General features: G+C 48.9%; 2 protein-coding genes across 5 annotated transcripts; one reads left to right on the forward strand and one right to left on the reverse strand.

Annotated features, from left to right (window-relative positions):
- The first annotated feature begins 44,973 nt into the window (after positions 1 to 44,973).
- Positions 44,974 to 58,183, forward strand: Golga7b (golgin A7 family member B). The gene is made up of 5 exons (XM_021640443.2): positions 44,974 to 45,285; positions 52,026 to 52,151; positions 54,850 to 55,002; positions 55,075 to 55,176; positions 56,231 to 58,183. The coding sequence occupies exons 1-5, from the start codon at positions 45,274 to 45,276 to the stop codon at positions 56,339 to 56,341; spliced, it is 504 nt and encodes a 167-aa protein (XP_021496118.1). The 5' UTR covers positions 44,974 to 45,273; the 3' UTR covers positions 56,342 to 58,183.
- An 11,686-nt stretch (positions 58,184 to 69,869) lies between these two features.
- Positions 69,870 to 208,231, reverse strand: Crtac1 (cartilage acidic protein 1). Of its 4 annotated transcripts, XM_060389728.1 has the most exons (16): positions 207,100 to 207,289; positions 189,533 to 189,732; positions 117,201 to 117,397; positions 108,366 to 108,502; positions 103,260 to 103,416; positions 93,908 to 94,042; positions 88,979 to 89,124; positions 86,408 to 86,544; positions 83,423 to 83,505; positions 82,738 to 82,838; positions 82,183 to 82,351; positions 73,574 to 73,719; positions 72,843 to 72,885; positions 71,198 to 71,259; positions 70,446 to 70,589; positions 69,870 to 70,021 (listed from the first exon to the last, which is right to left on the reverse strand). In XM_060389728.1, the coding sequence occupies exons 2-16, from the start codon at positions 189,730 to 189,732 to the stop codon at positions 70,004 to 70,006; spliced, it is 1,875 nt and encodes a 624-aa protein (XP_060245711.1). In that variant the 5' UTR covers positions 207,100 to 207,289; the 3' UTR covers positions 69,870 to 70,003. The 4 variants fall into 4 exon arrangements, with proteins under 4 accessions (XP_060245711.1, XP_060245703.1, XP_021496117.2 ...); XM_060389720.1 differs by lacking the exons at positions 71,198 to 71,259; positions 207,100 to 207,289 and adding an exon at positions 208,122 to 208,231; XM_021640442.2 differs by lacking the exon at positions 71,198 to 71,259 and having other exon boundaries at positions 207,100 to 207,287.
- Between the last annotated feature and the right edge of the window lie 62,344 nt (positions 208,232 to 270,575).

A 270,575-nucleotide genomic window follows, 5' to 3' on the forward strand; every position in this document is an offset into this window, starting at 1 on the left:
AGGTAAGTAACATTCTCACAGTCACACAGCTGAGAAGGGCACCAGGACTCAAACCCAGGACTTCTTTCATGGCGTGTGAATTCTTGGCTGCATGTGAGAAGTTGTAGGGTGATGTGTTGTCTTTATGAACTTCGAGTCAAACTGCCTTTCAGAAGGGGCCTGAGGGAACTCCTTCACTCTATCTGAGGTAGGTGGCATCTCTGATCTCGGCAGTACACAGTCTAGGGCAGGAGGCCACTGATGAACGAATCCATGTACTTGTGATTGCTATTTAGGAGGACTGCCTGGTTGGGAGGGGGAGAGGTTCTTGAAGCCACCTCTGTGGGAAGGGGAGAAAGTATGGGCAGAGTCAGAAACCCCTCTCCTCCTAGGCTTTGTTTCTATTTCTTTCAGGCTGTGGGAATTTGGACAAGACCCAATTCCTTGTGCTTTGGTTTCCCTCTCAGCAAAGTAGATGGGGAGAGTTCCTCTGTACATTTCTAGAAGACTGTTGTGGTTTTAGGTTCTGTAGTCACTTACATACAGTGAAGGATCCCCTTTTCTAGCCCCAGATATGGTGATGTGGGTTGCTGGTCCCCCCCCCCAACATTTGTAAACTCTTGCAGCAGCTGGGAGTAATCCTTGGTTCTGCCCTGACCACCATCGGCTATGGAGGCAGCACAGAAAGCTATCAACCATTCTCCATGACTCCCCAAATCAACACAGACACAGAATGGCTCATTTGCCTGTAAATAAAACAGCGATTTCTGTGATTGGAGCTAAATGACATACTCTCAGGGCCACAGCTCTTCCCAGGCTCACAGAAATCAGCTGGCAGCCCTTGAGGCACAGAGGGGGAAGTGACTGGCTTTTCAGGGGACAGCAGGTCAGAGGCCCTGAGGCTCTCTGTGCTCTGGGTGCAGGAGAGGAAGTCAGCACCCCTGGGAGAGACCTAGGGGCAGACAGTGGAGGGCAAACCCAGGGCGTCAGTGTTTCGGGTTGGGACCAGCTGTTGGGGGAACCCTGGGCAGACAATGGCCTCATTAAGGAGAGGGTGCAGGCAGGCAGGAGCTGGGCATGTCCACAGAGAGGGGGAGCATGTGGGGAACTGAGCCTTCTCTTGCTGGCCTAGCCAATGGAGCAATTGTCCTCTGGTGGGAGGGAACAGGGGTCTGAGCCTGAGAATGACTGGACAGTTGCCCTTGGGCAGCTGAAGTGGCCTTGGCCCCTTTGCCTGGCCTAGAATGACTTCTCCATTGGTTGCTCAGAGTTCAGATCCCAGAGTGGGTTGTTGAGCCTGGCAGTTCAGGGTGTGGATCCCCACACAAGGCTCTCTGAGAAGGGATTCCCAGCTCATAATTGCCCCCTTCTGGGGAACTGGGTTCCCTTTAGGGTTGTGTCTGGCCTGGCTGGCTTCTCCATGTAGCTTTCCTGGGCAGCTCTACCCTGCTGCTCTGTGCTGGTGGATTTGCTTGGTGAGTTTCAAGAGTTCCACTTGCAAAGCGATGGTTGAGCTGGCAGTGCTTCTCAGCTTGGTGGGCACTTACTCTACCTAGCTGAAATGAAGGGGGTGTGGTCATCAGGATGGCTGGGCTACCACTTGAGCTTAGTGGGGCAACGTCCTGCACATCCTGTGTGACCAGAGGTTTCCTGTCTCAAATGCTGACAGAGCTCCTGCTGAGACACACCCGGAGTCCAGGGCTTCTCACCAAGCAATGGCGGTAACATGGCCGAGTTCAATGGGGAAGAGGGGCAAGAGAGTTAGGGCCAACCCTAAGCCCCAATGTCCCACCCAGCTGTGGACCCTGCCCCAGGAGAAACACTGGTCTTCGAGGTGGTTATGTTTGTGTGTGGGTGTCTGTGGTGCTGGAGTCAAGCACAGTGCCGGTATAGGCAAATGCTCCACTACTAAGCAATCTACCCCACGACTACCCTACAAAGGCTGTGACTGGTCCTCTACCATCCCATCTGCTGGCCAGAGCCGCTCTCCCATCTCCTGCTTATGGGCCTCCTTTGGGATAAAATGAGAACTGTCCCTTCTGGAAGTTCCACACAGCCCGGACCTCTCTCCTCTGCTCCGGTCTCCCGTCTGTCTCTTGTCTTTGGTGGTTAGTTGGTTTCACAACCCTCTTATTCGCCCAGCCCCCAGCTCAGTGCTCTGATGGATGATGGTGTCAGGGGACAGTGTGTGTCCCCCATTAAGTGTTCTATCATCTAAGTGACTAGGCACACAGTGGGGAGGTGTTATCAGCTTCCTCCTGTGCGTAAGACAGGAAGCCAGAGGTGAAACGGTCGCACAGTGGGGAGGTTCCAGATGGATGTCTCTCTACCACAGTCTCTTTAGCCTTCCTGGCTCCTCAAACTCACCCTCCATTGAGCCTGGCCAGCTCTATGTAAATAGTATCATTAACGAGGACATCATGGGGGGTCCTGCTTCGGGAGAGGGTTCCATGAGACAGCTATTGGGGTCCTGGTAACGATGACTCACCCTAATGAAGGGCTTGGGAGTTAGAGATGTCTTAGTTCATACTTATGGCTCCAGGAAGGCTTATGTGAACTCCCTATTTGGAGGTTAGGGCACTGAGGCTGGAGGTTGGCTTCCTCCAGCTCACCCAGGCGGTACATGATGGAGAGGCCCAGAACAAAGCTCCGATTCTTTTCGCTCTGACTTTCTGTCCTTTTCCCAGTGCCCCATGTATCCAGTGGGCCAAAGCCAGAAAAGCTAAAAGGGATGGACAGGTCCCTCTGCATCCCACCACAGAGGGTTATGAAGTCAGATCAGGGACTGCTGGAGACAAAGAGGTCGGTGGCCTGTTGACCTGGCCCAGTGACGAGGCATCTGGGGTCAGGAATAGGTGCATTCTTTCCCTTTAACTCATCTCCCAGCCTCTGGCTTCCTGGAATTTTTGTTCAGATTCCAAATTACTTGGCCATGAGCCCCTCCCCTTGCCCCCCAGCCCCTGCATACAGGAACTGAACACCCGTCCCCTTCCAGGCCACATACTTTCACACCCTTTCCTGAGGATCTAGTCATTAGCAGACTAGAAGGCCAGCTGGCCAGGAAAGCCAGCGGTCACCAGGAGTTTGGTAGCAATTTTTTTGAGGAAGTCAGAAAGAATATGCCCAAGACCCAGGGTAAGCTCAGCCACTTCCTGTGCACTCTTGTAGTTCTGTATCTCCTCTTCTGGCCTCAGTTTCCCAGACTGTAAAGACCAATATAAAACCATCCCGGTGAGAGGCTTGGGTGAGATCATATCAGAGGAGATGGTTGATCACTATAATTGATTAGCTGGAGGTCAAGGTTGGCAGATTCTAACTGGGATCTCTGCAGCGGTGAAACTGTGCCTCTAGCCACTCCACGTCAGTGTCTGGGGCTAACTGGGGAGCTGAGTTTCAGTGTATTCATGTTTAGGGAGGAGAGAAACAAATCACACAAAAATAACCATCTTTTAAAAATGTTACTTAACTTTCATTTTTATTTCATGTGAACATAAATACTTCCTACCTACGTGTGCATCTCTACTCCATGTGTGTGTTGGATCCCCTGGGACTAGAGTTACAGACAGTTGTGAGCCACCGTGTGGGTCCTGGGGATTGGATCCCGGTCCTCTGGAAGAGCAACCAGTGCTTTTAACCCCCAAGCCAGCTCTCCAGTGTCATTTAGTGCACTCATGTCTGTCTAGCTGCAAAGCAGCTGTCATCTTCAAAAGAAACCCTGCTCACCAACGCAGGAGCTTCCCGTCCCTTCCCTGCCCAGATCCGGCCGCCAATACAGCACGCTGTGTATTTGGCTTTGCCTGTTTAAAATGTCTCATACAAATGTCCGTCTTCACACACAGACTGTGACTTGCATGGCTGGTTTCTTTCTCTTAACATGATGGTATGAAGTTTATCCACGTCATAGCACGTGGATAATCCTCTGTTGTTTTTTAATGATAGATGATGACCATTGTACTGCGCAACAGAAACGCTGATATGCTTTGAGATGATGGAGGGAGCAGGGCCTCCCAGTGTTGGCTGTGGGGCAGAAGAAGGACTTGGAGAATAAGAAGACTAAAAATGGTGCCTGGGGTCTCTCCAAGGAAATTCACAGCTTTGCTTGATGACAGGCAGGTCTATCATGTTTAGGAGTCTTATTGAGGCCCAGCACTGGGCTGTGTATGACATAACTATTTAATACTAGCAGAGCCATTTAAAATATATTTAACTATGCATACTTATGTATACTTTACTATAAAAAGATCTATCTACTTATATCTTTTTGTTTTGTTTTGTTTTGTTTTGTTTTTGAGACAGGGTTTCTCTGTGTAGCCCTGGCTGTCCTGGATTCACTGTGTAGATCACGCTGGCCTTGAACTCACAGACATCCTCCTGCCTCTGACTTCCCAGGGGCTGGGATTACAGGCTGTGCCATCACACCTGGCTCCACCTATATCTTTTTAAGACAAGGTTTTTCTATATAGCCCAGGCTGGACTCAAACTCATAGTCCTCCTACTTTTCAGGAGCTAGGACTTTGGTGTGTAACAGCATATTCAGCATCGCAGAGAAGATTTGCAAGCAGAACTCTCTGGTCTTCATCCCTGAGTGTCAGGGCGCTGAAGTAACTCATTAGCTCACTTAGCTCGTACATGGCAGGTCTATGAACCTGAGTCTGTGTCTTGCTGAGGTCAGTGATCTTCACCAGAGCTGCCCCCAACTCCCAAGAGAAGCCAATTAGGGACTCAGTCCCCTTCCTCCCAGCTTGTGGCAAGACTTCCCAGCTCCACCTCCTGTAAGCCTTTCTGTACTGCGACCAGACCTGGGCTTCTTGGAGAGACAGGAGGCGTGGCTCACAGACAGGGAGTTGACTCTATCTCTTTCCCATTGTTTATCAGCGAGTAACCTGCCTGTGCCCTCGGAGGTCCCCACTATTAATTGATCTGGGAAGGGGGCTCTGTTAATTGCTGACCCAGAATAAACAGGACCAGGAGAAATGTGGCTGATAGCAGAGTGAGTTCTTCAGCAGTGCTGCCCTTTGCCCTCCAGGAAAGGATGGTGGGAACTGGTGATAGACAGCAAATGGGAGGTGTGCCCCTGGGAATGGCTTTGGAGTGGGGGATGGGAACTGGCTTCCTGGGGCCCCAAAGAGTCACTCTGTATATACTTCTGGGAATAAAGTCTGGCTGGGCTCCCCGTGTGCCATGCCCTGACAAAGGGGTTGGAATGGCACCCAGCAAGACTCTGATGTTCATCTCTTTTAACATTCCCTTTGTCCATCCATTCTTCCTTTCCCTTTTAACATCTTTCCATTGTTCCTTTTACCTCTTCTCCCCTTTGAGCCATCCATTCATTTTTCTTTCTTCTCCCTCTCATTAAGACAATTTATTCTTTTTGTATTCAATCCATTCATCTGAAAGCCCATGTTTTCCTTGTAACCCTTCTCGGTCTTAATTAGTCATCATTATCTCCATTCATCTTCATCTTTCCTTCCCCTGCAGAGTGACCACATGTTTCTAGGGAAGAGAACGATGGGGGTTCTCTGACCAACACCTCCATGGGATTCTGAGCCTGGGTCCTACACAGTCCTGACTGAGTTAGCAGTGTGCAGTTCACTTGCTCAAGGTTAGGCAGGCTCACTGTCCCCGGGTGTAGGATAAAACCTTCTTCCTTCAGAGTAGACACCTTACTGCCCAAACAGGACACTTTACTCCTAGTGACTGGGCCATGAGTGACCTCAGAATGTCCTGGGTAAAGAATGTTGAGCCATCTTTCCTTGGCCCCAGCCTTGGTGACTCAGTGACTCACAGGCCCTTTTGTCTCCAAAGGCAAGACTGGATTTTGGGATGGTCCCTGTGTGTAGAGCACACTTTAAGCCCTTGGTCAGAGTTGGGGGTTTGGTCACCCCAGAGCCTACACTCCCACATGACAAGAGTACTTGTGTGTGTGAATGGATTTGCTACAGCCTCAGCTAGACAGACCCCTCAAGTCTAACCCTCTGGTTATTGGGTAAAGTAACATAGAGAGCAAGTCAGTCCTACAAGCCCACTGATGGGTTCCAAACTCTGTCTGCAGGTGAGGCAGGAGGCTGCAGGGAACAGGCAGGCTCCTGGTCACTCTTCTGGCCAGCCGTATGTGGTTTCTATAGGAAGGACCACCAGCAGCAAGAATGATAGGTAACAGTACTGGTTGCCCAGGTAGTAGGGGTGGGAGTGTAAGCTGTGGGACAGAGCCTTTTGGGACCCTAACCTCCTGCTTCTGCCCAACATCCACCCCCATCCCACCCCTGTGGAGCTCTCAGGTGGACCTAGTTGATTGCGTTCACCTGCCTGCCCCCCTCCCCACTCCTTAGCTGCTCTGCTGGGAGATAAGATAATCACAGCCCATTAATCAAGGTGGCCTGGCATGTTACAGGTGCAGATAAGTCCCTCCCGGACTGGGGGCCAGTGGAGGTTGCTGGGGAGTTTGGCTTCAAGTTCCATTATCAAGTGTGTGGAGATGGAGGTGGAGTCCTCTATCATGAGCATTGGGATGGCGGTGCTGGGAAAGGCAGGCTAATTGAGAGTCCAGGGATTTGTCTGTTCCCACTCTGAGTCTTTAGATAAACCACAGCGCTTCGCTGGGCCTCTGCTTACACCTGTGAAAAGAATGGAGGAGGGGCAGGGAGAGCAGGAAAGGTCCTTACAGTTTGAAGATGCTCTGTGGCCAGCACAGGGTGGTGAGGAGTTTGCTGCGGGGACAGGGGCAGAGGGTGTGGGGGGTGGAGGGCGTGCCTTGGCTAAAAGACAATGAGATGGATTGGATTTCTCTTACTCTCATGGGGGGGGGGGGGAGAGTTGTGGCCATACAGGCTATGTGAGAGTGTGACAGGATAGAGAATGAACAGTGGGTCACTGTGCCCTTCGGCGTCTTGTAGCACCATAGATAGGTTCTGGGATAACGGGGATTGATTAAGGCCCCAGCTCTGTTACTCTTCCTATTCAGAACGTTGAGTAGATCACTTAGCCTTTGCCCCTTTGGTTTCCCCTTCTGGATCATGAGGATGGTGACAAGTTTTCTGTGGTCTGGGAGGTTCTAGGAAGAGGACCAGTGCAGGATGCTCAGCTCCATGCCTGACAGGCAGCGATGCTCAGTAAACATTAGTTTAAAGAAAATTATTATTATTATTCCTTCTTGGCAAGGTCCAAAGGGCAGGGGCAACTTCTGGTGTGAAATCTGTGCGCCAGGACTGTGGAAGTGGAGCAGCTATCCCCTGAACAGCTGCTGACCTGAGGATGCTGAGTCTAAAGTGTATTAGCCGCTTTAAAAAAATCTTATTTCAATGACCTCATTGATTGTGACAGTCAGGAGTTCAGAAGCAGCGCAATGGGGCAGTTCTGACTCAAGATCTCTCATGAGGTCAAGATCAACTATGCACCAGGGCTGTGGTCATCCCAAGGCTTGTTTGGGGCTGGAGGCTTTGGTTCCAAGCTCAGTTATGTGGCCATTGATCAGAGGACATGGAAACAGTCCATATCCGCCAGAAACTTGGAAGGAAGACAGTGTGGACGGAATGCGGTCCTTTTCTTTGCTTGCTCTGGGGTTGTCAAGCAGCACTAGAGACAGATCACTAAGCCCAACTCAGCTCCAGGGCAGGGCATCTTTCTGTGTCCAGATGCCTAGTGCTGGAAACTGCTGTACATTGTCTCTGATCCTCAAGCCAGGAGCTCCTTTTCTTTTGCCAGTGAGACGACAGTGATTTAGAGAGGCAGAGGGTTCTGCCCAAGGCCACCCAGCATGGATATCTGAGGTAGTGTCTGGTCCTGGGGGCTTGCCTTTCTTGCCCTGGGCCATTCCCCACTCCATCTGAGCCACATCTAAGGTGTCTTGGCTCTGAAAGATGCAGGGCCAGCTGGGGAAGCACAGGGCTTCCTCGGTTGTGGAATTAGAAATAATATATGAAGCACAGGGAACAGGGCAAACGGCCTGAGGGAGCTGTGCTTGCTCAGATGCCTTCTTTTCCTTTCTGCCTCTTTTTCTGCGTCTACCTGTAGGATGTCTGCAGGGTTAGGTGAGGACAGCATGGGGTGGGTAGGTACACTATTTGTGATTATTGGGACGGGACCAGTTAGTGCCGGGTTGGGTTTGGGTTAGTAGCGGGCTGCCAATCCATGGGAGGATTGTGTATTTTCTAAAAGCAATGTCCGCTTCTCCGTCTGGGGCCCCTGATCCAGGCCTTGCTCAGCCATGACTCCTTGGCCAGCCTGTGGATAGAAGCCAGGACAGAAGGCCTCAGGACAGGAGGCCCCTGACTGGGGCAGGGATCAGGCTAGACTACCGTTTCCCTCCCCTGCAGCACCCCACCCCCTCCTAGGTGCTGCCGGGAGCTGCCATAGCCTTTTGTTTACCTTCCCCCAGGATGGTACAAAGATGTCCAAGCACTTCCCCACTTTTGCCAGCAGAGGGAGCAGGTGCTGTGTCTGGGAACTGGGAGGTTCCAGGAAAGGCCTTCCAGCTGGGGTGCTCCTGTCCTGGAAGCCCTTCAGGCCAGATACTGGCTGAGGTGTGGAGTTTTGTTTTGTTTTTACAGTCCATCCATCCATCCATCCATCCATCCATCCATCCATCCATCCATCCATCCATCCATCCATGTGTACAGTCAGAGATGAGCCAGTTCTCTCTTCCTACTGTGTAGGTTCCAGAGACTGAACTCACCAGCAAGCTTAGAGGCAAGTGCACTTACCCACTGAATCATCTTCCTGGCCTGATTTTTATTCAGGCTGGGTCTCATGTATCCTAGGCTGGTCCTTTCGGGGATATGGGGAACATAGCTGGCCAGGGTGGAAATAGAGTCCCCCAAAAGACCAATTTCTGCTCTCTGGAGATAAGACCACAGAAAAGAAGGAAATGATGGAGTTTCCAGGTCTGGTGACCTCAGATCTCTGCCCATGTCTTCTGTGGGATCCAGAGGAGTGACTGAAGCCAGCATATCATTTCTTGATCCCTTCAGCAAACATCTGTGAGAGTCTACTGTCTGCCAGGAAGTACACAGCAGGCATGGTCTCTCACAGGGCTATCGTTCTAGTGGGAGCTGTGCAGAAGTGGTGTGTGAAATGAGGTTTTATTGCAAGTGGAATGTAAACAAGGGAAGGAATGAGAGAGTCAGAGACAGGACATCTCTGTCTCCATTTGCTCCCCTCGATGGTCAGAGGAGACTGAGGTAGAGCAAGACAGTGAGTTCATGAATGGGAACTGCCTAACCCACAATGTCCTGCTCAGCAGCAGCCTCCTGTCATCATAGGGAGTGACAGCAACAGAGAAGACTTTGGACCCATTGCATACCTGAAGTCAGCCGCAGGCAAACCCACTGGGGGTCCTGGAGGAGCAGACCAACTGTGTCACCTAACAGGACAGAACCAAAGCGACTCAGCCCTACTATCTACTCATCAGTTGTTTTTTTGTTCGTTCGTTTGTTTGTTTAAGACAAGGTCTCATGTAGCCCAGGCAGGCCTCAAACTCATTATGTAGCAGAAGATGACCTTGGGTTTCTGATCCTTCTGTCTCTATCTTTCCAGTGTTAGAATTGCAGGAGCCTACTGCGCATCTGACTTACCCATTGCTGGGGATTGAACCAAGGGCTTCATGCATGCTCAGCAAACTGACCAACTGTGCTACACCCTCAGTCCTTTCTGAATTTATTCTTTAAACCCAGCAGTGTGTTGTACTATGGCTTATGGACATAAACTGCACCTGAAGTCTGTTGAGTGGTTCTAAGCACACCTAGATCAGTGGTTCCCCACCTGCACACCATGACCCCTTTCATAGCTGACCTCTTCACAGGGGTTGCCTAAGTAGCAATGAAACAATTTTATGGTTGGGGGTCACCACACAGGAGGAACTGTCTTAAAGGGCTGCGGAAGGCTGAGAACCACCAGCCTGTGTTCACTCATGGGAAGCCAGCAGGATGCCTTTAAATAAGCGAATGGATAAACTATGGTATGTTTATGCAGAGGAATATTATTCAGCAAGAAAAAAGAAAATGACTTATTAACCCATAAGGGGCCATGGAAGAAACCTCAATGAAACAAGCAGAAACTGAAAGTCTACATGCTGGAAAAAGGCAAAACCATGGAGATAGAAAGCAGGTTGCCGGTGTTGGTGGGGGTGTGGAGAATGAAAAGGTGAGGCCTGATTATTTCAGGGAGGTGAAACCATTCTGTATGACACTGTTAAGGTGGACACATGTCGCCATGTATTTGTCAAAACTCAGAGAGTGGAACATCACAAGGCACAGTTCTGATGTGAACCTCAACCGGGGCAAGATGTTAGTGTAAGGACAACCAGGAGCACTCAAGGTTCCGGTAAACGTAGATTCCAACAGTCATCTATTTGTTTTAAAATGCCACGTGTAGCTATATGGCAGAGGCTGTCCCAGAAATGCCAGCAGCCTTTGAGTGGACTATCCTAAAGCCCAAGGTGCTCGTTGAAGACTGAGCAGTGGGAAGGAAGGTGTGAACTGAAGGTGTGAAAACCTACCTGACAATGCCCCACTCTGAGTAGACCCATAAAGGGCTTTTCAGGCAAGAGGTAGTTCAACAGTGATAAGAAAATCTAAGCTTGGTTTCTAGGCTGTTTCCTGATATTTAAAAATTCACTGCCTTGCATGGGGGATGTTGCTCAGTTGGTAGACAGCTTGTGTAGCATGGGCCTGCTCCCCAGAGCTAGCCATCTGAGTGCTTGCCTGTAATTTCAACAACCAGGAAGCAGAGCTTGGAGGGCCTGAAGTTCAAGGTCATAGGGTGAGTCTGAAGCTAACTGAGATGCAGGATACCTCATCTTAAAAACAAAAAGAAACAAAAAAAAACAACTGGTGCTGGAGAGATGGCCCAGCAGTTAAGAGCAGGCTGTTCTTCCAGAGGGCCTGAGTCAGGCTTCTAGCATCCACATGGGGGCTCACAACTGCCTGTAACCTTGGTTCCAGGGGACCTGATGCCATCGTCTAACTTTCATGGACACTAGGTGCACACGTGGTACAGAAATATATGAAACATCCATATGCATAAAATTAAATTAAAAAATATCCCCTGCTAGGATTTTCCCATTGGTTTCTACTATGACGGTCCCCTTTACTGCCCTGAGGCCACTCCAGCCAATACCTTCCCTCCGTGTGACAAGGAACACTGTAGCCCTCTTCCCAAGACTTGTCAGTAACTCAGGGAGAAGAGTTATAATATTTCCCACATCTTTTTAATTGACTTCCTTGAAGTATTTTTGGGCTGGGGAGATGGCTCAGTGGTTAAGAGTGTATACAGTTCTTGCAGAGGACCTGAGTTTAGTTCTCAGCACCCACATCTATGGCTTACAACCATTTATAACACCAATTCCAGGGGATCTGATGCCCCCTTCTGGCCTCTGTGGGTACCTACTGTCATAGACACACACAGACACACACACACACACACACACACACACACACACACGGCAGAGAGAGAGAGAGAGAGAGAGAGAGAGAGAGAGAAAGAGAGAGATTTAAACCTTTTAAAACTAAATCATTTAAAAAGAGTGGTTTTTTGTTGTTGTTGTTGTTGTTGATACCAAAATTGAACAGGAGGTACAGAGCCATCTATGTTCCCCACATGCTATTCTGTGTCCCATGCCAGAATGGTACAGCTGTTACAATTGAGGAACCTGAGTTGGTGTATCATTAGCATCCAAGGGTCACTTAGTGTTGTACATCCTATGGGTTTGGACGAACGTATGAGGCTGTGTCCCCACACTATGACACCATGTAGAAGGCTCACTGTCCTCCAGGTCCCTTTTTCAGTCATTTACCCTATCTGCCCCTAGCCCTGGCAACACTGGTCTTCTCTATGAATTTGCCTTTTTCAGAAGTTGATTTTTCTGGAACCATGTAGTTAGTAGTCTTTTGAAAGGCCATTTATGGGCTGGGCAGAGTGGTGCATGCCTTTAATTGTAGAACTCGGGAGGCAGATGCAGGCTGATCTCTGTGAGTTCTTGGCAAACCTAGACTATATAGCAGGTTCCCAGTGATCCAGGGCTTACGTATCAAGAGTCTGATTTAAACCATTTATTATGATTGCATGTGTGTGTTTGTGTGTGAGTACCACAGTGCTTGTGCGGAAGTCAAAGGTAATTTCCAGGCGCTGGTTTTTAACTTGCACTCTGGGATCCAGGGATGGAACCAGCGGCATGCGTTATAGCTTTCAGTTCTGTTAATTTCCTCAAGCGTGGAGACTTACAGTTATTTGAATGCAGCAATCGTAGTTGTTTTTACAATTTATACCTGATAACACCAGTGTTTTGTGTACCTCTGGGTGTGCTTTTGTTGTCTGTTGTATTTTATTATTTTATAGACAGGGCCCAGGCTGGCCTCAGTTTGTTATGCATGTAGTTGAGGGTATCCTTGCTTGTCAGACCTCCGCCTTTACCTCTGGAGTACTGGGATTTACAGATATGCAGCACCGTAGGTGATATTGGGGATCAAACCCAGGGCTTAGACCAATATTGTGATAACCTAGGGTTCAAAACCCAGAGAATATTTTCATTTTCTTCGGCTTGTGATTCAGGTTCAGGGTTGGTGTGGCACTCTCCCTGCCTACCCTGACCCCTGATTCACGCAGGCAGGGGCTGGGTTTGCAGCATCCTTCCTTCACAAAGCCTGGGGCTTCACTTCTTTCCTTTTAGCCCTGAAAGACCCAAAGCGCAGCCTGTTCTGATACGTTTTCAAGGTCAGCAAATGACCTTGAGATGGCGGAAAACAGCCCTACAGCTCAGTGCCCTTTGCACAGGTCTCACCCCAGGAACATCTCGGTAGCTTGTGGTTTTCGGCACTTTGAAGATGATGTTTGCTTAATATTGAGCTTCCCCTCCTTTCATTGTCCTCAAATTAACTTGTCTGACTCAGTTTATGGGCAGAAGAAGCAACTGTGGCCACATCCTCCTAAAATACCCATCCTAGCCTCACTGGCTACAGGAGGCTCGCTGTTATCAGATGGGTCCAAGATGGCTAAGGCCAAGGCTGCCCCGGACTTTGCCAGCAACCGCACAGTCATTCTGTTGGGACTAGCTGTTCTCAGTGACAGCCCGGGAGTGGGAGGTTTGGTCTCAAAGCATCCCTCGCCCTGGGTGAGGAGGTTTTTTTTCCCACACCCCTGCTGAGCCTTCAGCCTTTGTGTCTTTAAATAGTTCTACAAGAAGTGTGGGATGAAGAATGCACTCTCCTACAACCATCTCCCAAAATGATGCCTGTGACGATCCCCATCACGCGGCCTGACAGATTTAGATACTCACACATGTTTGATGAATATTAATTCAGAGCAGTTACATGGCTCTACCACTTTAGTTGTAAATATTAGAAGGGTCCCCAAGTGACGGAAGTGGCAGGAGACTCCCTCCCTCCCTCACCCCCTTCTGAAGCAGGAGTCCAGGGCTCAGACGTGACTGCACACCATCAGGGTCTCCTGTCACCTCGCTTCCCCCACCCCCCCCGTCCTTGGTGCACTGCCCCCCCACCCGAGATGCTGCCCTTGAAGCACCTGTGTTCCAGACAGCAGCAGGAGGAAGGAAGAGAAAGCTTACTCTCCTCCCATGCAAGGAGACATTTTGGCAGTTCCGCACAACACACCTGATTAATCTCTTGAGCCAGACCTTACCCATAGCTCACATGGGAATGCCAGCGAAGTAGAGAATGGCACCTCTAAACTGAGCAGCAGTGGGCAGTTTGTGGGATTCTTTTTCTTAGGAAAAGGGGCATTGGCCGTGAGTCAATTGAAATCCCTCTCATTGGACTTCAGTTCCTCACCTATAGATATTGGGGGAGGGGTGCTTTTAGCATTTTGGGTGGCACATTCTTTACTGTGCAGCACTGTTCTATGCCATACAGGATGCCCATCATCTCTGGCCCTGCCTATTAAATAACAGTCACATCTCTAGGCATGGTGATCATCCCTGGGGACACAGCATCACTCTTGTCTAGCTGCCCCTAGGTGACAATACTTCTCCCTGCCGAGAAGCTGAATGGCAAGATGACTCCTAGCACTAGTGGCATTCTGTGCTACTCTGGATCCTGCCGTGCCTGGGTCTCAGTGTTTTTATCTGTCACATGGGGGAGGGGAGGGGTGAGGGTTGGAATGCAGATGCCTGCATGAGTCCTATCTGGAACCAGAGGGCGAAGACATCCTTGTGTAGGTAAAGAACAGGACATTAATGGATCTCCTAGTGGGGAAAGAGAGAGGATGGAAGGAAGGAAGAGGCCAAGACAGTTTTCCAAGTGGTGAGGGGAGGCATGAACCCAGAACACTTGATGTTCACATATTCCGCCCACCCCTCCGCCCTGGCTTCTTCCCAAGGTCCTTCACTGTGTCCTGCTATGAGGGGTGAAGGGGGAAGCTGGCAATGCTGGCCTTCATCTGTCATGATGCCCTCATTAGTGGCTCCCATGTCCATTGGCAGGACCTCATCAGCGGGGCCTTCTGACCTTTGGGGTGGCAGATACGCTCCCTGGCAGGCCTGATCAAAGAGCTGCGGCAAGGAAGCCCCAGGACCTGGGCCAGTGCCCATGGGCTCTGCCGCCTCAGCTCCTACCAGGGTGGGGAGTGGTGAGACAGATCATGCTGTGCATATTCAGTGGGCACTGATGGAGCCGGGGGAAGGATGTGTGAGTCATGAGACCCACACTGCCTAGCCCCAAGCTGGTTCTTGCACTTCTTAATGGTGTGAACAGTGGACACATTGTTGGACACATTGTTTCCTGTCTTGTTTGTTGGCTCTTCTGCCAAATGATGATAATAATAGATGATTTTCTCGGGGTCACCATGAGCTGTAAATGGGACACCACTGGCAGGCTATGAAGAACAGTGCCTGATGCGCAATTCTGGTGTTTGCTGGCTTTCAGGAAATGCCGGTCACCGATGATATGAAGTAAGGCCTCTCTTCTCTGTTCTTGTATCTGTAGATTCTCTGGGGTTTACCGGGGTTTTGGGAGGACTTGCCTGAGGTTCCAAAGCTAGCCAGTATGGGCAAGCAAAGTTCGAGCCCTCCACCACCCCAGGATGAAGAGCAGGGCACCCAAAGAGGAAGAAAACAGCCTAGGATGATTGCTCTGCCAGAGAAGGTGGGATCTTTGGGCCATGAGAGTGATGGAGGCGGTGGAGGGGAAGTAGCTTCCCATGCTGAAAGCTTCGGAAAGCTTACTAAGGCTGGTGAGCCAGTAGGATGAGGACTGTGAGGAAGACAGAGTGGGATGGATTGGAAGATGCTCCAGCTGAAGCCACATAGCAGAGTCAAGAGGCATTCTACTCGGAGAGGGTACCTGGGCCTCAACCTGCCTCAGCTGTGCCCATCACAGGTTGGGAACTCAGAGCCACCTTCCTGCCACCTGCTACATGGACGCTGACATGGACACAAGGTTGCTCTGTTAGGTTCTAGCTTTCTACTATACATGTGAATGCACGCTGGGAGCTGGAGGGATGAGGTGGCTTGGCCTCAAATGAAATGTTCCGAGTGCTACTCAGAGCATGGGGGGGGGTCTGGGTGGAGATGGGGTTTAGAAGACCAACCCCAAGCTCCTTAGGGTCAGCCAACAGCTCACTGTCTAGTCATGCTTGTGGCAGGGGAAATCATACACAGTATGAATGAAGTGGGGCTTCCAAGCACACAGTGAGGCCCGCAGAGGACCTGATGAACTCCACTCATCTCCACCGTGGTATCTCTTCTTGTCTGCCCCCATTCAGTGAGAATGGGCATGGGGAGGGAGGGGAAGGACCGTGGCCAGGGACAGTGGGGAATTTGGGTTGACATATTGGATCTGCGGTTAGGAGACCCAGTGTTGGTTCTAGAATGCATTATGGCTGAGTACATTTGAGGAACATGATAGTGGCTGTGCTCATTAGATGTCAATGAATAATGAGTATGAATTAGCAATGATAATAACCTCTTACAGTGCTCCTAAGGGCCAGACAATCAAGTGCCATCTACAAGTTCTCCTTCATGCTTCCTAGTACTGTGAGGAAGGTACTATGAATCTCATTTTGAAAAGGAACTCCGCACCAAAAAAAAAAAAAAAAAAAAAAAAAAAAAAGGCTGTGACTTGTTCTGTTTTGCAGCACACCCACAGAGGAGCTGGGAATGGATTCTGCCCTGTGGCTCTCTACCTCTTCTCTGCTCCTTGGTGTTATGATGGTTTTAAATACTCTCATTTGGGTTATGTCAGAATAACAGAATCACCTGGCTGAAGGACTTGACAAGTATTTCCAGCTCGCTCACATTTAATCCATGAGGGAGTCTGTATTCTGCACTGGCTCCTCTTCCACGGACCGGAGATAGAGCAGGGAGTGGCACAGCTCCTGCCCAGGGACCTAGACCACAACACGGGTTCCTGGAGATAGGCAGTCACCAGATCCTAGAATAAACAAGTCTAGGGTTTCTGGGAGTGTGCAATGCTCACAGGGAAACGAGGGGGGCGTGATGGGCCATAGTTGGCGTCACATGGATTGGAAGAGAAGATCCATCGTGACTGGAGTTGAAGCCTGTTGACATCAAGGAGCAGGCTGTGTAAAAATCCTTACAGGTGAGGGCTGGAGAGGTGTAACAGAGGACATACAGTGGAAGGGAGGGCTGTTATAAGAGAGCCAGGCAGAGCCCAGGCTAGAGTCTTGTGGCCCCTGGCAGGAAGCCTAGATTCTATTCTCAGGGCAGCGGGAGCCGGTGGCTTTAGTTGTGTTGGTGGATACGAGAGTAGCAGTGGCTGAGACAAACAGAAGCTTGTTTTTCTCACCTGAGAAGAAGGCCAGAGCTGAGCGGCTCCTGAGTCTGGTTCAGTGGCCTGTGGGATTGTCCTCTGGGCTTTCTGCTTGTGTCATATGTAGCTGTAGAAGTTCTATCTAAGGCAACTCCTGCTTGCCTCTTCTCAGCCGGAGTAGCTGGCCACTCTGCAAGTGTGCCTGGCAAAGGAGATGGGTGGAAATGGGGGGATCTTGCTGAGGTGGAAGGAGGGCAGGCTAGGAGGGAAGGGAGGACACTGCAGTAAGCCACCCAGCCGCAGCTAGGCACTCTGGTTTTTATGTCCCTTCTGTACCTGTCTGATTGAATTGGCATTTGGCGAACTGGCCCATGGACAAAAATCCAGCTGCCACCTAGTTTTGTGTGGTTTGAGAGCTAAGAATAGTTTATACATTTTAAATGCAGAATGCAAAATGAGACTGCTCAGGCCTCATCTAGGACATTTGCTCCGTTTTGCTTTGGGCCTGCAAAACCTAAACTATTTGCTCTCTGGCCCTTTGTAGGAAAAGCTGGCTGGCTCCTGGCCTGCATTAATTGGTTTGGCTCAGACTGAGGAAGATGGTGTGTTGGAGTGTGAAACCCTCCTTGTCGCCACTGACCTCCTCTAGTGTTTTAAGTGTTTGACAGTTGTCCGACACAGGCACACACCACGCGCTGTAAGCCCACCCTCCTCAGGACACTGCAGGACAGTGTTCAGCCTGGTCAGAAGAGCTGGGAAACTGATTAATGCTATCAGGGCACTGTTTACCGGAACCCGTGATTTATTTAGCATCTAAATTTTAAATGGTGTCTGTGCTTCCCAGGTAGCTGTCTGGCTTAGAAAATTACCTATAATAAATGCATGTAATAAATCCATTCTTTTGAACCTAAAGGAAGGTACCCAAGTTTTCTATGGAAAAAAAAAATTAGTTCCTCCTCATCCTGCTAAAAACATGTTATGTAAATAATTAAAAACAATGGTTTGAATGGATGTTAAATTATCAGCTTGCCAAAATGCAATCAGGGCTCTTATTTTTGCAATTAGTCATGTGAAAAAAATTCTCCTTGCTGTCTTCTCCCTAGAGAGCCCCCTTCTCTGGTCCTAAATGATCCTGGATCCGCAGTCCTGGCTCAGTTTAGTGTGCTCCAGCTGTGGGTAGAAGAGGTTTGGAGACCTGATCCTGGCCCTCGGGGCTTTCAACTGTTAGAACCGCTTTGGAGATGTCTCTTTCTTCCTCACTTACTACTTGGGTGCTCTGCAGTGGTTTTCACACTGTCCCCAGGGCCACCCTACTCTCAGACTCTCCAGGTTCTAACTCAGTTTGTGTTCACTTAGGGACCAGGAGCTATATATCCTAAGAAGTAGTCAGTTTTGGTACCGTTGTCAAAAGCCGGATGTCTAAAAACACCCCAGAGGCTTTTTTGGGGTGCAGGACTTGCTCAGGGAAAAGGTACCCAGGAGGGCAGGCTGGGGCTTCATTCTAAGGGGCTTTGGATGCTCCCTCTAGAGGGAGCCTCATTCTCAGTGAGGCTCTCTAGGGAGTGCCATTCGCAAATTCTTCAAGTCTTAGTGGTATCCCCTATAGCTGGGTTCTGTATCTGGGTTTCTGGCACCCTGTGACCCACTCTGAGGCTGTCTCTGTGCTAGAGAGGAACACCCTGTCATCATGCCATGGAACCCCTACCTGTCTAAGATCACATTGAATAACTTCCCTCCTTCTTTTCTCCGGCAACACACCTCCTAACTTAAGAGCGGAATTCATTAGCACTTGTTCCACACTCTCTGGGCACGTCAAGCGTGAGGACAAGTCCTTGGAGCCATCTCTGCATCACTGTGCAGAGATGTTTGCACTCAGTCTGGGCATGCAATAGATGTGCATAGGCCTATCAGCCAAGGACTGGCATGAATTGAGATTCTCTCACCTCTGCTTTAAGTCTGCGACCCAGTGAGCTTGGAGACTGAAGCTTCATGTCTGATCTTTAATTCATGTGGATTTCACACATGCTGGCTTGAACGGGTGATTGTGCTATATGGTGTTTAAATTAGCTTGCTGTCAGGAAAGCACGCCCAGACCGGCCGTGGCTACCCAGTAACCAGTGCAGAAACCATAGCTGCAAATGGCAATAAGGTCTCCATAGGGTGTTGGTATTTAGACTGCATCTTCCTCCTCCCTGTCTTTCTTCTGCTCATCTCCTTCTTCCTGAGTGTGTGTGCACGTGGAGGCCAGAAGTCCATGTTCAGTGTCTTCCTCTGCCTCTTTCCTTTCTGTTCAAGATTAATCACCTAATGTTGTGTGTATGTGCCCCGTGGTTTGCTCCTGGAGGTCAGAGGGCAGCTTGTTGGAGTCAGTTCCTACCTTCTGCCATTTAGGTTCCAGGCCACCCTTGGCCAGTGTCTTCACCCACTGGGCTAGCTCACTGGCCTGCTACCTTTTGAGACAGGTTATCTCACCGACTCTTGAGCTTATCAAGTTAGCTAAGCTGGCCAGCCCAGGGATCCGCCTGTTTCTTAGTTTGGGATTATAGCCGTGTACTGCTCTGCCTGGCTTTTTTTACATGGGCGCTGCAGCTCCAAACTCTGGTCTCAGGCTAGAGTGGCAAGTGCTTTACTGACTGAGCCATCTCCCAAGTCCCAGCTTCATGACCTTCTTAACTTGTGGACCTGCAGAAGGCTCTCTCCTCCCCCCTTCAATTTGCTGCCCATGAATCTTTAAATGTAGCCTGTAATTTAGGGCTTTTTCTATACATAGACATCCATTTGAATGCCACCAGAATTAGGATGTGGAGCTTTTTCATTGCTCTGGAAGCTCCATCATACCTTCCTAGTAGCACCCGCTCCCTGCCTCCCATCAGCCTCGCTTGCCCCAGGAAATCTTTATGTGGAATGATGTTGCTCAGCACAGCCTTCACTTCTTTCCTGACCTGTTTCAGACATGCTTGCATCATCACATGCTGGACCATTTTGATGCACCAGACTCCTCTTTGCTGCACATCACTAGAGACAGTCTGTGCTTGCTCTCCAAGATGGGCAGGACCCTGAGATATGGCCTCCTCTGGCAGAAGTATAGCCAGGGGAGCCAGATGAGCCTTTCCTCCAGGTGTGTAGCTGCGTGGCTCTAACTTTTGCTGTTGTAATTCTTGAGGATTGGAATAAGTTGAAGCCAGGACAAAGGCTGAGGAATGCCTGACAGAGAACAAATGGAGGAGGGAGCATAGGAACAAAGTAGGCCAAACCAGAGGCTCAAGAGCAACTGCAGTCTATGTGGTGCTCACAGACAGTCCAGGGATTCTAAAAGTGTCTGAGACCAGGAGATGGTGAGTTAGGCATTAGCCTTGACCTCCGCTGAGAGTGTGGGTAGTAAGGCAGGACCTTACTGATTGACCAGACTGGCCTCAGGCACAGTCATCATTCCTCACAAAGTGTCTCTCTCACCTGCTTGCTGGCAGCATGTTTTCATCTTCTGGGAAGGTCCCCTGGCCTAAGGATGGCACAGCATCTGCTGTTCCAAGAGGCTTACTACCCAGACTACACTGCAGCAGAATCTGGAGGAAAGTCCCCTAGGTGATGCCCCAATCCTGCAAGTACACGAATTAAAAAGAGGAGGCTGGGGATAGAGGTTAGGGTCAGAGGCAAACCGTGTTTTCAGGGAACAACCGAGGACCTGATTCTCTATCTGCTTTCCTGATGGAGCCTGTTCTGAGTGCCTCCCCTTGGCACACCCCCATCAGGCAAAGGGCGTGAGAAGCACCTTCTCCAGGCTTCCTGCCCCTGCACCTGGAGGAAAGGTCACAATCGCCTTTGCCAAGTCTCATCATCTCCTGGAGTCTTTGAACTGCTACCCAGGCAGGGGGCCAACTCCTGGGTGGGACGGTGGCAGCTGGCAGGTAATAGCCGTCTTGCCTCCTTCTCGGCCAGGTGGCTTAACAGTTGCTGGGCTCTGGCCAGGAGGCTGGAATCATGGCCCTATGCTCGGAGAGAGGAGGGCTTGGAGACTTGTGTGAAGGGCGAGAGCTTTCCTGAGTTGGAGGGGCCAAGACAGGGTGGGGATCTTGAGCTATTGCCGTGGGAACTTCAGCTAGGATAGTGGGGGTGATGAGGCACATCGGAGGGGGGTATCAGGAAAGGGTGGGTCTACAGAGTAGAAAGTATATAGGAAGCTCCTCACTCCTCTCTCTCTCTGCAGTGCTGGGGATCAAGGCCTACTACATACTCAAAAAGCATCCAACCAATGAGCTACACATCCAGCCCCAGGAGGCACGAATTCCTAGGGTGACAGAGTGAACTCAGGCCATAAGGAGACCCTGAAAGTGAATGGCTCCTTGAGAGGCAGTCACCTGACCTTAACTTGTAAACCCTAGCCTCCTCTTTGTAATTCTTGTTCTTGCAGGATTTTGACATCTCCTGGGGAACTTTCCTCCAGGTAGGATGCTCCAGAAGCCTCCGAGCCCCTGGGTGCTGGCTGCTGTCTGCCCCACACAGATAAGTGTTGGGACTTCTGGGAGAGGAGGAGAGGCTGAAGCATAGAGGGTATCTGAGGACACTCAGAGAAGACTCTGGGTTCTCAACTTGACCACACATGCAAGTCCCTAGTCTGCTTTAGGGTTTTATCGTGTTCTAAACATTGAGATTCCAATTAAGTATTCTGGGGTACAGCCTGGTTGCTGCAGTTATTTTTTTGTTGTTGTTGGTTTTTTGAAGCTGAGTGGGGATTTGAATGCACAGTGGCATTTGTAAACTTGCAGTGTTTTTTTAAAAGACTTATTTATTTTAATGTGTGTGAATATTTGCCTGCATGTGTGTCTGTGCATCACATGCCTGCCTGATGCTCATGGAGGGCAGAAGGGGACCTTGAATTCCCTAGCACTACAGTTACAGGCAGCTGTGAGCCACAGTGTGGGTGCTAGGAGCTGAACCTGGGTCCTCTGCAAGAGCAGCAAAGGCTCTTAGCCATAGAGCCATCTCTCCAGCATCAATCAGACATCAGTCTTGAAGGAGGAGGGTGGGGGTGTGCTTCCCTGGTATTCCCTTCTTGGCTTTAACTGAGGACTCACAAGCTTAACAGAGATGTCTGTGGCAGAGCCACAAAGCAGACCACATGGAGGAGGATATTCATGGCAGGTCCACAGGAAGACCCCATGGAGGAGGATATCCATGGCAGAGCCACAGGACAGACCACATGGAGGAGGAGGTCCATGGCAGAGCCACAGGACAGAGGAGGTAACTGAAGAACGGAAGGAGCTGACATTCAAGTTCTCTGTCGGTGCTTGTTGCACTTGTCTGTTACTTAAGGGTTGACTCCGAGGGGCGCACAGCCTCTGGCCCAGTTGGCAGACAGGTGCCTGCGTCTGCTAGACGGAGGACATTGCAGGTGTCCTGCAGCTGAGAAACAGTGGAGCCCTGCATGACGTGCACTTGTGACAAGTTGATAAGAAATGCAAGTCAGGACTGCTGCCTGCAGGCTTGCCTTGTGGACCTTTTTTTCTATTTTTAATTCTTCATTAGTATATATTAGCTATAAAAATGGATTTTGATTATACCCATCCTATTTCCCTTTCTTGTCCCCATTTCCTTTCCTTACTTTCCCCATTGTAGTGTCATGGAGGTTTTTGTTTTAATGATCTAGTGAGTTTCATGAGGATTACCTACAGAGGCACGGTTGAGGTTAATTAGGGTGTGGTGTAGCCAGTGGCCACACCACTGAAGAGATGTCTCTCACTTTCCGGCAACCACTGGCTTTGCACAATCTTCAGGGAGAGCCAGGGACTCATGCACCCTGACTACGCAATTACAGGGCGTTGGGTTTGGTGGGGTCAGTTTTTGCAGGTAATCATGGTTGCTATAGCTTGAAGCATGCTGCAGTCTTGTCATGCCCGGAAGTCAGCATTCCTACCATGCCCCTGTTTTTTCTGCCTGTTCTGACATTATTTTGGATCCGTTGTTTCATGATGATTCTGATCTGTGAAGGGGGCGTTATAAATTGTCCCTTTATGGTGACAACAACAGAGGACATTTCTAAGGACAGCTCTTTAGTGTGAGGAGGGACCCATCCTTGCAAATAAATCAGCATGCGCTCCCAAGGGTGTGTGTCTGCACACGCACAAGTGCATACGTGCCACAATTCTATTAACGAGCTTATTACATCTAATGAAAGATCAACATGAAGGGACAGACATGGAAGACTGTTCAGTCATTACGCTAGAGTGTGACTGACAGGGAGACTTGGCAGGGAGCCAACTCTAGCATCCTTGACAGATCCCAGCATCCTGGCAGATATCAGATTACACAAGAACAGACCATGGAGGCTTTCAAAGATGGAGAGAGACAGACAGAGAGAGAGAGAGAGGAGAGAGAAGAGAGAAAGAGGAAAGAGAGAGAGGAGAGAGAGAATGAGAGGCGAGAGGACAGAGAGAGCAAGAGAGGAGAGAGAGAGAGGAGAGAGAGGATAAAGTGAGAGGAGATAGGAGAGAGAGAGAGAGGAAAGAGTGAGAGAGGGAGAGCATTTAAGGTAAGTCTAGGAGGATGCTGAAAGTTCTACATACAGTTATGTGAAATAATTGTCATCCTGGCTTCCAAAGCAGGTGACACTGCTGAGTGGCTTTGCTGAGGCAGTGAAAAAGTCTGTTTTATTTTTGCTGATGTCGGTTTTTGCTCTCACAGGGAGGTTCTTGCAGAAGCACTGGGGCAGGAGGAGAGTGCTGGGTTTGGCTGGGACATCTGATCCAGTTCCTTCTGACTATTTCCAAGATGCCTTGGATAAGGGGCTTTGCTCCTGAGTTCTGATGTCCTCATGTATACGTTGGGGGGCTGCCTCTAGCCATGAATGAGAGAAGGGCTGGATTCATCCTCCATCTAGCAACATTTAAAAAACAAGCAGACAGCATTCTTGGAGTAATGGATTTCAAGATACAGGAGGATCCAAGTGTCAGGGATTCAAGATTCTGGACCTCAGAGTGTTATTATCGTCCCTGCTTCCTGCTTGTCACAGAGAAGGAAACAGGCCAGGAGGGTAGTGGGAGGGTACCACTGTGATGTCCTTATACAGTGTGACGTGTGCGACATTGCTTGAGGGCTGGCAATGAAAGGAAGGGGTGCAGACCACAAAGCCATGAGTAAAACAGCAGATGTCTAACTGACCAGCTGATGAAGGCCACTGAAAACAGCCTCAAAAGAGGCAGAAAGGGGCACCAGAAACAAGAAACAATCAGTAAAACGACAGATAACTTCAAGCCTAGCCATAGCAATGATCACAGCAGATGGAAGGCGTCTGAATACCAGTTGTATATGATCATCCTGGAGTCAAGGATACACCACCTTGCAGAAACATTTATAGAGACATAAATATGCCCAAGGTGGGGGCTGGAGAGGTGGCTCAGAGGTTAAGAGCACTGGCTGCTCTTCCAGAGGTCCTGAGTTCAATTCCTAGCAACCACATGGTGGCTCACAACCATCTATAATAAGATCTGGTGCCTTCTTCTGGCGTGCAGGCATACATACAGGCAGAATAGTGTATAAATAATAAATACATCTTTAAAAAATGCTCAAGGTAAAACGGCAAAGAAAGATACTGTCACCAGCACTAGTCAGGAGGATCCTGGAGAAGCTGAACGCATATCACGTCTATTTTAGAACAAAGGGGTTTAGCTGCTGGTTCTAGATCTCTAACCTTTCATCCATGTGTTGTAGGAAACATCAGTCCATGCCTTGTGGGATCTGGGAGAGTCCCAAGTGTGGTAATACCTAGGAAACGGCCCCTAGGTAAGCCAAGAGCTGTAATGGGATCCTAATAATTAGAAGTGGAATCACTGAACCCTTATGAAGAAGCAGATTGTTAGGCCTGAACTGTTTTGCTATCAAGAAAAAATAATAATAATAATAACGTTGTTGTGGGTGGTTGTCACGGTGGCATCCAAGATGTCAACCAAGGATTTCTTAGTCATTGGCAGAGACTGGATTTGCCTAGACAAACAAATGCAGGAAGGTAAAATTTGGCAGAACCAGACATAGCTTGTGAGATGGTTCTGTGGGTAAAGAGCTTGCTGTGTGATCAGGAAGACCTGAGTTCAGATTCCCCAGAGCCATATAATCATGGCACAATGGCAAACATCAGTAACCTTACAGCTGGCGGGGGACGGGGTGAGACCGGGGGCTCTCTGGCCAGCCAGCCTTGCTGAAACAGTGAGAGACCCTGTCTCCAAAAATAAGGTGGAGAGCAGTAATGGAAATGACTAGAAGTCAACCTCTATCCTCCATACAAATGAGCTTGGATGAACATATCTGCACATACATGTGCATAACACACACACACACACACACACACACACACACACACATTTAAAAACTCGCACATCACCCAGGAGAACACTTTATACCCTTCCGATGGTTACCGTGTTTCTCCTTTTAGCCCCTGGCGGCCTCGTCTGCTTTCCCTTTTAATGAACTTACCTGTTACAATCATTTCACATAAAGTTAATCATTCTTTATGCAACATTTTGTGTTTTTAGCATAATGTGTTCAAGGCTCATCCAAGTTTTAGCATGTGCTAGTATTTCATTCCTTCCTATGGCCAAATAAGAATCACTTTCTGCGGATACACCACCATTTCCTGAGCGGTTGATGGATACTTGTTTTTTCCTCTCTCTCGGTGGTCGCTGATGTTGCTGTATACGTGTGAACAGCCGCCCATTTGAGCACTTGGTTTGTAATTTTTTTGAGCACAAAGCAAGCACTGCAATTGCTGGGTCATACACTAACTCCATCAGCAGTTTTGCACGATCTCTCTCTATTTAATGTTAATTTCTTAGTGGTATGGCTGTGTGTGCTCCTCAAGTGTGTGTAAGCTCAGGCCTATGTGTGCCGTGGCACAGGTAGGGAGGTCCGAGGACAGCTTTTGAGAGTCGTTTCTCTTTTCCCTTCATGGATTCCAGAGGGGAACCCAGGTCATTAGGCTTGTGCAACAAGTACTTTTTCTCCGCTGGGCCCCCTCTTTCGTGGGCCCCCTCTATTTTTAAGAATATATTATTCCGAGTGAAAAGATGATCTCTATTTTATAGAAGAATTGAAAATTTAAAAAAAAAAATCTGTTTTAAAAGTAGTTTAGCCAGATGTGGCAGTTCAGGCCTGCAGCCCCAGCACTCGGGAGGCAGAAGCAGAAGAACTGCAGTTTTGAGGCCAGCCTGCCTGATCTAGCCAAACCGTGTTTCATAAAACCCGAGCCACTGTAGCAGGGCTAGAGGTCTTGCCTGGCACCACAGGCCCTAGAGCAGGCTCCCCGCACTGTGAAAGGGGAGAGGTTTTAATTTCAAAGATATGAAACTACATACACATATATGCACTTGATTATTGTAACAATTCAAATAAAGAAACTTCCAGGGAAAACGTTTTCTAAAAAAAATTTTCTCCCTCTTCCCTCCCTGAGGCTGACTCGTGTTCATCCTTTAGTGAACACATTTAAACATTTTGCACTATAGTTGGGTGGTGTGGGGGTGCACACCTTTAATCCCAGCACTTGGGAGGCCGAGGCAGGTGGATCTCTGTGAGTTCCAGGACAGCGAGGACTAGGTAGATAGACCCTCCCTGTCTCAAGAAACAAAACAAGAGATAGTTTAATAATAATAGTAATTATTATTTTGCAGTACAAGGAATTCAATGCAGTGCCCTTGGTGCCAGGCAGGTGCTCTACCACTAAGCTACATGCCTGCCCTGCTGTGTGCCTTTCCATATATTTTTTTGGGGGGGGGAGGGCATCGATATCATTTTGAATATTTTCATATAAATAAGTCACACTATCTATAGTGCCTTGCTTTGAAACCCTTCTATTCATTTCTTATGAATGTCTGTTTTTCCAGAGACCGTCTTACAGCCAGGCTGAGGTCTCCAGCCTCAGATCTGAGACCTGTCTGTATTCTGCTTAATAAAGTGTGACAGTCCGGTCCTCTGGCTGGATATAGCTGCCTTTGGGTAAGGGATGATGGATATAGTATGTGAATATATTATCATTTTTCTTTTGTCTACATATACAGATTCTTTGTAAAATGAGCATGAATTACTTTTATAATAAGAATTAAAAAAAAAAAAAAGCAGTCTAGAATTGAGGGCCTTCAGGCTCCGTGCCCAGCTTGTCCCTTAATTTAGCACTCGCTTCAGCCTTCCTCATTGCATAATGAGTTGTTTATGTGTTTGCCTCCCTCGGGGGCGTTTGGGCAAGCTTATTCATCTCCCTGCCCTCTTCCCACAGAGCTGAGCCCAGGGCTAGGCACACAGCAAGTTAGCTCAAGGCCAAGCTGCCCCTTCTGGTTGCATGGAGGTTACAGAGGAGCCGGTGGGTGCAAAAGATCCTCATCCCAGTCTCACAAGAGGGTGTTCTGGGTGTGGAGTCCTGACTCCAGAGGCAGGCGTAAGGTGGTCACCCTCTCTGCCTGGACATGGGGTTCAGCCTCTTTGGGATGCTTGGTGTGAACACAGATGCATTTGTTCCCAGTGGCTTCAGCCAGGGGTGGCAGGCAGCACCCAGCTGAGGAAGTAATTAGCACTGCCAGGAGCGGGAAGGAAGCGGCGAGGCTGGGGGCCCTGGCTCCCTTTCTAGAGAGATATAAATAGCTGGTCTCTGGGCGGAGGTGGAGAGCTGTACACTCGGGAATTGAGGTGTGAACTACCAGTGTGGGGAACTGGGGTGCAGGCTGCCTTCTTGGCCATGTCTGTAAATCTGGGTGGGAAGACCACCAGGGGAATGGTTCCGAGGGAACGGGCTGAGGTCTGTGTCTAGCAGATGCCTGGCTAAGGCTCTTCCTCGCCAGCCTGGGGCTTCCCAGCTGTCCCCACAGACTGGCCTGCCAGGGCTCACGCTTCTGCTGACCTCACATCGCTATTGGGGGCATGAGGATGGCTGACCAATGCAGGTCCCAACCTCCTTCCTGCCTTTCCACAAAGAGCAGGCTGCTGTGTGTGTGCGTGTGGGGTGTCGGTGGGAGCCCAGAAATCCATGCTATTTATAGCATTTATTCTGGACCATTCCCTAAGGTGCTGGACAGCATGTGCCTGACTCATCTGAAAACACTTTATAAATAACGTGGCAGGGTGGGGTGGCATGGGCTGTCCTCCCAGAGCCCGACTGTAAGCACCCAGACTTGCTAGCTGTCCTCTGCAGAGTACCTCTTTTCTGCTGGGGCTTGGCATGCTGGCAGGGGCCTCAGCCCGGGAAGGGGTGCCATCACAGGTCGGACCTCTCAGCCATGGTACCGACACCACAGCTTTCTGTTGGGGGCCCCGGGGCTTCCTAACCAGGCAAAGCAGGCTAGTATGGACTAAGATCTCTGGGTGACCTAGAACGACCCTTTCCTGAAGTCTCAGAATCTCACTGGTAAGAGGAAAGGACAGAGCGTGGCGAGCAGCGAGGCCCTGTCTGGTTGGTCCAGTTTTGAGTCTCCTCCGCAGGTACAGGTTGGCATTCCTAAATTAGACCCAGGGGTGTCTGCTGAGCGCCCGCATGCCTGAGCTGTTCTGGAAGCATATTTTAATAAGGCTTGGCTGCTTAGCTGGCTGATTGTTTGGGGCCTTTGCAGATCAGTTAGTACCCAAGGGAGGTGCGTGAGGCCTCTCAGGAGCACAGCGGCCAGGGGTTGCCCTTCAGGACACCCCTGAAGATGCACCTGGCTTGGGATGGGTGGTGGGGAGGCACTAATGCCATCTCCAGGCAGAGTGCCCCGCTGACGCCGTGCCCGCACTGCCTCCGGCACTTTCAGAACTCACAGGGGAAGATAAGGTCTGGGCCAGTGTACCTGTGAGGAGAGCAAGGTATGGGCTCAGTCACTTGCCCGTGCCACCCAGGGAGAGGAGCAGCAGGCCTTGGACTTGGGTCTGGTAACTAACCACGTGGGGATCCCTCACTGCCACGATCTCCCCTTACAGACATCAGCCTCCAAATTTTTACTTAGTTCTTTCTCAAGGCAGGGTCTCCGTAGCTCAGGATGGTCTAGAACTCACGGTGTAACCAAGGCTGGCCTCCAGCTCGATGCTCCAGCTCCTCCTGCCTTGGTCTCCTGAGTGCCAGGATTATGGGCACATATCGCCACATCTGTCATGAGAGTCATTCTCCTAAAGTGTATGGTATATATGTGCCCAAGGCCCCAAATGTTTCTGTCCAAGCTCGGGATATATACCCAAATGAACATGAAGGAAGTGTGAATTGGGATGAAACTACATTGGAGAATTAAAACAAAACAAAAACACCTTGAAAAATCCAACAATGTCAGCAGGACCTGAACCTGAGACTGACCTGAGTGTGGAATCAATTGCTGGGGAAACTGAGGCCCATAAGCTCTGGCCCCGGTCCTGAACTCCTATTGTGTGGGAGGCTGGCAGTGGGATGGCTGCAATGCTCCCTGTTTCTGGGGTGGATTGTTGTGTGGGGAGCAATGGAAAAGGAGCCCCCAAGAAACAGAGCTCCGGCGGTCTCTCAGAGGATGTGTTGAGACAGATACAGGAGGTGTGTGTGTCGGGGGAGGGGGGATGCTCCACGGTCTGGGGCAGCACACATGGAAAGCTCCCGCCATTGGAAAGATGAGCTGGGGAAACGGTACAGTTCTCTGAGAGGACGGGGGAGGAGGGTAGATGGAAGCTATCTGGCTGGCCGTGTGAGCAGGGTTTGACTGGGGAGGGTGTAGGTGTTTCTTTCTGATCTTCTCTGAGCCTCAGTTTCCTTAGTGGAAAAATGGGAAGGATGAGGCCACCCCTCTGCAGGGCTGCAGGACTTACGCTGGGTAACAACAGTGAACAGGTGCCTTGAGTGAGGTACCATCAGACCCACAGGCTGCTGTTGAATAAAGGGCCTCAGTTCCTTTCAGGCTGTCCCCAACACTGTAGCAAGAGTGTCAAGACGTATGGGGTGTCTTGTCCTTCCTCTGTTCCCAAGTCTCCAGGGCATTCTTCAACAGTCCCTGTGTGTCTGCTCCTGTTCCTCTGTGCTCCATTCCAGCCACACTGGCCTCTTTGCTGTGCCTTGAACTCACGCCTGCCTCGGGGCCTTTCACTTGCTGTTTCCTTTGCCTCTGGCCATGCTTTCTAAAATCATAAATGAACCTCTGCTCCCGACACGGCTCCTGACACGCCTCATCTCCTTTCCTGCCTTCTCTCTCTTTTCTGCTTTCTCACCTTTTTAATGCATTATGTATTTTATTTATTTTAATCGCTTGTCTCACCCACTAGAATAAAAGGCCCACGAGGGGCAGGACTTTTTGTCTATTTTGTGTCTCACTGCATCCCTCTTGTCTTCCTCAAAGTTGCTGTTCGGGAATGTGTGCTGTTGTTTTTGAATTATTTCTGGGATCCCGGGGGGGGGGGGGGTAGCTCGAACCAGCCTGCTCCTGCTGCATGGGGCTGGCCCAGCCTCTAGGGTCTTAAAGCCTCTCAGTTGCTTCAGGAGGGCATTTCCTCCGGCCTGTGCCACCACAGGAGCTGCAGGCAGCAAGCTGACAGCCTCCTCCCCTGCAGATATTCTTGATTATTTCAAAACACAGCCCCTTCACTCCCTTCCAGGCTCACTGAGTCCTGGGGGCGGTGCCTGGCAGCCTGTGCACCAGCTCATTCCTGAGGAATTCCCTCAGATCCCAGAGCATATCTGAGGGCCCGGAGCCTCCCGCCTGGGTGGCCTGACTGGGAGCCGCAGCTGAGGCTGCTCTTGCAGCCAGATCTCTGGGGGAGCACTCTGCCTGAGCCTCCCGCTGTGTGCACCCGTTTTTCTGGAGCTGTGTTTTTCCAGACCTCTAGGCTGTGTCCAACCTGAAGCACAGTACTGTGACTGCTGGCCTGAAGAGCACCACCCTGGTGTCCCTGAGCTCCAGCTCCTCCCAAGAGCTCCACTCCCATCAAGTCCCCAAAGCCACATTCCACAGGCTTGTCTGACCTGTTGGAGCTTCCTGACACATTCCCCAAGTCCTGTGTGTCCCCCCCCCAAGCTTTAAGGGACTCAACTGCTTCATTTTAAGGTGTGGCCAGTTGAACTGCAGGCCTGTGGGGCAGGATTTAGAGAGGGGGAGGGGGCGGGGGGGGGAGACTTGCCAGCAAGAGAATGAGACAGATTCATGAACCAGGCCTGGGATCCTGACTTCACTGCTTAGCTGAATCACTTGTAACTTACTTGCTCACCTGTGAAATGGGTATAGCAGAGGTGCCATTACATAGATAGAGGCTGTAGGATTAAAATGAAATATTGTGTCTGAGGCTCTTAGCTGGGCCTGGCACAGAAGAAGGACTCAGCAAAAGCAAGCAGCAGTGGGATGGGACCCTTGGCTTTTTCTGAGGAGAACTGAGCCATCATCTAGAGGCCCAGGCCTGTCTAAAGCCTCACAGACACAGCTGCTTTCTTAGAACCTGCCAGAGGCACAAGGCAAGAGCCCTTCTCCCTAGGCCTGACTTCTCGATGGCTGTGGTTCTTTGTAAAGAGCCTTGCCTTTTGGTCTGTTTCTTCCTCCTGACCAGCCAGGGCTCTAATGAAGCAGATCACCCTGGGCGGGGATCCCTGCCCATTATATTGGGTAAAAATCCTTCTGGTACTCAGCCATTCCAGTTTTCCAGAGACCTCTTGAGAATCCTGAGTTACTGCTGTCCTGGGTATAAACTACTCTAGAAAGGGAGACTTCAGATGTGTATGAGCAGCTGTGAGGAGAGTTTGGAGACGGAGAGTCGGGCCTGGGAGAGCCTTTAGGGTCACGAGTCTTATGCTCTATTAGTACGAGACTACCGGAGACCCAGACAGAGAGGCCTTGTGAGAGCCAGATCTTGACCCTGTGTCTCTACCACTCACCTGGGGCTCTCTCCATGGTTCTTTACTCACTGGTGTGCCGGTGATGTCAGGGCAAGCCTGATTTTCACTTCCTGTCCCTGGCTTTTGACCTGCACCCCGATTCTAGTTACACAAGTCACAGGATCCAGTGATGCTGTGGGGTGGAGAGGGTAAGGGTTGTCTCTGATTCCAGACAAGCCCGTGGCAGGAATACCTCATGGCCACTCCATCCTTGCTGTCCCTGGCAGTCACACTCTTGGAAGCTCTGCTCCCCAACCACCATTCTCACCCTTGAGAGTGCTCGCTCAGCCCTACCACAGAAGCAGGCCTTTCTTCTGCACCCTGGTTAGTATTTTGATTACAGTGCTTTGGGGATCTTGGCTGCTTATGTTTTTAGATGCTGGCAGAAGGCCATGGCCTCCCTGATGTGTAGCTGGAGAAGTTCAGAAGTGAGGCCAGTTTCAGAGGCCACAGGGAGGGACCTTGGAGTCACCTGTGTTCCCAGCTGAGCTTACAGAGCAGGCCTGTCTGCTGCTGAGGCTTTGCTAGCCATGGCGTCCTCCTCTCAGGCAGGCCTGGCTTCTCCTGTTCAGCACCTCCACAGTCACACTCTTCTCTACCCTGAAACCTGCCAGAGAGGGGCTTATCTCTGAAATCTCAGTAGATGCTTTTCTCTTTTTGGTACTAGAGATGGAACCCAGATCTTCCCACATGCTGTGAAAATGCTCTGGGCTTGAGCTACATCTCCAGCCCAATAGATACTTTTAAACTAGGGGTGGCTCTTTCAGAAAGCATTTTACACAGAGCCTGTCTCTACAGAAGATGAGACATTGGGCCTGCAGCCAAGCGGCCTGCTGGCCACTGGATCAGTGGAAGGAAACAATTTGGTTGGTTTCTGCTGCCTTGAAAATCAAGGAGAGGAAGATGTGGACCTGCCTGGCCAGGCTTTCCTGCTGAGCCTTCTATCTCCCAGAATGCCCACGGGCTGTGCTATCTGCACTGGACTGCTACCAACTCCATGCTTGGTTCCCACACAGTTGTGGTAGGAAATGGTGCCTCAGAGCCCTAGGATTCTATGGCTCCAATTCTATCCCCATCCTAGTACAGACAGGATCCCAACAAACAAAAAGTGCCTCCATTCAGGGCTTAGAACTGAGACCTAATGGTTTTCCATTTACCCAGCAGTCTAACAAGGGCCGACACACATTGTTGCATTTACTCTCCTCATTTACTTCATAGCATTAGTATTGTCAGCATTTCCCAGATGCAGAAATCAAAGTCCCGGGCTCGTGAACCCCATGCCAGCAAGCTGCCAGCTGGGCTAGACTCAGCTCTCTGACTGAAAGTCTGGTTGAATGACCACCATAGTACCCCACCACTCGGTCACCTCTGGCCAACACTTGACCCTGCCTTCTAGAATGAGGTAGCTGTATTTACAGTCAAGATCTGGCTCACGCTGAGCTTAAATGTCACCAGGGCCGTACCTAGTCCTTCCGTTAGAATTGCGGCCAACCTCACAGCTTTCCTGGGAGGAAATGGTTCTGACCACTAAGCCTAAAATTCCCAGAGATTCATTTTGTTCCATTTCACATAATTCTACCCTCCACGTCATCCTCAATGCACGTTCTTCCTCGGGAGGCTTCACACCCTTGAAGGCCTTGAATGCAATTATCTGATCCCATTTAACTTGGCAGAGGCGAGTGTGGCTCTTTTCATCTGCGGTAATTATTCCATCCCCCTGTCCGCACATTGTTTCAGATATTTCGTCTCTGAACGTCCTCCAATTTTGGGTATCTTTCTGGAACAGTGGCTGCCAAGAAACTAAGGGAAAGATCTCATTAGGAGGTGAGTGGTGGGGGTGGTGGGGAGGACCATGTGCCCACTGAGGAGAGCCATGATCTGTCAGCAACAGGGCCTTCTGGAAGGTCTTACTTCCTCTCTTCATGGATGTCTGAATATGTCTGAAGTTAGAGAGAACTAAGTGCCCAGTTGGGCATAGAGGGGTAGTTAGCAGCTGTGAGACAGAGCATGGGTGGAATCTGTTCACCTGTCTTCATACTGGCTGCCTTTAACCAGCCAAGTTCGGCTTTTTCCTGTTTCCGTAAGGTCCGTCAGCACTTGCTGTGTGCCTGACTAGAGCTACGAGATGCTCTAGTTTGAGATGGCCTACTACATGATGCTCTGACGAGCAGCGAAGAGCTTACTGGGAAGACTTCAACAAAACAACTCAGTAATGTGGGCAGCCAAAGCTGTGGCAGGGCAAGGGACAGAGTTCAAGGAAGGGGAGCAACAAAAGGCCATGGGGGAAGAACAGTGGCCAAGAAAGGCCTACTGGAAAGTGGCATTAGAGCTGAGAGTTGAAAGTAGGCAAGACACTACTTGGAAGAGATCTGGGGTTTCTGGGATAGAGGAAGGATGTCCTTGGCAGGAGGATCCATTGGACGGGATGGGTGGAAGGTCGCTGCCCTTGAGTTGAGGTTGGAGACTCACTGCCTGAGACATGAGTGAACCATTTGGATCAGCTCTAGCCTTCTCTTTATTGGAATGGAGGTGTCAGCACCCTTCAGAAGGAAGCAGGGAGCTTCAGTGAGGGCTACCAAAATGGCGGAGCCTGGCTCAGGGCAAGGCCTCTAGGTAGGGAGCTGGAGGTTTTCTCCTCATTCTCACTTCTGACTCCCCAAGGAGAGTCAGAATATCCCCAAGGAGAGTCTAGATATCCCGGCTGTGTCTCCATCCTCCATTTCTCTTTCCTGCAAATGTGGAGCTCACAAAGTCTACCAGATTGGTAGACAGAGCTGGTCAGACTTTCAGCAGCCTGGTCCTGTGGCTTCTGGGCTCTGCAGTGGAGCAGTGGAAAGAATTTGTACCCTCAAAGTAGGCTGTACCCAGCCTCATCGCAGCTTGATGTTCTATAGTCTTTCTTTTAATTATTGTAATTAAAATTTCCATGAGTACAAAGGATATGTCTGGGCCATGTAACCCATAAGCAATGAGGAGGCAACAAAGCCTGTGCGTCTATGCTCAGTTTAAAGGGGAAAAGGGTCCCTTATTATCTAGAATGCCCAGTTTGCTTGTCTGCAAACTTGCCCATAGCTAATCATTTTCTTGTATTTGGTGTGTGTGTGTGTGTGTGTGTGTTGCTTTCTGATAGCTTTCCACTCATGTTAATGCATATCTAAGTAGCATATGTTTTAGTTTTTGTGTGTTGTGGAACTTTGTTTAAATAACCACACTGGATAGGCTCTGCTACTGTTGGCCTTTTCGAACAAGGTCTTCTGAGATTAATGCAATGCATGATGTAGTAATCATTCCACAGGGACTTCACTATTCACGGCCGGACCTTAGAATAGTTTGGTTGTTTCCAGCTTTATTATTCTTTTACAAGGTGTTGCTGTGAACATTCCCATTTATAACTGGGCACACACATGCAAGGCTGGGAATCTGGAAGGGGAATTTGAGCTATGGCTTGTTTTCCAAAATGACTGAGGCAGCAGGTGTTCCCACCAGGGAAACAAAAATGTCCCCTTTGCTTCCCAGTGTCTGCCTTGTATGTCCTTTGAATTGTTGGTTCTGAAGGCATGGCTCAGTGTGCTTCCTGAAACAGCCACCTTTTGGGTTTTATTTTGCTTTTATTGTTTTGTTGAGACAAGGTCTCTCTCCCTGCGTACCCTGACTTGGCTTGGAACTCAGCATCCTCCGTCTCTTTTCTGAGTTGAGGGATTACAGGTGTGAGCCACCACGCCTAGCCTCATTTTTGGCTTTGTTGAGGTGAAAAGACAGAGTCTTCTCTTCAGAATCCATTCCCTTAAGTTGGAGAGAGAGCTCGGCTGTTAAAGGCACTTACTGGTCTTCTAGGGGACACAAGCTTGGTTTCCAGAATCTGTTTCTGGACTCATGTTCTTGCTTCTGCCAGGGGAGGACATACCCTGCTCCTCCCCTAGCACTGGCCCTTTCCATCCCGTTTAGGATCCCACTCCTTCCTCTCTTCCCTGCTATCTTCAGTGTGATGATTCCCACATTTCATATCCAAATAGCAAGGCAGATGGCGTTGGTTGCATACCCAGTCTGGCTGTTTGCAACCCTCTTTTCCTTGTCTCCCTCCCCTTCTGGAGTCTGACGAGCCCTGGCTTCCATTGGTACTAGACACAGGCAATGAAACAAGCAATGTGTGATAGGAGGCTCTGGGGAAAGATGAAATCCCTGCCCACTCTAGATGCTTGTATATAGTGGCCTTGGTATGGCGGGGGCAGGATTACACCTCTGAGAAGCCAATTGCTCAGGATTTGGTAGAGAAAGGATGGAAAAATCCTGGGTTCTTGGGGACACTGCTGAACCACTGGGCTAATAATGTTGGAACCACCACCCTCCAGACTTGTTATGTTAGTTAAATGTCTGCTCCTCAAATGGTGTTAGTAGGACAATCTATTTGCAGCTGAAACGCTCTGGCTGATGGAGTTCCTCTTTTGACCCCCTTCTTCACTGTTTGCTCCTCCTCCTAATTGCTCTCTCACTAGACTCCACGATGTAATTCCTGCCAATCCAGTTGCTCTTGAACTTCCTATGAGACCCGACACTGTTCACCCACCCTCCCAGGGGAGTGAATTTGGGCTTCTGCCATAGTCCAGGGCTCAGGGTCCAGCTGCCAATCGATTTCTCCTTACACCTCACCTTCACCCTCCTTTACTGAACACCTACTCCAAGCCAGGGGCTGGAGCTGGCTCTCCCCGTAGCACCTTTGACTTATTTGTTCCTGGTGACGCTCCTGTGACTTAGGGAACATTGTGCCCACATCACCTAAGGGCAGCTGGGTTTGTAGAAGTTAACTTCCTTACCAGCTGCTGTCCAGCCAGTGAGCAGCATACACGAGGGCCCAGACAGAGGCATCCACGTGCCCACCATTCAATAGCCAGCCCCTCATACAGTCCTTTTTATCCTTCTGCTAGGCCGAATGACCCATTTTCATGGCATCACCCATAGCAGGAATGCCTGAGTTTCACTTATGTTCTCACACTAAACCTTAGTCTTAAAGAATCATGGGTGTTTCTTTTTCATCTTGTATGTGGAATGCATAACAAGAGCCTGCTCTGACTTGGAACTTTCGCTGTAGCCTGGATGAAGAGAGGTGATACCTTTTAGTGATGGGAAAGGAAATGGGGCCTAAGAAGGAGGCAGAGAATGGGCGCTGGCTGGTGGAACATGGAGTCCTCCTGAGATGTTCCAGTGCAGGCTCCTCCTTCTGACCTGTCAATGGCAAGGAATTCCAGAACCATAGGATGGGGTCAGAAAGCTCTGTCTCCGTGTAGGGTGGCTGAAGAGAGGCTTCGGGTGGGCAGATTTTGACGCGTGCCTCCAAGGTAGGAGTCCTAGTCATTGACACTGGCGGTTGGGACAGCCTTCTCCCCTTCCTGCCTATGCAGCGGGAGCCCTGTTCTCATCAGTCAAAAACAGGGTAAGGTTCCCAAAGTTAAAGCGAGAAAAGGTAGCATCATGAATATATCACCTAGATTTAGAGATGAACATTGGGAGAACTTACAGCAGAAATCCCCCAAAGACTGCAATAGCATTTCTTCTGGTTAAAGGGTGGACATATTTGGGACAGAGTGGGTTATGACCTCTGTCCTTTGTGTGTGTGTGTGTGTGTGTGTGTGTGTGTGTGTGTGTGTGTATGTCTGCCTATCCCAGAACCTGCCCTGTAGACCACATTGGCCTCAAACTCAGAGATCCGCCTGCCTCTGCCTCTCAAGTGCTAGAACTAAAGGTTTTTTGCCACCACTGCCTGGCATGGATGCCTGGATTGTTAAAGTCACAGGCTTGCATTACATTAGTGATTTAAAAAGGACTCCTCTACTGAGCTGTTGCGGAGAGACCTTGGCGGCTTTGGTGGGGCTGAGAGGGTGCGGCTAGGGCAGGAGAGCAAAGTTTCCCTTTATCCAAATCCACCTCTTCCATTTTTTCCCCATAGATCTTTCATGTGAGATTGTGTTTGAACAAAAGGTACTTGAGCTAAGATTGGCTTAAACTGTGCCATCTGGGTCGGTTCTCATGGTTGGTGCTTTAAAAGCACCTGTTGTTACCCTTGATGCTTTGCTTCCTGAGATCACGCCATTCCTTCAGCCACAGTCTTTCCCAGTGGCTGCGGTTTGTAGTGATTGCTGAGTGTGCCGCCAGTGTGCCTGAGGTGCGCATAAGACCCTGCTGTCAGTCACTCATGACTGAAACTCCATGGGGAGCCTCTGAGGTGGCTTGCACAGCCTCCAGCACAGCGGTTGTTATAATGACAGGTAAATATTTTGGTCAATAGTTTCCTGGTGTTATCCTGGTTTCTGTAGTTCCCTGTGATGGCTATGGACCCTGCTTGTGGACCTTTGCCTCCTACTCTACTGTCTGGAGGAGGAGGGGGAGAGAGAGAGAAAAGAGAGAAGGGAGTCAAAGGAGGCAACCCCACTTTGGCTTAGCCACCTTCTAGCCGTGTGTCGTGGTCTGCCTCCTCTAGCACTATGTCTAGGGCAGTCCCCTCACTCACGTTTCGGGACTTTATAGTTGCCCTTGTCTCTTCCCGGCTGCTGCTTCATTTAGTCTACAGTTCTGGAGACTCTGTCTTCCCAGGTACTGTGCAAGCATTCTTAGCTTCTGCAGCTGTCTGGATGTCTGACAGGAATCCTTGAAGGAACCGTTCAAATTCCACATAGCTTTATGGCTCTGCTTCTCAGCACTATGTGTTCACGCTAGCATTTATCATAGATCTTGGTTGTCTTATCTTTGATTGGCAGCAGGGGCTCTTGAAGACCAGGTTGGCCTTGAGCTTGAAGTGTGCCAGCGACTGACCTTGAACTCCTGTCTCTGCCTCTCAAGTGCTGGGATTCCAGATATGTGTCACCACTCCTAGTCTGTTTTCTGCTGCTATTGACATGTCACACACTGGGCAAGTTATAAAGAAAAAAGGTTCATTTTGGAACACGGTTCTAGGCTGAGGTCAAAGATTCTTTCCTGGCAAGGTCTTAAGGCAGCATGGAGTATCATGTGGTAAGAGAGAGGGAATGTGGAGAGGCCTGGTCTGACAGGCTTTTATGGCAGATCCACTCTTAAGATAACCCACTAGCCCATTAATCCATTACTTCATTAAATTCATGCACCTTAATAACCTCTTAAATGTCCCATTTGGTTTTCTTAATATAATGGGGATTAAATGTCAACATACTTTTTTTTTGCTGTGTGTGTATTTTATGTATGTGCTGTATGCATGTGTATAAGTATGTACACATACGCACACGTGTGTACATCTACCCTATTCCTCTGACACAGGGTGTGTTTCGTTAAATCTGGACTTACTATTTTCCCTCTAAGCTTGTGGCTAGCAAGCTCCAGTGATTCTCCTATCTTTCCGCCACAATGCTGGGGTTACAGATGTGTGAAGCCATTGCTTTTCTTTTAAATGTGGGTGCGGGAGTTTCAGACGTGGGTTCTCATACTCACCCGGCAACTGCCTTACCCACTGAGCCACCTCTCCAGTCCTTCAGCATGCATTTTTAGAGGGACAAACCATATTTAAGGCCACATCTCTGGCCACCAGTAATGAGATTTGGTGTTTGTGTGGGGGTCGGAACACCCATGGTCATCTTTCTGGCTAGTGGGTAGTAAGGGTTCACTGTGCTGACCGAGTGAATTGACAATTGTGGCTGTCTTTTTTGTACTTTAGGAAGTCCTGCTGGGCCGGGAAGAAGTGTCACTGAAGTCCAGCAGGGCACCCACATAAATCTTTTCCTGTTTTTTTCTTGGAAGACTGGGTTTGGAAATCAGGTAAGATCTAGAGAAAGCTTCCTGTACTTGGCAGCTCCTAGCTGGGGGAGAAGAGAATGATCACATGACCCCACAGTGTATAATAGAGCCAGAGGCTACATCCTATGCATTCTGGCTCCAGAGACGCTGTTTCCTACCACACACTTCCTTCCAGTCTCCAGTGGACTGTGCAATGACACCATTTAAGACTTTCCAGACCACAGTTCCCCCTCAGGCACTCTTATGATTGTTTTTCTCCCAGGCTCCATCTTTCCTCCCTTTTCTCCACCTCCCTGAGGCCTGCCGACGCTTTCCCTGGCTCTTCGGCAGTCTGCAGAAGTTAGTTTTCCTCTCATGTCTTTCCAGATGTCAGGATTTCCAGAGCTTTCAGTTGCTTTCTTTTTCTGGTTACACTCCTCCTTTTGGAGACTGTCCAATGCAGCCGCAGATTGGAAGATGATAACAGTGAATTAGTTAGTGGATCTTTTTGATGTTATTTTGTGGATGAACTCATTAATTTATGACAAAAACATCAAAGACCTGCACTCTTGCATGGGACTGGGCTGTCTCAAGGCATCTGGATAATAATGATTAGTCAGATTAAATCTCAGGGCCTCACTGCCTCTAGAGTTACAGAGTGGGGTGTGGGAACGTTCCATCCTGCAGCGTCTCATCCTCAGGCTGAGTCAGCACACTGTGGTGCTCTTCACACCGTGCCTTCTACTTTGATGCCTTGGAGCCTTGAGGTCCATCATAGTTGTGGTAACTACCCTTGGAAGAAGCGCAGAAAAGTGGGTGGAGACCGTTAAGGTCTCTTCCTGTCAATAAAGTTAGATGTTGAAAGCGACCCTCTGTGCTTTTGTAGATGAGATCAAGGCTTTGGAGTTCTAGTCCTACAATGTAGGTGGCAAGATTCCCAGGAAAGAGGCAGCGTCACACCCGGTGCCTCTCAAACTCTCTATGCACTTTGAGGATGGATGGGCTCGTTGAGAGAAGTCAAGACCCTGGTTGCTTGGAGTGGAGCTTGGACTAGAATCTAGTCCAAGTGGAGCTTGGACTAGAATCTGCCTTTCTTCACAGTACATCTAATCAGCTGGCATCTGTGGTCGCTGGCATGCTTCCTACACCATGCATGGTGGAAAACTGGCTGTTCCCTACACTTGCGCCTTCTCTGTTATCCCTGTAGTCCACTTTCTACTATGAGTTTGCTCCAGCCAGGTGTGGTGGCTCATGTCTTTAATCTCAGCATTCTGGAGGCAGAGGCAGGAGGATTTTTATGAATTCAAGGCCAAGCCTGGTCTAGATAGAATGGTCTAGCCAGGATATATAGTAGGATCTTGTCTGAAAAGAAAGAAGAATGTAGCTTCTGAACTTGCCTGCTCTTCTTTGAACCATCAATGTTTGATATTTTCCCCAACACCTGACTTCCTGTCAGTGGCTCATCAAACTCCAGGGTCTGCATCTTCAAAAAGAACCTTCCTGGACTTCTCTCAGACAACCATGCTGCTCTCAAGGTTGTTATGTTCTCTCCTCCATTCTAAGACTCAGACTCTAACCAGGGGCAGAGCCTATCCCATGGACAGCCCTTCTCAAGGTCCCAAGTGAATCCTCTGCTGCCAAAGCAACAGTCACCCCCTTTGCTTATTTTAGATTCTGTGGGAGTAACATTGGGCAGGGTGAGAAAGGTTTTCTCCCCAGCCTTCCCTGCTGGGATCCAGAGTGTCATTCTCTTGGATGTTGGACTTGGATGTCTCTTTTTGGTCTTTTTTTTTGTCTTTTAGTCTAACAGTAGACTCAAGATCAGTTCTTGACAACTTTTCTGGCTACACCTTTCTTAAAAGAACTTATCTAGCCCAATTTTTTTTTTTTGAGGGGAAGATTTGAGACAGACTCACTTCATTATGTAGCTCTGGATGTCCTGGAACTCACTGTAGACCAGGCTGGCTTTAAATTCACAGAAATCTACATGCCTCTGCCTCCCAAGTGCTGGGAGTAAAAGCGTGCATCACCATGCCTGGCTAACCCTTTGGTTTAAAGCCCTTTTTGGGTCTGGAGATGTCCAGAAGTTTTATCTCTAACTCTTAACCATTTCCTAACTCCTAAATGTCTTCTCCACCACTCTGTAACATATCAAACTTCAGATATAACTCAGCTGAACGCAGTTCAAACTGCACCCCATACCTTCACCCCCATACCTTCAGGGCTTATTTGGTCCCTAGTTTCCACTCTACCTCTTCAGTGTATTGAAGTTCTTCTCTTTCAGGTGTTTCAGATCTCAATATTGGGATAATTTTGGACACATTCAGATCAGACATTTAAAACTCTGCATGCACTCTCACCGCATTACCTTCCAACTGTGTCTAGAATAAAATAACTCGCTTCCTCCAGTGTCATTTCTATCCATTTCAACACTGTTGAGGTTATTTTTATAAAACTTTTTGTTTCTCAGTTTCTCTCTTCTCCTGGCTATTACACAAATAATTGAGACTCTATTATATTATTTTAATAAGCTTCACAGTACAAGAACTGAGCAGTTATTAATCTATTCTTAACCCTGTAAGCTAACTTGGCTTCCTCTCAGCGTACATCCCAAAAATACTTACACTTTGTGGCTTTCCCTGATGAACTCTCTCTCCTGGACCTCTGCCCATGCTGTATCCCCTCTTTCCTCCTGTAATACCTTCTCCCTTGGCTGGCAGGGAGTCCATCCCTATTCCCTTCCCTGTTCAGCAATTGGCTGTAAGCTGCTTAATTGGCATATCAGGGGACAATTCGGAAGAAGTGTTTACACAACACTGAGATAGGAGATTCTCAGAACAAGGACTGCAACCAGATATGGGGAGGGGGATACAGAAATCAGCATTTGAATTATACAATAACCTTATGCCTACATGACACCCTGCCCAGACTGATTTAATTGGGTGTCGAAGCTTCCAACCTTGCCTCTCCTACAACCCCAGCATACAAAATCTAAAAAATCACAATTAGAAAATGTCATGTCTCCACCCTAACCTTCTACAGCTTGCCATCTCACTTTCTTGACCATGATCCAAAGTTCTTGGTGAGAAGCTGCAAGGCTCTAAAAATCTGGTTACTTCCCACTTTGTTTTTGGTTTTGTTTTGTTTTTGTTTTTGCTTTGTTTTCTGAGACAGGATTCTTCTGTGTAGCTTTGGCCGTCCTAGAACTGGCTCTGTAGACCAGGCTGGCCTTGAACTCACAAAGATCCACATGCATCTACCTCCAAATTGCTGGGATTAAAAGCACACCCCACCATTGCTCTATTACTTCCCACTTAAAAAATAATCTCATTTTTCTTTCCTTTGTTCTGCACTCTATGGACACTAGTTTGGAGCTATTTTTGACACATTAGGCTCACTCCTTTTCAGGGATCTTGAACCCCTTCCTTTCTCCCCTGCTGTTCTTTTCCTAGGTATTTGTATGTCTGTTTCTCTCCTTTCAGAACTCTGCCCAAATTTGACTTTATTAAGAAAGTTTCCCCTGAGCATTCAGAAATAACCTCCCTCTGTCACTAGGTCTTTATCACAGCTCACTTCACATTCTAGCAGTGACCACAGTCTGCATTGAGCTTATTTTCGCACCTGTTGCAAATAAGAACAGTCTGTGTATTTAGTCGTTGCTGTATTCTGTAGTCTCTACAGACTAGTACAAAGATAAAATGAATGGGCAGATTTGTTGAATGGCTTCCTTTTAGTTTCTGGCTGAACAAGGTGGTTTTTAGATGATTGTTAAATTAATACGATTGAAATCAAGTGAGAGGAATTTGAGGACACGGACAGCACTTGTTAGCAGTGACCATCGTGGGACATGCTGATAATCCCAGTTTGCACATTAATGCTAATACACTTGCCTAGCTTGTAAGGTAGAGCAGATTATCTGCCTCTAGCTGTTTTTGGCATGTCACTTATCCTCGAGACCCAATGTGGTCTTATGAAAAATTGGCAGTTGGAGATGCTGGTCCTCTGCCAGCTTATGATCTGCAAAGTTCTAGAAGGAGGCAGTGTTGCTAGCAGACAGGCCACAGGCAGCCTTTAGAGCTTGGCTGCCTCTGTCTAAATCCTTTTCATTGGAGGAGACCTTGGGCATCTTATTCTGTTTCTACCTTTGCAGAGTTGGAACAATAAAAAAGATGACAGCAATATGGAAATGGGGGCTGGGGAGATGGCTCAGTGGCTAAAGTGTTTGCTGTGTAATTGTGAGGAATGGGTTAAAATCTCCAACATCTGTGAAAAAAAAAAGGCAGCTGTGGCATGCTTGGAACCCCACTGCCCATATGGTGAGATAGGCCAGCTAGGCTGCTGTACAGACTTATAGACTGGCAAACGAAAGGCCCCACGGAAGGGGAAGCTCAACAGAGACAGAGACAAAGATCTGAAACATTTTAAAAGAACATATAACTCATCAGTTGTAGGGATTACAAAGTGTATGTGCAGTGTGGAACGTACTGTCTAGCACTCAGTTAATGATCCAGAAATGTCTGTTATCGAAAATAGAAAGTTCTGTGGGAATTTTAAAACGAACGAACTTCTGTTTAAAAAAAGAAAGGACCCTAGCTACAGGCTAGTGAAGGGCAGTGAGTATGTTCTGCAGAAAGAGGATCACAGACTCTGAAGGTGAGGTGGCCACTCCAGGGAGGAAGTCAGGAGAAGCCTGTCTGGAGTCAGCTCCTCTGGCTGCCTGTTGTTATCGGTCCAGCGTGTGTGGCTAACGCCGCTGACCTGTGAGGAGCCAGGCTGCCGAGGAAGTACCCAGCTCTCCTCAGCCTCAGATCTGGGGGTGTTATGGGTGTGTTCAAGGGCACCTGTGGTGGGGGTTCCTTTCTGCTTATTAAGGAGATAAGCCGTTTGATCCGAAGGCCTGATGCCAAATTGCCGCCTAGGAGAGCGGGCATACCGGTTTGGCCTTCTCTGCTTGTGGTTTTTGCCTGGTGATGGTGTTGGGTTAATGGAGCAGTGTGTATAAAATCTGGGATGGCAGAGGGGAGAAGGATTAAGGGGTAGGACCCAGACCAGGAGGAGCGTAAGGAAAGACTGGCTTCCACATGGAGCTTCTTGAAAGAAGGGACCCCAGGGGAAAGCTGGGGTTGAAATGTGCGCAGGTATTTAAATAAAAGATTTTCTGGTATCTGCAGCATTTTCCTCTAAGCTAACGGGGCTCGAGGAAATAGAAAGGAGAAGAGAGAAGAGGGAATGTCCACGTAAGGCCGGGTAATGCTTGCCGAGTACACAGAGATGAATCAGGCTAGAGAGAAGAAAGAAAAAAAAAAAAAATAAAGAAGAGGCGGCGGCCTAGGGCAGGGTGGGGGAGGGGTTAGGGTCAGATGTTGGGGATGTGGAGGCCATACGCGGCTGCCTGTGGACGATTGGGACGTCCCCACAGGCTGGAGTGCCTTGAAGCAGAGTTCAGCCTCTCTCCTTCGCCTCATCAGAAAGTCCCCAGAGGTGGCAGCTAGCGCAGCGCTCTAGGTTCTCCTGCTGGGGAAGGGCAGGCAGGAGAGGCGGGGCTCTGGGAGGGGCGGGGCGGGGCGGGGCGGGGAGGGAGCGGAGCCGGTGGCCGCGGGCGGGGCTGCTCCCTGGCGGGTGCCGGAGTCTGGGGGCCGCGGCTTCCCCCTCCCCACCTGCCGAGGCGCTGGCCCCTCCTTCCCCCGCCGCCCCCGTGCCCGCCGCCGCTGCTGTTGTCAAAGATAAACCCGGCCATTGCCTGCAGGAGCCCTGGCAGCAGGCGATCGGGCGGTGAGGAGCCTCGGGCGCGGCCTCGCCTCCCCGGCCCGGCTCCCGCATCAGCACCGTGGACAGCACAGACCCCCTCTCCGGGCCCCCGTCGCCCGCAGGAGTGCCGCTCGGGCTCCTGCGACCTCGTCAGCACCGCGGACAGCGACCAGGCCCCCGCGGGCCTCGGTCAGCCCACCCGCTCTTCGAGTCAGCACCGCGGACAGCCCCCCTGGACCAGCCCTGAGGCAGCCGAGGAGTGGTCGGCACCCCTTGAAGATGGCCACTGAGGTAGGCGCCAGCACCTTAGCCCGCAGGCAATGCCGCAGGGAATGATTCCCCGCTAGGGGCAGACTGGGCACGAGGAAGACGGTGGGGGCGGATGGGGGTAGGGGGTGGTTCCCTGGGTTCATGGGAGTGCGGGTATGGAATGGCAAGGCAGGGCTTTGGGCTAGTGGTCCCCTCACCTTCGGCATGTCAATCTTCCCCATGCCACTTGTTACCAACGGCACCAGGTCCCAGCTGGGCTAGGCTTTCCCCTTCTTCTGAACATGGTTCTGATTCTCCAGAGGTTTGGCCATCCCTGCACACCTGTGTAAGGTGAGGGAGGGTGGCCTGCTGCTGTGGTTGCTATGCAGCCGCAGTATCCTGCTGTAACCCAAATGCTTGACTAAGGGAAAGAGACCTTCCTCCACATCTGCGTTTCCTTAGGAGGAGTGGACACAGACCTCTTCAGGCCCAGAACCTAAAGGGTTGGTTTTAATGAACTTCCTCCACCAGCCTCCACTTTTGAGAATCATTTTTTTTTTTTTTTTTTTTTTTTTTTTGCTTTCCTTCTCCATATGAGTTGCTGGTCCCAGAATGTCTTCATTTGCACGTGTGTGTGTGTGTGTGTGTGTGTGTGTGTGTGTGTGTGTAGCCTACACACTTCACAGTGTGCCTATGGACCAAAGGACCTGTCATCTAAAGACAAAATCTTGGCGTAATACTTGAGAGGCTACCCCTCTCCCTCATTTTGGGCTTCATGCGTGATAAAGCTGACATATGAAAAAAGGGTTGGTTTGGTACTCACACAGCATGCTAACAGCAGAGCTGAAAGTTCCTTTGGATTTTTGGAGTGTAACAGCACACCGAGTCTCCCCAGTTCTGCCGCTATCTTCTTTTGCGGTGTCTCCCCCATTTCCAGCTTAGCTGGGACACTGCCAAGGAGGAGAGCAGAGGCCTGTGAATGATTCCATGCAGTGCCTCTGGGTCCCTGCTGAGTTCCACTGACTCTCCTGATGTTGTTTGGCCTTGTTTGCCTTCTGATGCTACACAAGGCCCCCATCTGTGGACAAGCCCACCTTCTAATGAATACAGAGAACTTCAGAAGGGCCACAGAGACCGAGAGGAACATGGAGGAACCAAAGTCTGGTCACTTATTCCCAGACAGGCCTGCCAGACTGCAGCAGCAGTTGCTAGTGTGATTTGATGAATTCCAACAGGCCTGTCTGTCCTGGTATCTCTTCCCTACAGCTCTGCTGTGGTCCACACATTCTACAGGCACACACACAGCTCTTGGCTGAGGCCAGGTTTCCAGGAAGCTGTTGGTAGTAGGCTTGATGACTCTCCCCTGGGAGAGGCTCTGCTCATAATGCCTGTGTGGGTACAGCTCCATGGCACACAGAACGCCTTTCAGTGTTTGAGCAGCTCTGTGAAGTTGGTAAGGATGGTGTTATTATCTGTAATTAATGGATGACGTGACTGGGGCTTGGAAGCTTCCTTCAGCCTGGTGATGGAGTTAAAGAAAGCTCTCTCATCCCATTTTACAGATGATGTAACTGCAGTGCCAAGACAATAATTCACCCTTTCTCCATGACCACTATCTTTGCTGGTTTGCATTCAGGACAGTATATCCAATTAGCTAGTATGATGTTTACTAGAGGGCTGAGGTCTTGAGACAGGACTTGAGTGAGGAGAGCTGTGTCAGGAAGAGTTACAGCAGCATTTGTCAACCTGTGGGTCGAGACCCCTTTAAGACCATCAGAAATATCAGGTATTTACATTACTAGTTATAACAGTAGCCAAGTTACAGTTAGAAAGTAGCAATGAGGATCATTTTATGGTTGGGGGTCACCACAACACGAGGATCTGTATTAAAGGATCTCAGGGTTAGAAAGGCTGAGACCACTGAGCTAGAGAGACTCAGATTCCCTGTCTGGTCTGGCTGGTCATTTTGAGGGCAGAGGGACAGAAGAGTATCCAGGATGGGCAGGAGCTAGGGGCTATTTTTCAACCTCAGAGCTTGGCCTTGGCTGGACCCTGATGGCAGTGCTGAGAGAAGAAACTCAGGCTCTGCCAAGGCACAGGATGTATGATGTCTGGTGAGTCATTCCCCTAGGCTGTTTTTTTTTTTTTACTATTAGGATTGGATTGAGATTACCAGGAAAAACCTGTTGTGGGGGTAGTGGGGAGGAAAAGCTCACTCCTAGTTCTCATGCTTTTTTCCTTCCTTAGCTTTCTGAAGAAGAAGCAGAAGTGGAGCTGGGGGGAGTGGTGGGGCAGGTTAGGATTTGAGGATGGGGGAGGAGACAGGGAGAGAGAGACGAAAGGAAAGTAGAGATGAAGGGGAAGGGGAAAGATGGCTTCCTATAGAAACTGGCTTTTTTTTTTTTTTTCCTTCCAGGTTTCTGTTTAGAAGTTAGCATTAGGGGAAGGGTGTGTGTGAGGAACACAGGAGGGAGGAAGGTTCCTGAGTGAGGACTGACCTCATTTGGAAGGCTTTCCTGAGCCCATTTCCTGAGCAGTGAACCTCTGTAAATATGTCACTAGGAGCAGGGTCTGCCTGGGAAACAGTCCAAATGGCCAAGAGCACCTGGAAAGTGCCCTTTGTTGGAGAGGCTTCTTGAAGGGGATTTTGGCAGGTCAGAGAAGCTTGAGTGTACCCAAGTGGCATTAGCCAGGCAGGGTATTTGGAGGTCTGATCTCTGAGTCACTGGCTTGCGCTTGGGCCCTAGCATAGGCTGAGGAGAAGGGTGGCCCTGTGCCCGGTTTTCCACCTGCAGGCCCTACCTGGCTGCCAGTGACTCATGATCTGGCCTCCTCTACTGCAGCCCAGCCCAGCCCAGCATTAGAGCATCATACGGGTCCCATGAGTCTTGAGCTGAGCCTCACCTGCACCTTATGGAATGAGATGCTTTTTTTTGTGAGGGTGGATCTGTGGACTAGCTGGGTCCTCATGTTTGTCTTGGGTATACCTGGCCCAGGAGCTCATCACATTCCAGTGATGAGGCCAGCCTGAGGGACCGCCAGCTGTATAGAGACACACTATGTCACCTGCCACGTCCTATCTCTAGGTATCCTTCCGTTCCTTGTCACACTGTGGCTTGGGAAATGGTGCCCACAGAGCTCATCTCTGATTTTCTTCCTCATGGACTAGCCTTGGCCTTGGCTTCAACTGCCAGCAGGCTGGAGAATGGTGCTTTGGGAGAGGGGCGGGGCTGAAGACTGTGGGACATAGACATCCCCTGGGGAGATGCTAAGGGAGATCTGGGGGTGTCCAGGAGGGAGACACAGAGTCTGCAGCCTCAGGGAGTATTGGGGGTGGCTGTAGAACTCTTTCCCACTTGCTGGAGACCAAGAAGCAGGACAGTAAGTGTTTGGGGCCTGGTGCTAGCCTCTGTCTTTATTCTCAAACTGGAGCTATAGGAGTTAAGCCCTTCTTCACAGGTGGCCTTATTTAGCCTGATTAGTGCTCACACTTAAAAAAAACACAAAACAGAAACATTTAGAAATCAGGATATCTGACATTACGAAAATTTAGATTTGTGGCATCTTTTAAAAAAATCACAAGTGTTGGGTATCTGGGTGTACATTCTTCAATGCAATGGCGATAGTTGGCTGGTTCTCTGACAGACACAGGCCGCAAGCTCTCTTAGCCACAGGGCCAACCCAGCTCAATTCAGAGATGGGAGGGGCTGTGATTATGGGGTTCCTGCTTAGTGTCTTTCAAGAAATGGGTGCTGGAGAAGGGCAGACTTTTCAAGGGCCATGTTGCCTGAGGCCAGGTCTCCCGCTGCCATGCTCCATAGCTGTCTTTTTACCTGGGCCCTTGGGACTTCATGATGGAACTACCATAGATGGAGAGAACCGGGAGACCCTTTCTTTCCTAAAATCCTGCTCTTCACCAACCATGCTGGAGTGTGTGATGTGTGTGCTATGTAGGTCTGGCATGCCAAAGCTCTTACATGCAAAATGTATCTTATATGCTCCTCTACAGACCTCTCATAGCCCAGCAAACATTCTCCAGGGGCAGAAGCAGATGCCTAAGCACCTGGAGCCAGGACAGGCTCTTAGGTTCAGGATACAGCTGTGGCTAAGGAGGGTTTGACTCCTCCCACTCCGGAGACTTGAGCATGAATAAATCAAAGTCAGGGGAAATGGGTCTGTATTATGTAAGACAGCACCTAACATCTTAATCATTGGAGAGTACTTCCTTCTCAATAAGTCCTGAATGGGAGGACTCCCAATCAGCAGGCATATGTCATTGACCATAGCAGGCAATGACCAAGTGATTATTCAGGGACTCTGGCCCTTTCCATGTCCTCTGTCTTCAGTGCCTGGCTCCTCTGGTTTCCGGGGAAGCGAGAAGTTTCAGGTTTGTATGAACCAAATAGGGTATTCATCACTTTTATTCACTTTACGCAGCATGTTGCCACTCCAGCATGCAAGGAGGCCTTGAGATGAACTTAGTTGTGTTCTTAGGAGGAAGAAGAAATAGCTGGTCATCAGCCAGCCAGTCACTAAAAGACACGCCATCATGGGACATGGGAGCACCTACATCTATGTGTACACAGGTGTGTGTGTGTGAGGCTCAGACAAATGCCTGTGGCAGGAAGCCAAGTCCAGGTCAGAGTGGCTGACACATGGTTTCTGTCTCCTTTCCATTCTTACCACCACCTTTTGTGGCTTGGCACTATTTCATTTTCACTCTGAACTGTGACAAAAAGAATCTCCTTCCATTGGATCCCTTAGGCTTATCAACTCCTACAAAACTGTCGGAATGATCCTTCCAGAGCTGAAAGAATCCAGGGCTTGCTCTTTCATGATGGCTTTGGAAGGGCAGGAAAGGCCACAGCCCTTTTTCTTTCTCAAGAAAATACATTTTCTACACTATACATTTTGTTGTAGTGGAGCAGTAGCTGGACTGAGTGGACACATTGATGATTAACTTATATTGCTAAAGCAATGGTGATTTAAAGCATGAATTTTCCAAAAGTATCATAGGATTCTAGCAGATCTTTAAAAAGGACCTTTTCTACAAAGATTCTGACAAGTGGGAATCAAGCTGTATTGAAGCCAGAGGAGCACTTATATGCCATTTAATTCATTCCCAAAACTTTGAGATCAAATCTCTCACTTGAAGCAAAGTTTACCTGAGTTTAGGAGTGTCTTATGTAATGTTCTGCAATTCCTTCCTTCCTTCCTTCCTTCCTTCCTTCCTTCCTTCCTTCCTTCCTTCCTTCCTTCCTTCTTTCTTTCTCTCTCTCTTTTTTTTTCTGACACAGGGTTTCTCTATGTAGCCTTGGCTGTCTTGTACTCGCTTTGTAGACCAGGCTGGCCTCGAACTCACAGAGATCTGCCTGCCTCTGCCTCCCTGAGTGCTGGGATTGCAGGCCTGCATCACAACCCCTGGCTTGATTCCTACATTTCTAAGACCTTGATACACCACTCCTGTCTTGTCAACTTCTCTCTACTCTTTTCCTCAGCTTTCAGGCATCTCCCACCCGAAGTCCTTCCTGTTGGCAGAGGCCCATCCTGCTTGCAATCTCACCCTTGACCACAGAACATGTTCATCTCCCACTGACTGTATCTCTTATGCAAAACAGCTTTGGTCTTGCTAAATGCTGCGTCCAGCCACCAGAGCAGATCGTGTTCTGCTGTTTTCAATACTCCCTTTCCCAGGGTCATCCTCCTCTTTCTACTTTTGGTCAGCCCCTACCACTGCTAATCGCTAACCTTCCCTCAGGACTCAGTGCAGTCTCCAGGAAGTCTTGGTGAATAAGCATTTCTGAGTTAATGTGACTCTGTTTCAACCATTCGTCACAGTCTAATTCATTACACATTTACTTGTCTTCCTCCCTGGAGCCTGCAGACTGACTTTTGCTCAGTGTCTGGAGAGCCTGGCAGTAGCAGGGACTCAATAAATGAGAGTAGAGTGACTGGATGGATTCAGCTTAATTACACAGGATGAACTGGCTTTTCTGCGCTCTGCCTTCAGGGCCTGCTCTCCACATGGTTCCTCTCCGCATGGTTCCAGTCCTGGGCCCATTTCACTAGTGTTTGTCTCCAGTGTGAGGCTGGACAGATAGAAGAAAGAGACCTTGTCATTCGTGGAGTGGAGCCCACTCCCCTCCAGAGCTGGGTCAATGTCAAGTTTTCAGATTGGATGGAGAGACAGTCATCCCTCTCATTCCCACAAGGAAAGCTACTAATTCATGTCTGGCTCCGGTCCACTTTACACTCAGTTATCTCTTGGGAAATAACCATTTTTGGGCCCCTTGCTGGGTTAAGAAAACTACTGGTGGTGCTCCCTGTTCTTTCAGAACTTGGCCTGGACCTCAGTCTCCCTTCCTGTTCAGGGACACATCAGGGTTTCCTCCCTTCCACATTCCCCACTCCCCAGCTTGATTGTGAATTCCACTTGCAGGGCTCAGTCAAGGCTTCCATCTTGGTCTGTGCCGAGCTCTCCAAGCGAGGGCCTGCAGCCACTGTGCCTCGCTTCTCTTGTCAGAACTTGGTTTTGCTGTGATTGATGGCTCTGAGCACCTCAATTTGGCCCAACTTCGTTCCTGCTTTAGGCTTCTGTAGAGTCGCTGTGGTGACCTTAGGCAGTTTCTCGTGTGAACTCCACAGGCTTCTCTAGGCCCCTGGTGGAGCCTGGCTGCACACACAGTCCTGTGTACCAGGGTTCAGCCATGCTGGAGAGCCCCACTTATCAGTGCTCGGAGACAGTGGTCCCCTAAGCATGTGTCTCCCGCCCATCTCCTCAGGTCCACAATCTTCAGGAGCTCCGGCGAAGCGCTTCCCTGGCCACCAAGGTCTTTATCCAGAGAGACTACAGCGATGGCACCATCTGCCAGTTCCAGACCAAATTCCCGCCAGAGCTGGATAGCCGGGTAAGGGTACCTTTCGGTTGAAAAGACCCTTTTCTAAACGTGAGCTTTACCTCCATGGTGGCACTGAGGGTCTTTTTAGATAGAATGAATTTTTTTCCGCTAGTCTTATGTGACACATAATATCACAAAAGGCACAATTTGTTCAGCTACCTCAAATGGAAGAATGATAAAGCCATTGCAGTGTCTTGTATTTCCACACAGAAAGTTCTACAAAAAAGAAAAAAAGAAACCGAACAAAGCAAAACACAAAACCTCAGACTTCTTCTAGTCCAGTAGCTCAAATTACCCTGGCATGAGAATTCTCTAAAAAACCTTGTTAAACAAATGTAAATTCCTGAATCCTAGTGGCTGAGCTTAGGTGTCATCCCCTTGCTGACTCAGTCGCTGGCCTGTGGCTTAGGAATCTCCACTTGCTGGCAGCTGTTCTTATCCTTGCTTACACACTGGAATTTTCTGGGGAGCTGAAAACAGTCTCAGGGTACGCCAAAGCACCTCCGTAAGAATCTTGGGGAGTAGGACCTATACACTCGCATTGTTTTACATCTTAATTTGCAAGTTAACTAAATTTTTTTTTTAATTATAATTGGTCAGACTTCAAATTTTTTTTTTTTTAAATGAGGAATTCTCAGGAGAGCTGGAATTAAGTGTCCCCAGATCCTGCTTTGGCACTAGCTGGCTATCAAGTGCAGTGTCCTTCCCCACTCTTAGCTGGACTGGGGCCACTTGTGAGCCTTGGGAAATGGGAGACCAGACAAGGCATCTACTTGGGCAGGGTGAAGTGACAGTAGTCTTTGCTGCTCTGGCCTAGCCCTCCCCTTCCCAGACGGGGTCAGCACCTCTTTGGGGGTGGCGCAGGCTTTAAAATTACTGTGTGGTGTTAGCGTGCAGCCAGCACTGAGCACCACCACTTAAAGCCCTCGAGAGGCTGCCAGGGTCAGCATCGCCAGGGAAACAGCGGATGGGTTCCAAGCTCCCACATACTCATGTGCTTTAACCAGCTTCTTATGTTGTGCACACACACAACCTAAGCAAAACACAAACTCTGTTTTGCCTCGGAGGCAGAAGAGCACGTCAGGGCTGGAAGCAGAAAGTGACCTCACCAAAGTTATTAGAAGGTACCACAAGAGCCAGATGCCTGCCTTCTCTGCTTCTCCACTGGCCTCTGATGTTCATACCGATGCAAAGTCATCCTCAGTGGGTACAGATGAAAGTAGATACAGTGTGATCACAGCTGTGGCAGGGAAGCTTAGAGACCCAGAGGAAGAGCTAGGAGCTGCTTTCCCATCGCCTTTTTACCTGTCTTATACAAAGGGGGTTAGTTCTGATGTCCCATCCTCCCCTGCTGGTGGTGTCTAAGGTAGTCAGCCAAGGCTTGTGTTCTGCTCTTGTTTCTGAGAGTGAACAGCCCCGACCAGGGGCTGCCTTAGAACTGACTTGGGATTGGAGGAGGGCAGGGGCCAAGTGCTAATCTATGTTGTAGATCAGGCCAATCTGAGGCATGGCTGGTCTTTGCTGAGAATCCACACTAGCTCTTGGAAAGCCATGAGCATCTGTTCTTATGTAAGCATCCTGTCCTCTGCAGGAAGTTGGGGCAGGGAGGCCAGAGATGAGGCCTCAGGGTTCTTATGGTCTCAGGATCATAGAGCAGTCCTCGCCTGTGAGGAAGAGTGGGGACGACAAGAATGTTTCTGAGGGTGTATGAGCATTTGTGAAGAGGCTGGTGCACAGGAAGTTCTTAGTGTTTCCTGTTGGTGCAAATGCAGGCCAGCTTCCTGGTTTTGCATACACACACAGACACAGGCACACAGACAGACATACACAGACACGCACACACACAGACACACAGAAACATACGGACCCCCACACACAAACAGACCCCCCACAGACACACACAAACACACACAGATGCATACACACACAGATACATACAAACACACACAAACAGATACACACACACACAAACAGATACATACACACACAAACACACAAGCTGTGGTGGCTACTGACTTCTTAGCTGGGGGAGGAGCACCCCTGGAGAGGCTCTCCTGCGCTCTCACTGTCAGTCACAAGCAACTGCAGCGGGAATTTGCTCTTGAGCTCCGCCACAACCATCACAGTGGGAAGTGATATCACAAGAATACTTGGCTGAGTGTCTGTAAAAAACACTTAAGACAGTATTTCTTAACCTGTAGGTGGTGACCCCTTTGAAGGTCAAACGACCCTTTCACAGGGCTCACATATCAGCTATGCTGCATATCAGATATTTACATTATGATTCATAATAGTCGCAAAGCTACACTTACGAGTAGCAACAAAAATAGTTTTATGGGCACTCCTGTAATCCCAGCACTCAGGGAGGAAGAGGCAGGCAGATCTCTGTGAGTTCGAGGCCAGCCTGGCCTATAGAGTGAGTCCAGGACAGGCAAGACTACACAGAGAAACCCTGTCTTGAAAAAAACAAACAAAAAATAAGTTTTATGGTTGGAGGGTCACCACAACCTGAGGAACTGTATTAAAAGGTCATGGATTAGAGAGCCCGCTGATCGAGGATATCACGAGTGCCCTGTTTCCAAGGAAGGCCAGCAGCCAGGCTTGTTCCCATCCTACAGATGAGGAAACCCCTGCAGCTCCTGTTTTCCCAGCACTACCTGGGACTGTCCTCATAGTGGGGAGGCTGACAGCCTGTCTCTCCCCCCAGATTGAGCGGCAGCTCTTTGAGGAGACCGTGAAGACCCTCAACGGTTTTTATGCGGACGCTGAGAAGATTGGGGGCAGCTCCTACCTGGAGGGTTGTCTGGCTTGTGCCACAGCCTACTTCATCTTCCTCTGCATGGAGACCCACTATGAGAAGGTGCTGCCTCCCCGTCTCCCCTTCCCCAGCCTTCTTGCCACAGACTCATCCTCATGGACGCTGTTTCTGCAGGTTCTCAAGAAGATTTCCCGCTACATCCAGGAGCAGAACGAGAAGGTCTTCGCTCCTCGAGGGCTCCTGCTCACAGATCCTGTGGAACGTGGAATGAGGGTTGTATCCTTCCGGGATTCCACACTGGCCATAGGCACCCCTCTACCTTTATTTATCAGGGCTGTTTGTGAGTTTAGAGCTTTGTATTTCTTGAACCGCATGCCATCAGTGCGTAGTTCAGGCCATCCGCCATGTAAAGGCTTTGAAACAAATACAATCTCACGTGACTTTCATCACATCCCCAAGAGGTGGGTGGTCCTTTCCTTACCCTCCCGAGTGTACCAGGACACTGAGGGTCAGCTGGCTCAGTCACCTTCAGGCAGCGGATCGTCACAGTCAGGATTGGAGCCCAGGCTCAGTTAACCTAGAATGCCGCCTGGCCCTGCAACAGTCTGCAAGCTTTCTATACCCCCTCTAAAGCCCTCTGTTAAACTCCACCACCTACTGAACACAGATGGGCAAAGTGAGGTTCAGGATGGTCGTCGGGGCGGCTGTCGCTGTGACAGGCTGGGCAGGGGGTGGATGATAGTTCTGCTGATCCCATTTTGGAACAGTTGCCCCCCCTGGCGCAGCAACAGAAGTGGATAGTTAAAAATAATACATTTTACAATAAGGCTGAGAAAAGAGTTCAAACAACATAATCCCAGAAACACACATTCCCCCAAGCTTTTTTATTTTTATTTTTTTTTAATGAGCCCTGTGTTGTGCTTAGTACTCAGGCACTCCAGCTAATTTGCACAGGAACCCCAAGGCTCTGTTAGTGTCCCCAGATGTGATGACTGATGGTTAGCAGGTGAAGGGACTGGCCTGACTTGCCCCAGAAGGGATCAACAAACGGAAGTGTTTGTTGTATCTAATGCAGTTTCCCAGTGCATCTGTGACTTTGGATCATCCCATAATGCATCTCGGGGAAGGCCAGGCTCTTGTTCATGGGATCCCGTGGTGCACTCAGCCCTGTGTCTTCTCAGAAACCGTTTGCTGAGGCTTCGAGAAGGGTTGGGACTTCAGGCCTATGGTCTCTGCTATGGGGCATAGCTCGGGTGACAGGCCTCGTTCTGGATCCGTACGATTCATGATTGGCGGCCGGATGCTCCCAGGTCCTTAACTGTCGTCCCAGATCGAGATCTCCATCTACGAGGACCGGTGCAGCAGTGGCAGTTCCAGCAGCGGCAGCAGCAGCGGCAGCGGCAGCAGCAGCGCCGGCGGGGGCGGGGCGGGGGCCCGGTGACTGGCCGAGAGTCCCCGCAGGGAGGTCTACGGCCGGGGCGAGGGGCTGGCGGATCTGCGGAGGTTGCGCTACCAGAGCACCCGCTTCTGAGTCTTTCTCTGGGCCCACCCTGCCCACCGTGTTGCGCCGGAGGGAGGATGACTGCCCGGTGTTCCGTGTCCCCCACCCTTTGCCCCTTGACAGGATCCTCCTCTTTCTGACCCTGAACCCCTCCCCCCTTTATTTTTTCTTTTACGGGGCTGATCTGGGTCATCACAGCCAAATCTTCCTAGGGAAACCTGGGGGTGGGGGCAGCTTGGACAAACCCTCTCTTTCTTGCCTCCCTCTCCCACCCAGCTAAGGAGGGCCTGGAGAATTCTCACCCTGCATGATCCTTCACCCTCAAAGCCCATGTCTGCCTGAACTCTGCTCCCTGGGGCTCTTTCGAAGGCCCAGGGCTGCCATGAGGCTCCTGCAGATGGGTGCTGTTGGGTCACTCAGCCTCTCCTGAGGCTGTGCCTTTCCTGTTCTCCACTCAGAGCAGAACGTCCTCTCAGCCTCACCCAGAAGCACGCAGCTCTGAGACTTTGCACCCTTCCTGTAACTGGTTATAGGGGTTCAGCCCAGGACTCTGATGGGGTCTACCGGGGTATGGTTAAAATCCTTTGGATGAATGCAGCTGGACAGAGCTTGAACTCCTGAACCGGAGCCAATTCCTGTATTGTGTGCGTACATGCGGAGCACACTTTGTGCACAAATGTATGTATGTATGTATGTATGTACGTTTGAGTGGATAGCAAGTGCACACATGAATATACAATGTATGAATACGAGTGCCTGTATATGTGTGATTGTACAAGTGACTTGAGTGGACATATGCATATTTAATGAACCTGTGTATCTGAGTGAATGCAGAAGAATGTAGAATGTGAGTGCATGTGCACACACATGCAAATTATGTATACTTGTGCATAAGCGTATGGATGTGAGCATGAACGCCTATGTGTGAGCATGTGTGTGTGTAGAGAGAGAGAGAGATTACTTTGTGTGTTCTCTTTGGCTGCTGGGTTAATGACTATCAAGTCCTGCCCCGTCCTGTCACACATTGGTCTGCAGAGCCTCTTTGCGAGTCCCTCCTGGCCCTCTGTGAGTCAGTGTCCTAGAGCTGAGCTGTCAGCTTGGCTCCTCCTCCCGGCCTTTCACTCACCTCTGGCTCTATTGTGCACATTCTAATGGAGGGATGGTTGGGGTCCTGGGAGAGCAGAGCCAACATTCAGGTGGTCCTTGGTGCCCTCTTCCAGCCCCCTGACATGTGAGGCCACAGATGCTGAATATCCAGCCTGCCCTTAGACCCTCGTAGGTGAGGCTTCCCTGGACATCCGAGGCCAATGCGCCTTGCAAGGAAAGAAGGGCCAGCCGGCCAATGGTGCTGTCACTCCCAAGGGGAGCCTGTTGAAGGGGAGGGGCATCCTGGGGTCTGAAGATGGACAGGAAGGGGCTGCCTACCTCAGCGGGCAGGTGCTAGAAGCAGACAGGAAACAGTGGCCACTACAGGCAGCTTCCTGAAGCTGAGAGGACCTGGTTCTCTCCTGGTCAAAGCAGCAGCATGTGACAACGGGAGATGGTGCTGAGAGATGGAGAGGGCTGGCCAAGCCCCCGAAGCCTCAGGGAGCCCTGGTGCCGTGAACCCCTCCTCCCCGAGCTGCAGCCCCTGACTCCTGGCAGAAGCCTGTGCCCTTTGTAGCCTGCTGTACGGTCATTGTGTCTGACTTTGTGTGTCCTGTTGGGAAGAGGCAAAAATGGAGACTGTTTGTTTATCTTTTTCCAATAAAAGGACTTGCCGGCTTGAGGCTCCATGCTGTTTGCACTCGTCCGTGGGTCTGTACTCCAGGGTCATGCAAAGGGATCCTGAGTGTGAGCAGGGGGAAGAGGCAGACTCCATACAGGACCAATAACCTCTGTCTGCTTGGAGCGTATGGGTCACTACACCTTTGCCAATTCTTAACCTTTGGTGGATTTGCAACTTTGGGTAGAGACAGTACATTCAAATAAAAGCTAAGCCCAAATAAAATTCATCAGTGAGCTAGGTTAGGGCCTATTTCTTGAGCTCTTAGCCTAGGCCAGGCACTGTCTGGGTTGAAGACTAGAATGGGCTGGCAAAGCTGAATTGGTAAAGTGCTTGCCGTGCTGTGAGTTTGAGCTCTGGCACCCATGTAAAGGTGGAAGAAGAAAGCAGACCCTGAAAGACTGTCCTCTCAACTCTGCACATGCGCACCATGAAATGTGTACGCCGCCCCCCCCCCCCCCGCGCCATACGCAGACAGTAAAAATCTAAAAAGATTAGAAAGCTAGAAAGCAGACATTAAAAACTAGCATAGCTATATCTTGGATTTCATAAAATTAAGCATTTATTAACCACCTATGACATAGCAGGCACTTTTCTAAAACCATCTTCTGGAGGTGAGGGGGATTTAACGCTGAGTCTTCTTGTCGGGTCCAGAGAGTTGAATAATGTGTTCCCATCATAGAGCTGGTGGGTAGGCTAAATCAGGGATTTCCTCCCAGGTAGAAAGTTGCCTGAGGTTGTGGCAGGCCAAGAGTCTGTCCCAGAGAAGACCTTGACTGACCTCAGGGACCACAGCTCTTGTCCTGGGGTGTGGCCAAGGCCGAGGTGGTCTCTGAGTGGTGCTGACTAGAGATCCATGTAGCTCAGACACTTTGGTTTGCTGCTAAGGGACGGCTGCCTCTGTGCCCGAGCCCAGGGGAGCCTGGGCCTCTGCGCAGTCCTGGGGTGTGTGTGAGTGGGCTGGGGAGCTGCTGCGGTGGCAGGGAGAGCCATGCTCTAGTTCTGCTTGGCTGGGAAGTTTGCTGTAGCCTGAGGTCAGGCTTGAACCTCAGCCAAGCTGTTCATCGAGGAAGCTCTGTGGAAGACTGGGGATTTCCAAACTGGCAAAATTCACCCAACCTCCCCACTCTCCATGCTTGACTGGCTGAGAGGCATTCATCTCTCCCACCTCAAATGGCAACAATAAAGGAGATAAAAGGGTAGCAATGCTAGAGAGACAGCCCAGCAGTTAAGCCCGCTTCCAGAGGACCCTAGTTCAGTTCCCAGCACCCACACGGTTGCTCACAACTCTGACTTTAGTTCCAGGGGACCCAGTACCTCCTCCTGCCCTCCTGTGGTGCCAGGCACACATGCAGTACAAAGAGATACATGCAGGTAAACCCTCATACATATTTAAAGAAAATATATTTTTTTTTTTAAGGAAGAAAAATGGTACTTAGCATTTGTTTAATGCTTCTTGTGTGTGCATAGGTGAAGCCACACAATTCATTGCTTGGGGCTTCTCATGGTGTGTATTACTATCTCCATTTTACAGAGGAGGCTCGCAGAAGTTAGCCTGCCCCGTTTCACACAATTAGGAGGTAGCAGAGCTTGGCTTTAAGTCTAAGCAGGAGCTTCAAACCGCAGAAAGGAGCATGGGTGTATCCCGCTTCAAGGGCTTCTCATACTCAGAGGCTGGAGCCGCAGATTCCCAGGGAAGGACCTGGGGCTATTTGTGTCTGGGTTCTGGGCAGACCTGGTACCCGCCATGCCCTAGCAGCACAGGATCGTGGGTGGGCTGTGCTCGCATGCATGTAAGACCCACAGGGAGAGCTCAGTGGATGGCAGGGGAGACCTGACTTTACGGAGCTGGTGAAGTGTGGCTTTCTCTGCTGCCTCTATTCTTACAGCAGTGACCTGTCTGGTTACAGCCATGTCCTTACTTTTCTCTTATTAAGCAGACACAAACCCCGCCAAAGGACTGGTTATCCCCAGTTCCCTTTGAAGGAAGCAACCAATCTGGCACTCTCCATGGTCTCCCTTTGCTGCATGCACTAGCTTTCTTCCTTTGTTTAAAGACTGGCTACTTTGGTTAAAGATAGGGCCTCCGTGACATGAGGACCACAGAGTTTATAGAAGTTCGAGGTGCCACCAAGTGGTGAGATTATGCACTGCAGCCAGGAGTCAAAAGACTACAGAGAAGCCACTCAGGGGCTATAAAATGAAGTTAACCACCCCAAGCCAGCAGCTGTTGCTGCCTGCAAGTTGTTTGCAGCTTCTTAGAGGTGTGGGTCAAGGCAGGGAACTTGAGACAGCCCACCTTTCTCCCCACATCTAGCTTCAGCTCCTTCAGACATTGCTGGTCTGGGACTCCCTCTCCCACTTTCCATGAGGTCCCCGAAAGAAGCACTCCCACGTAGCCTTTGGCTTCTCTTCCCCCAAGGACTAGCTGCCAAAAATGTGGTTCCAGACCTGACTTTGAGCTCTGGCTGGGTTCAAGGTATCAGCCTGTGGGCAGCCTCAGCTTCCTCAACTATCACACAGAAAAACACTTTACACAGTTGTCCAGACCTAAGCCTGAGACCTGGATTAAAAACGAAGGCTCCACTAAAGAGATCAGACACACCCTGGGGCAAATGCAAAGACAAACAATTCTGAGGCAAATGCAAAGACTGTGGTGCAGAGACTGACTTGACTGCTCCCTGAGTGAAAGAGGTGAAGGACGGGGTACGGGGACTCTCAGGCTCCCACTTTTCTGCTTTGAGTCTTGGGAGCTGGTAGCACATGGTTCTCACTTCCTAAAAATTCAGTGTACATGAACACATGAGATCTATGTACTTTTCTCCTTGTTTTGTTGCTTGGGAAAATTAACCAAAAGAGTTTATTTGCTCCAAGATAGGAAACGAAAGTGCAGCAATGGAATTCGTGTTTTCTTAAAGATCTATCGATTTTCTCATGTCAAACCAGACAACTGCGATTCAACATGACATAGGTATACACGTGTGTGTATGTGTGTGTGTGTTTGTCCTTGCTGTGGACTGTGGGTATATATGAAAGCATCTGTTACACTGAGAATGAGGCCACCAAAAGAGACGATTCCTGGTGCCTAAGAAAACCTGAAACTGGATCCCACTGGTTGTTTTTTTCCCTTTGTTTTGGTTTCTCTAGAGACAGGGTCTCACTGTATAGTTCTAGCTCTCCTAGGACCCACTATGTAGACTAGGCTGGCCTTGAACTCACAGATATCCACCTGTATCTGCCTCCCCAGGGCTGAGATTAAAGGCATGTGCCAGGCTCTCAGCTCTTAATCCTAATATTCACCTCCAAGCCCAGCACTTCTGTGCATAATCAGTACCTTTATCTGGAAGACACAATCTATCGCTCTCAGCCAATTCTCCGAGGCATACATGGCTGACCTCAAAAGGTTAGGAATAAGTGGTTTTGAAGAGTCAGTGAGAAAATGGCTGGAAATGTGCCTGGCATGAGATAGGTGGTCTGTAATGCCGGTATCCTTTTTGGCTTTCAGAGTGTGGCCTTTGAGGGTTTCCACACAACTCTTCTCAGGGGACTCTAGGAGGTTATATTTTTCCAGGCAGCATCAAGGGCAGAGTACATCCTGCTCACAGCTCTTCTTTCAAGAGAAGGCCCTTCAAAGGACCTGTCATTTCAGCATCCGCAGCCTGCAGGATGCAGTGCATAGCATCCTGGGGGGGGGGCACCAGGGTTTGTGTGTTTGAATCAGGAATGATAGAGGAAGTGAGCAAATGTGAAGGTATCAGAGGGCAGCACCAGCCAGGGGACTCCCCACCCTCACCCCCCAGCCCTTCCTTTGCCCATGCTTGGTCATTTGTAAATCAGCAGCATTACACGAATGCATCCTTGTAAATGATAATTGGTTTCCTCGATGTAAGCTCGTAACGTTATTGTAGAATTGACACTGGGACCTCATTATGCAATGGACAGGACAGCTTTATAGAAGGCTTCAGATGCTCACATGGAACTAACAAATACGCATCCAAGGCTTCAGTGGTTCCCTAATATACGCTAGGACACTCATGAGCACCATCACTCCACTTACCTCTCTAACACCATGGTGGGTGATTAGACTGGAATCTGATTTTATATATGAGGAAATGGGTGTTCCAGTTTGTTATATAGCCTGACAAGAGCCCACGCCTGAATATCCTGGAGCGAAGATTCGAACCTTAGTCCTTGATGCCGAATCCTGCTTCATTCTGCCCCAGCGTGTCACCATCAGACACAAGATGCCACCCTACCTGAGCTGCCTCGTACAGACAGATTCCAGACCCCGAGTAAAGCACATGGGCAAATGCAGACACAGAAAAATTCGTTTTGGAGGGGGGTGGTGGTGGAAGTGCTCCTTATTTCGGAGTAATTCGAGTTATTGATTTCTGTAATGGAAAAGTGATTGGGGACCAGCTACCACCTGAGAGCACTGTTGCGTGGTGCCTGGAAGGAGGAAACGCTACACACAGCTTACAAGGCCTCATATATAATGACGGTTCCTTTCTCTGCTGTCCCCAATTAATCAGCAAGCCCCCTGAGGGTGGAGATCTTGTCTTACTCGCGTCTGCCTCTTCCCTCCCCCGTCAGGTGCCTGTCACAATGCTTCGCCCTTGGCACTGAATGGGAGATGCAGCCTATCACAGGCAGGCGGGAAGAGGGAGAAGATGCGGCTTGTGCAACCTGAAGGCCCCTGGGCAACGGGCTGCTGAGAGGCCAGTGCAGAGAGCCGGTGCTGGTGTGTGATACAACCAAACCGCAAAAGGCCACCGAATAACTCAGTTAAAAGGCAATCTGACCGTTCCCTGAGCTGGCAACAGCACGTAGTAAGGCCACCCTGGCTGTGTTCCTGTGACTCTCCTGGGAAAGGAGGGGAGGAAGAATGCATTCTGACTCAACATAGCCCTCACCCATCCTAACTGAGCACCATGATTTCGAGCAGGGAAAATCCTTTTGGACCTTCATTTTTTGTTTGTTTGTTTTGTTTTTGCCTGGAAATCTAGGCCTAGCTGTTAAGAGGGTGAGATAACATGATGGATGGATGGATGGATGGAGGCCTGACAGAGGAAGGATAGTTGGCAGGGATGTGGGTGGGTACAGAGAAGGTGAGTTTAGGGGGGTGACTGATAGACCATGACCCGTGTGGCTGGAGACGGATGATGTAGACCCTGGAGAGGCAGGTAAATGGATGGGTACTGATTGGCTCTGTGGTCCCCTGAGCTGTTCAGAACTCAGGCCCGGACTCCTCAAAGCAAAGATTCTGTGTTTATGCCATCCCCCAATGAATTCAGCATTCGTAGCTGAGTGACGGATGGGTCTTGCTGGGAAGGAGCCTTATTGGTCTAATATTGCCTGGTTAATGACTTATGGATTGTTGTAAAATCAGGCACCGCAAGACGTGAAGCCAGGAGTTGAAAGGCTTGGAACAGATTTTGGAACAATGTCTGCATTTCATCAGTTGGCTGTTGTGCTGAGCCCTTTTCTGGAGGGGGCCTCGCTGCTGTTCCTCAGGGCTGTTACTAGCTGACTCTGTGGATGAAGAACCGGAGGCTCAAGGGGGGAGAAACCTTGCTTCACTTCAGAGTGTGGAGATGCAGTGTCTGGTATGTAAACCCAAGTCTTTGATTCCACACTTGCTTAGTGAAGGGAAAATTTCAAGTGTAGATGGATAGAAAGAGGGCCATTGGCGTCTTGTATTAGGTCTCTAAGCAGTGATGTGGCATTTGGCACATGGGATCTTTCACATGGGCTAAGGTATTGTATTTTTCCTTCTTCCTTCCTTCCTTCCTTCCTTCCTTCCTTCCTTCCTTCCTTCCTTCCTTCCTTCCTTCCTTCCAATTTATCTATTAAGTATACAATGCTCTGTCTGAATGTGCACCTGCACCCCAGAAGAGGGCACCAGATCTCATTATAGATGGTTGTGAGCCACCATGTGATTGCTGGGAATTGAACTCAAGATTTCTGGAAGAGCAGCCAGGGCTGTTAACCTCTGAGCCATCTCTCCAGGCCCAGTATTGTGACTTTCTATGACAGTGTTCTGGAGACAACCCCAAATTCCTCTCCTCTCTTCTCTGTGTCTTCCTGGAACAGCAGAAATGCATACATCCGGTTTTCCTTCCTCTGTTTGACTTGGACCTGCTATTTTGTCATTCAGGAGTTGGGGTGTGTTTTCTCTTCCCTGACAGCTCCGCAGAGGGAGAGGCATCTAGCCACTAGGAGGGTGGGCTCCATTGTGGTTGCTCTGGGACTGGCCGTGCAGAGGAGCTATGAGAATGACTGGCCTCAGCCGATTTTCTCCTTTCCCACAGGCTGGCGTGGTGGTATGGTGCCTGTGCTCTGAGCAGAGTTCCCAAGGAATGGTGACAGATTCTCCATGCTCCCCTCCTCCCTAGCTCCCAACCTGCCTCCTTACTCTCAGCTGCACAGGTGTCTTCTGTAGTGGGGACCTTCTGTCTTTGTAGTGCTTCCAAGGATCAAGTGCCTGACTCTTTCTGTCACTTGGTGGGCAGAATCAGCGCTGCCTACTTCTTCTCAAAATTGTGGTGATGTGCTTCTGAAACACCAAGGCCTTTTGGGAAAGGAGATGGGGAGTGGCCTGCCTGAGGTCTTCAAAAGAGTCATGGGCAATGTGGGCCCAGAGGAGGACATACAGGGCAGCAGAGTCTGTGCTCACAATCTCCTGTCTGCAAAGAGTGGGGCAGAACAGAACTTGGTGCCTTGGTACTCACTGCTTGAGGAGTCTGTTTGTGCTGACGGGGAATAGCTAGAGAAGTTCTGCGGCTCTCAGCGACCTCTGCTCTCTGCGGCCTAGTCAGCCTCACACCCACCTGCTCCATTTACCTCATTTTATGACTACTCTCTTTGGGAATGGTGCCATGAGCAGCGTGCCAAACCTGGCATACCCAAGGGAGGCGGGCTCTGCCCCTTATGGCCATCTGTGGCCCTGTGATCTCTTTCTCACTGACCTGCCAGCACCCCAGGGTAGCCCGTGCTTCCCATATACCTCCAGCTGCACACCCCTGGATATTCTCAGGCACAAGTGCGGAGAAGTGTGGGAGCTTTGACAGCAAGTGGAACCTAGCTCCATCATCAATTTTGATAGTTATTAATAATCAGATCTCTAATTTATTGGAGGTGTACTCCATGCCAGACACCAGGCAAGTTTAATACATTAACTGTGAGGCATCAGTTACTGCTAGAACTCATGTTTAAGAAATGGCAACCTCATACCCATTTTACAGATGAGAAACTGAGGTTCAAGGATGCTCTGCCTACTTTAAGTCTTTTCTTAAATGTCTCTTTTTTTTTTTTTTCTGGGGGCTGAGTACTCCGGCCCATCCTACTTAAGGTAACAGTTTTTACCCAGGCACTCACAAACTGCCCCAATGCCATTCTTCTTCCGAGGCAAGCTTGGCATTTTCTAACACACAAGGACTTTACCCCTGCATTCATGTCAACATGCCTTGCCATATGTCAGCAGGGAAGGAGTGCTGCCAGTGTTGTTCAAAGCCGCTAGAGTAATGCACGGAACACAGTAGGTATGTAGCTGAGGATCAACAGTTGGTTACATAACTGGAGGTTGTTACAATCTGGAGAAAGCTTGGGAACCCAGGCTGTGGAGTAGACAGTTTGGGGTCCAAATTACAGCATTTGTCACTTCAGCGAGCTGTGACCTTGTGCTACATCTTTTTCCTGAGCCTCAGTTTCCTTGGTAATCCAGGAGAGCAATAACCTTTGCCTTGCGGAATGGTGTAAGGAATAATGGAGACATGTGTTTAGTTTCTGGCACACAGTGGTTATTCTGTAAATGTTAGCTTCTCCCCCGAGGAGGCTATTGTGTCTTCTTGCTTCTCATTTCTCCTCTGATGGCCTACCCTCTGACCGCTTCACTGTTCAACAGCAGTGCTTAAGAGAACAGAGCTGCCGAGGGTGGGGGACAGTGGGATTGTCTGTCCTGATAACCAGCCCTCGCTGCTCTCCTTCCTCCTCCTTCCAGGATGTGCCTGTTGCCAAGGAGACACAACCTCAGCCCTTGGCAGGTTTCTGACTCCCTGTGGCTTGGCTACTGGCCTTACAAAAGGAATGAGACACCAGTAACCATGGGCAGGGAGGTAATGGGAGGGACTTGACTGTCCCCCCAGGCATGGAGTCTAGGATCTCTGGAACCCTGAGATAGTAAATTTTCTCTCTCTGTCTCCATGTGGCTCTTGGAGGCCTTGCTGGAGTTCTTGCTTGGTCCAGCAGCATTGTCAAGATGTGATGCCCAAGCCCTGAGAGGGGGCCATAGCAGCCAGAGTGACTCATAATCAGACTCCTGGCCCTCGGAATGGCACCTCCCCAGAGTAGGGACAGCGACTGTTGGCGATGGAGGTGGCCTGCTGTGGGATTCTCCAGGGCGCACTGGAGAAAGCTGCCAGGCTGGCCCGAGGAGGGCCCTCTCCACATGGGTGTGGCCTGCTCTTCTTGCAGGCTTTGGTGTGCCTTGGTGGGACTAACTGCTCCAAATCCCAGTTCTCTGGAGACTGTCTCTCTTCCAACCTAACCCTTGGCTCTGTGGAACATGAGGCACTGTAGCTTTTGCATAGACCAGTTGGCTACCTGGATGAAGTGGGCAGACATGGCAGCTAAGCCTGCAGACGGGACAGCCAGACTGTCTGGGATGCTACCTTTGCCACACAGTCCCAGGTGTGTGATCCGGAGGAACCGCTTAACTTATCCTCCTAACTAGGATAATTATAGCCCTTTCCTCTAGGGATTGCTTGCAGGGATTAAGCAAGTTGGTTCTTGTAAAGAGTTTACACCCGACACAGACACACAGACAGCCAAGCTTACTCACTGAAAGCTGTTATTGTCATTCTAAAGGGGGTCATTCCTGGAGGAGGCTGCATCAGGCAGAATAAAAGTGGTATTATTATTATTATAGTTGTTATTAAAATATAGTTATTAAAAATTATTAAAATAATTTGAAGGGGGGTCTGGAAAATGGGACGAAGTCTGGAAAGGAGCTCACTTCTGGCCCAGCTAGAGTTGGTTGTGAGTTATTCACTGGCCCTGAAGGTCTTTTCCAGCTTTTAATTTTTATAACTTCCAGCATAACCTAAAAAATATGTCAGGGACCTACGTAGGCCTATGGGACAGAAGACAGATGGATGCGGTGCTCAGAAGCAGACGGTTAGAGTTCAGGTACCATGAGTCTCAGGAAGAGGAAGCATGAGGGAAGAGAGAATGGGAACACAGGCCTGGTAAACCCGGCTGAAGCCTTGTGCCCCTCACCCATGGCTGACAATGCTCAGGGAGCAAAGGTCTGGAGTACCTGGAGATATTTGGCTTGTGGATTCCGGCAGAGTGATGGGCCCTGGCTTGGGGCAGGGGAAGCTAAGCTGGCTCAGAGTCTGCCTGTCTTCTGTAGAGGTTAGCCTTGTATTTTTTTCCCTCCAATGTAAACATCTTGGGTGTAGGAGGCTTGACCTCGCTGAAGGGAGCTGGTCACCTTTCTTAGAATACCCGTGAGGTCCTTCATAAACACTTGCTGAATGAACACGTGGATAGGTGAATGCGTGGAGTTTGCTTCTCGGTTGCAGTAACCTGAGACTCTAGCTAGACTTTTAAGAAAAGCCTTTATGGTCCCCTTACCACCCTGCTGGGGGGAAGGCAGCATCGGGGCATCAACCATGTTACCTTTACTCCCGGTTAAAAACCCAGAGCCCCACCCAGGCCCTATTGTAGAGCAGGAGTTCAGCCAATAGTTGCTGAATGGATGAACCACATGGAAAAGCCTTCTTACCCCGAGTTTGTTCTTAACAGTTGGGGAGCTTCAAGCTCCTCTTTGCACTCATCTAACCTACTCACCAGGTAGAATGAAACGGCACAGCCAAACCCTGTGGCCTGAGAACTCAGTGTGTTAGGGAGTTCAGGCATCTTCTGGAGTCGGCTGTCACACCGAAGTGCCTGCTGTCCTCGGCAGGCTGTCTCGCGGGTTTTTTTCCTACCCCCCATTTCTCTCGCTTTTGTGTGTGGCTGGTCAATGGAGCTTGTTACCTTGTCATTTCCTACTGTCGCTGCATTTGCAACCAGTCTCTGTGGGCTCCGGGTCCTCCTCACCTCACTGTCTTACATCTACTCGTTCACTTCTGGAAAGGCAGCAGCTTCCAGGGTGAAACAGGGAGGTCTGAGCAGTAAGCATGTCATGTTGCCATGTGCCCTCAACAAGATGGCTGGAAAGGGCTACAGGCCTCGAGTGGGGCCAGCTGGCTCTTCGACCTTGGGCAGGGTGACCTCAATTACTTGATCTCTCTGAGTCTCAAGTCTGGGGCCCGCTCAGATCTTTAATTCCCTGTCAATACAGAGGGACCATGCTGGTGGAAGTGGAGTGATTTTTAAGTTGTTATGTGCTTCCCAGGGAAATTGTAGCTGTTTTCATTTTAAAACTTTTCATTTAAGCCCTGGTTCCGAGTGTAAAAAACAGCACTAGCTACAAGGAATTCATATTTTGTGATTTATTAGGAGTATTATTATGGTATCAGGAAAGGGTAGTTTTTTTGTTAAATATGTTTTTAAAAGGCTTGCTGCATTCTTAAGCATGATTTTATTATATCTTCAAGCGACTTTTTTCCCCCCTTGAAGAATATATCTATGATTTATAATGTGCGCTCCCTACCAGAGCTGGTCGTGAGCATAGTCTGTGGTGTTACATCATCCCCAAAGAGTGCTCTGCTACAGGCAGCTCCAGGCGCCTAAGCATATTGCAAAAGCTGAGCTGTTAAGTTCTTTCCAGAAACCAGGACAGCTAGAGCCTAGCCGTACCTATGTCTAGTCACATGGTGGGGGGTGGGGGTCGAGGAGAAAAGGGTGTGTTTGGATGCACCGACCAAACTCTCTTGTCATTTGCAAAAAGGGAATGCTGGTCCAGAATGGAGAAGTGAATTCCCTAAAGTAAAGTGCACGGAGCTCTACCTCTGTGTTGGTCCCTTGTCCATCCCACACGCCTTCCCTCTTCCTCCAAGCGCAAATGTTGTTTCACTCACCCAACCACATTACTGGTGCCTGGGGCTGGGACTTTCCTTAGGTCATGACTTGTTTTCATGTACCTCCTGGTGGAAGGGTCACAGCTAATTCAGCATTCCAGCCAGCATCTATTTGCTCAGACACTTGCCCCCACTAGCTAATATCCAGCAGAGAGTTTATTGGCATAATTTCTCCAGAAAAGAGGCTGGAAGACTTAGCAAGTTCAAACTTAAGCATTTTTATCAACAGTCCCAGAGGGCCACCCTTTCCCTTCCCATCACCACCACCAACCCAATAAGGCTTTCATAATCATAGGAGATCAGGTTACATAGCAGCAACAGCACAGGCCAGATCAGCAGGCACATGAGACATTACTCAATCAACCTAGCAAGCAACCACTTGGAAGCCATCTTTGTTAAGGGCAAAATAAGAAGCTCACAAAGATACAGGAATGACTGGACTGTCTTGGTTCTTCTGAAGGAATGAAAAGTTGGGTACAGGAGATACTTTCCTTCTCTGTTTTCTCAGAAAACATGCAAAGAAAGGCTTCACAAACAACTAAGATCCCATCAGTATCTCCCAAACTTCCCTTTTCAAAGATGGCCACCCCTGCTGTCCGTTCGAAGGAGCACATGGCAGAATCTATTGGGTGTGGAGAGAGGTAGGCAGCAGGAGAGATATAGTTTTCCACAAAAGTTGTTAAATTTTTTTTCCTTTATTGATGGGATTTTAAAGTGCATATAACTGAAGGCAAAGTCCCAGGCCTAGAGAAAGATATGAGGCCCGAGAGAGAGGCTCAGAGAGTCTAAAGGCAGCCGAAGAGTACCCACCTAAAAAGGCCACTTGAGCTGCAAAAAAACAAAAGAGCAAGGAGATAGAAAATGGGGGCGAGAGAGGGGTTGGTTGGGAGAAAGGAGTTTGGGGGGGAAGGAGAAGACAAAGACTAGTTCAGAAATTCTGCCAAAGGTCACTCGAAGGAGGCCCTTCCCACCCCAGCTATGAAAACACGGGCTGACCTCCAGGTCGGAACCCTCGCACAAGACCAGGACACAGCACCCTTGGGGCCCTCAGGTGGGGTAGCAGTGACGGGGCCTCTCCAAGCCTGATATGGTCTCCCCTGGAGAACTAATGCGAGTCTACGAGCCTACATCAATCCAGGGGAGGCAGCGGCTAACGACTGCGGTCTGGAGCCTACCCAGAGCCACCCTCCTGCCACCCCTCAGCGCAAGGCATGTTTCCTTTGCTTCTGAATGTGGCCAGAGTTCCACTTACCCACACAGGCTGTGCCGTCCTCGTTGGGTTCATAGCCGCGGTTGCATCTCTTATTGGTCCGGCACCTGTAGCTTCCGTAGGTGTTGACACACACGGGCTTGTCTCGGGGGCACACGAATGGGAACTGGATGCACTCATTGGTGTCTGTGAGGCAAGGGGAGCCACTCACCGGGAAGTGTGGGCAGTGTGTCCTCACTTGGGGCCTGTCTGCCCACCTGCCCTGTGACCCTGGCCATGCCTCTTCTCCTTGCTGGGCCTGCCTCGCTTCTTCAGCGCCCTTGGGTAGCTCCTCCTATCCTTGACCTGTGCATATTGGCGGAGCACAGGCTTGGTCCTGGGTCTTTTCTCACACTACGCTTTTTCTAGATAACCTGTTCATATGTGGATGAATGTGAATTTCCTGCCTCCAGCCATAACCTCTCTTCTGGGCTCCAAGATCATGAATCCAATCACCAATGATCTACAGGGCAGTTCCACCTGGATGTCTAATACACACCTCAGACGGGACTCTGATTTCCCTCAGCCCTTAAGCCTCTTCTGTCCTGTTTCCATCTTCCACGGCTCCATCAATGTCGCCACTAAGTGCTGAGCCACACCAGCCGAAATCAGAGGCATCTCCGGCCCTCCCCTTTCCTCACCCCTGGGTGCCATCCCCCAGCAGGCCCTATCCACTCTGCCCCACGGCACACCTCTCATCTGTCTGCCTTCCTCATTCTGCCACCACCCTAAGCCCAGCCCCCACGGTCTCTTGCCTGGATTTCTGCAGCGGCTGCCTTACTGGCCTCCTGGCTTCCACGTTTCCCTCCAATCCGGCCTGCAATTCAGCAGCCAGAGTGATCTTTTAAAAATGTGAATCTCTTCAGGTCCCTCTCCTGCTTAGCTTCCGAGGGCCTAAGAGCAAAGTCCAGACTCCTTCCTGGAGCCTCAAGCCCCTCCTTGACCTATGCTACCTAACCCCTCCACCTCACCTCACCTCAGCGGCAACAGCACCTGTGACACTCAGCCCTGCAGCGACCCCAAGCCTTTTTGCCTTTGTTCTTCCTCTGCCAGGCAAGCTCTCCCTTCAGCTCTTTCGGGGGCTGGTCCTTCTACTCCTTGTGGTCTCCGCTTAAAAATCCCTTCACCAGTGGCATTTTCTGACTTCTCTGCCCAGAGTCCCTGGACAGCAACTTTCTGACAGGGTTCTTAACCCTTTTCCTGCACTGTGTAGTCCTGTGTTTGAGGTCTGGCCCCCTCTACTAGGATGCAGACCCCCTCTGGTGAGATACCAGGCTGCATCCCCAGAGCTTGTCATGGTGCTTAGTACCATGTAGAGGCCTGCTGGGTGACAGAAAGGAGGACTGTGCTAGGTCAAAGGGTCCTCTCAGCTGCTAGAGAAGACTCCGAGGTTTCACATGCCTGTGCTGTCCATTTAGCATGTGGCTAGGGTGGAAACAGGGACCCTAAGGGGGAGTCATGTCTTCCTCCATCCTAACCCCTAATTCCTATACTTCCTCATTCTGTAGTCCTGTGCCTAGGCTGCATTCTCCATGGGCACACTGACTCCCTTTTCTGTGGCTGTCCTACTCATCATCCCTCAGGTCCCAGACTGACCTCAATTTCTCTAGGCTGCCTTTTGGGATCTACCCCAAATAGCTTAACACCTCCCTTGGTGCTCCCTGCTCATTCCATCCCCAGCCCCACATATGGTCCTTAGCTGTTCATATGTGGCTTTGAGCTCCACAAGAGTGGAGCTGTGTCTAGTTTTCTCTGGGTCTAGGGAAGAAAGAATCCTTACCCTAAGGCCTCATTGCAAGTCCTCAGGATGTAAGGCTTTGGGCTGGACATCTTCTGGACAATGGACTACTAGACTGTCCCCTCCATAGTGTATTATTATTAAGTCATGAGACCCTCGCTGAGATAGCATCTGGAAGCTACCAGCCTCCCCTATGCTGTACCGGGATGCAGTCTCTTCTCTGCACTGTGACCACATTCCACACCTGTAGTGCCCAAACGCCTTCCATGCTCAGCTCCCCCTCTGTCTGTCTGTCAGACCCCCATCTGCTGCTCCTCAGGCAGGCTGAATCATGTTTCTGCTCTGCCTCTGCCAGGGTGAAGCTTATCCATCACGGTCTCGGTGTCTGTGTGACAGTGTGCGCAGTCCCCAGGTTTGTTCTGATATTTGTGGCAGGCAGGCACTGCCAACGCCCAGCAGTGAAATGACTCAGCCTGCAGTTGCTAGTGTCGCTCTTACCTTGGTGAGTCATGGGGTTGGCTTTCTTGGTTTCTGGAGCCCTAAGGACCAATGGCACCTTTCTCTCTCTGTCTTTCTAACCCCTGTCTGCATCTTGGGCCTTGGCAGGTCCCCAGGAAGATCCCAGCCTCTGCCCCATCCTCTGGTGCCTATAGGCAACTCACCCATGCAATGGCCATTGTCCTGCTGGGAGAATCCTTGGCCGCACTGCAAGGTGGGCAGAAGCAGAGACACTTGTGAGTTGAGAGGCCTCATCTCAGTCCCCTCCTAGTCACAGTCACAGAGCAGCTGTCACCCTGATTGCAGCATGAGAGATGCTCTCAGCCTGGGCCTGAGGAGAGCCCCTCCCTCTTATTCTAGCCTTGCATTAAGAATGGAGAGAGATGAAGACTTTGGAGAGCAAGAACAGATGTAATTCCGACTCTCCCTGTACTTGAGATCTATGCACCTGAGACCTGAAACAGGATGAGAGCTGTACCCTCAAAAGTCTCCAGAACCTGGTGTATGGTCTGAGCCTCATCCAAGAATAATTGATGCCTTTTCAGGTGTTTGGAGAAAACTACAAGGGAACAGGAGACTAGGGATCAGTTCTCAATAGAGTATATGTAGATGTAGCCTCCGCTGGCTTTGGGTTCACTCTTTGGGCCCCTGATTTCCTCCTCTGTAAAATGGGTTCAAAACCCATTGCCCTGCTAAGCCTCCAGGATTCTGTGAGAAGCCAAAAAGATATGGGTATGGTGTGTTGCAAAATAACAAATGGAGCTATCATCTGAAGCCTGTCCTTTGCTGAGACAATCTCTATTATTTCAGAGGGCAAGACTACAGATTTATCCCAAGGATCATGGTTGGTGCATGCTTTTCTTTTTGACTATGCTACTCGGAGGCCTCTCTCCACCTCTAGTAGGGCTGTGTCCTGAGGTTTGTCTTCATCTCGAGGGTAGAGGATCTCCAACACCGAGTTCATCTCCCCGCTTGCCACGCTGCGGCTCACCATCTTGCCATCTGGCCACGTCACCTCCACACTGCTGGCTTCATCCCTTCCTATGGTAGCAAGGAGAAGGGTCAGGAGCAGAGAAGATAGGGCCTCTTGGAGTACCCCCACAAATAAATTAACAAAGGTAGTATCTAATGAAGCACTCTCCTAAGGGCTGTGGGAATGAGTAAGAGAGAGGTGAAGAGGCTCCTCCTTGGGCCATACTGTCCAGGCGACCATCCTGTAGTAATGGAAAAGCCCAATGTCTACTCTGTCCAGTGCACTAGCCACATGCAGGAGGAGATCAACTCAGTTTAGCATTTTACTCAATTTAAATTCATTTACAGTGCAACAGCTGCAGGATGCTAGGAGTTACCACATTGGATAACTTTCATTCTAGGCAACAGAACAGGCAGCGGGAGGCTCAGTTTGGGGAGCTGTAAGGCGTGGTGGTGAGCGTGTTGACTTCAGAGACAGGGGTTCAAATCCTGGCTCTGTCACTTGCTTGAATATGCTGAAAGAACATGATGGAGTAGGTGGCTGGGAGTCCTTGGGATAAACCCTAGCTCTACAGCCAACTGTGTGACCTTCTGAGCATGGCTTACATTTCTATTTATGGGGCTCTGCTAGGAGCCAAGCCCCCCTTTTTTTGTCACTGGGAATGTCCCCTCATGGGTTTTTGGGGGCAGGCTGAGGTCTTGTTCAGTGGTCAGGGACAAACTCCTGGGGAGGAGGCACTTGAGCTGAGCTGCAAATAAAGATACAGGAAAGATAAGGGTAGAGAGCGCCCGAGGATGGCTGCTACAGGTCTGAGATGCTTGCAGAAGACACCCGTGAAGCTCAGACAATGTCCTGTGGGAATCCATCACACATATCCCTAGAGCAGCATGGCAAAAGCAGGTTGGGAAGGTTGCTCAGGTTTTCAGGCATTGCCTGCACGGGGAGGCAGGCTAGCCTTGTGGCAAGGTCTGGCTAGTACTCACTTGCCAGCCCCTCCCTGATGTACAGGGAGAGAGAGCCTGGTGCAGAGCCACATGCCCCGGTGCGGGCTGCAAATTTGAGTCTATGAATATTCCTCAACTCTGAGTTATTTGTGGCTTCAGTAAGACTGTAAAATGTATTCATGAAGCTGTTCTGTTGGCTTAGGTGAGAAACACTTGCTTTTGTCTCCTTTTTTTTTTTATTTAATGGAAAATGTTTGCTTTTCACATGTGCCACTAATTTGGGCACAGCACACCCTAAAAATGCCAAACTTCATGGACCTCACGATTCCACTTCAAAACAGAAAGTCTATACTTGTCCCCCTTCAGGCCCTCCCCCACACCCGCTCTAGGAGTTGGGAGAATGGCAGTGGGGCCTACTGAAAAGCTTCCTCTGACTAGATCAGTGGTTCTCAACCTGTGGGTTGAGACCCCAGCGGGGGCCAAATAACCCTTTCACAGGGGTTGCCAGAGACCATTGGGGAACACAGATATTTGTGTTCTGATCTATAACAGTAGGAAAATTACAGTTGTGAGGTAGCACTGAAAATAATTTTGTGATTAGGGGGTCACCACACCATGAGGAAGCGTATTCACATGAGGAAGGTTCACAGCATTAGGAAGGTTGAGAACCACTGCTCTAGATAAAGCAAAACCAAGAGCAGAAACTTGAGCCCGGGGATCTATGGGAGGAGCTGCGGGTACGAGGCCTGTCCTCTGATACCTTCTCATGACTGTCCCTGAAATCTTCCCCGGCACTGCCTGTCTTCCCTTATAACCTAAGAAAGGCGAGCGGGTGCGGCCCATCAACCCTCGGTTTCTTCGGAGTTTGGGTGAGCTGGCTGAAAGCCCCTCTGCCATGGGCAGTACAGCCTTTCTCCACTGACCGCCTATTACCCCTGTCAGCACTCTTATCAGCATCGGCTCTTAGACGGGGCAGTAGTCGCCCCAGCACGCCCAGACCAGACCAAACGCTTCATGGTGTTAACACATCAGCTCCTGCACCTTCAGGCGAACGGAAGACACTCTCTCTCTGAAATCTTCATCTTAGAGACGGGACACCAAGACTTGGAGAGACCAGGGAAATTGCTCAGTCACCCATCCAAGGCCCATGTGACCTCAGAGCCCCTTCTCTGCTCCACACTTGTTATACTGTCCCTACTGAGTGACCATTATATATCAAATGTTGGGCAGGGATCTAGGACTCAGCCTTGAACAGAAAGGACCTAAGCAAGTCGGGGAGTACTGATTGCTGTGGGAGCAAGGAACACAATGCTATTACAACAAGTGAGGAAGGTGTGACAGAGTTGGTGCCACAAAGGTGGGAAGTGACTTGTGGGTGTCTGAGGTAGGGCTGGGACCTGGCTCCTGTCCTTGGACGGGCAGACAGGTCCCTCAGCTTTAGGCTGCTGGTCTGAAGGGCCAGACTCCTGGCCTCTGAGGCAGCCTTTCTGCCAGGCCTCTGTGCAGGGAGGGGCCTGCCTACGAGGGGCCATTACCCAGCAGAGACATAGGTCAGGAACAGCAGGGAGTTGCCTCTGGCAGCCCTGAAAGGACAAAGGCCAGGGAGCCACATGGAATTGTGCTCTTCAGAATTACAAGCAAAACAGATGGTGGGAATACAGTTGGTGGAATATTTTTGCACTTTAATAAAGGCATTTTTATGTGGGCCACTGAATTTTCCTTCCCTAAATGAGCACCAGCCGGTTTGGAGGCAGCTTGGAGTCACTTACAAACAATTAACTGAAAGGAAGGTGTGTGTGTGTGTGTGTGTGTGTGTGTGTGTGTGTGTATGTGTGTGTGTGCACGCACGTGTGCCAGGGTGGGGATGGTACCAATGCGTGGGGTTGGGAGAACTTGAGTGGATGACGACAGTGAGGGCACACAGGGGCCAAGCGGGTTGGCAGTACTTGTTCTTATTTGCTGGGGTTGGCTGTGCGCTGGCAGTCGGGAAATGCAGAGGCAGCTCCGTGGGGGCTGGGTGGGCAGCGCTCAACACTATAAACAGAAAGGCTTATTTATGAAGCCAGCAGGTGGTCTGCACCCAAGAGGGGCAGGGACAAGCCAGGGCAGCTGTGCAGGAACTGTAGCATGTGGGAGGGAGGGTTCCGGGGTGAGGTCCCTGGAGTGAGGGCAGGGTCAGCTGAGGAGGAACGAGACCCAGAATGCCCTGCATAGCTGAGTGCAGTCCTCAGGGGACCCCTGGAGAGCAAGGCTATGAAAGGTCCCTGAAATGTGTGTGTGTGTGTGTGTGTGTTTCCCCTGCCTCGTGCAGCACAGCTCAGGTTTCTAGGGAGGGAAGTGAGAACACATGAGAGGGTTTGAGTCTTCTGTCCTTATTGTTCTCACACAGACCTAGTAAAGCCTGGGGCAGGCGTGTGTGCCAGGTGCAGCGGGAAGGGCTGCGGTTGTACGGACACCTGAGTACTCACCTGTGTTCACACACCAACACCAGCTCACCACACCCTTCGGCAAGGTCAGAAGGAAGCAGCGGGGAGTGATTCACGGGGTGAGGACCTTGAAGGGGGAGGGCTGCTTAGGCTGGGCCAGAACTGTGTGCCTACCTTAAGGAGGGCTTCTTGCGGCCCCTTCCCCTCCAGATCCAGTCCCTGGACACAGCCTCACCCCCTACCTCGCAGTCATACCGAACCCCTTTCTTGAATACATGTTCCAGACCGCGCCCTTCTTGCCCCCTGCTCCTCAGAACTGGAAGCAATCTGGCTGTCCATCAATGGGGGACTTGGTAAATAAATTATAAATGCTGCCACATACTGAAACACTCTGAGGCACTGGAGGGAAATAAAAGAAATGCCTAGATGAGGAGGGATGGCCAGGCTTCCACTGTTTAGGGGAGTAAAGAACAAGCGGAGGAAGTATCATCATTTTTGTTTTTTTCTAAAAACAAAACAAAACAAAAAACCAAACCTAAGTCGTATGTATACTTACAAATGTGGCCCTGTGTATATTGTGGAATAAGGGCTTATCTCAAGCTTGGCTGTTTGTTGTCCTTTCTCCTCCTCATCCCTAACCTCCTCTCCCCGCCTGGCATTTTCTTTCCTCGTAGCACCTAATACAATCTTAACACGGTCTATTTCACCTGTTTATTCTGTTCATCACGTATTCCGTGCTTCTCCCCTTCCCACTAGAAAACAGGGGTGCTCAAGGCAAGACCTGTGACATCAGTTACTGTTGGACACCCAGTAGGACTTCAGTGAACATGTACTGAATGAGTCAATCAAATGGTGCTGGGGTGAATGAGGAATTATTTTTATTATTTTTATTTTTCACTTAATATTCCAAGCACTGTGATGAGATTGTGGGTGATTTTTACTTCTTTTTATGATCTGTTGTCTCGTTTTTCCTATAATCAATACACATTGTTCTCACAATCAAGAGAAATTTTTAAAGAGGCCTCTAAGAACAAGCGCGGTGGGGAGCTGCCGCTCTGTACACATCCTCTCACTCTGGTTTTCCTGAACTTGCCAGGGACGCCACCTCTGTCCACCATGCCCTGTCCGGCCTCCCTTGGAAACCCCAGGGAGCTCAGTCCCCACTTTCCAGGCTCTGCTCCTGAATCTCCAATTGAATACTCCCACCACTGGGCCTTGGTTCAAGCTAGCCTGGCTTCCAGAATATTCTCAGCCCTGTCCCCGCCTTCGAAGGTCCTACTGTCTTGCTAGCCCCTTCCACTTTTCTCCTTTGCACACCGCCCAGGGCGATTCCAGTTGCTCCATCACCTCAAAGCGCCACATCAGTGTGTCAGTGGCGGGAGCGTCCAAGTCAGCCTTGCACAAGACTTCCTGGGTTTACCCAGCAGCCCAGGAGCCTTTCTTCCTGTCTCTTTCCTTAAGTTTCTGCCTCTCTTGCATTCGGCTTCTGCTCTATTTCTCTTCCCTTGTTCTTTTTCCTCAGTCCTTTCCAAACCTAGTTTCCCCACTGTCTTCCCGCCTTACCCGCTCTGCCCTGTTGCTGGCTTCCCCATCATTCAGGAAGGACAACTCTGTGCTTAGTCCATAAAGAACCTGCTGGAATTCCAAGGGGCTCTGAAGAAGCAGCGATGGGGCTGGCCGGTCTCCCTGTTCAGGCTTGTGGTCTGATCCCTGGAATTGCTCTGATGTCTGAGACTACTGTTCTCAGGCAACTGGCCAAGGGATTGTTCCTGAGAGTAGGCCTCTTAGTGTCCTTCTGGGAAGGGAGCCCTACAAAAGAGGAGCCTGATGGGGGCAGGGTGGGGGACCCTTGCAGCAATTTGGTTCAGACCAAGAGCAAATCCCATTCTTTGCACTGTATCGAGGGCTGGCATCAGGAGGGGCCCGGCCAGGTGCAGTGTATGTAGCTCCTGAGCACGTTGGATCAAAACAAACGAGCCTATGAGCTGCCCAGGCAAGGAAGCAGACTCTTCTGGCGTTGACAGATTTGAACAGCGAAAGGACCCAAATACACATCTCAAAAGAACAGAGACAGTCTGCAGGGTGTGGGGCCAGACGACCTTAGCCCAGCTCCTGCTCTCTCTGCTGGTTACTCTGTGAGCCTCAGTTTCCTTTTTTGCCTGGAGGAGCAGCGCTGACATCTAGCTTGATAAACATTTCGCTTTTGAGACAGTGGCCACCTTGGTGCTTGAACGGCCTTCCCAGAAGCTGAGGGGATATACTTGTCAGGAAGAAAGAGGCAGAGAAGCCACAGGAGGTGGAGTCGCAGAGCCCAGAAACTCTGAGCACGACTCCACAGCCAGCCCTTCCCTACTGCCAGGGGCTGTGAACTGGGTGAGTGTGTTTATCCTTGATCTCCGTTTTCTGGCCTGTAAGCTGCGGACTATGTAATTCATCAGATTCCCAGGAGAACTGATGAAGAATTTAGGCCAAGCCCTGCACACTCGAAACACTCTGTAGGTGTCAGCTGCTGTTAGTTTGCAAGATGGGGGAACTCCATGTTTTAAAAGTCAGCTTGTACCTTTAGGGCCAGCATAGCAAATGGCTGCCTTAGGAGTGACAGATGCCCCTGGCTCAGGCTAACCCATCCACGCTCAATAGCCCCGGAACATGCTCATATAACCAGGCCCTGGGTCCCCTAAATATTTACTGCTTCTTTCTCAGACTTCATAAATATTATGTGTTCCCTATAAAAACCAGAATGCGCACACATATACTAGAACATATGGTGGAAAATACAAACCAGAGTTTCAGGCAGGCCTGGGTTTGAATCCCAGCCCTGCCATTTGAGAATCATGCGCTCGTGGGCACGCTTCCTCTAACATTCGGACCCATAGTTTCCTCATTTTCAAGATGGGGATAATGATACCCACCCACAGGTACTCACGAGGATCAAATCATGAGAACTGAGTGCCCCACACTATGCCCACAAGTGGCAGTCCCTGTAGTAAACTATCCATGCAGACCGAAGAGCTGCGCATGCTCTTTGCGTTTCCTTTATTTTTCTGTGCACGTATGATGATGCGTGCTTAGTATTAATGCTGGTATATACTTATCGATTAGAGAACATGTTGTCTAATCTTTCTATATTAAGATCATATCGCCTCCTGAGGTGCTAACACACGGGAAAGCATCTGGTCAGAGCCTGGGAATTTTTGACTCAAAATGCTTTAACTCCTGCTCCCCTCTTCCGCAGTGCTCCTCAGTCTTTTCCCCATTAATTGTAATCCCTGTGTACTCCCTGAAGAGTTTTCACATACCCCCCTCACCTCCACGCTTTTAAAAAACAGTTTATTTTGAAATAACTGGAGATGCCGCAGGTTGTGAAGAGAGGGGCTTGTGTACACGGTTGCCCCAGTGGTTATGGTTTGCTTAGTGATTGTGCCACATTGAAATCAGCCCATTTGCCACGGGAACAGGCATGTGGACAGGTCTCCGCCATGAATCGCACATTAGATTCACATTAGAGGCACTTACTGCCCATCACTTGGACATACCCCTTCTGGGCACCTGCCCTTCACCATCTTCAGCCTGGAGCTGCCAGTCTTCAGCTCTATGATGTCGTCATTTTGGGAAGATGGCTTTGGAGATAAGATCTCTTTACTCAGCAAACACCTCTTACTGCCGGATTACATCCTGGAGCATTTGTGTACCACCGAGTGCTGAGCCATTAGCCATTAACCATTGACCAAAGGACACTTGCATAGTTTCTGTTTCTGTTCTGTTTTTTCGAGACGAGGTTTCTCTGTGTATCCCTGGCTGGCCTGAAACTTACTCTGTAGGCCAGGCTGACCTTGAATTCAGAGATCCGCCTGCCTCTGCCTCCCCAGTTCTGGGATTAAAGGTGTGTGCCACCACCACCTGGACATTGTTTCTGTTTTTGTTTGTTTGTTTTGTTTTCCCTGCACAAGCATAACAGTATTATGAATAACAGTGCAGAGATCTTTGTGAGTCTACTTTTCACACATAGTTAGGGATAGTATGACTCCCCCCACCAACTTCTGATGATGGCATTTGTAATTTTTTTTTTACTTCATTAGGATGTAGAAAACAAGAGATATTCAAGTAGACACTGAACCTAGGACCTTGAATGTGTGTGTTTGTGTGTGTTTCCTGTTCCAGCAATATACATTATGGTCCTCTCTTGGGCCACTGGGCAGTGCTGGAGAGTCATGAAGGGGGCGGTGGACACTGCCATATGCCATGCTGCTCAGTGAGGACGTGTCCTTGGTATGCTCAATGCCTTTTCAACTCAAGACCTTTTAACTTACCTTGGATGGAACCCCAGTAAAGATCAAGGAGCGCCTGGAACAGTTGGCTCATACCTAATAGTTTTCTTTTTTAAAAAAGAATCTACCACACAGGCCAGTGCGATGCCTCAGCAGGAAGAGGCGCTTGCCATGCAAGCCTGGTAACCTGATTTTAATCCATGAATGCCCTCCCCCCACCCCCGGAATCACAATGAATACAAAACTAAAAACATGATCTACCAAAGCATTTTCAGAATGGGAGCTTACGTCCTCCGGCAGTGAGGAGCCAGCTTTTCCTGTGTCTGGAAGCTGCCCAGCCCCTTGCGGCATGATTTTGGAGCTGTTCTAAAAGTTGTGTAGTGAGAGCTCCAGGGGCATGCTGTTGACTGCATCTGTGATGCACGAGGTTGCTGCTTTTAGACATATAAAAGGGCAGGGTTTTCTTCTTTTAGAATCCCATCCTCCATCAAGTTCCAGCCTTCACCCCATGGGGTGATTTTGTGCCCATTGAAAACTCAGGGCTCCAAGCCTTCCGTCCAAGAAAGACATAAGACTTTGGGCAGCACCTTAAAGACTAGGTCAGCTCCCGAGTGGTCAGGGGGACAGCTGCTCTGGACATATTTGGTGGAGATCAGTGTGTGAACAAGGCTATGGCCTGGGCAGAATAACAAATGGAGAATGAAGTACTCTCACCCCGAGGTGAGCCAAGTCACCCCACCTCGGGGTGTGGGCTCTTGCATGTGGGGGCAATCCACTGTACTGGCACAGTGAAGCTGTATCCCAAGATCCTTGGGGCTGGGGGGTGTGTGTGTGTCCCTGAATCACACAGCACAGTGTGAGAACTGCTACTGTTCCCATGGGCCCCGACTTACCCAGGCCAAAATGTGCCACAGGCTCCATCTCACACAGGTAGCCGGAGCCCCCATCAATGATCCGTAGGTGCGCCCCACTCTTCTTTGTGTAGAGTACAACCTTGGCGCCCCTGGCAAAGGCCCCAAACCGGGTGCGGGGTACCACACGCAACCAGTTGTTGCTGAAGCCCTGAAGGGAGGAAGATGGCAGGCGTCAGCTAGGCTTGGGCATACAGCGGGGAGGCAGGAATACTGGGAGGGCAGTAAGAGGAGGAGGAGAGCAGATGCAGAAGAGAAAAGGGAGAGGAATGTGGGCAAAGATTTCTGCAGGGGGGAAGGAAAGCCAAGAGGCTGTGGGGCAAGGTTGGGGCCAGGAAGTTCCTGCAGCAGAGGGCTGAGCATGGGATGCTCCTGGAAGTGGTACTTCCTGCTGGGAACCTGTGTGCTTCCAGGTTGGAGGCTTTTTGTTTTCTGTCATGCTGGCCACTGAGCCCAGGTTCCTGTTCCCTGATCCACACGTGGGTCCCTGGGAGCACAACCAGGCCAGAAACTAAGGGCCCTGAGGTCAGTGCATACCTGATTACCCCGGAAGACAGATAGAGGCTGAGCCATGGACTCTCCATGTGACAAGATGAGGTCCAGCATCCCATCGCCATCGAAGTCCGTCACCACGCCCCCTATAAACAATGCACATTTCCCCTCTGGCCATCAGCCACTAGACTTAGGACAAGAGGGCCTCAGGTGTTGTGACAGAGGCAGAAAGGAGCACAGTGCTGGGGCAGGAACAGCGTTCCTGGCCCATCTCTCTCCCAACCATCAACCAGCTCAAGACAGGCCTCCTTTTTGGTCCTCTTTACAGCCAAAGAGGCGAGAAAGGTGGACACTCCCATTTTGTAGATATCAAAACCCAGAAAACAAGGCAGTCACAGACCTGGGTCCTAGGACTCCCAGTCAAGTGCTCTTTGTCTGACACCAAGCTGATTGCCAGGAGGGGGAGGGTCAGACACAGGATGCCTGCCAGGGAGCAGAGGGGACACACCCCTCAGCCCTCCCATCTCTCTGCATGGCAAGGCAAGGGAGACTGCTGCCTCCCCAGCAGCCCTGAGGATGAGATGGTCCTCCCTGCCTTCTGCCTTCAGGCCCATGCTCCCTTCCATTTTCATCCTACCCTTGGGTCTCAGCCCTCACAGTTGCCCCTCCCTCCCACGGGTATGGACCGTGCTGAGCTGCGTGGCACAGCTGCAGCCTTCATGTGTCTTACCTGTACCCCGGCCCTCAGGCTCTAGGGCATCGCCAGGGTTTAGCTCCTCGATGAGAGGGTCCCCGTGCTCCCTGCGGATAACACTGCGGAGAGGACAGACTTGTTCTAACACGGCCCTTATGGGCTCCCTAGACCTACTGGCCCAGTCACTCTGTCTGTCCCTGGAACAGCCCCAAGACTCTGCTATGGATGTCCACGGGATTTCTCTCTGCTCACAGGCTCTGCCTTCACAACAGCAGTTCCCTTCTTGCGTTTTAATTTATGTTGGTAAACATTGATTTTTCCCTCTCTAATAGATGAATTATAGACAGCCTGGGGAGGGGCAGGTGATGGATGGAGAAGGGCAGAGGCATGGCTACCTTCAACTGACCTTCATGCTCCTCCAAAGGGTGCTGGGCTCCATAGCTCCGGCTGTTCCCTAGGGTTCAACCCCGTGAGGGTTCCCCCTCCTCAGCCGCTCCCCCTCCACTGGCTGGCTGTCCTGCTAGACGCCATCCCTGCCGCCTCTATCGCTCTCCCGGCCTTTATCGTTTCTGCCCATGTTAACTCTGCATGGGGCATCCTGTCTCTCAGGCTGGTCTGGGAGCTCACTGCAGGCTGGGACCTCGGATGATTCATCTCTGCTCCTCCCCACAGCACTGAACACAGGGCCTGTCTCCCAAGCAAGCTCCAAGCACATGTCTGTGGAGTGCTGGGTTGAATTCCAGAGGCAAACAAAATACTCCCTTTGTCTTGGGAGACTGCTTCTCCGTATTTGGAACACTCCGTCCTGCCCCTCAGCCCTTACTTCTGAGACTGCTCCCCTTGTCTTGCTGTCTTACTGTCCAAGAAGAGAGCAGTGTGTGGCCGACGGTGGTGCGAGCTCTCCTCCCTAGCTCATCTCACTTGTCGAATCCTGTAGCTATGGATCCTTTGCCCTGGCTGGGTGAAAAGCCTGGGGCAGGAGGAACTTGTTCTCCTCTCCCAGTCGCACTGTCTGCTCAAACCCAAGAGGGGGTCTGTGTCCCAAGAGCTGGAGCCTGTGGTGACTGGAAGCAGACCACTGCAGAGGTTCAGGTACTTGCAGGGCTGTGCAGCTGCCCAGGGCATCCAGGTTGTGCATGTCCGTGTGCACGTGGGTGGCATACAGTGTGCCTGGGAAGGGTGCTGTGTACAAACATTCGCTCATCTGCTAGAGGCGTGCCCACTCGGCTCACGTCCTTGGGACTCCCGGTGTGCGACGGGCTCTGCCTCGGCTGGGCAGAGATAAAGGGTGGTGAGAGGAGCAGGGGAATGGCCAGATTGGCATTTCAGAAGATTTCTCTGTTGGACTAGAGACCAGGGGAGGGCTGGGGTGGGCACAGAATATCCCGCGAGAGCAGAAAGTGGTGTGAGGAAACTTGAGAACAGACCAGAAATGTTTAGATGTGTGTGGGGGAGGCAGTTCACAGCCCAGTAGGCCCGAGAGAGCCCTTGCTTGCACGGACATTTCAGGCTCCTGTCGCTGGGGCTTCTGGTTTGGGTGATACACTGCCTGAAGCATCATTAAAGGACCATGAGGCTTTGGGGCCCCCGTGCCTGGGCATGTGGCAGGAGAGACACTGAGTTCTAGGAACTGGCACAGTATGTGGTAAGGTATGTGTGTGGGGGGGTGTTAAACCTTCAAGCTGCCAGTTGAGCAGTAGCTGCAGTTCCTAAGCTGTGTGCTCAGGACCCAGCCATCTGCCTCAGGGACTTGGGGCACAGCCGTGTTCCTAGACAGTAGCTTCTGTTGCCCCTGAGTGGAAGCCAGCATCGCCCCAGGGGGCAACCAAGCTGTCCATTGCTAGCTTAGGGCCAGCCTCTTTTAGGCAGCATGGGAAACTGGGAGGTTGAAGTGGGCCAGGAAGGTGGACAGGCAGAAAGGTACCTGGGTTCTTGGGCCATAGAATCAGAGGCCTAGACAAGTCGGTGCTCAGGGGCCCCAGCAAGTGACACTTTATTAGCCAGAGAAGGAAGGCAGCGTCTCTGTTAACGAGCAATTGATCTTCTGCAATTAATCTAGAAGTTGTGAATAAGCTTTTTGCAAGGCACCTAATTAGTAAATCTGGTGCCTTCAGGGGGTGATTACATCCAGTCAGGATTGATGCTTGGTTAATAATTATATTTTAAAACATGCTTAGTCACAGCTTGCGCCTTTTATTAATAGTTGAGTCCCCCCTGAGAGAGGGAATAGAGACTTGGAGCGCCAAGCCGGTGACTTGACCCATTTCCTAGCCCCAACACCCTTGTTCCATCTCCCCACCCAATGTGTCTTAGTGGCGTCTCAGACCTTGTGAGGTTTGTCCCTGCAGTGCTTTTCAGGTGTCTGTGTGGTAAGGATGGCCGTCCGCCTGCTGTTATTGCTAGGTGTATTGAATCCTGAGCCCCAGTCCTTGAGATCTGAGGGAGGCCTTCAGGCTCTGCACAGAGCACCTTGGGAGATCCCTCCAGCCCTGGGATGCTCAGGTGTTCGAGGACTCTCAGCTCTTCTCTCCATTCTCTATCATTAGCTGTCTCCTCCATCATTCCCCAAGAATGCTCTGAAGAGCACCCCTCCTCTGAGAAACACCTCTGAGAGATGTATCCTGTGGACAGGTCTTATTCGAACGCTCCGTCGGTCTTCTGGAAAGTTGAAATGCTCTAAGGTTCTGTTATAGGTACTCAGAAGTCTGCAGAATTATAAGCCAGATTGTCTTTGCATAACCCAGGCTTACCCCACAGACGTGACCCTGGAAGCCCTTCCTCCTTGTGGAGTGGAGGTATGGGCCTATCTGGATCACCTCTTTTCTACTCTCTTCCCAGCCTCGGCTGGGGCTGATGTTTTACCCGGCCTTTCCCTCTACCTTGCTTGGTCTCTGTTCTCCCCTCCTCCCTCTTTCTTAATCAAGACCATCTCCCCTCCGCTCCCGGCACAGCCTCCCTGGCCCTTGGAAGCCCACTCTCTAATTACACCCCCCACCTCGACCCGTATCCTAGGAATGGTACCGGAAGAGGCGATTAGCTGACGAGCTTCTGTAGGCAATGTTGTTGAAGAAGACTTCCAGTTCCTGGTCATTGTCAAAGTCAGCAGCGATAACGGTTCGGACAGGGGAGGGCATGGCAAACTTAGGCGAGGCAATGTCCTGGAGGAGAGAGTGCCGAGGGTCAGAAGGCAGGAGGGTGTCGGTGAGGGCCCATGCCCATCCACTGTGCCCCAGCGCCTCTATTACGCCCCCTCTGCTATGACCTGCAGTGGTGGCCCTTGGTAATCCGCCAACTTCAGACTGCCCGAAGAACAAGGAGGGCGGGGTAGCAACAGCTGCAGCTCACACTGGGAGCTCGCAGCTCGTTCCTGGTTTTGACGTCAGCATTCCACTTCACAGATGGGTTAACTGAGTCTCCGAGCGGCAAGGGGATTGCGAGTGATGGGCCCAGAGCCAGAGCTCCAGGCTGTAGATTCTGACAAGGCACCCGACGACAGCACCGGAACCTACCTGCTTCTGAATCCAGGCTCTCGCACTGGCTAGCTGCTTGACCTCAGGGAGGTTACTCGACCCTTGGCATGGATCTCACTGTGGCTAGCAGCTGGCTACACTGTGAGGCCTGCGTATCAGGTGTGTGTCTCGGAGTAACCAGGAGACAGATCCCTGGCACTTTGTGTCCCACTTTGTGACACTTTGTGTCACCCATGTCATCTGTCCCAGGGAAAGCCAGATGCATCCATTAGCTGCATCTTTTGCTGCTTCTATTCCCTCATTATGTTTCTTGGGAGTCTTAGGATTTTATTTAAGACATGATTTGAAGGGGTTGTCACTATCACTTATTCCTGCCCAGGACTTATGGGGAGACTCTGGACCCAAGACAGCCAAACTAGGAACCCTCCCTTCAGGTGCCAGCAATCTCGAGAGGGTCTGGCATAGGGTCCTAAGTATGGGATTTACTTCTGGAATAAAGAAGATAAAAGAAGAGCTGAGCAAATGGCTTTTTTTTTTTTTTTTTTTTTTTGAGCAGAATACTTCCATGGTGGGTAGTGGGTAGGCTGTCCCTTGAAGAGACTCAGTGGCTGTCCAAATCCCACTGCCTAGGTGAAGAGAGCTGGAAAGGGCCAAGCTGCTCCTCTGGGAGACCCTGGCCTTCAGTCAGGCCCTGCCTTCCCCTCTCTCTATGGTCTGCTTTGGAGCCATAGAAAGGCACTCTTTTGGCCCAGCTGCAGAGCTGCTTGCTCCTGGAGGCAGGGGAGGTTGACAGTCCTCATCAGCACGGTAATGAGGTTGATTAAGAGCCTGGCTGGCTGGTCAGGGTGGGCTGAGCAGGGTCTTCAGAGCTGGGGAACAAGGAGACCTGAGGATCTCTAACTCATTACCGCTCCATCGATCCTGTAAAAATGGAAACTTACACAGGCCCCCTGGGGTTGCCCTCTGCTTGCCTGGGCTTCGAGATAATCTATGTAAAGCTCTTATCAGGGATCCTGGCACGTGGGTGGCACGTGATAAATGGGACATTTGTTATTATTGTTATTGTGCTGAGAGCTCTGCGCTGGGGCCTCAGAAGGCTGGCGTGTTCTCTAACCTCGGCACAGGACATCTGGAGCCAGGTGATTCTTTATAGTGGGGCTGTTCTGTGCATTGAGAGATGTCTGCAGAAGGCTCTCTGGCTTTTGTCCTTTCCCAGTCAGGACAATCCAAAAAACGTTCGGAGGCATTGTCAGATATCCTGGGGGCAGGGAGGGCAAAATCGTTTCCGCTGTGTGTCTGGGCTAGAATGCCAGATAAAGAGGGGATTCACCCAGAACTCCCGGATCAAGGCCCTGAGTTCAAGGCAAGGATCCTCCTCTCTTGAGCAGATGGCCTGGAGTCTCAGCAGCAAAGGGGGCACCAAGACCACGGTGGGTGGGGCCTCTTCACTGTCACACAAACTTTGGGAATCCTGGACAATTCTCTGCACCCACAAAGCTGGGAACACTGTAACTTCTCACTTCCTGCTTATCGCTATTATTTGCCAAGTATTTCAAAAGCAGCCTCTTGATATCAGCTTTATCAAATCCATACTCTGACATCTGCTGAGAAAGTCCCAAACTTCAGCTTCTCACTGCCACCCGGCAGCCCTAGGGGAGAACACCTGCCTTTACATTCTGGTGACAGCTCAGGAAGGCGGACAGGGTGTGTGCGGTTATCCTGTCCTTTATCTGACGTTAGGGACAGCCTGGGTGCGCCCTGGCCTCAACTCCCTCTCCCATCATTCCACCCTGGGTCTGAACCTCAGCTGGAAGGCCCAGTTAGCAGCTGCAGGTGGGGTGTCCCAGGAGCCCTGAGGAACAGTGGTTGCCAATGAATGACTTTTCCTGAAGGTGTTCCTGTGGGCTGCCTTGGAGGAGTCTGTTTCTCTGTGGCCGCTGGTTTTCTGCCCTAGGCCTGAGGGTCTGCCCAGTGCTCAGGTTGGTGTCCTTGGCACCTGCACACTGTCCCCCATAGCCTTCCTTGAGACCCCCCCGCCAGCTCTCAGGAGCCTCAAGGCCTCCTGAGGCCGACTCCATCTCTCACGGTCTGCCTATGCTCCGCAGCGCCTGGCCGCTCTTACCCTAAATCGGGCCTTCCCGTGAGCGCTCGTCTGCAGGTAGAGGCGGTGCGGGCCATTCCAGTTGCCGTAAACGATGTCTACTTTGCCGTCACGGTTGAAATCCGCCAGGGCCACGCCTCGCCCATGCTGGTGAGGGTCATCTACGCCTGGGGAGGACAGGAAGGAGCTTCAGGGGGCTAAACCGTGCAGGTTCTAAAAGCAGTCACCTCCGGCAACAAGCGAAGGAGGCTCTCGCACAGTCCCCGTCCTTCCTGGGAAGACGAGGAGCCACAGCTGAATCTTAGGCTCTCTCACCACCCACTCACATGCTACCTGGCCTCAGCATGGTCCAGGAGGAGAGTGATGGGCATTCTGGGGGACCAAAGCCTTTCCCACCATTGTCACAAGGCCACGGGGAGACACACTGACCCCCCTCCCCCTCGTCGCTTAAGTCTCTCAAGGATTCACCAGTACTTTAGGTCAAGTTCAAATTTCTGCCTGGGGAATCATGGGCTCGGGCTTATTGTGCCCTCGCTTCTGGTCTTCCTTGTGTTTTACTGTCTTCTTGACTTACTGTGGTCACCACAGTCCTTCCATCCCTTAAGTGAACCAAGTTCTTCTGACATTCTGGATCTTTGTTCTAGCTGGCGCCTCCTCTCCAGGTGCTTTGCAGACCCCTGGAAACTTAACCCCTTAAGGAAGCCTTTCATGATCCGTGCATATAAAGCAGCCCACAAAACAAACCAGGCTCAAGAAAACAAACGTAGCTTTCTTTGATTTTTGTTTTTTTTTTGTCTGTTCTGTTTTTTTATATTTTTCTGAGGCAGAGTTTTACTGCATAGCCCTGGCTGTCCTGGGACTCACTCTGTAGGCCAGGCTGGCTTCAAAGTCACAGAGATTCACCTGTCTCTGCCTCCCTGAGTTCTGGGATTAAAGGCTTTGTGCCATCACCACCTGGCAGCATGTTTTCTTGAATATGTGTATTCCAGGCACACACACACACACACACACGCACGCACACACACGCATGCACAAAATGCATACATATACACAAAACTTGACATGAAAATTGAAAGAGGACTATGAAGGAAGAGGCCTAAAGGTGCTGGGAGAAGTGAGTAAGAAAAGGCAGTAGAATATCTGTGACAAGAAAGGGACTCTTTGGAAAGGGAAGTAAGGGAACAGCCAAAAGGATGGCAGGAAGGCAGTGCGGAGGTGACTAAGAACAAGGCATAATGATACATGTATGAAGATGTCACAATGAAACTCATTGTTTTCTATGCTAACTAAAAGGATTATTAAAAAGAGGAAATACAACTCCCTAGAGCAGCCCCTCCCACCTGCCCCCTCCTTTTATATCCTTTCCCTTTCTGGTGGTCACAGGCAGATTCTGCTCTTTGAGGGGTCTCCTTGCTTGGGTCTGGCCTCTGCCCCAGTCCCCTGAGGTCAGCCACGTCCCTGTGGTTCCCGTGTCTACCTCTGTGCCTGTGGCTGCATGGCAGATTTCGGCAAGTGCTTGCTGAATGAATGAAGAGACATAAATAATTTGACAGCAGGCAGACTGGGGATGCTGGTGACAGCAGAGGAAACACAGCAACCATGACAGAGAACCCACAGCGGGCCTGTGAGAACAGAAAGGGAAGTGCCCCGCCGCCCACTCTCACCATCCACAGAGGAGCCTGTCCTAGGGAAGACTACAATGGGCACAGCCCGGAGATGTGGCCCCTCTTCCTGGGCGTAGGGCTGGATCACCCTGCTCCCAGCCCAGGTGTGGGGCTAAGCGAAGGACAAACAGCTGCAGGCTGCCCTTGGGCACAGGGTAGCAGAACAATAGGATAGAGGTGGTTAGCACAGGACAGCTGCAAGCAAGCAGGGTGATCCTGAAAATGGAAGTCTGGAGGAGGCAGCGGTGGGGGCTCTGGGAACCTTGGAGGTGAGGTGTTCTCAGGAGAAGGGAGGCCTGGGGTTGAGCAGTGATGAGAGCCAAGTCAGAGACTCAGGCACTGCAGGGACTGGAGGCAGCCTCCAATCCCTAGGGCTGATATTCCATTAATTCTCTGCAAACTTCCTTGCCTAAGCAATGGGTTGGTGGCCTTCTGAGCTGGCCCATTTCTCTCCTATCTGTGAGGCACCTTGACAAGGAGCTGGTTCCTTTTCACAGGACTAAGCAGTGCCAGGCTGCATTTCACAGCGGCATCTGTTTGGGTGATGAATGCCCCCTTGACGTGTCTTGTTAAACCCCTGCAATCACTCTGACTTTCAATTACGGGGCTCGCACCTTGCATCTCCTCCTGCCTGATACCCTCTCCCTCTCCGACTTGTTCGCTCACCTCTGCTTCCATCTCCTTAACACCTTATCAAACCCTCTCAGTTTTCTGTGCTACCTCCTTCTCTCCATTCCGTGATTTCTCAGCAGCAAGACTGTCTGCTGCTGGAGCACAGCTCAGGTGGGGGAATGGGCCCAGAGAGCAGGCCAGATGACCACGCCATACCCTGCCAGGGAAGGAGAGACACTGGGGAAAGGCTGCATGGTGACAGGCAAGCAGCTGGGGCAACTGGTGTTCATCTGTGTGGGAGGTCAGGAGTCCCACAGATGGAGACTGTTGAGCAGGAAGCTGGGAGGGGAGATGCTCTTGCATCAGAGAGAAGAGATGGGCTCAGATTTGAGGCTTAGATGCTGCTGTCTGTAGAGCTGGTAGATTCAGACCCTCAATCACTTCTTGCTTGTACTCCAAGGATCCACCGAGGCCTTCATTCATTCTTAATATGGGAGGGGATGGGGAATGATGAAGGGGTTGAAGGGCACATACTGAATCCACAACCTTTTATAAAGTAGTCATTCTGTCATCACCTGGGTATCAAGAGCCGATAGTATAAGGCCCCAGGCCTTGTGAAGCACACAGACCAATCGTGAGAGCAATGCAGAAACCTGAGCGAGACAGAGGCACATGCCAGGGGCAGTGGAAACATGGAGGAGGAATTTCTGCCAGACAGAGGAAGTCAGAAAATGCTCCTCAGAGGTGACCCTGAGCAGAATGTTGAAGGGAACTTGGAAGTTGTGCGGACAGAGAAGAGGGAGGGAAGTCCAGCAAAGGGAACGGTACATGCAAAGGCCCGAGGCTGATGGGAGATAATCACAAAGGCAGGAAGGGGAGCAGAGCTGGAAGCCATGATGATGCTTTGGTTTGCATTTTATCTTGCTTCTTCTTATAGATGTTCATGTAGAAACCTTTGTTTCTAGAGTGTTAGTGCCTTTCTTAAATGTGGGGTGGTCTCAGCCAGCCTTCCCCAGGTCAGCATTCCCAGATCCTAACACTAACCAGACACTTAACAAAGCTTCTTGGCATGATTTTTGAGTTCACCAAGAATGGGAGCCCATTCCTTTAATCTTAGCACTTAGGAGGCAGAGGCAGGAGGATCCCAGCCTGTTCTACAGAGTGAGTTCCAGGAAGCCAGGGCTATACAGAGAAACCTTGTCTCAAAAAGCCAAAGCCAAACCAACCAACCAATCAACCAACCAACCAAAAAACAAACTAATTTTAACAATGACTGTTCTACTTTGAGGCCCACACTACCAATAAGAGCCATGCCAGACACTGCCTGGATGACCAGGAACCGAAGGCTGGACAACCCAGAGACCTAGGATAAAAATAAATAAATAAATAAATAAATAAATAAATAAAATATTTTTAATTGAATATATATATATTCAATAAAATGATTCCTAGCAATGATCTTCTACCATACTCATAGACTGGTGGGTAGCCTAATTGTCATCAAAGAGGCTTGCTCCAGTAGCCAATGGGAGCAGATGCAGAGATTACAGCCAAACATTAGGCAGGAAGACAGAGCCTAAATTGGAGATCTTCATAAGGTCCCTTCCCTAAGAGCTCAGGGAATCCTGAGGAAGAGGAGGAAGAAGAAATGTAGGAGCCAGAGGGGTCAAGGACACCAGGAGAACACAGTCCACAGAATCAACTAAGCAGGGCTCATAGGGGCTCACAGACACTGCAGTGACAATCACGGAGCCTACATGGCTCGGTACTAGGTCCTCTGCAAATATGTTATGGCTGTATCGCTTGGTGTTTCTGTGAGACTCTAATGGGAGGAGGGCTGTCTCTGGCCCTAGCCTGCCTTTGGGCCCTTTTCCTCTTACTGGGTCGCCTCTCCCAGCCTTGATATGAAGGTTTGTGCCTAGTCTTATTGTAACTTGTTATGCTGTCTTCGGTTGATATCCCAGAGGCCTACTCTTTTCTGAAGGGAAACAGAGGAGGAGTGGATCTGAGGGAAAAGGGACATAGTGGTTGGAACTGGGAGGCATGGGGGGAGGGGAAACTGCGGTTGGTACGAGAAAATTTAAAAATAAATTCTTATTGGATTAAACTGAATGTTTATGATAAATGACGGAGCTGCGTCAGAGGGTAAAGGTCCCTGTGCTGCCAAGACTATTGACTTAAGAGTTGGACCGAGAACCACATGGAAGGAGAGAAATGGCTTTTGCAAGTTGTCCTCAGACCTCACTTGAGTGCCACAGCACACACACATCCACACATGTACACACAGTAAGTTAAATGTTAAAAAAAGCCAGGCATGGTGGCACATACCTTTGATCCCAATACATGGGAGGCAGAGGCAGGCAGATCTACAGAGCCAGGGCACAGAAAAACCCTGTCTCAAAAAACTATAAAAAGAAGGAAGAAGAAGAAGAAAAAGAGGAGGAAAGAGAAGGAGGAGGAGCAGCAGCCAAGTTGGGGAGGGAGTACTGTGCTAGGAAACAAAAGCAGACTCAGAGGTTCAGAGACCAGTGCCGGCTGCGGGCGAAGGGTGTGCCTGGAACAGGGGTCTTCTTGCCCGTCAGCAGACACCCCTGTGGCTTGAGGGTGCCAGAGCACTCACAGTCTCCTGGGCTCAGGGACCTCAGGGGCACGGGAAAGGTCCGAGTCTACTCACCGGTACTAGCCGCAGCATCCACGAAGGTGCCATTGCCTTGGTTGTGGAAGAGAAAGTTGGGCCCGTTCTCGTTGTCACAGAAGATATCTGAGGCACTGTTGCTGAGGATGGGGCCCACGCTGACACCCCGGCCCGCTAGAAGAGGAGCAGCACAGTGAGTGCCTTGCGCCCAGCCCAGCCCCTGCCTCCTGGAGGCCCAGATAAACTGTTTTAAGGAAAGTATTTGGAAAAGCCTCAGGGATACGAGCTTTGGGATGCTTCCCTGAGCTAGACCTTAGCTCCCAGTCTCCATAACTCTGATGGCGGGAGAAGAGCTGGATGGGATCACCTTGTGCCAAAAGCTTCATTCCATGCCCCAGGAACATGGGGAGTGGTCACCATGCGTGGCAGCTGCATCACAACATCCCTACACCCAGCTCTCCCCCTTGCAAGCACAGGCAGATCACAGGACCTGCCACAGCACCTCACAGCACCCCACTCCCATGTCGAGTCCCGAATACACCGGCCAGAACCTATTTGTGTGATCTTGGTTAGGAGTCTGAGGAAGTCAGCTCTACCTGCCCACTCTGACGGCTGTAGGTTCCAGCTGTAGGCCCAACGATTATTTGGCTTTGGCTGATGTCCTAAGCAGCTTTGTCCACTGGCTGAGCGGGTTATGGTGCATCCATATGGTGTAGCTACTAAACGGACTGTGTAGATCTGTATGTATGGACTTGGAGAGGTGCCCGTGATTGTTTAAAAAAAACAAGAAAAGGCAACTTGGCAAGTAACAGTTCTGTGTGATCTTACACTTGTTAAAAAAAAAAGTGGGAAAATTCTTGGTATTTCGGAATATGCATGTGTGTATAAGCTAGTTTGATTTTAGAGAAAAGTAGAGAAGGTCACACTGACTAGCTGGGCCAGGAAGGACTAGGGAAAGGAGAGAGGTGGCAATTGGTCTTTTCTTCATATGTTTCCTTAGTGTTTGGCTTGTAGCAATATGTCTTGCTCCTGTGGTCTGAAAGGTGAAAATCCAATAGAGTATATAATTTTTTTTTTAAGGCACCAATCAAGCCAGCTCTACATTAGGCTTTGAGGACCGACATCAGTTTTGAGCTCCTGATGTGCAGAAGTCTGGTCTGAACAAAGCATCCAAAACCAGTGGCTTCAAATAGGTTTGCTCCCCAAGCTTCACCTGCTTCCAGGAAAACCCACCCACACCCAGGAAGTGTTACCACCATGGCCGCTGGACACTGGGCCACTGCTGAGATAGATGGAGATTCTTACAGGTTGCTCAGCCACAGGCGACTTGTTAGCCATGGAGTGTCAGTTCTTTCTCCTGGCAAGTGGGGAGTTTTTCTGACTTTCTATTTCAGTTATTATAAAAATCAAGTGAGTGAGAAACAGCGATGGCTTACAAGCGTCCAAGAAGGAGGGGAAACAAATCCAACATGGTTAGAGGGAGTATAAATTAGTACAACCACAAAGTGGCCTGGCATACCCTCAGAAAAGTAAAAAAACAGAATACCACATGACCTAGCAATTTTGTGCTGGGCACATATCCTCCAAAGGAGACGAAGGCCACAGATTCTATAGCTCTGTAGTCCTGTGTCCACTACAGCACTGTCTGAGAGTGCCGACATGAACCACCTAAGTGTCCATTGGAAGACTCAATAAAGAAAACGTGATACTTTCCAACAGTGAAATGTTATTCAGCACTCCGAAGGAAGGAAATCCTGTCAATTCATGGCTACACAGATGAGCCTGGAGGACAGCATGCCAAACAGAGACAAGACAGGTATGCCGGAACACCCAAGGTGTGGGGTCCAGAGAGCAGGCGATAGAAGCAGGGCATAGCGTGGGGTTAGCAGTGTGTGGATGAACGGGGAAGATGGGAGAGGGGTGACATCGGCGGAAGGGAGCGGTTAAACTGGGGGCTAAGTCGGAGAGACTGCTGTTCCGTGTGTACAGCTGTTAACCGCCTGCTGCTCTTGCTTGTTAAGATGTGAGTGACCTCGCCGCACGTGGAAAGTAACGAATGTCGGTTCAAGCCAGACTTGGCACATACATTTCAGAGCATCATGTTGTGTATGATAAATAAGGAGTGTTTGGATGTCAATTTCTAAAACGTGAGGCAAGGGAGATGGCGATTTTGTGGAGCCTGCAGCCTTGCTGCACAGCCAGGCCTCTGGAGCCAGTGCTGGGTCTTCTCAGAAATGCGAAATCTCAGGCCCTGCTGAGTCCTGCGTCCTGACAAGACAGACCACTGTGTGTTTTGAATGCCCACTAAAGGAACTAGCTGTTACGGCAAGAGAAAACTGGGGCTGGAGTTTTAAGTAAATGACAGCTCCAGCAGAGCCATGTGACAATGGCCAGGCCCTTGGCCACCCAGCTCTGGATGGGTGATGAGCTAATCTGAGAAAAGGGTTCTTGGGTTTTGTGGTCCTTCACCCTGAGAGGTGCCTCCTGACAAACTATGGGGCTTTGTTCCCAGTGTGAAGGAGCTGGGACAGGGGCCCCATGACGACCTCACCACTTTCATCACTGTTGCTGGACTTCTTGCTTATGTCTCTTAGGCTTTCTTTTCCTCCTGGATTCTTTCTTCCCAGGTAATCAGTTTATGTTTCAAAGGAGAGTCCAGCCTCATGAAAGTGAGCAACAAACTCTCCATTCCCCCCGGGGAGCCTCCTCCCAAGAGGTATCACTTAGCATGAAGGTCACTTTCCACAGCCAGCAGGAAGAATGCTGAGACACGGCCGGGGCATCGCCTCTGCCTATTAAAAAGAGGAGCTAGCGGCAGCTGTCCTTGCCCGGGGCACTGCCAGAGTCCAGCACAGGGGAGGGCTTCCAGGAAATTCCAGGTGGGACTCAGGACTTGCCACCACGCAACTCTGTCCTCCTCTCTCTGTGGCATCCTCCAATTTCCTCCGCCTCTGGCTCCCAAGCTGTGACACATTCCCTTCATTTTCTACAAAGCAGGTTATTTCCCTTTTGGACAAATTTCTAAATCTTTCTAATTAACTAATTGGGTTGGGTTGAAGCCTTGCACCATTTGTAACCTGTAATTACTAGAAAATTGCCATGGTAACCACACTACTAATTAGCAGCAATTTATTGCCATAGCAACCGGACCATAACAGAGATGTTACCCACAACTCCTTCTTGGCAAGTTGGCCACACAGTTGGGGAGCAGGTGAGTCTGTAGTCAGGGAGCCAGCCTTTTGGGGCCCATCTCCAGAAGCCTTAGGATGGGGTCCAAAATGGGATCTAAGGCAGGGCAGCCAGGTGCTGCACCTCTTGCTGATGCCACAGATTAACTCCAGAAACCAACAGAAACCCCCCATCATCACTGTATCCTTCCACTTCTCCTCTTTGCCAGTCAGTGACAAAAGTAAGCAGTGTATCTTCTCCCAGGACCCGTTTCTCCTTTTCTTCCTGCTTTGTGACATCCACCCTGCCCTCCTCTCTCTGAGTAGCTCAGGGCTACCCAGGGGACTGTTAGGGACACCTTTGTTTGGTCTTGGCCATCCTAATGGAGTCAACTCCACCCTTTACCGTCGTCTGAAGCCAGCACCTTCTCTCACAGACACACAGCTCCCCAAATGAGCCTGCAGGGCTGTAATTGGTGGAAGGCCTACCTCAGGAATGGTGATTGGCAAGTCCAAGTTTGAGCTGTGTGACCTTGGGCATATCACTTAACCTTTCTGGCCTTCTGTTTTCTCATCTATGAAACAAACTGGTAATAATAATAGCTCCTTCTCAGGGGTGTCATAAATATTAAGCGGGATGAATTTTGGAAGGTACCTTGGGAAATGTCAGGTGCCACATACTCATTAGCTGGGACTATTTACCACCTGCTGAGTGAATAATATCATTTTATTTTTGCCCAGCACTTCAAGCTTCAAAGCCCCCTTTGTTATGCTGTTGGCTTTGAATGTCTCTCTCTCTCCCCCATCCTTCCCAAGGACATATACCCACTCTGACAAGTCTGTCTGAGAGGTTGGGGGTTCTGGGGGAAATGACCTTCTTTGGTCCCCACTTCCTCTGTCCACATTTCAGGCTTTCCTGTTTGTTTATTGGACCAAATTCCTGAGGGGAAGTGCTAGCTACTCTTGCTACCTGCACCTGGATGCTTTGGCAATGGTCTCAAGTAGGATTCTGGTGCAGGAGTCCATCTCCCGGCTCTCAGGGACTGGATGGGGAGAGAAGGAAGAGGCTATGGATGGAGCACACACTCTAAACTGCTCTAGCTATGGGTTTCTGACCCAGGGATGAAGCAGCAGACTGGAACCCAGACTCTTAGGAGGGGCCTCTGAGTTCTGTCCTGGGCCATTGCCTCTCTCTGGCTTCTTGAACTTTGAAAGGTGTCCTCCAGGGTATCAGTCCCCTGCACTGCAAAATGCACGGGGTTGGGTGGTAAGAAGACCCTTATGGCTTTACTTTTCTATATGCTGAAACAGTTGGAACATGTTGGCGGCAGTTTCCTGTTGCCCCTGCTGCCCCTCATCCTGCTGTCCCTCCTCAAAGGGGTATGGACCGATGACGTTCTCCTGCTGGAATCTTGTGGAAACAGGGACCTTGTGGACACCATGTCCATAGACTGCCAAGACCATCTAAGCTATCATAAAAGAGTTGGTCTAAGATGCTGGAAAATTCCTGAGGCAGAGGGGCAGAAGGTGTGAGTTGGAGAGGGAGCAACAGGTGGGATGATAATGGGGTTCCCCTTTCTAAATCTGTTTTCCTGCGGGAGTCCAAGTTGAGGAGCTGATGCTTTGTTGGTGCTGGGCGAGCCTGTTGATGCCAGGCAAGGCTGGGCTGTGAGACTGTGTGGGAGACGAGACTGTGAGACAGGACCGTCCACCCCAGCTCAGGTCTCTCCAACCCCTCTATCCTTAGAAGCTTCCAGACTGACCAGCAGAGGTTGTAGGGAGAAGAGCCTTTCCTCCTGTGCCCACCCGGCATCGAGGAGTCAATCGAAGCTGTGTGAGGCCAGAGTGGGTGAAGGACTGGAAGGGAGAGTCTGGTGGCTCTGTCCTGTCTGCTGGGCGCGGGAATACACATCCACATTCGGTGCCATGACCCCTGCCGGTGTGTCTCGTCACCAGCACTTTCTCAACTAAGACAACGGATTGCATATGTTTGTCCCATGCAACATGTTTTGAAGAATCTCTGTGCTATGAGATGGCTGCCGTGAGCTAGTTAACGTAGGCATTCTCTCACGTGTTTATTATTTTAGTTCTGTGAACACTTAGAAGCTATCTCCTTAGCATCGTGCAAGAATTCAATGTATTGGTATTAACCGTGGTCACCATATAGCGCATAGTAGAACTCTTGAAAGCACTTGTCCAGTGTAATGAAAATGTTGTTTCTTTTGGCAAACACCTCTTCAGTGCCCTCTGGTTCCCTCCATCTTCCAGGTGATGAAACTGAGGCTTACAGGGGAGCAATCACAGCTGGCAGATGTTAGGGTCCTCACTCAAACCCTCATGCTAACCTCAGCTTGCTTCTCTGACACTTCTGGTCAGGTCCGCTCTCTGCAGGGAAGGGACTGTACTGGCACCTTGGAGGTGGCGTGTAGCCATTTGTGTCATTAAAAAAAAAAAATCTCTTGAGACAGCTGAGAAAAATGCATGTAAAAATTCAAGTTTTAGTCTACCACACTTCCATTCACTTCAACACGAAACCAAACCCCTTGTGGCAATCATCAAACGCATCTGACACCCCTGGGAAATGGCCCTTGTGTAGCCTGTACTTTGGGAACCCCTTTGGGGACCCTCATGGGGCTTCCGGACATGGCTGAGGTACCTATCACTCTGGCCTCGCCTGGCCCTAGCTGCTAGAGCTGGCTGAGCTTCTGCCAGAAGGCTGGCGCCCACCCGGGAACCTGGGAGGCCCCTGGCCCCCACCCGGCAGGTACCAGTCATGCTTCTGATGGGATCTGCCAGAAGGGCTCAGCTGGGCTTTGGGCCTCTCTGTCTCCTCTAATAATGACTTTCTATAAATCAGATCTGCCCTCCGCTTTGTTCCACACTGCTCCCAGCCAGCAGCAGAACTCTCCACCCAACATCATAAATCCACGTTCATTTTCTTTCCAAATTTCTTTTAAGGCTTCTTTAATCACCACCTTGCAGCTTAGGCAGATGCTCCCTCAAAGGGCGAGGCCCGAATGCAGAGGTCCCGGGGAGAGGGTCGAGCCAGGGCGAGGCTGTGTGCCGAGGGAAGGGTGACTGAAAGTGGGACTGCATTTGGGGAGGGAGTGAAGATGCCCGTGGGGTATCCAGGCCCGAAGACACAGACTTCATGCCTCCCTGACAGGTGGGCTGGCTCACTCAGCTAAAGCCCTGAATTTTGCTCGAGACTCCCAGGAGATGCCCAGCAGAGGACTCTGGTGCCACTCTGTCAAGAGCCACAGGGCAGGTGTGGCTGTGTGTCTGACCATAGACTAGGCATCCACCTCTGTTCTTTCATTCTCCAAAACACCGTGAAGGTAGAGTTTGTGTTGGGAGGGGTCGTTGTCCTTTATGGCCGTCCAGACAGGCTGGCACGGTGCAGGCAGGATCTGTAAATGGCACCCTGCTCTCTGTAGCCTCTTTGCTAGTTGGCTGGGTCAAGGTTCCTGGAGACACACCACAGGACTTTGCTGCTGCTCTCTCCCCTATGCCAAGCCCTTGGCAGAGTGGGGCTCACTTCTCAGGGTTCCCACACACCCCCAGGTCCCAGTACTTCCTGCCTCCAAGAGGTCTCTGGTAGTTGGTGAACTTGGGACTTGGAGTGTCCAGGGAGCCACAGCAAGGGACAGCAGGCTCTCTACTGCCACTGAGAGTACTGGCAGCTCTGGTTCAGATGCCCTCCAGGGGCCCAGTCCCCTGAGAGCAGGCACGTCAGCCACTAGATGGCACTGTGACCCAGCAGAGTGGCAGTGGATGCTAGAATCAATAGTGTCTGGAGAGATGTCCCCTCCCCCTCCTGCACAACATAACAACTTATGTGTGGTTTGTGTGGCATTGCCCCCCCCCTCACTCCGCCACTGCAGCATGCTATCCTGAGCACCCCAGGCCAGACAGCTGCTTCAGCCTGACAACCTGGGTACACAGTTCTGGGCCTGTCTGCCAATGCGTACCCAGAGGGTGTGTGTGTGTGTGTGGGGGGGTGGCTTCCCTTCACCAGCTTGGCATAGCATCCTCAAGCTGGAGGTCATCTGAAAGGTCAGCTGGTTGTGGCTGGTTTAAGTACCAGAGGATAGGGCCCCAAGTGCTGGCTTTCCACACATCTTCTAAGTGACCTTGTGCGAGTCCTTTCTGCTCTCTGGACCTAGTTTGATCCTTTGGAGAACGGGAGGTCCTCCCAGTCCACATGGCTGCCCTGGAAAATGGGGGCTATGTGGCTTGGCTGCAGAGGCCTCAGTTCCCTGATGCATATCTGGCCACTGCTTGCTTCTCTCCAGCCTGCTCAGGCCTTGCTCATCCCTCCTGGCTTCCCAGACCCCTTTCACTGTTCTGGTGATAAGCCCTGGCCACCTGCCCAGAGTCTCAGCCTTTGGGCTGGGCTCTACATAGTGGCCCTTACACTTGGGGTTCGTTCCTAGGGCTCAAGGGAGCACTTGGGCGACATTTTCCAGCCAGATGTCCATGTGTCATTAACCAAGTGACAAGTGGGGGTTGCAGGATAATGTTGGGGGGGGCAGGGAAGGCGGGCAGACAGAACAGTAACTTGGTGGGCCAAATTGGTTCTTGCCAGCCAAATAGCTTCTGGAAGTCTGCAGAACTGTTCTTATGTGTCCTCTGGGCATGCCAGCTGCCCCGGCCTCCTCCGTGCCTCCACAGAAGCTGCTCCCCCCTGCCTTGGGTTGTCCTACCCTTCCAGCACGGCCAGCACAGTTGGCTGGGGCTTCCATTGCATCTCTGCTCCTCAGCTGTCTTTGCTTGGCCCCCCTTCTCTCTCCTGGGTTCCGTGCCAGCCCAGCCAGCGTGAACAATGCCCCCTTCATGCTCCAACCTCCTGAATTCTTCCATTCTGTGTGTAATGCACTCTCTCAGTCCTTGCCTCCCTTCCATCTCATCATTTTCAAGTGTTTCATCCCCCAGCCCACACCCCTCCCTCTCCTGCAAGATCAAGGCACTTAATTGCCAAGCCAGCCCAGTACACAGAACTGGGAGCTCACTCAGAAAAATTGACTGTACCAATCTAAGCTGAAGCGCCTCATGTTTATTCTTCTTCCCAGGGAAACATGGTTTATTACTGACACTCAGGCTTTTCCACAGCACGTTAATGCCCAGGGCTCTCAGGCACTTTGATGGGGCTTGAGCCATGCATACTATTTTATTGTGTAGCCGTTTGTCCCCACAAACTTTGTCAGATAGGTCAGCATTAATCTCTGTCTTTCACGGAGGTGGCAAGTTGGCTGAGTAAGGGCACGATCAACTCCTAGCAGGTCAGGACAACCTTTCCCACACGGAACTTGGAGATTTGCTACCAGCCAAGTGTCCGGAGGAAGGGTGATGCCCAAATGATCCCCCTCCCCCCATGCCACTCTCCATCTCCAAGCTTTGAGGACAGGTTAGCTACAGCTTTGGCAGTGTCCATGGGATAACTTGGAGCAGATGTATGAAGAAGGCTAGCTAACAGGAGAATTTCTACACCCAACCGCAAGGCGGGTGTGACTGAGACCGAGTTGTTGTGCCCAGCCCTGGCTTCCTGATTTTTGGCACTCACAACAGGAACTGGATGGCTCTGCCATCAACAGCCTATTGGCAGATTATCAGAGTTTAGTCAGCAGCCCTGCTGGAATTAGAAAAACAGCCTTCCCTAGAAAGAGCTCCTGTCAGAGGCTCTGACAATAGGTCCCCCATCCAGAAAGTTGAGGGGGAAGCACACCTTCCATAAAAAGTGCCGGAGAGGGTTTGGAACAAGAACACAATTCTTTGAGTTCAGTTATCTGAGACGGGACCCAGCCGGAGCTTAGGGACTTAGCGCTCAATTCCTGGCCGCTTATGTGTAAGTAAATAATTTCATCTGCTGTTGGGCAATAAAGAAAGCTTTAAATCTCAGCTCTTGTGATCTGTCAGTTTTCTCCAATGCAATCTGCTCACTCATCACTGGGGTTATGGCAGGGGAGGGGGGCAAGAGGTTCCTGGGACAGGATGACATGGTGTTCTTTCCATTTCGGTTTCTGCAAGCCCCTATGCCTCTGGTGTGGTAGTCCCACCCCTCCAAGCTCATACTTGCCAGCATACGTGGTGGGAAGGGACAATGCCTTCATTGTCCCTCAGGAATTATAAAACTCTGTCCTCCTGCTTGCTGATGAATTAGACACAGCTCTGCAGGGCCCTGGACCCCAGCCCCTCCACTCCCAGCCTCCATAAACTCTGCATACCTGTGTACTTGCTGACCCCAGCCTCAGCAGCCACGTCCCTGAGTGCCAGGATCCCCTGGGACAGGTCACTGGCCTCAGGGTCCATTTCAATGAGGGCATCAGGCCCTACATCACCATAGGCGTAGTTCGCAATGTAGATAGAGTATCGTCCGGAGCCCTGAGGAAGAAGGGAAGGAGGGTGAGAAACTCCATGCTTGTCCTGGCTTCCCCAGAAGTTGTCCTCATCCCAGGGAGCAAAGCTTTGTCAGTGGGTTGAGGTCTGCATGCACTACAACCCGGAAAGACGCTCATCACAAAGGCTGCGATGTGAATGATGCCCACCTCCCGAGCCAGACAACAAAGCAGCCTTGCTTGTTCTAGCCTGTTCCAGAAGAACACATCTCTCCCTCTCCCCCACAACCACCTTTTTATAGACAATTTTCTAATGTGCCTCCCTCCAGCTGAGCTCGCTCCAGCTGCCAGCCAGGGTAGCTGCTCAATAAATATTTGCTGATTGATTGATCTACCAGTTCCCATTATTCTCCGTCTCTCTCGCTCCCATTCAAGCCCACTCCAGCCGAGATGACAAGCAAATTCCTGAGCCTGCTCCCTCTCCTTCTCACAGGAAAGGGAGGGATTCATGTGGTCTTCCATCCTCCTTGCACTTCCATCTCTCCCTATTGCCAGGAAGAGATATTTCACTGTGTTTGGCCTTTATAATACCATCTCCTTTCTTTTTCTTTACATTTCGGAGAAGCCCCGGGCACTGGTTTCTCCTTCCGTAGCCATTCCCTTTTCAGTAGTCCAAACGCGAAGATAAGATTCCTTTCTGCCCGCTATTATAATGGTGTTATTTCTCCAGCGATGCCTCCTTCTTCCCAAGAGATACACACAGTTTCTAAATCTGTTTCCAGCTTCCCTATTATCTTTTCATCACTTCTGACCAGAAGATATTTCTTGAGTTCTCACTATCTACAAGGTGTTCTTCAATAAATTCAGAACCCACAGCCCCTGTCCTTAGGTTGCTTAGAGTCTGCTGTGGAAGGACAGCCAGAGAGAAAGAGGTGACAGGGTAATGCTATCATCCTTATTGACCTTCTCTGCTTGCTTCATTCTCTTCTGTGGCATCATGATCAGGACCACTATGGCACTCATTCCACACCTACTTAGGAACATTTTCTTTGGTGTTGGGGGTGGGAGCAGATCCAGAGACACTCAAGTGTGGGCAACTTGTTGGGTGAGGACAGGGGTGGAGCTTAGAGTTTCCAGGGGACACAGAGGTGTCCAAAGCACACAGTGTATGACAGATGCTAGGCACAGGGTTCCCTGGCTGCACAGAAGCAGGGCTTGCAGACTGGAGGCAGGAACCTCACTCTTTGAACTTTAAAAAAGGTTTTCAAAGAGGAGCCCCAGCCAGTGAAGCAGAGGGAAAGAACCTTCAGGCAGAGAGAGAGAGAGAGAGAGAGAGAGAGAGAGAGAGAGAGAGAGAGAGAGAGAACGGTGGATGTATGGAAAGTATGGCTGGTTCAGTGTTGCCAGAAGGTAAAACACAAAGCAGGAAGTGTTAGGAGGAAGTTGGAGACTGGGAGGCTGCTGTCTGAAATGCCTCAGTGCCCCTTCTCTTTGGGCTATTTTGTCTTAACCCTGTTATCTAGGATCAGATTGCAGGTTCTGTTACTCAAATCGGTCCCTGGGTCAGCACTCTGATGCCATTTGGGAGCCAATATTGGAAGACAGAACCCCAGAGCCCACCCCAGACTAGCTTACAAGAATCTGCATTTTATTAAGACCCCAAACTGAAGCTTAGGATGCTTTACAACCCATTGGCTTCTCAACAGGGGAAAGCACTTTGAAAAGTTCTCACTCTTTTCCATCACAGGAGCTCAATATGTGTGTGTGTGTGTGCAGTGATTGGATGAAGAGAGAAAGAAAAGGGCCAAACGGAAAGGTGCACCATGCTGAACCGTTCCTGACCCCACCACCTGCTAGCAAGCTCGTCGACAAATGGGCAATTAAGCCCACATGGGCTGAAATGCACACTGCTACAAATTAGGAGATTTATACAATTCAGTTATACCTACACCCTTACTTCAATTCATCAGGGTGATAAAGCAGATAAACACAGACACGTTGTAGTTACAGAAGATTGTGGAAATTCACATGTGAACCTGAGCGCAGTAACTCTAAGAGGGAGGGTGAGATGATTTGGGGCATGGGAGGTGTTTCTGGAGCTTCAGGTTTGGAGCAGGGCCCAGGCACTGTTTCTGGAGCTCTGGGTCTAGAACAGGGCATGGAGCTGTTTCTGGACGCAGGGTCTAGAGCGAACAGCAGAATTGCCTGGAGAACTTGTTAAACATGGGTCCCATTCTCAAGCTTCCAGCTTGAGAGCTCTGGAACGGGCCTGCAGTATATGCACATCTAACAGATTTCCAGGTGCTGCCGAGGCCGTAGCCCAGTGGCCCAGTGGTTGCCTAATGTGAACGAGTTCCTTGGTTCAAAGCCTGGTACGACCAGGAGAGGGGAGAAGGAAATAGATTCTAGGGCATGCTGCTGCTGCTGACTACTGATTCTAGATTCTGAAAAGCACCAGTTGGAGGCTATTAGCCTAGTCCTGGTCTAGCCTGAGGCCCCGAATGACTCTTCAGCCCTGGCCACATCCATCAAGGTCTGCAGGCTGCCTCTTGCACATGCTAAATGGGAATGAGACTTCTCCTGCTTCCCGACAGGCTGGTTGAGAAGCCGAAATGACACAACGTATGTGAAAGGTCTTTGAAAAGATAAAAATGCTATATAAACATGAGGCATAATCATTATCGACCAGGGAACGCTTCTTGCAAGAGATCAGCTTTGACCTCGATCCAGGAAGGTGAGCGATGGGGCAGCTGGAGATGAAGGGCAGAAGCGGCTCCAGGTTTGGAGCATGAGTAAGGGGTGCGTGGCCGGCCCGTGACATATTCACTTCAGCACACATCAGAGCCCCCTGCCAGTCCCCCTGAGCTGAACTGTGTCTCTGGGCCTTATTCCTGGCATTTCAGATTCAGCTGGTCTGGAGGGTACAGTAGGCAGGACCTATCCATACTAGCGCACACACAGGGTCCAGAGGAGGATTTGTGTGTCCTGTTCTACACTCGTCACCATATTCTCCTGAAACAGAGACTCTTACTGAGCCTGGAGCTTGGTTGGTGGCTGGCAAGCCCAGTGATCCTTCTGTCTCTAACCCCTCAGGACCAGGAATACAAGCACTTGCAGAACCATGCCTGGCTTTTCACATGGCATCTGGGGATTTGAACTCAGGGCCTTTGGTTGCGGGGCTAAGCGAAGATGAAGCTTCCATGCCTTCCGCACAGCTTGAACAAAGCTTCAGGAAAGCCTGCCTGTCCATTATCACAGTACCCAGAGCCAGGAGAGCAGAGGGATGAAGAGGGTATGCTCTGCTTTCAGGCAGACAGGGTTCAATTCCCAGCATGCCTGCCATTTATTATGTGGCCAAGGTCAAGTTGTTTAATTGCCCCAAGCCTTAATTTCCATATCTGTAAAAGGTGATAATGGTAGCTTGTACCTCGTGGGCTTATTGTAAAGATTCAGAAAGAAGAGGCCTGTGGCGCGGGGCTCCATGCATGGTTAGCTGTGCAAACGCAAGCAGTTGCTGCTTTTGTCTTTTGTCCTTTGCCATTGCTTTTGTGTTTTCTCTGCCACACTGCATTCCTGTCTTTCAGTTTCTACACCAGCCTTGGCCTTTCTCAGCTCATTCATCACAATTCTCCGGTCCCAGGAATGGCCAAGGTGGGAGCGGACCCAGAGCACCTCTTCCCCCGGTGGTGATCCACTGAAAGGCTTTTTTCCGGTTCTCCAAGGCCTGGGCGGATGGAGGGAGGCCAGGCAGGGAGCAGGCCTTCTGAGCACCCCCGACTGTGCTGAGGAGCCTCCCCCTTCCCCTTTTGCCTTCCACACTGTGCTTGTGTCCTGTGGTTAAATGCTAGTGTGTGGAAGACCTTGCTAGGACATGGAGTGAATCTCTGTGATTAACCTCCAGCCCCTCCCTCCAGTTCTGGGAGCCCTGGAACTGCTTTGGCAGTGTGGGAGGCTCAGTCCTGACCAGGGAGGCGGGTAGCAGGAGGAGTGTGGACAAGATCCCCAGCTGTGACCAGACCTGATACCCATGGCCCTCCGCACTCTCAGGGCTGTTCAGACCCGCCTCATTGTCCCCTCCCACCAGGCAGGAGTCCAGGTGGCATGGATTCAGGTCAGGGCTAAATGTGGCTTCACAGCCCAGCTTGGCTTCTCTTCTCAGCACCAGCTTGTTAAGAAATAAATATTTATACCTGGCACCTGCCTGCTCCCAAGGCCTGGAGGCTCCCGCTGCGAACATTCACACTGAATCCCCAATCCCTCTGCACAATCTCCTGATGCCCACCCCTTCGGCCCCAGAACTGTGGAGCAGGGGAGCAGCCGTGTCCCCACTGCGCTGATTATTGTCATAGGGCCAAGCAGGTGGGTGGCAGGGGAGCAGGTGACAGGATGGACAAATTACTTCCTCAGGAGACTCTGTCTCTAGCAGGGCTGCTGGGACCCAGCTCAGGGCAGACAGCAGTTCCTCTCCCTGCTTCCTATTTGGCCATGTGTCCCCATGTTTTGAGATGGACAACTCTGCATAGGCTGTACCAGGAAGGTGTTGATGGAACCATGGATGAACTAAGGTTTTAGAAAATTCGGGCAACCCTGCCTTGACCACTTTCGCACTCCCTCATCGTGCCTCCAATATTACAAAAACATGTACAGGAGGCCACGTGACTCAATGCCTGGCCCACAGAAGCATTTGATGTTAGCTGAATGAATGAATGGGCACCCCATTTAGTACTGGACTTTGCTTCATGTCTTAGACATGCTGCTCATCCATTTTGGGTCAGGAATCTGATGTTTGTGATGGTGACACCCTTTGTTGCTTCCACGTGGGTCACTGGGAGGGTTGCACAAGAGAAGGTTGTGAGAGATAAATTGTCACTTACCCTGCAAGCATTGGTTCTTAATATTTTGCTTCTACTCTGAGTGGGACATTGGGGGCTACCAAGTTGGGACAGCCTTGGGCCCTCTGCTTTCCCCCAGGCTCTCACGTGCCCCTGCACTCACCGTCCTGTCCACACAGGCCACTGAGCGTCCCGCAAAGAGGCTGGCCACTCCACGGGCCACATTGACGTCATCGCTTAGGATGTCTTCCCAGCGGTTGTTGCGGAACTTGAACAACTTGTCTGTGTATGTGGCCACACCTGGAGAGAGGAAGAAAGGATGGCTGGTCGATGGTGGGCAGGCAGGAAGCAGGGAGTCTCTGGTTCTGTCTCTTGGCACTTGCCACAGGGTGGCTGGGGCTGAAGATGTCAGGCGGTTAGAGGCAAGGAGGCCTCTGCAGCCAGGGCTCCTTTCTGTTTCCAGGCATGATCTTGACTCTGGCTGGCCCCAGGAGAGAGGCTCAGGCAGAGGGAGCCAGCACAGTGACTATAGCCTGAGCTTTAGGACCAGTGAGCCAAAGTTCCAGTCTCAGTTAGACCTAGATCCTGGGCTCTGAGCAGGTTGAGCAGCACCTCTAAGCCTCAGTTTTCTTATCTGTGAATGGGGATGACAATAAACCACATTCAGGTTTGCTCTGATTAATGCGTGGAAGCCTGTGCATTCAAGACTTGGTGTTGTGTCCCTTAAAGGTGGCTCTTATGAGGAGAAGCAATTTTCCCCATTCTGAAGGCGAGCTGCTCGCCCAGATCCTGTAAAGACACCCGATCCACAGCTCAGGGGCTTGGGAGTCAGGGACTCTGGGGTGTGTGGATGTGAATGCAAGTGTGTTAGAGAGAGTGGAAATCACTCAAGCATAAGAATGGGTAGGTGTGCGGGACTGGGGTGTGCAAGTGACAGCGAATGTGGGAGAGTGAGTGTGAGTGTGAGAATGGGGGGTTCGGGATAAGCGTGAGTCAGTGTGAGCAGGAGAACGTGTGTAGCTGGGTGTGTGAGAACGCACAGGAGCACGCACAGTGCGTAGGTGGGAGAGTGGGAGTGGATGTGTGAGAACACAGACGAGTGTGTGAGGGTGCGTGTTGGGGTGTGGATGCATGTGTGAATGTGTGCGGTGGCCCACTCAGAAGAACACCCACGTGAGGAGGCTGACCAGCAGCCGTGCAGGTGAAGGCATCTGAGGAGACACAGACAGAGGTTTGCACAAAGCTGCTGTGTCTTGGGAGGATTCTGGTGTGCGAGTGTGCGAGAGTGGGTGCGCGCGCTTGTGTGTGTAGTCTGAGGTGCTGAAAAGTTCCTTGTCCTTGTCCAGCCCCTCACTTTCCTCATCCGAGAATGACAGGTAAGAGCTGTCCCCACTCACAGTGTCACTGTGGCAGTTGTGAGAACACACACACACACACACACACACACACACACACACGGCATGGTCACAGGTGAGACCGGGCGAGAGGGAGCACAGCGGCAGCTCCTCGCCCCTGCAGGGACATATTCCCTCACTGAAGTCCCTGGGGCCCAATGTGTTCAGAAACCTAGACTCTTCTTTCATCTTGCAGGGAGGTAACACTGTATGAACGCTGTCGATTACATAACACCCCCAGCAGGGACTGGGGGCGGCACCCCATAATTAAATGCATTAATATTTCTGTGGTGAAACATGAATATTCACATTAAGTGGGATAAATAAAGCTTATAAATAGCTCACACATCAGCTCAGGACAGGTTTTGTTATATGGTGACTTTCCCACAAACTTAAAAAAAAAAAAGAAAAGTGCTGGAGGCTTCCAGGCTGTTCTGGATTCCATATCTGTGGAAGGTGACTCGTGCTGCAGCTGCCGTCATTGTGGCTATGTGAGGCAGTAGCAGGCTTGCCATTGCTTCCAGATGCCCAGAGGCTTCTGAAGATGGCCCCTGCCGGCCTCCAGCCTTTCCCAGCAGAGAGCAATCCTCGGCCATCTCATTCTCACTGGGGCCCCCTTATCTCTCCTACCCAGTTCCTGAAATGACACCAAATACTTTCCACCCAAGCCTGGGCAGGGCAACCCTGGTTTCTGTGAGTAGCCTGAAGCACGTTTGGGAAAGACAGCATACCTCCCCAACCCTTGAGGTCTCTGAATAGTTATCAAATTATTAAAAATTTGAAAGGATTGCAACAAATTGTAGGCTTGATTTTATTGAGCACAGCCTCGCCGAGATGCACTTGGCCATGGGGCCATTCTTTGGAGACTGTCCATTAACTAAACTGGCTCTGGCCGCGCAGGTCGCTGTCCGGGGTGCTGAAAGTCTGACTGGGGCTTTGGCGCGGTAGCCTGGGAGCCTGTCCCTCTCACTGGTCTCTTGGATTTTGGGCTCACCAGAGATGCCCAGAAGAATAAACTAATTAAGGTAAAGCGTGCAACAGCGGTGTGGAGTCTTGTAGATCATAAATGGGAACGGCAAAATCAATGGCTGCCCCACTGCAGGCAGAGGCCCGGAGGCCTGGGCGACAGGAGGGTTGGGAGCCCGTGATTTAGGAAGAGCAAACGCGCTGGCAGCTGCAACCTGGGTAATTAGGTGTGTCAGGAAGACAGATAAACAGCGAGCTGTGCGGGTCGATGGCACAGGCAATAAACACCCAGCCCTGGCCCCCGGCCCGAGTCAGTGGCGAGGTGGGCCGTGCCTCTTGGCTCCTTGTAGCTGCACTTTGTCCCAGGGCCCCCTCGCCGAAGTGGGCCAGGACTCAGAAAGTGGAGGGGTGTCAGTAGTGTGGGAAGTGGCAAGAGGCTCTCTAAGAAGGGACACTGAAAGGATGGGACCCAAGAGAAGGATGTCGAGGGCCATGGAAGGGGCTCTGAGGTCAGTGTCACAGAGACAAGTCTGGCGATTCTTAGGCACAGAAGTTACCCCCAAACAGCTGAGTGGCTTTGTGGCAGCCAGCAACATCCCTTTGTGGGTTGATCATGGGGAGCCATGTACTTCTCCTCCTCTTAAGCTATGAAATGGGATAATGGGAATGGCCACTTCTTCATCAGGCTGTTATGAGCATAAGTTAGTTAATGTCTGTAAAGTGCTTCCAATAAAGCCAGGCACAGGGTAAGTTCAATAAACAATAACAGCATCTCTGTCCAGTGCTTTCCCTTCCTCCGGGGAATTATAGGGCATGACCAGGCCAGTCCTCAACAAACCACATCCCAGGAGGCAGCCGTGACATTAAGCTTCAAATGCCTCACAAGACGCAGTCAATGGAGAGCCAGCAGAGCAAGGATGGCCCCAGGGGGGAAAGACCTAGTTCAGACCAAGGATGTGTTTAAAAAGAATGAACTCTGGCTCACGTGGTCCCTGGTAGAATTCCTGACCTCTTCTTCCTCCCTCTAGCCCAGAGCAAAGAGGGAAGCCCTGCCAGAGCTCCCCCGCCAGCACCCTCAGCTGCTTCCAGAATCTCATCAAGAAGATTGAAGGCACACAGATGAATTGGGGCCCAGGTAGCAACTTCTTTGCCTGAAGTTGCACAGCTGTTGCCAGATGGCAATGCCCAGCTCCAAACTGGCATGGTATGGCAAAGCCCTCTCAGCCAGTGTTATAAGGCTAGTGGGAGAAGCTCCAGGTCAGTAGCTAAGACCAGGTGTGTGTGTGTGTGTGTGTGTGTGTGTGTGTGTGTGTGTGTAGATTAGAGGACAACCCCGAGTGTCATTCCTCAGGAGCTGTCCACCTTGTTTTTGTTTAGTTTTCTTCTTTGGACAGGGTCTTTTACTACCCTGGACCATGCCTAGCAGGCCAGGCCGGCCAGCCAGTGAGCCCCAGAGAGTTTTTTGGTGTTGGGATTACAAGCGTGTGGTATGGTGCCTGATTTATTTATGCGGGTTCTGAAGAATGAACCCAAAAGCACTTTACTGGTTCATCTCCCTAGTCCCCAATTTTTGTTTTTGAAAGCACGGTCTCACAGATCCCAGGCTATCTTCAAAATTAACTATGTAGCTCAGGATGACCCAGAATTCCTAATTTTGCCTCTGCCTCATCAGTGCTGAGACCACAGACACACATGTCACAACGCCTGGCTTCTTCCACACTCCATGGTGCTGCTCTAGCGGCCTCTCTCCACGCGCACTGCTCACTGGGACAAGGCACATCCCACCCAGTCAGGGAGTGCAGTTTCTGGGGTTATCTTTCAAATGGGGCCAAGCTGGGATAGCTGAAAACCAGGGCTCTGCATTTAAGGCAAAGCAGGCTGGAGACCCAGAGACCCGAGAATCCATTTCACTGTCCGAGAAAAGGGTGGAGACTCAGAAATAGATGAGATGACGTACAGTAATGCACAGCTCAGACTTATGGGGCACGGGAGGCTCCTGGAGATGGCAATATGGATTCTGGGCTAGCAGGTGTGTGGGAAAGCTTGAGAGAGCCTGCGTCTCTCTGAGCGTCCAGCTGATCTCAAAGCTGCCAACACAGGCATCAGGCCGAGGGTAGTGAGGCGCGGGGCCTCAGGGTGCAGCTGGAGCCAGCCTGGCTGAAGGAGCTGCTGGGTGAGAGGTGTATTTCCAGAGAGCAGATGGCCCATCTGCTGTGTAGGCAGAGGAGGCCGGAAGAGCATCCTCTCTCTTCTCTCTAGCAGGTGACTGACACTTCGTCTCCTCTCTGGGAGGTCTCGAGTGTCCCTGCAGCACACAGAGTGTCCCTCTAGGTGTGACACAGCCCAGAAACTAAAGGAAGAGTCGGAAATCCACGTCTGTAGAAATGAAAGCCTTTCACATTACAAAACCCACCATGAGCAAAGCCAAAAGAAAAATGACAGACCAGGGAAAACCAACCGCAACGTGTGTTCAGACAAAGGGCTAATTTTCCTAATTTATAAAGAGGTGTTCCAAATCAATAAGAAAAAGACCAATAGTCAATAGGAATAAAAATGGGCAAAGGCTAGGAGCAGACAAGAGAGTCAAATATACAAAAATATCCTCAGCCTCACTCATTTAAGAAAAATGAAAATTAAAACTATACTTGGAAATCAATTTTTTCCTATCAGATTGGCAAATACTGAAAACAAAATTGATGTAACACTGTGTTGGCAAGCCTTGGCAAGTGTTTGCTCATTGGACACGGGAGTAGTGGGGTAAGTGCTGCCCCCAGGGAGGACAATGTGGCAGTCTGAGCCTCACGTGTGTGTTCCTTTGACACAGTCACTCTGTTTCTATAAGCTTATCTTGCAAATATCCGCACAATCACGAGAGATGGTGGCTTGTGCGAGCTCACTCATTAAGTGACAGTCTTTGTAAGGAGAGAAGAAGTGCATGCAAGTCACCTATAGAGGAATGATTAAATATTGACAGATGTATACATGGGAGTACTATACAGCCAGAAAAGACTGTGGGGTCCTTCTGAACCGTAGAACTGTAATCAGGGCCAGCTGGGTGCATATAAGAGGGTAGGATCTATGAAGTAGAGCTGGGGGCTAATAGATATTTTAAAACCAGTTTAAGCACAAAGGGTTAAAATAGAGGCGCTCAGAAGGAAGATAAGATACAGCCCAAAGCATGGCTATGAACTTTTCAAAGAAGAGTCCACAGAGAGTTAGTGTGTGTGTGTAGGGGGGAGCTCCAGGGAAAGTCACCAGGAAAGGGGACTTGCTCTATTGATGCTCATCTTTTTAACTGAGCGGACGTGAGGCAAGTAAGTGCTAGGTTCATAGTTGGCGCTGACCCGCCTATCACCACCCGCTACCACTCTGGGCCAGGAGGTGACGTGGCCAGGGCGGGAACTCCAGGAGGTCCCGGGCTCCCAGATGTAGAGGGAGTTACCCTCCTGTGCTGTGCACACTGCCATGGAAGCACCAGGCTTGTCTTTTCCCAGGTCAGTTCAGCACAGGTGGCTTTCCATGGCTTGGTCCTCTTGGGACAGTGGTCAGTCCTCTTCTCCTGTTCTCTCTCAGGTTCTCAAGCCTTGTTGACCCCCCACCCACTTGGGATCCAGTCTTCCCCTGCACCTAGGGTTTTTGTTGCTAAGATCTCCCTTCTGTGGCCCGGAGGAAGCCTATTACCCTCTTTTCAGGGCACTTGTGGAGGCTCTGGCCTTCTGTAGCCACAGAATCATTCTGTGCTGTCAAGGAGTGCTTAGCAAATGTAAGTGCAAACTAAGTTCTTTTCATCCTTTATCCCAGTTGTTCGCTTGAGAGTCTATATTTGATGCTAAGTGACAGTACCTCATTGGGTTCTGGAGTACAATGGTGACTAAGACAAAGTAGGAGAACTGGGCAGAGCTAACATATGACCCATTTCTGGACACAGGTGAGAGTTATGAAGGCAATAAGCCAGTTAAAGAAGTAAGGGCATAATTTGAGATAACGTGCTTAGAGGGGCCTTATGGGAAGAATGAGCCCCGGGAAAACAGTGGAAAAGTATTTCAGGCATTAGGAACAGCAAGTTTGAGCTTCAGGCAAAGATGCAATAAGTAGGAGAGAGGGAAGAGGTTAGCCCAGCAATTTGGCTGCACTGGGAAGGGTGGCAGCAAACTGTAGAATCTTAAAACTGGTCTGTGGAGCCACTGGAGAGAGGAGAGTTTGTTGAGGTCCATATGGTTCCTGAACCAAGACAGAGGGGTCAAGATCTGGTCAAAGGTCAGAAGGTGCATGGACTGACTTTAGTGCTAACATCCAAAAAGCTGGCTGAGGGGAAGGCACTGTTAACATCCCAAAGGCCACATGTCTTCCCTGGCTGGCTAGGGCTCCCAAAGAAGATCCCAAAACCCTCACAGAGGGCAGGGTGGCAGCGGCTGAGTGCTGTCTGGGCTGGACCCAAGGAAGTGCTGACATGGCACAAATGTCCCTGCCCCACGCCCGGCCCATGTTGATGAATCAATGGATCACTCAACTACAAAATTAACTCAAACCCACAGACATCCCTCAAACCCACAGAAGGTCACCAGGAGGTGTATGCTTGGGGCTGAGGCTGCTCCATTGTCCTTGCCTCTGCCCCTCCAGGTGCCCTGGTGCCTTTCTCTTAGAGCCAGGGCTTCTGGGCTTCGGTGTGGTCTGCCTCTCCATGACATCTCTCTTGGCTTTCCTCTGCTGGGGCAGTGGCTCACTCACCTTTTCTTCCCAAGACTTATTATTCAATTTTAATTAAGCTCCTAAAGACCTGGCTGGGCCCACTGGGAGTCCCACTATAACCCTTTCTCTTCTGGGGCTTACAGGTTAGGAACTGGGAGAGGATGCTGGGTGCTGAGGGAAACTATAGGCTGTATCCGGAAAAGCACGGTCCCCCGGAAGGACCTCATACACGGAGGCATTCTCAGTGCTTAGAATGGGGCTGGCACATAGTAGGTGGTCACTAGCAGTTAGTCCAGGAAATGAGTACATCAATGGGGAATACTCATTGTTTGGCTGTCTGAAGAACTGGGATGACTTCCAGGTAATGGCCATCGTCTTGGGCTGCTGTGAGGCCTTGAAAATCATCAACAGTCTGGTAATGGGGGTCTAATCCTACTTTCAGCCGTATTTGATTGCCGCAGCTCAGCTGGAGGTTGTCAACACTCCCCCCACCCCAGTCCCGCCCCTTGAACCTCTTCAGAGCCATTGCTCTGTGATTCAGTGAGCACTCTGAGCACACGGGAGAGCCTGACTCAGAGATGGCCCTCGGGTCTCCTCCTAGGGCATTGGCTTGGGGGACGCTGTCCCTTCCTCTGGCATCCTGTCGGCAGAGTCCAATTAGGACAGTTGCCCCTGTTCCTGCTTCCTGGCTTTCCAGGGCCTTCCTGGGGACCTGTCCCTTCTGCAGGCATCCCAGACTCTGCTCCTTTTCTGACCTTGCCCCACATTAAAGAGTTGATCAGCCCATCAATTAATCGCGTCCTAATCCAATCTCGGCTCGGTGGAGAGAGGGCAGTAAATCCAGCTGGGTAATCATGCCCTGATATTTGTGTTGGGATAATTACCATCTCTCAGGCCTCACTCGGTGGTAAGATGAGATGAAAACCCATAAAACACCACTCAGGGCTGTGGCTCATTGTTTCTTGGCGGCACAAGACTGGCTCCCAGCCAGCCAGCCAGCTCACCCCTGCCCCTGGCACACGGCCCCAACCTTATTCCCTCTCATTCATGCAACTGGCTGAACTCAACACTCCAGGGGCAGCCTGGGCGGCATGCTAGATTGGGACTGGAAGCCAGGGGAAGCCGTGTGTGTTGGTGGGGAATGCTGGGGGCCAGGGTCCCATAGTCAGGCACTTGGTAACCTCCCGGACCTTAGAGGACTCAGGACAGTGCTTGTTTGTGGAAGTCTAAACCACAAATTAGATTCCACAAACAAGAGCCGGCTGCCATCTGGAAGGGTCCCCCTCACCTCTAGGGGGCGCCATGGTTGGGACGTGCTACAAATGTTAACTGACAGCCCTATAGGAGTGGGCTTATTAGTCTGTACAGTTTAGTTTCTTCACTTGAATGTAAGGCTGCTAAGAACCAGATTACCGAGAGGGTGTGCCTGAGTTTTACCTCAGTCGCACTGGGGACTGGGGCCCAGGGCCTGAAACACAGGGTGTCCTTTATTTCAGTCACCATTAGCCTGATGGACATCTGTTTCCTGGCTACTCAGTGTGGTCTCTGGGCCCTCTGCACCCAGCAGCCCAGAAGCAGTCAGGCATAGCAGGCTCATGCCCAGAAAGAGGAGCCAGAAGGCATTTCTATAGACCCTCAGTGAACAGGGCTGCATGCGGTGGTGTGGAAAGAGCTGGAGGGGGCTCCAGGAACTTCAGGGTCAGCCCCCTGACACCTAGAGCCTCTATCTGGCACACGGGAATCTGTGGGAGGAATCCTTGTGCTGGGCTAAAAGGGTGAGGGGGCAAATTCTAGAAGGACTCCGAAGCATTTGAGAAAGGCCTAGGGCAGCGTGGGAATAGTCCTTGGGACCCTGGACCGGGACAGCACAGGGAGGTCTTGGAGGCAGTGGAGACTGGCCTAAGACAGGGCTGTCGGGAAGGGAAGAGGACTGAGAACTTGGCCCTCACCCGAGAAGGCGTTATTGGTGTTGAGAAAGTAGATCTCCTCACGGCCATCCCCATCGATGTCGCAGGCCGTGACCCCAATGGCGTTCCCCTGCCGGTCCCTCAGAGCATAGTAGGGCGAGCTGCGTTCATCCACCGCAATGTTCACCAGCCGCTTCTGGGCTCGGTTGTACTTCAGAACCAGGTTGGGGCCATTGTACCTGGAGAAGAAACAGGAAGAGGATTTTGAGAGTGAGTGGCTAGGTCCACCTGGCTCACGACCGTTGCACTTTGGAGCAACTTGGTCCCTGGCATGCACAGGAAGGGGCCTTGCCTCAGGAAGCTCTGGATCAAGAAGAAACTGAGGCGAGGGAAAAGTGAATCAGAGCTGTGAAGAACACAATTCAATGAGCAGGCTGGTCGAGCAGATTGGGCAGCCAGGGACAACCCCTAAACCAAGGACCTGGCTGAAGAAAAGCCTCCCTGACGCTGACCTTGTCCATTTCAAGATAAAAGCCATTTTCCCACTGATGACCTCATTAACTTAAACAACAACCTGACAGCTAACAAAAACAAACAAACAAGCAAAAACCAAAACAAAAACAAAGGGCTGAGACGGGCCTGGGGGTCCACGCTACTGGTAACCCACTTCTCAGGTGAGCTCCGTCACAGAAACTGCCACTCAGAGGAGTTGAATGTGATTCCGAAGGGGAAAAAGAATCTGGTGTCAGTGCCTGAACCCAGGCACCTTTCTGTCCTCCCAGGAGCCCCCCCCCCCCCCCAGTGATCCCTGGAGAAGGCTGTGTCACTGAGAGTCAAGACAACTGTCTGCTAGCAGGAAACACACCGGCTCTAACAGCGCCTGGGAGGAAAGGCTGCCCACCTCAGGGCTGGGGGCTACCGAGCAACCTGCTGGATGTTTTTCTAGGGAGTTGGGATGGAAGTGGAAGCTGCCCATCATTGCTCAGGCCTGTCTCTCCTGAACCCATGCAGCCTCCTTGTCACACCGAAGCCCCAGACGTGCCTCTGTTTTAGGGACTTTGCACTTGCTGTGCCCTCTCTGTGGGATGCTGGTCAAGACAGCCACACAGCTGGCTCCCTACCTGACCACACTCCCTGCATCTGCTCCTCCACCCACTTACTCCTTCTCCATTGCCGCCATCTAGCCCTCACCTAGCTCTACACCTAGCCCTACCTATCTCCATCTTCTGGTCCATCTTTCCCTGCTCTCTCTGGTTCCACTGCAACGTTGACATCACAAGAATAGAAACTTTCCTCCATGCTGTGCTCTAGCACCTAGAACAGCACCCAGCACACAGTAGGTGCTCAGCAAGTCTTTACTGAGTGAAACCACTGAGCTCGAGCCAGAGTCCTGCAGGCTCAAGTGTCCCATGGTCACTGTCTTCCCATCACCTCTCCACCTGGAGAAATTGAGGGTACCTGAGATTTTCCCGGGCAGCATGGCCAAGCACGAGGCCTCCTGCCCCATTCAGCAGGGCCTGCTGGCTGGCCTGTGTTTCCAGCTGAGCATGGCCACTGTGAGCGGAGTGCAGTGCTGACTTGGACAACCCAAGGAGGAGAGTCAGCTCGCCGAGGTCTTTGGGAGAAATCTCTTCTTGGTCCTGAAACAGATCCAACCTGGCCCTCTCCTTTGTCACCAGAAGCCGGTGAAGTCTGGGGGATGCTAGTGGCTGGCCAAGAGCCTTCTGGCACCCACAGAGTGAAAGGAGAGATGCCACTCATGGGGGCTGAGTCAGCGTCGGGGGATGGGAGGATGCGCCTTAGACACCTTGATGAAGCGTGTCTGAGAACAGAGCATCAAGGGCAGAGCGTTACCTTTAAAGCCACATCAGGGCAGGCGAGACAGAATGCTGGGGTTCCAGCACTGTCAGCAGCTGGCTCCGACCCCCGGGGATGTGACTTTTACATGTTAAATACTAGTCCTGAAAGTCCCAGGCTCTGCGCTCTTCCATCGTACTGCACCTGCCTCATCCGACCACTGGGTTCACTGGGCATTGGCCTCACTAAGAGCACTGTCATTCATTGTCCTGCTAGAGCCCCCCACAACCCGGAAAGGAAAAGGCAGAGAGGCCAAGAGAGGTCCAAGGTCACACAGCCTGTAAGCAGCTGCTGGGCTTCTCTCTTCAGGGTAGGAATTCTACGCTCTTTCCACGCTGCCTACGATGCCCCCACTCAGTCCTGTGCGTTCCCTAAAGTAGTGGCTGTGAGGAACGCACATGAACTCCATGTAAGTGGTGGCGGTAACAAGGACCATACGCTCTAACAGCACTTAACATAATTTTCAAAATGCTTCCCGCTCCGTCATCTCCACTGCCCCGTGAAGGCCCCAACTCTGCTGTAGTTAGGGCTGTGGCCTTGGGCTCTAGACTCTGTTGTTCTCTTCTGTTGAGATGGAAACTAGACTAAACAAGGAGACCACAAGCGTGGCTGTGGGGGTGTGCATCCGGGCCTGTCCTCTCCCATCCAGCCAGACTTTTCCCAAGCAGATGCTTTCTGAGTGAGCGAAAAGTTCCCCCAGCTGACAGCCTGGAAGGACTGTGGGGCCCAGGGGTCTGAGTAAGCCTAGGGGATGGGCAAAGCCAGTGTCCTTCTTCCAGGATGTGGTGGGGGAATCCCCATAGAATGCCCAGCATTGATACCTTCTTTAACCCCTACCCTTGGGTAACCCAGATTTTTGCCCTGCCCTGGGGTGAGCTCCCAGCCTGGGGGGAGGGACCACGGCCTCCCCACGTGTTAGAGTCTAGCCCTTTAACTTGAATCTGGGTGGCTGGTGTGGGCACAACCTCTTTATCCTTTGAGTGGCCCCTGATCATGGGGTGCTAGTCTCAGGGTGCCTCTATGGGGACTGAGGATAAAGTAGACAGATAGGCTGGGTAAGTCTTGGTTGGTTACCCAGTTGGCACATGTCAAGGGCTTCCCCAAACCTATATGGGGAGTAGGGGTCTAGCACTCTGGTCACGCCTCCCCAGGGATTAGAGATGTGAAGTCTGTTCTGAGGTGGGGTTCTGAACCATCTCAAGGCAAGGCCAGGTTGGGGCAGTGCTCCCTGCATCAGGCCTCCCTGGGCTGGCCCTAAAGCACTCACAGCTGCCCTGCCCAGGCTCCCCCCAGGAAAAGCCCCCACCCCCTTCCCCAGGAGCTGTTGTTACAGCTTGCTTCCCCACCAGCCCCTGAAGATGCGCTGCCCTTTCTGGCTGCGCCTGTGTCTTTGTTCAGCTGCAGCCACCTGCGCCACAGGGAATGTTCTCCCACTGTCCTGGCCCCCCCACCTGCCAGACTGGGTGTGACCTTCTCCCTTCCGGGTACCCTGCAGCGTCCTGCCTTGGCTAGCTCTCCAGAGGGCAGAGCTGTGTCTGTACCACATCCCTCCCCTCATTAAGCACATACTGCTGGAGTCCAGGAGGCTGTGTGTCTCTGCGTGTGCTATGCCTAGGGCAGGCTACAGTAAGTGTGCATACACAGAACACAAGAATAAGAGAGGAGGGGACAGGGGATGAAGAGGTGGGGGCGGGGATGAAAAGTGAGGAGGTGGAGGGTATGTGTGGAGTAAGGGGTAAGGGTGGGAGGGTGGGGAGTGAAAAGTGAAGAAATAGGGAGTGGAGTGTAGCGAAGGAAGTGATGGTGTGTGTGTGGATACAAAGGTGAGAGGATGGGTGGTGAGAGTTGAGGGTGATGGAGGGTCAGGGTAAGTCAGGAAAGGGTAAGAGGAGGAAAGTTAGGGGCCCAGTGTAAGTGGAGGTGAGGGTGTAAGAGGGATCAAGGTGTGTGTGTGTGTGTGTGTATGTGTGTGTGTAAGAGGGATGAGGGATGGGGGTCAGGTTGTGTGTCTCTGAGTGTGTATGGGGGTGAGGGTATATGTAAAATAAGAAGATATGTGTTTGTTGGTAAGGATTGTGTAGAACGGAGGGTTTGAAGGAGCGTGTGTGCAGAGGTGAGGGGGAGAGGAATGGGGTGAGAGGTATAGCAGGAAGAAATGCAATAAAGCTATCCCAGGCAGCCTTCAGAGAGCAGTTCCCCTATGCAGACTGTGCCAAGCACTTTTAAATCCCACTTCATCTTCATGGTAAGCCTGGGATGCCGGTCCTGTTAGCAGCCCCATTTTACAGATGTGAACACTTGAGCACAGAGGTGAAGTCACTTATCTACAGTCCCTGTGTGGAGCCTTGGGAAAACATGGGGTTCTTGTGTTTCCTTCCTCTGACACTTGCTGGGGAGCACGGGGTGTTTGTAGAAGTCCAGGGGGCTCTGAAGCACAGTTACACACAGTCAGGAAACAGGGCAGGGGCCCCATGTTCTTGAGAGATAGCTATGGTAGCTAATATCCAAGGGTGTGCCAGCCTCGGTCAGACCGGCATAGCCTTGGGAATGCATTCTGACTCTGGCCTTGAGCTTGTTGCTCAGTTCCTCTGAGTTTTCAGCTTCCTCATCTGTAGCTCCATGCTGCTCACACCTCAGAGGGTAGCCGTGAGGAGTGTGAGAGCGTGTGTGACAACACTGGGTAAACTGCGAATAGTTACACAATCGTAAGCTCGCACCATTAAAAGAAATCACAACAAGCCCGAGGCGTGACCGTTCACTCCCCCAGTGATCAAGTAGCTGGTTTCTCAACATGCTACTACTTCTCATTCCCAAACATCCCACTCTTGGTTGTTCTGCCTTTGTAGGCAGATTTCTTTATTTATTCCTCTGGTTAGCCAGATTTCTCAAGAGGAGGCGTGTTTATAAGTGGTCTCTACTTTCCCAGCATGCATTTCCTTTTCTCATCCAACCTTGGTCCAAAAAGCTGCTCTTGTTACTGTCAGTGGTGGCTCAAATGTGGCCATTTAGAAGCTGGCCCTGTCTGTCCTTACCACCTTTCGCCTATTGGGTGTGCGTGGCATGGTGGCCACCCCCAACTGCCCTCCACTTTCCCACAGGTCAGCCTCCTCACTGGGCTTTACAATGCCCTGTCTTATTTTCCTTCTCTCTCCAGCTTCCTTCTCTTTCCTCCAATTGCTGGGTCCCCTTTCCTATTTCTACCCTCTGATCGCTGGAGTCTCCAGGCCTGGCCTTTGGTTCCGTTGTCTTCCCTTTCTCCTTTTTCTAGTTGATCATATCCATTCCCATGACTGACAACCCCTAAATTTATATCTCCTGCCCAGGCTCAGACTCATATATCCGACTGCCTACCTGACATCTCCCCTCATGCGCCTGAGATGGAACATGTCCAAAATGGAACTATTGATTGCTCCATTTCTCCCTCCCCCAAATGGGCACCCAAGCACTAAAACCAGAAGCTTGGCACCAGCCTCGGTGCTCCCCCCCCTTCGCCTTCCCATCTAATCCATCAGCCCGTCTTGTCATTTCTCCCGCTAAAAATATCTCAGCTTTATTCTTTTCTTTCCTCCCCGACTGACTGCCACTGTCTCTGGGGTGCCTCCCCTCTGTTTCCTCACTTGCCCCACTGATCTAACTTCCTCCTACCATAGTCAAAGCATCTTTTAAAATATGTAAGCCGGGTGGTGGATGCGATCTACCTGAAACTCTTGGGTGCTTGCTGTGGTTCAAGTCAAACATGATCCTAACAGGCACGAGTGCTCAAACAGTTTGTCCCCAGCAGGTGGCACTCTTTTGGGAGGCCGTGGAACCTTTTGGACAGGAGGCATGGCTGATGGAATTGGGACTGGGACTTTCAGGATCTCCTTCTGGCCTTATTTTCTGCTTTCCAATCCACCAAAATGAGCAAGCCTTGGCCATTCTCTTCTGCACCATGATGTGGCCTCTGCCATGATGGACTTTGTCCTCTGAAACCATTGGCCAAAGTAAAATTTTCTTCCCTTAAGTTGCTTCTTCCAGGCATTTTGTCAGAGATGAGAGAAGCAATTAATGCAGTGGCTTTCACAGTGCCTGGGGTCTGGCCTCTCTGCTGCCCACTCTGCTGGCTGGCTCTTTTACTCAGCACGCTCTCATTTGACTTCCACCTGCTGTTCACTTCTCTTAGGTCTCCTCCTAAGAGACAGCTCCTCAGAGAGATCACCCCTTCCCTGCCTCCCAATCCCTGCATCCTCTTCCCTACAGTTACCCGATCTCTTATCTATTGCCTGTGTCTCCCAGTGGACCATGAGAGTCAAAGAGGGTAGGGACATACCTATTTGCTTCACTTCCATAGCAAGTGCACACCAAGTGTTGAATAAGAATTTTCAGGGTGAACAAAAGAGAAGGGGCTAGGTGCCAGACTATCTCCTCGTGGCTGAACAAAAGGCAGAATGTGCACAGTCCCCTGGTTTGTCTTTCATCCTCCAATTTTTAGTAATTTCCCAAACATATGTATAAACAGAGCAATGACAGACAGGATGTAGACAGCTAATATCCTGGGTAGAGGTAAGAAAGAATTATTGATGGAGACAGAAGATCTACTTTTGTTGTTGTTGTTGTAATTGTGAACCATGTGAGAGGAAAAATCACTTGGACAGTCACATAAAGGGATAAAAGGATGTAATCACTAAGTATTTACCTGTGCCAGGTACTAGGTTAAATAATTTGCATGTGATATCTCTGTTTATAAGATAGAAGGCTTTTTAGACTTGAAAGATACACAGCATATCTATTGTGAGAATTAAGAACAGGAAACTTCTTTTTGAAAAATAAACTATAAATAAAAATCTACCTGACATAATAGTCACGAGAGGAAGAAGCAAGGGGTGCATACCTTTAATCCTAGCACTCTGGAGGCAGAGGTAGGACAGCTTGGTCTACAGAGTAAGCTTTAAGACAGCCAGGACTACAGAGAGAGACCCCGCCTCAAAGAAAAACAACAACAAAAACAGAGTGGGAAGGGCGTGAGAGGGGAGAAGGGCTGGTGTGTACAAAGACAGCGAACATTAGAAACAGACTACACAGAGATGCACATGGGAGTCAGTGAGCCTGCAAACAGTCACCCACAGAAACACAGATGAAGGTGGGACTCAGACAAACACGGATGCACGAAAGAGGTGAATTAGTCAACCTGTGGACTAGAGAGATGCAAACTGTGATGATGATTAGGCTCGACTGTCAACCTGACTGGATTTAGAAAAGAAACCTCTGGCACCGCTGTGAAGAAGTTTCTACACTGGGTTACTTTAGTTGATTGGGATTGAGAAGACCCACCCTTACTGTGGGCAGCACCATTCCTCGGTGAGGTCCTGAGCCAAATAAAATGGTGCAAACGAGCTGAGCACCAGCTTTCATTTCTCTTTCCTTCCTGACTTTGAAGCAGCTGCCTGAAGCTCCTCCTCCATGGCTTCTCTGCTACCATGAGCTGTGCTCAAACTGTGGGCCAAACAACCTCATCTTCACAGTGCTTTTTTCCCAAAGCAATGATGGTTTTTAACACATGTTATTTATTCTATTTTATGTTTCTGATTCTTTTGTTTGCTTGTATGTATGTGTACTATGTGCATGCCTGGTGCTCAAGGAGGCAAGAAGAGGTTATCAGATCCTGTGGAACAGGGTATAGATAGTTGTGAGCCACTATGTGGGTGCTGGGAACTGAACCTGCGTCCTCTGAAAGAGCATTAAGGTCATCTAAGCACTGAGCCATCTCTCCAGTCCCTCAAAGCAATGGTAGAACTAACACAGCATGTCAGCCAGCGGCTGAGACATTGCCACAGGGCAAATGTCCCACGTGGTGGCTGCTTTAGACACTTCCTGTAAAGGTGTTTGAAAGATAGGTTGCATTTCCATGACTGGGCATAAAAAATATTTTATTCTTGGTCACATTAATTCCCTCAGTTAAAAGTGAGTTTTGGGTAAAGTGGTGAGGTAACCATTAGATAAAATAAGTTGAAAATCTTATCTTTTGGTCTAAAGCAGTAATCAACAAACTATGGCCTAAGAACAGTGTCTGGCCTCCTGCCTGCTTTTGTAAGCAAAGGTTTATTGGAACACAAGCATGCAAACCACGTATAGCTGCTTTAGGCAAAAGACAGGGTTGAGTAGTTGCAACAGGGACTGTGTGGCCTAAAAGCTAAAAATACCATTTGCCTCTTGGCAGACAAAAACTATCAACCCTGTGCGAAAGGTTGTTAGCCATATTATTATCACATACATGTCAAATGTATAGTATATGATAATATATGTAAGGTATGTAACACATATAATATACATATAACATAGATATATGATATATAATAATATAACTTGGGTTTAGGATGGCTTTGGGATTTGCCTGCATAGTCAAAAGACGGCAAAAGCAATGATGGGCCACTTCTGGTTTTAGCCTTTTGGAGGCCTGGTGGCTTCTATCCGTCTCTGGGGAAAGCTAGCTACCATGTAAAAAAAATCTGATGTTCACTATGTATATGATAATATATGATAGCCTTATATATTACCATTATCAGAACAAAATAAAAAAAATTTAAGTAAGGTTTAATAAAAACTAAGTTGGGGTTCAGCATTGGAATTTATACTGACAGCAGGAACGTGTGGTCAATGTCAAGACTCTGGGTCTCAGGATGGACGTTGCAGTAGGAGAACTTTGGCAGAATGAGACTGCAAAGAATTACTCAAAAGGAGACCTGCTCTTTATAGATGACCTCTTTGGGACCAGATGGCCATTTCAACAATGAGCAAGTACATGAGCCCTTTAAGAGAGAACATAAAAGGAATGTGGTAGGTGGTCTCTGCAGGCAACCATGACTATTTCCTGTTTCCTTCGTAGGCGCACAGCACTCCATTCATCAAGAGTTGAAGTCCATTGAGTCTGGAATGGCTTTGCCCTGCATGGGTAAAATGTGGTAAAAGTGATGTTTGGACTTCCAGAGGCCGGGCAGCTTCCATTGGCCTATGGGGAAATCTGGTTGTCATGTAGGAGAATTCTGATGTTCATGAGAACAATCAGGAGCTGCAGGAGTCAAGTCAGCCCCACAGAAGAGCAGTGATGCACCAGGCCAGGAAGCAAAGAGCTCTGTGGCCTTCAGCCCAGCCTGTTGACACAGGAAGCAACAGAGTGAGGGCAGGGCACTCAGGTGTTCTGTAGAACAGAAGAATCACCCAGCAGGTTCTAGACCAAATTCCCGATGCACAGGATGGCAGGAGGAATAAATAATCCTTAAGCCACTAAGTTTTTGGAGAGAAATCAGATAATGATGAGCTATCATCTCCGACCCAAGGGAAAGAAAAATGTATCACTGGAAAGTAGGAAAAAGGATTATCCATAAATCAGTGGAGTTCCCTAGGCAAGCCATTTGAATTCACAACCAGCATGTCTAGCCAATGGAAGTCCGGAAATAGTTGGCTGGTAGCTGGATCTCAGAATATCTGATTGTCCAGAGCCCGCAGAGGAAAGGTAATAATGAACACAGGAGCCAGGCATGGCAATGCATGCCTATAATCCCAGTATTTGGGAAGCCGAGGCAGGATGAAAACAAGCTGGAGGCCAACTTGGCTACTCTGTCTCAAAAACAAATAAATAAAAAGCAAGAAACCCAGAATAGCCCTGCCTGCCTCAAGAATTCCAGAAACTACCATTTTTGAGTTCGTTTTCTTGCTAGCTTGTTACAGCTTGGGCATGAAATATCTCTCATAAGCTCACATGTTTGCAGACTTGGTCCCGGGTTGACGGTGCCATATTTGGAGGTTGAAATGTGTGACTAAGCTTGAGGTGAGTTGCTGGGGGACAGGCCTTGAAGGCTGGGTCTGTTTCTCATTCTGGTCCAAGCTTTCTGTTCATGTTCTGCCACTCTGTGAACAAGCTGTGTTGCCAGCTCCCACTGCCATGGCTCAAGCTGGCTTAGCCACCGTGCCTTCCCCTCTGTGCTGGACTGCGCCGACTGTGTCCTCTGAAACTGTGAGCAAAAAGGACCCTCTCTGCCCTAAAGCTTTGTCCATCAGGTATTTGGCCACAGCGATGCGGGAAGCAACTAATGCACAGCCGTAGCTAAATGTTTCTCATTTTTAAATGTGTACCTTTGAACACAGATTATCTCTTTGGAAATGTATGTAACGCTCTTTTTCCCTTTTCTCATATTTAATTCCCTGAAAGACACTGAAGCTAAATAGGACCTGAAAACATATGGGAAGACATTCAGACAAGAGATTCCCAGGCTGTGTTCTGGAATAGGATGTGTCTGGAGATGGAGTATTCATTGCGAAAGAGTGGGGCTTCGGGAACAGGAGGTTTCTGAGTAAATTGCCTATGCTTGAAAAGGGCATCTAGAAAGAAATGGCAAGGAGATTTGATCTTGATTTAAGAGTGAGCCAGAGTGAAGGAGACCTCACAAAGACAATGCTCTACTGAAAACAGTAATGAAGATGAAGGGAAAAAACCCTTCTCTCCTGAAGGGTGGAGGGTTTTCAACAAAGGGATGTTTGGTACTGAAAGGTCAGGATAATCTGCAGCCACAAGTGTCTGTGTTTTGTAAAAACTCCACAAGGAGTGATCGATGTATGCCTTGTTCCAAAAAGGCTCCGAGCTCAGCGTGTGCTCAGTGTCCTTGGAATTTCCTGTATTTTGATGTGCACAGAAGTACCCGGAAGGCAGAGACCCTCCCTAGCAATTCTGTCTCCCACTGTTCCCAGGACAACACGGGGACTGAGTAAGTGCTCTCTCTTGTCTACTGGTGTTGACGAGGATGGTGAGGATGAACATGACCACGACTCTATCCCTCAGTAATTCCAGAAAAAGGAGGGAGATGGGGAAGCAGACATTGCAGAAACTGTCAGAGGAGGGATTCAGGGGCCAGATGGAGGCCATTAGCTAAGGTTCTTTGATTGTGTGTGACAAACACTGGAGCTGAACTTGCTGAGGACATTCTTAGCACAGATTCTAAACTATAGGAATAGCAAGGGTGTAGCTAGACCTGAGAGTGACGGGAGCGAGGGTTAGCAGCCAGGGACTGCAGGGCTTTGTCTTCCTCTCCTGTTCCTTAGCTCACTGTTGGCCTCATTCTCTCACACCATCCTTCTGCTCAAAGGGCTTGAACAACGATGGGATCCCAGCCTCATATCTGAGCTCTAGCCTCACCTTGAATAAAAGACACTTCCTTTTTTAGACAGATTTTTTTTCTTATTATTTTATTTATTATCAGTGTATGTAAGTGACATGTGAGCAGAGTGTGCACATGCTATGATGTGCATGTAGAGATCAAAGGACATGTTTTTGGAAGTTTGCTCTTTCCTCCCACCTTGTTGAGGTGGGGTCTTTCTTGTTTCTGCCATGCTGAGTACTCCACCTAACTGGCCCACAGGCTTCCATATGATTCTCCTGTCTCTGTCTCCCATCTTGCTATAGGCATATTGAGATTAACAGATGCAAGCCACTGAGTCCATTTCTTTAAAAATATTTATTTGCAGCCAGGTGTGGTGGTGCACAGCTGTAATCTCAGCATTCAGGGAGGCAGAGGCAGGCAGATCTCTGTGAGTTTGAGGCTAGCCTGGTTTACAAAGCAAGTCCAGGATAGCCAAGGCTACACAGAGAAACCCTGTCTTAAAAAAACAAAATTAAAACAACCAAACAAAAATAAATACAGTATTTATTTGTTTTTATTTTATGGGTACGAGTGTTTTACATGCCTGTATGTATGTTTATCTCACGTGTGCTTAGAGCCTGTGGAGGCCAAAAGAGGATGTCAGAATCCCTGAAGCTGGAGTTGCAGACAGCTGTGAGCAACCATGCGGAAGCTGGGAATCAAGCTCAGGTCTTCTGAAAAAGCAACAGTACCCTTAACCACTGAGCCATAACTCTTGCTCATCCCTTGTTTTTGTTTTTGTTGTTTTTTAAACATGGGTTTCTGTACTCAATCTCATGTCACGAGGCTTTTAGAGAAATCTTTCACTCATTGAGCCATATTGCTGGTCCAAAATACTTCCATTCTTAAGTTCCAGGAGGACAAACTTCAGAGAAGGCCTATGATTGGCTCAACTGGGTTTATATGGCAATGTCAGAGCCCAGAGATGGGAGCCTGTGACTGACAACTTTCAAATAAGAGCTGTGTGTCATTAAGAAGTGTCTGGAAGGATGAAGGATGTGTCTCTAGGTGACAATGACTCATCTAGTCTGTTTTGGAAACATATTCCTCAAGGCCTACTGATGGGAGGCAAAGCTTCTCTGGCTCCACCAAGTCCCTGTGTCCTCAGAGACATCTTGACACACTCTACTCTCCTCCAGACACCCAAGGAGGAGGTCAGCACCAAGTGTGGAACACCTGTCTGTCTCACTAGGTTCTGGGAATGGGTCTTGTTTTAGATCTTGCATGATTTTCAGCCATGTGTCCAGAGGGCAGGTGTCACGGAGACACGGAGTCAGTAGCCATGATACCACCATGTAGATCCACTTGCTTAGGACTTAGAGAGACCATTAACTGCTTTGCCATAAAACGTTTTAGATACCCACTCAAACTTTATAGCATGCTGTAAGTACGCAAGAGCTGCCACTTCAGACTGCTGGTCTCTCTTTCCCAGTTGAGCAGGTATGCCAGTTTAGGTCACAGCGGTAGTCACATGGCCCGTAGGTGTTTCCTTCTTCTCTAAGAGCAGAAATGGTAAGTCAGTTATTGACTTCACGTCACCCCACACTGGGATCCTGCTTATAGGCTGGGCCTTCTGCCAGGTACCATGATGTATATACATGCCCTTTGATGTAAATCTACGGCCAAGGTCTCAGCCTAGTTAAATAAGTGACCTGGATCCGAAATGTTTGGGAGACAGAAAAGGAAGTAAAGAGTTCATAAAATACAATTGATCTAGAACATGAAGCATGCATGTTTGTTTGTTTGTTTGAGACAAGAGTTTCTCATGGCTGTCCTAGACCTATTTTGTAGACCAGGCTAGCCTTGGACTCACAGAGACCTGCGTGCCCCTGTCTCCCTGAGTTCTGGGATTACAGGCATGTCCCACCACCATGCTTGACTAAGCATAGACTTTCAATAAGCGATGTATAAACACATTTGTATAAAAAATGGTGCAAGCTAAGGAACAGATCTGAGAGAAGGAAACTTGTTTAGGAAACTGGGTAGTTTGGCTGGACAATACAGTGATATGTGTGAGATGGTAGCAGAAATAACAGACGGCAAGACACATACTGGACAGGCATAGAAGCTAGGCTGGTGGTCCCTGCGGCAGCATACCAACGCTTCAGATTTTCTTTGGTAGGAAATGAAGGGGAGAGCAAATAGAGTATGAACAGTATGCCAAGGCTTGTATTCGAAAGCATTGCCTGTTGACTATATACATAAACAATTAGCCAAGGGAAAGAATTAAAAAGTGCAAGCCAAACATAGTAGATTAAAGCTGTAATTCCAGCGCTTGGGAGGTTGAGGCAGAAGGATGGGTATACATCTGAGGCCAACTTGGGGCCACATGGTGAGCTCCAGGCCAACCTGAACGTTGCAATTCCACGTGATTCTGCCAAATCCTTCCACAAGACTCTTTTGAGCTAATCTAGGTAGATCTCTGTTTCTTGTAAGTAAATGATTCCTAAGACAGAATGGAGGGGAAAACAAAACAAAACAGGAAAGTAAGATTTAAAGCAAGAGGGGCAGCCACGAGTGCCAAACGCTTTAGGATCAGAGCGTCAAGGATTGGACCAGCAAATGAGTCTGGGAATTTGGAAGCCACTGGCGACCTTTAAGGTGGCTCTTTCCTTAGAGAGGACAGAAACAGCTTGGAGCTACAGCGTAGAAACTCATTAAGGATAAAAGGGCTCAGAAAGGCCTAAGACATAGCCAGGGGACATGGGTTAAGAGTCTCCATATGCTGCAAGCCTTGGGTGTATGTGTAACAGTGGGTTGCCAGGATGCCTGGGAAAGGTGACTAGGAGGCAGAAGAAATAGGTGTCACGTTCAGCCGATTCACTAGGCCTAAAATCACAGGAAGGAAGCCAATACAGGTAAGGTATGAGAGGGCAATCAAGAAGGGATGCTTGGAGACTGTGGTCTTCTCATTGGCCAATGGGTGAAATTTCTCTTTGAGTGAAGGGAATGGCAGCTAGCCTGAGGAAGGAAGATCTGGAAAAGTGACTAAGACACGGCCCCAGAGGGTGACATCAGGGCACTAGAGGAGTGGTGAGCATTGGGTACAGCCTTTAGTCCTACAAAGAAGACTGACTCTGTCCCGGAGAGGGGAAATCCATGTGGGGAGGCCAGAGCAAGGTAGGCTCTGTGGAGGTAGCACCAAGTGGCAGGAGAGCACTGGACTTGGGGACAGAACATACAGGCTGAGAGGACCGAGGTGCTCAGAATGGGAGGGAGACTGCTTGAGGAAGCTCCCAGAAAGGGAGGGCTTCTTTCCAGCCACCAACTGCCCAGCCTCAGTTCCTCACTTGTAAAATAAGAATGCTGACACCTGCTCGTGCACTGAGGATGTGATCCGCTCTCTTTCTCCAAGATGGCTAAAGTAGTGTGTGGCTTAGAGCACATGTTCAGTAGACACTGGTTAGCAAGACTGTCTTCTGCCTGACACATAATGGTAACTCAATATGTATTTTTGAAAGGCTGAATTATTATTATTACCGACGTAGCCTTGAGCAGAGGAGGCTGAGCTCCCCAGTGTTCTGGGCCATATTTCATTCTTCTAACCCCAAATACAGGCTTGATAAAGAACTTGCTTATATCCACCAGGATTCAGTTTCTTCATCTATGAAGCGGGGTTAATAATATTTGCTCTACCTCAAGGCCAAATGATTAATACATGTAAACGGTGACACAGCCACTGGGTTTACAAACACACCCACCCACACCTTATACATACATGTATATATATATATATATATATATATATATATATATATACATATAATGTATTTATACAATACACACTATACATGTATCTATAAACCACACACTATATATGCACATACATATACTATAATATATATTTATACACATACACACACACACATATGTTGTCTGCAGCAGAAGCAGCTTCATGGGCCCTCCAGAGAGCTCTATCTCTTCTACCAAGTTCAACAGGAGCTGATAGACAGACTCTGTGAGCTGCAAGAAGGCCATGGTTAAGAGAGAAGATGGGCGTTGTTGAGGGCATGGTCAGCAGGCTGCTGGGGTGTTCTCCACCAGGATGGAATCTGGGGCCGGGCATGGACTGGAGATGCACAGAGGGCCGCTGTAAGGCAGCCTAGTCTAATGTCTTCACTGGATGAGCAAAGAGTCACAGGGTGCTAGAAACACATCACAGGCCCTCATAAGGGCCAGCGAGTGGACAGGTTTTGGAGATGAGTGGGGCTGTCATACAAAGGCAGAGATTAGGTGTGCTGTGTTGAGCTTAGCTCGGAAGGGAGTGGCAATGGTCATCTTCAGATAAGAAAAGAGCAGCCCTTCTGGCTTGGGGCTCTGTCTACCCAGGTCCTGGACCACATTGATGAAATTCCCCATGATGACCTGCTTGGCATTTGTAATATAAATCACTGTTCAAGTCCCCAATGCCTGTCAAGACACACGGACCACACTGTGTTGGACCCCTCTTCCTTCACTTGCTGGGGCCTCTGCACGCTCTGTCTATACTTGTGCACATCTGTTTGCTCTCCCTGGCTACCCCATCTCAGTAGGGAAATCAAGTTCCTGCTAGTGTTCCCTCTCGCGCTGCAGCTAATGGGGTACGCCTGGCTGTGTCTTGAGAAATAATGGCTGGAGGAAGCAGCGAAAGCCTTCTAGTTGCTATGGAGTGTTAACTGATGAATTCAGCTCTTCATTTTGATTGGGAGGAAATAGTTCTAGAAGAGACTCTCGCTTTAAAAAAATATAGAGCTGCCAACAACGAAATGTGTTCATTCCGAGGGGTCTTTGTTGCCAAGCTGGCTTCAATTCCCTTAGCCATGCATTAACACTAATCAGAATCTGGCTGTTGGAGCAAATGTGCATTAAAGTTTAGGGAGAGGAAATGTTGTGTGTTAAGTATTAGTGAGAAAGTACCAAATTTGACCCAGACATTTATTTCTTTAAAATGCTTGCTATATAAAAATTATCTACCTGACTGGCAGTTAAGATAAACAGTTATGCTAATTACAAATAAAAGGTACAAGACTATAATCTAAGATATTAGGTCAACAGGCATTTTATGATTTGAATCCTCCATTCAGAATAAAAGCCTTGCTAGGGCTGGCTGATCTTCCCTTAACTACATGAAGCAGATACGTACTACTTAAGCTATAAGGTGGGGGCTGAGGACATCATTTGAGAGCATGTTAAAAATGTAATGGGAGGAATCCCAGATCTTTAAATAAGAGTCTATATTTTAGCAAGGTCATTCATATGCACATCAAAGTTGCAGAAGAGGCCTGAGGAGGTGGCTCAGTTGGAAAATAGAGTGCTTGTAGAACTCATGAGGACGTGAGTTCCATACCTAGGCTGTTGTATGCCGCACACTTGTAATCACAACACCAAGGAGGTGGAGACAGGCAACTTGCTGGGGCTAGCTGGACAGCCAGCCCAGCATAATGGGTGACTCTGAGACCCAGTGAAAGAGAGAGAGAGAGACCCTGTCTCAAAGAAACAAGGTGAGGAAGGACACTTGAGGTTGAGCTCTGGTTGCCCTGTGTACACACACGGCACATATATCCACATGAATGTGCTCATCTACATACCTACTCCCACACGAAGACACACCAAATAAAGAGCTGAAAAGGTTCAGGAGGGCTGATCTGGATCAGTGTGCCTCAAAGAGCAGGCTACAGATGCTTACATTTGAAATCCCTGGAAGGAGCGAGAAACACAACTCCCAGACTGAGTGCCACCGCAGCAGCTGAATCTGTTTGGAACCCGTGTTCCAAACGTCCTCCAGGTGGTTTCCACATCCACCAAGATGTGAGACCCGTCTCCAGTCGTTCCCAGCTCCTTTAGGAACCAACTGACACACGGTGTTCCAAGGCCAGCACAGAAGGACCTGGATGAAGCATGTTGCTGCCGTGTAGGCATTTGTAGCAACAACTCTGCAGTCAAACACGTTGAAAACAAGCTGTGTGGTGTGAATACCCAGAAGGATATTATTGAGTAATTCACAACTCACAATGCATTTGTGTTTCCCTCCCACACTTGTGAATTTATGTCCTTCCCGAGGGTAGAGAACAACAAATGCATTGTCTCCATTGTTCCCAGTCCTGGAGATGAGTGGGTTCCCACTTGGGCCCATCATTTGTTCTTCTGAGTCACTGGATGGAACCCAGGCTGGGATCAGCCACCCTGGTGTCCTGCTCTTAGCAGACAGGAGCACTGTGATGCATTTCACGAGCCTTTTTCTCTTGTGCCCACCAACCCTTTCAAGGACCATGCGGACCTGTGCTTTGAAACTATACTCACAGCCAGTTGCCATGGTTCAGTAAGGGTCAAATCAAGCCTTGGCATCTGCGAGTGCTCAGTCCTTTGGGATGGCATGAGCATTCTTCTCCTTGTGATGTGTGCATTTAGTTCCTTTAGAAAGAAAAGGATTCGGACCATAGCACTCTTTCAGAGATAAGAGAAACCAGCCAACATCGTTTGAAATTCAGTGTGTGACAAGCAGAGAGGGGAGAGCATAGAATGGAGTCTGCCTGTATGTCTCTGATGACTTGTAGCTTCAATAAATGGCCAGAAGGCAGCAGGCTCCCAACAGTGGTCCTTTAGTGGGACAGTGTCTACCGTGAGATAACCTAGCTCTGACCCCGAGGTTCAAAACATAGAACCAGCGAGGCTCAGGGCATTGCCTTCAATCCTCACCACCCCAAGGCAGGCACTTGCATATCACTGAGTTTCCCCACACTGGTGGCTTAGTCCTCTCAGGAAGAAAGTAGAACTCTCATTTACCTCTCTACCTTAAATGTCAAACTAAGCCCGGGGTTAGCCCCATGCCTAGGTCACACAGTTAGAAAGTGGCAGGCTGAAGCCTGAATTTGGTCTCCTCCATCTCTCAATTCTAGCTTCCCCCCACACCCCAGGCACTACATCGTCTTTCCTTCCTGCTCTTAAACTAACGTTTTAACGAGACCAGGGATTCCTTTTGGCAGAGTTTTCTCCAAATTGTACCAGCATGTGCAGAGGGAGCACAGACACACTCTCAGCGGGTGTGGCGTCCAGCCCCCACCGAAAAATACCCACAAAGGCTGAGATCCACCTTTTTTTTCCTTTCTTTTTTTTTTTCTTCTTCTTCTTATTTTTTTTTAATGTTGTGCCTCTGGCAAATTCTCTGGAGGTGTAGCTGAAAAATCAGAGCCAGATGGCGGTTGTGGAAATGTCCCCACGGCTCCAAGGCTGGGCAGGCGCTTTGGGAGGGCCCTGTCTGCAGCTGGGGAGCACCGTGCTGGACCCTAGTCCTCTAGAGCTCCTGGTTGTACTGCAACAGCACCCATCTAAGCTGCCACTGCTCCCTCTCCCCAAAAAATGCTGCTAGGGAAGTGGCTCTCGGGGAGAGGACCTGCAGCAGGCGCAGTGTCTAGGAGGCATTACTGCTCATCTGGAGAGTCCTCCTCACTCCTCCCCCCCCAGGCCTGGATGGAGATGGTGATAAAGGGGAATGTGACAGCACAAATAAGACTCCTGTCCGCACGATCATTAGACTCAACAGATAAATGCGGCCCCGTTGTCAGAAATGACAATCTGGGTGTTACAAATAACTGACTTGCCATTGTCACTGCTGGAGCTGAGACTGGGAGACAAGAGGAAGACCTGAATGGTGGCCGGGCTTCTGCACTGAGTGACTCCAGAGAGCAGAGCGGGTCCCTGCCTGGCCCTCCTCGCTGTGGGAAGGGGCAAGGTGGATACCGTTGATGTAGTATTTCCACAGCACTGGTGTATGCCCTATGCTTTCCTCTTCATGTGGGGCAGGGGTCACACAGAGCATAGGGCAGGGCCACACGGGAGCAGGGAACCTGCACTAATCTACTGGGCTGCTGTAACCAAGGAGCACAGTAGTTCGACACAGAAATGTTTCCTCCCGTAGCTCTGGTGACCAGGGCTGGCCACATGGCATTCTCTGGCAAGGCTTTTCGTGATGTCAGTGTACCCACCTGCGCTGGACCCCACTGTGTTGGTGACTGCAGGGTTGCTTGGCTTACAGAAGCATCACTTCAAGATAAACTCTTCCCAAGGTCATGAGCTCTGTCACATTTTTGCTATACAAGATAAAGGGCCTGGGCTGAATGGACCAGGAAGTAGACATAGATTTAGGGGGGTACCAGCCACTGTGCTCTGAACTAACACTTATTTTCCCAGAAAATGCATCAGCGCTGCAGCTGGGTAGGAGGTACCGCTGCACGGCCATGTTGGATCTTCCTGGCGCTTGGTGAACCACTTGTTTTCCCTTCCACAAAGAGGAACAAGCCCCAAGGTCTACACTCCTCCCAAAGGCCCTGCTCTGTGTGCTGTGCACCCTCAGACCTGGGGGCTCCTCCAGACCTGGGGGCCTGAGGAAGAGGAGAAGGGCTCTAGATCCTGGAGCAGCTTCCATCACTGCTGCGCCGCACTCCTGACCTGTCCGTACGATTCTCTTTTGGTTCTGAAGTGTTTCACTGAGAAAATGAAGTCTGCAGAGACCAGCTCTCCACACCCCACTAGGCGGGGTTGTTTGAGCAGGAACCCCATTTCTGGGGGCAGAACGCTGAGTGTGGATCTCCTCGCTATCCTTTCCCCATTCCATGTCCCCAAGTAAGTTACCTGCTGCCTCTGCTTCTCAACGGTGTGATGGGGTATCAATAGTTGCCATCTCAAAGGGCTCTAGTGAGACAGTGATGACAGAGACCCATGATGTTTAAGACACCCTCAGCAAAGAATGGATATAATTCCCCACTTGTTCGCTGGCTGTGTGTGTCTTTGCTGCTCGGCTCCCCTCAGTCTGGGACTTCTGGGAAGTGAAAATGTTCATCCAGAACAGATGGGTCCAGCTGTTCCCCTCGCTGCAGAAGAGACGGCTGGCAGCCTGGGCAACGATGTGCGACGTCATTCTCCCTGTCTCCCAGATGAGGTGCTGCCGCCCACACAGTGCCCAGAGGGTCCCCGCTATATTCATGGAGGCGTGGTGATGATCTCAGGTGCAGCCAAAGCCTTCAACTGGATCCCCAGAAGGCTGTGATGACCGAATTATAAATCATGACCCCATGAGGAGACTTTCTGGATGTCTTTGATAACAGCAAATGTTTATGTACTCACATCTGTGAGCTTCTTGTGACCTTGTAGTAGGCCACAGAAATCTCAGTGGCCAACCACAAATCACCAGAAGGGGCCACCCGAGTGGCAAAGGGCAGTGAGCACGCTTCTGTGGAGGGCCCCCAATTACCCTTGCTCCCAGATTAAATTCAACCCGTGAGCTCCAGGAGGCAGGCTGACTGACACCAAACCCTCCATTCTACTCCCAAACAGCTGCTTGGAGCTCAGACTCTGATTGAGTTTTAGAATGCATCATAATGACAGCTTAGCATGTATTGACTGCTTACTGCCTGCCAGGCACTGGGCTAAGAACTTCATATGCATGTTCTCACATTCCCCCAAATGAACCTATTATCCCTTTTTACAGATGAGGTATAGGAGCTCAAGTGACTTCCAGAAGGTCATTTAGCTACAAAGTGACAGTGCATGGCTCAGGCTGGGATTTGCATTTCTCTGGAGGCTGCGCGCCCTGTTCTTGGGAAATGAGTGTGACCGCCCGAGCTTGGCTTTTTTTTCTTTTTCTTTTTCTTTTTTTTTTTTTTGGACAGGGCTTTATCCTCATCATTAAACATAAATTCATAAATGTTGTAAATAACAAAAGTGGCAATTAACAAAACAAAACAACAAACCCACTATCACTACCACCAAAACACAAAGGCACCTCTGGGTCTGATTGCTTGTTCAGGCTCCTTAAAAAGTCAAAGCTAATAGTATCTCAGCTATTTCCCTCAAGGCTGAGTGGCATGCCAGGGTGGTAGAAATGGGCTCAGATGGAGATTTCCCACAGGAAGACTTCCCTGGAAAGAGCACTGAGAAGCAGGGTACATACCTTAAGAGGAGATATCTCTTTGGGAGACAAAAAACAAACGAACAAAAACAAACAAAAAACCCAATGTTTGTTCATTTGTTTCTTCCTTTCTTTCTTTTAGAGACAGGATCTCTTGATGTAGCCCTGGCTGCTCTGGAACTTGCTATGTAGATTAGGTTGGCCTGAAACTCACAGAGATCCACCTGCCTGCCTCCCTCCCCATAGTATATCATGCTGGCCCCCAAAAGTCAATGTTCTAAAAGGTCTTGGGACAAGAATGTATGTAGTATCCGTGTGTGTGTGTGTGTGTGTGTGTGTGTGTGTGTGTGTAGATTTCTTCGAGGCAGGAGAGAGGTAACAGGGAGCTGTAGAAAGGGGTGGCAGGGAAGGAAGGGAAGGAAAGCCACATTAAAACGATCTTCCACTGAGGCCCTGAGAAAGTGGGCTTCTTCCAGCACATCAGTGATGACACCAGCAACACCATCAGCTGTAGCAACAGCAGCAGCCCATATTTAGATTGGACCTACTATGTGCCATCTGGCCTCTAGCTGAATTATCTCATTTAATGTTCACACTCTGTACGGTAGGAACCATTATTTGTCTCCCACATGCTGATGAGGAGGCAAGGATCAGCAAGGTCAAGTAATTTGCTTAAGGTTGCACAGAGGACAGGCAGCAAAGCCAGCCCAGTTCAAACCCAGGCTCGTGGGCTTAACATAGTTTTCACTTTTCCTCTCACATGGATGTTTGTCTGCCTTGGCCTTCTGGAGACGGTTCGCTGTTGATGTAGCAAGGTGTCTCTACAGTGCTAGAATGGAACAGGTCTCCACCTCTAGGAGGCTCTGTGAGCGGTGGGTGAGATACTCAAGACACATGAGTGAACGTGGGGATGACGGTGGCTGAGGAACAGGAAGTGGTAACGGTTAACACTTCCTGTTCCAACTGGAGGTTGACTTGAAGATGGGGGTGCCAGGACAGGTCCCCCAAAGTTCCCCTACCCTGTGCCTATAGCACCCCCCCAATCACAAGGCCCTCTCCTTCCTCACCTTTCCCATCGATTGTCAGGGCCTGAGAGTCGCCTGGAAACAGGATGTCCATTGCAGGGTCGTTTTTACCAGAAACCTCTGGCTCTCTCAGCCTCAGGGCATTTTAGGTGAAGGATGCAGTTCAAAACAGAACTGGGTGTTCTGTACCTTTGCAGGCTGGGGAGAAGATGAGCCCATCACTTGCCAGTTGGCAAAGAAAGGGGACAATTTCTTCTCCCACAAAGATATTTCAGTGCATTTAACAGAAAGAGAGAGGAGACAGTCGGTAATGTTAGAAATTAGCCGGCCTTTCAGAGCATCCATTTCCTGATGCCTCAGTGTGGCCCCCAACTCGCACTTATGAGAGCTACAGCATGCCTTTATTTAAAAATATATACATTTCATTTTTTAACAGTTGAGGTTTACAGCAAAACTGAGCAGGAAGGCCAGAAATCCTCATGTGTCCCCCTCCCTCCACCTCTGTCTTCCTACCTGTAGCACATCTGTTACAATGATGAGACAGCACTGACATGCCATTACTAGTCAGAGCACAGGGTTTAGTACAGACCATGCTGTTGGTGTTGTGTGTCCCTTCTCTTTTGACTGGACAAGGAAGTGGTGACTGGCTGCTAGCCACCCGGGGAGGCAAAGCCTCGGCTGGTACTTATTCCCAGTCCCTAGTCAGCTGGCACACCCACATCTTCTTTGCTAGAAGTACAACTGGTCTCACAGGGGGCAGATGGAAACAGAGAGGCAGGAGAGCTGCCAGGAAACTAACAGGAGTATGTTGCATTGTCTCTGAAAAACTGGGACCACCCCAACCCTGCTGCTTTGAGTGGCCATCCAGCAGCTTATCGTCACCCCTAAAGACACCAAGATGATCTGGGGGACTCCAGAAATCTGAGGACAGCAGGACTCTCCACTGGAGAGTGTCAAAGAGCAGCAAGCCTCTTGAGGTGACATGGAGTTAAGACTTGGGTCTGGGAGTCACAAATCCTACATGGAAAATGGCCGTAAGAAGAATGTGGCTGTCACACTCGTCAACTCAACCAGCTGAAGTTACCTGCATAAGACCTACACAAGATCAAGCCAGCCAAAATTACTGCACAGAGGGGGAGGTGCTTTTCTAGGACCCACCCATTCAGAGGGCCACTGGTACTTGATAGGCATTGGGGAAGGGATATCATTCTTTGAGGGTGTGGTCAATGGTTGGATTCCGTGCTTTCGTGGATGGCTCTGTATCCATGTACATATGGGCAGTGCAAATAGAGCTTAGTGGTAATGGAGAAGGAGGAGGAGGAAGAGGAGGAGAAGAAGAAGACAAGAAGTTGAGAGAGGTGTGGATGAATCTGGAGGGAGTTAAATGGGAAAAAGGAGGGTGTATATGATTATATTTCATTGTACATGTGTAAAATTCTCTAAGAATAGTAAAAGAAGTGTGTGATATTATGAGCCAAATGCCTGTGGACCAGGAGCCCCCAAGACCACTCCAGGTTCAGCGATTTGCTTAGCGGCCACTCAAGATTCAGCCTAGAATCCCACTGATTGCTAAGATGTATTGAAAAGATGCAAAGCAAAATGAGCAAAGAGAAAAGGCACGTGGGTGAGTCTGAGGTTACCAGGCACCCGCTTCCCAGCGTCCTCTCCCTGCAGAGCACACAGACAGCGCTTAATTTCCCCAGCAACGAGTTGTGACAACAAGTGTGAAATGCTGTCCACCAGGAAAGCTCATTAGAGACTCAGTGCCTGGGGTTTTTATGGGGGGCTGGTCCCACAGGCACCCTGTGCCTAGCACATACCAAGAAGCCTGTCTCCCAGAAGGGAAGCAGAGTTCAACATAACCCTCATTGTTTATATTAGCTGCTTAGGCACAGTGAACCAACCATATCTGTTCTGGGGTGGTGGGAGACATCCCCAGAGGCGAATTCCCAGATGCCAGCCAGGGGCTATCCTTGCCAGCGGGTCCTTCTAAGGACAGCTCTCTCAGGCCTGCTGTGACTCTTTTCTGCACAGCCTGCTTGGCTGCTTGGCACATAGCAGATGCTCAATAATCTTCGGCTTTTATTGTCACAGCATTTTACACTCAGGTCTATCTCTGCAGCAAGGAGAAGCCGTCATATTGCCCCTGCTACCCTCCAAGTCAAAGGAGGTACCCACTCCGAAAATGGAGAACAGGTGCCTTTGTACCTTCTCACATGTGCTGTCTATACCTATAGCATGTTTCCTTTAGGGTTTCTGTGCACACAAGTATGAATCTGAGCTAACAGAGATGCACACATAATAAACCTTTCCCCTCCTAATGTTGAACTGTAATTCTTTCTTCTCAGGTTTTAGTTTGCTCCTTTCAATTCGGACGGCCATGCATTCCAAGTCCAGCTGAGTCACCAGTGGAAATGGGCTCCTTCTGGTTCCTGAATCAACCTTTGGGACAGGATTCTAGCTAAGAGAATAATCATTCCCATTTATAGGCCAACATATTCAGCGTGACAAAATATGGGGAGACCGTTAACCGCTTCACTAAAATGAAAGTAAACAAAAGCATTCTGCCAGCACACTAGCCAGATGCTTCCACATAAGGAAACAAATGTAGTTGAGTGTAGATTAGGCTTAGTGGCCAGTGCTTGCTTCCAATGATACTACACAGGGCCTTAAACCCTTTATAAGCCATTAGTTTGAAGCCTCTGACTGTTCTTTAATCTTTATGTCTGTTTTTCCCCGTGTTCGGAATACTTTGCCTGTTGTCTATTTGACCGCCTCATTTTTCTGGGATCACCACAGGTTATTAAGAACACAGCCGCACCTTGTCTTTGAGTTTTATTTCAGATGACCAGATGTGCGTCCCCTTTGCCTTAGGCTGTGCTTCCAGGTAGGCCCAATGGAGAAGATGGACTCAAGTTAGCTCTGCTTTATTTCACCCTCTCACTTGTACTGTGTCCCCTTGCCCCCAACCACCTCCTCCATTTCTCACTCATACTCCAAACAGGTGGAATACCAACACTGAGACCCAAGACTTGAATAGTTAGGGAAAAACCATGAAAGGTCCAAAATTATGAGGCTATATCTAGGCCATTGGACCACTGTACACCAAATTATATGTTTAAAAATTTGATATATATATTGAATCAGATAATAATGTCTACAGTATCAGGAGATGTGAATAAGCAGTCTGGGTCTGAGATTACTGGGAACACAGAGGAGGGACTTTTCATATAAAGCAATGCATAGGATTGTGCAGAAATTATTAACATCTGTGAGGCCTTATAAGCCCAAAGCCCAACTTCTGATTGTACTAGGAGAGCCAGCTTTCCTCCTCCGAGGGCGGTGATGGAAATTCTCATGGCTGGGGATATAGCTCAGCCAGTGGAATATTTGCCTAGCATGCTCAAAGCCTTGGGTTCAGTCCCTAGTGCCATATAAAACCGGGCGTGCTGTTGCATGACTGTAATTCCAATATTTGCCCAAATACTTACAAAGTGAGTTCTAGAACAGTCTAGGCTATATGAGACCCTATTTCAAAAACAAAAACAAAATAATCACACAAAAAAGAAAAGGGAGAGAGAATCCTCACTGTTTCAGTAGAGATGCTGCTGTTTTTGAATCTGAATTGCCTTCCCTTGGAACGGGTCTGCTCTAGGTTGCAATATAAAATTAAAGATGGCTGGTTAATTCCCTTACTCAGTGCTCAGGTATTCCTTATGTCTGTCATCTTTATTGTCTTATGGCTGCCATCTTTGGTAGTGCCATTCGAAGGACAGAAGACACTTTCCTGAAAGCCATGGAACATCACTGAGCATGGAAGACTCCTCAGACATGGTATCTTTATATTTGCTCTTTTCCGTGCCTGACAGCACACTGGTTTCACATCACAAGGGCTGGGTCTGGGTCTCTCTGTCCATCTAAGTGAACTTTCTAGGCCAGAGCAAGGAAAGGGAAGGTGGTTGGCTCCAAAGCGGCCTCTCCAAGCAGTGGAACTGGCAGATCACAGCCAACCTTCCCAAGAGAACTCTCTGGTGCGTGGAAAAGAGGACACTGCACCAGTAAGAAACACCCAGAACCATTTTTCGAAGCTAGCGGCTGTAAAGGAATTAACGTAGATCACCATTTAGTGCACGCACAGCCTCATTCCTCCCTCAGAGAGCCGCACAGTCATTATTAAAGGACACATTTCAGAGCATAATATTATTAGACTATTGATTGTTGTTTGTTTCAATGTTTAATTCAGCAACAACTTGGGTTGTGGCAAGCTCTAAATGAAACGGATGCTCTGAAGACCTGCGTAAATGTTCTAATTTTCCACTGGGCTTCACAAGAGATTTGGCCATGCCACAGAGATCGGGACTTCATATAGAGGGCCTGGCTGAGAGCTGGGTTCTGTGGTCTTGCAGTACAGAAAAACAAAAGACAGAGAATCATACATGAATCTAAACAACATACGCACTCTCTGTCACCACGCAGTAAATGATCCGGGACCAAAATTCAATACACACCTCAGGCACTCTTGTGGAACGGTCTCCGCACGCGTCGGCGTTATCAGCACCCCAGGAGGAAAGGAATAGAAAGAGGAAGGGAAGAGAAATAAAAAAGGAAGCTTTCTCTGGACAAGCACAGAGATGGAAGAAACTGCCCCAGGAAGCCAGTCCTTTCTGGACCGCAGGACCAAATTCCAATTGTATGGCCAGGACCAGGCACCTCCTACTTTCTCCAGGTGGTAGGTCCACAGAGCCCTAAAGGCACGTGGGATATTCAAGGACAGGCACACTTGGAACTCAGACTTAGAGGCAGCTGTGCTCTGGAGTCCCTGTCATCATTCCTTGTCTAATTCTACTCTGATGCCTTGCTTAGAACAGACATCTCCCCTTTCCCTGGCTGGCATTTTTTCCTCTTATTCCTATGCCTGGACCATGCTTCTGTGGTCAAAGTGTGGTCCCGTGATGAGGGTAAGCTTGTTACAAATCCATAATTTTCGGGTCCTATCTTGGACTTCCAGAATCAGAAAGCTTGAAAAAGAAGCTGTCCAGTTGAGAAGCGAGGGTGGAACCTGAGAAGTATGTGTTTAAACAAGCCTTCTGAGTACGTCAGGTACACACTCAGCTTTGAGAAGCATTGGTTTGAACGATCATAACAACTAGTAACGGTCTCTAGCCCCTAGTTCAGCCCTTCCCCCTCACCAAAGCTGATCTTTTAGAATGCAAACCTTACCAGTTTTGATGCTGGCACAGCCTGTCACATAGTAGGTGCACAATAAACTCTGCAGACTGAGTAAATGAAAGGTGACCTTTATTTTTAGAACCGTCAGCTACTGATGACCCATGAAAATAAAGTAGAGTTGGGCTGTCTGACACAGGCTTGTAATTGCAGCACCTCAGGAGGCTGAGGCAGGGGGATGGGAAGTTCAAGGCCAGGGTGAACAAGTTAGTGAGATACTACCTCAAGATAAAAAATAGAAAGAAGAGTGGGGATACAGGTCAGCGGTGGAGCAAGGACCTAGTATAAGTGAGGCCCCAGGCACTGGGGACAAATCGACTCTCTTAATCAAATAGGATAATATTTGTTTGATTATTACTTGTTTAGTTTTGGCACTATTTTTACTGGTACCTAGAGCAATAGTTCTCAACCTTCCTAAAGGTGTGACCCTTTAATACAGTTCCTCCTGTTGTGGTGACCCCCAGACACAAAATCGTTTTTGTTGCTATTTCATAACTTCATAACCTGCTACTGTTATGAACCATAACATAAATGTGTGATATGTATGCTAGCTATTACGTGGCCCCTGTGAAAAGGTTATTCGACTCCCAAAGGAGTGTGACCCACAAGTTGAGACCCGCTGATCTGGAGTCAATGGGGGCATTTTTCATCACTCCAAGAGGTTTGGTAAACATGCATTTTTTTTTCTTCTAAGTCTCTCAGCTTTGAGAGAGGTGAGTGGGGAGTTTCTCTTTGCAGAGGAAGACACTGAAGCTCAGAGAGGTTGTGCGAAGCTGCCTCAGGACACACAGATGGTATGTGAGTAATGAGCTGAAATCCAAATCCAGGTGTGTGTCTCTCCGAGGCTCACGCATGCCCTTTTATGTTTATTTTATTTATCGTGCGTGTGTGTGTGAGAGGGGTGTCTGTGTGCTTACATATTGTGCGTGTGAATATACATGCACCTGTGTCATGGAGTGTTTGTGTGGGGGGGGATCTGTGTGAGTATGTACGGAGTGTGTGAATGCACCTGTGTCATGGAGTGCTTCTGTATGTGTGGAGGCCAGAGGACAACTTTTGAGAGTCAACTGTCACTTTTCTACTGTGGGGTCCAGGGCTCCACCTTAGGTTGTCAAGCTGGGCCATCTCACTGGCTCTGTCCCGTCAAACCCCGATCTCGATGTCCTGGCTGCACCCCTCCCACTCACGGAGTCTCTTAGGGTTCCACTGTCTGGCCGGAGCTGGGCCCTCTTGATAGCATGCCCTTCCTGTTCTCCAGCCTGGAGAACTGACAGCTACTCAAAGCAGTGCTCCTCACTCGTGGCAGAAAACAAACAAAACAAAGCAAACAAACTCTCGCCGGTCACACTAGCGATTGGGTGCAGTACACGTGCTCCAGGCTTAGTGAGTCTCTGAGCCCTTAGGTTACTCTCTCTCTCTCTCTCTCTCTCTCTCTCTCTCTTGCGTCAGATGCCCCAAGGGTATGTGAGAAATGTCAACCCCAGGTCGTGCACTCCTGGCCCCAGTTCTGACACAGTAGGCTGGGAGTATGGCTGGTGACGCCTCTTCCCCAAGCACCCGACTCCGCACTGATGACTCTGCAGAGAACTGTCTGAGGACCGCTGCTCCGGGGCCTGTATTAGTCTTAGTTGCACTGGTTGCCTGCAGTAGATGGATGCACGGGCCTGCTGCCTGACAGGCCATTGGAGGATGAATGAATCCTCCTGAAAGGATTGAGGTGGGGTGGGGTGTCCCATAAAATACTCATAGGAGAAAAGAAACCACAGCAGAAACAGCCTTTCCAGATGTGGCGCCAGCTGTTGGCGCGTAAGCAACAAGCCTGAGTGTGAATAGAAGACACATGTTCCCAGCCACAAAAACTTGACGTATCGACTTTGGCAAGCCTTGCGGACCATGCAGTGCTGATAATGTTATTAACGCTGAATGTATTTGCCTGACCTTATCAGGCTGTATAAAGAGCACAGGTGTCTAATTAAGTTCGGATGCCAGCACCTCTAACTTCTTTCTCGGTAACTACTGAGCCCATCATTTACCAGGATGCTCCTGAAATGATCATCTTCAAAACCAAAGACAGTTGGTCATTAGCATTTGTAAGGAGCTTGTCATGATTTGTGGTGGGAGGAATCTGCTGTTCAGAGATGGAGGCTTTTTCATTTCACCTGGCCTGACACCAGCCCAGCTGTTAGGAGTCGTAGCTTTATCACCGCATCGCACCGAGCCATCAAGCTCCGCCCTTTACCTTTGTCCGCTGAGCAGTCACACAGATGACTTGGCAGGGGACCCTGATGGGCTCACCGGTCAAATGAGCACATAAAGTTGAGAGAGGAAGCCAATGATGGGTGTCAGAGCTGAGACCCAAGGGAGACCCATGAGTCAGGAGTGAGTCGTGACGAGCTGGTAGAAAGTCTTTTACTGGGATTCAGGGCAAATACTAGAACAACTGGAAATAATAGCAAATGTTTATGTAGAGCCGACTTTTAAGTGACACTGATGTGTGCCGAGTCCTCTGCATTTATTACTTCCTCCAATTCCCTACACCTATGAAGGTCCACATGAGGAAACTGAGGCAAGAATGGGTAAGCGGCCTCCTAGGACAATAAACAATGCGTTGAACTGATTTTTAAATTCTACTCAAGTCAATTCTACTTAGTTTCAATTCAAGTCTTCCCTTTCACTGTGGCTGCCAACTGCACTCAAATACTCCCAGTGTTGGGATGCTCACTGTTTCCAGAAAATTCCTCTTTCCTCTCCTTTTTGTCCTCTCATCTCTTTTTTTCTCTCTCCTTTATAGTCCTCCTCTTCCTCCCCCCACTTTAATTTCTGCTACCCCAATTCAGAGTAATTCCTGGACCCTCAGTGAATCTAGGTAGGTTGTTGTCACAGGTCAGCTGCTCGGGGAGAAATATTAAAAACAGGTTTTCATTTGATGAAGTCGATGGAATGCCCCAACTTGGAAACTGGATGACGGATGAGGCAAAGAGAAAGTGAATCTGAAGGCTGCCACTGGGAAGGATCCGGAAGTACACAGGGATGACCTGTTATTATAGTTTGGATTTCAAGTGACCTGAAGTCTTACTTTGTTTGTTTGTTTTGTTGGTTTATTTTTTCCTGGTTGATGAGGTGAATGGCTTGGCTTTGCTATCTGACCTTGCCATGCACAAAGACCAAAGTGATGGGGCCAGTGAGTTACAGATAGAACCAAAACGTGAGCCACATAAACCTTACCTCATTGTAAGTTGATTATCTTGGTTATGTATTATAGTAATGGAAGCAGAGGAACCCAGCTGACCTGGGGCATTTCTCCATTGTTTAAAACTCGAGACAGACTCAAGCCCTGTATGTAGGTAAGGAAGGCCAATTTTATTTTTCCAATAATGTTTTTTAGATTAAGATAGTCTTAAACTTATATAAAAATTGTATCCATATTACAGAAGGTTCCCATATATGCCATGTTCAGTTTCCCTCACTGTTAATATCCTATACCACTATGCTATGTCTGTCATAATCACTGAACCAATACTGAGCTATTATTATTGGCTAATAGTCAGACTTGATTCATATCTCCCTAGAATGTACCCAGTGCCCATCCAGGGCATCGTATCATATCACGTTTAGATGCTATGCTTTTATAGCGTCACTTCACTGTCACAGGCGGTCGCCATCCCTGGTTTGAATGCTCTAGACAGTTTTGACTGGTACTGGTCAGGTATTTTTTTTTGGAATGCCCCTTAATGTTTATCTCATAGTTAGACTGGTATTAATGTGTTGGAAGAGGATGAACGCAGAGGTAGTGTGTCATTTTCATCACTTTGTGTCCAAGAGTTTACTGTTGATGTTAACAGTGACCGCTTGGTGGAGATGATGTCTGTTGAGTTTTTCCATGGTGTAGGCAAACTTCCCCCACTCTGAGGGAAGTCACTGTACAGAGCCCACATGTAGCAGGTCATGCTTCACGTTGTCGAAGACGGAGTATCTACATGAGTTACTCTGAACTCTTCTATGTGGGAGATTTATCTATCCTTTCCGATTTATTTATCTAGGCAATCATTTATTTATATCAGTAGAGAGTCATTGATATTTATTTTACACTTCAGGTTATAATCCAGTACTTCATTTAGGTTGCTAAGCAGAGTGCTCCAGCGTTAGCTCTTGGCAGTTCTTTGGGTATCTTTGGTTCCTCTTGTGATGTTGTGTCTCCTTGACACACTCCTTCTGTGTAGATTTTAAGCACTTCCTCACTTCCATATGCTGCAGACTCATCTTGTATATTTCCTGTCCCAGTCCTAGACTCAGTCATCTCTCCAAGGATCCCTAGTTCTTTTATTGGAGGATAGTATTATAAGCCAAGATATGGTGTTCATCTAACTACCCGCGTAGGTGGCCATGTATAGCTATATTAGGCTAAATGTGAGCTCACACTGATGTCTCCAACTCCATTACCCCATGACCAGTCTATCCTCGGGCAGGCCAATTTCTAAACAACATCAAAAGAAATTCTGTTGAGTTGGAGCTGGTTGCCTCTAGAGGTAGTGAGTCCTCTGTAACTGAGACTATTCAAGCAGGCCTGGCATCTATAAGGAGAGACAAGAACTGGGAAAGTAAGATCAATTTAACTATGTTCTGAGTCCCTTCCGGCCCTCTACTGGTTGAGACAGAAGTACAATATAAAGAAAGATACATATATACTCTCCATGTCTTGCCAGAAGGATTCATGGTTTTCTAATTTCAAATATCTAAGATCTGTGCAAGGAGAAAGAGCTGGCACTTGGGGAAAATGAAGGAAGCGCTGCCAACAGGTAGAAAATTTACAGCATTTGTAATCCAAAGAAGAGAAAACAGGCTTAAAATATAAATGACGCTCAAAAAGGTTTAAATTCACAGATGACAGCCAGAATGGATTAAAAAAGGAGAGTGCTGCTGGCTGGTGGGAGGGTGCTTGTCGGGGCCTGGGTATCTGAGGAGTTAACCCTGCTGTCTCTCTAAGAATCGTGGGTATGCACAGGCCAGGGGACAATTCTTTATGTGCATTGCTGTGGCTTAAAGTCTAGTCAGGAAAAGGTGAGCATCCGAGAGGCCAAGGGAAGGAAACAAGGGACTTACAGTCCTGAGCACGTGAGAGGCCAGGCCCCCCAGAGAGGTAACATGACTCCACTGTAAGATGTGTTAGAAATGTGGTCACTCCGCCCAAAACACGGAACCTTCACCCAGTGGTTCTTCTCCCTGAGAAAGCCTTGCCCATGAATCTCTGCCAGAGCAAAACTCAAAGATGGAGGGCAGGAGAATTCACCAGGGTGCACACTGAAGGCCCAGGCTGTGGATGCTGAGAAGACAGCTCGGTCATTAAAGGGCTTGCCTGGCAGGCAGGAACACCTGAGCTTGATCCTCAGAACCCACAGAAAGATTCTGGGTGTTGTGGTGTGTGTACCCAGTTCTGCCGAGGTGGAGACAGAAGGATCCCTGGAGCTCACTGGCCAGCCAGCCTTGCATAAGTGGTGAGCTCTATGCTAACGAGAACTGTCTCAAAGAAGGTGGATGGTGTTCGTGAAGATGATGCCCAGCCACATCCACACACGTACACTCACACACACACACACACACACACACACACACACACACACACACACACACACCATGCAGCAGTGGCATCCAGTTTTTGTTTTTAACATCACCTCCCTAGGTGATGCTGATAACCAGAATTTCCCCAGCCATATGTGGCATTGTCAGTGGTGGTTTTAATGCTAGAATTTGCCCACGGCAGTCTCAGCTGATGCTTGTTGCCCTGGAAATTTTCAGAAAATCCCCTCCATGCCCACCAATGTCAAAAGCATTCTGGATTGGGTAACAAATTATATGGCTGTTCTTAGCATGGGCATGCATCTGAGCTACAGGGGAGGCATCAAGTGCTGGCCGGCCCTACACAACTATTTAATACAAGATCCCGTCTTAAAGATAGTCATTATTGGAGGTGAATGTTCTCACTGATATAGAGAGAGTTTCAGAGTCTCCTGGGCTCAGGTGTCTTGGGGACCAGGGAAAATAAACTGACAAGGCTTCCCAAATGTTTGATGCTCTTTCTTTTTGTAGTCCCTTAACAATTACTCTTAAGAGTAGGAGCTGGCAGCTAGGGACAAGGCTGCCACTGCGGCCCCCACCTCCCATTGGGTCTCTTTCCCTCCCTTTCTCTTTCTTTCTCCCAAGTCTTCATTTTCCCCTGCCAGTATCAAAGGGCTGCCAATGTGCTCCGCCCTGTTGGTGATGAGTCTTGAGATTAAAGAGTTGGCTGATCTTTGGTCAAATGTAACCATGGAAATCTGAGACTTTAACCATTGCCTGCTGGGGAAGGCCTGATAGAAAGCGCTCAGAATTTCTCTACTCAGAAGAAATATGATAAACCGGTGCATCGAGCAAGCCGTTGATTTGAAACACAAGGTCTGATCACATCTTTTCTCCCCACCCATGACACTCCCGGCCAGGTGCCCTTTGCTGTTCTCAAACCACCTAGGGTCCAAATCTCTCCAGAGGCTGGCAGCTGGCTCAGTCACTGGGCAACTATCTCCACTCCCCTATCCAGCCCCACTGCTTGGCAACCTCACACAGTAGCGGGGATTTAAACACCAGTGATACACTGACAACTCCTAAATTTATATCTCCACCCCAGACCTCTTCCCTGAACTCCAGCCTCATATATCCAGCTGCCTCCTCGACATCGCTCCTGAATGTTTAATAGACATTTCAAACTTAACATGTCAAAAATTGAGCTCCCAGCCGCCCATCTGGATCCACTCCTGCTGTCTTTCCTTCTTCGACTTCTGACTTCCAGGTGCTCTGGCCTGAACTTGAAGCCTTTCTCCATCGCCTCTCCTCCCTCCCCCAACCATCACCATGTACTGCAGCCCCCACTTTACAGTGCAGGCCTATTTCCCGCACACGGCTGACCTGGGTCTCAGCCACCACTTTCATCTGGATTGCTGTGAGAACTCCCTAGCGGATCCCTCAGCTGGCTGGATTTGCCTTCCTTCAGTCTATTCTTTCTTTCTTTTCAGTTAAAAAGAATTTATTTTATTTTATGTGTATTCATTTATTTTATTCTAGTCGAGTGTTTTGCTCGCATCCTCAGGTGTCAGAAGAGGGTGTTGGGTCCCTTGGAACTGGAGTTATGGACAGTTGTTAGCCCCCATGTGAGTGCCAGGAATTGAACTCAGACTGTCTGCAAGTACATGTGTTCTTAACCACTGGACCATCTCTCCACTGGGCCATCTCTCTACCACCCCTTCAGTCTATTTTCAACCGGAAAACCAGAATGGTGCTTTTGAAGTGATTTGTGTCACATCACTGGGACTCAAAGTTCCTCTCCTCACCCTCTTCTCACCAATGGAAGGAAGACCAGATTTGAGCCACCGTCCCACTAGGGTTTGGCTAGTGTTTGTTCCCTCTGAAACTCATATTGAAATGCTTTGTAGTGGGGGCAGGGAGGTGGAGCTCTGTGAGGCGACGAAATAATTAAATGGTTTAATTCCTTTCTCAAAGACTTGGGTTAGGAAAGCAGGCTGTCTGTGCCCTGCCTCATGTTGGCCTCTTCCTTTTGCACTGTGCCCCCTTGCCTTTCTGCTGTCATGAATGAGCAAAGCAGTATGAGCCCCTCACCAGACGAAGCTGTCCAATACTGGACTCCCAGCCTCCATGTGGGGAACCAAAAGGAACCTCTTTCCTTTATCAATTATCTCAGCTCAAGGATTTTGTGAGAGCAGTGGAAACTGACTAAAAAGCTGCCCCCAAGATCAGTACGATCTGAGGCTCTGCCCCTTCTCCCTCATCTCCTCTATCTCACCGTGCTCTTTCGAGACAGCTCCTGTGTTCCTGCCTCCAGGCTCTATTCTGGACGCAACCTTTTCCTCATACACTCTCTGAAGATAAGCCTAAGATTTTCTTTCTCCCTTTCTTCTTCTTCTTGGGGGGCTCGCTCAGATTCTTCTGGGGACACCTCCCCAGGCACCAGTCACTTTCCTATTTAACTCCTGAGCACACACACCATCTAACACATTGCATGGGTTGTTTGACATCTTTCTTCCTTAGTAGGATGCAGACTCCATGAGGGCAGGGGTTTTTGTCTGGTGGCTCAAAACAGTGACTCCCTTGCCTAGATAGTGGCTGGGACAGACAGGAGGCACTGTGAAAATATCGGTGATCATTGCTCTAATCATTCATCTATGAAGAGTGCTTCTAGAGCAATAGGGAAAACACTACATCTTCAATAGGAAAGTGATCAGAGGACATAAAAAGACAATTTACAAAGAGGACACTCACTCACTGCAGCTAATGGATATATATATATTATATATGTATATATATATATTGTGTATATATATATATTGACTTTCATTGGGAATGCTCAAAGAAATGTGTATTAAAATAATACCATGCTACATTTCTAGCACTGAAATAACAAAAGTAAATATTGAATGCTGACATGCATACCCATACAATGAAGGTGGCACAGTCATGTAAAAAACTTTGTCAAGCATTTCTACAAAACAAGTTGGTGATGGGTATCAAGACTCTAAGTTTTTTTTATACCTTTTGATTGATGACTAGCAACATATGCTAGAGAGACAGTCAAAAGTCAGACAAAAAAACTGGTGCAGCGATAGATAAGTAGATACACAAAATGTGCCCTACTGGAGTCTTAGCCTTAAAAATGAAGGAAGATATCACACACACCATGACACGAATAAACTTTGAGGACATTAAGTGAAGGGGAAAAGCCAGTCACAAAAGGGTAAAAACTATATAAATGCAGAAATAACAGGTACCTGGAATAGTCCAATTCATACAGACAAAGTGGAATGGCGGCTGTCAGGAGCTGAGGAGAGGCGGATGATGGGTCGTCAGTAAACCACAGTGGTTTCAGTTTGCAAAGGTGAAGAGGGCTCAGCAGATGGGGGTGGTGATGGAAGCACAGGAGAATGCACTTGATGCCCCTGAACTGAATGCTTACTAGTGGTTATGATGATAAACTTTATGATGTGTATTTTGCCACAGTTTATTTAAAAAAGCCACTGGATGGACACAGAGCCACCCTTAAGCCCATCAACAGCTTATGACATAGCTTGGAGAAAGTATAATACACGTTTTTTCAAAGATAGATCTTATTATTCCACAGCCAATGATTAGTTTGTAGGATACATTTACCTCAGGGTAAAATATGAAAAACAACAACAAAAAATTTATGCACATCATTTTTCACCAGGGAGCTATATGCAACAACGAAAAGAATATTCAGTATCTGTTGATAGGAAATGGTTGTATAAACTGGAAAAGCCTGTGCAAAACGATGTTCTGTAGCTCCTGCAAATCACCTTGGGGTGTGGGGAAAATGGCTCAGTGGGAAAATTCTTGTGGTGCAGGCGTTAGGACAGGACTTCAGAACTCTAGGACCCAAGGAAATGCCAAAGGGCATCACAACCCTGCCTGTAATTCCAGCTTTAGGAGGTGGAGACAGGTGGTCTCCAGGGTCAGCTGACTGCAGGTCCTAAAGCAGCCAAACTGGCAAGCTCTGGGTTCCAGTGAGACACCCTGCCTCTGTAAAGACGGTAGAAGCGTGACTGAGGAAGACACTGGATGCCAACCCTTGGTCTCTATAGGCACAGGAGCATGTACATGGTATGCACACAAACACATGTGAACACACAGATACACATATACATGCATAACTCCCCCTATTTTGATAAATACTTTTATAACGTGGGGAATTCTTGTGACATAATTCCAAGTAAAGCAAGACAGAAACTTTGAAATATGATCAGAATTCAAATTTAGAAAACCTACACAGCCTAATTTGATCTAATTCTAAGACATAGATGCCTTCCCCCATCGCCACATTTCCACCCACCCCAAAGGGGAGTGTCTCATCCTCTCTGGTAGGAAGGCTTGTATCAAGTGCAATTTCACATTCTTAGTGGCACAAAAACTCAGCTCCCAAATGAGGGTGTCTTTTGATTTAATGAAAGCACATAGGGAAAAAGACTAGCAAAAGTACTGTGACAAAATATGAACAGTAATTATGTGTTTGTGTTTCCCTATGGTTATCTATATTTTAAAGAAAATCCTATAATGAGCTTGAATGACTTTTAGAAACAGAAAAATATAACATGTTAAAATTTTCTTCAGTGGCTGTTCGTCGTCTGACAGGGTGAAGTGATTCCTCAACCCTTGTTCTCTCCAGCTCCTGCCTAGATTTTGGTACTCTCTTCCTTTCTCCCACCCCGACCCATACTCCATCAGATTATCCTTGGCTTCAAACATCACATGGTCTCCTAGGCCACCATCTCCGTGAAAACGTGCTTCTCTGTGCCCACTGTTCCTCCCTTCCTGCTTGGTGAGTGAGTTCTTCCTTAGCCTTCAACAGCCCTTCTCAAAAGCACCTTCTCACTTCCCTTTCTCTTCCCACCCACAGAGGAGCTGATCCCTGGCTAAAGTTTTGCAGGCATGCTCTGTACTTCCGCCACCATTTTGCCTCTCAGCGTGGCCTTGAAAATAGACCTTTCTTCCCTTCTGGCCCTGAACCTTTCTCCCACCAACAGCTTACTGATGTCTGGGTTAATAAATAACCCTCAGTTTTTGTTCTCTGAACCTTCTGAGGCATCTAATCCACGCCATTGCCCCCATCCTGGGCTCCTTTTGGTCCTGCAGCACCAGTGACTTTTCTAGAAGGTTCTGTTTCTTCTGAGGTCAGATAAGACTGGAGGTATTCAGAGTGGCACGGCCATGGACCTAAGATCCTTCCAACTTTTTCTTTGGGAAGTTACCAAGATACTGTCATCCACAGTCTCTTTCCCTTGGTCCCAGGGTTCTCGTTCAGAGGCCAGCAGACCTGTGGATAGGGCTTAAGAGCTCATGGACCTTCCCCCAATCTAAGTTCCAGAAGGACAAGGTACCAATGTGATATGGTGAGACAATGACATCACTGTCCCATAAAGCCATTCCCAGGCTGACAAGATGGCTCAGCTGGTAAAGTGTGTCTGAAGACCTGAGGTCAATCCTCAGGAACCACACAAAGAAGGACAGAGTTAAGACTCTACCCAGCAGTGTATCAAAGCAGATGCTGAGGCTCATAACCAAACTTTGGGCAGAGTGCAGGGAATCTTATGAAAGAAGAGGGGGATAGAAAGACCTAGAAGGTGCAGGAGCTCCACGAGGAGAACAAAAGAACCAAAAATCTGGGCCCAGGGGTCTTTTCTGAGACTCATACTCCAACCACAAACCATGCATGGTGATAATCTAGAACCCCTGCACAGATGTAGCCCATGGCAGCTCAAGTAGGTTCCCTAGTAATGAGAACAGGGACTGTCTCTGACATGAACTTAGTGGCTGGCTCTTTGATCACCTTCCCCTGAGGGGGGAACAGCCTTACCAGGCCACAGAGAAAGACAATGCTGCCAGTCCTGATGAGACCTGATAGGGAGGAGGACCTCCCCTATCAGTGTACTTGAAGAGGGGCAGGAGAGGAGATAAGGGAGGGAGGGTGGGGTTGGGAGGGAATGAGGAAGGGGGCTACAGCTGGGATACAGAATGAATAAACTGTAATTAATATAAAATTAAAAGTAAAAGTAAAAAAAAAAAGGAAAGAATTCACCAATATTACAAAGTCGTTCCCTGACTCTACTCTCCCAGCAATAAATAACGTTAAAAAAAATTGCTACCTCCCCCCACCCCCACCCCAAAGGTTACAGATGTCTGTCCTGGACCTTCTCTAGTGACCTCATCTCTTTTGACTTTAAGCTGTAGCTGGGTAATGGTGGCACACAACTTTAGCCCCAACCCTTGAGAGGTAGAGGGGTGGGTTCCCTGAGTTTGAGGCTAGGCAGCTCTACACAGAGAAATCCTCTCTGGGGGGAGGGGAGGAAATGTAATACAAATTATTGCCTCTGTCTTAAATCTCTCTTTGAGGAACTTCTAAACCGCGGCACCGTGTGCTACAAGCAGGAGATATTTTTGCACGAAGGAGGTGTTTTTCTGAGTCTCACTCAGCCAGCTCTGCCTACACACGAGGAAGGCAAGGAGTCCCTGGAAGCCTGTGTCAGTGTGTGGCAGGGAGGACCGAGGCGGAGCCGCCATAAAGCGGGACTGCCAGCAGTCCCTGCCAGCACCCCTGCTGTGTGACAGGAGACTAACTTTGTTGAACATTTCTGATCACAACGCCGGAGCCTGGCTCTTCCCGTGCTCAGTACCTCTGGTTAATGCCCCTGGCTGCAAGGTCACTTGCCTACAACTCGGAAAAACACCAGACAACATTGCTTCGAGCGCCCGAATAGAATTCTGACTCCAGGGCTGGCACCTCGACCTCTTTCAACACTTTCCAATTTCCTCAAAATAAAGGAAAAAAAAATATTCATCTAGAGGAGGAGAAATCGCTCTGGAAGAAATTGTTTAAACTGTATTCTTCCTGGGGTCGCCAGAGCAGCTTAACTCCTTGAAGATAAAAAGTGCATTTCATTTCTAATTCTTTGGAGTCTGGTGGCACCTCTTACCCCGCCCTGGCTGCATCCCTTGCCTTGGTCTGGGGTCCCTCCTGCCGAGGAGCTGCCTGCAGGGCCTCAGGAGCCCAGCTGCTCTGTGCTGCCTCCCAAACGGGATCAGGGAGCAGGAGCTGCGATCCTAAGGCCGGCATTTACACTCCCTGCTCAGAGATAGGAAAAAAGACCCTTTTCTTCTGCTTGATATATTTAGTAACGACCTTAAAGAGTCTGCGAGGCTGAATGAATTGGTGCATCTCCCTGCATTGGAAGCAGCTGCCACGGCTCAGACAGGAGGAGGGAGAGGCTGGAGGGGAAGAGGGGAAGGCGGCGGGGCGGGAGCCTTTGGGGAGAAAGGGAGCGGGAGGCCGGGAGAGAAGCGAGGGAGAGAAGAAGGTGGAGAGGGTGGGGAGGAAGCCAAGATGAGGCGCTTGAAGCGCCCGGCCTGGCCGGGCTGCTGTGCGCTGAGCTCCCGGCTGTCTGGGCGGCGGGCAGCCTGGGATCGATTCCCGGTGACTGTGGAGGGTCAGCCCGGGGTGGGGTGGGGGGCGGCGGTGGGGGCGGCGGTGGCCAGAGTCTACCGTTAAATCTGGCTAAATGGCAGCACTTAAGAGCCCTGTGAAGGAATCCAATTTGCTCACAAGGATCGTCTACAAATTTATATGTCGGCATTTAACACAAAACGCGCCTGGACCAATCCCAGCGCAGAGAGGAACCTGGCCGGGCTGATGGATCCGCCTCGCCCTCCCGCGCCAGTCACCGAGTGGGGGATGGGGAGGTCGGCGCCTGACCCCATAGACCTGCTGACTGCAGGGTTTGGAAGGCTTGGGACCTCTAGGTCGGGTGTGCCCAGATGTTGAGATGTCCTTGTAGGGGATGGAGGGGGCCGGGAGATCTTTCTTCCTTTTTCAAGGGGGTGGGAGGTGGGGCAAGGAGGAGCTGAAAGATTGCTGTTTGACACCCAAAGGGAGGAAGAAGATTAAAACCTAGCACTTTGGCCCCGGTGGGGATGAAACCCCAGCCTCACAGCGCCATTGCTGTCAACCATTGTCCATGTCTCTTTAGCAGAGGTCTAGAGAGTCCTTCCTCCAGGCCCACACAGCCCCATGGAGCGGGGTCGTGGCTGGATTTGCAGCCCCTACTCACAAAGGCCCTGTCCAATGTCACATTCTCCCACCTAGACAGAGAAACACCTGGCAGAGCTTGCTCCAAGGCTGGCAGGCAACGGACCAGTTTGCTGCCTCTTGAGACTATGTGGTATCAAGCCATGAAGCCAGGAGAGAAAAAGGAGCCTTTTCTCTGATGTGTGGGTCCTCTTCAGCACTATTTACACCAAAGACCTCTAAAAGGGAGTTGAGGCAGGAGCCCCAAGATACAGAGGGAGAGGCAGGCTCAGTGGCCTCTGAGAACCCTGAAGACTGTCGGGAGTGGGGAGCTGCAGCTTGAAGAGCCTGGCTGGGCTCTCCCAAGCTCCAAGAGGCAGGCTGCTGCAGCTTGCTCTCAACCAGGGCTCCGCTGATTAGGTGGCTCAAAAGCCCTCAGAGAGGAATAAACAAACATCTTCAGTAGGTCCTCCGTGCTTACTCTGCTTCTAACAAAGCTCTACGGAGCTGATTAGTGACTTAAGCATGAGGGTGAGAAGAAAGAAAACCAAATGTCTGTACAGAGAGGCGTAAGAGCATCACAGCTAGCAGCTGGGGCACCGGCTCCAGGATGCCTGAGTTCAGAACCCAGTTCCCGACACGGTATCCCACACACACGGCTCAGCGCCTGTCATAAGCTGCTTGCCAAAGGACTCAGAGAACCTGTCACAGAAGATGCATGAGCAGAGGCCCTTTAGCAACTACCTCCAGCCCTAAGAGCTGTCAGGGGCCCGCCTGGTCCCTGGGACAGCTTACCTGGCCTGACCAGGCCTCCCTGGTCTCACCTGTACCACAAAGATAACGTAGGCACGCACACTGTGGGGGAAACAGATGATCACGTGAGCTAACCCCCGTAGAGTACTTAAGGCAGTGCCTGAGGCGCAGAGGGCTTAATTCGGAATGGTGATTGTTAGTTTCAGTGAACATGCTCACTGCTGGGTTCAAATTCTCTCTGTTGTGTGGGCAAACCAGAAGATCATGGCAGACTTCTCTGTTGGAACTAATCTCCCCTCTTACCCAGCTCCTAGCCACACCTCCACGCCATGCCTGTAATGGGGGCGTTTATCTTGTCCTATTCTTTGTGCTAGATATCTGTGGATATGTCTGCAGGCTCAAGTATAACAGATTTCCATCCTCTTGAATTCAGGACTACACCTTATACATCTTTGTTTCTTCTTGAGTGGCTGGCAAAGTTCCTTCCCACAGTTCAATAAGTGTTTGTTGAGTTGAATACAATGCAGACACACATAGCCTGGTGCAGTCATTTTTGTTAATTTAGGCCTAGGGATCATTGTAACAGAAAGTGTGAATTGGATGCTCTCTCTCTCTCTCTCTCTCTCTCTCTCTCTCTCTCTCTGAATCCTTGCTGGACCTTCAGGATGTCATAGGGAAAATGGGAGTGTTTGCCAAGCATTTATAAACACTTGGTATTCGCCTGCTGTCTACTGGCAAATTAGTACTGGGCTCGCTTGGAGTATGTGGGTGTGATTTGAACAGCTGGACCAGGTGGGCCCCTGACAGCTAGGAGGGCCCAGGGTAATTGATAAAGCACCTCCGATCACGTATCTTCTGTGACAGATTCTCTAAGTCCTTTGGCAAGCTGCTTAACATGACAGGTGCTGAACTATGTATTTGGGATATTATGGCTGAGGAGGGGAGCCAGGGCTCTAGGTTTACTGTCTGGCTATCAGCAAGACAGGAGGAGAGAGGGGAGCAGTGACTGTATCTCAGTGGGTGCTTTTTGAGACTGGGGTGGAGCACCATGAGACACCCCACAAATCAAGTGGTATTAGTCTTTTTCCATCTCTGGGCAGCAATGACTAGTGTGATGACTTATCTGCTGTTGAGAAAAAAAAATTCTCTGCTATTCCTCGCCCTTCTGGAATAATCATAATGGCAGTTCTCCTGGGTCTCAGTCGGACCCTGAGCTTTTAGGGCCAGACTAGAGAGGGATGGCAGCTCTGGTAGCCCGAGAGGAACAAGATCTGGCTGGCTAGGAACTGGAAGGCAGCTATGTCATCCGTGGAAACATATCCAAGAAGAGAAACGCTGGTTTCATGGAGTTGGTTTTCGCTATCAAAACTGAAACCTAAAATAACTCAACAAGTTCCCTATTGGAATTGATGAGCACCTCCTGAGCGTAAATCAGAGTGGCAGGGAACCAATACGCTGCCGTCATCAGTATGTATGGCCTGACCCAGGCTGCGCCTAAGACAAAGGGAGATTTTACACCAGCCTAGACTCCAGCCTTTGTAGTGTGCCCGAGGGGGGAGGGGCAGTCCCTGCTGCCTCCCCCAAAGGCATTTTATCAGTGTCTGAAAAAACTCTAACCTCTGATATTGCATCCCTGGCTAGGGTTGGGAGATGCTAATTCCAAGGACATAGTCTAAGCTGGCCACAATACGAATAATCCACATCCTTGCCCCCATTCCGACCAAATAGCAAAGATCAGCATCTGTGGGGACCTGAGATCTTTTGCTCAAAATGTGACACATGGACAAGCTGGAGGCTGCCAAAAATTCAGACTCTCAGGCCCTGCCACAGACCCTAGAGTGAGGATATGCCTTTAAACCAAGTGCCTAGTGATCTGTGTGCCCAGGAAGGCTGGGTAAACCGTGATGTAAGTTCTATCAATGTCTTTACCAGCCCTGGGCTTCCCAGCCCCCTCTGCAGAAAAGCATCGTCTTCTATGGGGGCCACCAAGCCACAACTGTATCACTGTAAGGGTTCTGCAACTGGATAGGAACTTTGACAGGATAAAGGGGACTCGTCGTCAGTTATTAATTCAATGAGGATGGGTACCCTCTTTTCTCTTACATCATAGATGGCGATGGGATAATGGATGTGAAGAGCTTTGTAGAGCTTCCAGACATGTGACTGTTGTGCACGCATCAAGCTCTGCTTTCTTTCTGTTCCTGTCATGTGCCAGGCTCATTCTTGCCCCCAGGAATTATTGCACAAGCTGTTCTCTCTGCCCCGTGGCTCTTGTTCATCCTTGGTGCCCTCATTATTTTTAAGGACCCAGTTGCAACAGTCTTGCCTGTGGAGGTGGGGCACTCTTCTTTAGGTCCTTCAGGGCCTAGCTCATTTTATCATTCGGATCTCAGCTCCAACATCCTCCATTTAGAAAGGCCTTTCTGCCCCTCGCAACCTAAAGCTTCCATCTCTGTTACTCACCCTAGCTCGCTGTCTTCATGTCACCATGGTCACACTCTAAAATCACTTTCCAAGTGTTGGTGGCTTCTCCTGAGAGCTCCTTGGGAGTGAGGATATGGTCTGGTTGTCTACCATCTTTCACAAACCATTAAAACACTGCTAGGTCCTGGCAGATAAGCTCTGCTGAACAATTTCATGAATCGTCTGGAAGTGTGACTGGAAAGAAGCTCACGGGTGTGGGGCCTTAGTGGGGTTTCCTGCCATCAGTGTGGCCAGAGAGTCTGGCAGAAAGCTCCCTCCTCTAGCTGCACAGTAATAAACACCACCATATTATAAGGTGGGCACCTCCCTGTAGCATCAGTCCCCAACCCTGGTCCTAAGGTATCAGTGTGGGCAGGAGTGGAGTCCTGCCATTGGTTTTAACGAGCTGTCTGCGTGGTATGGTCGGAGCATCCCTTCTCCCTCCAGCTCTACCCTACCAACACCTTAATTGACCTCGAGCTTCCTCCAGTGTTCAGTCAGGATCAGGGAATCTAGGGAAAGCAAGAATTGCTGTCACACCCTGCTGGCTGTTTGGCTTTTCTTCCTTCAGCGTCTCCACGCCCCCTTTCAATTGCTTGGCTGGAAGTGAGAGACAGCTGGCCAGCGCGGAGTGATCCTTCTTTTCCCGGTGTTTTTGTAGAGTAAGTCAGGCTGATTTAATTTTAATCAGGCAGAGCAACAGAGCGGTGGTTCTCTACCGTGGCTGCACTTAGGAATCACCTGGAGAGTTTGACGCTACTGAAACCTGGGTCCCACTCCAATGCGATTCAATCAGAATGTCTTGGGGGTGGAGCTGGGCACCGTTTCTTTTAAATGCTCCCCTGAGAATTCTCACTTGCAGCTGGGGCTGAGAACTACTCAGCGGTAGTAATGCCACTCTCTCCCACAAGCTTGCCTGATGATAAGAACCACCAGGGACTCTGGCAAACTGACCAAATCCCGCCTCCCCAACCCCAGCCCCAGCTGCCTTAGCAGAAAGGCTTCAAGGCTTGGGGGGTGAGGGCAGTGGCTTTAGTAAGGACCTGCTCCTTCTTTTAACCAAACTCCAGACACACTGACCGAATGGTCTGGGTTCTGACTTTGCAACATCAAGCGGCACCACAAACTTCTGAAACCTGTTTTCCTACTTGTGAAGTGGAGGGGCTATCCTGGGAGGTTGTTGAGGATTACATGAGAAAGTTGGTGGAAAGTGCTTGACCCGAGGATGGGGACACAGCCCAGAGGCTCAGTGGCCACTGGCTGCCACCCACCCTCACATTAAGCAGGCTCTGGGGAGCTGTTTCCAGTAATGCACTGACTTCTGTGTCAGTTTGGGATAGAGGTTCGGATTTTGCATCTCCTTTATGTCAGAAGCCGTGTGTACCTGAAGCCCCTAGAGTCGTATGCTACACCCTAAGAATTTCACGCCTGCGCACTGAAGAGGAAATTGAATCCCATATTAGTGGTACTGTGAGGAAGTCTTGGGATTTTCCCCATAAAGTACGGATCTGGGGAATAATGGTGGGATAAAGAGAGAGAACAACAGCTATTGTCACAAAGGAAACCAGACTGGATGACGTCATAGCTCAGGTCACATCACACCTTCCTTGAGGCACACCTGGGAGGTAGAAGGCTTTAAACTCCCACCACAGAAGAGCCACTTAGAGGGAGAGAAACTGAGGCAACTATACACCCGGACAAAGATAAGACACAAAGAAGAGACACCTCCCGCCCCTGCAACAGAAGACTCCAAGGTGTCTTGTAGTCCCTCAACATTTCAAGACACACAGATTTAAGTACCATCTGTAGATGGCAGAGCCAGCAGCTCCCTGCTACTCTTGGACAGACAGCTGTTAAGTAAGAATGAGTGTATAGCTGAGCTCTGCAAAGAGCATTTCAGATACTCCAGTTCGGACCATTACCAGAACACATTTATAAAGCCTGCTTGTGATATCAGAAAGCAGCACAGCCTAACTCCTGACAAGGTGCGGAAAACCACCAAGCAGCCGAGAAAACACAGTACTCACGCAATGGAGCTTCTGTTAAAATTCCCCAAGTCAGACAAAGAGAAACACAGTTGTTCTTCCTTCTCCCGTCCTGAGGATCTAAACTCTAAGACATAACATCTTTGGGGAACCTTTGGATTTTTTGTGACTATGATCATTGAAAGTTCCTCAATATTAAGGAAGAAGAGATTGTGATGCTTAATCTTGATTGTCAACTTCTGAGTGTGTTTTCAAATGTTTCTGGAGCTGGCTCAATCAAAGGGCGTTGGTGTCATCAATGGTTTAATCCATTGATAGACATAAAACTTGGAAGACCATTTGGAAGTGCTGGGATTGTGGACAGCAAGCCTACTTAAGGTTACAGGGTTATGCCTTTGAAGGGCCCTGGCCCCTTCTTGTCACTCCGCGTCATTTCCTGGATGTTCTGGAGCTTGTATCTGTCCCTTTTTCTCTTCCATTATGTTCTGTCTTCCCTCTGCCCAAAGCAATGGAACCAGCCAACCGTGGGCTCAAACCTCTGAAGCCGTCAACTACAATAAACCCACCCTCCTCTTAAATGGCTTCTCTCAGGTGTTTGCCACAACAAGAAAAGTCTGACTCATGCACATGCCTTGCAAATTTAAAAAGAATAGAAAAATCCCAGAGAAGCATAGATAAAAGTTACCTCTAAATCAAGCACCTGGAAAACTTGGTAATATTTTGATATACTTCCTTCTAGTCCTTTACACATTTAAATATTTTATAATATTAAGAACCATACTAGTGAAATTTTGTGTTATACTTCTTTGTCTTAGTTACGATATCATGAATTTTTTCTCTTGTGCCCTTAAATATTCTTTGAAAAGAATTTTAGCAACTGCATAGTATTTCATCCCACTGGTGTTCTGTAATTTACATAAGCATTTTGTTATTAATGGATATTAAATTTGCTCCTATTTCTTTTTGCTGTTATAAAAAGGTAAAACAAATAATCCATCACATAAATTTTTGACCATGTATTTCTATTTTTATGAAACAGTTATAGTAGAATTATAGAGTCAAAGATCTTATACATTTAAGCCTCTCACTTTTTTCTTTTAAAATTTTGTTTCCATATTTTTTTTATGCCCCACTGGCAGATCACTGCATCTTTACCAATGCTGAGTAGTTCTGCCTGTTTTATGAGTGAAAATTAAAGTCTGCTTTCATGCCACATTTTAAAGATTCTTAGTTGAAGTTGTATATTTCCCCCAGCTATTGGCCATCTGCATATCTTAACTTGTGAATTATTGGTTGCAATTATTTTAGGAATTCATATGTAAGAGTCAGTTGCACATACCATGTTCCAGGAAGGCTCTGCACATGAGCAGCCTTCTTCTGAATCTCACTGTGACATTAAGGTGTCCAGACTCAGGCTCATAAATGGCCACTTTCACCTTTTGCCAGGAGCAAGAAAAACTCAGCAGCTATACTCCTGTTTTTTGTTTTTTTCTTTTTCCCTTATCTAATTTTTGAAAGCTCTGAGTCACTCAGATGCTAGTCACTGTTGGAAGATTCTCATCAATACAAATGTGCACCCCAAAGTGTCAACAGTTATTTTCTCTACTATGCTTCGTGGGCAGAAATCTTCGATAACGTATACATTTTCAGACCTTTCAAGGTCAACACAAAAGTTAAACAAGGTTGGATCTCATTCCAATGCTCCTTGGCATTTCTTTTGCTGATGGTAAGTTATGTCACTAACCATCTTCCAGCAAGAAGTTAAATCAGTCGATGGACACTAAATCTCGGCCGACGCTGGGGGAGAAGTAAAACCCACTCTGATCTAATCAAATCTAATCATCAAGCTCAAAAAATGCTGCCGTGGCGGCTTTAATTTCAGTAACAGATCTTCACACAACTGTCAACATCATTACCAAAACACATCAGAAAATTGGATGAAAGTGTAACATGTAGACAATCATAATCCCTCATCATCAATCTCTAAAAGTCCCCAGTTGACAATTCAGATTAGGAGGTGAGTCTCCAGGGATACGCTTTGTAAACCGACTTCCCAGAGAGTGATATTAACCCCAGAAACACCTCAATTTTGTGAACTTGGTCACTGGACAATCGGGGATCAGGAATGAAAGGAAAATCACAACACTTCAACAAAGTTTATCATCTGCCCCATGTGTTATGAGATGACATAGCACACGCCACTGTGAGCTGAAAGGAAGTGGGAAACCATCGCCCATGGAAAGCTTTTCAAACACACAGAGCAGATGAAGAAATGACAGAATTCAAAAGCATCGAGCAGTGGGCAGGCGATGGCCCTTCTGTTGGGTACACCAGGTATAGGTGCTCCATTCTAGACTCCAGGGAGGACCCACCTACGCCTCAATAACAAAAGAGCATGCTCAGAAAAAAAAAAATGACAAAACCCAGGTTTTTGAGACTAAGCACCAAACAAGTGTGAAATGTGCCAAAGGGCAAAGGTGATACTACTATGGGAGGGAGCCCACTGTTGGGGTGTCCCTCGGTCAAAATGGAGGCCATGGGGAGCTGGAGGTGGGAGTCTATCAGAAGCTGACCCATACAGACTTGTTAAACACCCTTTTCAGGTCAGGAACTGGCCTGAAATTCAAGAACACAGGTTAAATAATTTGTCCAAGGTCAGGCAGATAGTTAAAATCAAGTCATCCGCTGAGAAACTAGCATTTCAATTTTTTATGACAAGAGATAGAAAAAGAATGTTTGACAGAAATGAGTTACAGAACAAATAAATAATCCAAGACTGTCTTGGAGCCTGCCAAATGCAGAGAGATCCTTCTTCCTCTTCTTGGTCCGAGAGCCTTTGATCACGAACAGATGGAAACTGCTAGACATCCAGAGACAGAAGTCAATTGTGAAAGCCTCACTCTCCTTTTGTTTCCTTATCAAAAGACACATCAAGAGTGACCACCTTTCTTCTGCCCGAAGCCAGAATTGGGATTCCTCAGTTTTCAGAATGGCGCAGGACTTTGCACTTGACAATGGCATGGAAGTAGAAGACGGGATGTATCAATTCCTCTGTCTGGCAGTGTGTGGGAGCAGCCCAGAGACTGTCTAGAGGAGGGAGGAGCAGTGGTTTCCACTTACTGCAATGTTTTGGTTTGTGTCATTCAAATATATGCACACACACACAGCACATGCACACAGAGCCTCTCTCTCCTCTCTCTCATTTAGGGAAGCTTAATGTCAAGCCTTCCCTCAGTCTAAGAGACACTTAAAGGCAAGAAAGCATGCTGCCAATAACACAAAGGGCTTTAAGGCAGGGTCTGCCGGCGGATGGTCCACGTTCTCTTAATTCAGATTTGCAGCTCATCCTTGGGCAGGGGACATACATTCTGCTTAAGAACAACAGATAATGGCCGCCGCCTGTTAACCTTTCTCTGCTTCCCATGTGAGGAGGAAACATCCTTATGTGGGCAGGGGTGTGGGGATGGGATGTGGAAGGGCCTCAGGATGCACATGGGAGATTTTCCAGAGGGTCATTAAAAAAACATCTAATTCTTAGGCTTTGGAACACGAGTCCACCATGGTGTGGCTTTTCAATAATGAGACGGGCTATTCAGTAAATATATCAGAATATGTCCATCCAAATGAACACCTCTCCTTCTAGGCTGTCATCAGAGACACCAGATATTTATCCCAAGGCTGTGACCATTGTTTCAGACACTTTGGGGGCTCCCTGGAGAATCTTCTTCAAATCGATGCCACATTATTTGGAATAAGCACAATAGTGGCAGATTTTCATCCTGTGAGGCTGGATTTTATTTTTGGAAACAGTCAAGAGGCTTTTTGGCATTTGTAGCTGAGCCCAGTGAATAACCAGCTGATTGAGCTGGTAACGTTGTTCTGGATCCAAATTGAAGCGTGGTTAAAAGGTGCCATGTTCTGGTGTGGTAAGGAAACAGGCTCCGAAGGTCATGTGGGGAAAGAGCACCTTGTGCTGCTGGGCCAGGGACATGGCCTTGCCCGAGCCCCTGTGAAGAGGACAGTACAAATTTGGGTAGGCGATGCTTGGTGGGCTCTTTGGTTTTCGAGTGACAGGAGAAGACCCTGCCTGACTCAGGCGACCTCACCTCTCAGGCTTTAGAGCGGAAGCCAAAGGTCCAGGTTCAGAACAGACAGACAACAGCAGAAGAAGCCAGAATCCCATGACAACACAGCCCAGAATCTGCAGCTCAAACAACTAAATTCCAAACTATTCTTCCATGCAGGAATTGTTCTGCCCAAAAATGAGACTCAGGGGAGCTTCCAATCGGAGGAGCTTAGGACTTGTGCCCACCTCTTGGCTCTACCCTGCAGCATCTGATGGTACAGCCTCCGGGGATCCTCTTGGCGGCTGATGAGTGAGGGCAATAGCCCTTGATTGCCATTTATCCCAGACTGCCCACATAAAGGGAGAAGAATAGAGAGAGGGGTAAACATTCAGCAGGAGGGAGTAATGCTAGGGGGGGAAAAAGTAAAGAAAGAAAGAGAAAGAAAAATATGAACCACAGGTAAGCTTCCTCTTCCTCCTCCTCCTGTTCTCCTCCCTTTTCTTCTTACTGCTGTATAATGTTATGTAAATTACCACATTCTGCTCTCCTGTCAACATTTTTTTCTTATGTTGTGAATTACATTGGCCTCATTAGTTATCTCCAGTTGCATGGGCTGATGGAGTCGTTCCCCTTTATCTTACAGCTCCTAAAAATACACTGGTCTGCAGCTTACTCTTCAGGGGGAGCAGGACCCGGCCCCTCTTCTTCGGAGCACTCGTGGAAGCAGGGAACCGGCTCTCCTCTCATCTTGCTGGTGAAGAGCGCCGGGCTCTTCCTGTTTCTGTGTACCTCTGCCACAGGCACTTTTGGCAGCTGTGCGGTGAGTCTGTCATTGAGGATGAGCTGGGGCGTGAGTGACAACAGCACCTCGTGAGCCAGATGTGTTCTTGCTTCAGCAAAGTGCCAAAAGTACCAAATGTGTGAGTGTGTGCTCCCAAGAAACCCAGCCGCCAGCCTGTCCAGATGAAAGCCATCCTCCAGCCCCCATACACAGAAGGAAATACTATGTGCATGACCAAATCAGTATTGACACAGAAGGCAGTAGCTAGCCCACCTTGAGTGCCTGACACTCAAAGGAGAAATCTTTTTTTATTTTTATTTTTTGTTAACTAAGAGCTTTGGGGAATTCATTTGACCTGTGTCCCTGGGGAGGAAGGAACAGAAGCTATAGTTCTGTTCCTAGTTTGCCAACTTTCCTTGCTGGGAAGCTGGAAAACTGAAAAGGGGCCACAGGAGCAATCCCAAACCCACTCGTATGCTGTTTATAGCGCCTCTGTGAGCCACTGCGGGGCTGGACTCTGGAGAGGAGGCAGCGGCCTGGGAGCAGTGATGCCCAGTGGCATGCTCTGGGTGTAAGCAGCAGAAACTGGCTCTGCCTTTCAGAGCCTTGACTGGCGGGCATATAGGCGAGCTCAGCTTTAAAGGGAAGGTCCCGGTCAGGGCCTTTGGGGATGGCTGCTTGGAGCGGACTGTACAGTGGACATGGAGACTTTGGCTTAGTAGTGGTCGACCAGCGCCTTAGCCTTAAGGCTCCTTTTCCTAAACTGTAAAGCTATGGTAAAACCTCCTATCAGTGGTGTGACCTCAGGTAATACAAAGAATCCATCCAGACTGACCGCCACGGGCGGCCACCCAGTGAATGCCACCTTTCGAGGCACTAATGATATAGAGAGCATTGCTTCCCAGACTTTGGGATCTTATACGAACTTCTGGACACTCACACATGGTTGCCAATTGTTAACTAAGGACAATTTAAAAAAAGAACTCCACGCCCTACCAACTATAATAGGACTGTTAAAATACTCTTTAACACTCCCTGAAGCAGGATGGATTCAAGTGTAGAACTCAGAAACAAGGTTTGAGTAGAGCATTTCTTTCAGCTTCATGAAAACAAAAATCACATTATCTTTATTTAGGTGATTTTGCTACAAAATGGAAACAACTTTATTGTAGGCCAGCCCAAGTCAGGAAAAGCACTTGGGAACCAGGGTCCCAAACAAGTCATAGTCCCCTCACAGCCCTGGCTTTGATTCATCACATGACCTTCTTTCTGTGTGAGACTAGTCCTTTGATTTCGCTTTCCTCCTTCATGGAGCAGGAGCAGCAGAATGCCCCTCATCAACGAGAGCATGTGTGCAGGATACACAGCAGGTGCTCACTAAGTGCTAATTTCCAGGACCTCCCAAAGACTGGGTTGCCTCTAAGGTCTGGGGCTGCCATTCAGATGTTTTGGCTTAAAACAGGCTTTCATTGTCATGAACCTATCATAATGTCACTGAAAAAAAAGAAAGAAAGAAAACAGAGGAATGTCAAGCCAACATTGCCAAAACCATTCCCATAATTTCAAAATATTTGTACTGGAAAAAAAAATACTCGAAACTTTCTCACACAAATACAATGACTGTATGTGCACCCTGGTAACTTCTACATTGGTGAGTAGCACCTTGTCCCCAGGGATAGGCCCCGGTTGACTCTGTTCTAAGCCAGGGACCTCAGAGAAGACATACTCAAAGCTACCCGATTTGCTTGTTTTCCTTCTCCCTTGTTTTCTCCAGCCTGGGTTCCTAGGGAGCCTTGCCCCAGCCTCGGCGCATACTTCTGAGCATGCGGATTTTGGAGAGCTAGCTGGTGTCTTCTTTGCATCACTGGCTCTCAATAGGTTTCTAAAGGACTAAAATGGAGGGTTAGGAGGGAAGATAAATGGCTGCTGAAGTGGATGATTTAACTGGAGGATTCCAAGGCAACCGAGGAAGAGCAGGGGGCCGTGCTGAAGGCCCCCGCAGGTGGCGATGCAGGCATGCCAGCGCAAGGATCTTGGAGGGTTTCCTGGAAGGTGTGTGCGTAGCTGGGACACCTGTGCATGCTCTGTGCGAAACCTGCTCCTCTACGGAAACTCAGACCTCCCACCCACCCATCTCCAGTGCCGAAGTCAGGGCTAGGCAAACAGCAGGTGCTGGGTGAGTGAGTAAGCGACTGTACGTACCACGACCGGGTGTCTGCTCATCACACCCTTTCGGATTTAGGGATAGACTCCCTCACGGGTGGGGAGCCACCCTTCCTTTTTCATACCCATATAGTTCCTTTAATCCCCCAGGCTAGGCACATGGCCAGTCAGAGTCTTTTTTTTTCTTGTAATTGGAGCTTTCTCACTGGTTTTCAGCCTGGGAGATTTATGCCCAGAATTACTGGCCGTTTTGGTGCCAGACTCACAGAAAGATACTCTGAAATAATTAAGCTGACAGGCAAGGCATGGATACAGGGACAAGAGGCAGAAACATCAAGAGCCATCCTGGCTGTGGTTGGAACCTGGCTCCCGTCAGTCCTGATGTCCTCCTCACGCCCCGTAACTGCTTTCTCAGGCTCGGCTGATAAGTCTGCATTACATAAGTTGCCTCTGTACCTCTCCAGAAGATATGCTCTGCCTTTTTGCAAGGAAGGACAAGATAACAGAGGGCTAGTTCCCACCACGACTAAAAGTTCCAACCAATTCCACTCACAGAAGATGAGAATGACCAGAGAGCAGCAACGACCAGAATCACAGGCAAGACTGAAGGAGCTCATGAGTAGAGCATTGTAGGACAGTAGGTAACAATGATCATGCTGCTGACTTCTGGAGACTTTCCAGATGTTGGGCACAGAATCTAGTTGTGTGTGTGTGTGTGTGTGTGTGTGTGTGTGTGTGCGTGTGTGCGCGTGCGCGCGCAGATAAAAGCCAGGGGACAATTCTGAGTGTCATTCCTCAGAAACTGCCCTTCTTGGGTTTTGAGATAGCATCTCTCACTAGCTTGGACCTTGCCAAATAGATTAGGTTGGCCGCCTAGCAAGCCCCAGGGATCTGCCTGTCTCTGCCTGCTCAGTGCTGGGATTACAAGTGAGTCCCACCATACCTGGCTTTTAAAGGTAGGTTCTAGGGGTCAAATTCCTACTCCTATGGCAAGCACTTTGAGCAACTGAGCTATCCCCCGGGCCTTGCATGCATTCTGCTTAACTGCCATGATGGATTATTTTATATGCCATCCTCGGTAGGTCATGGGGCATCTGCTTTAAACATTGCCTCTGGTTGTGTCTGGGAAGTACTTTCAAATAAAATTAACATTTGAAAGGTGTTCTTTTTTGCTGTTGTAAGAACCGAACCCAGGGCTTGTGCATGTTGAGGTAGGTAGGTAGATAGATAGATAGATAGATAGATAGATAGATAGATAGATAGATAGATATCAACAAGCTATTTCTGCAGCTTTCATTTTATTTTGCATTTAGAGAGAGGGTCTTGTTATACTGGCAAGACTGGCCTTTAACTTGCGACCCTCCCTCGGCCTTCCAAGTAGCTGGAACTACAGGTATTAGCCACCATACCGGTTGGCTGAAATTAGCAAATTGACTCTAACGCCCCAGTCATCCAATCCACTGAGGGCCTGAACAGAAGCAAACAGGGAAGGAAAAGTTTTCTCCTGCCCTGCCTCAGGAGCTGGGACATGTTGTCACAGCCCCTCCCAGCCCGGGACTGGGATTTACATCCCTGTTTCTCCTGGTTCTCAGCCCCAGGCCCCTGCTAGCTTCCCTAGGTCTCCATCTTTCAGGTGGCAGATGGCGGGATTAAGTCCATAATCTCCCTACTTCCTGTCCCCTCCCTGCCTCCTATTCCCTTTCTCCCATTTGTGACCTCAGTGCAGCCGCTACCAAATGCTGTGATGTAGGTTACAAGTTTTTATTGCTTCTGTAGACAAAATCTCAGAGGAGTTAGAGACCATGTTCTGTTTGGGGGAGAAGCAGCTAGTTTAGGCAGTTCTTTCTGTCTCCAATTTCCTTCCTGCGTCTTTATCTGTTTCCTTCTTTTCTTGCTCTCCCACTCCTAAATTCTCTCATCCTTTATGCCTTAAGTCTCCCACGGCCTCATCTGTCAGTGACCTTTCCCTGGCTGCTCTTGATCCCATTTTCATGACAGCCCATAAGCATGTATTCCAAGACTGGTTTTTCAACTCTTTTCAAGTATGAAGATACCTTTTAATATATATAAAAAAAAACCCTCCATATACTGGTGGTTGTACGCATAGGTATTGATAAAGTGCCCACACATAGATGGATCCTCAGACTCCTTATAATAACTCTGTGACCTCTAGGTTGGCATTCACTACTTTAAAATATATGAGAGAATCCATATAGCCATCCCTCTTCCTGCTATCTGCTTGGCTTGTTACAATATAGAAATGCTTTTTCGGAGCTCTTTTTTTTGCGCACTGTCTGCCTTAGGGCTACTAATTTCTTCTGAAATGTGGTCTTTTTGTCCCTTCTTTAGTATGCTTAATTATTTAAGAAGCCATGAACTATGATACTTACATTTTATATATCACCTCTTGATTATTCAGGGCTGATTAATTCATGGGTTGCCCAAACCATGTCCTCCTCCTTCGTCTCCCCATTTTGTTTTATCATTCCACTTCTTATTAGCGTTTTTAAGTCAGAATGGACAGTGGGAGTGAGAAATGATTCTGGATACAAATTATGAATTCTGATGAAGGATTTGGTTGGAGAAAGGTGAAATTATTTCCCAAAGTAAGAATTTCTTTAATTCATCAGGCATATTGATTCTCTCTGAGCTCTGTGAAGGCAGGGCTTGTCCTGTTCACTACCAACCCCCAGGGCTCAGCAAGGTGCCCGGCACACGGTAGCTTAATAAAAAAAATTGTAAAATGAATGAATAAGACCTGACTAATATAATAGGGCCAAATAAACTTTCTCCCCTGTGAGACATTGATTTATAGGACACCAGGTAAAATGCGCGATATCTTACTTTAGGGTTGTATGTCTGCAGACAACACGGAATAACAATGTCCGAATGACCGTGTTAAAAATTAACAACGGGAATATACAGTTCTAATCAAAAAAACAACATACGCTGCCGTGATAGCCTTCTGCTAATGGAAGGAGGGACGGAGAGGTGCTGAAGCTGCTGAGCTGAGTCAGTCCAGCCAAATTCTTCCTGTCATATTAGGCATTAAATGCACATATTCACTCCAAACGCTGGGTGCCGGGCACTTTGTAGGTTTCACGTGCTGTGCTAGGCACTCTGCCTGCCTCGTCTCATTTGTCTCTACCGAGGATGTAGGAAGCAGCAGTAGCTGATGGCCATCAGAAAGTTCCCAGCATGCCTGGAAATTTTCTTAAGCTCTACAGCTTTTTGAAACAGGAATGAACTTGTCGTCGTCTTCTTCTTTTTTCTTCTTCCAAGTTTTAAAATTAAATATTTATTTTCTCATGAAATGTTAGATATGTTTGAAAGATTAATTCAGATTTTAGATACGGCTTTGGGAGCTTAGACGTACTTGCTCTCTCAACCAGCTCTTGCCTTTTAGTATTAGTGAACCTTCTCCAAGGAAACTTTTATAATGACATTTCCCAAACTTTCCAGCCTCCTTAACTCCTGGGGACACAGGATGCGGGAGGGGGCGGGGTCTCTAGGCCACATCCCTGACTCTGGTGCTGTCCAGGACCCCGGTGCTGAAGGAGTTTAACAAAAGCCTTCCCAGTCCAGCCACACCGAGCAATGGCTGATGGGAGTTGGAGGCGTGCCACTTGGACGTGGCAACACCTTCTCAAAATATGGAAGCAACTGTGAAAGCTCCTGGAGGAACTTGAAACAGTCCATCTTCTTTGGAGGAGTGGGAGAAAATGCTTAAGATCTCCCCCCTGTTCCTTCTCTCACACCTTTAGCTTTAGCTTGGGAAGAAAAGACAATAATAGGCCATTGATGGAGAAATACCTGTTTTCCTAAAAAGAAAAATAATACCGAGACTAATGGCAGAAAGTGACACAGAATTTACTCAGGAAGTTAAAACTATGACCCAGTAACCCCGCAGCTAGATTTGTAGTCAAAGGAACGACAGGTGTGTGTGAAGAGATGTCCTCTCTCCCATACTCACTGCAGTACAACAGCCAAGATCTGGAGCACACCATATTGAAATGTCCACCCATGAATAGATAGATACAAAAAAATGTAAAATATATAAGCAATGAAAGAAATTATTGGGCTTCAAGAAAAGGAGACAATCCTATAATTTGCAACGACGTGGATAAGCCTGGAAGACATTACGCTAAGTGGCATGGATGAATGCCATATGAGCCCGCTCATGTTGGATTTAAGGCTACTGATTTCTTGGCTCACAGAAGCAGGAAGTAGAATGGTGGCTACCAAGACCCGGGGCAAAGGCAGGTGGAACCGGGGGCATGATGGTGAGAAGACACACTCTTTTAGTTAGGAGGGGTTAGTTTAAGTGACCTATTACGTGGCGTTTTGCTTACAGCTCAAAACAATATGCTACCTTCTTGAATAGCTGCCAGGAGAACACTAACTGTAAGTGACCTCACCTCAAAAAGCGAGCGCATGTGAGGCACAAGCCCAGGTAAGCCATCCCACAGTGAGGCGGGGTTGCTCTCCTCACTCACCTCCAGGACTCAGCGAGCATGGCAAAGCTCTGTGCTGTGCCATACACCGCTGGTAAGTTTTCAATTCTGCAGGTGTAAAACTGGGAGGCGGTTCATTCAGGAGAATTTCACTGCGGCGAGAGGAACTAGAAACAACCAGGACTAAGGCTCTGTGGTGCTGTGGGACTACTCAGTCAACAAGCAATTATTGTTGTTTAATGAAAAGGAAGCGAATACAGAGACCCTGGCTGCAGTTGTAGAAGATCAAACCCAAACATCATAGGGAAAATTCCATGGAGAAGGCAAAAGAGCCATATTACAACTTCAAGTGAAGCTCTGTATTTCTAAAAAACTGGAATGTATACTGGGAACACAAACCCTCAAGCGAACATGTATGTGTATTTTTTTCTCAAGCACACAACTTCCACTGTTACTTTTTTATGTCTCCAATGACCATGGCGGTTTATGGGACAGAACCCCATTCTTGTATTTGCAAAAGAACTAGGCACATAGTTATGCACACGATAGGTAGGCAGAGAATTTGTTTGCTGAATTGATTGATGTTGCTCTCAAGGCGAAGGCCCATGAATCAATCACTTCTGAGTGTAGCTAATGTTTATTATTTTCATTAGTTCCCTTACTCAAGAGCCTCCATCCATCCACAAGACCCCTGCCTATTTCATTTCTCTGAACACTGACTATGTGCTAGGCACTGTAGGTGCAAAGACGAAAAACACAAATGTCCTACCTTTAGAAGTCTGCAGTTTTAGAGAGCACTGTGTCATAATATATACAGAATGTTTACTGCTTAAATAACATTTAAAATTACGTTTTGTTTTAGTGCCTTTTAAAATCTGATACCACTAGCAAAACCCCGTGCTTCAGCTGCAAGTTAACATTAACCTATTGTATAGAATGGTATTTACAGTTAAAAACAACATATTGTGTTCCTGAAGTATATATACACATGCATACACACACACATGTGCACAAATACACATACACATACATACATATGAAGACAGACACATGCGGACATACACACATGTGTACACATATACACATACATACATACATATGAAGACAGATTCCTAGGCCCCTTCCCTCTGACTAAGCGTCTCCTTTGGGGTCAGGGAGAACTGTGCCCTGGTCTGCGACAGCACCTGATAATGGCTTGCCCTGGCATGAAAGAAGGCTTGCCTTTGCCTGACTTGTATTGCAGATTTGGTATTAGGTGATAAAAGTAGCGTTAGAATAAAAGGAAGGTGAGGAGGGTTTACTGAGCGTGTGCAAAGCTGTTTCATGAAGAAGAGTCATGGGAGACACACAGGTTTGTCCACCTCAGGGACAGGAACCATGGCCTCAATGGCCACCAGATTCATTCTTTCCAGTTTTTCCATGAGTCAAGGAGCAGAGCAGGAGGCAGTTGTGGCATGCACTTGTAACTCGTGACCTGTGAGCAAAGGGGAGGAAATCAGGAGGAGACACTGATTGGGCAGCTGTAGCTCATAGGACAACAGGCTACTTTAATTGCCAGCCTTGTGGAATGATGGGATTGGAACCATTTTCTAAAGGATGAGGACTTTTCCTCACAGAAGTTATGAAGGTTCCGTGGAGGACATGCATCAGATCCTGCCACCTTACCCTGAGCAAGGAGCACCCTGACCAAAGCAACGCAGCTCCCGATAGTGCTTCCCGCAAGCGGGGTCTTCATTATCCTGTTCTGCTTTCCATTCATGGACAGAATGACTACAGCATTGGCACATGTCAGAGAGCAGAGCCTGTGACTTCATAAGCTATCCACAGCCTACAAACAGCACGGGAAGATGGCAGCTGGGGGTGGTCCTGGATCTGCACAGTCACACACTTCGTTCTTTGCTCGAAAAGGCAACAGCAATGACACAGGCTGGCATCATCTGTCCTAGCAACAGACTCTGGTTGTGACTGTTCTGTTTTCTTCCAGGGAAGTCCAGCCTAAGGATCTGGTCTGGTTACATGAGAGCACAAGGCTCATTTAACATGCCAATACACACACAGAGAGAGGGAGAGAGAGACAGAGACAGAGACAGAGACAGACAGACACAGAGAGAGAAACAGACAGACACACACACACACAAAAGAGAGAGACAGCGAGGCAGGGAGATAAAAACAGACAGATAGACACATGCACACAGACAGACAAACAGATACACACACACAGAGGAAGAGACAAACAGACACGCACACAACTTCCTTTTTTTTTTTCTTCTGTGTGAGATACTTTTCAAGTATCTCTGAAAAGCTAAAAAAAGAAGACATCTTAAATATTACTTGCTTAGCTGCACATGCCCCTCCTGTAACTTCTGGATGTTATGAGAAGCTTTGAGGATCCCAAGCCTGGTGGGAGCCCCAGACTCCTGTTTACCTTTGTATTTAGACCACTAAAGAATCCTCCCACAACAGAACAAGAAATTCCAGATAAAAACATATTTTAATGGACCCAAATATGTAAGGGGAGTCTCTAAAAGCAACCCCATTCACAGAATGGTGACTGGCAAACAGTTTGGAAGAGGACCCAAAAGCACCATGAAGACTATTACTAATCCTTGTTCTGGCAGCAAAGTTTCCGGGAAGAACTTCAGAATCCTACATTAAGCCAGGGCCTTTGGAAAGAACCAGTGTTCTCAGTTCAGTAAGACCTGTTGCCCTTATTAGAGGTGGACAGGAAGCCTTTCTGGGAAAAGCTGAATTTAGTTTAGGCCTGTATAGCCCCCATATTCCAAGATCAAGAAAATATAATTAGAAGGCAAGCTACCATGAATAGTCAGAAATAATCCCCCCGACACTTAATCCCTAAGCACTATAGATAACAGAATTGTCAAATATAAGATACAACCATGTGAGAAATATTCCAAGGGAAAAGAGCAGAAACTCATAAAGGCAGGTGAACAGTAAAACACCATTAAGAATGATTAGGGAGACCTGGAAAGGGTAACGTGAAACACTTAGAAACAAAGAGGAAAAATGTATCTGAAACTAAAACTCAGTAGTACTTCAGATGTAGCTGAAGGAAGAGTCATTGAATTGGAAGATATACTTGGGAAATCATCCAAATGAGCAGCACAGAGAGGCAGCAGAGGATATGCTATGAGAAAGGTTAGGGATTTGGAAGGCAGATGGGAAGTGGCATGTCTAAGTGGCATTCCAGAAGGAGAGGATATAGAGAAGAGCATGGGAACTTTTTCTAAGCTGAAGACCAAAAACTGCTTGGAACTGGCTTGAATCTTCTGATTCAACAAGCACAAACTGGTTCTTTTTTTTTTCCTTAAACTTTTCAATAGAGGCTTTGGCTGTGGAGATGGCTCAGCGGATAAAAGTGCTTTCCATGGAAACATGAGAACCTGAGTTTGGATCTTTAGCACCTATGTAAAAGTTGAGCACCGTAGCATATGTCTGTAACCCCCCAAAGAGGCTGCTGACATGCAGATCTCAAGCTTAGTAGCCAGCTAGTCTAGCCAAATCTGTGAGCTTCGGGTTCAGTGAGAGATGCTGTCTCAAAATGATGATGATGATAACGATGATGATAACAACAACAACGATGGTGATGGTGGTGATGATGATGATTATGATGACTATGATGATGCGGAGAGTGATGATGAAGGGCATTTTACATCAGCTTCTATCCTCCATATACATGTATGGGCACACACACATATGAACATGTACACACCACATACCCACAAAAAAGAGATTCCTATTTCTACATGTGGTTGTGAAACTGTCAAAGGCAAGCAGGGGTTGGGGAGAGGAGAAAAGAAAAGGACAAGAGGCAGATCGCCAATGAAGAAATGCCATTACTAGAAATAGGCAGCCAAAGCAAAAAAGCAGCAGCTAGAAGACAGAAAATAATCCTCGGTCTGAAAAACATCTTTCCAGAACACAGACACAATAAAGATATTTTTAGAGTAAGCAAAACCTGGGAGTTTACCAGCATCTGGCATTCAGTAAAGAACATCCAGAAGGGGTAATACCAGGAAAAAGGGAAAAAATAATCTCAGAGGGCCTTCCTGGGACGCAAGGGGGAAGATGAACAAATAAAAAGTAAAAACTGCTGTAACTACAAAACATGGCTTTTATATAATAGTGACAGCACTGATAATCACTTTAGTGGGCAGGGTTAATAAGGAGCAAGACTAAAATACTCGCCCATGCTCAGAGGGCACATGCACCGCTGGAGTGCATTGGGAGCCCTGCACTGTTCCCGAAGGAGGTTTGGATAATTTTAGAGTGTGCACGGTTAAGATGTATCGTAAAAATTCAAACTAAACCACAAATAAAACAGAAGTAGAGGGTATTAACCCCAAATCAATAGGCAAAAATAAAAAGATTTTTTAAAAACCCAACCAAGAACCTCTCCTAGCTTTAATTTTTAAAAGCCCTTTAATAAATAAAACATTTAAAAAAAAAAAAGTCTTACTGTGTAGTTCAGGGTGGCCTCAAACTCAGGCCAATCCTCCTGCCTCAGCTTCCTGAGTGCTGAGTTTACAGGCATGCAAGCACTGTCTCACTTCGCTATAGTGGTTCAAAGACAGAAAAACAAACAAACAAAACAACAACAACAACAACAAAAAACCAAAACAAAAATAACAGCTTTAAAAACAGGGAAATGAGCAAATGTTAGAAACAAGCCTAGGATCTAAACAGCTTGATGTTCCCATGATACAGAAGCCGACTGAATTCATCAGAGACTGTCAGGTGTGACCAAAAAGTTTAAAAACCCAAGCCAGAAGGACCTGCTGCAAATAAGCACACAAAGCTCCCACGGCAAGAGTATAAAAGTGCAAAGTAAGAGTGTGAAGAAGAGCGTACCCTGTGTGGTAGTTTTCTCTCGCTACAAAAACAGAGCTTAGCAGCTGCTGCCAGGGTCTTTTGGGCTCACTGCTTCAGAGGTTTCACTGCTTGACCTGTTGCTCTCGGGCCTGCAGGAACAGAGCACACTGTGGTGGAAGCACAAAGTAGACCCAAACCACTCATGACGGAGACTTGAAGAAGAAAGAGGAAGGGCAGGAGGCCGGGGCCCTACCATAGCCCTTGGTGACCTGCCTCCAGTGAGTGGATGGCATCCCCAAATTCCCATTACCTCCTAACGGCGCCAAGCCATAACAAAGCCCTCAACACGGGGGCTTTAGTGGGCACTTGACACCCACACTAGGTAACCTGGTATACACTAACCAAAAGAAAATTCACTGCCATCCCATCAGGCCAAATGTATAATTAGGGATGGATGAAGTCACTTCATAACAATGATGGATCCACTCACCAAGAAAACACAAGAATTATAAAGTTGTACCTAATAAATTTGCCCCGGCATATATAATATAAAAATCGACAGACTCGGAGAAGAAAATGGACCACCACAGTAGGACATTGAAAAATAAGCTTCTTGGTTATTAATAAGAGAAGCAGGAAAAGGTTTAATAAAGATTATGATTTGAGCAACACACTCACAGGCTTGATTCGACAGGCTTATAGAGAAGAGTGCTTGCATCTTTTGGCACCCCTAGGACTCTGAGCAGACCTCTGGCCCTCAGTTTCCTCATCTGCAAAGCAGGGACAGCACTGCATAGTGGTTTTTTTAATCCAATCTAAAGCCTCACTGGCTATAAAGCTCACTGTTATTTTGTGTATCTTTAGAAAAAGAAGAGCTGCCAATTCAAAGCAAGCTGCCAATTGGAAATCACATGTCAGTTTTGGAGATATTAAAATGTAACAGAAATTGTGACTTGGAGTCGATGACATGCTGTTTCTTGTGTGGGCCGCTGTGGTGGCTAAAATGAGAAGAAATCCCCTGTTGCTTCTGCTTTCGCCTTCAAAACTGGTTTACAAGCAGGTGAAGGGAGATCATGCTGAAATTCAGAAAGCGGCATGCTTGCCTTTGGCAGCTTCAAATCCTCGTGTATTTTAAAAAGCAGTAAAGCTACCTGCTTCCCGGGTCAACAGGTCTTTAGAGGAGAAAGGATAGTGTGAAGAAAACCCAAGAGAGGAAGGCTGAGTCAGAGGCCTCCAGAGCCCACGCTGCGGGGCTGCCAATGGTCACCTAGGCTTTCCTTAGCCTGGCAGTGGAGCTGGGTCACTAAGATGGTGCTCTGCCAGCCTGTCAGTTACAGAATGGGGAGGAGAGAAGCTTCAAGGCAAGTGATGAGAGACAAGAGCGTACGCTGACTTTCTGAATGGATGAAAAATTCAGGTTACTAAAAGTAGCCTTGCCGTTTGCGGCAGAGGCAATTTTAGCGTCTTAATTACATTACTATTTTTGAATAGTTTTTTATAAAAGCTCTTCGTTTCTTTTCAAAAATCGGGCTCTTTTTGTTGTTGTTGTTGTTAACATGCCCTTTAAAAATAAATTTAAAAACAAATAAATGACGACAAGTAAGTGTGACTGGCTTTGACCCGAGAGGTCTGTGACGTCCTCTCACTAAACAGACCATCTCACTACCTCTCCTCTGCTGCCTCCCTTCCTCCTGTCCAGGTGCCTCTGTGAGTCTCTAGATGACCTCTGACCTCCAGCGGTGCCTGTAGCTCTTGGATGGTGACCTCCAAGGGTTCCCTGTCTCATGAGTGACACTGGCTACTTGGGACCTTTGCAGTCCACTAAGGGCGACGGGTCCCTTCTGCCTCCAGCCAGTCATCGCAGCAGGGACCCAACAGTGAGCTCCAGGGTGGGTTTTTCTGAGGTCACCAAGGAGCAAAGTAGTGTTCCTTGAGAAGACAGCGCCACAAGTGGGCCCGGCAACCTTAGTTTAACCTCCAGACTCCATGTGGAGTCCAGACTCCAGGTGGAAGGAGAGAAACAACTCCTGAAAACTGTCCTCTGACCTTCATGGGGGTGGGTGGGGGTGGGTGGGGGTGGGTGGGGGTGGGTGGGCGTCTGCGGGGGGTCTGCTCACCCCTACACATAATAATAAATAGTTTTTTTTAATTAAAAATTACTTTTAAAATTCTGCATGTTCCCATGACAGGAAACAGACACTGATTTTGAGAGATGCATTTGTTGGAGAGATACATTTTATGGTTGTGTGAAATTATAAAAATAACACTGTTAAAATTTTCTGAGGTAATGGCCGTCACCTCTCTGAAAAATGATGCCAAACACTTGACCTTTTACCCACTGTATTTGGTTCCTGTGGCTGCTGAGACAAATCACCCCAAACCTAATGGCTTAAAGCAGAACAAATTGATTATCTTACCATCATGTGTATTAGACAGCTAATGTTGGCCTCACTGGGCCAAAATGAAGTGTTGGCGAGGTTATCGCCTTCCAGGGATGCTAGGCAATGCTCCTTCACTTCCTGTTCTTCAGCAGCACCTACAGCGTTGTCCCCTGGCTCTTGGCCCTTCTTGGCACCTCCAGTGCAAAGAAGGGAAGGCAAGCCTTTTCCTCCATGGGATTACTCTCTCTTCCTGGTCTATCTTCCATTTACCAGTTTTAAAAGCACTGTAATTATGTGGGAGTGACCTCCCCATCAGAAGGTCATTAACAAGATCACATCTGCAAAGTGCCTTCTGCCATGTCAGAAAACATTCATGGCTCCTGGGGACTGGGATACAGGCCTCTTTGGGTGGCTGTTTTTCCACCTTCTGTAATCCTGCCTGTGTGTGTGCCTGGGGACAACAAGAGCTGGCTAGCAGAGTCTGTAGCCTGCCCTTGTTTGTGGCTGGCCAGGGCTGCAGAGCGCGAGGCTTGCATGCAGCAGTGAGATATTTCTGGAAAGCCTGCTACATACTGCTGCGAGCTCTTCTGAGGGAAGTTTTAAGAATGGGGTAGAAAGGCCTGGCTCCGGCTCCAACAGGATCTTATAGTAGTCAGCATCAGGGCCTGTGCATCCTGTACCACGGCTGAAGATTCTGCACCCGCAGTCATTCTTCCGTGATACTGATGACAATGAGTCTCGGGGTTAAAGGTGACCCATTTAAGAAATACTTTTTTTTTTTCAGAGAAGGCTTTAGAGGAAGTCCTTTTTTGCTATTTGAATTAGAAAGTATTGAAGTTCCCCCACCTGGGTTTTAACAGCAGCAGCAGCAGGCTCTGCTGAGGGAGAATAGTCCCCTTTCTTTCTTGGAACTGTTAAATCTAAATTGATAAAGTTCAGATCCTGGGACGTGGGTGGCTGTACATGTAATAGGGGCTCAGGTAGCTGTTGAACTAAATAATCCCCAAGCTTACTTTGTGCGTACAGCCTATGAATAAATAGAAAAGGATCGAAACTAGAAGCAATTTAGCGATATCCATTAAAATTTGAAACGTACATTTCCTTAAGCCGGCATTTCTACTTCTCCTCGGTGTCCTCCCTGCAGAAAAGTTTGTGTGTGTTTGTGAGGACCATGTCTGCAATGATTGGAGATGTGAAGCAACACACAAAACCCGCTCAAGAAATGAGGAACTGCATGTGATATGTCTGTGCTAAACAACTTCCTTTAAAAAGATACATGTACACATTTGAACACATTACACAACAGAAAAAAAAGTGTGACAATATGTAATCACAGTGACTCCCATCAAAATTATGTATTTTGATATATGTGGAATTTATATAATAAAAATATCTATCATCTAGCTAGCTAGCTATCATCTATCTCTCTATACACATTGCTATCTAGAAACAAAGACCAAACTGGAAACAGTTGTTATTCTGAGTGTGATTAAGGGGAGCTTGCAGTAGGGGGCAGAGGCTGTGAAAGGTGGGGTTTTATCTTCATCTATATTGTCTGATTTTTTTTTTCTTTTTGCAATGAAACATATTTAAGTGCATATTTAAGGCCTGGGGAGGTAGCTCAGCTGATAAAGTTCAGGTTCAGCGGGAGACCCTGCCTCAAAACTAAATAAGTAAGGTGGAGAACAATCAAAAAAGACCCCTCTGCCATCTGCTTGCTCAGTCAGACACGCGCGAGTATGCCTGAACACAAATGTACGCGTACAAGCTGGTACTTCACACACACATACACAGAAGTCAAGTGAGACCATGCAACCATTTAAGACAATATCAAAACTGTTGGCCAAATCTATTAAAGTATTAGTATCATTCGTGTGTGTATACTAATGTTCATGTGTGTGCAGGGCCACAGGTGTGTGCAAGGACATAGGTATACACGTGAGCATGTGTGTTGCCATCTAAACAATCTCCAGCATTGCTCCTTGGCCACCAGCCAGGTACCTTGTTTTTGAGATGGGGGTCTCTCAATGGCCTGGAACTCAAAAAGTAGGCTAGGTGGGTCGGTCGGCGAGCCCTGAGGGCCTGCCTGTCTCTGCCTTCCCAGGTCTGGGTGTGCAAGCATTTCCACCATGCCAACGCTCTTTGCCTGAGTCCTGGGGATCATGCTTACGAACTGGGCAATCTCCCCAGCCCTAAAATAATTTTTTTTTAAAGCAACGGCACTGAAAATTGAAACATATTTATTCCTGTTTTGTTAGAAGCATGTGTATGTGTGTGTACATCTGTATACATTTAGGCATGAGTTTTAATACAGCAGATAAATCTAAACGAATTTATGTGCACACGGAACCTATGATTGATGACACCTGTCCACTCATAAGCATGTATGCGCATGCACAGCAACCACACATACCTGCCTACAGTTATAATACCATGGTAAGTGCTGATTTAGTTAAACCATAGATAAATATCCTGTTCTTTTTCATTGCTCTTATTATTTTTAATGCTATCTCCTATATGATCATGATTAATCAGGTAATTGAATACAGTTTGCCTTTTAAATAATTCAATTAGTTTTAGTAAATTAAAAAAGTTTCCTGACACAGTTGCAAAATTGAGAGGAAACCAAAACAAACCAAAACAAAACATTGCTTTTGAATCTGCAGCATCCTTTAAATGAAACCCTCCCGAGTGTGAAGATCGTGCTAAGGTTTTATCAAATGAATGCTCTTTGTGTAGAAAAACTGATCTAAATCGTGGTTTAAACTTTACCACCACTACAGTGTCTCCACTGGAGCCAGCCCCTGCTGGAAACAGAGGGAGCAGGGGTTATCTCAGACCTACGGGGATAGCCCTTAGACACGGCTGCTGTAAAGGATTGTACCAGATTGACACCAACAGGAATCCCTCTCCAGACTATGTGAGACTGGAGATTGGGTGTTTAGTTCCACTGAGAAAAGGGGAAGCCACTGGGCTTTCCATTTGCCCAGGGAACAGTCCAGAAGACCCTCAATGATCTGTGCGTGCACAGCCTTCTCCGGGGGCCATCAAGTCCTCCCCTCGCCCCCGCGGGGAGGCAGCTATCCGCAGACCTCAATCACGCACCTGCCGGTTAGCAGATAAGCCCTCCATATGCGCAGGCACTCGCCCAGCTGTGGCGGAGGAGCGCTGAGCCGCCCCTTCCCTCCCCCATCCCCGCAGAACAAAGGGCGGTCATTTTCTGCTCCTCCCAGAGTCAGAAGCACGCACACGCCTTCCATCACAATTAACTCAAGAATCCGAAACACAACACAAACCCACCCGCAACATGTGCAAAATCAATGCCGTCAATAGCCAGAACGCGGATACTGGAAAAGCAAAGCAAAACAAACCTATTCAAAGAGTAAATACTCAAAGTAACAGGGCTTCGGTCAGACGCACCACAAGGTCAACAAATCCAAGGCAACTTCAAGTACCAGATGCCTTGTAAGCCAAAGAGCTGGCCATTATCCCAGGGCTTGCAAAAGTAAGTGCATTCAGGGATGGGCTAATAGAAAGATGTGTAAGATGATGGGTGGCCTTCCCCTACCAGGCACCGCTGCTCCAGGTAAAGGCATTCCAATTCAATTTTTAAAACTATCAACTCCTGCAGCATGCCTCTTAGAGAGCCTACAATCAGAGAAGGAAGCAGAATTTAATACGGGTGCGGCGGGGGTGGGGTGGGGGATGAAAGAGCAAGAGCCTAAATCAGAGATGCTGCCAAGGAGTCAGTAGGATGCGATGCGAGACAGGGCAGGAATCCTGGCTGTCTTTATGTGAGACAATGGTGGCTTTATATCTTCAAGGCAGCAAGGAAACAAAAGCTAAAGGAAATGGCCTATTAAGCTACCATCTGAGGGGTTCAGATTAGTCAAATCGGTTTTGACCTGAGTAACAGAGCTGGATTGCAGAAGGATCACCAGGTTTTCTTGGATGGCGCTCAGTACATGGCTCATCCCTACAGGACTGGCTTTGTCGGGGGAGGCGAGAGGTGGACCGAATGACCTCTCAAGGTCCTGATTTAAATACGTCTGAATAGTCAGTGCTTGGTTATCCGGCCCAAAGGAGAAGACAGTGACAAATCATCCTCAGCTGAAGATAATAAGAGTTGTATTTGCCTTTGGAATGTATGTTGGTACTTAAATTAGACCATGTCTTTCTGATGCTCCTCGAATCCACAATGCTTTGCAACAGCCACAAAGAAACCCTGACCCGGAGTTGGGAGGCTGCCCGACTTCTCCATTTTCGCTTATCCCATTCCTTCTCTAACTCTTTTGCCTTTGGGTGAGCAAGGAACGCATCGTTCAGAATGACACACAGCAGCTCCAGCTGCTTCAGTAGCTGCCTGGGAGGGAACCAGGGGCCAAGGCCCTGTGTGACTGAGGCCTTATTTCCAAAGGGTAATTCCATCACCCTACAGGACCCAGGCCTGTGGCGAGCAGGTCACGGTGTAATCACATGGTGTAGTCTACACTGACGATGTCTCTACCTTAGAGGACACGAAAGCGAAGTTCTCCAGCTCATCGGAAGAGAGGAGGTCTTGTGGGGAGGTTGTAAAATGTACAGCCATTGCTCAGAAAGGAAGAAGCCGAATGCTGAAGAAATGCAGGGGCAAGCCAGGCGATGGTGGCACATGCCTGTAGTCCTGGCACTAGGGGAGGCAGAGGCAGGCGGATCTCTGTGAACTCAAGGCCAGCCTGGGCTACAAATTGAGTCCGGGACAGCCAAGGCTACACAGAGAAACTCTATCTCAGAAAACCAAAAATAAATGCAGGGGCAATTTTCTGCCCGCCAAAGAACATGTGGGATGGAGATGCTTGGAAGCCATGTTTAGGCTGGGGCTTCCATAGCCAACCTCAACAAAGGGAGGGTCTGCTGGGCTCAAGCACTGCCTTTGACCTGCTGAAGACAAAAAGACACTGAAAACTTTGACAACAAACTTTTTTTTCCCCCAAACAGACCGGATCCGGATGAGTCCGGGCCGTGAGTTTCTCTGTGACCTGCTGTTTCTGCAGCTGGAAGATGAATCACGAGCAGGGTGGTGCAGCCTAGTACTGTGTCAGCAAACCTTGGAGAGAGAGGCCATTAAAGAGGCAGAAGGAGAGGAAACCCGGAGAGGGCCTTGTGCCTTCCTCCATGGGAGCATTCTTTTTCTCTTTTCAAGGCTCTTTTAACCCCCTGTAGGGACCACAGAGGGAGGACAGGGCAGGTCAGAGGAAACACCAGACAGGTATGGGCAGCATAAGATACTGAGGCCAGAGACAATCTCCCTGTGGAGACAGTGAGAGATTTTCCATGGTGTTTGTGGGGGTGAGGGGTGAGGGATGAGAGGTGAGGGGATAAAGGAGGGGGGGTCTGTGGCAGCAGCCACCAGGTGTCCCATGAGAGGCAAGGCGGGTGAGGGGATTTTTTGTTCACAGGCCTTAGGTTCTCCATAGTAACTTGTGAGAAAGTGAGCTCACAGAGGGATCTTAGTTGAACAGAGGACTCATCCATGATGCTTAGGGTGGGGGTGGGAAGAAGGGGGCAAGGGTTGTTCTCCCATGTTCTCTGTCCTCTGGCCCCAGGGCCGACCTGGGAGAGGCTGGTATCTCCAGGAGACTGGGTCAAACAGCATCTCAGAAGTGGGAGGGCAGCATGAGGCTCTGGGAATGAGAGTGGGCATGGCTCGGCTTCTTCTCCCTGCTTCAGGGGACATTCTAGGATGAACACAGGTGAGGCCCTCGGCTCACCACGGGAGAAGCGGATGCCTGCCACCATCTGTATTTGCACTGTTTTATCATTTTCTGCTCTTTAAGCAGAACTGAACTGCCAGCTTGAAATGTGACTATTTGATCAGAATTAGAAATTCAGTTCCTTGAGCTGGGCATGGTGAGGCATGTCTGTCAGCCTAGTACGGAGGGACTGCAAGCTTCAGGCCAGCCAGAGTGCGTATCAAAAAAACTGTGTCCAAAATTGTAGGGAAGAAGGAATTCAGTTCCTTGACCACGTTAGCCATACTTCAAGCCTTATTCATCACATGTGCCTTCCCTAAGCAACACCATAGCAGGAAACACCACCTGGCTTCTAGAAGGTCTAGCACAGAACGGCTCTCATCCTTTCAGGGTAGAAAATATACATAAACGGAGAGAACTATCTTTTCTATGTATCGTCACCACTGACACTGTGAAAAGAGGGTAGGGACAATCTAGTTAGTTCGATGCACCCATTTTACAGATGAGGAAAATAGAGCTAAAGCACGAAGTCTGGCAACTATTGGGTTAAATGTGGTTAAACTTAAAACCAGTCCTTCACTGTGAGTTGTGACACATGCCTGTAATCCTAGCACTTGGGAGGTGGAGGTAAGAGGAGTTAAAGGCTAGTCTCAGCTACACAGCAATTTCAAGACTAGCCTGGGATAGATGAGCCCCTTTCACAAAATGCTTAACACCAATTCTTCCATTTCTGAGGCCGGCACTTTTGCTGTTGCCCATGATTGTTTGCGGGTAATGTTACCTCCTAGGTACTCGCTTTTATGTTACCAAAGCATCTCAGGCCTCCTGGAGCAAGGCAGATGGCCCCTGCGATGCTGATCGTTGAAGTGATGACTAAATTTCGTATCGTTCGGCCACTCTAGGATGCCTCGAGGTTCCAATCCTGACCCATCCATCTACTGTGTATTTATGTTACACACAAAAAGCTGACCATTGTCTTTTGTTCGGTTTTCTGGGGCAGCGTCTCCTCGCTCCTCCGTCTCCTCCATCTCCCACGTGCTGGAACCACAGAGGCGTACCACCACACACATGCTGGTGGGGACTGAACCCAGGGCATGTTGGGCGAGCAGCCTGACAGCTAACCTGTGTTCCCTACTCCCCTTCGCCTTCCGACTCTTGAGCTCCAAGTGGGATGACAGTGTAGTCAGAGGGATGAAGGCGCTGATGTGAAATACGGTGTACAGAGCCTGGCTCACACTCACGCCCAATAAGCAACAATTACCTGCGGCGACTGGCAGAACTTACAATGCACTATCATGCCCAATAGCTGAGCGAGGCTTCAGGACAAGCTACTACAGTGATCCCTTCCTTCCAGATGATGTGTGTGAGTCTCAAGCTCGTACAACCAGGAAGCTGTACACCCAGGGCACCAGCCAAGCCATCTGAACTCCGGGGCTCTGCTTTTCTAGCCGCACAATATTACTTCTTTTCCCCCTCTTCAGAGGAGGAGCAGCAGTCAGCAAGCCTAGCCAGGGCAGGCTTAACTATCCCTCTTGATTTCCATCTTCACTCTTCTTTGAAATGGGTAATTAACATTTTCTTAGCCTTCTGTAAAGTGGCACGGGAGTCAGTGAGCAAGCAGCAACCCCTCCTGCCGACTAACGCTTTTATGTCCTGCCGGTGTAGGACCTCACTGGGAAGGAGAGGCAATACCTGCGTGACCAAGGAGGCTGATGTGCGACAAGAGGCGGCCTTGAGCAGCCCGCAGATTCGGTAGCTTTCTTCTAAGCTGCCACCTGCCTCAAGACCCCGCTGTGGCAAAGGACAAAGCCACATCGTCTGAGAACCGCAGCTCAGCTACCCAGGCTGGTGCTGAGCACAAGGGACTGCAAGGCCCTAGTGAGAACAAGCATTGGCCACTGTGTTGTGTTTTGGAGTCACTGTCACACGACGGCATCGCTGCAAAAGCTGATTAATATATCTGTCAGAGTCAGGGTGGGAGGCACTTACCCGGCCACAACGATCTCGAAGTCCCCGTCACGGTCCACATCCGTCACTGCCACTCCGTAGTTGAGCTGGGTGGGGTTGCTGTCATAGTCAGGGGGCAGAACTGAGTTGGTGACTGCACTGAACATGGGCTCAGCCCTCTGGGATCCCCCAGTGAGGGGCAGAAGCCACAGCGGCAGCAGGAGCAAAGACATCCTGGCCATCTGAAAGCAAAAGTTAAAAACCTTACTGAAAGGTTCCAGAGCTGAGTAGCTGGGCAAATCTAGTCCCAGGGAGGCCGTGGGGACATTCCCCCCGTCTCAGCAACTGTAGGACTAGTCACTGCATTTTATGAGCTCCGTCTCTGCTATCCTGTATAAAACCACGGCCCGCCTCCGTCATAGCCTGCTCTTTCCGCTCTTCTGTGGCACCCATCACTCTACCACACGCAACGGGATTCACTATGCATCACGCTCAGTTACTGCCTGCCACCCTCTGCTAGAGTACAAGGTCCACTTTGGCATGGATATTTGTCTGTTTTATTTGCTTGATTCGCACCAAGCAAAGGACAAGATAGGCAAGGAGCAGTCGGTACCTATTTGAGGGAGGGAGGAAGGAATGAGGGAAGGAAAGAAGGAAGGCAGAAGGATCTCCCATACTCTGAGAGAAGAAGGAAATAACATCTCAATGCAGAGGCCGGGGTGGAGCTCCCCACAGGTCGTGGGGTCCAAAGCAACAAACAGTAGAGGTAGCGAAGGATTGCTTTCCCGTGGGACGTACCCCAGAGGAAGCCGGCAGGTTCCCTAAGCCAAGATCCTTAGGCTGTTGGCCATTGCCTCCAGACCGAGAGGCAGTCAAGGGATGCATTCCAGCAAGGTCTGGCGGGAAGCACATCAGTCACTTGGAGAAATTAAACCATTGTGTGTGTGTTTTATTATAAATTAATTATGTATAATGCATTTTATAATTCATTATTATATCTCTAACATAACTCAGGGTGTTGCCAAGCAGCCTGGGGCCATGGGAGCCAGTGGCACTCACCCAGGAGACAGCTGAGAATGGCCAGGGAGGTGGAACACCACCTGCTCTGAGCTACAGCAAAAGGCATTTAGAATGCTGAAGCTAGCAGCACTCTAAGACTCGGCCTTAGGCAGAGAATGGGACCTCACAGAATGTCCCTGAGACTCTTGCAATTCCAGAAAGCCCGTGCAGGTCCAAGCCACCAGCAAAGCGCTCCCCTCCTGCCTTCAGAAGGCAGCAAGCCTCCTCCTGATAGAACTTGGCTGCTTGCTTGTCAGCGCATCTGGCAGCAGAGAACAAGGCTGAGCCGGACTGACATCTTAATGAGGGAAGAGCAAAGGAGATCTGAAGACTGTCTCCCCATATGGAGACAGATGCTCCTGCCAGCAAATGAGCTTGTGCTCCAGGTCAATGACCCAGAGGCCAAAACAGGGGGTCCAGGCACTGCCTTTAGATCTTAACAGAATCTGAAGCCTTCCTGGCGTCTCGCTGTAGAGAAATGCAGGGTAGGGCAGGGCTCCAAGGCAGGGCAGAAACTATGTAGGATCCATCGTTAAAGAAGGTTCTTGGAGTAGCATGCTCAAACTGCACACATTGTGAGTCATGATACCAAATGAGGTCATTCCAAATTAAGAGTCCTCCGGCTAAGACAGCATCTTCTACCGGGCTGTCAAATCTCTGAAAACATACACATTGCTCTCAGAGTTCTACACCATAGGAGGAAGTTTGGCCGGGTGCGGGAACCCAGAACCATATTTACAAGCAGCTGCAGGTGGATAAAGAGTATTTGATAGGCGGGGTAGACAGAATGAAGTGTAACATGGATCTGAAGGTCACTAGACTTCTTGTTTTATTTTACTGTATTGATAGCATGACTTCTATTGAAGGGACAGTAGTGAGCTTCTTGAGAGCCAAATTCAGATGATATGTGATTGGCTTACAGCACCTGCGATGGGAGTAGCCTTCCAGCAGCCACTCAGCTCCCTCCAGGCTTTGCGGGCTTTGGGTCACCGCAGCAGGGGTCAGGTCCTCGCAGGGTGATGGACACTTAACCGGTAAAAATTTCTAAAAAGGAGAAAGCCCTATGACCCAGCCTCTTGATTTTTGCATTTTCTCGGGGAGCGGGGAGGAAGAGTACCTGGGGGTTGACCTCAGCTTTGTTTGGTGATCTTGACAAATTCCAGTATCACTGGGTTCCTGCTCTTTCCTTTGAATTGAAAGTTTGGGGAGAGACCTCTGAGGGGCCTTTCCAGCTCCAAGACTCTGTGATGGATGAAAAGAAGTTTTTTTTTTTTTTTTTTTAAGGAGATACTCAGAAGTCTCCATTCCGTGTCCACCAACTGCTTCTGCAAATCTTATACCAACCTGTATGGTTTTCCTTTCTGAGGACAGTAAACCGATTTGAAAGAAAACATCTTTCCTGTAGGGTCATACAATATTTCCCTCTACAGGGCCAGACCTAGAGAGGAATAGACTATTAATAATGTCCCTATTAATAATGTAGATCCTAAATTCTCAGAGCAGAGTTGATCAGTGGGTGGCTTCACTTAGATGGGTAGGCTGAGGTTTGTAGGGTTTGTGCTCATCATGTTTAATTCCTCTGTCATGCTAAAGGTAACCTGTGCACCCAGTCTTGGGATGCTCAGGACCAGCTTTGGGAGGTGAGATGGTTAAGTACTGGGCTATTGTGATGGTGGATTAGGAAACAGTGACAGAGAGGAAGCTTGTGAGAAACTATGGTAACTGTACCTGCTCCTCACAGGACTCAGATACAGGCTACCACAGACATGCTCCTCTGCATCCTGGCTACTCAGAGTGGTCCACAGAGCATCTGAAGCATTGTTTAGGAGCCTATTAGAAATGCAGAATGTTCATTCTAACATGATTTCCTGTGACTTGTATGTATATTAAAATTTAAGAAACACTGCAGTCTTGGCTGTATGTTTAAATCATGTGAGAAGCTTAAAAAAAATTCCTGTGCCTAACAACCACACCAAGAGCACAGATGACAAAAGAAAAAATAGACAAGATGGGCTGTACCAAAATTAGAAACTTTTGTGCATCAAAGAACACTATCCAAAGTATAAAAAGCCAACCACAGAATGAGTGTAAACATTTGCCAACTATACATATGATACGTTATTACTATCCATAGTATACCAATTAAGAAAACTCCTACAACACAACAGCAAAAAGTGAAAGGAAGGAAGGAAGGAAGGAGGAAAGGAAGGAAGGAAGGAAAGGAGGAACGAACGAACGAATGAAGGAACGAAGGAAGGAACAACCTAATTCAAAGTGGACAAAGGACCTGAATAGACATTTCTCCAGAGGTATGCAATGGCCTACAAGAGCATGAAACCCCACAAATTACATAGCAAATGCAGATCAAAACCACAATTACACACCTGTAATCCCAGCACTCAGGGAGGCAGAGGCAGGCAAATCTCTGTGAGTTCAAGGCCAGCCTGTTCTACAAAGTGAATCTAGGACAGCCAAGGTTACACAGAGAAACCCTGTATCAAAAAGCAAAACAAAACAAACAAACGAACACCCCATAATTCACTTCCATCGGGCTGACCACAACAATAGTAATACAACAACAATAATAAAAACCCAGGGAATAACAGTTGCTGGCGAAGAGGGGGTGGGCCTGGGGCCCTGCGCATTGCTGGGGTGGGGGCAGGGATAAATGGTACAGCTGTGAGAAAACAGTATAATGGCTCCTCAAAAACCTCACAATAAAATTACTACATGATCTAGAAATTCTGCTTCTGAGTGTGTACCCCAAAACTGAAAGAAGAAACAGATTCTTTAAAAGCTTGATTGCATTTCTTTTATGCTGGGTGTCTTTTTCTTCTGTGCAAGCTCATTCTGGCTTAGGAACAATTTGTTCCTTCTATGTGGGTGGTCTCAGGAGCAGGGGAGCTCATGTATGGGTTAACGAGCTCAGGGGACTTAATGTCCCACCTTGGGTGTTTTATCCACCTAGATATGTTGAGTGGCTACAGAATCTACACTAAACTCTTAAGTTTGGCATTTTAAAACATGTGCAGAAAACTCAACACTCTCTTTTTGGGCCATCACCAAGGAAACTCTGGATGGCTCTCATTGTTAAAGAGTTGTCTCTCAGACACTTGGTGACTTTGGAATACACACCTCCCTCATGGTCTGGGTTGTTTGGCAGATGTTCCAAAATGGAACTCAAAGATGTGGACCTCTTGACAGGCATGATTTTGTAAAGTTTCTGCATCAGGAAAGTAATGAACTCCTTTCTCTGGTCACTCCAGGCTGCTTAATGGAAGAGAGAGAACAAGGACTCCTGGGAGACTTCAGGAGAAACAGGTACCCACACACCTACGTACATAGCAGCAGTGGTAATCATGATGGTCAAAAGACGAAAGCCACCCAAGTGTCTATGGATGTATAAACAAAAAATGGCATACAAAAGCAACGGGCTGTTATTCAGCCTTGACAAGAAAGGAGATTCTGGTCCATGCTATAATGGGGACAAATCCTGAAGATGTTTTAGCAGGTAAACTAGGTAGTCACAGGAAGACAAATGCTGTGTGATTACATTTGCATGAGGTGCTCGGAGTAGTCGGACCTTGGTTCCCAGAAGCTATGGAGAGGGTGTGGGGAACTAGTGCTTGGTGACTGTGGAGTCTCAGGATGGCAAGATGGATGGGTTAAGCAGATGGGATGGTGTGACGGGGGCACAACACTATAAGCGGGCTTTGCACCACAGAATTGGAGTTTTGGTTGTGATTAAATGGTAAACTTTATGTCGTGGATATTTGACCGCAATTTAAAAAGTGCGGAAGCGTGAGTCTTAAGTCAAGAACACCTGACTTAACCGGCCTACGGTAGAACCTGGGCGCAAGAGTTTGAAAAGTTACCATCTGATTTCAATATGTTTTAAAATTTGGCAAACACTGCTCCACACTCGTGCTTCATGCCTCTCAGGCTCTAATGTGTCCATGAATCAACTGGTGCTCTTGTTAAAATGCAGATTCTGGCTCAATAACTCTGCCACAGCACCCAAGACTCTGTATTTCTTCTAACAGGCTCCCCAGCGGCATCCATGAGGCCGGGTCTATAAACTACACGATTCTATGCTGCAGCTCCCAGAGTCATGAAACCAAGCTCTGTACTCCACTGAAGGTCTGGGCTTGATTCAAGAACCTTCGTTTTGCCTCTAGTGCTGAGGAGTGAAATCAACCAAGGGGGATGCAGTCCCCAGGACTGCTCAGGCTCAGTTCATCTTTATATACTCAAAGTGCCAGCTATCTTCAGCTCACGGTGAAATTACCACAACAGGTAGGGACTGAGAAGAATCCCAACTCTGTTTTCTGCACTAGGTAAGAAGAGGTGAAGGGGTCAGGTCAAGGAGGGGTGAGCCAAGTCAAGGAGATAAGAGTTAGATGCCATCAAAGGGCAGAACCCAGAGGAAATGAAGGTAGGGGCAGGTAGAGATATATGCCAATGTGTTCCCAGAACCCATCATGGGAGGTGTGCTATTAATATTATTAAGTGAAGGAGAGGAGGAAGGATTACTTCCAAGTGGTAATATGAATCAGCAGAAATGGCTTGCAGCTTGTCACAGGTGTCTAAAAGCCATTCTTTCTCTAGAGCAGTGCTTCTCAAACCACAATGTTCTTGACAATCACCCGAGGGTGTGTGCCAGTGCAGGCTCTGATCCAGGTGGTCTGCATGTCTGATAAACTGTCAGGAGATGCCCAAGCCACTGGTCTACAGACCTCACCTCCAGCAACAGGGCTCCCAGCTAGCAATGCCCAAGTACCTGCTGCCCTGGGAATCAGGTTGGAATCACCCAACCTCTGCCCCGGGAGCATTGTGCTGAGACGTGTGCTGTTGGGTGTGATTCCGTTGGTCTGGGGTCATGTCTGGAGGCTGAGCCTTCTTAGGAGTTGTCGAGCTGATGCTGATGGGCAGCCCAGGATGAGAAGCACTGCCCCAGACTCGTCCCCTGATGAGAGTGTTCACTGCGATCTGATTTGAAGTGAAAAATGTTTCTCCTCCTGAAATTCATCATTGACTTGTTGAAGTTTATGAAGAAAATCCATTTAGCTGAAGAGTGTCAATGGAGGCAGAAGATATGAAGTTTGGGGAAGAAAGCAAAGCAGGCTGGGACTGCCTGAGGCAGAAGAAAGGGGGTGCCCGGAGTGACCTCCCACTTGATATGACTTGCTCAGGAGCCTCCTGTCACACTACTGTGAGCATCTGACTCCTCAGGGGAAAGGCTCAAAATCAAAAGTAGATTGGGGAGTGAGTTAGGAAGGCTGTTTTGTTTTCTTGGAAGCTTAGGTATCAGTCATCTGCCAGGCATTGTTCCAATACTGTGACTGGTACTCACTAGTGGCAGTGGTCAAGTGGTGCTGAGCGCACTACAGAGCCCGCACGGCACCCGGTGCTAATACCATAGTACGCAGTGAACAGTTCATCTGCTGATGTATGAATTCCATGAACTAAAGATGAACAAAGCCCAGTCCTGGCCCTCACAGAGCCTGGAAAACAAGCAGTAGACAAGCGTGACACCCTGTGTCTAGGCCGTCTAAGACTGTCCAGGGGCAGAGCAGACCAGACGAGGAGAAGCTGAGCTCAAAAGTAGAGCAGGGGCACGGGGTCAGAGTGCGTGGCGTCTCAGCAAGGCGTGAAGAGCTCTGCAGCGTGGCTGTGGCGGCAAGGACAAGAAGGGTCTCCAGGAGAACCATCCGGTGGCTGGACTTGTGTTTCGGGCTCTGGGAAGAACTGTATCACCATAATAACATCTTGAAAATGCTCCATAAATGAACTTTTTAACAATCCTCAGTGAGAAGGAGAGGGAGAGCCCAAACCTTGGAGTCAGCCATCTGATCTAGACCTGAAGCCCAGCACAGACCAGCTAGTGACCTTGGCGCGTTCTTCCACCTTGCTGGTCTTGGATATCCTTGTCTATGAGGTCACCTGAGCCGTGGTGATGAAAGGTTAAGCGAGCCCCAGGGAAGGTCTGGCAGGGGTCCAGGTGGGAAGCAGCTTGGTGGCCTATAGCAAAGGTGGAGAGTCTTCAGACACTGGCTCCCAGTCACATGCAGAACAATCATTTTTCTGTGGCCTCGGGACTTTCCTGAATTGGGACTGAAAACCGGTATCCAAGCAACCTGGCTTCTCTGCTGTGGGGTCAGGCAGCTGTGGGAGAGGCTTCCAAGGGCAATTTCCAGGGCGCACAGTTCTTCTGCAATTATCCAAAGTGCAAGGACACACCCCACACGCTCACAAAAGCAAAAGGCCCAAATGTTGGAAACAGGCAGAGAAAGCAGACCCTTTCAGATACTTGTCAGAGAGCTGAGATGAGGAGAGAGGGACGCAGCAGCTGCAGGGACACCCTGCCCCTCATGGACTGGGCCATCAGATCCTCAGAGACCCACAAAAGAGCTTCTGGAATGAAAGCATGACTGGAGAAGAGCTGACGGAGCAGCCTGCTTCAGTCACCCCAGCAACCTTTCCTGCAGACCCAAAAGGAACCCGGCCTTGAGCGAGGTGGAACAGGGGTCCTGAGGACCCGGTCATTCGCCATTTGCTGTGTGGGGTGAGGGGTGCTGTGGAAAGATAACCACAGAAAAACCCAAGTGACTCCCTCAGGGAGCTGGGATCACTTCCCAGAGGGAGGCTGCTGTGGCTGAGCTTCAGAGAGTGGAAGAAGCCAGCTGAACAGGAAGAGGCTGAGGAGGAGGGAAGGACAAACAGTGCAGGGAGCAGACATCTGCAAAGGTCAGGGGGACCCAGCTATCTCCCTGACCTGCCCTTGGCTGCTTGGATTGTTGTGTGGGAGGGAGTACCCCCCCACTCCTGGATCTTATCTGGAGGAGCTGCCACCAGAGGAGCGGTCCTCAACTGGGGTGTCAATGTCTAGAAATATTTTGGGGGTGGTAAACCCAGGGAAGCAGTGACATCCTTCGGCTAGAGGTCGGAGATGCTGCTGAATGTCATTGAGAGCACAGGACAGAGCCCAGAACAGAAGCATCTACCCTTAAGTGTTATTTTGGTGGTGATGGGGAGAAAGCCCACACTAGAATGCCCCATCCCCCATCAAACTGGACAGTGTGAGAGGCTCTGCTGGGGGAGTCTCTGGACCTGGTCCCTGTGGAGTAACTTGCCCTATACTGAGCATGATCAAGCAAGCTAGCCTGCCCTACCAAAGGGGCCTGCAGTAGGCATCGGCAGGGCCCCAGCAAGGCAATGTCTGCCCATCAGCTGTTTAGGTGACAACAGTGGCATTTCATCCTATCCGCTGGAGTTCTGCCTCCAGCCTCCGCCGGCCCCAAAGTGGGTAGAGAAGTGAGGTATTATTCACCGAAATCCTTCAAAACCAACACAGCTGTTCAGGTTGCAGTTCCGGTGTCCTGGTTGTTCTTGTTGCTTCATAACCCCTGGGTCATGGGTCAAATCTCCTTGCAGATCTCTTAGTACTTCCAGCATCTCCATCTTGGCTGATTGGCATTTCTCCCTCCATCCTCCATTCCTACTCATTCCTCTCCTCTTACTCACTCCCCCGCTTCCCTCTCTGTCTCAGAGCTGATAGCAGACTATTCCTGCACCGAAGCAGAGAGGCCTAATGCTGCAATTTCAGGGAGCAAAAGCAGACAGTGATAATGATGGCATTATGTACCTACCTCTGGCCACACGGTGCTAGTGCCCCTCACATGGGTGACTTGCTTAATCCTCACTGGAAGCCTGGGAGATAGTCTCCCCATTTTACGGATGCAGAAGCTTGAGCACAGAGGAGTTAACTAACTTGACTAAAGGTTATACACTACTACCTAGTGAACCTACGATCTGTGTTTAAGCAACGTAGCTCCAGGATCAATACTCCTAGACACCTCATTACATGGTTTCCTTCACTCCGCCATGCTTGTCTTAAATCAGGTGAGATGGGGACAGAAGGGAAGGAGAAAGACAGCGATGAGCTAGCCACAGGGTCAGGGTGGGGACCGTGCCTCAGGCTAGGGAGACAGCATGTGCGTGGTGGAGGTGCAGGTTTTTGTGGCACAATGAGACTCTGCATGGTAGGAGCAGTGCGTGTGGCAGGAAGGACTCTGGGAAGCAGGCCTACAGAGACTAGAGGCCTGGTCCCATGAGGGACCAGGTCCAAAGGATGAAAGGGTGACAAAGTGACAGTATGGTAGAAAGAGGACGGTAGGGCCAGAGGTGTGGCTCACTGGAGAGAGCTTGACTGGGTTCACCAGACCCTAGCTCTCATTCCTAACACTGAAAAAAAAATAGAGCAAGAAAATAATTACATTAAAGTATGCAGGAGACCAAGAAAGGGCTAGATGCAGAGAATAATTAAGAGGGGAATACTGGAGCTGCCATTTGCTAATTCATTAATTCAGGATTGTTTACGACCTCTTTTATGCCAGGCTCCATGCTGGTCACCAGGAAAACACTGAGAACAAGAGAAAATCCTTGTGCTATGGAGTGCACATCCTAATACTGTAGTTCTGTTTCTGCTCTGCTCTCACTGCTGGTCCTCTGCAGGGCCAGCCCGGAAGACTCTAGACCTCTGTATCCCCACGCGCCCACCCAGAAGGCACATACACTATGCATCTCTCCTCCCATCCTGCTGCTGGGCCTTGTGCATGCTAGACAAACATTCTATCACTGAGCTGCATTCCCAGTGGCCCTGTCCTATGCATTGTCCCCAGCATTAGGAAAATACATCGTTTCCTCTCATTAAGAGAGAGCTCTAGACAGTGCCTGATACAGTACCAGAGAGGAAAGGCAAAATACAAAGCCTAAGAGACCTAGGCCATGAAATGTCACAGAGAGCACTCTGCTAATGAGACAATGTTTGTGAAAGAGAGAAATGCGTGGAAACTGCCAGTCTTAGTAGGATCCTACTAAATGTTATCACCAACTCGGCCTTCCTGGCCTGTGAAATGGGCAGACAGGCTTGTAGACTGTGGTGAGGGTGGACTGATATGAATGCATGTTAACTTCTAAGCACAGTGCTGGGCATTGCAAATGCCCACCCAGGGCAGGAAATGGTAACAGCAATCACACTATTACCGCTAGTAATAGATGCTTGCCGCCTGAACAAATGCATCTCAGGAGAAGGGGCCAGGCACGCAGGTGCCCCTTCCAGGAGCAGCTGTCAAATGCTGAGCGGAAGGCTCTGGACTGTAAGACTTTGAGGAATAGACTTGCTTCTGTTACTAATTTGTCTTGGGACCCCAGAGGAGTTCTGTGGCTCCTTAAACACTGCTTTCCAAACGTAGAAGCCCTCAATACACTTAGATACACACACTCATTCTTCAAACACGTAGGAGAAGCCTACCTACCACGTTAGAAATGACAAGCCAGGCATGGTCCCTGGGCTCAAGGAGCGAGGTGTGCACACCACCTCTTGGGCTAGGTTCAGAGCAGCAACAGGTACAGAGACTAGATGATGCCAGTGGGAGGGAGAGATTGACTGGTGGGGTGGGTGGGAAGACCAGATAGGAGAGGGTCTCTGGAGCAGGTGAATTGGGATTCCAAGTGGCACAGACCCACAGATCAGAGGCACGCATGTGAGACAGATCAGTTCATGCTGCGAATGCAATTGCTGCTTTCCAGAATGCAGCGTCCGTGGTGGGAGATGAGAAGGGAGAGGAAGTGGAGAGTGTTGTGTTGTGTGCAGGCTGCAGCTGGGGTCTGCCAGAGCCTGCAACGGTGAGGGAAGCAGCCTGGAGTCACAGTGTGGGGAGGTTTGGAAGTAAGGCGGAGACATGATTAGACTTGCATTTTTCAAAAGGACATTTAGCTTTGGGGCAGCCTCGTGCTGGACATTGATTGTGTTTCTGAGCAGTGTCCTGGAGGGGATGTGCACAGCCTGGGGTGGGGGTAGGGGTGGCCACTGGATGGTCTCCAAAGTTCTTTCCAGACCTAAGAGCCTACAGGTCAGGGTTGGGTTGTTTTGTTATTTTTTTCCCCCTGAAATAATTTTAAATGCATTAGTGGACCTTGCTATTTAAGAGCCTCCTCTTGGGAATGGTTGTGTGGAACAGTGTTTCACTCCCTGGTTTGTCTTCAGTGGAAAGCCAAATTTTTTTCTGTTCCATGGGCCTAAAGCAGAGTAAGGCTGCTTGAAGGGGGCATCAGTGAAGCTACTTGGGCGGGTTAAACGGAGAGTAGAGCGGTTGTGGACGGTGAAGAGAAAAGGAAACACGCCTTGCTCCTGGCTCACAGCTGACCATCGTCCTACTGAGTGGACCTTGCAAAGAAAGGGGTCATGAACCCTGTTGATTAGCAGGGTTCTGGGGATATACAAGGCTCTGGTACCAAAAACCAGGTTTCAGAAGGAGCTGGAAGGGAAGCCTGCTTCCCTTCTCACTGACTGAGGCCTGTATGGAGCTCCACCTTAATGCCACAGGCCACCTCTGCCTCAGAATGGCCATCTCTATCCCTTTACATTTCTCTCACTCAGCACGTGCAGAGCGCAGCAACAACAGGTGACGCCCTGAATGAGGTGAAGGCCTGAATGAGGTGCTGTCCTAGGTGCTGAATCTGTACCTGAGGGCCACTGATGCCCTATCTCCCTAAACCATTCCCAGGGCAGCGCCTCCTTGGGGGCTGTGTTTCTTCTCTTGCAAAGGCCTCTTTGGATGAGAGGTACGGGGCTGTGAAGCATCCTAGAGGCCACGGTGAAAGATGAGCTGACTTCAAAGGGAAGGGGCCTATCAGCAGCGGGAGGAGCTCTGGCTCAGCTTCAGTGACTGATTTCCTGAGACCTAGGGCTCAGGCCCCCCAGTGCATTCAGGCAAGGGTCTAAGTAGTAAAACCTCATTCTCCAATGCAGGCAGCCTTAGTCCTCAGAGGGAGCCTTAAGCGCATTCCTTCTCCGATCCCGACCACAAGGAGAGAACCAGTCTCCAGCCTTCTGCAGAGAACATCAAGCGAGGCTGTTGCCACCTCCTACAAGAGAGATGCATCTGAGCTTCGAGGGAAAATCCAAGCACCCAGGCCTGAGCTCCAGTGAGATCTGGGGGCAAGGTAGCTCATTCAAGGCCTGTGGGACAAAGGAAGCCAGGAGGCTCAGGCCAGAATCCCCACTGAAGTAGCTGCTCTAGCCAGAAGGGAACTAGCATAAGAAAGGAAAAAAAGGTCCCTGCGTCCCTCCTCTGGTCACCAGGACAGTCCCTTAGCTCAGCAGTGATTCCATGACCTTGTCAGCGTGCTTGTATGGTGCAAACAGAGATAAGAGTAACTGGAAACATCGGCAAGGGTCATTTTACACTCTCTGCGCTTTCCATTCTTCTGTGGCTAATTAAAGCAATATGTCAAAACGTCCCTTGGAAGAGATCTTTAAGAATATGTCTGTTAAGTAAACAAGGTTTTGCTAATTAATGCCCCGCCTCCCCACCCCTCCCTGAACTTCCCTGTAGAACTTCCCATTGCCCTGCCCCCAGCAGAAAGAGTGGCAGAGATGTCAGTCTCTTCTGCCCCAGGGAATGGGGACAAATCCAGTTGCCTGTCATTCCTGAGCTATCAGTTTCTCCTCCGGATGTTGATCAGATTTCTTGGGCTGGAACCAGCTCTCAGGGCCAGGACACTGGAATTTTTCCAAGAAGTAAGCGTTTTTGTTTCACACAATGTCCACATGATTTCTTTCAAAAAAAATTCTTTTTAGCTTTTTTTTTCCCCCTTTAGGTATCTAGCATTTTTGAAGGGCAGATCTTTGGACTTTTTCCTAATGATAAGGATTCTGATGCTTTTGTAAAGACCATCCTCTACCACAAGCACACACAAAGTGGCACAGGGCTCGGGGAGCGATTGGTCCAATGTTACACAGTGAGTCAGCACCACGGTAACAGAACTTTTCAAACCCCGAAATCTGTAATAATAGCAGTATTATTAATAACAGTCTCCTTGTAATTTCCTAAGTGTTTTCACAGCTCATATTTATGCTTCACAACAACTTTGGGGGAGTTTGCGTAAACCCGTCTCGATGGAGCAGATGTGAGTTCCAGACTAGCTCTGCTATCCGCTTGCTGTAGTCTCCTCAGCTAGAAAGCAGAGCTAGTTAAAATGTTTCCACAACCTCTGCCGCCTGTAATGTGCTGCTGTGCTCTTGGTACCACTGACATTTGGGGTAATATAATAATCAGCAGTGCAGGGGCTTCGTTGGGAACTGAAGGATGTTTAGTAGCATCCTGGCCTCTCTCCCATTAGATGATGCTTGTAGCATCCTCTACTCCAATTGTGGCAATATAGATTATCTTTACACACTGCCAAAAGTCTGGGTGATGTGGGTTAAGTAACCTCTCCGGTCACTGCCTAGGGGTGCCAGCGAGGTCAAGAACATAAGTAACTTGGTGGAAAAAAGGTCTTTCCATCCCGTCCTTTTCTCTAACCCCCTTCACACCTTTGTGAACATGTTTCAAACCCAATCTCACAGCCCTTTGCTACTTCTTATTTCTTAAATGCCCTAAGTGGTTCAGAGTGTGTTTGGTGTGATAATGAACCAATTGATTTCATACTTTCTCCTAGGGAAAGTTCACAGGTTTATGTCCCCTAAGCAACCAGCCAGACTCTTCAGAAATCCAGAGCAGAGTCCAAGCTGGCCTGGAAGCCTATCTTCAGCCTGCAGGAGGCTCAGTGAGCACGGATTTGTCAGCGCTCTTAAATCACTGGGCTCTGAGGAAGGCTTCTCCCAGCAGAAAGATCCTTCCTCAGGAATCAATAGCTCAGGGCCTTCCATCACATTCAAAATTATCCTGGGACCTGTAAAATTTCTTTTCTCCAAGAATGGCAGAACTCCAAAGTGAAAATCCAGAAGCGGTTCAGAGAAGAAGGCAAGGGGAGAGATGCCTGCTATCATACTTGGTTCATCGGTCTCTGTGTCACCATGACCAGAAGCTGATGTGTAAACCTTGACACTTGGCCTTAGCTGCAGGGGGAATAGATCCCATGCAGTTCCCAGTGATCCAGCACTAATAGGCCCTTCCAAATGACTGGTTCTCTGCATCACACCTCAGGAGACACATCCCAAAGACCATCTCCCCTATCTTTGCTCACCTTTCCCTCCCAGGAAGATCTGCACTCTCCCTATAATGCATGTAATTACACTCCTCTGTCCTTAAGTAGAACCAGGTCAAGACTGGATGCAAGGAGGCATTTCTCCAGTTAAATCGAAGTGGCTGACGATCTCAAACACAGTTCTTGGACTCTTGAACGGAGCTATAGTTTATCTGGTGGCCTACACAATCCTCACCTCCCTCCTCTCTTATGAATGAAGACCCATCTTGTCTGTGGGCCTGGAGAGATGAGCAATCTTAAGCATTTTCCTTGGCAACAAGCACCCATTGGGTGAACCTCAGGGCCAGGGGAGGATTGTGCTTCTCAGAATTGTGGACTGGCAGCAAAATCTGCCAAGGCTCAGAGAAGAGCCCCACAGGAGTTCATATGGTATGTAGAGAAACTGGGTGGTAGCAGAAAACAGAGGGTTAGCCTTGGACCTGTCAGGCCGGCAGAACAGAAGGGCTCCAAAAATGAGAGTGTCTTCTGGGTGCCCCAGATTACAGAAGAGGAGGAAGTTTTGAGACCAGAGCCTCTATTACTCTGACCTTGAGCTGAGAGCAGCAAGGGTAGAGGGCACTGGGAAACACTCTTTGGGAATTCTTTAGTGCACACAGGAACTGGATTTAAGAGGTCCCACCAGCAGAGGTGGTACTTCAGGACAGACCCTGCTTCAACATGCCTTAGAGGATGTCTAAGCCTTGGCTTAGGTTCTAAGACTATCTGGTGATGGCCTGGACATTTCTGATTCCATCACATGGGGTTGCATAGCTTTTGTCCAAGGACCATTTAGGACAAGAAAACAAGACAGAGGAAAGAGAAAGGATGGCTTGGACTTTCCACAGCCTGTGTATGTTCGTTATGAGAACTTTATCTTTCCTTGCCTTCCTTGCAAAGAAAATGTTTCTGAATTTACTAAAGCTATTAGTATATCCAAGTCTGGCCTGTCAGTAATTATCAGTGCCTGCTGTGTAGAAGCATATGTCCATTTTCACAGCACAGAAGAATCAGGCCACTGGAGTGGGGAACGCTCCAAACCAGGAACTGGGAATCCTGGGGCTTGGCCCCATCTCTTCCACCAAACAGCCATGTGACCTTTGGCAAGACGCTTGTTTTACTTCAACTGCCTTATTTATAAATACAGTATACATGGGAATGCTGGAGGTGGGGTGAGCTAGACTAGGTGTCCCCCCAAGCTCCTCCCCCCCTAGTTTTGATATTCTTGAGTTCTCAGAATTCAAAGACTCCAAGGATGCCAAGCAGAAAGCAATGATTTCAGAGAGTAGGTGGAGCTATGTACCCGCTAGCTCCTTCATGCACCCCACTGCATCGGAGGTCCTAGGATTACCCAAAGTGCACAGAACACGTGACGGAAGGGCCCTAATCACAACCGTCCTCAATCACAATGGGTGATTGCTGGGGGCTGTGGCCTGAGCTTGCTTAAAGCAGTAAGTTACAATGGCCAGTGAAGGGTACGAAGCAAGAAAAGTCACTAGTCCTGAGCAAGGTGCTTTTGGCGCCCCCTACTGGTTACCAAGTAGCCTGTTCCATCTCCAAGCTCCCACTGATTTCTCAGGAGGCAAGGAAGCTTGAGGTCCAACTCAGGTGGTCACAAGCTGTTAACAGAACTACTTCCTGGTTGGTGGTCTATTCCCTCCATAAGAGTCTATGTTTCCCTCTCCAGTATCACACAGGCCATTGATCTGCTCATTCACAGAGATCCTCTGTGCAACCACAGGATACCTTAACCAAACACCCAAAGAATAAACATGCGGGTTCAGAACGCCAGGTGCAGCCCAGATGGAGGAGGGAAGAAAGAGCAACAAGCAGGTATTTTACCGCACAAATCCCTCGCGGAGAGAAGGTCTTGGGAAGAGCCGCAGAGAAATGTTGACTGCAGGCAAACAGAAGAGCACTGGGGGCTCGGGCACGGATTGGCAACCCCCATATTGGATCATTACGCTAAGGCAGGTATCCAAGGTGTTTGGCACACCCCCACGGATGGGGTTGGGGTACAGTGAATGGTCCTGCCCCAACCCATCGGCTAAAGAGCTGAAAACACCAGCAGCCTTCAACCTTCTCCGGCGTCCATCAGCGCCAACTGGAGACCAAATCATTCTAATCCGGGTCCTCTAGGCCAGCACCAAGAACTAAATAAACTCCCTTCATTGCCTACTAAATTGACTTGAGAACCTGCCTCCAGAAAGGGCTTAAAAAGCCAGAAGGAGAGGGAGAAAACAATTCCTTGAAGACCATATTGGGACAATTGTCCATATCCCTACTTTTCCACCCTCCACTACCCTGTTTTGGTGCCCAAGAGTGAGGAACTGTTCTGAATTTGCTTTAACTCAACGGGATATTTCCCGTCCCAAGTAATCACGGTTTCAAATCTCCCCTGATAGCTTTCCTTAGGTCTTCTTCCCAGGCTCAAGACAGCATCACACAGAGCTGTCCCCCACCCTGGGAACCTCCTTGCTTTCTCCCGGCTTCATTTGCAAAGTCCTACACCTATCCCAGAAGGTACCTCAAACGCAACTCATGAATGCTTCCGGAAGAACGAGCTCCTCCGGGATGCTTAGAAGCCACGGTAGCTGAGCCCACCCAATAGCCACAGTACACATTAGTCACTCAAGGAGAAAACCCCTACCCTCCACCCCCACCCCACCCCCACCCCTAGGGTGGCTCCCATCCCGGCTGGGATGACTTTGGATTCTTTAGTTGCTTTCTGCAGAAGCGGGACTAACCAGGGCTCTCAACTACTGTGCTGCAAAAGAAGCACGCTGCATTGCTGGGCATGTCCCCAAGCCTGCTGCCGCCCCACCAAAACCTCGAGGTGCTTCCATGAGACCCAGGGGTACCCACGGTTTCCCCGAGAACGCCGGGAAAGAGCTTGCCTGAAACAGCCCCAGCCAGGAAGCGAGACCACACCTCGGTCCAGCAAAAGGCGGCTGCACCGCGCTGGCTCCGGGAGCACTCTGCCACTCAGCGCTGTGCAGGGAGACAGCTCGGCTTCCCGGGAGAGGCGCTATGCCCCCCGGTGGGGGGATCTTCCCCAACCTGGAAGCCTCGGCAGTTGGCCGAGGCTAGTAGCTCCGTCGGCCCCAAGCTGAGCCTGCCAGGCTGGGTGACTCCCCCGGTACCCCCTGCACAGCCTTCACCGGCTCCGCCCCCTCCTAGCCCCACTGCCCTCTTCCCAAACCGCTGACCTCCACCCACTGTGCCCCTAACGCGTTCTCTGCCAACTGCGGGATGTCACCCCCACACCTCGGCTCCCACCTCTTCCCACCACCTCCAGCCCAGCGCCCGCCTCGCCCCCAGCCCGCGGGGAGGATCTGTGCGCCAATCGAGTCCAGCGCCTCTTGGCAAGTTGGGAGCAGTGCCGCCGCCTCCGCGGTGCCTCTCTTCCCAGGTTCCCAGTTGCATCCCCGCCACCCCTGGGGGCGTGCGGGGAGGGGTGCGCGGGGCTGGAGAAACTTTCTCCGCCGGAAGGGGTGGGGGCTCCAGGAGCCGATACTCACACCCGGGTCGGCGCTCGGAGCCAGCCTCTGGCTCTCTCAGCCCCACCGCCTGGGGGCGTCGGAGCGCGGGCGCTCGCTGCCGCCTCTGCCGCCGGCGCCGCCGCTTTGCAGCGCCCAGCCCTGGTCCCGGGCTGGCCTCGAGCCTCCCGCCCCGACGCCGCGCGCTCTCTTTATACAACTCCACTCGAGCGCGCCCGGGCTTATGTAAAGGCTGGCGGAAGCCCGCAGCCAATGGCGCGGCGGCTGGAGCCGGGGCCCAAGCTCGGGGGGCGCACGCGCGGCCAATCCCTGCCCGGGGAGCTCGAGGAGCCGGGTGGGGGAAGGGGCGCCTCCCCGCGCTGATTTAGGAGCCGGGATTGCGGTGGCAGCAGCCGGCAGCCAGGCTGGCCCGGCGCGGCGGGCACTGGGGTGGGCGGCGGCGCGGGCGGCGGCGAGGGCGGGTGCCCCCCGTGCTCTGCCGCGCCCCGCCGCCGCGCCGCGTAACCTTCAGGAGGCAGCGGGGCCTGGCGAGTGGGGAAAGGGCGCCGTGGAGGGGTGCTGGGGACAGGGCTGGCGGGAGGGAGGCAGATGTCCCTAGGGGGGGAGCGCGGGCAAGGCTGTGCGGAGGGGGTGGGGAGGCCGGCGAGCCCCGAGACCCCGCAGCCACCGTGCGCGCGGGGCGGGGGCGGCGGCGGCGGCGCTGTCTTCTCCCTGCCTCCCCGATAGCAATCTGGCGTCTCCGGGGCCGGTCGGAGCGGCCGCGCGAGCCACGCCGATGGCGAGATTGCTCGCCGTGGTGCGAGCTCTGAGTCGATCTTTATCCAGTCCGGGGACGTGTCCGAGCGCCTCCCGGGGACTGCTCAGTATGGGGAACGGAGCTTCACCACGGTCCCGGAGGGCGGGGAGCAGGCGAGCGCAGTTCGGCGGTCAGGCTCGGCGGCCCCGGCGGCTGCTCCCCTTCATCCGCGCCTCCCCCACCCCCGCAGGCAGAGACACACACACACACACACCCCCCAGCTAGCCCTCTCTCCAGCAGCACCCACCTGGGTCGAGACTGGCCCACCTGCTCGGGCCAACCCTCCCTCGCTGCTCTGCCCACAGGGAAGGCTACGCTTGTTCCCTCTCTCTCCATTGACAACAGCTTGCTCAGCTGGGTGCTTTGGCTTTGGTCTCTCTGGCTCTAGGGTAGTGGTGGGAGAGGAACTAAGATGGGGAAGATGACTTGGGCCAGCAGCGCTCCAGGTACCTGAGTCTGGGGCAGGAAACTTGCTTAGGTCTACAACAATGCTAGGTCCTTTCTTTTACATCTGCAATAGAGCCAGACACATAGTAGGTGCTCAGCAAATAGGGAATTTTGACCTTTCATAAAGAATGCCGGTGGGTTTCTGAAAGCCAGATAGGGAGCCTCGGAGGAGAAGGATCTAAGCTAAGCCTTTGCTTAGCTCCAAAGGCTTTTGTACCACTACTCGCTAACGAGCCTGGCTTCTGTAGGCTTGACTCTCAAGATGCCTCTGATGAGGGCTCTGCTAGAGAGGGCCCTGCCAACCAGTTCCTCGCTGGACCTGGTTATCCCCAACACGGATTAGAACTGTCAGCCGTTTTACGGTATCTGTGCTCTTCCTCTTAGAAGCAGAAGCTAAGCATAGACAAAGCCGGTCCCTTGGGCTGCCAAGGAGCTCAGGTTAGGGAACCCTCAGCGGTAGGGAACCTTTGAGAATCTGGCAAAAGTTACTGGAGTCTTTCTGGGAGAAGTGGCAAGCGTTTATACACAAGTGACTGTCGAGTGTAATTTCAGGATCATTAGAGAATCCTGAGTCTTTGGGGGCTTGGCCCGGTATCAACCTGTTCCCCGGGGTTCCAGGCCAGTGGTTTGTAATCACTCTCTCTCTCAGAATCAGAGTGTTCTGAACCCTGTGAGAGACTGAGGGATGTGAGGATGTGCTTCTCAGAAAGGATGCTCTCTCATACACACGAGGGGAGGTGGGAGCTGCTAGAACTTAACCCAAAGCTCTGCATTAACACGCTTCATCCAGCAGCAAGTAGACTGGGTTCCCAAGGGAACCCCGGGTCCCCAGCTTCCTCCCTAGGAGCAGCAGTAGGTCCGATACCCTGATGGCTCACACCATCACCCTGTGCCGAGGACATCCACATCATGTGGCCGTGGCCCTGGTACCCGAGAACCTGTCTCCACACTTGTCCTCTGCACCTTAGTCCCTGCCACCCTCTTTACACAGAGGTAAGTAGCAGGTTGTCGGATTCTGTCTGCTCCACGCGTGTTTCTGCCCCAGACGCTCCAACTCAGGGAGACAGCAAGTGACTGGTAATTAACCAGTCTCACTCAATCCCGAGCATCTGAACACACCTTTCTTCGTTGTGTTCTCACCTCTCCTCTCTCTCTCTCTCACTCTTTCTGCCTGGGAAGCTGTGAGCAGCAGCCCCAGCTGCAGAATCTCACCTCACCTAAACCTGACAGATTTAGTAACCAGTGTGGTAATTATCAGCATTAGCCATCCAGATGTGAATAGGTTGTCGGCACAAAACAACTCTGTAATGATCTCACTTTCCCACAGCTAGTCAGGTAAGGGAATGACAGGGCAGAGGTGCCGGGGAAGGACAGAGAAATGGGAAGTGACAGGTGCTCCACTCAGGAAGTCCTTCAAGGAACAGGCTGGGTAGACCGGGTCCTAGAATTTCTAATTCTTCTAATGTTGCCTGTGTCTGGAAACCCTTGAAGCCCGGGCTGTTTTAGAATTCAGAGAGGTGCCAAACATGTTGCACCATCCTGTGAGGTCTGGAGTCGCATCTGAAAATCAGACACATTCATAGCTCTGCAGTGAAATGTCGGGATTTCTAGGGTGAGAGTGTTGAGGGGAAACTGGTTTCGTGTCTGTTTAGGTCAGGATTCCGTTTCCAGATGAGTTGCAGCCCCAAACTAGCAAAACCCTAGCACCTGACCAGTGAGTACCCTTTTCCTCTGACAGAGGTCTGCCTGGTACCTGCAGGTTTAGTGATTGGGGCTCTGTGTCATTCTCTCTTCCGGTCGTCAGGTTAAGGATCCCAAGATCTGGATTCTCTGCTCTCCTTCCTATATCCGAGTCTTTGTAATCTGCTGCCCCACAATTCTTGATATGAGCTTCCTTCTCCACTTCTCCACACTTCCTTATGCCAGCTTTCTTTGACATCCTCCAGCCTGGCTTTGCCTCCTTTCCTCCTGTGGTACCTTGGTGGTCAGGTCTTGCTCCAGGCTCCAGCTGCTCCCAGTCTGGCATCACCCAATTCCAACCCAACCAGGTTTCTGACAGACATGAGCTCATGATTCTGATTTTAAGAAGAGAAGCACTCCTTTGTGGAAGCCGATTCTCATCATCAGCAAATGCCAGGGACAACTCCCAGGCTGGGGGACACCTTTGCCAGTTTCATCCGGTAGGAGGAGGAAAAAAGGCGTAAAGTGAACAGGAGGGGAAGGTGGGAAAGGTGGAGAGAGAGGAGAAGAATCAGAAGAAAGAAAGGGAAGAGGCACTCCAGCCGAGGGGAGGAGAACGTTTGAAGTCTTTTTTACAGTGTCTAAACTGAGCGAATCTTGTGAGCAGCAAAGGGTCAAGCGTTGAAGATGAAAAGGAGACCAGTGTGTGTGCAAATGAGAGGAGGGGGATACAGGAAAAAGAGACAGGGAGGGCATAGCTGGGTTCTGCAGGAAGGGCAAAACTCAGGAGAACAAAGGCTGATGTCACCTCACAGAGGAACCCATGTTTGAAATTCACAAGGATTATTTTCTGGTTACTCTGTCCTGGGCCCACTAATCAGCAGTTGTTGAGCACCTTTTAGTTCTTCTCTGTTTTCTTTTGAAACCCTATCCTCTACCTGGCACAAGATTGGATGAATTTGTAGAAGTTCTGTCCTGAGATATTATATGTATATACACATATGCACAGAGAGACAGACACAGAGAGAAACACACACACACACACACACACACACACACATACACACACACTCACATCCTGCCAGCGACAAGGTCAAATGGGGTAATAAAAGCTTTGACAAGGCACATGTCAGGTAGTGTGTGCACAGCAGAGCTCCTGGCACATAGTGGGTGTGCCCTAAGTGACAACCGTCATTTTTCCCCTTTCCTCTGCTCTCCATGCCCACGGGTCACCTCTTTTTTCCTGGGAGAGGCCACTCAGTTTCATCCCTTCCTCCTCCTCAGCCCTGTGGCATACAGTACTCTCATTTTTCCAGGGCAGAGCTGTAGGCCATAGTTCTACTCCAGTCTACTATAACCCTTTTCTTTACACAGCCCTATTCAGAATAAGGCACCCCTCATTAACGCACTCCTGTGACACGCACACATGGACAAAAGCTCAGAGAGGTAAAGTGCCCTGCCCAGAAAAGCACAGTTAATGAAAGACAGCTGGAATAAAAATTTGGTCTCTTGGGTCCAAATCAGTACATCGTGCACTGTCCAGAGTTGAGAAAGCAATTGATTATTTCATGGTGCAATTCTTGAGGGTAGAGAGCTGCTTTTCTATTTCCTATAAACATCCTCGGGCCTGGCCCAAACAAGCCCTCAATCGGAGTCAGTCAGTTCACTTCTAGTACCCAAGGGGACCCTGGCCACCCTTGCTTGGCCTCTCCTACACATCACTATTTCTGCTTTGATGCTACCTCATCAAGGCTCAGAGAAGCAGCCCAGAATGAGGCAGCCCTGTGCACACACAGTGTAGATGAAAGCTGCCCAGGAGCCCGGCCACTGGTCCACATTCTGACAAGGCAGGGGAAAATCAGGAGGAATTAGATTTGTTTATGTATAGCTCAGACAGGTAGAAAATAAAAGCAACTCCACGCTCATTGCAACAGAAAGGAGCTGAGACTTCATGAAAAGAAGGCTTTCTTCTCCCTGAGAGTTGAGATGTCAGAACAAGATTTCCTGCAGAGGTTGTAAAAACGGCTCCCCTGGAGGTCTTTAAGAGCTGGAGAGCGACTGGCTTTCTAGCGGGATGTGGGCATGAAGGCAATCATGAGTGTGGGGCCGGGACACAGACAGCTGGAGGAAGGCTCAGCATGCAGCAGCCCTGACCCGCCATCAGCATGGGTAAGGTAAGAGCTAAAAGGTGGGGGATGAGTGACAGGGCAGAGAAGGCCGGGGAGGTGAGAGCAGACCTAGTGAGGCAGGGCAGAGGTTCCGACAGGGAGAGCCTTCAAACAGGACGCCTTCCCACTATACAACCCAGGCTGTCCTTTGGTATTAGTGGGCACTGGGTGAGGCGGCATGGGGACAGAGCACACACTGTGCATCCTCGGGTTGACTGGCTCCTCCGGGACAAAGGTCACACTTTTTCTCTGAGCAGAAGCAACGCAGAGGCTAGTCTTTCAACCTACAAAGTGAACCAGGCAGTGGAGCACGTGAGATCCTAGTACCTGGGAAGCTGGGGCAGGAAGATAAGGGGCTCAAGGCTAGCCTGGGCTACACTCTGAGATTCCCATCTCAAAAAACAAACAAGCAAGGACTCCCAGATAAACTTGCAGACTGGTCTTGTGCAGTCTCCTGAAGCAGGATGTCGGAGCACAGGCCAGGAGCACATGCTACCTCAGACAAAAGGGCTACAGCTTCCTGGAGTCCCCATTTCCCCCAAATTTACATCTAGTGTGTGTATGTGGGGGAAAAACTGAAAGGGGTAAAAATTTTTAAATGTAAATTTTAGGTATGTCATACAGGTATATGCAAAATTGTGTAATATGCTAGGCACAGCATGGGCCTTGAACAGAGCTTTCAGGTTCTTTGTGGAGTGACCTTTAGATCAAGGTGAAGTACCCTAGTCTTTCCAGTTCAGAGCACTTTTTGCCGGCAGTTGCCTCAGAGCTGCTCTCATGGATTCGGAGCCGTAGCTCATTGTGCTCCTCTTCAAGAATCTGCACACCTGCGTGTCAGGCACCATGCTTTATGGCAAACACGAGCGTGTTTATATTTTCCCTGTGGCTGAGATGCGGAAATGGGCTCCGAAGGACCGCCAAAATTCTCACGGCTAGGCTCCCTTTTAGACAGGTGCGGCCCCTTCCCCATGTGGGCTTTCTTCTCCAGGATCAGCCACCTTCCCCTACCCCCACTCCTCAGGCTTCCCATTCAGCAATTACCCAGCATTCCTGCCACATTCCACCCTTCCCAGAGCCTCCCTGGCTGGAGGTACAGGTCACAGGCAAATGGGAAATCCAAGAACATCAGCTGTGCGGGTGCCTTTTCGCTTCTTCTGGTGCCCACTTTTACAGGTAAGGGCGTCAGCATGGAGGAGTCACCAGCATCCCCAGGTCAGGAGCAGAACATCCAATTCCAAAGCTGGCCAGTGGAGTTCCGGCTCAGTGCATCGCCCAGGGTCGCCTGGAATGTAACCAATTCGGTGAACTGCCCAGGATGGATTGCTCGCCACTAAGCATCTATCCAGGGCTTGTTAGGTGCAAGCTCTGTTAGGCCACTGGGGAACAAAGATAAATAAGACCTCTCTGCCTTCAAGGAGCTTACAGCACAGCAGGGAATTGATGCCCAAATCGTGCGGAGAAAGACTTAAAGACTAACAATGGCTGCAGAGGCGGACCTCAACACCCTCCTTTTGCATTCTGCAACCTCCTGCCAGCAGGGGCGCTGTAAAGCTGGGGACCATGTTTCTCGTTACCTGTCCCTCTATCTCGACACAGGACTCCCCCTCTCAGTGGTCCTCACCCTCTGCTACTTGTCCTTTCTCTGCAGCTCCCAGCAGTGACTTCAAGCAAAAGCCAGCCCAGCCTGGGTCACCGGTTGACCCTTCCTTTACAGAGTCAGGTAGCACTCAGAGGCTGCAGAGCACATACATGCCTGTTTTAATGCTTTAATTCGCCCCCAGGAAACTACGATTCTGCTGTTATAGAATTCCATGGTTTAAAAAAAAAAAAAAAAAAAAAAAAAAGCTGAGTTAAAGGAAGCCACAAGTAAGTAGAAAAGCTGGGAGTGTCGGGCCATCCCACTGAAGCTGTTTCACACACAGCATCTTCTGTGGGCCTCGTGACCACGGAGGTGTGTTGGTTGATCCGGAAGCTGAGATCTGGGAAGGATAAGATGTTAAGCTCAGCAGGTCTACAGGGCAGCTGAAGTCCGTGGCATGGCTAGAGCATTTGCTTTTGAAACTGCACTGCAGATCTTGTATATTTCCAGTCACCCCGCAACCACCTGGTTTTTGGGAGCATTGGGTCTGCACTTTTTTTTTGCTGGGTGAACACCATGACAAAACGGTCTTGGCCGGACTATCTGAAAAAGCTAAAAAGACCGCCACCTGGTGGCTTTCTGGGTGGTGGCGAGGGACCTGGGCTGGTGCTGTGAGCTTCTGTGTAAGGAAGTGACCTTGCACAGCTCCGCTAAGAACCTTGCCTGGCTCCTCTTGTTGAGTTCATTCTTCACACTCACCCCTTGGTCCGATTACAGCATCGTTCCCATTTTAAAGTCAAGGTCACTGAAGCTCAGAGGCCAAGTGACCTCCTCAAGGTCATGCAACCTTTAGTCTCCAAGATGGGATTCCAAACCCAGGTTCTTTTGACACCTACCTGGTCCTGCACCTCCTCACCCACTCTTTCTCCTCCTGACTTCCCAGACCCATAGCCTCAGGCCCTCACCCCCCTCTTCTGCTTCTCCCATAGCTGCAGCCACCCTGCCCTCTTTCTCCTCAGGCAAGGCCTTTGTGTTTACTACTCCCTCTATCTCTCCGGTCCACCCATCCCTGCCACTGCCATACAGCTCATCAAGGCCACCCCTTAAAGAAGCTACTCCATCATGCATCCAAGTTTCCCACTGTCCAGTCAGCCAACCCCATGAATTTCTTAGGGTTTAATGCTGTCAGAAGTGTGGATTTCGCCCTTGTATTCGTCTTTGGACAGGTCAGCTGAGGGAAGGCAACGCCCATTCATGATAGCTCCATTTGCTGGCTATGTGATTTGAAGGTAGAGGCAGGAGAGACAAGGGCCCATGAGTGGCCTTTTATCCATCTGCCTCTAAGGCCTTCTCATTCCCCTACCCCCCCACCCTCGTGGTTCCCTGTCACCCTTGGTTTCCCATTTTGAGGCCTCTATCTGTCTGTCTGTCTATCTATCTACCTGTCCATCCATGCAGGACCAATAGTGAACTCCTGTCAGGGCCAAGGCTTGGTTCAATTTGGTGGGAGGCATACAGCAAAACATCAGTGCAGCTGGGGGTGGAAGGTTCACATTTGGTCCTCCAGGTTTGATGTGGTTTTAGTGCCTGAGCTTTTTGGTGGAGTTTGTTGTTAATTCTTATAATTAGCTTGTATCCTACCGATATTGCTCTTGGCCATTTAGAAAGGGGTTTAATTGGTCATTCAGGCCTGGACCCCATTCTGTTCTCCAACTTTATTACTTCCTCCACCACATTCGGAAACCTGGAAAGGTAGATTAGCATCTCGGGATTATAAACTGCCTTTTCTCACTCACCCACACTTGGACCGGCTCCAGGAGGCAGCTTCTGGCTTTCAAATTTGGATTTAGAGACCTGCTCTTATGCAGAGGAGGCAGGGCCAGGCTTAGTGCCTATGACCTGTGGGTAGGAGGAGCAGGCTACACTCTTGCAGAGGTGAGACTGTGGCCATGACAGCAGCAGGCAATAGGCATCATTGCCAAACTGATGCCATTTCAGAGCGTGGCAGTGAGGTGTCAGGGTGAGCCTCCAACCCTCTCATTAGACCTACCATTGCTGTGCTGTTTCCTTCCTGAGTCTGGGGAAATCAGCAGGGCTGGATGGTCGCTGACTCCTGCAATGCTGGTATTCTAGGCCTTTCTCTAGGAGTGGGTGTGAGAAATACCAGAGGGAAAGAGGTCCATGGAGCAGCATCCACGGCCCTCAGGTGCTGAGCTGGGCACGTGGCCACGTGTCATTCCAGCACCCTACTGAGGACCACTGGTTGCCAGAAGAGGGAAGGAGGTTGAGCACACATAGCCAGAGAGCCTGGAGCAGAGCTGGCCAGTGAGCTTTCACTTATCATTGGCAGTTGGAACCTCACCCTTTTCCTATCCTGTGGTCCAGAAAGCCTTGTCCCTCAGGATGGCCGACCCTTCCCGTGGAGTGCCAGTTTAACCCTCACAGTGACTTGAAAGGGACAGCTCAGCTGGGGACCAGACTGGTTGGTTCAGTTCAGACTGCTCCAGGCTCCTCGTTAGGCAGCTCAGGGCTGGAAACTGACCTTGATGTAAATAATGGCCAGTGGACCTGTGTCACAGCCTGGCCCTACGGGACAGGGTAACTCTGTAATTACACCATCCAATGTCCACCTAGGGCTGCATATTTGTTGAGGCCAACAGCAGTAGCAACAAAAACAGCAGCAGCAGCTGGCTGGGCTCCGGGCGCAGCAACACACACACGCGCTGCCTACAAGGCAGAGCTACCCCATATTTCCTGGCTGTGGAGGCTGGGTCTCCAGCTCCGAAATCTGAGACTTGCATCCCAAGGCTGAGCTACCAGAATGGACAGGCGGCTGTATGTCGGGAAGATAGTAACTCACCAGGACAAGAGGCTGTATTTTCTCAGCGAGAACTTGGAAAACATGACCTGGCATACTGTCTGGTGCCCGAGTAGAGCCTTGCAGGACCGGGAGCGGCTGCCAGTGTTGTTCTCATCAGGACAGGATTTCTTGAAGACCCTCGGTGCCACATGCCCTGTTTACCAGACCGCTGTCTGGCTACCCAAATCCCTCCCACAAAGGTTTGTCACTTCGCCTACCTCACCTCGTAAGCCCAGCCCACAGAGTATCCCATGCTACAAAATTGTAACTTTATATCTGCAACCAAAATTTAGATTTTCAGCCTAAATCGCCCTTTCCCTGTTTATTTTAGTGGAGGTTTTAGTAGCTGATTGGCATAATTCACACTGAGATGTGAGTGATTGACAGCCTCCTGCACTGACAGACGTCTTTCCTTTTAAAGATGCTAGTTGGTGTCTTGCTCACAGGATCCCAGCTGCCTGGCATTCCAGATCTGTGGGGCCAGAATGGTGGAGCTAGGCAGAGAGAGGCCATCCTTCTCAAGGTGCTGTTTTGCGCAGGTAGAGGTTTTATTTGGTGTCTGAACAAAGCACAGTGGAGATGGGGAGCTTTTCCAGCACCTTTCCCATTGGCATCACCCCACTTTCAGAACCTGCTCTTCAGTGAGAAACCATTTTCATAAGGCTGTAATTTTGTTACAGAAGTTTGTAATTAAATATTCTTAAAAGAAATGAGGTTGCAGGTCCCTATCTCCCAATTTATCATTGACTTAATGCCCCAAGTTACACACTGTTTAATTAAGAATGTATCCCTGTTGTAACTGCATGTAGCTTCCTGGCCTTAGAGATAGGCAGTGCTCAGAATCTATCATGAACGTGCTCTCTGTTCTTGTTGTCCTGTTTACCGAGAGATCCAAACTGAGTGCAGCCTTCCTAGTCAAAAATAGTAGGCTCTCCCTCATCCCAAACCTGCAGGGACTCTCTTTCCCTCAGTAAATTCACCCTTTGGTCCTCTTTAGAATTTGAAGCACAGGATTAGTTTCTTCTTTTAAGGAACCAACATGCTCCCCCTGCTGGCTGAGGGCAGCCAATACACCCTTGTGCTGGAAAATCACAGCCCTGTCTTTGGTTTCCTGGGAACTCACGGTGAGAGCACCTACTATGTGCAGGGAACCCATGGCAAGAGCACCTAATATGTACTGGGCACAGTGCTTAGGGATAGAAGAAGGACTATATATGAGAGACAGGGTGCACATAGTCATACACAGTGGGCTAATGTCTTAACTACATCACAGAGGATGGAAGAATTATTTCTTCCACAGAGATGAGAGAGCCCATAGTGAGGCTAACATCTGACCTGCACCTTAGAAAAGCAGCTAGATTTTGGAAGGTTACCATGCAGAAGATGGCCAGGCTAGGAAGATGTTGGGGCCTGGGGACCTGAAGAAGCCTGTGTACAAGTGAGAAAAGAGCTTTGCCTATGATGGGAGTAGCGCCAGATCAGAATCTAGAACTCACATTTTCTCACTCTAGCGCTCACTTGCCAAGAATCCCAGACCAACGGAGAGCACGGAGCTGGGGAAGGAAACACAGATATGTCAGGGAAATGGAGGAAGGAGCTTGCGTTGCTGCAAGAAATTCAATCCCACTTACTGAGGAAGTGAAATGGTCTGGTTAATTTAATTTCCTAATTAGATGGAAGTTCTGTAGAAAGCTTGCTTTGTTAGAAATGTGGATTTTTTAAAAAAACTTTAAATGTTTTATGCTGCTTTCATGCCTTAGCAATTGAAGCAAAGGCACCCGCTCAGCTGCTGATAACCCTGGGCCTTGCCGTGTCTCACAGTGTAGCTATGGAGAGCAGAGCATACAGCCCATAATATACAGAGCTGTAGCAGCTCTCACACTTGCCACCAGCAGTGAGTTTACCTACTGCAGATTTCTTTATCATCATCTACAATGTTTGGGTTTCTTTATTAGTGTGGAGAAAAGCATTCTGTTCAGGCTGGGGTCCTGGCTCCCTGTGTTTAGGCTTTTGTTTAGAGAGACCTTCCAGAGCCCCCAGAAGTGCTCACCCCCAGAACGCTGCTGGGCAGCAGGACTGCTCCAGGAACCTGCAGAGACTGGAGCTCATCTGTGAAGAAGCTGGCTGGCTCATGCATACCCTACGGGGTGCCCCTCCCCAGCAAATCATGAGAGAGGAGCAGACTTGGTCTGGATTGCGTGCCAACTTGGATGTGGAGGCCAGCCTCCTGGATGGTCCTCAGTGATTCCAGCTGTTGAGAGTCATGTCCTGTGTACCAGTCTCTTGTATTATATCAGGGATGCCCCACGACCATTGGATGCACCGGATGTGATGGGGCAGTGTTCCTACGTTTGCACGGAGAGTGCACCTTCTATCTTTGGGACTCGGCCTGCCTTACAGATCGCCTGGTGTGACGGAAGCCTGTGACTGCTTTGTGAGTGTCACAATAGAGAGACCCAAGAGACAAGGACCTGAGTCACCGGCCCACCAGACATGAGAGTAAGCCTCAAAGCAACACCCTTAGTCTTTTCAAGCGACAGTGGCCCCGTGATATCTTGACTACCGCTTCAAGGGAATCTGAACTGAAACCACATGGCTCAACTCTCATCAGTGCCCTGATCCTTAGAAACCAGGGGGGGGGGAGGAGGGGGGAGGCAGAAATGGGAAGTGGTTAAATGGAAGTGAACAGATGTGCTACAGTAGAAAACCAGTGCTCTCAGAGTCCCCATTGGGGTGAGAACCTTTAGGACTGTCAGCCTAACTCAATGGCTAGCATACTCTTGTATTCTGGGATTTAAAATCCAGATGTAGCCATGACAGTTAGCCAGCCTCGTTCCCTCGCTTACAAGCAGGAAGGGGCTGACCCAAAGGAATGGTCTTGTGTGCAGACACACTGAGACAAGGCTCAGCTCTTCTGCTTTGGGCTCCAGCTTTGCCTCCTCCATTCCTATTCCCAGCCCTTACACAGCTCCTCAACTTACTGCCTCTTCATTTATTAAATGATTGCAGCGTTCCTACTGTGTGCTAAGAGCTGTGGTAGGTCCAGAGCAATAAAGAGGCTCAGAATGTACTTGGGAACTATGGGGGAAAATCTCTCATCAAACTAACACATACAAGAGGTAGGGGTTGAACGAACCCCTATGGTCAGGAGGTGCATGTTAGTGCTCGCTCTGTCTCCAAAGTCCTGAATTCCTTGCTCATTCTTTGAAAATGAACCTTCCAGGCCAGTATGCAGCAAGAAGACTAAGATTAAGATACAACTTCAAGGGCTAGTGAGATAGCTCAGTGGGTGAAAGCACATCCTACCAAGTCTGGTGACGTGAGTTCAGTCTCTGGGACCCAGGTGGTGAAGCAGAGAACTGACTCCTACGAGTTGTCACGTGGCTTCTCCACATACACCATGGCACATTCCGGCAAACACACACAGATAAATACATAGATGCAATAATTTTTTTAAAGGAAATAGGATTGGAGCTATGGAGATGAGCCAGTTGGTAAAATGCTTACTAGGTGAGCATGAAGAGCTGAGTTCAGAAGATCCACGCCGCATCTCTAACCCTAGCACTGAGGAGAGGGATTTGGAACTAAAACAGTAAGCTCCGGGTTCAGTGAGAAACCTTGCCTTAAAATAAGGTGACAAGCAATAGAGGAAGGTGCTCAAGGTTGATCTCTGGCCTAAACAGGCAGGGGTGTACACACACACACACACACACACACACACACACACGAGACCATGAAGGGGGGGGATCATAGTATTGCCTTGGAAAGCAAACATTGACGTATTGTAGAGGAAAACTGATCCCTTTGAGAATTAGTCATGCTCTGTGCACCCCTTCAACATATACGAACCCCTCAATCTGCTCATCAGGCTTCCCTGATACGCTAGAAGCTCCTCTGTGAGTGATCCATGACTCCACAGGGCATGTATTCGTAATGCCACGTAACCTGATATTTCAGATGAGAAGGTGGGCGTAATGAAGGGCAAGGGCTTGCCCCACGTCTCTCAGCAAGTTGCAGTAAATGAGACCTGGTTCTGGCTCCCCACAGCAGAGCGCTGGCTTACAGGAAGTATGCAGAACCCGAGGAAACCAGTGCTTCAGGAAGTCCCATCTGGTATTTATTTTCTTTTAATATCTCTCAGGGACAGACAGAGTGGCTCAGACAACCAACTCTGTCTCCAGAGCTAGGCTAGCAGGCACCAAAGGATACCTCCTAAGATGGGTCAGTTAGAAAAAGGGCTCCTGGCAGAGCTAACAGAATGGGAGAGTCAGACCACCCAGACCCCTAAATGCTGGCTTCACAGCAATCTTTGGCTGCTCCTGGGGGCTCGGGTGGCCTTTCTGCCACAAGGTAACAGTTTAGATGAGAGTTGGCCTTGGGATACCATCTTGTCAACTACTGACTCATGTGCACCGTGGACCACCAGCGAACCTCCTTTCCTGACCAAAACAGGGACCCTGATGGCCTTACATATCACAGGCTTGTTATGAGGATCAAACTAGTGAGGTTCTCAAACCACCCAAACCAAAAGACAACAGTATAACAAGTTCTGTATAAATATATGACAACTAAGGACAAAAAATTATATTCTTTCAGGTTTTGGTTTTTGTCTACACTTAAAAAATGGTTAGGTTTTTAGTTAGACATGGCAGTGCACACTTCTAATCCCAGAACTCTCGAGATAGAGGCAGGAGGATTGCTCCAAGTTCAAGGTTAGCCTGACCAACAAATTATCAGGCTAGCTAGAGCTACATAGTAAGACCCTGTCTCAAAAAAAGTTTTTAAAAATTAGTGCTATTGAAATATAAGCTTTCCACACAGGGATCTTCTCTGAACCTGATACTCCAACCAAGGACCGTGCATGGAGATAACCTAGAACCCCTGAACAGATGTAGCACATGGCAGCTCAGTGTCTAAGTGGGTTCCCTAGTAATGGGAACAGGGACTGTTCTGACATGAACTCAGTGGCCTGCTCTTTGATCACCTCCCCCTGAGGGGGGAGCAGCCTTACCAGGCCACAGAGGAAGACAATGCAGCCACTCCTGATGAGACCTGATAGACTAGGATCAGATGAAAGGGGAGGAGGACCTCCCCTACCAGTGGACTGGGGGAGGGGCACGGGTGGAGAAGAGGGAGGGAGGGTGGGATTAGGAGTGAATGAGGGAGGGGGCTACAGCTGGGATACAAAGTGAATAAACTGTAATTATTTAAAAATAAATTAATTAAAATATGTATCTAAGCTTTCCATAGTCTTATGTCCCACCTACTGTGAATATATGCTCAGACATGATCCTATAGCGGCTAGTTCTACACATGCTGTCAAAGTGGATGTCAGAACAGGTGACTCGTAACAGACACGTATGTTCAGAAGCACTCACTACCTTCATCAGGACGCAGAAGGCTCCGTCACCCCACAAAGTTTACATCCCAGGAGGCCCCCTTACTTTCTAGCCCTGGCCTAGATGAGCCTGACCTTTGCCACCAAAGGCAGGGAGAGCACACCCTCATTGAGCAGCTGTCGGGCCGCCAGAGTACAGGGGCATGTCTGTCCTATAATCTCCTGCTGTAGCCCACAAATCCTGCCATTCCTCTGTCAGACACACTGGGAAAACTTACATTTTCACAGATTAAAAACAAATGCAAGGAAATTATTAAGCAAAAGGATGACTCATAAATAATTGGTAAGGAGGATATGAAAATATTTGTACAATTCTTGAAGGTTTTTTTTTTTTTTGTCAGTTTGGCATTATGCAAAAAAGATAAACATCAATAAATATCAGTAGACGGAGAGGTACCACTGAGCATTTTGAACACAAAACTTCCTCGGAATCTTCTGGAGAATCTTCAGCCTTGCCACAGCCCAAGTCTGGTTACACATCGAAGGATTCAGAGCTCTGTCTTGGATGTCTGCTTCGTACACAGCAAGGCAGTCAGAGCTCTCCAAGACCCAGAGCCTTGGCAGGAGAGAACCCCTCCAGCTGGCTGAATCCACACTGGCCTTTGGCGTAGAAAGGGCCAAGCTTGAGTTTGGCGGGCAGAGAGCTGGCTCAGGTTAGCAGGCAGCTGTGTTTGCGAAAACACTTTGTGTCCATAAAGCAGCGTACACATCTCGGGGCTTAGGGCATCCCACGTCCCTAGAGAACAAAGCTGCTTGAAAGTAAATTAAGTGAGTATACCATAAAACATAACCTAGCTATTAGGCTGCATCTTCTGCTGTTGGTACTGCTGACTACGGTGGCAGCCATGTGGTTTGACTGGGGCATCCCCAGTCTTAGCCCCAATAGATCTGCTTCCTTTCCTTCTGTACAAGCTGGGAGGGCTGGTCACCTAGAGCCTATCACTAGTCTTAAACTTGCCGGGCTAGTTTCAGTTACCATGGCAGAACAGGCTGCCATAAAAAAAAAAAAATCATACATGGGTATCTAAACAGCAGATATTAAGTTTCTCACAGCTCTGGTTACAAAGGTCTTGCAAGGTTCTTGCTGACAGGTCCCTGGTGAGGGCTTTCTTCTGGGGTTTGTCAATATGGCTTCCTTGTTCTACCCTCACGTGCCCTTTCTTCTGTGTTCACATGAGGAGAGGAAAGCAACTCCTGGAATCTCGTCTTCTTATAAGGTGGAGTAGAACCCGCCCTGTGACTTCATTCTAACCTAACTCCTGAAAATGCCCCATCTCCAAAATGGTTACATGATGTGAATTTTGAGAGATCACAAATACTCAGCTATACCCACTGCCACCCATTTGTCCATCATCATCATCGCCTTACCTGTGGCTTTGGCCTTGGCTGTGCCTGCCCTGGGATGGTTCCCACATAGGCAGGTATCTCCTGCCATGGCCTCCTACCATTGCCTTCCCTACTTCCTTTGGTTCTTAGCATATGCTGCTCCTGAGGAATGTCTGAGATCTTAGAAAACCTCTTTTCTAAAGCCACATATTTATATGAGCCAGATATACAACCCCAGAAAACTCTCTGGTCCTCAGAGCCCAGCCTTCTCTTTCCCTGGCTTTGCCCTGACAATGTCCATCTCATCAGCAAGAAGCCCACCAGCTTCATGAACACGGGGGCTTGTGAAGGGCTTCTTAATGAGACGCAGGCTGCTCGCCCTCCTGGAGGTCACTGTCACCAAGAGTCCTGCCCTAGAGCCCCATGCTGGCCTCTTCCTGTCGCCGGGACATCATTAGAAATGTTAATTATTAATTATCGCTAAAAGCCCTTTTTGCTGCATTGCTGTTCTCGAGTGTTCTTGCTATCTCTCTTTTCCCCCTTTCTTTCTGTAACTGGATCCTGGTTCCTGGGTTTCCCAATTTCCTTCTGGGCCTCCTCCTCTGCTCCTCTGCTCTACAGCCTGGAAGTCAGGGAGAGACATTGGGACACAGCCTCTTGCCAGAACACCTGCTCCCTCTTTCCAGGCTGAAGAGTTGAACTTCTAACCAGCTGCCGTGTCAGACGCTGCTCTGCATGTTTTATACATACTACTCATTTAAGCCTATGACAACTTTCAGCAGAGACACTATTACTATTATTTATTACAACCATTTAGTAATGAGTATTGTAACAATTACTTCTGAAGTAGACAGTCAAATAATGAAGTGTCAAATAACCAGTCTGAGGTCATGTGCTAGTAAACGGAGCTGGGTAGCTCTAGGATGGTTCGGCTCCTAGAACTTTCATCCAGTAATGGAGCTGCCCGTTGGGTGCAGCTGATGGAACCAAAATGTTCCCTAACAGTGGTTAGAGATGTCCACATCTGACTGTAACAACAACAACAAAGAGGATGTCAAATGACTCACTTATAATTTACATTGGTGAGATATATTTTGTATATGTTATATATCTTGAAAAATCTGTATACATATTGCATTTGCATATATTGAAATTATAAAATTAATCTCACCCACTTCTTTAGTGTATGTGTGTGTGTGTGTGTTTCTCTTTATCAAACAGAGGACTTCACACACTTGCTAAGCAAACATTCTTCTGTTGAACTATGCCCTCATCTTTCTTTGTTCCATTTTCAATGTGGATTACTAGAAAATTTTTGTTTAGTGGTAGGTCATGTGCTTGGAATGTTACAAGGTCCTGGTTCAGTCTTCAGCATTAAAAAAAAAAAGAAAGAAAGAAGATTAGGTGATATGGGGGTCACATTGTCTGTTCACTGGATTGCATGGCCTAGACCCTTTCTTGTAACCCCTGCCACACTGTCACCAGCAGGGAGACTGTGTAGAGAATCAAGTGTTGGGCTGTTTGATGCGATGGTAAAATTGCTGCTGTATCTGAAACTGTCCCTCCCAAATGCTGTCATGATAGCATCAAAGGTCCTTTCTTACCATATACACCTCCCTGAGTAGATAAGGTTTCAGGCCTTCTCCAGGGCCATCCCAGAATGGCCTTGGGAGACCGCCAAAACTTTGACCTTGAATGCTTAGCCCCACCCCCACCCCAAGCCTGGAGGAGGCAGTGAAAGCAAAGAGGATTTGTCCCTACAGAGTTAACTGCCCAGTCCCACCTCAGGTGGTGGGAGAGTCCATCCACTTGAGCTGACACCCCAGGCCTGGCAGAGAGGAACACAGGCAGAGGGAGAGGCTCGAGCTCACTCTCAGGGGTCCCAAGACAAGCTCTGCCTGGCCATCTCAGGTCTTTGTTGTGAGTACTTCTTCTAATGACCGAGCAATGCCCCTGCCCGCCCTGTGTAGAATAGTTCCACTTTTTACTCGGCTTCTTTTATATATTGAACCTCTTTACAGGGAGCTCAAATACCCAAAATAATTCCAAGTTCTATTTTCTGGAATTATGTTTCTCAAAGTTTCAGAAAACATGACAAGGAGCTCAGTGTTCCTAAAACCTGCTGAATCACCCCTCAGGGGATGGTCAGGAATTCCCAGTCTTGGTGCCCACCAGTACCCAGCTGTGTTCAGGTGTGATTGGATATGGCATCCGCGGTCTGTAACTTTTCCTAAAAATAAAGTGGGCAATTTTTCAAATCATTTGCTTCTTAAGTGAACATGTATAGACTCACAGCTACCCTTCCAGTGCGGTGTGACGCGTTCTCACTGGCTTCCAGGTGCTCTCGGAACCAGAAGCGGAGGGTGTGACATTGCTGGCACATGATGACGATGTGCATACCTGTCCTTCAGCTTGTCCCCGCCCAGAGACATCAGTAACTCAGCAATGCAGAAGAGCAAGAACTGAGTCACCCACCAACAAACACTGTGGCTTGCCGTGTGGCCAGCAGTGAGCTCAGAACCTTGGGGCCATTCTCTCACCTCATCTCCCACTTAGCTTCTCAGTAATCTGTGGGCCGTGTGCACTTATTACTGGCTTATTTGATTAATGAGGGCACAGAGCAGAGAGGTTGGGTAAGCTGCTGGAGGTCACCCAGCTGGCCACCAACACATCAGAACAGGGCTGTGAGCAAGGCGGCAGCTCCATTCTTAGTGGATGTCATCACTTCCATGATGGTGGGGGGTGGCTTCAGGGACCTGGATTATCCTTGTCCAGGGACCTCGAAAGGTGATCTGGCCTGCCTTCTAGAAGAGGACTTCAGAGACACAGAACACTGGGAGCCGGACAGGGAAAAGACTGCCATCGGACCCCATCCCCAGGACAGACTGCCAGTGAGCTATGATGGACCATTCAGAGAACTCTGCCTTCATCAGGAAGAGCCTAGAACAGTTGACAACCTGCTCCGCTGACTTCGATACCAACACACCTACCCCATTCTTGCCTTTGGACATTTCAATAGGAAGCAGATGAGGACAGGAAACACCGGGAGCACACTGGCGAGGTGCAGAAATGTGTCCCTCACCCCAGGTTCCGGTGCTGCTCAGATGCCAGCTGAGCAAATAGGACAAGAAGCTGTCCTCTGTTCAGCCGGCAGACTTCTGCAGGAGGCCAAATCAGCATGACCCGCATGACTGGGATTGTTGTGACAATGACAAGCCATCGTTAGTTCTTTGCAAGAACAGGGGGCGAGAGAGAGGCTGAAACTGGGATCTATGGCGGGAATATGTTGGTCATGTGAACACTCTCTGTCACGTGGGTCCAGCAAAGGAACGCAGGTGGATATTCGGGTGGAGCCGACCAGAAGGAGGTGTGCTCTGGTTCCCTTGTCATTATGCATCTGCAGCAACACTCAAATGCCCTTTGTGCTGTCCTCTGGACCACCATTGTCACTCCTCCTAACTGCCTCCGGGGCACCGCTTAGCTCTGCGCTGTCTGCCCGCCGTTCTCAGGACACACTTCTCTCCCTCCTCTTCCTCTGTGTGTTTATGTACATGTTTGTGTGCATGCAAGTGCAGTGGGGGGGGGAACATGTGCGTATGTGTGAGGTGCGTATACAGGTCATAGGGCAGCCTTTATCTTCTTGAGACAGGCTCCCTCACTGGCCTGGGACACATCCAGGAGGCTAGACCAGTGGCTCCAGCAAGCTCTAGAGGTGTCCCAGCTCCAGCTCCCCAGCTCCAGGTTACCACGTGTGCCACATGCCTTTTTTTCATGTGGGTGCCAGGGGTCAAGTTCAAGTCCTCCTGCTGCAAAGCAAGTGCTTTGCCAACTGGGCCGCCTTCCCCAGCCCCACGCTCCCATCTCTCAATCATCTTCTCCCTCTGTCGTGCCCAAGGTGAGCATGGCATTCCAGACAGGCCTGCCCAGTTCTGAGCACACAGGCCGTGTGATGGTCTACACCAGAGACACTTTACTTCCCCTAATGCAGCCAAGATGGTGTTCACTTTACGGATCGTGTGTCAACCACATAACACAGTTGGACCAAGACGAGCTTGTGGCCGACTTACAAATAACAAACAAATAGGTCATTTTCACGTGGATTGCTGCCAACCCAGGTCTACCCCATCCGGTACTCATGCAATTAATTTTTAACCTAAATGCAGGACTTTGCATTTCTCGCTGTTCCTTTCCATCACGTTGGTTTCATCCTCCTGTTCCTTCCTGCTGAGGTCATTTCTTATTTCCATCCTGACATCTGTAGTGGTAGCTCCGTTTCCCAGCTTTGTGTCTGTTGTAAACTTGATTAGAACACCTCATAGGCTGGCTTCTGAGTCACAGGTAACAAGGCCGGTGAGGTCATTGCCAAGGACGAAGCGCTACGGCATGCCACTCGAGACCTCCTTTGGGTTGACACTCACACAAACTCATCAACATTCTTGGACTGTGCTTGCTCATCTGGCTCTGACTCCATTTCCTGTCCTCTGACCTTGTTCACATTTCCTCATCCTATCCTCAAGGACACTGTGTCAAACACCACGTGCAGTCAAAACACACCGGGCTTGTGCCACGGCTTTGATCTGCTTGAGTGCTACTGACGTGTGAGGAGCAAGATATTTACTTGTGCTGGGTTGGGGGTGGAGAAGAAAAATAATTGTGTGACTGACGTAGGGAGAAGCCCCATCTGAAATCAAAAGTTTATCTCTTCTTCTAGGAAGTACCATCTCACTCCCTCAGGCATTCATACTGTTTCCTTAAAACACTCTGTTGTATATCGTGGTTGTTACATGTGTTTTTTTTTCCTCCCCTATAAACTCCTGAAATGCTTTTTTCCACTCTTACGCTACATTGTTATCTTTTATCACTGTGTGACCATGGAAATGGCTCAGCAGGCAAAGGTGCCTGTTGCCAAGCCTGATTAACTGTGTTCAATCTCTGGGCCTTACATGGTAGAAGGAGCTCCTGCTGCTGTCCTCTGACTTTTACATGCCTTTGCACGTATGTGTATACACACACACACACACACACACACAAACACACAAATACATTAAAATTAAAAGAAAAAGGAAATGCCTCCTATTAGCAGGGTAGAACACTTGTCCACTTCGTGTAATCCCTTGGCATCACAAACAAAAACAATCACTGAGGATGATCTAAATCATTAAGTTCAAGTGTATAAAAAATTATGAAGCCAGAAGCATGGGTTAATGTAGGAGCTTAAAAATCGTTCTCTTTGTGTACCCATAGCACATAGCTCAAAGCCCTGCATCTTGCATTCAGTTGGTGCTTGGCAGATGTGTGAATGGTGCGCGCGCACACACAACCGAAGCCGGTGGAGGTGGATGCCATATTTCCCTTGCATTCACACTGGTGCAGATACCAAAGTAATTGTGCCAGGAGACCAAGAACTCATAATCCGTGACAATTCAAGCAACTTCACAAGAGACCAGTTGCTAAACCAGAGTATAGTGTACCTGTAGGGAAGAGGTGAAGTCCTCAGGAAATGTATACTGTAGACATCGGCACCGCCATGTCAAGGATACCAGCGCCTCAGACCCATGGAAACTGGCAAAGCCTTTTGAAGGTCAGGCTCAGGGAGCTGGCAAAGCCTTCCTGTAGTCCATGTATGGATGTTGACAGGAACAGAAAGCTCCTCCTCCACGATCGGTGTTCCCAACCGGTGCATCAGGACCTCTTTCAAAGTGGAATGACCGTTCCAGGGGGATCACCCAAGACCATCAGAAAACACAGATATTTACACTACGATTCATAACAGCAGCAAAATGACAGCTCTGAAGTAGCCATGAAAATAACTTTATGGCTTGGGGTCACCACAACACGGGGAACTGGATGAATGGGTCACAGCATCAGGAAGGTTGAGAACCGCTGTCGATGATGTTGGCAGCTTGAGACTGCTTCTCTACAGAAACCTCCTACTGAGACTCGCTAACCCCTCCTCCTGCGATGTGCCCGGTAAACGTGCTGAGGTTCTGGGTTGTTGCTCAGCTGGTGCATCTCCATCAGTGTGCTCAGGGCCCACCTGGCCCCAGCTTTTCTGTCCATGTATCTGTCCTTTCTTCATTCCCTCAGATCCCCAGTCAAGTTTCCAGGACCAAGTCCTGCTTGATATAGGATACACTAGAGTGCGTTGGCAACTTCTTTTTCACTCCACCTCCAGAGAGCTAAGATAGCACATGCCTGGTCAGAGGCTGTAGACCAAAGGGCGTCATCAGGCATGGGGAGAGACAAGGGAACCTGGAGAGAACAAGAGCAAATGATGGGCTCAGAGAGGCCTTGCTTGCAAAAGAAGTCAAGTCCATAAGTTATGGGGACTGAGAGGTGGACGCAGCTTTCAAAATGGTACATAAATCAAGAGCAGGCGTCAAGAGAATGTTAGGAAAATCAAGGAGCCAAGTGGGCAGGCGTTGGTACCTATATGTGCCAGGTGACCCCAGAGCTTTTACTGTTGCTAGGGCACTGCCCCTGAGGCATGTGGCTCTTCAGAAGACCCAGATCTGAATAAACTGCTCAGTGACGTAACTCAGGGCATCTTAAACTTTTCCATTTGTGACCCTTCTTCATCCAAGGGATTTCCATATGTCCTTGAGTATATAAAATCTGTAAAAAACATTTGCCGGTAATAAGTCATAAGGGAATTTATTTTAAAATAATTCTTTGGTGTGTATATAATTTTACTCTTTATTATAGATTAAAGAAAATTGCATATTCATGTTTTTACATAAAGAACTGACTTTAGCTGAACATTTGATCCTGCAGGAAATGGAGCAACTTCAATTTTTTGTAGACAATTGATATTTTGATTTTAAGATCATCAATTCTGAGAATACTGTTTCGCATAAATATGTAACAAGAAATGGCACAAGTATGTTTAGGGCCATTTCAGAGAGAATTGGAAATTCTGATCTAATCCCAGTTCAAATCCATTTCATAATTTTGGTGAAACGAAGACTCAGCAGCTCAAACATTGCACCTGTGTTTTGAGGGGAGCTGCACAGGCCATGGTTTGGCACTCATATGGGGCTCAGAGGACGGCTTTCAGGAGTTGGTTCTCTCCTTTTATCGTGTGTCCCAAGAATGGAACTCAGGTCATCATGCTTGGCAGTGAGAGCCTTGACCTGCTGAGCCCCCTCACCGACCCAAACAGTAATTTTCTAAATCAACATTCTAATGCAAAGTCTTCAGAAGACACATCCTTTCAGGCTCACGTGCTGCGGGATGATGGTAGGAAAATATTAAAGGTGCTTGTTTTCTGTTATTAAACTATATGTTTCTGTAGGAGCAGAAAAACTGTACTTCAATAAAAAGAAAACCCTGCAATTTAAGCTTAACAATCTTCTTGACTATGGAACCTGTAGTTTCAGGCAGCCTTTGGTGAGGGTGTGTTGTGTGATGGCGTGTGCAGCTTGCAGTATGCATGTTATGTGTTCAGTATGAAGTGAAGTTATGGGATACAACACAGGTGAGCCTGCCCTGAAGCAATCTCAAATTCATTCATGTTTGTTTTTTTTTCATTGATACCTGGTTGTTATGTGTCCAGAAATACTTTACTATGGTCAGTTCTTTGTGGCCCACATTCTGTTATATGACCCCTCGTGAGGTTGAGGCCCACAGTCGAAGAAGCTCTGATCTCACTCCATGCTCTCCCCTGCTGCACACCGGAAATGCCAATGCATTTTGCTCCAACTGCTCCTGTTAAGGTCCTTTACCAAACAGCGCCTGCTGCTTGCTCTAATAAACGCGCTTGCTTTGTGTTTCAGTGAAGGCGAGGTCTTCTGTCCTCTGGGGCAGTCCTGAGCTCCAGTGCCAGTTTGTCCCTTGCTACTGTGTGATTTGGGGGGACGTTCCTCAGCTTTTTCAAGCTTTCGAGACCTCATCTGCAAAGTGGGGATAATAATAACGTCTTACCCTTTGCTTCTGTTGGGGAGCTGGAGTGGACGTGTGCAAAGACGCTGTCCGGATAGCAGCAGTAAACTTTATCACTGTTAGCTGTGTGACTTCAGGAAAAAGTCACACAACTCCACAGGGTCTCATTTTCATGAACTTGATAACTAACCCTGTGAGTCTATGGAATGGGTGTTTTATAAAGCATTAGCAAAGGTTAAAAAAAAAAAAAAAGAGTCTTACTGGTTGCTTGAATTGCTTAGAAAGTCTCACAACAAACCCAAGGAGATTCCCTAAGTTAGGAATCCAGGAATAATCCTTTGAGGGACATGTCTGTGATGCTTTCAAAACTGTCTGCAAAGCATGTTCCACACACAACATAGTGTCTGTATGTTGCATTTTCAAAGGAGGTCAAGATGCTCCCTCTACCCCCCATATTAAGTGACACTATCCTAGGCAAACAAGTTAAACTATAGTTTCCCAATGTTGCTGTTCTTTTGTGGTTGTGGGGTTCCTTTGGGGTATAGAAAAAAAAAAACAACAGAGCCAGCACCATGCACATTGGGGCACTTCCCAGGATGGGTCCACTTCCCCCTGGATCTTTCTCCAGCAACAGGGATTCCATCCAAGGTCAGAGCTGCCAGACCCTGCTTGCTTCAGGGAGCATAGCACGTGAGCCTTCTACTCAGACCTGGCCATTTGCAAAGGCTCTCCAGGATAATCCCAAGCAGGACTGTAAGCTCACTGGGCACTAGACCCGCACTCTGTCAACTGTGATGCTCAGAGACGCTTAGAACAGTGGTCCCCAGAGACTCTGTACAGGAGAGCTAGCATGGTGAGCCTTTGGGAGCAGGAAGAGAGGCATGGACAACAGTCCAGGGTCTGTCTATGGGCCTGGTAGATCACTGAATTCGAAGTCTGTTTGATTACCACAGGGACCTTGTAGGGGAGGCAGAAGGATCTTGGAGGGGAGTCCTTTAGTCAATGCTTTCACTCACTCCTAAGGACTGTGAAGCTTGGTGTGGTCCAGATCCTGCAGTTCATGGAGGAAGAGGATGGCATGGCTTCTCCCTGATTCCCTGCCTCCCCATGACAGTCCCAACCCCGTTATTCCCATGCCCCGGAAGCTCCCTCTCAGAGCCTAGTTTTGCTGCAGGCAATGGGATAAGTACTCCTTGTGCTTTCTTTACTTTTCCTTTCCCATGTGTCATCCCTGTTTTAGACCAAACTTTGGATGCCAAAGAGAATAGATGGTCTCTTTTGGTGGAAGGAATGAGTGTCCAGGACAGTTTGTCCATGGAGGAGAGGTTTAAAACCCCAGAGTTAGCAAAATGACTAACAATAAATGCATCTATGGTCCCCCCTGCTTCCCCCCCCAAAAAAAACCTGCCATGTGATGGTCCCTTGCTAAGAGACAAGGGGATTGAGGCACGCAGAGGGGAAGCTCATGACCTGTCCAAGGACACACGGTGAGTAAGTGACGGTGACAGGCTCCAGGCCCTGTGAATCTAGCTTGGTAACTACTGTGACACACTGCCTCTCCAGGAGGCAGTTTCCTGGTCCTGATTCCTCATTTCCACATAAGCCAGTCTAGGACCTTGCTGGGACGAGGATCCCTGGGCCAAGGCTCTGTTCTATATTCCTGTTTTGAATGATGTGTCTGACCCATTTCCTTCTTTGTAAAGTGTAGACTCATGTCCAGGATCCTTACAGAGGTTGTGTGGGTCAGATGAGCCCCAGCTGTGAAGTCCCAGTAAACACTGGGCCTTGCTCAACACAGGGTACAGCCATTCTTACTGGGTGAGCTCACCTATCCCCACGGTCTGGAGGGGCACACCCCTAGGACTCTGCCAGACCTGGTGATTTTAGACCTTTCCATCCATTTCTCCAAGACCCAGACACCCTACCCCACAGTTTTCCTTCAGAGGAGTTGACAGGAGACATTTTGTCCTCCAGCCTAGAACTCGACCCAAATCCGAGAGGATGTGCCAAGCTGACCTGTTTGCCAACCCCTTTGCCCAGGTGCCCTGGCCAGCTCCCAACACTGTAATCAATCATGGCCAGCTTCTAGCAGCCACTTGATGCATTATATCACCACTGTGCCTGTCTGTCCTTGTTCTCATCCTGTGTATGGCACCAGTCTGACACAAATGGTGCTGAGCTGCACTGCTTACAAGGCCGAACTCTGGGGAATGATGAAAATAAGCGAAGAAACCTGTGTTGCATTTCTAAGGTTGTTTTTCTCATGCCCACCTGTCACAGTATGGAGAATGAAGAATCTGATGGTGGGGCCACACTGTAGGAGTCAGGCTGTCTTCCATTGCGGAAGGCTCATGACGGGACTGCCGAGGTTCCGGTTTCCTATGTGGGGATCCAATTTCTAGAAATATAGGATGCCCTACCTTGATGGAAAGACAGATCCCTTGAAGAAAGACAGTCGCAGGGGAGTATCCTGTGGGCTACTTGCTTTACAGATGGGGAAACTGAGACTATAACCAAAACTAGAGCTGGGTTTCTTCCAGGGAGAGAGTCTGGCTGCTATTCCACTCTCCTTCCTCCCACTGAACATATCCACCTTCCGGGATGGTGTCGCCATCACTGGAAGGATCTGGAAGCTTGAAAGAATAACGATGGTGTCGTCTTGAAGGCAGATCTTGGGCAGTATTAAGGAGCACAGAGAAGAGTCAGAGAGTCTCAAGGGGAAAGTGGACCTTCCCCCACTGTGCTCTCTGCCCGTCCTGATTCTTTGTCTCCTTCTGGCTGTCTTGATGACTTTCCTTCCTGTGTCTCCTCTCGTGACCACTCTTACTCAGCCATAAATAGAAGTACATTCATCATTACTCTCTGTTTTTAATGAATAATACACTCTAGCCCCTGATTTGAATTTTAAAATCTTTCTCTTTTTCCCTCTCTCTGTCAACTTACAGCATTTATGTATCCACTAAGTACTGATGAGACTTAGTGCCCAGCACTGGGCTAGGAGTGGAGGTAGAGCCATGAAGAAGGCAGCGCTTCTTCCCTAGTGGAACATCACCTGCCTCTGTCCTCATCCCTCACTTAATATAGACTCTGTCTATATCACTTTCCCTCTGGTGCACGTGTGTGTGTGTGTGTGTGTGTGTGTGTGTGTGTGTGTGTGTGACAGAGAGAGAGAGCAAGCAAGAAGGAGAGAGCAAGAGAAAAAGGAGAGGGAGAGAGAGATCCTTTTTGCAGAACAACGCCCATCCCAGTGAAAATCCATTGTCTAGCGTGGCCAGCATGATGAACACAGGCAAAAAGCAGAGGAGGTGGTCTAACCAGTGGTCTCTCCCTATGTCCTAGATCCACCCTGCTGTTTCCCAGGAGTTGATTGCTATCTTAGTTTGGATAAGCAGTGGCTGCAGCTGACTGTCTCCAGGGGCCTCTCGAAGGGTTGTTTGGGGAAGGGTGCTGGATGGGGAGCACAGTGCCAGCCACACAACATAGGGCTCAGAAAGATTGGCTGAATAAACTTGAGTAGGCGGGAGTTTAGTGGGACTGTGTAAGAGAGAGCAAGACTAGGTGGTCTAGCGATGTGTGACCATCACAACTTTATCCCAGAGCCACAGAATCTCAGGCCTTCACATATGGCCCTTTGCTTTTGGTGTGTCTTTTATTTCTAGGAACCTTGCTCCTGGCTTCCCTGCAGCTGCTGAGCTTTGCAGTCTTAGGGAATGACTGTAAGGGAGGGAGGGTCCTGTTTATCCCAGAAATGCTCCTCTCCAGAGCAGACAGACCCTGGCTGGTGCTTGCACAGTGAGTGCCTATAATCCGCTCAGGGAGGCAAACCAGAGCCTCATCCCTCTGAGCCAGAGATTAAAGGCCCGGACTTATGATTGCAGCTCGGCTGGGGATCTCTGCCACACACCCACAGGGAGCCCCAAGAGCACAGCTGCCACTGGAGGAAGTCAGCGTGGGGGACTGCCAGTGGCAGGCTGTTGAAAACAAATGGGGCAAAGAAACGATTCCGATGCTATCGATTGGAGCTGATGTTTGCAGAACAGCCGGAAATGACTTACTTGGCTTCAAAACCAATAGGGAAACTGAAGTCAATGAGCCTAGGATGGTTCTTGCTGAACCTTGTGAAGGGGTTTTGATGTCCCTGGCCCATCCCCCAACACTCCCACACACCACCCTACCCACTCCCACACCGCTGAAACCGTGATGAGGGATGACACAGACTCTCCCAGCTGGCCCAGCTCCTCCCTCCCTCCCTTTACCTCAGATAGCCTCCAGCCTTAATGCCTTCCTCAGCCTCCCACGAGCTGGCTGGCTGCCTCACCCCACATCTGGCCTCTGGTCCCCCTGGCTACTGTCATCAAGGCTCCATAGTGTGAGGAGATGTGGATGAGCGCTCTCACTCCTCAGGTTCAACAGACAAATAGAGGTTTTTGTAGTTGTTTGGTTAAAAGGAACGCCACTAGCAAATTAGAAAGACCAATCAGGGAAGAGAATTACACAGGCTTGGGGCGTTTACTGAGCAGAGATGTCTTAGTCTTCAGAGCTGCCTTTCGTCTCCATCTCCCCTTGCCTTCTCCCTCCCTGTTTGCCACCACTTTGTGTTAGTTTGTGTCTGGGTAGCATGTGCCAAGATGGGATTAAAGGAGTGTGAATTGTGGCAGGTGAAACACCTGTGGAGAAGGAGGATAATGAAAACAAAACACATGGGTGCAGGAAGGGATGGGCCAGAGGACTTCATGATCAGAACATCTCAGACTGCTTATTTCTCCCCCTCATCCCTTCCCATTTCTCTCTTACTATCACCTTTACTTTACTTTTTTCTTATTTGTTGGGTTTACTGTCTCTCCTCCTAGGATAAGTTTATATTTAAAAATTACCTTTATTATCTTTTAAGTGTGTGTATGTGTGTGTGTGTACACACACGTGTGTGCAAGCATGCATGCATCAACACTGCACCTGTAGGTATGTGCACATGAGTGCAGGTGCTCACAGAGGCCAGAGGCATCAGATCCCCTCAGAGCTACTGAGCCGCCAGACAGGGGTGCTAGGAATCACAGTCAGGTCTTCGGCAAGAACAGCAAATGCTTTTAATCACTGATCCATCTTTCCAGCTTCAGGATACAAGTCTTTTGGGGACAAGGACTTTTGTCCTTTTCAGTGTTGAACCCTCAAAGTCAAGAGGGTGTTTGGAACTTGAAAACAATTTTCAAAAGAATGGAAGGGTGACTGTTCTGAGCAACCTTGGGACTCAGTGTCCCTGGTTGCTGTCTGGATCTCAGAAAGAGGGCACCTCCTTTAGAACCTGACAGTGTCACATCCCTTCCAGGGAGGTGCCGAGGTGGGTGCTATATTACAAGGATTAAAGGCATTGGACAGACTCATGTTCCGGTTCTGGCTTTATAATTTACCAACTGTGTGTGCCTAGCAAGACAGTTACCCTCTCAGATCCATAGCTTGCTCAGCAGTGCTACAAGGACAAGAATCTGCCATTATCAAAATGGCGATGAGGTCAAGGGCGTGCTGATTAACCCAACTAAGCTTTGAAGAAGTTCTTCCTGTGTGAGAGGCAGTACTCCCTAATGGCTATTTGACAGAGGGAGAGCATCAGGTCAGCCCAGTGGCCCAGGGTCTTGTGCTGAGATGGTACTCAGTGAGTACTGCTAAGCCATCCTAGCCAACCAAGAGCTTGTCATTGTCCTCCCTGGCTACAAACACAGGAACATGGGTTCACTCACAGGTGGTAGAGCCAGGACTTCAGCCCAGACCTTCTGGATGAAAAGAGGAGAGTCCCTATTCTACGGATCTGTGCAGGGATGGCCTTTTGTAACATCTCACTCAGAGGGACACAGGCTCAGACTCATGATGGTCCTCTAGTCTGTGGTTATAGGAAGAATGGGTTACTTCAGTGCAGTGTAGGGGGACAGCATGGCCTCACAAAAACCGTGCCCACTGACTTTATTGCAAGCACATTCTTTTCCAGGTTGAGTGAATCATCCTTGGTTGGCAGGTAGACCTCTCTTAATTTTTTTTTTTTTTTTTTTTTTTTTAGCTGCTCCTGAATTCTTAACAATGTTGAGTCATTCCTTGGCAGGACATTGCCAACGTTGTGGCAGTTGGGACAATTGATGTAGGCCAAGTGGCTTAGTTAGCTAACCTATCTGTTTTCTTTATAGATGGCCGAGTTTACCCCTGTTCTGGGAAGTCATTGAAAGATCAGTGGCAGTCATTTGGTCCCTGCAGTATGCGCTTGCAATTTCAAGGGCGGGTGGAGGTAGGTGGAAGATGGAGGGGTATGTTTGTAAACTGTAAGTGATGAAGCCTTTTAACAATGCAGGCTAGGTTATTCGTGCTTCAAAAGGACTCAGGCAAGCACACAAATACACAAACGCTCTGCAATGAAAAGCTTTGTTGTTTATTGTACAAACAGCTGTGTTTGCCTGTAAATGGTGCAATTAGAATGGTGTTAGGGATAATAAGTAGATTGTGGCCTTAACTAGGGTCATCTCTTTGAGTGTCCCAGAAAGAGCTGTTGAAGGGGAATGGCATGAGAGAGGCACCCTGAAGGCAGTTCCTTCCCTAATTCACCCAAACTCATTCTGTTTTCTAAGCTGTGGCTTTTGATCATTGGTTGTTGGCAAATGGATGTTTGGGTCTTTTATAAAAGATCAAGAGTACAAGCACATGCTAGGTGGCAGCATGTTAGTGCACTCTGCACAACAGCATATGAGGCACGGTATTGTCATCACTCTAGTCAGCCAGTGACCTGGAAGAGCTGCGAACACACAGGTGCGGTCTGGCTGTGGAGTAGATAATTGTCTCTGTTTGCCCCCAGACCCCTCTCTGCAGGAACAAGATCCCATTTTTTTCCTGGAGGAAACTATCCTCTGTCTGAACTTTTTAAAAAAATATTTATTTATTTATTTATTTATTTATTACAATTTATTCACTTTGTATCCCAGCTGTAGCCCACACCCTCCTCCCGTTCCAGTCCTGCCCTCCCTCCCTCTTCTCCTCCCATGCCCTTTCCCCAGTCCACTGATGGGGGAGGTCCTCCTCCCCTCCCATCTGACCCTAGCCTATCAGGTTTCATCAGGACAGTCTGCATTGTCTTCCCGTCTGAACTTTTTTATTCCATGATATTTCAGTGCACAGTGATTGGGTCAAAGTGGGTATGTGACCTAGGATTAGCCAATCAGAGCAATCATTGCAATCTTTTGGCCTCTAAAATTGGTTCAAGAGTAGGCATGTGACTTGAATTGAGCTGAAGGTGGAGTATCTTAGACTTGTGCTGTTACTGAAGGGATGGAGCTATATTCTTGAAGGTTGCTAAGCTGGTAGAATATAAATCTGGGGCATCTAGTTTGGGGTGGGAGATGAGAAGGAAGAACAGCCTGCCTGAGAGTCAAGGAAGACAGAGAAACAGGGTTGAGGAAGGAGAGGGACATGTCCCTCAGGACATCATTAGAAGCCCTGGATCATGTCATGCCTGCAGCCAATTTATCTGTCAACTTTTAAGTTACCTGATATGGTGAACTAATAAATTTTCTCTCCCTTTTTCCCTCCTGCCCTTTCTCCCCTACCCTAAGGTTGTCATCGGAAACTGAATCCTGACTGATATGTTTTGTCTGTGTACTCGGCTTTCTGTTCACCAGGCCATAAGCTTCCGATAGCAGAGATTTTTGCCTTATCCATCTCTGTATCCTCATTGCCTAGTACAGTACAGCTTCAGAACGGAACAAAGGCAGCCAAAAGGGAAGGATACCAAGAAAGCTCACCTCAGCAAAGCGGCCATGTTCAAGAAGATGGTGTAGTTTGTCCTCCTAGGGCAGGAGAAAACTGAAAAGATGGACCTTTTCTGAACCATTGTATAAGGAGCCCAAGGAAGCATAAACACAGAATGTAGAGAGATGAAGGTAGAGCTGGATAGGATTTCCATTGTGATCATCAGTGGAGAGCGGTGTTAGCTTGTTAGAGACAAGATGCAGAAACAAAAGAAAAACTCAAGAATGCACATATAGTTGAAAACTGGCAAGTGTGAGGTGGCCAGATAGATCTTGGAAATCAAAGTCAGTATTTGTGGTTCAGCATTTTATAGAGAAGTTGGGACCATTCAAAGGGAACAAGATAGGGCTCCAGGAATATGCTAACATGATTGCTAAGTATATATAACGTCCTGGATCTAATCCTCAGCACTACAAAAAACAAACAAACAAACAACAACAAAACTTAAAATGAGTGTGATAAAGGGAGTGCTTTCCTAGGAGGCTTGTGATGGTCAACACTGTGATAGATCAACTTGATAAAATTGAGAATTACCTAGGAGATTGGTCTTTGGACATACCTGTGAGAGCGTATCTAGATTATGTTAGCCTCTGGCTATGCCTTTGAGGGATTGTCGTGAATAAGTTGAGATGGGAAGACATACCTTAAAAGTGGATGGCACTGTTCCCTGGGTTTTGGCCTTGGACTGCACAAGAAAGGGAGAAAACCAGACATCATTGCTCTCTGCCTTCTGACTAAGGGTGAAAGCAATGTGATTACATTTTCCAGTGCAGGCCCAGTTCATTAAGCCATTATGCCATTTCCATCTCCCAACCAGAACTGTTGCATTTCTAACAGTTTAAGGTCCTGAATATCCACACACTTCTGAGTAAGAGCCACTTTGACCACTGGAGTCCGTCAAATTGTTCGCAGCTTTACCTCTCTATATAGTGCTTGCTTCTGAACAGGAAAGGGTGTCTCTGTGGCTTGAGTGAGCCAAACATTAATAAGCCTGAGCAGTAAACACTCCTGGGAGTGATGGAGGACTCAACAGTCAGGAGTCAGCATCTTTAGAATTCTTAACCACATTCCATAGGAGAATTTGGTCAATGTCCTTTATTCCCCACACTCTGGCTCCTCTTCTGCCCACAGCAGTCAAGATCTACCAGGAAGGTATGTCAGCATGGCTCTGCTTCTGCACTATCTTGTAGAGGTCGTAAATGAGGAGCCAAGAGATTCAGAGTGTAATTCAAGCTCTTCAAGACCTTTATCCATTGGCCTTTGGAGAGAATCTTCCCTCCCTGAGCTCCTTGAGCTGATTGATGGAATAATTCTGGGAACTGACGATGAAGTGAAGTCCCGAATTCTCCCCTCCCCCCCCCCCCGTGAATGGGATGAAGTGCAGCCCAGAATGCAGGCCGAACATTTGGCCTGCATATGTGGGTTGTCCCTTTGTGGACTAGCTGCAATCTCTTCAGGCTGACCCTGCTTTCTGTACATGCCCTCTTGGCCACACCTCCCAGAAGGTGCCTGGGGTTTAGTTGGGAAATCTAAAATTGGCAATAACTAAAAAGGAGACAAAAATGTTGGTCCACCAGAGACCAAAAGGGGTTCCAATAAATGAAACTTCAACATTTAAATGACTCAAGCTAAATTTCTTCAGAAAGTTCCTGAAAATAAAGATGATTCACTTAAACACCCAAAGATAGCATTTACGAAAAAGGCACTCTGCAGAGAAATCAATCTTAATGCTGCCTTCCACAATTCCAAACCCTTAAACTCTATTAAGAAATGACCCTTTAACCTTTCCCTGGGTCTCCATTACCAGGACCCTCCCCAACTGGGCCTTGTCCTGCCTCGGATGTGAAAATATAGGAGGGATGGCAGTGGTAGAGCTGGTCACCCTATGCTGAACACAGAACCCAAGAAGGATTCTGGCCCTTTGGTCCTGTCTGGGAGGGAAAAGCAGAGTCACTAGAAAGCACAGTGTCCAGAAGGTCATGAACTTTGGAATTTTCTCTCAAAACTCTTATGCTGGGGATGGTCTTTTGGAATCTTCTGCCACTGCATGTGCATGCATGTTCCTGCATTTCTCAAGAAAAGAAGCAAAACCTTCATCTGTCTTTGGATTAATTTTTTGGTAGCTTAGAAATTGGGACAATATCAAATGATGAAGTGAACAATGACACTCGTTTCTTGTCTTAGATCATAGTCTTCCCATTACAGCAACACATATCTATTTGAAAAATAGCAAGACAGGTGTATGAGAAACATATTATGTATTCATTCTATGGATTTTTCTTTGTTGTCATGCAGCATTGGGAATCCTTTGTAATAATCTGGGGTCCTACTAGGTCCGTCATTCAGATGTTGGAAATTGCTTGGTTTTTTTTTTCTTTTCTTTTTTAAAACCAACGAACACACACACACACACACACACACACACACACACATTCTGGTACATATTGAGTGTCTCCTAGATGTCCCTCACTGTGCTAAATCTTTGCATGTACAACTCTGCCTGAGTCTCATGACTACTTTATGAAAAGAGACATCCTATATTGTCTTCAGTTTAGAGATGAGGAAACATAGATTTAGAAATATAAAATAATTCTTCCAAGGCCATGGAACAGTTAATAGTGAGTTAGAATTTAGATGCATAGATTTCTGGTTTCAAAACTCCTGTTCTTAATCATGGCATAAGCATAGGTAACGATATAGTCTCTGTCACCTTATTTCTTCAGGTTCACCATAAAGAATCAGCTCAACAAATGCCCTGTAATTCACTGACTCATGGTGAGGATTTTGCCTTGGTAGCCTTCAGTCCTATGGTTTCATTATCTTTTCCCAAATGTGGCATTTTAGCTTTCTTGCATATAAACATTGACGATCTTGGATAGCCTTGATTGCCAAGTGTTGCTCTAAGTTCTGAATTTCAAATCAGGAATTAATAGATAGATGCCAGAGAAGTAACTGAGCTAGAACTCCTGACTCTCAGTCTAATTAGGGAGCTTGATGATGATGATCTTGTTTACAAACTATGAGTCATCCATTCCATTACCCAGGGCATTCAGCTAAGTTTCTTCATTACCATCACCACCATCATCAATCAGCATATATTTACAGAGCCCTTTATGCTTGCCAGGCACTTTTCTAGAGTCTGTGGACAGATATAAAGAAGTATTATATAAGCCATAGCATAGAACTCCCTATCCAATGGGAAACCAGAGAGGGCTTCACTGTGGAGGTGATTTAGCCTGGCCCTTCAGGAAAGAGTTGCTTGTAAGAGAGGAGGAATCTTGTTAGGACTATGTTATCCTACAAAGGAGGAGCAATATGAGCAAGGGCAGAGTGGTATGAATGTATACGTTTAAAGAAATGAAAAACCATTAAAAATATCTAAAAGTTGTTAACCATCCATAACATATTTTGTGTGGTGTGAGGCAGAGATCTGGCTGGTTCCCTCCATATAGATTGTTAAAGGTTACAGTATGACTTAGCAAATCATTGCTCCTTTCTTCCATAATTAAAATCATTCCTTTTTACAACAAAATTCCCTTAAAGGCTTACCTGTTTCTGAATTCTGTGCTGTTTCATTGTCCTCCTTGTCTGTACCAGGGCCAGTACCACGTTATTTAGATTCATATAGCTTGGTAATGTGTCTTGACATGTAGTAGAACAAGAACCTTTTCTTTGTTCTGTTTCAAAATAGTTATGGCTATTCATGCCCATTGCCTTCTCCATACACATTTTAGAAGTTGCTAATCAAATTCTCTGAAAAAATCATGGGAGGCAGGAAGGGAATGCTGTGAGGCATAGAGAGAGTGTAATGGACCATGAGGCTGGTAAAGTAGTTTGAAGGTCAAATATTGGAGGCTTCAGTTGTCCAGCTAAGACAGGCAGAGCCAATAGCACTTCTTCTAGATACTTCTAAAGATGTGGGATAACTTCCATCATCGAGACCCTTTCTCTCTTAAACCTCTTGTCTACAGTGCTTTGCACATAGATAGCTACAGACTAGTTCAAATATCCATGACCTCTTTAGCCTGCAGGGTGGGCTGACAGAGAGCTCAGCCTGGACCAGAGGGGCAAAGAAAGGCTTGTCCACCTTACGTGTTCAGAACTCAGACATGACCTGATTCTGAAGCCCCAAGGCAGATCCTTTTTCTCTGCCTTGGTGTTTTCATTGCCTCTGCCCCTCTTCACATGCAGCCCTCCCTGGCTGCCATCTGTCACAGTTACAGATGATTGGACAAGGGTAAGGAGAGAGAGTCGGCTGCCCATTGTGTCTTCCTCTGAGAACGGATGTCAGCCCTGGATCAGAAATCACGGGAAGCAACCCTGGCCTTTGGGCAAGGAGAGGGAGCACATGAGCCCCCCTAGGACAAGCCTCTGAGGACCCCCTGTCCTCTCATCCATCCCATTCCATTAGCTGCAAGACAAAGACATGCAGCGGAGACACGCCTCCCCTCTACTTGCCTCTCGTTTCTCGCTTCAGTTTTTATTTATGTCACCACCACAAAAGTATTCATTGAACACTTACTTTGAACCAGGTGCTTAGCAGGCAAAGTGAACAAAATGGACTTCTGCCCTCAAGGAGCAAATAGTCTGGTGAAGGAGACATTCCCAAGTATGCTGACTACCAAACATACACAGACAGACTTCTCTTCCTCTTCCAGCACAGCTTTCCCTCAGCAAGCCTCTGCCAGAATAGAAGTGAATGATGGGATGGGGAAGAGAAGGCAATGATGGAATGGGGAGATATATCAGTATGAAAGGACTCTGGGGCTAAAGCATGTTTGAAAATCTCACCTGGGCTCCCATTTGCTTGGAAGAATGTCCAATGTTTACATAGCTTCCCTCACTAAATGGCATTAGCTATTGTAGACAGATGAACTTTCGTGTTATAAGCAAAAGAGGAGGGTAGAATATTCTGGGATATCCTGAATGCCTCTCAGAGGTGTTCCTGGGACCTGTAATGACAAAGTTACGTGTGTGACTAAAATTCTGTGTCAGCTCTTCTGCTGAGCCAATCTGAGGGACCAAAAGAGAAGGGGGTGCTTAAACAAAGAAACAATATGGTGGCATAGCCTTTAACACAAGGCCCGAGTGCTCTCGTGCCTTAAAAAAGGAGCGAAGCATCTATCAGTTTCTGCATTTCTGCATAAGTAAGTTATGGTGGGGTGTTTAATAATGGAGTTTACAATGTCTAACAGTTTTCTGTCTTCAATCCTTTGTGATTCTATTTGCATTTCCATGGTAATAAAATAGGCGTGGTAGGTTCTGTGATGGGAAGTTTTGTTTCATTTTATGTTATATTTTTTGGAGTCTATAAGCTCTTAGATGCTCTCTTGGTGTAAGGTCACACAACATTTTGTTGAATAACTGGAGGAATAAGGAATAATAACAGATGAAAACAGTATACTTTACTTCCAGGTTGAACAGACCAGATAATACACTCAAAACACTTAAAGATGTCAGTGAGGCCATCCATATTAGTTTCCAAACTCCAACTTCAGTTCCAGGGAGAACTGTGGCAGCTAAGGAGTGCTGAAGATAGAGTTATAATGAAGCTTATGCTCTTTCCAATTCACTGTTCACCAATTCATTCATCCTACAAACATTTGCTGAGAGCCTTTTACATGCAGGCAGCATCCAGATACAGGAGGGAAGGAGAAGTCATTGAGTATTTTAAAGCTGAATATCACCTGGAAGGAAATGGCCGAATCTAGTACAGCACAGGTTTCAAAAAAGAAACAAACACAGAAAACACAGAGACAATTTCAGTTTAGAAAATCAAGTTAAGAAAGATGAGAAGCAGCATGCAAAGGGAGAAGATCCAAGAGAGGGAAAGGGATATATTACCCTTTCATATATACCTTCATATATACCATTATGAAGGTATAATGGAACCAGTTATTTTGTAGGACTAATATATGATAATAAAACATTTTAAAATAGTAAGCTAATAAAAGGAAGGATTGGGGAAATTTTCATAACTACTGTCATTAACCAAATGTCTACTATGAGCCAGGCTCCATATACACATTATTTCTAGCAGTTCACAAGATAACCACCAAGAGAGGACATGGGTCTGAGATCACATGACAAAAATAGTGGAGCAGCATGAGGTCCATGTTGTTTCCCTCCAAAGCTGGGTGCTCCACCTTCATGATCCAATAGAAAAGTTCCTTTCACCTTGGGGAGAAAGGAGAATATCTGTGTGCCTGTTGGGACTCTGAAGGAGGTGTCCCCTAGATGTCCCCTTCCCCCTGGGACAACACCTGATAGAGGCAGGAGAGACTCTAGGACTATTTGAGGTGTGTGTTGAATGCTCATCAGACATCTTTCAGGAGGGTAACAGTTTCCCTATCTCAACTAAGCCTAAGCAAACATGTCATTAGGTCATGGTCCCTGGAGGTCTGCTGTAGTTGAGGCTTCAGACGGGCTGAACCTCATGGAGGAGGGTAGCATGCTATATCATCATCACTCTGTCCTTTTTCAGACCGCTCTCTTTGAACACAGAAACAAGATGGCTTCTAGGCATCTAGAATCCCACCCTCCTTGCTTTGCAGCATCAACATGAAAATGTCTTCTCTCTTCTATCTCCAAGCATCCATCACAGGTGAGACACCAAGTGGCCATTCATAGCCTAAATACTGCACGTGCTCTGATCGGTCAGCCTGAGCACAGGGTATGTGGATGGCACACTCAGAGTCTCCTGATGCAAAGAAGGAACTCCTTAAACATTAGAAGGAAGACCATGAGGAATCAAGCTAGACAAAAACAAATGGCAAGCACCTGGTGAAAACAGTTCCACCCTGTCATGTTAGGGCTTCCTGTGTAGTTTTCATCTTCTAAGGAGAAGCAGGGGGCTACAGGAAGCTAGGTTTAGGAAAACCAGAGGCCCTGCTCTGTAGATTTTGGGTCTGCTGAGGTCACTGCAGAACTCATCATTGTACTGCACATCTCTTTCTCAGCCATTGACCAAAGGCTGTTTGACCACATCCCCTTCAGATCTTCAGAACAGCTTTTGCAGGGAACAAGGTCAGGTTGTTTCACAGATGAGGAAACTGAGGCATCAGGATGCTAAGGTGACCTCTCTAAGGTCCCTCAGTTGGTTAAGTTGCACTCTCCAGCATAAGAATTAATTAAAAGGCTAAGAAAGAAAATTCCAACGGGAAACAAGATTGGTGAAGTGATAAAGGACAAATCTCACTGGGCAGACAAAAAGCTGCAGAGGGAACAGCTCTGCCAGTTGGAAAGGCGAAATCAGGAAGCTTGGCCTGATAGCCCAAGAAGAGAACAAAGAAATTGCTAGAATTTATAGGCATAAGAAGAGAAAAATCAAAGAAAGAAATGAGATGCGACCTGCAAAACACATAAAAGAAAATAGAAAAAACATTCTTTAAAATACTCTGGGAACAAGAGGAAGATAAGGGGGAATGTTCCTTCCTAATAGATGATGAGGAAAAGCTGATAATAGATGACACCAGAAATGCATAGGTTTTTAATGCTCTGTTCCTTGAGTAGCTGGAACTAACTGCATACAGACTAGCAGGCAAGGAAGGACAAGGGCCAGGGAGTGGAGGACAGTGGACAGCACCAGCAAGGAACAAAAAGCCTGGAGTTGCTCAGGGCCTGAGGGGGCCTAGATGTCATCCTCCCCTGCTCTCACTTCACTGAGAACGGGGCTGAACATCAGGAATGGGGATCGTGCAGCCCAAGGTCACTCGGGTAGAGTTGGCAGCGCAGACCCAGACCCTGGGCTTCTGGCTCTCAGTGCAGCGTGTGTCTCTCCCTCATGGGAGAGGGAGAGAAGAGAGACAGTGATGGATAAGCCAAGGCATATGCAGTCTAGTGCCAGAGTCAGGCAGGTGCACAGAGAACAGGCTGGGGCGGCGGTGAAGGACAAAGCTTAGGAAGAGTTGGACAAACAAGGCAAGAAAGATGATGATGTCGGGCTTGAAGCCTCCGACAAGTCTGATTCGTAAGGTTCTTGGTCTCCAAGTCCCTCACGTTCCAGAGCTTCTAGGTCATGGACTCTTGTCTGGAGCTTGGATTCTGCCTGTATTGCTTTGTGTCCCACACTGGCTTCCTGTTGCCACAGAAAGGGAATGCCAACCAGCAAACCACCCCAATACCCCAAAGCTTAACACTGTAAGCATTTGTTCACCTTGTCATGGGCCACTGATTGAGGCTGGACTCGGCTAGAAGTGGTGTCTGCAGTAGCTGAGTTTTTTCATTTTCTGGGGAGGCAAGCCTGCTGTTGGCTGATCTAGGATAACCTCAACTTGGTGACTTGGATGACTGAGACAGAGGAGATGAATGAGTTAATGAATGCCCAGCAGGATAGCCCAGGTGCATTCTCATAGCATGGCAAAAGCACAAACCCAGGTGTACAAGACATTGGAGCATATAGGCACTTTTCAGCATTCTGTCAACAAATATGTTTGCTTTGTCTCATTGGCCAAAGCAGATTACACAGTCAGGTCCAAGGACAATTTGTTGGAGTCATGTCTCTCCTTCTACTATGTGGGTTCCAGGGGTTAAACTCAGGTCCTTGGGCTTTCTGGCAAGCTCCTGTACCTGCTGAGCCACCTTGCTAGCCCTAGATTGCTGCTTCCGAGCCATCATCTATAGTACCATATTATGGCAGCTCTGATAGCCTAGTGAAGATGTCTTAGTATTGAATGTTCTACCAAAGACATCAGGAGGCTCTGAGACAGGCCTTCTTTGGTAGCACAGTGCACCCAGACAGGAAAACACCCAGCGGAGACACCATCTGCGTGAAACACCTGCTGCTCTACATTCTGACAGCTGAGTACAGCCAGCCTCTCTTTCTTGGGAGCTCTTGACCTCACCACACATATCCTAAGTCTTGTCTCTGCTTCCTGGACTCAGTGAAGGCTCCTCAGTTCTAGCTCCTCTACCTCCAACTATCTGGTCCCACGCCCCTCCTGCAACCGCTCACTCCCTTGCCACTGGCTAGTTGAATACACCCATTCCCTAACCTAGGACCCTACTGTCAGGAGGATGTCTGTATCTTCATGAATAGAGGGTGTTTAACCCCATTCTCTCCTTTCTGTCACCCTCACCAAGACAGACTATCCGGGGTTTGAACTTGATACCCATATAGTCCTAGAAGAAGAAGTATGCTCCTCTTGCAGACTGAGTAGGTATCCATGTTAAGTTCTGAGGCAGGAGGACAGCCTGCTAAGGGATGCACTGACTGGATGTGGAGCACAGTTCAGATGAAAATGGCTAAGTGGAGGCTGGTGGTGGGCCATGCAGCCTGAGCACTGGCAGATACGAACTGCCCTGGACCAGAAGTCAGAGGACCCTGCTCAGACCCTGGTTCTGCTTGGTATGTCTGTGCTTGCTGGGTGCCGTGCATCGTGACAGGAGCTACGGACACAGTTACACGTGGCCTGCATGGACCCTGAAGTCTTGGGGTGTTCAATCTGTCAGTGTAACACCGACAATCAGTTCACTTCTGAACCTCTGTTTCCCCACTTCTAAGATAAGAAGTCTGGGTTACTGTGTCTCATGTTCTTTCTGTTCCAGAATTCCTTAAGGCACAGCACTGAGCTAAGATGGAGTGAGCATCTATGAGAGGACCACGGTGATTCTGAACGTGAAAGGGGGAGTGTGGTGCAACATGCCCAACACCCAAATGACTGATGGGTCTGGAGAAGGGAGAGAAAGGGAATAAAGGGCTGAGGTGTTTTGTTGCTGTTGTTTGTTTTGAGGGAGTTGTTTGTTGAGAGAGGGTTTCTCTGTATAGCCCTGGATGTCCTGGAACTCACTCTGTAGACCAGGCTGGCCTCAAACTCAGAGAGATGCACCTGCTTCTGCCTCCCAAGTGCTGGGATTAAAGGCATGCACCACCACTGCCCAGCAAGTGCTGAGATATTTACCTTGAGAGTGTCATTAACAAGGAAAAATGCAAGTGGACATAGAGAAAGGATGAACACCGGCCCACATGAGATAATCTGGTAATTACGTATGAAAATGAGGCAAACCATGCATTTTTCTCTAAATAGGGAGAAATGTGCATAGATGCATTCGACTGTGCATCTGTGGGAGAGGAGGGCCCTCAGCAGCTACAGACTCATGGGGACGAGAAAGATCTGAAGCTTTCGGTAGATAGTACACGAACTTCAAACCACAGGTGAGAGTTACATAGAACAACCATTATATGGAGACATGGTGACAGGTGGGAACTGCACCATGTACAGTGGATACGGTCCCTTGTGCATCTGAGGCCCACAGGGCTGGAGAAGAATAGCCAGGTCACTGTTCCTTCCCTGGGGGATTAAGAGCCTGAAACACCATCTTTCTTAACAATCCAGCGTTTCATCTTCTAAAGGAGCTGAGTGCCTGGCAACCTGACGTACGCAAGACGTTAGGTGCCAAGGAAGCAGGGATGAGTAAGAGGGTCCCTGTTCTAAAATTAGTGTTGGGTGCGGCGGGCAGACCAGACACATGTCTGACTCACACAGGAAGCCCAAGACTCTTTGAAGTGTTGTAAGCAAAGTGAGTTATTTTGAAAGCTGAGTTCTGGGAGGGCCTCATGGAGGAGGTGGCATTTGAGCCTTTCCTTTTGTGTTATCTACAATGCAAGATGCAGAGAAATACAGGAAATTATAGAAGCGTTATCTATAGGCTTTGGCAGGAGAAGAAGGGCACAAGTGACAAGAGGAGTAGACGATGTTCTGGCCCAAGGATGTGACTAAATTTGGAGGTGGCTCAGGAGGGAAGTGTTCTACCGTGGCTGTCTTAGAGTCCACAGAGAACAGGGGCCAATGCTGCAATTTAATCCAAAGCTGAGTGGAGCCACTACCCAGGGGGCGGGAGAAGTTTCTTGTAGCAGTGGTGGGTCAGGCAGGGGGTGGGCTGGGGAAGAAGCGATTTCAAGCAGGCAGGTGGAGACGGAAGGTTTCACCAGGGCTGTCTCAGAGGGTAAAACAGGCCAAGCCGCAAAGGTGTGGAAGGCTCCAAAGCCTGAGGGACAGAGCAGCAATGAGCTGCTTGGGCAGTGAGGCGAGGCGAGGAGCAGAGACGGCAGCTGAAAAGATCCACGGGGTCAGTGGAGGGGGGAGGCAAGAAGCATGGGGGGGCGCTTAGCTTCTACCTACATTGCCACCTGAGGCCTGGGGCAGCAGGGGAGGGGCCTCCAGGGCTTCGCCAGCATCTGGGCAGCTGAGCTGTGGACCAGCTGCCGCCCTCTATGCTGGGAGAGAACTGTTTAGATGAGAACACAGGATTGCAGTGCTCGCCTGCCAGGCGTCACAGGCAGGGAGCAGGTGGGTGTCCAGCCCCCCCAAGCTGTAGCCCACTCCCCTTTCTCTTTCCCTCTCCTCCTCTCTGCTCCTTCCGGCTCATTCTCCTATCTTCTTTCCTTCCAAGCAACAAAAATGTATTAAGCATTTATTACATGCATGCTGGGCTTCTGCACTGAGGTTTAGAGATCCTTAGAGAGAGGGAAAACCCAGGCCTAGTTTCTGTTTTTTCTCTTCCTGACTCCCAGCTGGAGTCTTTTGAAGACCCCATGAGTACCCATCCTGAGCTGGGCAAGATAAACCTGGGGGCTACTCCATTCTAATGCCCACTGACCTGGTTGATGGCAAACCAAAGGGGATTTGCAGGGGATCTTAAGTCCTCACACAGAGTCTACATGAGCATATTTTCTTCTCAGCCCTGATTATCTTGCTAATGTCAATCTCATGTTCTTTCTGTTTGCTTTGCTCTAATTCCTGGCCTTCCCACATGGTTTAGAGAGAAAGCAGGAAACTTTAGCTGGGGGGATTATTATTATTAATAATAATAGCAGCTACCACTTATGAAGCCATTATAAGAATGCCAGGCCTGTGTTAAACAAATAACTTTATCTAGTCCGTACAGGGAACTCGATAAGCTATCCATCATTCTCCTCAATGTTCAGATGAGCACACTGATGCCCAGAGAGATGAAGTTACTTTGCCCAAGGTCACACAGCTACCAAGCAGCAGTGCCCATATTCCATGCTGGAGCTATCGTATGCTGTGTCTGTCCTAGTAAGTACCCCAGCTGGACTCCTGCTAGTCTTCAAATATTCACGGGTGCCTGCCCCTTGATATGAGAGTCCCCTTCCTTTCTAACCCCATGCCCCTCCCCAACAATTTAGACATCTTCATTTCCAGTCCCCTCCCCTGCGATTCAGGTATCTTCAGTCCCAGCACCAGGCAGACCTTTTAATACCCGCTAAAGAACAGTTACATTACCTACATGGGAGGAGTGCTTGGGGGCGGGCATTCCACCACCTAGGAGTGAGGGGCGGCCAAGGTAACTTGGCAGCGTAAAGGACAGAGCTCAGACACATAGAACACCCGAGGACAAGGACAAGAGAGGGAGCTGGTTCCATTTTTCAATCCTGGTGACTTTATTGGCAGGACAAGGTAACCAAGCGTTGCCAAAGCTAGTTCATCAACCTGCACTTTTCTCTCTAGCGGGAGCTGACTCTTCCATTCCCATCAAAGCAGGTTGGTGTCCCAGAGCAGCTGTTGGCTCCTGTTATGTATCTGTATCTGCTACCTTCCCAAGTCCCCAATTTCCTTCCTGGATAGTCCAGAGGTGACCAAAAGACATGCTGCAATTTGACACCCTTATGGTATCCTTTCCCAAGTGTTCTCATCCCTGTTAAGTTTAATCCACTCCACATTAGCATCAAGACTTTGTTCCAGTGCATGCTGGGTAGCTCCTGGAAGGCCTAGTTACATTCTGAAATGCTTCTCCCTATCTCTTTGCCTGGGTTCAACTTCATCTGTCCCTTTAAGCTGAGTTAAGATAAAGAGCTACTGCCCAGTGTAGAGGTGCATAAGCCTGGGTTATACAGTGATAGTATGCCTCAAAAACAAGCAAGCAAACAAACAAACAAAAAAGCAAGATATAGGGATGCTTAGGGCTCTATGAGTGTCCCAAGTGACATCATATAGTTCTAAGTAGAAAAGAGCCTAGGTACATGGGGAGCCTTGTACACTGTGTTGTCTCCTTTCCCACAAGAACTTGAAGGCCATGTCTGAGCTGGGCCATGATGTTCAAACAAGGTATTGTTGCTGAGGGAACAGCAAGGAAAAGTCATGAAGATGGGACAGTTCATAGTGAGTGGTTCTGTTATAAAGGGAGATAGGAGTTTCTTTTTAAAGGACCTTCGCTGCAGTGTTAATGACCTTGAGTTTCACCATAGGCTTGGCCCAAGAGAAGGTGTTATAGACAACACACTCTGCTCACCCAGGTCAGGATTCCATGACAGACCAAAGTACAGATACGACAAAAGTCCAGTTTGGTGAAGCAAGCAGTTTTATTGGGGTTACTTACAGGAGTATGGGTGAGGAGTTACTTACAGGAGCAAAAAGTAACTCAAAGACAGCTGTATCATCAAAGCCCATCCCAGCGTGGGTGAGAGCTAACAAAAACCAGGGATCCTAGAATACACTGTACAGCCTGCAGGCAGCTCAACAGGTTGGAGAGTGTCATTTCCAAGTGACTCTGTTCTAAACCTCTTTCAGGCAGCTTGGCTGGTTTCTGCTTCTTTCAGGCAACTGCTCTGGTCTTGTTCAAAGCTCATATTCCTTCTTACTGAGAGGGATGCTCAGCTTTTATTGCTTACTCTGGTGGGGCGGAGCCTAGTGAGTCCAGTCAGTTTCAGGGACTTCCTGAAACTTTTTTGTTTTCCTTTCTGCTTAAGGAGCTTCCTGTAAGATAGAGGAAACTGTTACAGAACAGGAGGAAAGTGGTTATCACCTAATTACGTTTAAGAAAATGGAAACTCAGAGGAAAAGATCTGGCATTCCAGTATTTGGAGATTTCAATGAAAGAATTAAAAGTTCAGTCTAATGGTTTGGTCCAGCTCCTTTGGAGCTGAGGCAAGGTTTAAGCTTATTGACCAACCTACAAAAAACATCAAAAGATTGTCAAACTGAGCATGTTGAGAGGTGTCATGTACTGAGGAGGCTGAGGCAGAAGTGTTTCAAGCTCAAGGACATCCTGAACTAAAGTGAGTTCAAAATCAGCCTGGCCTACTTACTAAGACCTTGTCTCAAAATATCAAGTGTTTGTGTAGAGCAGTTCCCTTGCATGTTCAAGGCCCCAGATTCAATCCCCCAGAGTATTAGAAGAAAAGGTCTTACCAGAAGCTCTTGAAGCTGACTCCTGCCTGGATCAATGCAGGAAGCCTAGGGACTATCCCACAGGAATAGGGACAAGAGGGGTTCCCAGGTTTCCATCGACTGAAAGCACAGCTGTCTGGACTTCAGGAAACAGCCTGGGGGTGCTGAGAACAATTACTTTCACACTTGAGGAAAATCGATGAGGGCTAGTTTCCATGGAAGTAGGGAAGAATCCAGGGCTCTGGGGACAGTGTTGAAGGGACTTTATGGAACAAAGAGAGCTGAGATCTGATCTGATGTCTATGATCATCCAAGGAGCAAAGAGGGGAAGGCTCTATCTTTTAACATTAGTTCCCTTGGAGGAGAACCGAGAGAAGCTCCCCAGCCTAGAGCTTGTCCCTCTGCCTGAATATCATCACTTTCTGTACTTAACTCACTGTTGAGTTCCTTACAGCATTTGCAATTTACAGACTGCTGTGTATATTTTCTATCTGTCCCCTCCACTGACCACACACTCTGCCAGAGTTGCCTCCTGGTATACCTGGGCCTGGTGCAAAGGGCAGCCTCAGCATGGTCAGTACTTCCTGCCTGGCACTGAGCCACATAAGAGAGCACCCTGTGCCCTTGTGAAAGCTTTAGATCCATGAGGTTGTAGGGCCAGGACTCAGGTATCAGTGGCCTGGCAGGACTGCCGCAGTCCTTGGGAAGTGTGAAGAATTCCCAGAGGGCTTTGGGGCCATTCCAAGGCATCCTAAGAGCACTTACTAGATCATTTAAGAGACTAATTCTTCTTAAGTGGATTCTTGTTGTGGTTGTCCTCCAAAAGCCTGAAGTGCTCACTCATATTCCCTCCCACCTCACCAGTCTTTCTCCCTCTCCCTCCCTCCTTGCCTCCCTCCTTCCCTGCTCTCCTGCTCCTGCTCCTCTACCTCCCTCCCTGTCTCCCTGCAGTTATTCCTATAACATAATGCAGTAAGAACTGTTGTGCAGTGTTGTCACGATCATTAAGACTGTCCTTTTCTCACTTGATACAGCAACCTGTGGGGTGAGCAAGGAGACTATAACAAGCCCTATTTGACAGGGGTGTCATGGGGTGGCAGTAGGGGAGCAAGAGTGAGCTGTCCTATGGGCTCTTAGGATGCAAGCCAATGGCCCTCTTTTTTTCCTCTTGTGGGGAAAGTGCTCTTTTTTCCTTTGCCCATGACACCCTCGCTGGAAATGCTGTCACTGGGACACACTCCTACCTTTCCTCAGGATCCCAGCTCATATTCTCCTTTTAATTCAGGGCAACTGTGCTATTCTATAAGATGGAAGAGTTCCTCATAAGGAGCGCCATGCTTCCTCATGGTCTCGTGTCTACTCAAGTGACACTAAGACCCTGGGTACTCCCTGCTGTCTGGCACAGCTGTAAGGCTGATATCCTTATTGCTGTTTTGATTCTTCAACAGTGCAATAAGGTAATGCTCAGGCTGGGGACCCATTCTGTAGTAGGAAAATGGAGGTCTAGAGACTATCAGTGACTTGTCCAGGGTCACACTTTTGGTAGCACAATGAGGATCAGCTTTCATCTATTGATGCCAAAGCCTATCACAGTGCCTCTAAGCCAGCTCTCTGAGAAGAGCTCCAAAGCATGGGCTAGGCAGCAGGGAATGCTGGGTAAAGAATTGCTTTCAGATGTTCTGAAAAACATGATTCATCCTTCAGCTTCCAAAAGTTTGTGAATGAAGCAAACTCTAGGAAATTCCTCCTGACTTGCTCTGTCACCTCACTGTCCCCTTCATAGGAACTACTGGAAATTTTATGTAGAAGCTTCAAGTGTGTCTGACCCCAGAAGAGATATGAGCACGCAGTGGGGACATTTGTCAAATGAGGAAAACAGGACAGAAAAACAAAGAGAAGTTAGGGGAACTAGGAAAAGGAACCAGGAGTCAAGGGACAGTTGTTGACAGAGAAAGACAGAATGACTCTGGAAGAGGGATGGGTGCCCTGGGGGGAGGGGTTGGAAACAGGACTGGATTGTCGAGCTGCAATTTGTGAAGTTTACAGATAAATCTTGGTCCTTTCAGCAAAGCTTATCTGTAATGGGCTCGGCTCGCTGAGGCCTCGTCTCCTGTAGACATAAATCATTTTCTAATTTATAACATGAATAATTGATTTTGCCTCTGTAGCCTCAACAATAAATCTCCCGATCACACATGCATAAGAAAATAATAATAATGAAAGCGATCAGGATATGCCGCCATCGATTAACTATGAGAGGGGCCACTTGACTCGCAATTCATGTTTTAAGTATCCCAGGTGGCACTGTGCCCACTGGACACTTCTGCCCCTGGGCCGTGGGCCCTGCCTGTCACTGGTGGGCTGTAAGGAAGAAGGGAGGGTGGGTTCCTGAGAAAGGAGGGAAATCAATTTGGACACAATTTGAGATCCTTTCAAATGTTTTCTTGGTGGTTCACACTTGTTTCCTTGGAAGCTACTCACAGGTCATCTTGTACCTGGAAGGGCTTGTCCAGGGCATCAGAGACCTGGTCTCTGGCTTTGAGGTGTGTATGATCCTGGTAAAGGAATGGCAGAGCTGAGAACGAATGACTGGGTGTTTGGGAGAGACTGAAGGGGCCTTCACTTTCTACTGTAGCCGCCTCCAAGCCAGGGACTTGAATCCACTGACTTCTTCCCCCACCACTAACCAGCCCTGCAGATTCTATCTCCATGAGGGCCTGATAATCCAGCTGCTCTCCACCCCAAGCTGCAGCCTGCTACTGCCCTCATCATCTTTCCCACGACGTGGCTGCCCTGCTTCCTTTTTCATCCCAGTTCCCATGCATTCTTTTAGAGAATGATCTTTAAAACTGTAGCTGGGTTTTTCCCACAGCTCCTGCCAGACTAGAAAAGACCTCCCTGATAAGCATGGCTGTCGAATAGCGCTTTTCTCCTTCCTGTCACTCATCTCATTAACCATTTCCTGAGGATGTTTAGGCTGTTTTAGGACCCAGCACAGTGCCTGGCGCACAGGAAGTGATTGACGGATGCTTGATGAATTCATTCATCGCTTTTGCTGACTCCAGCATCTCCTCTGGATCATCCTATATGGAGTAATTTGAAAATATTTATTATTTATTTATTTATTCATTATTGTGTGTGCGCGAGGGCAGGCACCTATGCCATGAAGCACACAAATAGGTTAGGGGATAACTTCCAGGTATCAGTTCTCTCCCTCCATCATGAGTTGCAGCGATCAAACTCAGATCATCAGTCCTGTTTGTACAGCAAGCGCTTTGACCCACTGAGCCATCTTGCCTGCCCAGAAACAATTTTTTTTTTTTTTAACACATGGCCAGGTCATTTTTGTTGTTGTTGTTAAAAATGTATCATTATTTGTTGTGGCCTACAGATGAAATCCAAATATCCTAGCTTGGCCCTGACAGGAGAAACATGTATCCCTTTGTTGTTTGTGTTCCCATGTCTAGTGTTTGCAGTGGGCTCATTGCTATAGTCCCCTTCACCCTCCTTGCTTGGCCTCAAAGGCCAGTTCTATCAGAGTTTTGGTTGCCTTGTATACTCTAACCCATGACTCCCCCAAGCTGCCAGGTGGAAAGAGAGGCTCTGCAAAGTGTGAAGTGAAAGAGTGATGTGACCATCTCTGACTTGGGTTGAGTGTGTCTACGTTTCCTGCAGGTAGAGTGGGGTTAGAAATGGGCGAGATGAACAGCACCTGCATACCCATGGAAGAGGGGCTCCCACTGGCCACAGTGATCCAAGCCAATGGCAAGGATGCTGCCATTCTGTCCACTCAGTTATGCTATGATCTGGCCCCCCAGGACTGTGATTTCCTAGCTCCCCAGATCCCTGGCCTGAATCCCAGGGTCTCTCTTACAATGGAACCTAAAAATAGAAGCTGTGTTTATAGAGGAAGGAAAAGGCAAAGGACCTAGGTAATGTTGAAATAGACAGACGTGGTCCCTGGAGGACTCTCTGGGGAGCCTGAAGATTGTCCCATGAGGCATTGAGCACAGGCTTTCTGGCAGGAGGCGGAGTGGCTCAGATTGCTTTGCAAAGGCCTTACTTCCCTTCTCCCTCACTAAGACTCTCATTGCAGTCCTAGTTGGAAGGAGCTCAGGTCTAGGCCAATGTTCTGTGCTCATCTCTAGGATGTAGATCTGTAGCCAGCAAACCATCACACAAGCAGAGGAGAGGGAAGGAGATGTTAAAGCAAGCCAAAGGTGCAGAGCTGGAGGGCTGGCAAAGAAAGGCTGGTGAAAACACAGTTCTGGGTATCTGCAGTCACCCCAGGCCACCTGGTGCAACACAGAGCTTTCTCACTGACATTCCCCGCACAGTCCTGCTCCGACCCTGAGTCACTTGAAGACACCAGTGGGCTGAGGTGCCAGAAGGACTGTGTCACACAGTCCTTGGAAGATTCCGATCCTGACAGAATGATCTTGGACTGGTTAATTTGCTGGTACAGTGTCTTCACATTTAATTTTAAGAGACAGTTGTGATTAGCCAGGGATGGTGGCTCACGCCGGTAATTCTAGCACTTGAAAAGCTGAGAGGTAGGAGGATGGCTGCAAATTTGAGGCCAGCTGGGGCTACCTAGTGAGTTCCAGGTCAGCTTGAGCTACAGAGTGAGAGTTTTCCTCCATAAACATTTTGAGTGTGTGTGTGTGTGTGTGTGTTCTGGGGGCAGAGCACATGCCACAGCTGGTGTGTAGAGTCTGTTCTCTCTCTCCACCACATGAGTCCTGGGGATCAAACTCAAGTTGTCAAGCTTGGCAGCAAATGCCTTTACCTGCTGAGCCACCTCCACAAAACAAATTTTAATTGAAAAAAAAAAGTAGAATTTGAAATTAAAACAAGTAAATGTAATAAGTCACACAGGCATAAAAGGTACAGCCTGGTGGCTTTTAAAATACTTGGGCAGCTGTATAACCCTCAACCAGATCTATTCAAAGCAATGCCAGCACATGACTCTTTCCCAGTGGAAAGTATGCCATACATCCCAGCATGAAGGGTAACTATTATTTCTGAGTCCTATCTCTACATATATACAATAGGTTAGTAGATACTGAAATTATATAGATTCACACAGTCTGTGTCTTCTGGTGTCTGGATTCTTTCTTTCCCAGAGTTCTATGAGGTCTGTGTCTTGCTGGCTGTAGGCCATTCCCATCACTTTCTTCCCATCCGTGTAAAAATGATAATAATTGTTATCTCACGGGCTGTCACGGGAGTTAAAGGAAACAATGAGGGCATAGGATGTGGCGCTCTGTGTTCATTCAGTGTCCATTCTGTGTCTCTTATCACCGTGGGGCTGAAGCCCCAGACAGCCGACAACGCTGAATGTAGAGAGGTAGTTGGTTTGCTAGATCTGAGTGGTTTTCAAACCGCACTTCTCAGAACCCAGACTGTTCAGTCATGCATCAGACCCCAAGAATACAAATACAGGCCAAGAAATTCCATATCCTTGGCCTCGATCACATGTAGCTGAGTCATCACACTGAATAGACTACTGGAGCTCTGACCTGAGGCTTTTGTTGAAACTTGCTATAAAGTGAAACTCTATTTATATAGTAGTATAAGTATATAAGTATAGTATAAGTACATTTGTATATATATGTATATGTATGTCTATATGTATATATATATATGTGTGTGTGTATATATATGTGTGTGTGTGTGTGTGTGTGTGTACCTCACCCCCCCACACACACACACAATCTGAGAGGACAAGAAAGATCAAAGCCAGAGTTCTGGTTGCCGAATCGTGTCATATCTGCCCCTAGATCCAGCTGTGTCTGAAATAAGATCTAATGGAGAGTGTTTCTGTCCCTGAGCTGATAAATTATTTTTTCCACTTAAGCCAGTTTGAGTGAGTCTCTTTCGCCTGCCACCAATAAGCCCCTGTTTAATACCTAGTCAGATCAAAGCTTATTCCTGGAAGGGCATTTCCCTTTAAAACCGTGGTCCTGAGAAGCAACACTTACTGAAAAGTAGTTTTGGAAACTTCGTGAGATAACCTGTAGCAACAAAGCCATCTCCTCACTTTATTATCACCAGGAGCGGGGAGATTATTCTGTTTGATCCCTGATGGTTCACTGGACTTGGCTGTGAATGACTGTTTCCTAAACTCAGGTCTACCCCATCTCAGATGGTGAGGATTTACTGATGAGGATGCCAGCCAGCAGAGAACGGTGGCAGGCACATCTCTGAATTTGTGCTTTGCTTTTCAAGGTGACTAGGAGAGAATTAATTTGCATAAATGAGTTGTAGTATGAAATACCAACCTCATTATCTTTGGTCATACTTTAAAGATAACAGCAGTTCCCCTGCCCTCTTTTGCTTAGAGAGCCATATGGACTCCATGTCCTCCGTGTCTTAAATGGAGAACTCACATTCCCATTTCACAAAGAAGAAGAGCAAGGCTAACTGAAATTCCAAACAGCTCTTCTGTTGAGCTGCGTATATGTTAGGATCCAAGATAACATATGGAATTACTGAATTAAAAGATCCCAGAGATAAAAGAGGCCAGTGGAGAGCAGGAGATACAAGGCAGGAGGGGAAGCTGGAAGAAAAACAGTTCCTTAACCAGGATCAGACAGAGCCCAGATGAGCTGAAAACAGAGGGGCAGGGTCTTCGCACAGTGGCCTCTCTTGTGCAGCTGGCAGTGGGCTGGGAACTTACCTGAGGCCATAACAGGTTAGTCTCCAACTCTGAAGGGTGCTGTCACTGTGTACATGACCCGAGCAGCGAGGAGTCCGGAAGGATGCCATGGCTCCTGGCCTCCAAATTCTGTTTGGAGAAGAGGTTTCTCACCCCCTAGAGAGGTTTACTGCATCCAGGCGGTTTAATCCTCCCAAGTAGTTGGGCAGGCCCTGGAGATAATAAAGAAAGAAGGTAACAGAGTGGATCTGCAAAGCCTTTAATACACAGCATTAAAGGGTAATGGGAAAATCGATGGAAACTATACAACAGGGTCACCCCAACTGCCAGCAGCTGTCATTAATGGGACACTGTAAGATGGCCAGGCAAGGTCCTGGCTCCAGGGCCCCAGATGACCTATTCAGAGTTTGAAAGGTTTTGTGTGCTCTCCAGTTTCTCACTTGAGCTAGAACACAGGGAGAAGGGCCTTCTCTCTCTCTTGGGCACACTCCACCCTTCCAACTTGGGCCAAGTGACTCAATAATCACCATCATGTATTGATTAGTTTCTATGGGCCAAGCTGGAGGCCAAGAGCTTTCTGGATTGTCATTTAATCCTTACAAAAACTCTTATGAATTATCTACTATGACCATAGATTCCATTTAACGTGTTTGTAAAGTGAGGCCCAGAGAGGCGTGTTGCCCTTGGTCACTGGCCAGGAGAAGGGGTGGGTGGCTTAGCACAGGATGTGAGATGTGGAAAAGCTGGGAGGGGTCTCATAGAACATGCAGCTTGACCCCTCAGGATGGAGATGGAGCGGTTGTCCCTGGTGCTGACTTCCACCTTGGGTCAGAAGATGATATGGAATTATAAAGCAGGTGCCCACCATTTAGTTCTGTGCTCATTGTCCTCACTATATCATCTGCTCATCTCCATCTACAGAGCACACACTCCACTGGCTTTGGGACTTCAGAGCCATTTGTTGTAATTAAAGGGATGGCCATGTAGGAATTGTTACAATTCAATGCAAAGCCACTGAAGGCACTCTCTGTGCTCTGGGTGTGTCAGTGCTAAAGAGCAAAAGAGTCTGGTTATTGTCCTTAAAGACCTATGCCATCTGGCCTCAGAGAGAGAGAGAGAGAGAGAGAGAGAGAGAGAGAGAGAGAGAAACACATGGACTAAAACAGCCCTTGAATAATTCTCAGACAAGTAAATATGTGTGAGAGTATGTGATGCTATGGACACAGCACAGCAAGGAGTTAGGAGCAGAAGGAGGGAGGGTCAGCCTCAGGAGCCTTGTGGAGGTGAAGGTTTCAGACTCAGCTGTTAAAGGTAACGAAGGGCTGGGATTAGAGAGAAAGAGCGAGGGGAGCTTGTCTGATGGGGGCACTGCATAGGCAAAATCCTAGTGGCTGGAAAGGACATACTATGTACACGGCGGTCTTGCCGAAAGGAGAGCTCACACTGCAGAAGCAGGGGCTGTCTTGTGTGGTGGAGGCTTTACATGGTGAGGGAGGCAGTGCTCTGCAGTGCTGAGGGGATGTGGACAATGACAGCAGCGGCTTTAGAGAGGTATAGGGGAGAGTAGGGAGCTCAGAGCAGGGAGGCTCAAGTGACTGGATTCTTGTCTAGCTAGAGGGAAGTTTTGAAGGCATGCGGTGGCAGTGTTGGCAGGGGCTGGGGTGAATGCCAACGACCAGGTAAAGGGTAAAGCTGGTTGTGGCGGCCCAGCTGCCTGGTTTTGGTGTAAGGGAAGAAACATCCGAGGGAGTCTCTACGGCCTCTCTGTTGGCAAGCTGGCCAGCATGTGAGGAGGTGGGGAGAAGCAGGTCACTCAGGAAGAAGGACAGAAGGACGAACACAGAAAGGCCCATGGGTAAATGGCAATTGTAAAAACAGCCATTTTCTCTTGAAGACTTTTCTATCTAGGAAAAAGAACCCACCTGGCCCCACTCAGGTGTCTCCTCCCCCTTAGCTAACTCCAGCGGATGTGTGCTCTGAGCAATGTGAATGATTAGGGCTGTGTCCAGCAGACCAGCAGCTTGGATGTTGGTCCTGGCTGACTTGGCCAGCCTGGAGTCCTGGCTGCATCATGTAAGGGCAGTAGAGAGAAGGCAAAGCCATCCTCCCCACCATCGAGATGACATGGGAGGTATGGATACTGTTTGCTCGGGTTCCTAACACACGTGCTCAGTACAGATTAGCTACGCTTTCATAGAACCAGTTTCAGCACAGCATACAGTTTAAGTTCCCAGCGCACCAACATGAGTTCAGACTCAACTATGTGGCATCTGAGAAAAGGCTACTAGATGGGATTAGAGAAAGAGGATGGGGAGGGAGGGATAGGAAGAGAGAGAGAGAATATGTCTGAGCCTGCAGCTTGTCCCCCCTTATTTCTGAGGCTTTCAGATGAGGGGATGGGTAGCCTCCTGCCTGTGTTCAAAGAGGCAGGTGGGGTTGGCGGCTGTCTGGGCTCTCTGCAGAGCTAGACAGCAGAAGCTCAGGGTGGCATCTACAAGTCTGCCATTGGTGCGTGCGATAGGTGATTCCAGTGCAACCTGAAGTCCACTGATACAAAGCTTCCGGGTGAGGTCTCCTGCTTACATCATCACTTCGTGAAGACAGGGAGCTTACCTTCTCCTGTTTCCTGTCGATAAGGTCTGTCCCAAGCCTGTGGGCCTCTCGGAGAAAGGAGGAGTAAAGGAAAGGAAGAAGGGAAAGTGGGCGAGGAATCTGGTGGCAGGGGAGAGAAGGATACTGAGGAAGGAAGAAAAGATGTTAGCTGGAGGGGGTGTGGCGGTGCCACTGGGCTGAGACAGAGCCCACGCCGGCTCCCTCTGCAGTACAGTGGCACATGGGTTATTAACAGGAAGAAGAATGGGCCTCTGTATCTCAGCGGAACAGGGCAAGAGTCATCAGCAGACGTTATTAAAATCTTTTCCTCCCCAGTGAAAGACACTTATCACTCTTCATCAGCACTGCTCGCTCTTTCTGAAAAGGAAAATCGACTTAACAGGTGGGGACTGTCCTTCCACTCCTGTAAAAGAGACTAAAGCTACCTCCTGTCAAACCAAAAACCTGCCCCGGGCTCACGGTGCTCCCCAGAATATCAGTGAGGGTCTCAAGACACCCAGAGTCTTGGCCTTTGTGCAAGAGAGAACCCGCTGCAGGGACTGTCTGAGTGACATTGGTGGTGACTGCAGCCGGATGCCGTGGTGCCAGTGATGGCTAACTACCTCAGAGAAATGTTGGGGCTAGTGCTGCAGTGTGACTGCAGGGGCAGGGCCTGGACTCGGCTGAAGCCTCCTCCCTGGTGTCCCTGTCCCTGCTAGCTTCCTTCCTTCTTCATTGTGACTTCTGTCTCACCAGAGCCGCAAGGCCTGAGCAGAGAGCCACCCATGCAAACAAATGCCCGCTGCAAATGGAGCACAGTCACTATCAGCCCAGTGAGCCAGCCTAAGACCGGCAGCAAAAGCCCCAAGCCTTCCAGGCTGCCCTGGCCAGGCTGCAGTCTGGCAGCAGATTGGGTGACTCTCAAAACTTGCTGCCCTGCCTGGGCTGCCTTCCTCCCCCTTTCCACCAGGTGATCCACTTAATGGGCCAGTTCAAGTGTCCCCTCCTGGGGAAGCCCTCCCTGCCCTCTCCAGGCAGAACTAATTACTCCTCCTCATGGTTCCAGTACAAAGGCTCCTGCTGTAACAATGGCCATGCTCTGTGCTCTGCTGGCATCTGTGTTTCCTCATTACCTACAGGAAAAGCAGGAGGACCACAGGAACTGGTATAGTTTTTGTTTGTTTGTTAGAAACAGGGTCTCCCTTTGTAGCAGTAAGGAGCTTGTGCACAAACGTGAGTACTGAATTCCCAGCACCCACTTAAAAAAGCCAGACACCTGTAATTCCAGTGCTAGGAAGCAGTGACAAGAGGAACCCCGGGACCTGGTGGCTAGGCTGATTGGTGGGAGAGACCTCGTCTGAAAATATAAGGTGGAGGAGTGATTGGGCAAGACATTTGACCTTGACCTCTGGCATCTACACTTATCCAAGGATATGAATTCATGTGCTCTCTTCCCCCTGCCCCCCAATACCTCAAAACAACACAAACAACAGCTAGAACTCTGTGGCCTTAATATATGTGCTCCTTAGAACCACATTCTCCTCAGAGCAACCCTCCAAGGTTTTTAGGCTCAGTTTACAGATGAGAGAAACAAGGTTTGGGGAAGTCATGTGATCCGCACAAGAGCAGTTGGCAAGTGTGCTGCAGAACTGGACTGTTTGAGCGTGGTAATGATTTGTTGACTGACTAATGGAGCTTGCTGCCAGTTCCCCCACCCTGGTGCTAGCTGCCAATCAGGTAAGCTAGCAGAGGGTCAGGCTCCCAAGCCAGATGTCACCAACTCATTCCTTTCCCTGTCTGTGTGAGCTTAGGCTTTCTCTGCTCTAAGGTGTCACACCAGTACTCCGAATCTACTGCTGCTTTCTCAAGCATAAGAGGCAAGGCCTGGGGAAAAAGTCTCTGTCACTGTCCCAGAGCTCAGCCCCATCACTAAACCCTCTTATTTCCTCCATTCCATTAATCCCAACTGGCCACATCCTTCCTGTCCCCTCGTGCTGTGTAGTGATCTGACTTCTTTCCAGCAATATGGTCCCCAGTGTTCCTCAGGCCTCCAGCCAAGCCTTGGAAAACCTGCGTACAACAGCATTCTTGTTTCTGCCTCAGGGTCCCAGGTAACCTGGAGGGGACAGAGCCCTGGGCAGTTGTCAGCATCCTTCTCCACTGGGGAGAAACAGCTTCTGCCTAAGACCCAGTTTTCAGGAGCAAATCCAATTTTACAACCTTGTAAACTTTGTAACCACAGCAGCTATTTCTCCCCATTCTGTGGACCCAACAATCCCTAGTGGAGAGGCAAGCGCCTAGGCAGATGTGGCGAATAAAGGAGGCCAATTAAAACACTAAAAATATTCCATGAGCATTGAGAGGTGGCTCAGCCAATAAAAGCACTTGGTGTACAAGACTGACAACTGGATTCAGTCCTCAGAACTCACATTGAAAGGAGAGAGCAGACTCCCAACATTTGCCCTCATACACACACATCTCTCTCTCTCTCTCTCTCTCTCTCTCTCTCTCTCTCTCTCACACACACACACACACACACACACACACACCACCACCACCACCACCACCACCACCACCACCAGTAATAATAAAAATAAAAGTCCAAACAGCCTGTTTTCATGAGCCTTCATATGCTTCACACTGAAACTTCCGCAAGGCTGATACATTGATTAGTGATTATGAGAGTTCAGAGTGTTGCAAGTCCAGAGTCTAATTATCTTGGGCTATCTTTGGCCTCTTGAGAGCCGCCCATTGTCCTCCTCTGTGCCTGACCTAAGAGCTCGGTAGCCACTGGGGAAATTGGAAGGTATGGAGCACCAGTTTCCTTTGCAATGTGTTAACTTAGCAGACAGCTGGTTTCCACTGATCCAAGAGTGCCGTCAGACCACATCCGAGGCTTGTCCTGGAGTTTCCTAACTTGCTGTAACCCACCTCTCTGATGTTCCCACCGATGTATTTGAAAAGTGTCTTGGCTTATGACGCTTTTTGTTCTGTTAATATGAAAACTTGATGAAACTTCTTCCATGTTGGAACATGAATTTGGCTTCATCCAAATCTGTCTTCCCAGGCCATAGTCACTTATATTTGGCTCCAGAATAAAATAACTTTTTTCCTTTATTTATTTTTTATTTATTACAATTTATTCACTTTGTATTCCAGCTGTAGCCCCCTCCTTCATCCCTTCCCAATCCCATCCTCCCTCCCTCTTCTCCTCCTATGCCCCTCCCTGAGTCCACTGATAGGGGAGGTCCTCCTCCCCTTCCATCTGACCCTAGCCTATCAGGTCTCATCAGGACTGGCTACTTTGTCTTCCTCTGTGGCCTGGTAAGGCTGCACCACCCAGGGAGAGGTGATCAAAGAGCCAGCCACTGAATTTCATGTCAGAGACAGCCCCTGTTCCCCTTATTAGGGAACCCAGTTGGACACTGAACTGCCACGGGCTACGTCTGTGCAGGGGTTCTAGGTTATCTCCATGCATGGTCCTTGGTTGGAGTATCGGTCTCAGCAAAGACTCATAACCAAACCTTTGGCAGAGTACAGGGAATCATAAGAAAGAAGGGGAGTTAGTCTGATGGGGAAAGGATAGGAGCTCCACAAGGACCAAATATATCTGGGCACAGGGTCTTTTCTGAGACTGACATTCAACCAAGGACCATGTATGGATATAACCTAGAACCTCCACTCAGATGTAGCCTGTGGTAGCTCAGTAACCAATTGGTTTCCCAAAGTGAGGGGAACAAGGACTATTTCTAACAGGAACTCAATGACTGGCTCTTTGGTCTCCCCACCCCCGAAGGGAGGAGCAGTCATGTTAGGCCACAGAGGAGGGCTTTGCAGCCAGTCCTGAAGATACCTGATAAAACAGGATCAGATGAATGGGGAGGAGGTCCCCCCTATCAGTGGACTTGGAAAGGGGCACGGTGGAGATGAGGGAGGGAGGGAGGGACTGGGAGGGAATGAGGGATCAGGACACAGCTGGGATACAGAGTTAATAAAATGTAACTGATAGAAAGAAAGAAAGAAAGAAAGAAAGAAAGAAAGAAAGAAAGAAAGAAAGAAAGAAAGAAAGAAAGAAAGAAAAGACCCCAGGGCTTTTCAGAGGTCTCAGAAAAGACCTGTGAGCTCCTTGTGGAACTCCTGTCCCTTCCAGGTCTTTCTATCTCCCCCTTCTTTCATAAGATTTCCTGTATTCTGCCCAAAGTTTGGCTATGAGCCTCAGCATCTACTTCGATACCCTGCTGAGTAGAGTCTTTCAGAGGCCCTCTGTGGTATGCTCCTGTCCTGTTCCCTGTTTCTCCCTCTTCTGATGTCTATCCTGTTTGCCTTTTTGAATGAGGATTGAGCATCTTACTCAGGGTCCTCCTTATTGCTTAGCTTCTTTAGGTGTACAGACTTTAGTATGTTTATCCTACATTATATGTCTAAGATCAAAATTCAATTGACAACACATGATGGAAAAGATGTGGAGAAAGGGGAACCCTCCTCCATTGCTGGTGGGAATGTAAACTTGTACAACCACTTTGGAAATCAATTTGGTGCTTTCTCAGACAATTAGGAATAGCACTACCTCAAGATCTAGCTATACCACTCCTAGGCATATATCCAAAAGATCCTCAAATATACAGCAAGGACATTTGCTCAACCATGTTCGTAGCAGCTTTATTCGTAATACCCAGAATCTGGAAACAACCCAGATGTCCCTCAACATCTGTATCCAACTGAGCAATGGATACAGAAACTGTGGTACATTTACACAATAGAATCCTACTCAGCAATTAAAAACAAGGAAATCATGAAATTTGAAGGCAAATGGTAGGAACTAGAAAAGATCATCCTGAGGCAGGTATCCCAGAAGCAGAGAGACACACATGGTATATACTCACTTATAAGTGGATATTAGACATATAAAAATAACTCTTAGATCTTTAATTTTTTTCATGAATGCCTTCTCAAATCTACCATTTAATCCTAATGTATTATATCCTGTATCAACCTTTTTGTTCTTTTTTCTGGTTCAGGAGGGATGGTCTTTCTTCTCCAACTCTGTTGTGCCCACCTTTCTGGACAGCAACTCTCCAACTGTCCTCATGCCCCACTCCCTAGCACAAGCTCATAGGCCCCATGACCCACCTCACTCTGCTCCAAAGACCCTTGCATGCTTCATGGGACCCTTGTCCCTTGCTTCAGATGACCAGCAAGCGTTCATCTCATTTCTACATCCACTTAACAATATGTTGACCGCATGGTAGGCGTGAGCAAGGGATCTGTTTCGGGGTAACTGGTGGACACAGTCCATGGTGGGACTGGTCACACTGTTTCCTTCACTATTGGTTTTCGATGCTGAACAAAGGAGAATCAACACATACTTGCCAGGTGCAGAACGGAATGAGGGGCTGTCGTGTGCAGTGTGTAGTTCATTTCTAGCTGAAATCTCTGTCCATCAGCCTCTTTTACTCCAGGAATCCCAATCCAGCTTTCCTCCAAGGATCATTCGTCCTCACCATCCCCATGACCTCCCATACTACAACACCTGCCTCAGGGGCCCAAAGCTCCTTCCTGCTCAACCATTGCTTTTGGCACAGCTGTCTCTCCCCTTTCTTGTTTTCCATTCTCTTCTGACTTGTCACTCTCTGCAAAGCTCTATACATTACAAGCTATTTCAGCAAAGAACTTATCTCTTGGTGACCTCTGCCCTTAACAGTGGGTGAGTGACTCACCCACCCTTAACAGTAATTAGCTAACAGTCCACCTATTCTCATTTCTTTCTCTGCAAAGGGAGACAGCTCAAAAGTCCTGTGGCTCACCATCACTATATATTGGTGCTGGCTTACTTCAGCTGCTTGCCAATTCCCTCAAAAAAATGTCTATTTAAGCAATTTTCTAAAGGGGGAAAATCTCTTTACCTTCTCACACTGACTATTTACATAATTCAGTGACCTTTTATGAACCATACCATTGTATAAACATCACTTTCTAAGGCAGAAATCAACTTATCTCTCTTATTTCATACTCCGCTGTGTTCGCCTAACGTTTTTCTGGATATACTTTCTCAGGTATTGACAGAGGACTCACATTTGTCACTTGTAATGGTTCTATAATATTCCAACACATTAATGTTCTCTGTGGTTTGTTTAACCATTCCCCAATTATAGAGCATTTGGGTGTTTTCCAGGATTTTATTATTATAAATTGGGCAGCCATAAACATCTTTTTTGCAAATAGTTTATATTTACTTTTCAGCTACTTCCATGGTATATATTCCCAGCAGAGAGATCATTGGGTCAAAGGCCAGGAATGCTTTTATGGGTTTTGTTGGGAGGTGCCAGACTGTTCTCTAAAAGGAAGGGGTTGATTTGCAAGTCTCCAGTCTCTGTGTTCATGTTTTGGAGCCTCCTGATGATTCTGCAGGGGGTTGTTCCAATTTTTCAGGGCCTGCAGGGGACACCCATCCCTCCTGACCCTCTAGAGGTGATTTCACTTCAACCATTACACCCATACCCCTGGGCTCCCCGACTTCCTTCCAGTTCAACATTTCTGTTTCTAACATGTCTCATTCCATCCTGGCTCCCCTCCTAGGCCGGTCTCTGAGGAACAGGTGAACCATTTCCTTTCCAAAAATCCTCCCTGCTTGCACACCTGACCTCACTCCCGCTTCTGGTCTCCCTCAAGCTCCCTCAGCTTCCCTCAGTGCAGCTCTCAGAGCCTCCATCTCTCCCTCTCTTGCTGCTCTCTCCTCCTCTCAGCCTGCAAATATTCTCATCTCCCTCTGTCTGACAGCAATAATGCTCCCTTCTTCTCTCGAGTTTCTTCCATCACCATGCATCTTTCTGAAAGGATAGTCCACCTGGGTCCTTTCCTAGTGTGTCCCCAGCCTTTGCTCTTTCATCCATGACCAGCCTGCAGCTGACGCTTCCATGTGAGGGCCTCCAACACTTTTTTAATTTCCCAAACAAGTGACCCTTTATCTGTCATCATCTCACCACCCTCTTGGAGGTTGTATCCTCACTGACACATTCTCTTGCCCAGGTTTCCATAGCAGCGCAATTTCCTTGGAGCTCTGTCTATCCCACCCATATCGTATCACTATACAACTCTGTTCTTGGAGCTTTTGCATTTTATATGGTCTCAGCTTCTAATTGTGCAGCAGCCAGGAGACCTGGGTAGCCCCCTAGTAAATTATGACTAGTCTCAAGCCTTTCTTTTTCTTTCTTTCTTTTTTTGTTTTTGTTTTTTGTTTTGTTTGTTTGTTTTTGTTTTTTTTTTGAGACAGGGTGTCTCTGTGGAGTCTTGGCTGTCCTGGACTCAGTTTGTAGACCAGGCTGCCCTTGAACTCACAGAGATCTACCTGCTGCTGTCTCCCAAAGTGCTGGGATTATAGACATTGTGCCCAGCTTCAACCCTTTCTTACAAACATTTTCCTCCTGCCACGGTGATGGGAAAAAACAGATCTCAGCAACTAACACATGACATTTACAATTTACATGTGATGCCTTGGTAAAGCTCAAACTTCTTTTGATAGTTGAGAGAAATTAATTTTTTTTCTTTCTTGGCTATAAGTAATAAATAACGTGAGCATAATTGCTGTTGATATCCTTTTACAGCCTTTAAGGAATCTAGACTGAAAACAACACAAAACACAGAATAGGCTTGAAGGAATTTATCCAGGCCCATGCCCAAAGCCCACTCTGCTGTTTTCCTGTTGTATGAGTGTTTCTTGTGGTATTTAAATTGTAGTGTCTAAGGATTTCTGTCACTTGCAATTGAAACACATACTCCACATGGTTTTCCCTTTATATTCTGTATTCCCTTGCTCTTAACTATTCCATAATCACATTCATGATTGCATTTGTATAGAGGATTCTTCTATACCGCTTTCTAACAACTGTCTCTTCATCCTTAGCTCCAGCACTTCTAGCTTGTGGCCAGATAACTAAACCTGGACAATTAATGAGAGTTCATTCTTAGCATTATTACCCAAACAAAATTAACTTCATTTCATCACTATATATCTGATTATCAGTTGCCTGAATTTGATATGCTCATATTCTTCTTTTCTTCATCATCCACAGGTATGAACTACCATGACCTTAGTCAGTTGTAGGGCCTCTGTCTCAGGGCTGTGGTTCTCAGAGTGGGATTCATATAAGATGATTCTGGAAACTGAGGGATGATTTCCTTTTCTATGTCAACCAATATTTTGT

The sequence above is a fragment of the Meriones unguiculatus genome, chromosome 1, assembly GCF_030254825.1.
Source record: "Meriones unguiculatus strain TT.TT164.6M chromosome 1, Bangor_MerUng_6.1, whole genome shotgun sequence".
In the NCBI taxonomy this organism is placed as follows: Eukaryota; Metazoa; Chordata; class Mammalia; order Rodentia; family Muridae; genus Meriones; species Meriones unguiculatus.

Coding starts and splice junctions, on each gene's coding strand:
- Golga7b (XM_021640443.2), top strand. Junction 52,152..54,849: donor CGCCAGAGCTGGATAGCCGG/GTAAGGGTACCT, acceptor CTCTCCCCCCAG/ATTGAGCGGCAGCTCTTTGA. Junction 55,177..56,230: donor TGGAACGTGGAATGAGGGTT/GTATCCTTCCGG, acceptor CTGTCGTCCCAG/ATCGAGATCTCCATCTACGA.
- Crtac1 (XM_060389720.1), bottom strand. CDS start 189,732: ATGGCCAGGATGTCTTTGCTCCTGCTGCCGCTGTGGCTTCTGCCCCTC. Junction 108,503..117,200: donor CACCAATAACGCCTTCTCGG/GTGAGGGCCAAG, acceptor TCCTCTCTCCAG/GTGTGGCCACATACACAGAC. Junction 82,352..82,737: donor CTGTCTTCCGGGGTAATCAG/GTATGCACTGAC, acceptor TCCTCCCTTCAG/GGCTTCAGCAACAACTGGTT.